General features: G+C 40.7%; 1 protein-coding gene across 1 annotated transcript; it reads left to right on the forward strand.

Annotated features, from left to right (window-relative positions):
• The first annotated feature begins 48,816 nt into the window (after positions 1–48,816).
• LOC126103415 (transient receptor potential cation channel subfamily A member 1) lies at positions 48,817–242,825 on the forward strand. Its single transcript, XM_049912331.1, has 21 exons — positions 48,817–48,858; positions 54,149–54,305; positions 60,214–60,304; positions 61,822–62,017; positions 65,514–65,723; positions 67,436–67,672; positions 78,147–78,347; positions 91,555–91,733; positions 101,386–101,498; positions 137,553–137,719; positions 137,802–137,971; positions 138,125–138,269; positions 157,101–157,211; positions 157,940–158,047; positions 171,014–171,238; positions 178,117–178,385; positions 185,863–185,989; positions 186,089–186,358; positions 210,041–210,200; positions 242,150–242,277; positions 242,670–242,825. The coding sequence occupies exons 1-21, from the start codon at positions 48,817–48,819 to the stop codon at positions 242,823–242,825; spliced, it is 3,462 nt and encodes a 1,153-aa protein (XP_049768288.1).
• The last annotated feature ends 968 nt before the right edge of the window (positions 242,826–243,793 follow it).

Raw genomic sequence — 243,793 nt, forward strand, 5'->3', positions numbered from 1 at the left:
GAAAACTTTGACCGTCGTTTTCTCAGAAACATTCAAATATCTACGAACAAGCTGCTACATGTGTTTTCTTATTCCGGCCCCTTCTTCAATTGGGCGAAGTTTCTCGAAAATCGGGCTATGGCACTAGCTGTGTTCTACTCGTGAGAACATTGCGCAAAAAATAAGTTACCTCCAGGGCACATTACAGTAACAAAAGTGTAACTCCGCCTCTATCCTTGATGATGCCCTCCGTTCGTACGCGAAGAGAGCCCACAAGTTTCTTCAGGTATCCCACACATTATCACAAGGGACTCATTGATGATTAGATCCTATGGAGCTACCAAAGTGCTGCATATAGATAACTACATTTCATTCAATTTTGCAAAGAGTACCAGTCTTTAGTGGAATTAAGATCGGTTGATTTAATAGGTTGACAGAGGTTTGAGGGAGTACCTGAGAGTAAAATCGTTTTTGTTATCCAGCTTTTAAAGACGTAGTTTGCCTTTAAACTTTTACTCTTTTCTCGCCAATGCACTGTAGTGAGTTCAGAGAACCATGATTCTGCGAGTCCCTAAATGTTTGGAAATAGAGTGATATCGCTTTAAGGAACTCCCCCGAAGACTAATCTTTGTGGAAGATATACTGTCACTGAGGAGTATTTCAAAGACTTCGACTGACCGCTCTTAATGAACGTGGTATGTATGCTTAACATCTTCACATTGATACTTTTTGCAGTTATTTCTGTTCTATGGCAGGTAATGTAGTTTTAAGTGATTATTTCTCTTAATGAATATTTCCAACATCTGTGACCAGTATCTTATGTTCAACGTTAAAAAACTGTATTTGCATAACATATATCATTTAAGAAACGGTGTACCCTACGATTTCGTTGCGTAGATCAAAATTAGAATGTGAAAAAAATCCACGTAGACTCGGAACCGAATTCCCTCACTCGTGTATTCTAACACAATACTCTACCCACTGCCCTAGCTGGGCTGCTCAACTACAGAGTACCGAATAAAGCTACTTGTCGTCGATGTGATTACAGGGTTGCTAACTTACCTTATTTTGACGTCCATTTTCTACGAAAAACATAATGAGACGAAATTATGAAAGCGACATGTTTGTACTATTAGTACACAAGGAAAAGCGTTGTGGCGTCCGAAAGCACGAATTTTGGTTCACCCTGCACACACAATCACAAGAGGCAGTCAGATGAAAACGAGAAGACTATATAACGAACATGGAGCGAATGTTAGTAACGCAAGTAGATGTATGTGTGTATGTGTGTGTGTGTGTGTGTGTGTGTGTGTGTGTGTGTGTGTGTGTGTAGAAGTGCCCTCTATTGGGAATCAGGTATGAACAGCACGAAGTCGACCGCTGCGCCACTCACCTGTTTGACGTGCTCGACGTGGGGTCAGCGAGTCGTGTCTGCGTCCGACTTCACAAAGGATGCCTGGAAAGAGAATCAACGAGGTATAGTGCGGTTTTTGACTGCAGAAGGAGTGTAAGGAAGTGAAATTCATGCCCGAATGCCTGCTGTGTATGGCAAATGCAATATGTCACGTGCACGTGTATTTGCGTGGGACAAACAATTTCAAGAAAGTCGGGTGTCTCTGAAAGACAGCAGTCGGCCAGGCAGGCTCATAGTATGTCTTTCCTACGGTGAATGCTGCCCTCAGAAATGACCGACGGCGGACTGTGGAAGACATTCGGCTCATGTTGGGCATCAGTCACCCCAATATGACAGAGCATCTGAACTTCGGGGAAAAAATGTGTCCAGTGTGTTCTCCACATCTTCACAGCGAAACAGAATTTAAACAGAATCTCAAGATAACAGCAGCAGCTGGAACGGTATCACGCTGAAGAATATCGTTTCTCGCTCCGTGTTTTTGCGAGGGATGAAACATGGAGCCATAACTTTGGGCCGGAGAGCAAGCTTCAGAGCCAAGACTGGAGGCACATGGACTTGTCCCGCTCCTACACCGAAAAACTCGAAAGCCGTGCACACCATCTCCGGGAAAATCATAACGATCTTTTTCTTTGACTGCAAGGGACCGCTGCTCATTGACATTCTGGAACAGGGCGCCACAGTTAACGTACAGCGGTAAGTGGACACTTTTCAAAAGTAGAAGTGCGTCACCAGGTCCAAACGCCCAAGAAGGTTGACGGGAGGCATCATTCTAACCATAGTCTATGAGGCATCATTCCATGTTTTTGGCGTCCTGAAAAGAAAGATATTCCTGGTTATCGATTTGCTGCGGACGAAGAAAAAAAAAGTTAAAATGTGTGTGAGATCTTATGGGACTTAACTGCTAAGGTCATCAGTCCCTAAGCTTACACACTACTTAACCTAAATTATCCTAAGGACAAACACAGACACCCATGCCCGAGGGAGGACTCGAACCTCCGCAGGGACCAGCCGCACAGTCCATGACTGCAGCGCCTAAGACCGCTCGGCTAATTCCGCGCGCGGACTTATATGTTCACCCAGCGTACAATCATGGATTCGTAGGCGATCGCGCAAACATTTTTTTACGAAGTCATTGACCGTATTGTCTAATAGTGAAATAAATGTATTAACAGTTATGGCGATTACTTTGGAAATAACAAGCAGTTTACTTATTCTTCTTCCATCTGTCTCGTTTTCATTTGACTGTCCATTATATAAACCCTCATATTACCCACGGCATTTGTGCCACTGTTTCTCGTTCCCGCATTTTTTGCCAAATTAAGTTTATTTCATTTAAAGTCTGATTTTCTTTGAGTTTCCTGTAGCATTTACATTTTCTAATAAAGTGTCGGATTTCGTAGGAATATTTGTGGCTCACGTCGACTGAGCGATTATCAGAAATTTGAATCTGAATGAGGATATAGATAATATCTGCAACGTCTGCTTGTATTAGGTAGTGTACTCACGAAGTACGTGGATAAGTAAGAAACTTTGAAAATGATTAACTTAGTTTACAACACGTCTTGGGAAAAAGTTTCTATTATTCAGTAACATGTCTGTTTAGGGGAAAAAGACACTTCGCAGTTTCAGGAGAAATAGAACAGTCTTATGGGAGGTGCTCACTTCGGGGTAAATTATTACAAATTTACTGGCTTGAAGTACATCAGATTTCAAACCTCGAACTGGCTGGAGTAGAAAATACTCTTGATTTCAGAGTGAACGAGCAAAGTTCCACAGTTGTGAGAAAAACGGTTGCAGACAACAAAGTTATGCTGCTCAGATATCGGACCGACAAAAACTTACACAACTGACCTAGTCTCGGTATTCGCTACGGAAAATATGTAACAGCAATGAGGTACGATAAAACTCTAAACTAGAAACATCTTGGGCGGATATCGCAGAGTGCGGCAATAAGATTTTGATCAACAACCGCTGATAATTCCTGCCGCATTTACTATGAGGTATGTGGGAAAGTAGTGTGAACATACTAATACACACTTCGGTAAACGCTATATCAACAAAAATAATTCACCGACATTTTATTTACACAAACTGAAATTTCCAGTGATGCTATAGCGAACAAGAGTTAACCTGTTAACGCAAAACAGTTATCTAAAGAACATGTTCTCATCACAGAAACTTTCATGATCTTATACAGTGAACTCCCGTTTATCCGAATCGCGTTTATCCGAAATCCGTTTTATCTGAACAAATTTTTCAGATTTTCACGGCTCACATTGGCGCTGTCTGACGCATCGCGTAGCTACGATTTTGGCTAGCTAGAATGACACTTGACTAGTTTCAGCTTGTCTGCGACTGGAGCCATGCATGCGCTGGTGTTTTTCGGCAGTCTACTGCTAATCAGTGCACTGGCGCGTGTCAAAAGTCCGAGTGTCGTCAATTCGTGTGTGTGCTGGTTGAAGTTTTAGCGTGTTTCTTGTTCGTACTGCGTGGTTGCATGCCACTGCCATTTATTGAAACTCCTTGGAAGTACAGTACGTACGGTACTGCTCTATGCGGCACGACGTAGGTCTGTCGAAACCGACAATGAGACTGCGGCGCCACAACTTTCGGTTTGTTATCGGTACATCAGACGAAGCCGAGCTTTTAACAATTTAACAGTGAACGTACAACGCACTGTTGTGTTGCCGCTTTGTCTTGGGAAGGGCAGGGGAGAGGGGATAGATGTATCGAATGTTTTGATTCGTTGGCTGCCACAGCCTGGTTTCAAAAGTCAAAAGCTTCGTCTAGTGCGTCTCGAGTGTTGTCAAGTCGTGTGTCTGTGTGTTTTCGACTTAACGTTTCGTGCTCGCGCTACATGCATTAAAATTTCCTGAAACAAAAGTGGCTTTGCAGAGAATTGATGCTGGTGAGCCACCCGCGAAAGTTGCTGCGGATTTGAACGTCGGTAGGAGTACTGATTGGAAGACAAATCGATCAGAAATTGAAACATTTTGTTCTATCCAAACGTCAAGTAGCGCAGTGAACTATCGAAAAACAATGAGAAAAGGTGCACAGCCTCTGTTAGAAGAAGCCTTATTTTTGTAGCACGAACAAATAAGAGCTAAAGGTGTGCCAGTTTCAGATCCTCTGCTTCGTCAAAAAGCGTCGACATTTTATGAGCTGATTGAAGGAAAGGAGCAAAAATCCCTCGGAAGTGATGACTGGCTGGATCGGTTCAAGAAGCGGTAGGGAATTCGTGAAACTGCCATCAGCGGCTAACCATTATCCGTGCATTTAGCCGCTATCGCTGATTTTAAGAAGAAACTGCACATAATCAGTGACAAAGGAGGTTATACAGGCGATCAACTTTACAACTGTGATGAAACCGGGTTGAATTACAAAATGTTGAAAACAAAACCTCATGCTTCTAAACAAGAAAAAACGGCATCCGGATATAAAAAAAGCAAAGAAAGAGTTACTGTCCTCGCATGCAGTAATTCCACTGGCAATCATAAACTGCGCCTTACTTTAATTGACAAATCCAAAAAACCAAGAATATTTAGACGGCAACCAGCTGATAAACCTTTTCCATTGTGGTACACGAATCAGTCTAAGGCATGGATGAAAGGCGCCGTCTTCCAAGAGTGGTTCCAGGCAGAGTTTGTTCCAGCTGTAGAAAAATATATGGAGGAAAATGGACTTCCTCGAGAAGCTATACTTCTTGTGGACAACGTTCCTTCTCACACACATGATATACAAGATTGGGACATTAAAGTTGCGTTTCTCCCATCAAACGTCACGTCTGTATGTCAACCGATGAACCAAGATGATCTTGAGTTGATGAAAAAACATTACAGACGCAAGGTGCTGGAATACTTAATCGGTGCGATTGATGCTGAAAAAGATTTTGTGCAAGTTTTTAAAAAAAACGAAAGGCATTCATTGGCTTGCTGATGCTTGGAATCTAATTCCTCAAATTTCTCTCGTTAGGTCTTAGAAAAAACTCATCAGTGATGGGAAGGAGGAGGCAACACCGAAACTCAAGCTGACGTGCCAGAAACAGATGAAAATGACGTAATTTTGGTGAATTTACTGGAGAAGTCACCGGGTTGTGAAGACACAAACTTCAAAGAGGTCGAACAGTGGATGGAAAAAGACTTTTTTGATTTGACTGAAGAAGAAGTCGTCAAAATTGTCACCAATCAGAAAGCGTCAGAAGAATATGTCTCTGATGACTAAGCAGAGAAAAAGCTTCCTCACACAGTCGGTTACGAAGCGAACCAAACCGCTCTGGAGTACATCAGCCAACAAGAGGAGGCGACATATACCGAAATCGTTGTTTCCAACATTGGAGATATATTGCCGCAACAAAAGTTTCTCAAGCCAAAACACAAAAAACGATTACAGACTGTTTTACCAAAAAATAAATTCTAATGAAGCGCCCTGAACTCCAATATCCATAAGTTAAAAGTTTTTTGCTTTTTACTTTAAAGCTCCTTTGGACAAGCTTTTCGTTCCTTTGAGTAATTCCTAGATTTGTTTCATAATTTTGTACAGCAGTTTATTTCTTATTCAAAAGAGCGGGTAATAAAATTAAAACTCCTGTTTTCTCCTGCTGCCAAATAAGGTGGATTTTTTTCTGTAAGAACGCAAAATAAACGAGCTTTGTTATTCAGCATTTAAGAACTTTGAGTTTTCAATCATACTTTGGCGCCTTTTTAACACGTCAACACAATTTTTTCAGTCAAAAACATGCAGGCATATTCACAACCATATAAATAACGTTCTACGTACCCTACGCACTTTTTACGATCATATTTCGCGGTATTGACGCAATTCGGGGTGTTCCACGCGTAAAATTAGTTTATCCGAAATTTTCGTTATCCAAACCGGCCGCCGTCCCGATCATTTCGGATAAACGGAAGTTTACTATTTGTATTAATAAAACAAAAAAAATGTCTGTACGAGAAGGAACTAAGGTATTTTCTTTTTGTAATTGTTTTCGTTAGGAGTGACGTTTCGTCAAGAAATGTTCGTATTAATCAGAATCTAACTGTTGCGTAATTTCATCAGAAGTTCATAATATTTAGGGAATCGGAATTGTTATATTGAGTCTCGACGTACTGAAGTAATAAACTATGAAAGGAAAAGGAATTATTAAGCTTTGTAATTTTTCGATTCCATAAAAACTACATTTTACATCAACACTGTATATGACACACTTAGCGATATACTATTAAGATAAAAAAATAATTAAATGGAAAAATAACATCTTCTAAATGCTGTTGATAGTTCAGTGAGAAACCATTTCCATGTTAAAACTATTTTCGAATGAGAAGTGACTTGATCTCTTTGTTATCCACCTGTATGTTATTGTACCAATGTCTGTAATAAACTGCTATCTCATCAGAGGCTCGCATGTTTAAAGATGTATCAAAGAGAAGTGTAAATAGTATTGCGCATGTAGTAATGTTTGTAATAATACATAGTGATTACAAAGTATTGTTACTCATCTTTATACCATTCCATACAGCTAATGTTAGCCAATACTAAAAGTTTAAATCAGGAGAATATACGTGAGCAGCAACACTTTTCAGGGTTAAAATAATGCAAGACCTCATTGGTGTCAATTATTTCGATAGTTTACTGAATACAAGTGTAACAGAGTTTTTGAAAATTGCGTGGTATCCTTTAATGTGACACATATAGCTTATAATTACCTGGAGGGCACCGTCACGGACAGGGAGAGGTCAGGGCTTCTGGGACGTCGCACTATGGACGTGCCAGATGCGTTGACCGTTGCTTAGTCACCTACCGGCAGATGCGTCATTTAAAAACGCTGAACGTTGGCATTAAGGCAGGCAGACTCTCACTCTACCAACAACCTACTATAAATTAATTCTTTGGAACGATTTGAGACAACTCACATAACAAGAAGCAATAGTATCGTTGATTTACTGAAAATTCAACGAAATAGAGACCTACCAGGTAGTACAACGGAGCCTAAACCATAGCTTGTGACCGCTTTGCGCCCACGATTCATGAAAATAGATAACCTTTACAGCGAAAATAGGGAGTTCTGTATACGATAACTTCGATGAATTGCTCGTTCGCATGGAGAGAAAACTTTCACACACTTCGAGGATACCGCAAACACTTTTAGCAAATCTGAAGAAAGCTGCAAATACTTTTTTCCAAATTTTCAAGTCATTGACAAAAATCTTTTTGCACACGTACATGAGTACTTTTGTCATTAGAAAATCGGCTGATAGTCTCCACACTGACATATGGAAGAGAGAGATTTCTCCGCTGTTTCATTTTTTTTATCCCGTTCTCGACTGACTCGTCTCTCTCCTTAAGCCAAAACGACTCCAGTTCTGAAGAACTTCTGTCACGATACAAAACCACTATTGGTGAGGTGCTTCTACACTCAACCACCCACTACATTCTAACTGGTACTTCACTTGTGTTTTCACGTGACTAATGGCTCGAGCACCTTCATAATTGCTACCAAGACCACCTTCAACTTTCTAGGAGCTCTTGTCAATTAACTGTTGTAAAAGATGAAAATACTATAAACATACCAGTAAGTAAATGAATATAGTTACAAAATATTTAAAATTTCCACAAATCTAGGTAGTAACAAGATGTTGGGATCACCCTGTAGGTTTCGCGTAGGCGAAGGAAGTTACAAAAGAAAGCGATACGTAGCTGTTTGTTGATTTACAGACGCAGTGAGACATATAGATGTGATGTTACTCAGATCACTTTCGAAACGACATACTTTGAAGGTCATACTTTCGTTGGTAAGAGCTATTGTTTGATATTTATAGTTACACCAATAAGATAGCAAATATACATAAATTTAGTGTAGTGCAGTTTTTTAATATATATTGCGAACGTATCCACAACAACATTGTCCGCAAGCAACCGTGAAGTGCATGGCATAGGGTACATTCCGTTGTACCAGTTATTAGGGTTTCTTCCTGTTCCACTGACATATGGAGCGCGGAAAGAATGATTGTTTCAATGCCTCTGTGCGCGCAGTAGTTATTCTAACCCTATCGTCACGATACCTACGTGGGCAATATGTAGTGGGTTGCAGTATACTCCTAGAATAATCATTTAAAGCTGGTTCTTGAACCTTTGTTAGTACACTTTCTGGGGTGGTTTACGTCTACCTTCAAGAGTCTGCCAGTTCAGGTTCTTTAATATCTCTGTGATACTCTCCCATGGATCAAACAAACCTGTGCCCATTCGTGCTGCCCTTCTCTGTATACGTTCAATCTCTCCTGTTACTCCTGTTTCATAAGGGTCCCATTCACTTGAGCAATAATCTAGAACCGGTCGCATGACTGATTTGTGAGCAATCTCCTTTCCAGACTGACTACATTTTCCCATTATTCTACCCATAAACCGAAGTTTGCCAACAACTTTACTTACGACGGAACCTATGGGATCATTCCATTTCATATCCTTCAAAGTGTTACACCCAAGTATTTGTCTGAGTTGGTCGATTCCAACAGTGGTGTTATAGTCATAGCATTTACATTTTTGAATATCTAAAGCAAATTACCAATTTTTGCACCACTTTCATATCTTATCAAGATCTTACATTTATACAGCTTCTTTCAGACAGTACTTAATTATAGATAAGTCTGTCATGTGCAAGAAGTCTGATGGTACTATTAATATTGTTCGCAAAATCATTAATATGCAACATAAACAGCAAGGGTCCCAGCACACTTCCCTAGGCCACACCTGAAGTTCTTTCTACTTCTGACGATGACCTTCCATCCAAGATAACTTGCTACGTCCTCCGTTCCAAAAAGTCCTCAATCCAGTCACAAATTTCACTTGTTACCTCAAATGATTGTATTTCGGACAATAAGCGTACGTGTGGTAATGAGTCAAATGCTTTTCGAAAATCAAGAAATGCTGCATCTACCCGTCTGCCTTGGTCTAAAGCTTTCAGTATGTTATGAGAGAAAAGAGCGAGTTGGATTTCGCACGGTCGATGTTTTCAGAATCCATGCCGGTGGGCGTAGAGAAGCTCAAGATATCTCATTCTGTTTGAGCTCAGAAAATCTTCTAAGATTCTACAGCAAATCAATGTCAAGAATGATGTAGATTATTTCTACTACCCTTCTTGCAGACTGGTGCGGCCTGTGATTCTTTCCAAGAACTGGACACGGTTTTTTGTTCGAGGGGTCTCCGATGGATTGTAGTTAGAAAATGGGTTAAGTCATCCTCAAATACAGTGTAGATTCTGAAAGGATTCCATCGGGCCCTGGTGCTTTTTTCGGTTTTAACGATTTCAGCTGTTTCTCAACACCACTGATACGGAGATTAAATTGTGGTAGTTCTCCTGGGTTTTCCTTTCCAAAGGAAAATTTGGACACGGAGTTCGGCACTTCTGCTTTTGTTTTGCTATTCTCAATTGCAGTTTCTCTCTTTTGATGAGGACTGGACACTAACTTCGGTGCCATTAACAGCCTTTACATATGACCAGAATTTCTTTGGGTTCTGCGAAAGATCATTTGACGATATTCTGCTACAATAGTCACCGAAGGCTTTACGCATTGCTTTCTTGAAATCTAAAAGCGTTTCATTTAACCTACCTTTGTCTACAGCACTATGCTTTGTTTTACACCTATTATTCAGTAATTTCTGTTTCTTTAGAAGTTTCTTTACAATGATCGTGTACTATGGAGAAATGGTTCAAATGGCTCTGAGCACTATGGGACAACTTCTGAGGTCATCAGTCCCCTAGAACTCAGAACTACGTAAACCTAACTAACCTAAGGATATCACACACACCCATGCCCGAGGCAGGATTCGAACCTGCGACCGTAGTGGTATCACGTGGTTCCAGACTGTAGCGCCTAGAACCGCTCGGCTAGTATGCAGGATCCCTCCCATTATGAACTGTTGTACCAGGTAAATATCTATTCAGTGCATGGTCAATTATTCTTTTAAACTTGAGCCATTGTTCCTCTACATGCTCCTACACTGTGCTGAAAGTTTCAAGTTCCTCACCGATATAGGACACTACTAATTTTTTATGTAGTTTACTGAACATACAGTATATGTCTTTCTGCCTCTTTTAGTTATCCTTTGTGCTTTGGTAATCATTATTGCCACAACCGTGTCATGCTCACTTATAAGGGTTTCGATATAGGCGTCCTCAAAGAGGTCAGGTGTATTTGTTGTTATTAGATCCAAAATCTTTTCTTCATGAGATAGTTTTCAGAGAAGGCATTTAACAAAGTTCCAGAGGATGTCTCATCATACCCGCCACCAACAGAACTGTAATTTTTACAACTGATTGTTGGGTGATCAAAGTCTCCACCGATGATTACAGTATGGCCGGGGAACTTACGTAAAAGTGAACTGAGGTTTTCTCTAACGTTTTCGTTTACATTAAAAGATGGGTCTGGTTGACGACAGAAGTACCCAGTCATCATTTTCTGTCCATCCTTGATATTATTGAGTGTTGCCCAAACAGTCTCACAATTAGCATCAATTTCTGAGTTTTTTATCTACTGCGACAAATATACTATTCCATTTCCCATTTGCCTATCCTTTAGATATACAATTAAATTTTCCCAAAAATCTCACTGCTATCAATTTTAGGATAAGCTTCACTGCTTTTCAGGAGCGCTTCAAACTCTGATACTTTATTGCCAATGCTTGGACAGTTAACCATTAGGATTTTAATACTCTCATATGTGGAACGCCCTTCTTTTGATCTTACACTGTTACGTCTGGTTTCCTATAGCTATAGTTATCTGGATTGAATGGAGAGTCGCCTAACCTAAAAAACCTTATGCGCACCCCAAACGGAGTCAGCTGCCTGAGTAGCAGCCTCTGATGTGTACTGCACACCTTACCCATTTAGGGGGACCCTACAGTTCTCATTCCTATAGCACAAGTCGAGGTTAGATTGTCACAGAACGTTCGAAGTCCCTGGTTCAGTCCGTCCACTCGACTCTGAACCAAAGGGCCACGATCATTTCTGGGGACAATGTTGCAAATTGTGAGATTCATTGAAACTGCATGCGCAAGGCTGGTGTCGTCTTCACCTTCTCCACCAGTCTCTGGAATCACCGAAGTATGACCTCGGAGCCCAGACGACAGGCATTATTTGTTCCTAAGTGCGCTACAGTCTGCAGCTGGTTGCGCCCTGTTCTCTCAGTGGCTGCCGCAGTAGCCTCTTCAACATGTTGAATGAGGCTCCCAGGCATACACAATGAGTGCACCTCGTGTCCTTCCCTGTCCCTTGCTGCCATTTCCCAACGGATACCATCATTCGCCGTGCGTTTGAACTGCCGACTTTTGATACACTCCTATCCTTTTTCGTTTGCCTCCTCTTGACACCGGACAAAACAGGTTTCCCCCAAAACAAATGAAGTGAGTCACATTGGCTCAGTTGGTTTCAGTTTTAGTGAAACCTCAAACTTGTTGGTTACGGGGATGAGTACAACACCCTGAGTCCTCTCTGGTCCCCGTCCAACCTGTACAGGAGCTTTGTAGAAGGTAGCAAACGGCGAAGTAGAAAATGAACTGGGCTATTTTGTGACACATAACATATTACGCAATGTAATCCATTTTCTGTAATCCAATACCGTATTAAAACATTGCGTCTAATATAACACGAGCCAGATTGTGTATTCCGTATATTCTTTGCATAGCACATAAAAATCAGTTTTAATTTTATATTATAATTGGACGTTAAGGGACGTTGAAGTTAATAATAAAACTACATTAACAGCTTCATGTAAACACTTGTGGTGGTTTCATTACTATACGAAGGACTGAGTTTAACTGAAAGTTCTTGAACCTGCAGTTGCCAAGTGTGTCATAAAAATAAAAAATTTGTCACAGATGCAACACCACTATCAGAGGCCTAACATAAAATTCCCAACAGAATTCTAATGCAGCAGCACGAAAACCATGACTGGGGCTCAAGAATATGGAACTGACTGTGTGATAAAATGTTCAACTCGCTGTGACAATTATGTTCCGTCGCTAAAGGCATGACCCAGTGCAAATGTACATGACAGAAATAATAATAAATAGTTCTTGCAGCTTCACTCATTGAAATTAAAAACTGTATATCACGTAAACTGATTGGGATTAAGAAAAACACCTTTTCTCATATATTCATGTGTTAAAAGAACCAAATGTTTGCAGAAAGCAATGTCATCTGTGCGCTTGATAATAGTTACAGGATCTGAATCTTGTATTATTAAAGATGGATTTAAAACTCCTTCAATAATCCTAACTAACTCTTAACAGATCAGATATATCAACAAAAGTCTGCCGCAATGATAATCCGATCAGTCCAAAAAGAACACAAAACAACGACTGTCTCTGTACAATCAACGTTCAGTCCTTATTCTTCGGGAAACGTCGTCTGGTTGTCAACGCCACGTTTCTTGATCCATGACCATCGTTCTGCGTCCCCGGTGCGTCTGTAGGGTTGTGATGCTGCGTAACTGTTCGTACATTCTTTGCATACGATAGATTTTTCACAAAACTTTTGATAAAAAGATTTTCTTTCCACTATTCGCCCTTCATACGAGTACATGACCAGACAAACGTTTGTGCTACAGCTATTTAAAATTAATATCGGGATTTTGTAACATTTATTGTATTCAACTCACAACTACAAATAATACATCAAATCAAACACCAACTCAGTTTCGTTTGTATACCATTGCTCATTCGCATGCAGTGTTTCCTGTGTCTTCCGTTAGAAAGCGCTAGTAGCAAAGACTGCAACAAGCGTACAGAAAGGTTTCTGTGTTGTGCAGTTTGCAAGGACTGAATCTGTTGTTACAGTGTGCGGGCTTTCAAATACCTACGCACCCTTCGACTCAGAGTTGCGATACTAAAAGTTTTGGCAGGTTTCGTTGTCTAGCGGGTGGGAAACGTAGTTGCCGCATTACAGGCCAAATACTGCTGAGTCTACAGTATACAATATGAATAGGCACATGAATCGAATGGTCTAAGGTTCCTATCACTCAGTAATTGCGAACTAACATAGAAATTTAAAAATGAAAGATTGCAATTAAATAAAATCTGCAGGTACTATCTTAACGACTTTAAATGATGAGCACGATAGTAGAAGTACTTTTGAGAATGCCGTACATTTCTGCAAAACACTTAATGGTGTCGATGGCCCAGCAATTAAATAAAATATAAGTTGGATAACAACTTGTATATATATATACAATATATATAAATGACCTAGTAGATAGTGTCGGAAGTTCCATGCGGCTTTTCGCGGATGATGCTGTAGTATACAGAGAAGTTGCAGCATTAGAAAATTGTAGCGAAATGCAGGAAGATCTGCAGCGGATAGGCACTTGGTGCAGGGAGTGGCAACTGACCCTTAACATAGACAAATGTAATGTATTGCGAATACATAGAAAGAAGGATCCTTTATTGTATGATTATATGATAGCGGAACAAACACTGGTAGCAGTTACTTCTGTAAAATATCTGGGAGTATGCGTGCGGAACGATTTGAAGTGGAATGATCATATAAAATTAATTGTTGGTAAGGCGGGTACCAGGTTGAGATTCATTGGGAGAGTCCTTAGAAAATGTAGTCCATCAACAAAGGAGGTGGCTTACAAAACACTCGTTCGACCTATACTTGAGTATTGCTCATCAGTGTGGGATCCGTACCAGATCGGGTTGACGGAGGAGATAGAGAAGATCCAAAGAAGAGCGGCGCGTTTCGTCACAGGGTTATTTGGTAACCGTGATAGCGTTACGGAGATGTTTAACAAACTCAAGTGGCAGACTCTGCAAGAGAGGCGCTCTGCATCGCGGTGTAGCTTGCTCGCCAGGTTTCGAGAGGGTGCGTTTCTGGATGAGGTATCGAATATATTGCTTCCCCCTACTTATACCTCCCGAGGAGATCACGAATGTAAAATTAGAGAGATTAGAGCGCGCACAGAGGCTTTCAGACAGTCGTTCTTCCCGCGAACCATACGCGACTGGAACAGGAAAGGGAGATAATGACAGTGGCACGTAAAGTGCCCTCCGCCACACACCGTTGGGTGGCTTGCGGAGTATAAATGTAGATGTAGATGTAGATGTAGAAACAATAGATTCGTACTGCACGTAATTAGTTACGAACAACAGCATAGCTCACGAGATATTCACTTCTAAACGCACACTACGTCTTCACTGCAGAAGCCACGGAAATCACACAAGAGCACAAGTCGGCGCTCCGAAATATCTCTATCTTCCGCGACCACGCGCAAATTGCTCCACTGTCCGTCGCGCCGTCGGCGTCCAGCACTATTCGTGTCCTGTCCCGTCCTCTCCAGCACTCGCTTCCATCCAGTCTCCCCACTCACGAGTGCTGTGACTGGCTAGAGCGCTCGCGCTGTCTTCAAGCGAACGCACCCGCACACATATTTAAACACATTCGAATTACTGGAGTTACATTTAAATAACTTGAAATTAAATAAATATTCCTACGGCTCGACCACGAACACGCTCTAAAACACATTATTAAATACATAAACAATTAAATAAACATATATCAAGAGAAAGGTAGCAAAAGGTAGGCCAGGAGCCTAATGTCCCTGTGCTTTCTAAAACACAGTAAATAACTGACCAGTTTCTTCATGAATAGCAAATATCGGATATTAACAAAGGTATGGATGAATCACTATATTTATAAGCATGCTGAAACTGTTTTTTCGTGTGACTGCGGAGTACTTATGGCCTGACGCGATCGACAGTAATCGGCCACTTTGACCTCCAATAACTTATGTACTATTTAAGTTCATACCAATTCATAATTCATACCAATTTAGGTTTACAGTAATAGCTTTCTAAAGACACGGCGATTGACAAAATCGGATATAGCGTTTATATTTTGGAAATTCGTTGCTGGGTGTTACTTGTATAATTTACCGTTAGATACTAAACTTTAAACTAATAAAGATATTGAAAAATCTGATTACAACATCAGAATCGTCGTGCAAATAATAGTAAGGTACATGTTTCTTTTTGAGGTATCATGATTCATCTGGCTACTATTAATTTCTATACGAACTGTGAATTATCTGCCATTAAGGCTTCACAAAGACCACCATCTTTGGCACTCCCAGCGTGTCTCCTTCATCGACACAAAGCACCGTCCTCGTCACAGCGGAATTCCCAGCCACGCGACCGATGGACCACGCGCTCCGGCCGTTGTGAGGGACCACGCGCTTGCTAACGAGCCACGCCTTGCCAGACGGCCCGAGAGGTGGCCGCCAACTCTGAACTTGGAATATTTTCAGGGCTCCACAACTCGCCCGTTACCTCACAAGTGTAATGTGCGCTCCGTATTGACATCCATTCTAATCCTCCAAGTGATAATACGAATTACATCCGCAGATGGCATCATCAGTCAGAAGACACTGGCTGTCTTTGCGAAGGGAAGAGTGTGGAACGACCAAGAGTGACTGAAGCATGTGCTGGACGAATGGGAGTCTTTCACGCGTAAGCCCAAGAAATCAGTTCGGAAGGCTAGCCGTAAATTTTCAGTACCATTGAAATCTGTATGGAGTCATTTAAGGAAACGCTTGCAACTATGCCCTTCTCATTTGCCGTTGTCACAATCTCTAAGGCCTACGGACTACGATTCACGTGCCAAATTTGCAAACGAAATGTTACGACTTGACGATGGAGATTTTCTGGTTCGTGTCATCCTCAGTGTCGAACAGACGTTTCACCTAAGTGGAAATGTGAACACACATAATGTGCCCATCTAGGTGTCAGCAACTTCTCACGAGACAGTACAGTTGCAACGGGACTCCCCTAAATTGAATTTCTTAAAATGCCATGTCAAGGTGGAAAGTTTGTGGACCTTTCTATTTTGGTGAATCAGCTGTAACTGGTGTTTCTTATCTTGATGCGCTAGAACTACGGCTCTTTCCTGAAGTGGAACAGGGTGAACCACAGAACTTTATTTGGCACCAAGATTGTGCTCCGCCTTACTGGCACAACTCGATACGCTTTTGGTTAAACGACGTTCTACCCGACCGCTGGACGGGTCTGAAGCGACGGGACGATCAAGCTTGTTTCGCATGGCCTCTAAGTCCACCCGACCAGGCGCCATGCGATCCTTACCTTTAAGGATTCATAAAGGATCATGTCTATATGTCTCCACTACCAGATCATCGACCCAAATTAAGAAATAGGATCGAAACAGCAACAATTACTCCAAACAGGGCACAGGTCATCCCCGTTTTCACGAAGGGACGTAGAACAGATGTGCAGAACTATAGACCTATATCTCTAACGTAGATCAGTTGTAGAATTTTGGAACACGTATTATGTTCGAGTATAATGACTTTTCTGGAGACTAGAAATCTACTCTGCAGGAATCATCATGGGTTTCGAAAAAGACGATCGTGTGAAACCCAGCTCGCGCTATTCGTCCACGAGACTCACATCGGAAGTTCACTGAGGCTTTTTGCGGATGATGCTGCGGTTTATCGAGAGGTTGTACCAATGGAAAATTGTACTGAAATGCAGGAGGATCTGCAACGAATTGACGCATGGTGCAGGGAATGGCAATTGAATCTCAAAGTAGACAAGTGTAATGTGCTGCGAATACATAGAAAGAAAGATCCTTTATCATTTAGCTACAATATAGCAGATCAGCAACTGGAAGCAGTTAATTCTATAAATTATCTGGGAGTAGTCATTAGGAGTGATTTAAAATGGAATGATCATATAAAGTTGATCGTCGGTAAAGCAAATGCCAGATTGAGATACATTGGAAGAATCCTAAGGAGATGCAATCCGAAAACAAAGGAAGTAGGTTACAGTACACTTGTTCACCCACTGCTTGATTATTGATCACCAGTGTGGGATCCGTACCAGATAGGGTTGATAGAAGAGATAGAGAAGATCCAACGGAGAGCAGCGCGTTTCGTTACAGGATCATTTAGTAATCGCGAAAGCGTTACGGAGATGATAGATAAACTCCAGTGGAAGACTCTGCAGGAGAGACGCTCAGTAGCTCGGTACGGGCTTTTGTTGAAGTTTCGAGAACATACCTTTACCGAGGAGTCAAGCAGTATATTGCTCCCTCCTACGTATATCTCGCGAAGAGACCATGAGGATAAAATCAGATAGATTAGAGCCCACACAGAGGCATACCGACAATTTTTCTTTCCACGAACAATACGAGCCTGGAATAGAAGGGAGAACCGATAGAGGTACTCGAAGTACCCTCCGCCACACACCGTCAGCTCGCTTGCGGAGTATGAATGTGGATGTAGATGTAGAAACATACTGAACAAGGTTTGGGAAGATCTCGCCTATCGTCTCGATGTGTACCGTATGACTAATAATCGGACAGTTGTAATTGAAATTGTCTAAGATACTGTTTCATTTGATGCATTATTTATAGTAAGTTGAATGTAATAAATGCTATAAAGCCTTAAACCCCCAATATTCGTTTTGAAATATCTGGTACATTATCCTGGAGTTGCATTTGGGGGAAAAAAACGAGATGTAACTGAACCGTTAAGCAGTATGTAATTAAACAGTGTAAAATATTTATACCATTAACAGTTTACTCAAACGAGATGTATCTCTGCTTCAAGTTGAAACAATCTTGTAGATTACGCACCGATGAATCGTTTATTTGACAGTATACAGAGAGAAAAAAAAAGATATTTTCACTAATGTTGCTACTCCGTTCCTTGTTTACTCTCATTAAGCTTCATCGTTTGTTCCTAAGATCTCTCATAGTTTGTTCTTAGGAACAAACTGTGAAGCTGACTGCCTCGCGAGACTGCTACAGTTACCGGTGGACAGAATATAGGGATATTAATACCTCCGCATCTTTATTACTTCGACAGTAAATGCACGAAGGGAAATGTTCGGCAGTGCAGATATTGTCTGAAATATTGCACTGCAGGAAGTGAGCTCCAGCGCTTTTGACCTGGATACTCCGTTCAGGCAGAGTCATCAAGGCAGAAGGGATAGGAAGCTATAAACTCGTCGTCCGAACATTCATGTCAACCTCTCTCACCACGCTACCTCTACGCTTTGCTAGGCGGAGGTATGCTTTGTGGTTTTCGCGAGGCAGTCAGGAATCCAGTGATTCAAAGCGACGCACAGCTGCTGTGGAGGTTACAACTTTCGGCATAACTCAGTCAGGGTGAGTTTCCTGCATAACTGTTTCATTGTAACACATATATTACACATTCTCTTCTTCAAGGGTTTTCCGGTCTGCTGTTGATGTAATTGTAACGATTAGGTGCCGGTAGGATCAGGCAAATGTGCCTGCATCGAGCATGAAAGTTTCACGTGCAACAGACGTGTTTTAATTTTTTTTCTTTCATCCTTTTACTGACTGTTTTGATGCGGCCGGCATGAATTCCTCTGCTGTACCAACCTCTTCATGTCAGAATAGCACTTTCAACCAACGTCCTCAGTTTTTTGCTGGATGCGGGAAGATGGTGGTGCCCAATTTGGCGAATAACGAGGATGTTTCAGTAAAAAAATGGCTCTGAGCACTATGGGACTTAACATCTGAGGTCATCAGTCCCCTGGAACTTAGAACTACTTAAACCTAACTAACCTAAGGACATCACACACATCATTGCCCGAGGCAGGATTCGAACCTGCGACCGTAGCGGTCGCGCGGTTCCAGACTGATGTGCCTAGAACCACTCGGCCACACCGGCCGGCTGATGTTTCAGCAGTTCGTAATATGTCATATCAATCATTTCTTCCTGTTCCTAAGTCACAACTGTGAGCAGATGAATTGTCCTGAATTTGATTACTTTTACATTAATATGATATAAAGATTTGTGTACTATTCGTCATTTATTTCGTTTATACTCTACAGTGTAGAAAATAAGATTTGTCCTTTCCGACAGAAGAAATCATTCTCCCCATTGTTTTCCAGAAACACTGATAAACAACCACTGTTTTTATAGCTTGTAGGACTCTGGCGGGCACTGTATGACCCACGCTCATCCACTGTATCAAATTTGTGCATAGAGTCAGTTGAATAATTTAACACTCGTTTTTACATTTACTTTTGGTGAGAACTGAAATTTGTCGCTCCAGTGTTGCGCAGAGCTTTCTCACGATTAACGCTTCACGTGTAAGTTACCGCACACATACTTTTGATGTGTCTGTGGCATCGATACAAATTTAGTAGTCGATCGTGCATTACCACATTGTTATCTTTTTCGATATTTTAGTCTTTGGTTGCAGTTTTCGGACATCCTTTCACGTGGATCGTGTTGAAGAAAAGTGTGGTCGTTGACTCATCATGAACGATCGCCAACGTCGCGGAAATTTCCGTTGGAGATGAACAGTCTAAAACAAACAATTTTGTAATGCATGGTATTCCATTTTATCTATATCGACAAAACACATTTAACACGACCACATTAAAAAAGCGTGTAACGGAAACTATTTCGCAACTGGTACTTCAATTACGCTACTATACAATATGTAATAACAAGAGAAAGCAAAACTTTGCTATCGATGCCATTCTCGAATTTTTTTTTATTCTCGAATCAGAAACATACAAATTTACAGCAGCCATACACATCAATAAATATGTACATATGTATACACAAATTGTATTTATATTACATGTGCCCAGTACTTTGCAACCTCCAAGGCGCTTGGAGTGGCTTGCAGGAGATCAATCTTCGTGCAGGATGTAGGGCACAAAAGGCACTGGAGCATGTGGCTTGTGGTTTGTTCTTGTCCACAATCACAGGACGTATCTTCTGTTATGAAGCCCCATCTCTTCATGTTGTCTCTGGATCGTCCAACTCCTGATCGTAATCTGTTTAAAGATTTCCACACCAGCCAGCTCTCGTTGTGTCCAGGTGGTAGTTCCTCAGCTTCTGACGTCTGCAGGTGATGCGTCGACTTCTTCCATAACTCCAGCCTTGCCTTCTCTGGTGAAATGGTGAGCTTCTCGGATGTTCTCAGGAAGTTCTTTCGCGATTACAGCCGTTGGTGTGGTGGATTATGTCCGTGCAGTGGATGGGCACTGTCCTGTTCCACTTTCAGTCTCTCCTTGTTGGCAGCCACTGTTCTGCGTATCCATGGTGGCGCTATTCCAGCCAGGCAGTAGAGCTTATCAGTTGGGGTAGGTCTTAAGCAACCTGTGATCAACCTGCAGGTTTCGTTGAGAGCAATGTCTACTTGTCTGGCATGAAATGACCTATACCAGACTGGGGAAGCACATTCAGCAGTAGAAAAGCACAGTGCCATTGCAGAACAGCGAATAATTTGTGGATGTGATCCCCACTGTGTCCCCGCTAGTTTGCGAATTAGGTTGTTTCGAGCGGAGATTTTCATTTTGGTGTTCTTGCAGTGAGTTTTGAATGTCAGAGTTCTATCGAGAGTGACTCCCAAGTATTTAGGTGCATGATGATGCTGGAGTTGGATGCCTGACCATGCAATATGTAGCTCACGATTAGCTTCCCTGTTCCTTAAATGAAAGGCACACACTTGTGTCTTCGAAGGGTTTGGTCTGAGTTGGTTCCGATTGTAGTAGCTTGACAGTGTTCTAAGTGCTGTTGTCAGGTTTCTTTCCACTCTTTCAAAGCATGAGCTCTGCGTAGCAAGAGCTAGGTCATCTGCATATAAGAATCTCCTTGTGCCTGGGGTCAATGGCTGGTCGTTGGTATAGATGTTGAAGAGAAGTGGAGCCAAGACGCTTCCCTGAGGTAGACCATTTTTCTGCGTTCTCCAGCGACTGCGTTGTCCTTGGAATTCTATAAAAAATCTGCGGTTTTGGAGGAGGGTGCTGAGTAGTGAAACGAGGTGGGCGTTGTTGATCATATTGTATAGTTTTGCATGGAGTAACCGATGATGGACAGTATCATACGCTGCTGTGAGATCCACGAAGACCACGCCCGTTACTTGACGGGTTTCAAAACCATCCTCTATAAACTGAGTGAGATTCAAAAGTTGCCCTGTGCAGCTTCTGTTTGGTCGAAATCCTGCTTGTTCTGGTATGAGAAGAAGGTCTATAACTGGTAGGATTCTATTCAGAATCATACGTTCGAACAGTTTATAAAGGTGACTCAAAAGGCTAACTGGTCTGAAATTCTTGGGATGATTTGCTTCCTTTCCATGTTTCAGAAGAGCTATCACCCTGCTCTTTCGCCAGATATTTGGTATTTGGCACTGGTTCATGCAGTTGTTGAAAATCTGCAGGATCCACTTTCTTGTTTCTGGGCCGAAATTCTTGATTTGCTTCATACGGATGTCATCTAGAGCGGATGCTTTACCAGTTTTGCTCTCCTTAATAGCCTTGTTTAATTCAGATATCTCGAATGGGAGAGTCAGATCCCTCGTTTGTTCTTGGGCCTCTTGCTGTACTTTTGGAACTTTGATTCTATGGCTTCCTTTCCCATTCATGAGCAGTTGGTGTGCTATCTGATCTGCAGTAATGTTGCAGTGTGCTGTGGATCTGGTTGGGTCATTATTGAGGCGTCTCATAATCTCCACGCTTTATGACGGTTTCTGATGAGATCAAGTTCTTCCATAGTTTTAACCCAAGAATTCCTTTTGGATTCTTTCAGTGATGCAATAAGTTTATTCCCAGCCGATAGCGTTGTCTCGCCGAATGGATCTTCTTCGAATAGTACCATATACTCTGTAAATTGAGCAGTGAGTTCTGAAGTTAGACCAGGACTGTATGATGTTCGACAACCCCGAGGAGCTGCAATTCTGGAGCACCTCTTTACAGCCCTCACAAAAGTATCATACGAGTCAGGTGAAGGTTCAATATTGAGAACTGCAGCGTCCAGTGTTTCTGTAAACTTCGGCCAGTTGGCTTTCCTGAAGTTAAATCTCCTTCTGAACGGAACTGTCTGTGGTCTAACTGCTGCGTAAATTTCGCACATAATCGGTCTGTGCTGTGTATTTGGAATAGGGTTGCAGACAGTTTTTATGCACTGTTGTGAGATGTTCTCGTTGCAAAATATTAGATCGGGGTTGTATGCCATCTCGCTACAGGACTAAAACTTTCCATTTGTTCTCGTATGATTATAGTTTTAATGTTAGACGTGGACATTAAACGGTATCGTTTTCCGCTTACTGCTGTACAACTTTTCTCTGCTGCTATTACAGTTTCGGTGTTACGCCATTGTCAGGCATTAATATTGGATACCATAATTATAACGACACAGACGTAAGTTATATGTGATGTGACGAGGTATCGAATATTAATGGCTGACAGTGATGTAACGCCGAAATTGCAATAGCAGAGAAAGAAGCTTCTATGGCCACAAGCGGAAAATGACAACCTTTAAACAATTTATACAGGTTGTGGATCTACATTACAAGAAATTAATGAACATTAATTACAACATAATTTGTACATAATTCCAGTTCCCCTTTATTTGAGCTCATCTGACATGTCAGGGCGTTGATCTCCTTGACGCAGTAGCCGCCACAGCAGACGGTGATCCAGAGGAATTTTTTTTCAGAGATGACTAGACATGCAGCCAACGTTGCACCCGGAACCTTGGACAGGGTGAAGGAAGGAAAGCATTGTGAAGGATGCAGGGGTTGCGGGTAGCCGTGGGGAAGGGGCAGCCGCCGTATCAGGCGCAGCCAGCGATGCGCAGCGCAGCGCAAGCCGTCCGCCCGATTCCTCCCGCCAGTTGATCCCCGCCCACTCCCCAGACGACCACACAGACGGCCACCCACACCCTGCAGCGCCGGAGCCGCGGCTGCTGCCTCTGAGGCGCCAGACAGACCATTCATGCGCGAACCACAAACCAGAGCGGAGTCAGAGCTAGACACCCAGCAGGGGTGGGCTGAGCTGAGGTGGGCCACAGACAATTTGCCATCCGGCATTAACAGCGAACACCAACTCCCGACTGCTTCTCTAACCTTCATGACCTCAGCGTCATCCCCTTACGCTCTGGAGACAGTGCGAGGAGTGCTCCGTGAACTGCAAAACTTTTACAACTTTAGGATCGGCATTTAGTGGTCAACTATTAAGAGCACAAACTGCCGGAATCATGCACCGAATCGGAATTAATTCGTAACACAGTTACGACTTCGCCATAGATCGACGCGTCGCATCGAATTATAGTCGCAACCACATCCAAATACACTCAGCATTCACATTAATGTGACCTCATTACGAGGTTCTGGAAAGTACCGACATGGATGTGTAGCCATACCGACTCCATTTACGAGACCAGTTGTGCGAGGTGTCTCGGTTGAGCTCCGAAGGAGCGAACAACACGAACGAGGTGCTTCCACACATACTCGATTCGGTTTCAATCCGAGGAGTTCGGTAGACAGGGCACCACAGTAAACTCATTCTGGTGTTCTTCAAACCACGCATGTACCCTGCGTGCTGTGTGACACTTTGCATTGTCTTGCTGGCAAATGCCGGCCGGTGTGGCCGAGCGGTTCTTCAGTCTGGAACCACGCGACCGCTACGGTCGAAGGTTCGAATCCTGCCTCGGGCATGGATGTGTGTGATGTCCTTAGGTTAGTTAGGTTTAAGTAGTTCTAAGTTATAGGGGACTGACGACCTCGTGATGGGGAGGGAATGCCACGAAAGCATTCCCAGACTATAACTCTCTTTCCTCCAGTCTGGGCCCTTCCAATGATTAATCGGCCATCTGTCCGATGGAACATAAAACACGATTCATCTTGAAAGGCCACCTGTCGCCACACACTGGACGTTCAGCTGCGGTACTGGTGGGCGAATTCAAGCCTTCGCCGCCGATGAACAGCAGTCAGCATGGGTGCATGTACCAGGCATCTGCTGTGGAGGTCCATATGCAGCAACGTTCACTGAACGGTCTTTGAGGAGACAACGTTGGTAGCCCTTGGTTGATCTGTGTGGTTAGCTGGTCGACAGTTGCACGTCCATTCGACCATACGCAGTTTCCCAGCCGTCATTCCCCCCCGTCATCTATGACCTGAGGTGCACCACAGCTGCTTCAGCGCATGAGTTGGATAGCGCCATTTTGCCATGTATGGTATACTTAAACCACGCAGGCACGCAAACAGTTTACACACTTAATCCTTTTGGAAAAGCCTCCACACTTGGCCCGAAAGGTAATGGTTATGCCCCTTTGACGTCAGATGAATCGCTCCGTTTCCGCGTTATGACAATGACTGCACTGTTTTCCATGTACTCCCGACACGCAAGTTCTACCATCTGCTGTCTGTTGAGTGGTTATCGCACGCTGACGTCACATCAATGAGCCTCGACCGAGTAATAGTATGAACATTACGATTTTCAAGTTTCCCACAATCTCATCAAACAACGTTAACATTGTTGTTTCAGTTGACTCCTCATTCCTCTCACGAAATACAAATACGTAATACAACTTAATGATTTATTCATATATGTTGATTAAATTCTCAACACTGTCAAATATGAGACATAAACCTACGAAAAGGTTTTCCACGACAGTATGAATTTCTAGAACTGACTCAAATGGCCACCTGTGCATAGAGACGATGTGCAGATGCCACTTTCGTAGGTTTCTTGCATGTTACTGTTGTCATAGTTGATCAAGGTGTGCTACCGACAACCGAAAACGGAATACACACCAATCCATGTGCCATATGACCACTTTCGAGAGCAGTTCTGTTTATCCTGTTGGTTAGAGGAGGTAACAAACATTTTGGGGAGCACTTTGGTTTATCAAGACAAATACACGGTGTTTCAAGAAAAAATGTCTAGTAATCATGGATACTAAAATCCATACTTTGAGAGCTATGAACACTTTTTCATTTTAGATACTGTGACACTTACCTCTTCTATTGCAATTTATTTGCTTTCCATATTCTGAGAGGAGGTAGTATGGACTAAATCAGAAAAAGAAGTCCAGTAAACATGGAGGCTAAAATGGATACCTTGAGAGTTATGAGCTCTTGTTCATCTTCTCTACAGTGAAATACATTTCTTCTATTGAAGCTCTTAAAGTATTTATTGCAGAGCGCAGAGTTTACTGGTCTTTTTATTTCATATTTTGGCGCAGACTATCCCGTCTCAAAATATGAAAAGCAAAGATCTTGCAGGAGTACAAATATGTTTCACGATATCGAGGATTAACAAGTGCTCATAGCTGTTGAATTATGCATGCATGAATTATGCAGTCAGTGTTTATTAGACTTTTATTTCTTCTTTTGGTTTAAGGGTACTACCTCCAAAGTTTGTAAAAGTATTTTTTAAACACTCTGTATATGCGTTGGTATTACTTGGCCAATGATTACATCCATCTGGAATTGTGGCAATGGAATGACAGTGTACTACATGACGTTCAGGTTAGTATCCTACAATATTCATGGCCATGGCACCATTAATCATGATGCCCAGACTTGATCTTGTACGTTGCTGGATGCCAAACTCTGCAGGTTCACTTGCAAACGATCTCCACAGCACTTCATGGACATGAAGTGCGAGAGGAAGACTAGCGACTGAAACCCTTGCTAGCTGTCCAGCTGCCAGCTAATGCTCCATGCGCTCGGTATGGTTTCCTATTCGTCCTGCGATAATCGAGTGTTCAGTACTAGCCACCAGTCTGACTCAGTGTTTGGGGTGTGCTTCTCTAAGGCACCGCCGTCCAGAATACAACGTCGAGTGACATTAATGTGACCACCAGCGAAAACCGTGAACAACTAGATTTTTAAGCACGCACATGCAGAAGAAAGTGACGAGGATACGGGATTGGAAATTGAAGGAGAGTGAATGTGCTGAGAAGTACAGAGAATTAATAACACAAAAATTTCCAAAAGAAGTTTTCTGCGATGTAGAAAAAGAATGGAGTTTATTCAAAGACACTTTAGTCGAAGCAGCACAAAAAGTATGTGGCAGAACATCTGGAAAGGAAAAAATAAGACAGACAAGTTGGTGGGATGATACCACAATCCAAGCAGTTAGAAGAAAAAATGGAGCATGGAGAAAATGGTGGAAAACTAAAAATGACGAAGACCATAAAAGATATATAGAGGAAAAGAAGAAGTGCAAAGAAATAGTGGAAACAGCAAAGAAAAAGGCATGGGAAGAGTTTACAAAAAAACTTGAAGAAGATGTGAAGAGCAATAAGAAAATATTCTATAAAATGATGAAAAATAAAAGGAAGGCTTCTGAAGTACCAGTAAAGATGGAAACAGAGGACGGTACCATTATTGAAGATCCAGGGAATATAAAAGATCTCTGGAAAGAACATTTTAAGAAGCTGTTAAACGCTGAGGACCAGGTACATGAGGAAACAACAAATAATGGAGAAATTGAGAGAAGTTGGGAAGCAGAATTAGGACAAATTACACAGGAAGAAATGGAAAAAGCTGTGAAGAAGATGAATGGGGGGAAAGCCCCAGGACCTGATGAAGTATCAGTGGACATGATAAGAGCAGCAGGTCCAGTGGGAATGCAGTGGCTGTATAGAGTACTATCAAGCGTGTGGAGAAATAGTAAAATACCTGGCGACTGGAGAACAGGAGACATTGTTCCCATCTTCAAGAAAGGCAATAAAAGACTTTGTAAAAACTACAGAGGAATAACCCTCATGAATCATACAGCCAAGATTTTTGAAAGAATTTTACTAAATCGAATAAGTGAAAAGATAGAAAAGGAGCTGAGTGAAGAACAGCATGTGTTTAGGAAAGGAAGGAGCACAATCGACCTGATATTTTCTATCCGTCAACTGATGGAAAAAATTTGGGAGTATAACAAAAGGGTGATAATGGTTTTTATAGACATAGAAAAGGCATATGACTCAGTTGACAGGGAAAGACTCTGGGAAGAACTGAAGAAGATAGATATAGAAGATGGATACATTAATGTTATAAACACAATGTACAGAGTCCACAATTGTAGAATTAGAACACCATTGGGGAACTCTGAATACTTCGAAATAAGACAAGGACTTAAGCAAGGAAGTATTCTATCTCCTGCGCTTTTCAATGTTGTGATGGAGGGTATGAATAGGGCAGTTAAAGATATAGTAAAAGAAAAAGACAAAAAGATGATTTTTGCAGATGATATGGTAATATGGGGTGATAAAGAGGTAGATGTACAGTTACAGCTTGATGCGTGGAAGGCAATAATGAAAAGGTATGGATTAAGAATAAATAAAGATAAGAGTGAAGTAATGGTATTTGGAAGAGAGAAAGGAATCAATGGAAATATTACCTTGAATGGAGAACCCCTCAAAGTGATAGAAAGTTTCACTTATTTAGGGAGTGAAATATCTAGGGATGGAAGAATAACTAACGAAATTAATAGGAGGTTACAGAAGGGAGGCAATTTCTACCAAACAATAAAACATCTGATTTGGAATAATGAAGTTCCAGAAAGAGCAAAACTCCTGATGTATAAGAATTATTACTTCCCTATTGTCACCTATGGTGGAGAAACATGGACAATGAAAGAAAGGGACTGGAGAAGACTGCAAGCAGGGGAAATGAAATTTCTCAGAGCAGTAAAGGGAAAAACAAGAATGGACAGAGTAAGGAATGTAGAGATTAGAAAGGACCTCAAACAAGAAAGTATGAGAGAAGAAATTGAAAGAAAGAGATTAAGATGGTATGGGCATGTTAAGAGGATGCATGGGCAGAGACTCCCCAAAATTATGGAAGAACTAAAGATGGATGGGAAACGACCTAGAGGGCGCCCAAGAACACGGTGGAAAATGGGAGTGAGAATATCTGTTGAAAGGAGAGGTGTGACCTGGCAGCAAGTGGAGGAAGAAAAGTGGTGGGAGGACCGAGCCAAATGGAGAGGACTCGTCAGCACCCAGACCCGGCAGTAGCTGGAGCGGGATTCGGATATAGATAGATAGATAGACATGCAGAAGGAAGTCAATGAGGTTCTGGAAGGTACCGACAGTGAGGCAGAACCATGCTGAATACAGTCCCATGGCCAGCTGAGCTATGGGCAAACAGCCTGATTGATGTTATCACATAGATCCTCGACTGGGTTTAAATCCATGGAGTCTGATGGCCAGCGGAGTATCCTGGTGCTCTTAAAACCCCGCACATTCATTGCGAGCTGTTTGATACGTTGCATTCTCCTACTGGTAGATGCCTTCATGTCGAGGAAAAAACAAACTGCATGCAGGGGTGGACATGCCCCAAGGATAGATGCATACTTGTTTTGATCCATTGTGCCTTCCAGAATGACGAGATCACCCAGGGAATGCACGAAAACATTCCCCAGATAATAACGTTATCGCCGATGAACAGCGGTCAGCATGGGAGCATGAACCAGGCATCCTCTGAGGAAGCCCATATGGAGCAACGTTTTCTGAACGGTCGTTGAAAAAACTGTTGCTAGCGTCTTGGCTCGTCTATGCGGTCAGTTGCTCAACCGTTGCAAGTCTATTCGCCCGTACACACCTCCACAGACGTCGATCACCATTGTCATCTAAGTTCAATCGTGTACCACAGTTGCCTCAGTGCCGGTTAAGGAGAATGCCATTTTGCCGTGCACGGTACACTGTAACCATGGCGTCACGCGAACAATTTACAAACTTAGCCGTTTCGTAAATGTTTATACCCTTGGCCTAAAGCCAATGATTTCGGACGTCGATAAATCGCTCCGTTTCCACATTACAACAACGACTGCACTGCTTTCTGCATCCTCCCCTTTCCCCTATACGATTTATATATCATTCACTGCTAGTGCTTACACGTGCTGTCCTTGAGTGGTTATTGCACGATGACGTCAAATATAGGTGTCACATTCACGTGAGTGGACTGTGTAATTATCACACCTTTCTTGGACTGTCTTGCGACGTCTGACGCCTCATTTACAGGAATTGAAGAGTTTTTCATAAGGACTATCAATCCTCGCTAAAAGCGCACCACGTGCCTTAGATGACATTCAATCAATAACACATTGTTACCTCTCATTTTTTGTCAACTCGAACTGCTAATGGTGTTCCGCCGAGAGCATAAAATAGAAATAACAACTCGACAGAATACCAAGATGTGCGGCTAGTCCTGGCGAAGGTTCGAGTCCTCGCTCAGGCATGGGTGTGTGTGTTTGTCCTTAGGATAATTTAGCTTAAGTAGTGTGTAAGCTTAGGGACTGATGACCTTAGCAGTTAAGTCGCATAAGATTTCACACACATGTGAGCAGAATACCAAGAAGCACGATGTTAACACAGTGATAGCAACTTGACACGTGTACATTTGCTATCTCATTACGATACTCGACAAAACAAAGCATGTGAAACTCAATTATAATGGACACAGCGTTTTCGTGCTCAGTACTTTAATCTTGCTCAATCCACAGTATGGTACTTTGAATATTTGACTTTAGTACCATCTATGAGTCTCACAAGCAAACAAGATGATTCCACATCTTATCATTAAAGGTCTTCATTTTCCTCTAGAACATATTTTTTTCTGTATTTTATATGTCACTGAGAACATGTAATTTCATTGAGCAACTGCCTGAACAACTAGTTTACATCAGGAAATTCATATAACACACCCATCCACCCACCCTCTCTCTCTCTTTCACACACACACATACATACACACACAGACACTCACACACACACACACACACGTAGTGAGAGAGAGAGAGAGTTGACAAAGTGAGCTACTGCATGACCAGTACCGGCTGTTGTCACTGTAAGATCGAATCATTACCGACATTTGTAAAGTTAGAATACTATCTTTCGTTTGCAGAGGGTTTTCTACACAAGAGCGCCATGTGTTTGCTACAGTAGACAGTATATAATAGGGAAGTGTTGCACTGGATTAAGCTGCAGCAGCACAAGCTTCGTCGAACACAACGCGGAACTTCGCACCTCTGGCAGGAAGCAGACAGTCGCGCGCTGAGTGCCGCCGCTGCTGAATATGCATGGCAGGCGATGCCGCTTAATACATTCTGTCGTTGTTCAAACACTCAGGGCCGAGCGCAGCTATGGCCGCCGATTTTCTGATGCAGATTCCGTTTGTCACCTCTTTTTTACGTTGCTTCTTTCAATAACAGTTCGAACTTAACCAGTAACATTGAAAACGAAACAAGACCTTGAAAATACTGCTTCGCTAAGGAAACTTCATTGGTGTACCATTCTCCGTCTCTAGCGTACGTCCCGCGTTGCATGGTTTCTTTCTGCCAACCCTTTCTGTCGAATTCATCCTCAGATTTAAGACCTGTCCTCCTTGACCTTGTCCAACCATCGATACTCGGGAGGACCACATGCTCGACTTCCTCCTAGATCGTAATCGAGGTTGGTTTTTGTCACGGAGTTGTCGCTTCCGGTGATACGCATCACCTAAGGCATTTTCTCTTGGTTTAATTGCTACCACACTCATCCGTTCCCTACATTATCAACAAAGCAGAGTCTAGATTACGTGTATTTATTGTAATGACCACTTTCGGCCGAATTAGACCTTCAGACCTGAAGTCAGTTGAGAAAGGTAGCTTTCAGCACAACCTGTTGATTTTCTTCGAAGTGAGTAATCTAAAAATTTCATGTTCGCCAGGATAAGAGGACTCTCAACTCCGAATTAATATGGTGAACTATTATAAATAATGGACTGTTGAGAGGCAAACTGACCAACTAAAGGTAATCGGTGAATTACTAATGAGTTCCCCAAGATTCTGCGTTACAATTTTTTGCATCAAGCCATCTAATCCTTCCTAGCTTCGGTAAGTGGAGATTATGATATATAACGAGTTTTCACAAATGCTAAAAAAATGCTGGTAAAGTTTTCAGAGAACTCGAGGGAAAATCTGGAGGCATAAGCAGTAAGTGTTCCATCAATGGTGCGCCAAAGATGCTTAAAGGACAAACTTACGATTAGCTACCCATAACACAGCCAGTTTATTCACTGTAGGTAACTAGAAATTCTCTTAAAATAAGAAAAAATTTCCTTTCTCACGAGTCGTGTGTATGGATGCTTCGGTTTCGCATTGGATGTGAAAACAAAATTTTCGTCTCACCTCAGTATCCTAGTGAGAAAACTACCTCAATTATAACTTTAGCTTATAAACTACCATTGCTGAAAGTGCGACTGTCACTTTTGGACTCGCAGCAATCGAGGGAGTTCAGCAGTTGCGCTACGAGAGTGCATGGCGTACTTTGAAGATTAGCTGGAACATATGAACCGACGCCAAAGGAAATACTGTTATCAATCTTGCGAATGGATACTGCGGGAACGTGACAGTTGCAACGTGAAATGATGACTAATGGTCGAATCATGGCATAAATTTTAGTTAAAGTTCTAGAGTACCGTTACACTGAGAAAATATTGGAGCAACAATATCACTGACCGTCTAGTTTACGAACAGGTCCAGATACTCGTGAAACAATGAAACTGCAACATGGAAACAAAAGTTGTCACATGATCCACTTAATAACGCGACATGAATTTCATCGTATTTACCTATATAAAACTGACAAAAGACAATCAGAGACATGCGAATTTGGAGGGGTCGTTAGAGCAGAACATATATCAGTCTAGAAAGTTCGAGTATGGATAAATAAAAAATAGAAAAAAATTAATATGGTGGTTTTAATGCTTCAGGAATTCTACATAGTCTCCATCCAGTTAAGTACAATGCACAGAACGTTCAACAACCGTGTGAAAGTGTCGGAAAAGTTCTCCTTTGGAATGTTATTCAACTCGCGCGTCACTTTCACAACTTCTTCGACCTCTGCGAACCATCAGAGACCCATTTTGCACTTCACTGTTTTATCTTAGGTTCGTATTGGTAACATCAAGTCTCGTCATCAATGATTGTTTCCAGCAAAGAATTGTCCGCGTTTTGCATTTCAGTTACGTCGTGGTGGGCGTCCACGCGTTGTTGTTTCTTGTTCAGTAGTCAAGGGGTATGAGACAACCTTTGCACAAACTTCTCTCTTCTTCAAAATATTCTGGAAGATTATGCTTTTATCCATTTTGGATCTCGTGAAAATCGCGGCTGTTCTTGAAAAAATACAATATGTGTGGCTGGTTGCGTTATTCACTAATAATTATGGAGAATTTCTCGAATACTTGATTTAGAGATGTTGCTCCCTGCAGTTTGTGACAAATCGTTGACATACTACGGCCGTAGGTCCACTGCTTAACACTGCCTGCAGAGAACTGACTGGTCGAATCCACATCTATTGTTTTCAATTGTTAGTTCAAGCTGCCTTGTAGCTATTGCGCTGACGTAGCTCGCTTATACAAGGTGTGTGGGAAAAGTAATGAGAATCACACTTCCAGCGATCTGGCAACGCTGTGTTTTTCTACCTATGCAGACCGTTGTGATCATCCCTTCCAGATACTTAGTCCGAGTTTCAGTTCCATACAGCCATCACGTGATTTTGAGAGCGCCATCAGTAAAGCTGTGTTTCTGCAGCGTGCTACGAAAATGAAGCAGCGGAATTTAGACCTACAGTTATGCCATCAAGTTTTGTGTTAAACTAGGGCTATCCGCGAGTGTGACCTTTTCAAAGTTGGTACAGGCCTATGGGGAACATTTCTTATGAAGAGACCAGATTTTCCGCTGGCAAAAATTCATTTTTGAAAGGCTGAGAAATGTTAGATGAACTTAAAGTAGTGAACGAGTTTTGCTATTTGGGAAGCAAAATAACTGATGATGGTCGAAGTAGAGAGGATATAAAATGTAGACTGGCAATGGCAAGGAAAGCGTTTCTGAAGAAGAGAAATTTGTTAACGTCGAGTATATATTTAAGCGTCAGAAGTCTTTTCTGAAAGTATTTGTATGGAGTGTAGCCATGTATGCAAGTGAAACGTGGACGATAAATAGTTCAGACAAAAAAAGAATAGAAGCTTTCGAAATGTGGTGCTACAAAAGAATGCTGAAGATTAGATGGATAGATCACATAACTAATGAGGAGGTGTTGAATAGGAGTGGGGAGAAGAGAAGGGATCGGTTGGTAGGAGATGTTCTGAGGCATCAAGGGATCACCAATTTGGTATTAGAGGGCAGCTTGGAAGGTAAAAATTGTAGAGGGAGACCAAGAGATGAGTACACCAAGCAGATTCAGAAGGATGTAGGTTGCAGTAGGTACTGGGAATGAAGAAGCTTGCGCAGGATAGAGTAGCATGGAGAGCTGCATCAAACCAGTCTCAGGACTGAAGACCGCAACAACAACAACAACAACGAGGACATACCGGTGCAGAGAGGTTTTCCGACGATTAAGAAATCGTGTGTTACAATCAAACAGTTATCCTGCTTGGACCGAAATTCCCGAAGCAATATGTATGCTTTACTGGTATTGTACAAAAAGAACGTTATGACACGAGGAACAGAAATAAAGTATAAAATATGCCTATGAGTAATAGTAACAGCTATTTTCTGTCAACTTGAGCATGAAAATCTGCAACTTGCAGTACTTTTCTACGTAACTACCTCCTTTTCTGAGATGAGAAAAGCCGACCACTGTGACCGAGCAGTTCTAGGCGCCTTATTCCGAAACCGCGCGAAAACGGTCGCAGGTTAGAATCCTGCCTCAGGCATGGCTGTGTGTGATGTCCTTAGGTTAGTTAGGTTTAAGTAGTTCTAAGTCTCGGGGACTGATGACCTCAGATGTTAAGTCCCATAGTACTTAGAGCCATTTGAACCACTTGAGACGAGAATTCTTTGTAATCTTTGATCGCATAAAATTTCCGGCCATGCTGATACTCAGTATATGATACATCCTTCATCATTAAAGCACCCTATTCTAAATTACATTGTGTGACACTGGAAATCGATTACGTAGATAATAGTGACAATTTAAAAAAGCTGATATAATGCAATGACGAAACAACGAGAAACTGCTTCACCAAAATCCTTTGAAGCACACAGCACGCTCATTTCGCTTTCATGCACTGACCGATGTAAGAGAATTTGCACTCACCTTGCTAGTTGCAAAACATTTTGCAACATTTGCAGGACGCACGTGGTGATAATTACAGACACATCTGGCACATTGGTGTCAACTGTTAAACAGAAGCGGCGCGGGGATCACCGGAAACCGTCTCTGTGGACTCATAACAGTAACTTGCAGCGTATCTCCCGGTAAAAGCGAATAGTTCCATAAACACCGCCGACCACGGCAAACGGCTGCTCCTGACACTGATGTAGGCCAGTGCCGCCGGCGCTCAGCTCACCCAGCGTGTGTGTTCCTGCAACAAATGCCACCATATCTGCTCTCGTTTCCAGTAATTCCCGTTTCATCTCAGTTGCAGACGTCAGGCTTCGAATGCCGACCTGCAGTGGATTTAGGCATCATACTTCTGTGATAGATCCATCTGGCACCTGGTGCTTGCATCAATTTATGTAATGTAGCTCTACGTCATTCATTTCTCTAGTGTAAATGTCGTTACAAATCTGACAATAGCGGGTTTTAATACCTGCGTTAAAGTTCCGGTTATCTCTAGCTATTGCTACTAAAATGCCGAAACTGTAATTCACTTTCGATACAAAAAGTGGAGAGGGAACTTCAGCAGCGACTTGTGAATTCATAGTTTCCCCCGAGAAGAGTTTTTTTGTTGCGATCTCTAACTTATTTGAAAGGGTTGGAACTTTTACTGATCTTGCAAGTAGTCACCAGCATTGTGTATAACTACGATGTGGAAGTCGTAGGATACTCTTAGCAGTGCCAATTGCGTTGACAGTTCGAGCGGCGCGGTCTATTGCCCGACGAATTTGAAGTAGTTCTGAAGCGAATGCCGTGAAGTGTTTCGTTCAGTTTAGAAATCGCTTTGAACTCACGAGGGCTTAAGTCAGGGGACTGCAGTAGGTGGTATAGCACTCAGCAGCGCCATCAGTCAAACAAATCCGTAACAGCTTGCACTGTACGTGCTTGAGCATTATCCTGCAAAATGATGGTCAGGTCTTGCAGAAAGTGTCATCACTTCAGTCTCTAAGCTGGTCGTAGGTTGTGTTCCAAGAATGAACAGCACAGAGACAGAAGTGATGACACTTTCTGCAGGACAATGCTCAAGCACGTACAGTGCAGGCTGTTACTGATTTGTTTGACTAATGGGGCTACTAAGTGCTGTACCACCTACTGCACTCCCCTGACTTAAGCCCTCGTAAGTTCAATTTGATTTATAAACTGAAGGAAACACTTAACGACATTCGCTTCAGAACTGCTACAAATTCGTCAGGCAATAGACCGCGCCTCTCGAACTGTCAACACAACTGTCACCGCTAAGAGTATCCTATGACTTCCACATCGTTGGCAACGGGTTATACATAATGCTGGTGACTTCTTTGAATGTCAGTAAAACTTTGAAACACTTATCTACTTTGTACGAGCTGTAAATAAATAGTTGCCACTATTTAAGTTCCAACCCTCGTATTTTTACTAAAATTTCTCCAAAATGTGCCAGATTTCGAAACATTCGAAGGCCTGCATTATTCTGTAGTTTATTTGTGTTCTATCGTTCTGAAAATGTGGAGCCCATCATAAGCACAGGAAAGCATTGAAACAAAGTGGTTAAATTAAGGCAAACAAACCATAGTTTGTTGTAACTGCAGGTACGTTACAGAATCAAAATGCGTGGCTAAAATGGAATCATGTATGTCTTTAAAAGACCGTGATGTAGGCAAAGGAAAAAGAACGCTCCAATCTAGATATGTTAGTGGTATTATTAAGCATCTCAGCAGTGCAACTCTCCAAACGATGGTCTTCGACACCTTTTTGGTGAGATGAAAATTGCAAGCCTTCCTAGACACGTCTTTTCTGTTAGAACTCTTCAAATGGGACCAGATGACCAGACATACTCCTCATCAACGTTCCTCAGTATCTAGGAGTCGTCTTATCAAAGAAGCAATCGCTACACGACACAACAGTTATAGTCTTGGATACAGCAATGACAATTACAGCTTCAGTAGCATTAGAGCCTTTCAGCGATCTTACACCCGTGGTAACGTCTTGCGAGGTCTGTTCACGGCAGCGAGCGGCTGTAATTACCAATACGTGAAACTGGTTACCCAATTCTCGCGAAGACTGACTGCTACTCCTCAAAGCTCCAAGTCACACGTGTTCTAGGCTATTTCAGTGCTCTTCTCATTGGTTGAGGGCATAGACTACCACATTTGATATATTGCATTAAATGTCGAGAAATTGCCGCAGGCACTATCAACCAATTTGTTATCACAGATTAAATATAAAATAATTATGAAATATTTAATATATCTTTTTTGTGTGGTTGTAGCCGTATATTTTACAGTTTTTTAGATTTTAGTGGTTACCTATCCGTTTTTCAGCGGCAAACTATTTTCTAAAGTGATGTTTCAAAATAGATAAAACGTAGTTACAAGTAATATTCATTTTCCGACTTACCAGTGCGCAATTGCAACTTTGATGTATATTACGACATTATATCTACAGCGTTGAATTATACAACATCATTAGTTTTCTGAAACATTAACGCAATAGGGATAATTATATCGTCACTCGGACATAAATTTGTGCTGTTTATCATAGTATTGTTCATAAAAACGGAAACTTTCTTGCTACTCAGTTTACATATTTTCTCTTGAAACTGCTTACATGGAAAAGTAATAATAAATTAAATTTTAGGGTCTAGCTGTGGCTAGCCTACAGAAGATTAAAATCGATTCTATCTGCGCATAACTGATACACCATAACCTTTCCGAACTATATGTTTCCAGAATTCGCTAACAAGTGCTGCCTAAGAGATCCGAAGCTCTGGTGTACTGATCACCTGCATGAATGCAGGAAAATCCAACTTCCTGATACGCAATCCAAGGACTTCAATGTCTGTTATGGGTGCTTGTCTGCTGAGGCAATCATGATCGGCGTTCACTGAATATGTTGGAAAAAGAAGTTTGAGCATTGTTATTCCTTCTACGCCTACGACTACCGCAACATACTCACTGGGCAGTCTTGCAATACAATCCTTCCTGTGTTCTTTCTCTCGTCTTCAAAAATTTGAATATTATTATTCAGCAAATAAACTTTGTTTGGACCTTCTGCACAGCCACGAAGGGAGAGCTTGTGGCTCCAGTACTCCGTTACGAATACTGGCCCAGCAATATTACAACTACTGCACCTAGAGACCTCTCAGTCATTTCATAACTTTACTTTAGAATGTGCATCTGTTAACATATTTACAATTTTTGTTCATTTCTGCTTGATTTTTCTCTTTGTTACTTGATTAATTACAGGTAGGGCTCCAAAATTCTGATTGTTGTTGGTCTTCGTATATCTCGGGGAATATTTTGAAAGTATAAGCAAGTCATTTCCCTCACGCAGAGTTTCCTGGTGTGTCCAATATTCCTACTGAAAACTATGTTATGTTAAAACAAATTCCCTATAACATTTATATGTACTGAATGAATGTAAACGAAAATGTTAGCAAAAAAAAAACCAGTAGTTGCATACTTACGGAGCAGTGTTCGACTTGGAAATAACGGTATGAATCGTCTCTCTACAAATAATTTTAGTAACTAATAATTAGAAAGGAAAGAAGAAGCGCTGACGTGCTATCCACAGCCATTAGTGAGTGCGTAAAGTTACTGGTTTCAATTCCAAAACTCTTCACATTATCTCGCGGGTTGAAAGCACGATGTACTGTTGATCCAGATGTCGGATTAACATGGGTGTGTAAAGTTAGGCGACTCTTTTAATTCTGTGCTGTCACAGCGCTCCACGCAGCGTCTTTCTTTATTTCATACTTTCCCATAACTGTGTAGACACAACACTCCACTGGAATAGCAGTCATCAGTAATACATGTGATATAGTTACATATCTGGCGTATCATCAACAGATGGGAGAATGGCATTCACAAACTACCTCCTTTATGAGCTTTCCAAGTGAGTCAAGTGAACTATACTGCGCTGTCACTGTATTTAGTAATGAAAAGAAATCATTAGCTAGTTATATGTTAATTGAATGTTTCATACATCCACTTAGGAGTAAATAACCTATTTCGACAACACAGGGGTGTATTACGAATTGAAAATCAGAATTACAAACCTTCAATCGTCGACTGTAATGGTTATCAATATTACTAAGACAATCATCAAAACGCCAACAACTTAAAAGGCTAGAGAAATTGCTTAACGGTGTTGGACACGGTTTCAAGAAACTTAGTACGAGCTATAATCTCAGTAGTTAATAGATATTCTTCAACTGATAAAACACAACTCTCTATATTCAGTGGCGTGGTTTTCCAACCCAGAAGAATTTTATGTTAACGAGTATAGAAAACTTGTCATTCTGATGACATGTTTGATCTTGCGTCATACAGGTTAGTTTTTCTGACTTCTGTGATTCGTATTCGGATTCTGATAGCGTCAGTAAGTGCTTGCTGCAGTTCCCTGGTTGTACAGGGAGACGGACAGACAATGAAGACTTGACGCATCTTTCAAAATTTTCACTGTTGAAGAGGAAAATCTTTCTGTATCATGTATTGCCTTGTCTTCTGTTACAAGGTTCACGTAGACGCACAAATACTACAACCTTAAATAATGTCTCAAATGTGAAAGAAATATAGCTAAATACGACACATACCAGTGCAACAAGAAGCGTTATGTGTTGCGTTATACTATTATGTCAGTGTAAAAGCAAAAACAAGTCAGTGTCGCTGAGATGACAGCCCAACAAATCACGATCACTTGTTCTCCCTTTCCTCAGCTTCTCGCATTTCCCATCGTCCACACAATGCGCTCCAGCTAAACCGGTCATCTGCACCCCATACAAGCCACGTGATCAAATTTCTCATCAACCACGTAACGTCTGTGGAACTGCACTGCAAAAAGTTCCAGGCCAGTTGCGTAACCACGTCCCTTTCGAGGCAAAGCTTTTGCAGACAGCTTTCATCATATATATCTGTAGAAATGTCACAGAACATCGGGAAAATGAGCCCTTTCAGCAGTCCAATAATGGAACAATTTAAATAAAGTTTTATCAATTATATTCTAGATGAAGAGGAAGCACTGAGTTCGGCCTGCAACCAACCACAGTCACTACTAATGTGTGTACAAAATAAATTCTGAAGGGCTCACACACAGAGTTCCGACTCGTGCATACCATATAGAACTTTGTAAAACCAAGATTTCCACTTCGACGAACCTTTAAATCTCGAGTCACTGGCTGCACTCAGAGCATTTTATACAAGTACGTTTATTGATGTCAGTGTTGGTGTAAATATTTTATAAGAGCGAATATCACTGATTGCATGAAAATCTTTCACCTACATTCTGAGCTTCTATAGCATCCATTATTCTTATTTAAGGGATATCTTCAGCTCAGTTCATCCTCCCAGATTTTTAACAAGGGATCATTCTCTTACCAAATACATTTGAGTCCTTCTTTGATTAACTATTACCAAGGACCAGTGAAGAATACTTTCACAGAAGTGGTTCGTATTCTATCACTAGTGGAACTTACTGTAGTGCAGTAGCTATCTGTCATAACCGTTGTCTCCTTTTTTTCTTAACACCTGTGACTACAATTCTGCTCTAAAGAGACTGAAACGACGACAGAAAATCATCTTGGCATCGGTGAAATGATAATATTATTATCAGCAAAATTGCAAATAAAAACGCAACAGTTTAAATTTTTATGTTTAGTAAAATATTCACTATTATGTGTAATGTTGCATAAAACTAATCCAATTGTAATTAGAAGCGTCATTGTTTCCACGACGACGTACAATACGGAACGTACTCCGCAAATAAAGGAAATTGGAAATTTGTGGTGATGTCTTATGGGACGAAACTCCTAAGGTCATCGGTCCCTAAGCTTACACACTATTTAATCTAACTTAAAGTAACTTACGCTAAGGACGACACACACACCCATACCCGAGGGAGGACTCGAACCTCCGACGGGGGTCGCAAACAAAGAAAATCCCTTTGTAGACTATCGGATTCAAGTTCACTGTTCAGCGTGAATCATATATCTCTGCTGAAATTGTTGCCACATCTTTCCATTGCCTCTTTGATTATAGAGTCCTGGGAGCTTGAAGCGTGGGCTGCAATGTGTGCCTGATCAAACACAAGATATTTACTTAGTTGTAAGGCTATTTCCCACAACAGCCTGACGAATAGGCTAAAGATCTGACAGAACACGACTAAAATACCAAACACAAAACATCTTCACTCCGTAATTTCTTCTCAGAACCAACAAATATTTATTCCAATGAATGTCTCTCGTACAGACTTGTCATTCGGTACAAAAACAAAACAATAGACTTAGTTCCACATTTAAAAAAACTTCTAATCGATTTTTTAAAAAGTCATTCAAATGATTTTTGGCATTGTAAATACAATGAAGCGCCACAGAAACTGGTAGAGGCATGCGTGTTCAAATACATAGATATGTAAACAGGCAGCACCTATGTACGACAAGAAGTGTCTGGCGCAGTTGTTAGAGCGGTTACTGCTGCTACAATGGCAGGTAATCAAGATTTAAGTGAGTTTGAACGTGGTATTATAGTCGGCGCACCAGCAATGGGACACAGCATCTCCGAGGTAGCGATGAAGTAGGAATTTTTCCGTATAACCATTTCAGGAGTGTATCCTGAATATCAGGAATCCGATAAAACATCAAATCTCCGACATCGCTGCGGCCGGAAAAAGATCCTGCAAGAATGGGACCAATCACGACTGAAGAGAATTATTCAACGTGACAGAAGTGTAACCCTTTCGCAAATTGCTGTTTTCAATGCTGGGCCATTAACAAGTGTCAGCGTGCGAACCATTCAACGAAACATCATCGATATGGGCTTTCGAGGCTGTTGATGACTGCTCGACACAAAACTTTACGCCTCGCCTGAGCCCGTCAACACCGACATTGGTCTGTTGATGACTGGAAACATGCTGCCTGGTCGGACGAGTCTCGTTTCAAATTGTATCGAGCGGATAGACATGTACAGGTATGTAGACAGCCTCATGAATCCATGGAACCTACATGTCAGCAGGGGACTGTTCAAGCTGGTGGAGGCGCTGTAATGGTGTGGGGCGTGTGCTGTTGGAATGGTATGGGACCCCTGATATATCTAGATACGATTCTGACATGTGACACATAAGTAAAAATCCTGTCTGGTCACCTGCATCCATTTATGTCCATTATGCATTCCGACGGACTTGTGCAATTCCAACAGGACAATGCGACACCCCACACGTCCACAATTGTTAGAGTGGCTCCAGGAGTACTATTCTGAGTTTAAACACTTCCGCTGGCCACCTAACTCCCCAGACATGAACGTTATTGAGCATATCTGGGATGCCTTGCAATGCCTGTTCAGAAGAGATCTTCCCCTCCTCGTACTCTTACGGATTTATGGACAGCCCTGCAAGAGTCATAATTTCAGTTTCCTCCAGCACTACTTCGAACATTAATAGAGTCCATGCCACGTCGTTTTGCGACACTTCTGCTTGCTCGCGGGGCCCTACACGATATTAGACAGGTGTACCAGTTTCTTTGCCTCTTCAGTAGAGATCGGACGTTTGGAACCTAAAAATCTTTGAACCATTTTCTTGTCACATCAAAATTAACATGCGGAGCTCATCACTAAGGAATGGCACTAGGTTTTTGAATCACTTGCAGTAAAGCTCTATATTCCGAAAGTATGGCAAACCTGGGCACAGTGTAGCGCTGCTCATACATTGACTGCCGCAGTATATTTAGCCGTTTCCTGGAGCGTTAGCTTCCAATAGAACGTCTCGAATCTTTACCTAAAAATATGTGAACAAAACGCATCGAAAAACGTTGTGTCAATGATAAGCCACAGTTTTCGTCCTGCTGTCATTTATCGTCATGGCAGTTAGATCGAATACATACAGACTGAAACTAATCATCTAGAATCTACAGCAACAGTAGTATAGTAAGGTTGCCAATATTATATGGGAAAATATTTTAAAGGAAAAATAAAGCTGCGGACAAACACCAGAATTATGGAGCAGCTTCCGCAAAAGAAATTTTAAATGAATTAACTAAAACGAACTGTTTACTAGTAGAGAAACCAGGCCTCTCCGGTAACACTGTTTATTTGAGAGATCAAGGTTTTTCTTGAAGAAAAACGGAAAATCTAATGCTTACTTACCAGAAGCAAGTGTACTCAGAATAATTTTTTGTGAAATTTGGAAACTATTTGAAACTAACATGAGGTCTTTATTACACTGCCGTCGTAATCTCTAATCTATTACATAGTCAGAGTCGCAGTATATTATATAATGTGTGTACAGTAATGTTGATGTATTTTTTCGAGGATTTATTACTGAAGCAAAGTTCCAAGCAAAACATATTTGGCTTAGGGGTTATGAGCATCTAATAAACAGTATCCTCTGTATAGACGTGTCACCCTAACACGAAAAATTGACAATATCCTCGCTAACAGCCCAGACATGCATATCTCGATTACAATGTAACTAATAGTATGTCATGCACAAATAACAGGATTTATGTTCTAAACCTACTACAAGAAATTTTGCAACTATAAGGTGCAGTCAAGTTATAAACCTCCAACGGAAACCGACAGAAACATACAGCTGGTTTAAAATGCGAGTAAACACGTTGTGAATGCGTGGCAGAGAAGACAGTAGTGTGTGGCACACTGAACTCTAGCAGTAGCGGCGAGAGCGAGGACGGCTTTTGGTACTTGGCATGGCCAGACATATTGCCAGGCAAGCGTGACGCGTGATTGCGGCATGATAGGGGCATTCTTTTCAACGAGTGTGACAATGTATTAGACAAGGATGCCCTTTTCCAATCCTGAAACGAAGCGCCATTCATTCACGCACTCACAGAGCTTTTCCAGTGGTCAAACCAGACTCCTAAAAAAATCGTTCGCAGCAGCCATGAAATCACAGCGTAGACGTTGTAAAAAATGTGTATGGTTGCAGGAAGATTACGTCGAGAAGCGACACAACTTTCACAATTTTTGTGTGATGACTTTGTGGAGAAAAGAAATCGGACCTGTCATAACTTCAATACACCTCGTAAACCATTAAACACGAGGGAAGGAATAAAAGTAGTGCCAAAAGTGCACTTATTTCTTATTGAAACAATATAACATTAATAATTTTAGATAACGTGGTTAGAGACGAAACAGCGATCTATTACAAATGATCACTTAATAAAACAGTCGAGATCAGAACTAATCATTTATTTAAAAATGATGACTGGTTTCGGTTTTTATGCTGGCCATCTTCAGGTGTAAAGCACCATATGGCTGAAGCTGGCCGTGCACAGAACAGTTGCGTGAAGTCACAGCAGTAGACGACCATGACTTCACGAATCTGATCTGCGCACTTGCAGCTTCAGCCATATGGTGCTTTACATCTGAAGATGGCCAGCATAAAAACCGAAACCAGTCATCATTTTTAAATAAATGATTAGTTGTGATCTTCACCGTTTTATTAATTGATAATATGACAATATTCCTTGCCTCTAGGGCAAAAGATATAATTACGCTAACAAGAACTGTTAGAATATGAATTAACATAAAAACTGCAGTTATGCTGCAAAATATCAGGGCTGTTTACCAGGACCGATTTTGTAGTTTTACAGTGTTTGGAAGCGTTACTGCTGAAGAAAAGGTGCGCCTACGAGAACAACATATCATTTATTTTCATTAAATAACGTATGTAACAATAAACACAGTTTGATGCGTAATGGCTGCATTTGATATTGCTTAGCGATAGTGCTAAAACAGCTGTAAAATACTGAGGATTAAAACAAATCGTCTTTACTGTTCCGATTACTATGTACATATCTGTACTTTTCTTATCTCCTCCTATTTGTTTTCTGTAGCGATACACATAGCGCAACTGGACGGTAGTGTCACGACCCAGTTTTAGCAGAGCTTAGAGTAATTTCTAAGGAGCTGCCGTGTAGTATTATGTCAAGTTACCGCTGGGCAGCAAGCATAATGTGATATATGAGTCATAGCAGGATGTACGCAAAAGAACTGCAAGACGGGGTAGCTGCGCTCAGTGGAAAACTGCACCGCACAGCAGTATAATGCGGGCAAAATGCCGTGGGCGGTAGATGTGCAGTCGGCTGGGGAAGCGTAGGCAGAGCGGCATGGGGCAGAGGGCAGGGGTCGCTGAGAGAGCTGTAGTGGAAATGCCGAGAGCTACAGTGCCGCAGTGCCGTTCTAAGCCGAACCCTTCACTCACATTTTTGGTAAATGCTAAGTGGGGTTCCTCGAAGCCCACACTTGCATGGCGACTGTTCAAAAAAATCTGTCACCTATTCTTTGGTTAGCATCTAAAAAGAATTCCGACGAAAACGCAGCGATTTATTTTTTCCTGGTTTGTCAACCATTTGTAACTTTCAGAGAAGAGACTGACAGGGCAATTTTTGTAAAACCTACACATTTCTATTGTTGCCATATTAAAATTTCCTTCCTATGCCAACACTCAGCGGAGTTTACAAGATCCCATCTCACTAACATGTTGTGCAGACGCAATTGCCAGGGAATTCAAAATGCCGGCCGTTGTGGCCGAGCGGTTCTAGGCGCTTGAGTCCGGAACCACGCGGCTGCTACGGTCGCAGGTTCGAACCCTGCCTCGGGCATGCATGTGTGGGATGTCCTTAGGTTAGTTAGGTTTAAGTAGTTCTAAGTTCTAGGGGACTGATGACTTCAGAAGTTAAGTCCCATAGTGCTCAGAGCCATTTGAACCATTTTTTAATTCAAAATGGTTTAAATGGTTCTAAGCACTATGGGACTTAAGATGTGAGGTCATCAGTCCCCCTAGACTTAGAACTACTTAAACCTAACTAACCTAAGGACATCCCACACATGCATGCCCGAGGCAGGGTTCAAACCTGCGACCGTAGCAGCCGCGTGGTTCCGGACTCAAGCGCCTGGAACCGCTCGGCCACAACGCCCGGCTGCGAGAGAATTCTGAAGCAGTAACGAACTCAGGAAAAATAATATCAGCACCTTATGAAAAAGTGCATTACGGTACAAAATAAACGTGTAATGACTTCACTTATGTCGTTCCAAAGCTCATAAAATTTCTCGTTTCACGAGCTTCATTCTTTCATCAAACAAGTCTGTAGTTAGTGGAATAACATGCTAGATAATGAAATTTTGCAAAATAACCACACGGAAAAATACTCTCCTCTTTGTGTGGCATCATTTGCCAAAATCTTATTTCGATATGTCAAACCGTCTATGAAATATGAGGAATGTTGTGGATATTTCACTCTGGATTTATCGCTGGCGCGGTGCGATCGCAAATGAGTACGCAAAGTCAGATCAATTTTCTCAAGACTGGTGACAGATAGAGACCTCCAACCAAGTGTAAAGGAAAATTCAATATGTTGGCTGACTTTCATACATAGCAACATATTATGTAATATACACCAGACGCAAAAGCATAGCGACCCCTATTTTTCATTGTAAACGTTTTCGAATTTCATGCAGCGTCTTACTTCCACGTAAATATCCAAATAACTATGGACATTAACGAAATAATGGGCACATCATAATGAACCTGACTTATAAAGCTACAAGCAAAGCAAAAACTAATTTTTTTAGGAATAGTTTCTGTAAAATCGTTTGAGAAAGATTGCAGGGTGTAAGTTGACGATTCTGTCACCGTCGATCGGCCGAAAGGTGGCAGACGCAAACGAATGAGCTCATCCAACAAGGTTGGCGCCGGTGGCGACACCTACACCGTGCTGACATGAGGAATGTATCCAACCGATTTCTCATACACAAACAGCAGTTGACCAGCGTTGCCTGGTGCCTCGTGCCTCGTGTAAGGAGGAGGAATGCGTACCGTCACGTTTCCGACTTTGATAAAGGTCGGATTGTAGCCTATCCCGATTGCGGTTTATCGTATCGCGACATTGCTGCTCGCGTTGGTCGAGATCCAATGACTGTTAGCAGAATATGGAATCGGTGGGTTCAGGCGGGTAATACGGAACGCCGTGCTGGATCCCAACGACCTCGTATCACTAGCAGTCGAGATGACAGGAATCTTATCCGCGTGGCTGTAACGGATCGTGCAGCCACGTCTCGATCCCTGAATCAGCAGATGGGGACGTTTGCAAGACAACAACCATCTGCACGAACAGTTCAACGACGTTTGCAGCAGCATGGACTGTCACTCGGAGACCATGGCTGCGGTTACCCTTGACGCTGCATCACAGACAGGAGCGCCTGCGATGGTGTACTCAACGACGAACCTGGGTGCACGAATGGCAAAACGTCATTTTTTCGGATGAATCCAGGTTCTGTTTACACCATCATGATGGTCGCATCCGTGTCTGGCGACATCGCAATGAACGCAGATTGGAAGCGTCTGTTCGTCATCGCCATATTAGTGTATCACCCGGCGTAATGGTGTGGGGTGCCATTGGTTTCACGTCTCGGTCACCTCTTGTTCGCATTGACGGCAGTTTGAACAGTGGACGTTACATTTCAGATGTGTTACGACCCGTGGCTCTACCCTTCATTCGATCCCTGTGAAACGCTACATTTCATCAGGATAATGCACGACCGCATGTTGCAGCTCCTGTACGGGCCTTTCTGGATACAGAAAATGTTCGACTGCTGCCCTGGCCAGCGCATTCTCCAGATCTCTTACCAATTGAAAACGTCTGGTCAATGGTGGCCGAGCAACTGGCTCGTCACAATACGCCAGTCACTACTCTTGATGAACTGTGGTATCGTGTTGAAGCTGCATGGGCAGCTGTACCTGTACACGCCATCCAAGCTCTGTTTGACTCAATGCCCAGGTGTACCAAGGCCGTTATTACGGCTAGAGGTGGTTGTTTTGGGCACTGATTTCTCAGGATCTATGCACCCAAATTGCGTCAAAATGTAATCACATGTCAGTTCTAGTATAATATATTTGTCCAATGAATACCCGTTTATCATCTGCATTTCTTCTTGGTGTAGCAATTTTAAGGGCCAGTAGTGTAGTAGCGGATTTTGAAGCAGACGCGTTCGTAGCCCAGCAGCACCCCCACAGCGCCAGGGCCCAGACGAGATGACTGGGTATCGCCAGCTGAAGCCAGGGCTTCGACATTGGGTCAAGCCAGACGGCATCAGCACTGAATCTCATTGCGGTTCTCGTTGCGACAGCATGGCTTACCTGCCGTTCTCCCCCTACCGTCAGCCGACTCCTGCCAGGGGGTACCGCGTCATTTCCGGTACACGGCAGTGTTCCTTCACCTTTGCTGTGGACGTTGCCGGGCCTGAGTCTCCTAAAGGCCGCTCCACACACATCAGTGACGCCACAGCGCCATGACCGGCCCGTTATACCGCCAACATGTTTGAAGGTGTTGTTCTAGGAATTTAAAGGACAGTGTTCACATTCGCCGGTTTCGTTACAGTGACAGTGCAAAGCGCGCTCCCGCCGACGCCATACAGTGATCGCCGTATTTCTTGTGGTTTTTTCCTTCTCACTTCATGTCTTCGGTACGGTCAGGTTGTTCTGTTGTTGAGCAATAGTTTACCATCATAAGCATGAATGACAAAAAAATTATTGAATTAGTGCACAACTATCCTGTGTTGTACGATCCCTCCAATCACAAATAAATGGGCACGGAGCTGAAGAATACGTTCTAGAATAAAATATGAGCAGAAGTAAAAACAAAACAGGAGCAGAAATAACATTTGGTTAGTACACACATGTACATTTCCAATTTTACATTAATGAATACAACCAGCTAGGTAGAAGATAACTTTTTGAGAGTGTTGGCTGTGGCTGTAACATTTTCTGCGGATATGCTCCGACATCAATAGCAGTATAGTTACAATGAGCATCTACAAGAGGCAACATAGTTATGGAGAACGTCTTCATATAATTAAAGAATAGTGATCTGATGTTCAAAGGAGCCTGAATGGAAAAATGTTTCCCGTACATAGCTCCTATAAAGTTAGGAAAAACTTCACAGTTCGTAAAAATCCTTAGCCAAGTTCTTCAATATTTCTTCTGTCACTGTAGGAATAAATCCATCCATTATATTGTCCGTAACATCTTGTAGGTTTCTCATACGATCTTCAGAACTGCGCTAAGTCCCATGCGATGACTATATAAAATCGTGTTTAGAGTGTCTCTAGTGCCCAAATATGTGAAAAAAGTAGACATGTCAAACGAAAATTTGGCGATATCGCCCAAAACAGAAGAAAACAATACCATACAACAGAATCCAATGACGATGAATGTTGATTTCGTATATTTAATTATCAAAGTGGGAGTTAATCGTATTATATATTAAGTAACCTCAAGGAAACTGCGAGCGTTCGCTTGTTATGATGGCTTTTCTCCAGCGTGTGTTTCGGTTTTGCAAATGAAGATGCAACTTGTCCAATAAGAAGTAAAATGAATTATCTGACATTCTGAAACATTCATAAGACTTTGTTCCATCGTCCTTCAATTCACTGTGTAGCGTGGCAAATTTCCCTTCTGACGATTCCACTTCCGATTTTCAGTTGTTTCTCCTCTTCTTCATCCAAAATCTCAGCAGTCAACATGGGATTGTCTTCCGATAACTTCGGCATCTCGGCCCCTCAAGTACGCTGCCGCACGCCGGAATAAAAATTGACTGACTGTGAATAAGCACAACTGTGGCACCGCGGCCGAAGCAACCACGGGCCGTTAACGGCACTATCGCGTCGCTGATGTGTGCGAAACGGCGTCAAGTGTGGGCGTCCGCCGCTGCAGAACACGAAGCGCCGCTGACGTCATGGCAGTCGCTCTGCCGACGCCAGCATCACGGGGTGCTGACGCTGCACCGCCGCACCAGGAGGGAAGCCGACGCCTGCGAGTCTTCAGCAAGCTGTGTCGCTGGAGTGGGGCGTGTCTCTCTCACGTAGCTAAAGACGTAATGACTGTCTGAAGCTTAGAAAGTGTTGTATCTAAATACATAAAACTGTAACCAGTCATTTTTATTATTGTTATTTCATGAATCGGTTCTCGAAACTTTTCTGGTTCATCTTCTGGAAATTACATCACTATTTCCAGCATAATGCTGAGCTCTGGCTCTGTGACAAATATGTAACATGCTTTAATGTATCGTCAATAGTATTGTTTATCTGTCGATATGGTTGCAAAATTTTAGTTTTGTGCCGGCCGCGGTGGCCGAGCGGTTCTAGGCGCTTCAGTCCGGAACCGCGAGACTGCTGCGGTCGCAGGTTCGAATCCTGCCTCGGGCATGGATGTGAGTGATGTCCTTAGGTTAGTTAGGTTTAAGTAGTTCTAAGTTCTAGGGGTCTGATGACCTCAGATGTTAAGTCCCATAGTGCTCAGAGCCATTTGAACCATTTTTTTTAGTTTTGTACTTACTGCGACAGTGTGGCCGGCTTTTTTCTGTTAGGGTTCATCTGTCTGCTTCCGTTTTGATGGCCAGTTGGTACATCACTACACACACTGTTACACAATCTGTATAGATTTACACCGTGATAGTGAAACTTTGCCAGCATCCAGCAAGTTGACAAGAGATAGGCCTACTTTGCTCAGATATGTTATTTGTTTTTGTTTGCAAAGTAGGCCTATGTCATGTCTTTTGTCAAGTTCTTTGTAACAAGCAACTGTTGTATAGCACATACTGGATGCTGGAAAAAATTCACTATCACAGTCTAAATGTATGCAGATTGTGTAACAGTGTGTGAAGTGATGCACCAACTGCCCATCAAAATGGAAGCAGACAGATGAACCCTAACAGAAAAAGGCCGCCCAGACTGTCGCAGTAAGTGTAAAACTAAAATTTTGCAACCATATCGACAGATAAACAACACATGGCGGTACATTAAAGCATGTTCCATCTTTGTCACAGCAATATGCTAGAAATAGCGATGTAACTTCCAGAAAAGCACCTGAAGTTCAGCCTATTAAGGTTCGAAAACCGGTTCATGGAATAATAAATAACTATTCAAAAAAGTGACTGGTTCCAGTTTTATGTACTTACATTCAATTAATGGTCACGGGTTCTAACATATCCGTATTGGATAAGCATAGTAAACTGTTGTTTCTCGGTCATCAGTGTTATCTACTGCAACCATATCACTCAGCCTATCGAGTGCGCCGGCACTCATCAAAATGAACGAGCATGAACATGCAGCAGTCTTCAGGACATGACCTACAGTTGTGTTGGTTGAGTTACACGTTATCTTTTCTTGACTGTTGGAAAACATTTTTGTCTCTCCTCTCCGAATGATTACTATTAATCAGGTAGCTTCGTAATTCATGTCGTTAATAGTAAAAGATTTAATACGCTGTTTTTCTAGGTTTTCCTGACAAATGTGCTGGTTGAAAGTCTCTTGGGAATGCACCTGGATTGACTGGTCGTTTTAGAACGATTTTTCGCGGCTGAAGGTGCCATCACCATCAGGTTACTCCCGCTGACTGACTCCTAAGCCAGTGGGTGCCATATATATATACCGGTTGTCTCCCCCCTCTACTTGCACCGTGTATAGGCGACACGATGTGCTGCCGCCCGTGGTGGTGGGGGTCGAGTGGCGGTCCTTGTCTTCGCTCCAACTTCGCCGTGCTCAGTGTTCCGTTTCCGCCCTTTTGGAGGATTTTCAGTCTCATTTTCAGTCCCACGACAGAAGCCGGCACATCTTTGGTCCATACAAGGGGTCAGTGGAGGGGGAAGGCAATGGGTATATATATATATATATATATATATATATATATATATATATACCCACTGGTCCAGGATGTCAGTCAGCCGGACTAACCTGATGATAAAGCTCATTACGCCGTCGAAATTCGTTCTACAACGATCTATCAACACGACTGCAAGTCCCAGGGACTTTCAAGCATTTCACATTTAATGTATTCGCAATTTCGAATATGGACAACCATCAGCTGCAGAATGGAATGACGACCGTGAAAATTGGTGACAGACTGAGACTCGAACCTGGATTTCCCGCTTATCGCGAGTGGTCGCCTTACCATTGCGCTATCCGTGCACAACTGACGGCCGGACCCAAACTTCCATATGCCTTTGAAGCAAAACCTTGCATCATAATTTGGAATAACACATGCACTGCAATATGGTATTCAAGCTTTTCATACACTGTTGAATTATGCATAGCGTGTGGGCATCAATGTAATAAGTGGACAGTTAACCATCGTTTCAGATAAATTATTTTTGCTTAGTTACTGTCAAAACTAGTCCTTGTGTACGAAACATTTTCAAAGTACACCACCGAGCGAGGTGGCGCAGTGGTTAGACATTGGACTCGCATTCGGGAGGACGACGGTTCAATCCCGCGTCCGGCCATCCTGATTTAGGTTTTCCGTGATTTCCCTAAATCGCTCCAGGCAAATGCCGGGATGGTTCCTTTGAAAGGGCACGGACGACTTCCGTCCCCATCCCTCCCAATTCCGATGAGACCGATGACCTCGCTGTCTGGTCTTCTTCCCCAAACAACCCAAACCAACCCCAAAGTACACCAAATCAGTTATATATACACTCCTGGAAATGGAAAAAAGAACACATTGACACCGGTGTGTCAGACCCACCATACTTGCTCCGGACACTGCGATAGGGCTGTACAAGCAATGATCACGCGCACGGCACGGCGGACACACCAGGAACCGCGGTGTTGGCCGTCGAATGGCGCTAGCTGCGCAGCATTTGTGCACCGCCGCCGTCAGTGTCAGCCAGTTTGCCATGGCATACGGAGCTCCATCGCAGTCTTTAACACTGGTAGCATGCCGCGACAGCGTGGACGTGAACCGTATGTGCAGTTGACGGACTTTGAGCGAGGGCGTATAGTGGGCATGCGGGAGGCCGGGTGGACGTACCGCCGAATTGCTCAACACGTGGGGCGTGAGGTCTCCACAGTACATCGATGTTGTCGCCAGTGGTCGGCGGAAGGTGCACGTGCCCGTCGACCTGGGACCGGACCGCAGCGACGCACGGATGCACGCCAAGACCGTAGGATCCTACGCAGTGCCGTAGGGGACCGCACCGCCACTTCCCAGCAAATTAGGGACACTGTTGCTCCTGGGGTATCGGCGAGGACCATTCGCAGCCGTCTCCATGAAGCTGGGCTTCGGTCCCGCACACCGTTAGGCCGTCTTCCGCTCACGCCCCAACATCGTGCAGCCCGCCTCCAGTGGTGTCGCGACAGGCGTGAATGGAGGGACGAATGGAGACGTGTCGTCTTCAGCGATGAGAGTCGCTTCTGCCTTGGTGCCAATGATGGTCGTATGCGTGTTTGGCGCCGTGCAGGTGAGCGCCACAATCAGGACTGCATACGACCGAGGCACACAGGCCCAACACCCGGCATCATGGTGAGGGGAGCGATCTCCTACACTGGCCGTACACCACTGGTGATCGTCGAGGGGACACTGAATAGTGCACGGTACATCCAAACCGTCATCGAACCCATCGTTCTACCATTCCTAGACCGGCAAGGGAACTTGCTGTTCCAACAGGACAATGCACGTCCGCATGTATCCCGTGCCACCCAACGTGCTCTAGAAGGTGTAAGTCAACTACCCTGGCCAGCAAGATCTCCGGATCTGTCCCCCATTGAGCATATTTGGGACTGGATGAAGCGTCGTCTCACGCGGTCTGCACGTCCAGCACGAACGCTGGTCCAACTGAGGCGCCAGGTGGAAATGGCATGGCAAGCCGTTCCACAGGACTACATCCAGCATCTCTACGATCGTCTCCATGGGAGAATAGCAGCCTGCATTGCTGCGAAAGGTGGATATACACTGTACTAGTGCCGACATTGTGCATGCTCTGTTGCCTGTGTCTATGTGCCTGTGGTTCTGTCAGTGTGATCATGTGATGTATCTGACCCCAGGAATATGCCAATAAAGTTTCCCCTTCCTGGGACAATGAATTCACGGTGTTCTTATTTCAATTTCCAGGAGTGTATATATATATATATATATATATATATACACCCACTGGTCCAGGATGTCAGTCAGCCGGACTAACCTGATGATAAAGCTCATTACGCCGTCGAAATTCGTTCTACAACGATCTATCAACACGACTGCAAGTCCCAGGGACTTTCAAGCATTTCACATTTAATGTATTCGCAATTTCGAATATGGACAACCATCAGCTGCAGAATGGAATGACGACCGTGAAAATTGGTGACAGACTGAGACTCGAACCTGGATTTCCCGCTTATCGCGAGTGGTCGCCTTACCATTGCGCTATCCGTGCACAACTGACGGCCGGACCCAAACTTCCATATGCCTTTGAAGCAAAACCTTGCATCATAATTTGGAATAACACATGCACTGCAATATGGTATTCAAGCTTTTCATACACTGTTGAATTATGCATAGCGTGTGGGCATCAAAATAATAAGTGGACAGTTAACCATCGTTTCAGATAAATTATTTTTGCTTAGTTACTGTCAAAACTAGTCCTTGTGTACGAAACATTTTCAAAGTACACCACCGAGCGAGGTGGCGCAGTGGTTAGACACTGGACTCGCATTCGGGAGGACGACGGTTCAATCCCGCGTCCGGCCATCCTGATTTAGGTTTTCCGTGATTTCCCTAAATCGCTCCAGGCAAATGCCGGGATGGTTCCTTTGAAAGGGCACGGCCGACTTCCGTCCCCGTCCAATTCCGATGAGACCGATGACCTCGCTGTCTGGTCTTCTTCCCCAAACAACCCAAACCAACCCCAAAGTACACCAAATCAGTTATATATATATATATATATATATATATATATATATATATATATATATATATATATATAAAAAATAGCAGATTTAGAATTTTGCCCCGTCTGGAATCATTTTCTGTGGAGTGCCATGCGTGACACAGAACTGGTATACGGCATGGAGTGAACGTAGCTGTGTGTCTGTTGCAGGCGGCGGAGAGCGGCAACGTGGAGGACTTTGGGCGGCTGTACCTGGCGGAGCCTGCACGCCTTGCCGTGCGCGACTCGCGCGGACGCGCCGCTGCGCACCAGGCGGCCGCGCGCAACAAGCTCAACATCCTGCAGTTCATCGCCACGCACGGCGGAGGTACGGCCACGCGCCTCACTCCTCTCTGTCCTTCTCTCTCTCTCTCTGCATACTCGCGGCACACGTTTAAACATCCGTCTCGATTCTTTACACATGCCGAATTTAACTTTATCCCAAAAATGGGACGTTTCTATCAATCACAACTGTGTACTTTCTAATCACCACATGCAAAGCAGGTTAAAGATCAGATCAATAATGTTGCTCACGCAGCATATGTTCGCTTTATCGGGCAACAACAAAGTTATTGACTGTCGATGGTATCGTCAGAATGGAAATAATGAAGTCACTGTAAAAAAAAAAAAAAATCATTAATTTTGGCACTTATCTTGAATAGATTCTCACGTAGGTTTCGTCGAAGTTGTTATGGCTCATCTTGTTGATTCTAAGGTAATTCCACTTTGACTGCTAGAAGGTCCAGATCTGTATTTCAGCAATATTTGAAGACCTAACAAACGCGTTTTTCAGGAAATTCGTAATGATCAAACAATCCCAGATCAGAATAATGGTATGGCAGAAATAATTTTGGACTTGATGTTCACGATCCACATTTTTATTAAACTTCTTGTAAATTCACATATACTTATTCTTAATTGTCACATCATCAAGAAAACAGTTTTGTATCAATCTTCATATATTTCATTTCTACTTTAACCAAACACAAGACTTGACTGTTCTTTTACAAAGCGAAATAACAACTTAACTTTTGAAAAGTGAAACGAAGACTGCTCTGTGCGCATTCGCGCCAAAACGGTTACAAGTAAGTCAATGATTATGACAGTCTCACAGAAATGAATACACACAAGAATCATATCACTGTAATATATCGATACATCGGAGTACCTTTACATTAATAAAACCAAATATGAATATTGTCACAAAAATATGTCTGTTACTTCGCAGAAAAGTAGTGCGATATTACTGGTATCGAGAACTGGGGTTGGAGTGCCGTAATGGTCACGTAAATATAGAACCATTACAACTTCTAATGTCACTACATTTAATCTTACCGAGACCAGCGGCAATGAAATAAGTCGGCATGACTTCGCCTTCTTAGCAGCGGTCCAATGACGTGACGAACAGACTTTTACGTTGATGTATATAAACAGTTCGGCTTCCTGAGCTTGTCTCAGACTGTAACTGCTTTCTGAGTCGTATCCAGCATTGGAAGACCAAACGTTAGGCAGAGAACTACAGCAGTGGAAATCAGTATAACAGCATGGACTTTTGCAAGAAAATTAACACTGTCGGTAGTCGTGCACAATGTATATGCAATAGTATGAAATCCAGTGCACCGACAAATGCACTTAAATGGTATCGCATTTGATGTTAGTTGTACAGTATATAACAAGACATCAACGATTCAGGTGGTGGAGGGTGGAACTCGGTATGAAGGCAGTCGGCTCTGTGCGGTGTTACTGTGTACATAACTGCCTTTGCTTGAGACAGAAGACACCATTAGTGACAATGCCTATCACGTAAATAAACCACGACTGTCACAATGCCACAAGGAAAACAGTTATCGTGTGATGAAAACCCAAAAATCGGTGTGTAGAGGGAAATGTGATCCTTTAATCGTAAAATTGCCAAGAAGTTGAACTGTTCAAGTACAGTGATCGATAATTTCGCTAGATTGGGAGCCCCATGTGGACAGAACAGAAGATATGGGCAAAGTAGAAAATTATCTGAGGTATAGAAAGGGTTACTTTTGCGCACATCAAGGGCCACAAAATGTTATTGTTCTCAGTTTGTTGCTGGTTTACAATTGCCAGTAACTGTCAGACGTGTGCGACAAATCTTGTCACATGACAAATATCTTGCATTCAATAAATGATTGCAGAAACCCGCTCTAACACCCGAACATTAAGAGGCTAGATAGGACTGTGCTGAAAGACATATGTAATGGACTTATTTTAGATGGACAGGATGGATTTATATATTATTGCCATGCTCTGAAACAAAGGAGCTGGTCAGAATGAGCAGAAATTTTCGCAGAATGAACTCTAACAAGTACACTGAGAACTAGGGACAGAATAGATCAGAATTTATGAGGACCTGGGGGACGAAAATACAATGTTGCAACTAGATGCCTATGTGTGTATTTCTGTTACAACTAAAAAGTGGCTTGAAGATAAAGATATCGATGTCTTGCTCTGGCCTGCACGTAACCCAGATTTGAACCTCATAGAAAACATCTGAGGAATACTTTCAGGGCGTGTTTTTCGTAATGGGTGGAAATTTGAGGCTGTATGTGAGCTGAAAAGAATGATACCAGAAGAGTGGGCGCCAGTTTCTTTGCATGAACTACGAACGCTCACAAAATCAATTCCAAAGAAAATTTTTGGAGTAATTACAAAGAACGGAGGTTGGAAAAAGTGCTAACAGTGGAATAACATGACAGAACAGTGAGTGTCTTTATACGAATTTCCGTAGAAGAAATGCAAACTCGTCTTATAAAAGAAACTATGAGATTCAGTCATGATTGTTGATGTCTTATATGTATCTACTACTTTCATAATAAATTCGATACATGTATTGTTCAGACACTGTAATACTGATTTCGTGGAACTCTGCCTCTATACTGATTTCCACTACTGTATGCCTTGGACCGCTGCCCAAGAATCATAAATCAAAAACCTCCGATTACGCAAATATCACCAGTCAAAGCCAGCATTTTATGATTAAACGTGGCATTCGATCAGAATAGTGCACCTGGTCCTCTCCCGTTCACATGCCGCGACAGAGACTAAACTGACATGTGTGAACTTTATCCTTATCTCATTTGCATGGCGGGGACACAACAGCAAACGAATCACCTTGAATATTCACATAAATTGTTTTGTTTAAAGCGTTGATGCTACAGGAGGACAATTTCCTACTAGTTGTATATTCCATCTGGCGTGACTCCTGACAAAGACTATTCGTACGTAACAAAGCAATTAACACTATGAAGCAGTATAGTCTATAATCTCGTGGCCCAGAACGGAGCAATTATATAAAAAAATTAGTTTGCTGCCTTTCCTGATTCTAGTCTGACACGTGAGTACCTTCCCATCATACTTTTACACGGTATATTTATAATTCAGGTTTACAGTTGCCAGTAACTGCCAGACGTGTGCGACAAATGCCTGTCTGAGAATAACAGATATAACAAAAGAGCTGTCAAGACATCTGCCTGCTGTCCCAAATCGATAGCGACCGTATTCTGCCGCAAAATATAAGGGATGTTTCACTATTATAGGTCCATATTGACGAAAGAGGCGAGTACAGAACAAAGAAATAGGCAGAAAAATCCCAATAAACATATGTCTGGAAACCAATAGTTTCACCGATACGACATAAGCACAAGGGCAGTCACGCCAATGTTACAACACTGCTCATCTGTAAGGCAACGGGGAGGCGTAAATTTCAAAGCGATAAACTGCTCTCATTTGATTTTATCATCATTCCAGCTACTTAAGTAGTGTGAGAAGGACTTCTACAAAAAGTGTAGTGGTCGCAGCTTACCAGCACTATGGCCTCCCAGGTCCCCAACTCGAACCTGTTGAGCTTTCTGTGTGGTAAAATTTAAAAGCTTGGTGTATTCCAGTCCTGTTGATACTGTCGATGAACTCCAGGAACAATCTGTGTAGCAGTCAATACATTCGGAAAATATGGGGTTCTTGAAAATATACAGCCATGTACAGGCATCGAATGAGTACAGAATAGCAACTGATGATAAGACGAAGAAAGACGAAAGTAATGAGAAGTTGCAGAAATGATAATAGCGAGAAATTTAAAAAAATATATTCTCGAAGTAGATGAAGTTAAAGAATTCTGATACCTTGGAAGCAAAATAACAAACGATGGACCAAGCAAGGTTGGTCGTTTGGGGGAAGAGACCAAACAGCGAGGTTATCGGTCTCATAGAATTAGGGAAGGATGGGGAAGGAAGTCGGCCGTGCCCTTTCAAAGGAACCATCCCGGCACTTGCCTGGAGCGATTTAGGGAAATCACAGGAACCCTAAATCAGGATGGCCGGACGCGGGATTGAACCGTCGTCCTTCCGAATGCGAGTCCAGTGTATCAAGCAAGGAAGAGATAAAAAGCGGACTAGCGCAGACAAAAAAAGCGTTCCTGGACACGAGAAGTCTACTAGTATTAAACATAGGTCTTAATTTGAGAATGCGATTTCTGAGAATGTACATTTGGAGCACAGCATTGTTTGGTAATGAATGGAATGGAAGAGAATCGAAGATGTCGAAGATTGTCGAGAATTGGGTGGACAAACAAGGTAAGGAATGAGGAAGTTCTCCACAGAACCAGTGAAGAATGGAATATACAGAAAACACTAACAAGAAGGGACTAGACGACGGAACATATTTTAAGACATCAGGAAATAACTTCCGTGGTACTAGAGGGAGCTGCAGAGGATAAAAACTGTAGAGGAAGACAGAGAATTAGAATGTCCTGCACGATAGGCACGTTGTGTAGAAACTATTGGCCTTCCAAATGAACCTGCTTTGCAGTGCAGCCAATACATCAGGGGTAAGAAACGGTTTGCCAGGCTTCAACATATAGGCTGCCCTGCATGACAGATGTGATTTGGGAGCAGCATCGCCCTGCTTCATTGAAATGTGTTACAGGTGCCAATGAGGGTTAAGAGGGACAGAGGGGGGGGGGGATGGACAGAGTGAAAGGGAGGAATAAATGGATGGAGAGAGGGAAGGAGGGGGAGATGCATGAGACAGGTGGAAGGTGTAAAGGGACACTAGGCAGGTGGAAAAGGAAGAGAGGAAACAATTATGGAAACAGAGGGGGGAGGACGATATGGCCAGATATAGAGGGGAGGAAGACATGGCCAGAGAGAGAGTGAAAGAAATGGACAAACATGGGGGGGGGGGGGGGGGAGACGAAGTGATAGACAGCTATAGGTGGGAGAATGAGATGGACAGACAGAAGGAGTAAGAAGTGGGCGCAGATGTGTGGGGGGGGGGGGGGGGTGGGAGGGAGAAGAAGAAATGTGTTCAGTATATATTTCGAACATAAACATGGGAGAACCTGTGGTTATAACAAATAATTGAGTTTTTGGATTCTTGGTCTCTCTGTTACAAGGTGTTCATGTACTCAGACGTAATACGTTGTATTGGGGAATCCATTGGCTTCTGGACCTATGTTTATTAGGATCAGTTGCTTGTTTCATTGTGCTCTATTCACCCTTTTCACTGTTCGTATAATAGCTGAACACCCTAGATAATAGAACTGCTTTGAATACACATACGGCAACGGAATACGATTTACCTTCACTTTTGATACGTTAGTATTCCTTCCCTTTACGTATACTCTAGATGCATGTTCTGTACCAATATAGGTTTCAGTTTTTGCATAGATGCACCTAATCAATTGCTTTTTCGCTTTGCAGTTAATGTGAATTATTAAAGAATTGAACCTTCACAGGTTCAGGTATTGAATTTGTCTAACCCTTCTTCGGCGTTCATGACCCCTATTCATGTAAACAAAAACTAAATAACTTGTTTGGGTTATTCTAAGCCGTCTGTAGCTAGTTGAGTGAAAATAGAACTAAGTAATGACAATGTCTACATACCTACTTTCACATTTTGCAAACATTTTGTATGTGTAAATCAATTGACTTAATTCAGCGGTAAAGAAAAATTTTTCGTTGTTCATCATAACTTTCTTACGAACGTTTCTCTTTCTTTTATCAGAGTTGTATCATTAGCTAAGAATAAATAGCTCAAAACTAATCGACAGAGTTTCAGATGAACTCCGAGATAAATAAAATAACATATATAATGGAAGACAGAAATATTTCTGTCGGGTTAAACGAAATAATTTTTGTTGTCCCATGATTCAGTTCACATGTTTAGTTAGAATCTAGATAAAGAAGTGTAACTAACAAATTTATTTTCAGATCTTAATATAAGGGACCACGTAGGCAACACACCGCTTCATGTGGCGATTGAACATAACGCACTGGACGCTGTTGATTACCTTCTTCAGTGGTAAGTTACAAGCAAAACTCTTTTCTATAGGTGCATGTGTCTGCTTCAGGATAGGTTTACCTAGTTTTCAGGTATATTACGTCTCACAATCATAGATTGTGTGCAATAATTTTTTGTAACATTGTTATCTTGTTACAGTTATATTGTTAAGCAATCAAATAAAAGGAAACAAAATTCCTGGCAACCTACTACGTGCCAACTGTTTTCAGTGCGAAATATATCGAATTTTTAAATTTTTGTTTGTATTTTCACCTAAAAATTAGACTTCCCCAGAAGCGAATTATAATTTTCGGCGCGTACGGTGTCGTGCAATGATAATCAATTTGGATTACATTCTGAACTGATGGTTGGCGTACCTCCCGATTTGCTTTAGAGGGAACTCTGTTTAAACTAGCATCGGCTCGAACGCAAAGAACAGCTTCTCTTCATCAGAATAATCTCAAACATACGAATATCGTTAACCAGTTGTGGCTGAAGAGAATGCCCCCTAAATAAATCATTAATCTGAAAGTGAGAAAGATCTGAAATAATGATACATTAAGCAAATAGTAAGAGCAATATATTTCTCGATTCATAAATAAAAAGAGTGAACATAAAACAGTTACCTGTCACTGTTCTAGTTATTTAGAAATCTACTTTCCTCAACGACAGTGATCAGCAATTCTTGTTTCTGAGTGAATGAAAACTGTAGCTTCCTGCAAGATTCTTAAGCAATATGAATTAATTTGTTTGAGTACAATTAATTTCTACAAAAGGGTAAATTTAGTGTGCACGAGACGACGAATTAACGTAGGAAAACCAACCACATCTCCCATAATTTCTTAAGTGTATAAGTGGATTACTTTTTTATTATTTTTTTTTAGATGGGGCTTTCTGAGAAAAGCAGCATCGTCAATGTATGCCACCTCACTTCTTAAAATACCAGAAGTTGGACTTCCCCCATTTACTTAACAATCCTAGTATTGCGCATAACATTTGTTTCTTTCGTTTGCTCTCAGTGTGTCAGAATGCTGTGAAGAACTGAAATTAAAATTCGACAAACTACTTACCCCTTTAAGAAAAGAAAAAGAAAGTACTGAAAGCTTAAGAAACCTCTTAAAGAGATTCGATAGACAAAGAGCGCGCCACAACAATGTATATGAAAGTTAATTTCATGCTTCGCAATTATTATTCATTCCCGCAAAAGAAAGACGCTAGGGGCGAAACAGCGGCGAAACAGCGGCTGGTCGGTATGTCTTTAACCTACAAGACGACGGCTCTTGGAGTCTCGATTAAAATTATAGCTACTTATTTATTCACTTAATTATATGGCGTTTCATAAACAATAATTTCTCCATTCTACCAACGTTGTTCACTTAATTTTATAAACAAAAAAAAAAATCTGAGAGCTTGCAGTATGTCATAGGCGACAATGGGCGCGTATGAGCCCAGTTGTTTTTTGCGCCCTAAAACAAAACAAAACAAAATAGGCGGCTTTAGAACGGCTATTAGTCGTCGGTGTCGTATTTTCGCTGCAGCGGAGTGGACACGAGTGTGCTGAACGACAAGAAGCAGGCGCCCATTCACCTGGCGACTGAGCTGAACAAGGTGCCCGTGCTGGAGGTGATGGCCAAGCACAAGGAGCGCATCGACATCCAGCAGGGCGGCGAGCACGGCCGCACGGCGCTACACCTCGCCGCCATCTACGACCACGAGGAGTGCGCCAGGATCCTGGTGAGTCGCTGCTCTCTACTGTACACCTTACCACTGTTTCGCACACCTGCTTCGTTCTTCTTATTACCACTTTTTTGCTGACGACCTCCAATTTCATCTAAGCGCCAGCCCGAGTATTGCTTTTGCCGTATCAAGGGTACTACCTGACCAAAAGTACCTGGACACCCTTGTGTATTACAGAATTGATCACGAACGGCGAATCCTCCAGCACAAGAGGACGTGAGGAGTGTTGCGTTGGAAGTAGAGAAGCAGTAACCGCAGGGTGGCTCTGCCAGCAGAGCTCAGTGACTTCAAAGGTGGACTAGTTATTGGGGATCACCTGAGTAACAAGCCCATCAGAGACATTTCAACTGTTCTGAAACTGCCCAAGTCGGCTTTTGGTACTGTGATTGTGTCGCGGAAGCTAGATCAAGAGGAGGCACTGACGGACGGGTACCGTCGATCATTACAGAGGGTGATTGTAAAAAATCGCATGAAATCAGGGGAAAGAATCAGTCGTGAGTTCTAAAGTGTTACCAGTGCTCCAGCTAGCACAACGTCTGTGCCCAACGAGTTGAGAATGAGGAGGTACGACACTCGAGCTGCTTCTCATATGTCACACATTTACATAGTTAGTGTTGAGCAATGCTGGAGGTGGATAGAAACAAATGATTTGAAGTCACGAATCACACTATACTCTGTGGCAATTCAATGGAAGGGTTGGGGTTTGGCGAATGTCTGGAGAACGTTACCTGTCATCACGTGTAGTGCAACAGTGAAGTACGGGCTAGGTGGTGTTACGGTATTGTCTTTTTTTAAGGTTAGAATCTCTTACTGCGCTTAAGAAAATGCTGAAAGGAAAGGATATGAATGCATTTTACAGCATTGTGTACTGCTTACAGTAGAGAAATAGTTCTGCATGACAATGCGCACTATCATAAAGCAGCATCTATGAGGCAATGGCTTGTGGACAATAACATTGCTGAAATGAACTGGTCAGACCACAGTACCAAGCTGAATCCAAAAGAACGCCTCTGGGATGAGTTAGAAGGCCGACTTCGTTCCAGGCCCCAGCGTTCAGAATCACTACCTTCTCTGGGTCCGGTAGTTTAGCAATAATAGGCTGCCATTCCTCCACATACCTTCAGACACCTCACTAAAAGTATCCCCACCAGCGTTCCAGTCATCATAAAGGCCAAGGGTGGACACACCCAAATTAATGACCACTGATAGCCGTCCTGATGCTTTTGATAACATAATATGTTCTCGCTTCCCACGCCCGGGTTCCCGCGTTCGATTCCCGGCGGGGTCAGGGATTTTCTCTGCCTCGTGATGACTGGGTGTTGTGTGATGTCCTTAGGTTGGTTAGGTTTAAGTAGTTCTAAGTTCTGGGGGACTGATGACCATAGATGTTAAGTCCCATAGTGCTCAGAGCCATTTGAACCATTTAACATAATATGTGAATGACAACTTTTTTGCAGTAAAGTCCAACATCACGTAAGTGATCTTGTTACCAAAATGGGCACAAAACCTGGGTCTTAAATTACACTCCAAGAGGTCAAAGAGCACCTTCATATCATCCCAAAAGTTGAGGAGCTGACATATTCGTGAAACAGTTCCTCCAGTTCCTCTTAAACGTATTCAGTGGTACAATCAAAAAGCAGTAAAAGATCATGGGTGAACATCGAAATGTGGTTGAAAAACTGTTGTAGCGAGCATAAAATATCTCTCTCGCGTAAATACTATTCAAAAATTTAGAAAAATATAGCCACATTCAATTAAACAATAATCAGTCCAGTCTTCAACCCTGCCAAATGTTTACTACTGAGACGTAATTCAACATCACACAAATAGCGAAAACCCCAGACGAATCGACCTGGCTATGAACGTTCGCTGCAACAAGTGTGTAACGTTCGGTTGTTTGATCACGTCAGCCCTTCCTATGCTCAGTTGGAGTCCATGCGACAGGGTAGGTGGCGTGATTCTCAGACGCCTTGTTGATTTCGTCGGTTTCGTGGTCCGTGGTAACCTCAATACTTCACCTCACACAAACACCTATCATGATTCCATAACTGCAATATCAGATCAGTTATTCCTGTAGCTGGGACGTACCACTGCATAACACAATTTCTCCATCTCGTTCTCTATTTCTATCAAGCAACCATGGAACAAATTACCCCATAATCTACATCATATTCAAAACCACTCTGCATTCAAGAGGAGATGAAAGTTTTATCTGTTATCATAGGCGTATCTTCGCTCTCGGCGTATCCCTTATGTTTTCCTTCACTGCAACCAATGTCACATGGTAAACTATCCATGCTTTTCTCATCACTTTGTCTCTGTTTTCTTCCTTACATGTCATGTGATTTTTGAGCCTATTATATCTGCTTTTCTTCTCCCCAGTCAACTTTTTCTCCATATTGATTCGTTTTGTACTGCGGCCATACATGTCCATGCTTAATACAGTGTTAATAATACTAATATTTCTTACATTCCATATATTTATTACTGTATTATTATTATATGCTGCTAATCTCACTAGGACTATACAAAGTACTTAGAAATAAGCATTTTCCTTCCTTCGTCGTCCCCATATTTCTTTCGTACTCTTTGAACTTTCTTCCTCTGTGAACTTTCTTCCTCCATTCATATTATGTTGTTCCAGTTTCTTTCTTGGGTTTTTCGTCTTGGTCAACCATCATTTCTGGGTTTTGGACTCCTTCTGTTGTAGTTCTTTACAATTTTAGATCAGTTTTATCCCGCCAACTCATTTCATCGCGGACCATTATGGCTTTACTCCTGCTTTAAAAAAACTCGGCTATTTGTTTTGTAAGTCTGTTTAGGTTCATTCTTTTAATATGTCCATAGAGTCTTAACCTGAGTTTTCTAATGTCACTACGAATATTTGCGTATTGTTTGATTTTATGACTGCATCTAAGTCAATATTACTCGTCTACAAGTTTTGGACCTAGAATTTTTATTACGATTTTGCTTTCCTTTTTCTCTGTGTTCAGTGTCTGTTTTCTTGCTCACAACTAGTAATATGATCCATGTTATTACTATTGTTATCCTCTATTACTATAATAATTATTATTATTGTTATAATTACACATGGTGTCCCATTTATCATGACAACTCCAAATAACTTTTTGTCCAGAAGCAAAATTTAAAAAAAAAAAGTGTCAAACAAATGACGTTTACCTGTTCGGGAGACGTTAACCAGCGTTCAACAATATCATATGTGTCAGCCGTATACGATTATTTACACCAACTCTTAGCAGGACTTTAAGGATCCATTGCTTCTGTTCCCTCTCTCACAAATCTCGTCAAACAGTAGCAGTCGTTAAAATTTGTGCTTCATACTTCAGAGAAATAACAAACAAAAAAAGTAGAACCAGTGTTGTATTGCTTTCTGTTACTACCGTAATTTAAAGGTTTATTAATTTGATTGAAATATTATTTCTAACACAGAACCATTCAACTGTATTGTTTCCTTATGTTTTGATGAATTCAGATAACAGAGTTCGGCGCATCTCCCAGAAAACCGTGCAACAACGGTTACTACCCTATCCATGAGGCAGCGAAGAATGCATCGTCACGCACCATGGAAGTCTTCTTGCAATGGGGCGAGTCTAGAGGCTGTTCCAGGGAGGAAATGATTTCTTTCTACGACTCGGAGGGAAATGTACCTCTTCATTCAGCTGTACACGGAGGCGACATCAAGGCGAGTATTAATAAATACTGGCGGCATTCGCACTGAGTCCAACTTTAGAAGTACGAAAAAAGATTAATACATAGGTTACATGTGTCTCTGCGAAATACTTCTGCTCTGCTATTGTGCATTTACATAGTTCGACTGCTGAATATTTTCAGTATAACGTGTCTTGGAAAACAGCCTACTGGCGTTAAGATGGAAAAGCTTCACAGATTCCAAATTGAAAGCTCTAACTGCAAATATAAAAAAACAACTGCTAGATCCAGTTCAAACTATTTACTGAAACAAATGCAAGGACAGTAAATTTACGTTGGCGTTATTGTTGTTGTGGTCTTCAGTTCGAAGACTAGTTTGTTGATAATCATTTTAAATACGACATAAACTGACGAATAACTACGGAAAAGAGGTGCTTCGTACATTAAACCCACTAATGACGAAGAAATACGACATTATTCGGTGCGTAATTGAAACAATTACAAAAATTTCCTGTAGCGAAAAAGATTAATAATATAAAAGAAATAATAACGAAATCATAATGTAAATGAAATTTTTGTAGGTATAGGTCCATAGAAATTTTAGGAAGTCATTGTTTGGGAACTTGACTGTTACTGGTTATCTGAAATTTTCATTCCTTTTGTAGTAGCTCAAGCAAAAGACGCCATTGTCATCATTACGCTTATAATCATCACATGAGTGCATAATCCAACGGTGCAACGTGATCTGGCTCTCATTCACGTCAGAGGTTCTCAACATTACCAGGCCCAGCGATGTGGTCTTCATAGTTTCGTCATAGAGTCCAGCGTTACTCAGTCGTTGGTGTAAATAATGATTATTCATCGATATCTCCCGCTATCGTTGAAAATATATCCTTAGGACCAATATGACTCACTTCAAACTAATATGAGAAGGTAGTAGGCCTATTTTTGGGGCAAGGTGTCACACAAAACGCACCATGGGCAGAATTTCTTTCTTTCCACCGACCCAAACAACAAATCATCAAACTAAAGGCTAAAATATCTTTCGAAATATCAATGAAAACGTTGTTTACAGCATTTAATGGAGCGGTGCTATGTGGAAGCATACACCACCTCTTCTGACTTCAATAAAGTGTGAATCACTCGCATAAACTGAATGTATTGATTTTTTAATTAGACCAATGTGGAAATGTCAAATTACGGATCAACTGTTATGTGTAAATACTGAAAAATTATTTCAGAATCAGTGTAATTGCTCTATTTCAGTCCGCGGTTGCGTGAAATCTCGGGTTCAGTTCGTAGCTACAACTAATATTAAAATTTGCTATTGCTTACTCATATATCTGTTAAAATTATTAAACGGAGCGTGATTCCATATTCACGTGATTCTCCAACGTGGTGTGCCGTAGTTTCGCTTTCTAGTTGTTTTAGCAATACCTCTTCCAGCAAATCTCCAGAATTTCAAACTAGCAGTTCTACAACAATGCAACTATTATCTGAATATTAGACGGCACTCTCAGAACCAAAAGGATGTGTAACCATGTGTAATTAACCGAAAATCCAGAAGAATCATGAAGTACAATGCGAAAGCTGTGCTTGTCTTTTCCCATTACACAATACTCACAGCCAATCATTAGGCCTCTATAACACCTGTATGGCGTGCATTCACTACAATAGAAGACAATATTTGCTAGATACAGCTTATTATTTGCTTTTTGTAAAATTAAGATTGTGCTTCTGTTTCAGGCTGTGGAATTGTGCCTCAAATCTGGTGCCAAAATTTCGACTCAGCAACACGATCTGTCAACGCCTGTTCACCTGGCGTGCGCACAAGGGGCAACTGACATCGTGAAACTTATGTTCAGAATGCAGCCCAACGAGAAGCAGCAGTGTCTGGCCTCCTGCGACGTTCAGAAAATGACTCCCCTACATTGCGCCGCCATGTTCGACCATCCAGAAATAGTCGAGTACCTTGTTGGCGAAGTATGTATCAATAAAATCTCTTCCTAGTTGAGATACATGGTGGTTATGATTTAACTTTCGCTACTTGAGGTAGCTTAGACGAAAAACTATTTACCGTATGTACTTGATAGTAAAGATGTTCAAACTGTGCGCTGCAGGATTTGCCGTTAGACGCCGGTACTGGTACGGCCACGTACGATTGAAACACAAGTATCAGTGTGCATTACAGTTGCAGACAGTCAGCATGGGTCTGGGCAAGGTGGGCACACCTTTACTCGTAAAGTTGTTTTATCAAAACAGCAGCAACAGTGCTTCTGCTCTTTGCTAGCTTTGACACATTAAACGCATACGGAGAGGTCCTCTTTCCGCTTTAGGGTTGAAGAACATGATTCGAAAATTCGAATTATCTGTCGATTTGGGAATTGCTACTGGGAGAGACCGACTGCCAATCGCACGACAAATTGTTGAAGACGTTTCAGTTGCCACGCCCGAGAATGATGGACGCAGTGAGCAAGCTATTTCACGACAGCTGTTATTCCATGGTCCACCGTTGTTTCGGTCAGCAGTAGAGTGATCTCAAGTGCGGTTCCAGGCTGTCGTGGATGCAGATGGTCATCGCACTGTACAGCGTTTATCACCTGAAACGTAAACATGGTACGCAATTAACAAATGTTACCCTCTGATGTCGAAATCAAACTGTGTTTCTTTCAATGATTTATTCATTATTTCTCTTCCGCATGTCCTTACAAATGTTTCTGTGAAGGCTCATTGTCCCACGATCATTCGTTTTTGACGGAGGCCCTCTCAAATTGCCAAAGTTTCATTATTACCACCCTGTGTTTTCTACGAATTATTGCTCGAATTCAAATTAATAATGTAAGTTTTCCACTTATTAAGCATATATTTATATCTAGTAGCTTCTGATTATTCCATGAAGTTGCCACACTCCTCCTGTCTAGGCTAATATATGAGCTCTTTTTTTGCTCGTGTGTACCTCTGGTATCGCTACAGGATGTCCGTGAGCCTGAACATCTGAATCATTACTTGAAGCTGCAATATTATTGAACAGTTCCACGCATAGGTCTTACGAAAATATGTCACATTTTATACAATAAAGAGCTAAAACGTTACGACCACGCCAACCGCGAGACTGGTTGTCACCCGGTGGTGCTGTGGGCATGCGACGCTGTAAGGAAAGTATATAAGCTGAGCAGAGAAGGATAGAGAATCATTCCAGCAACGACAGGGTCAGAAAATGGGGAAATACACTGACAAAAGCGACTTTGACACAGTGCAACTATTATGACCCGGGATCTGGGAACGAGAATCTCGGAAACGACGAAGCTCGTCGGCTGTTCGCGTGTTACTGTCGTGAACATCTATGAAAGTGGATGAAGGATGGTGAAACTACGAATAGGAGACGAAGTGTTGGGTGTCCATCCCAGTCTCCTGTTTAAACTCCAGACCTACGCCCTTCCTATCAACTATGTCCATCTGATTGCCTCCTTCCTCTCCTGCCGATTCCCACACCTTCTACCCCTCCGCAGGTGTGCCCCAGGGCTCTCCCCTCTCCTCTACCTCCTGTACATGACAGATATGCCCCAATCCCCCCTCCAGTACACCTCCTGCAGTATGCCAATGACACTGCCTTCCTTGCCCTCGCTCCTACCCTTCAATGATCCCAATGCCTTCTCCAGTCTCACCTTGACCATTCTGCTGGATGGTGAAACCAGTGGCTCCTTAAAATCAATCCTTCCAAGACCCAGCCAATCATCGTTGGTCATACCACTAGCTCGTTATGGCTCCTTGTTTTTTCCCTTACCATCTGTGCCTGTCCTGTCTGCCCCTCCCCCCCCCCTTCTCACCTACCTTGGACTCACCATTGACTGTCACCTCACCTGGATCCCTCATCTCCACTCCATCCAATCCAAAGCCCACAACTGCCTCCGACTCCTTAAACTCCTCTATGGCTGGAGCTGGTGCATGAACCCCTCTACCATCCTCCACATCCTACAAATCCTTAATCCATCCCATTCTCAGTTATCCCAGTCCCTCCTGGATATCCGCCCCCTCCCTCAAATTCTGTAAGTCCCTCCAGATCCTCGAGCACCATGCAGTCTGCCTCGCCTTCTGTATACACCTCCAGTCCCCCAAGTGGATCCTCTATCACCTGATTCCTTCCCACCATCTGCTCCTTTTCCTCAAACATATCCATGTCCTCTACACCTCCCACCGCCTTGATCCCCCTCATCCCCTGGTTGCTCATCTCCTCTCCAACCCCTGCCCTCTGCCATGCCTTCACCGTTGTGTCCCCCCTACCCTCCACCTCTACACCCTTCATCACCTTTCCCAAGGTGACTTCCACAGCTCCCCCTGCCGGATGATGCCCTCTCTCCGTCCATTTATCCCTCCTATCAACTCTGCCCTTTTCTCAGGCTCCTTCTCCCCCCTTCCATCCCTCTTTTCCCCCACCTACCCTCTCTGTGACTCCCTTCTCTCCCCCGAGTCCTTTTGCTTTTCCCTCCATTGCATTCCCCACTCCTCCTTGCGTCCACCCTGCCCCCCTTTTTTCTATGTCCTCTGCCTCCATCGACTCCTCCCTTTTTTTCTTTTCCTCGCCTCCCCCCCCCCTTTTTCTCATCATCAGCCCGGGTCCTCCCCCGCCCCCATCTGCCGCCATGTCGCTTCTATAGTGCTGCTTTAAGTGAATGTTCAGTGTTGTGCGTCCCCTGTCAATGTTGCAAACAGCCACCACACTGTCGCTAGTTGTGTTTTTTATCTCGTGCGAACAGGAAACAGATTGTCGCCGTGTTTTTCTAATTGTGCCTGTCTACTTACTGTGTATCTTCATCCGCATTGTCAACGCCGTGTTTTTATATTTTAAATTCCACAACGTTCCGCCATTTTACAATTTTTTACAATGTCACTGTTTTATCACCTGTTTTGTTGTTTGTTTATATTCTCATTATGGAGCACGAGCTCCAATTAAAGAAGAATGGAGAAGGAAAGCGGCCGTATCCTTTTATAGGGACTATCCCGGCATTTTTCTCAAGCGATTTAGGATAACGACAGGAGACCTAAATCAAGATGGGCAGATGCGGGTTTGAACCGTCGTCCTCTCGAATGCGAGTCCAGTGCGCTAGCCACTGTGCTACCCCGAGCTTTTTTCTTAGTGTTTGTCGTATAATCTCTATTCACGACACTATCCATTCCGTTCAAATGCTCCTCGAATCATTTGCTGTCTCTGACAGAACTGCAGTGTCATCGCAAAACTTGAATTTTCATATTTGTTCTCCCAGAAATGTAATTCTCGTGCCAAATCTCTCGCTGTTTAGCACACACTTCAGACGATAAGCAGGTGGTCATTGTGGTCTGTTACGCATCTTTGAGCGACACAATGCATGGACAGTGGGTTTAAAACTAAGAGTCGATACAAATGTTGTTAGTTAGTGGCCGCCTCGCTTCCTGTGAATCACCAGTTCTGTCAATGACATGGGAACGTCGGAGACAGGGAGTGGGCACAGGCAACGCCAGAAGTGCAACACATGCGGTCCAAATTGTCGGCTGTACCAGCCATAGAGTATGTATACGTATGGTGTGAGCGTAGTCTATTGCGCATGTTCTCAACGTCAAATTATCTTAGTCATGTGATTTTGGGACGACGCTGTTTGTCTACAATTTGTGGTAATGGAGTATTCGTCCTGTTTTATATACATTTCTGCAGTTTTAGTAACAGCTATGGTGCAGTATTGTCGTTGCAACGAAGGTACAGAGAAGTATGTGAGAGGAAGACCAGCTACTTCCCTTTACAAATGCCATATTGATATGAGGAACTTTATATGTTGAAAGATATTGAGACACGGTATTATAAAGCCTTCTATTGTAAAGATAATTTCTGCGATACTAGAGCCATGTGTTTACGGGACAAGTGCTAGATAAATTTGCAAGTGTGTTTGCGTAAACTGCTAGTTAGGGACATACTGGTACTATGTTCATAAACAGACAAAATTTATACATAGCAGTTTGGCACTCTAATTTCTTCCAATTTATGTAGGTTCTCAAACCATTGTGTGTATCTAAATGTTTCTGCGTGTGTTTCCTATACAGTGTCATTGTAAAGTAAATAATTAGAACAAAAATTCGACAATATGAAGAAGTGTAATAGGAAACGTAAAAAAAATATTGTTGGCTCTTACTTCTTATAATGTTACCGAAAAAACGTAGATAAGGTAGAATATGAGCTATGATTACTGTGGCGAAATAGCGCAAGACATGTTCTTTACTTCAAGGCAACTTCAGTTCTTGGTATCGAATTGTTAAGATGCCTGTAAAACACGTATACAAAGTATCACGGTACTTCTGGAGGTGATCTATCCGTAACAACGAAGTAATAACACTCAAAACACGCAAAGCGCTATAAGGGCTAAAACGCACCGTCCCAAAATCACGTGACTTGAGCTGCAAGAGATACTGTGGATTGCATTCTCGTTCTGCATATCCTAATGCTCATTCTATAAATATTTATACTCCATGGTGCGAACCAGGGTGATTATTCTGTGTATACAGTGGCTCCCCATACCATCACTACGACGACGATGGCACTGCAGTCTGGCAACTTTCGTTCTCCACGGTGTCTTCACACATGGTCATATGCCCAGCGTGATGATGTACGCAGAACAGTGACTGGTCTGGATAGCAGACTTGTGGTGCCACTCCTGTGTAAAGCCGCAATAATGATTACCTTGCTCACAGTCCATTCTGCTCCACACGTCACCCTTCCAGGCGGGCAAACTCTTTCATCCTTGCGAAGTAATTCAATGTTGACCGGTCCTTTTTGCGACCCGATCGTTGTTACTCATTCACTGTACTTTATATGAAACTTTGATTTACTTTTATATGCCCAGTAACTAAAATGAAAAAGTAATTTCATTTATAAATTGTAATTCAGTATTTGTTATTTTATTTGGAATTTACATAAAAGTAAAAAAGTCTTCGTTACACACTTTTTCTCTGCGTACTTTTATTTTATGACAGCGACCACCGACTACGCTGATGAGCAGGAATGTTCGCTACTTAGCAGAACTTGGAAATCTTCCGAACTTAGAAGCAGATTTATTAATTTTTTTGTCGAGTCAACGGAGGAATTGCACAGTATTGCTAATTGATTTCTACGTCCCAGCAAGTAGTACACTTAAGTGTGGACGTTCATGAAAAATACATGCTGTTTAAAAGATGCATCAGACTCACAATCTTGAAGATACTTCAATGAAATTTTGTATCATGCTTTACATGAAGTTAACACATTTACTGTTAAATGCTTGCAGTATATGTATTTAACTTTTTTATGGAATTTAAAAATTTTACTTTCCAAAAATAATATATGTAATCTCTACTCAGAAAACATTCAAGAGTTTGCTACAAATTTTTTTCTGTTTCATTCCTTTGCATATATAAAGTTTCTCTCATGAGGTTTTCTTGAATATATCAAGTAAGAGAATTTGAATAATTTTTAATTATAATTCTGCAAGTATAATACAAAATTCATGCAAAATTCCAAGAACTTTGCCCCATATCTCAGCTTATATTCATAATTTCAAAATTTACTCTTGAACCAATATTTACTGGGTTTACAGAAATAAGTTTACCAAATTTCATAATTCTAGCCTTCGTAGATTTTGAGAAAAAGGTAAATAAACTTTAAAACCCACACTTTTTAGGAAATGCAGTTTAAAGTTAAACCTAAAGTTTTTTCTTATGTCACTTCTTCGGAAGCCCCAGATTTGTACTCAGGGTCCACTTTCCCATGAAGGCTTCTCTTTTGGTTTCTTGCTTTCTGCCTTCTTTTCTTTGCGAAGTGTTCAGCTATCTCTCCAGCTGCAGAGAGGCGCTGTAAATCTATTATTCTCAAGATGTCTTGAGTGAAATTTCGTATCTTAAAGCCAGTTCTCTCTAATACCTTCATCTTCCTTTCGTTCCCATCTTTAAATACAAGAACTGTATCGTAAGTTCCAGTTCTGACAACTGATGCAGTGGGCTTGACAACATACAGGATACAGTTTGTAAGCCTCTCCTTGTGAATGTATGAGTTGTTATCCCTCTGATCCTGCAGATATTCACATCAGCTAACGTGGTAAAGAAAATGAATGGGATCTTCATCTGTTGACACTATGTGGAAATATGTAGCCTATGCTGCACTTCTTATTTCGATTACACTGGACAGGTTCTGTCTGATCTTGCTGTAACACATCATCTTCTTTGTGAGGCTGTTGTGCCCAGCTGGTTTGTTATTGACTCTAAGACACAGAAAAGAGTCACAGATGAGATGTAAAACTAAAGAGTATATATCACAGCCTTCTAGATGTATCCCGTTCAAGTTTGCTTGAAAGTAATCCACGGAACTGTTGTTGACCGAGTTAGTTCAAAATGGTTCAAATGGCTCTGAGCACTATGGGACTTAACTACTGAGGTCATCAGTCCCCTAGAACTCAGAACTACTTAAACCTAACTAACCTAAGGACATCACACACATCCATGCCCGAGGCAGGATTCGAACCTGCGACCGTAGCGGTCACTCGGTTCCAAACTGACGCGCTTAGAACCGCACGGCCACACCGGCCGGCTGACCGAGTATGCTGATGTGTTGTTTCCAAAAGGTGAGCGTACCAGGAAGGTCACGTCACACATTTAATTATTTTTCAGGCACTTTGGATGCAATTTCATCATTGAAACCTTAGCAACTTATTGTCCATGAGTTCTGTTAATAAATAAAAAATAAATTGAAAATTGACATTTTCGGTTAGTGTCCTAAACGTCCCCCCTTAACGGTGTTGCAGTTTTAATGGCCAGTAGTGTACTTTCACCAAGGGAACCGTTTTTCTTTCGAGGAAAATTGGCCCGTTAACGTTGAACCAAAGAACCAGCTAATTAACGAGAAAGACTACAGTTACTTGGCCGCGGATATATTTATAGTTATCCCGGGAGGAGGCTGTGCAGACTAACCCTTCTCGACTGTTAGTGCAATATTTTGCTTCAGCGCTACTGCCCTCAACGATTTGCAGTGTCATGAGCGAAATGTATCATACAAGGCAATGCAATGGCAATGATTGTCATTGACGATAGATACTTTCGTCGCAAAAATTCCGAAAGACAATTACAAACTAATTATCCAGCACCGAGCAGTATTACACTGACATAACCATCTACAAACTACCGTGTATGATAGTCTTTTATAACTAGTATTATGTAAATACGTAATCTGAGAAAACAGCATCTGCCTTCAGTCTAGCACCATTTCTGTTAACTTTACTGTGTTATATTTAATCTGAGTAAGAAAAATAGTTTAGAGAAGACATCCTTAGTTAATTGTTAGTATGATGTACACAATACTTACTTATCTTTGTTGACGCATATTTTATGCTCCTAGACGCTCTCTTTCCCGGTGGATCCATGCGACGTGATTGATGTATCTATGAATGAATGTCTCAACTAAACAATGCTACGCGTTGGTACGACGAAAGTAGTCCCTTGTGCTTTTCTCTCATAACACCTACAGCCATTTAAATCTCATGTGCAAATAGGTAGTGCTTTGTAACACACAAAAAAGAAATGATCGTATGGCATTTATTGGCCGGAATATCCCCTTCGGGGTTCGGTCTCCGTATTGCAAATCTTCTTACCTGACGCCACTTCGGCGACTTGCGTGTCAATGATAATGAAGGACACACAACACCCACTCCCCTGCCGGGAATCGAACCTGGGCCCCTTTGCGTAGTAGGCGGTAACACTACCGCTGCACTACGGAGGCGGACTGTAATACACATACAGGTTGTCTCAACAGGTTTGGATCAATCTCAAACAGACGATAGTGGATCTTCAGCTGATCATATTGAGTTAGGGAATCAATGGTCGGAAATGCATATTTATTGTGTTACAAGTATACGCAGAGTACACAACATAACAATAACGTTACTCAGAAATTGTTCGAAGCGACGACCGCTAGTCTCAGTGCATGTAATGCAAAGACGCATGCTTAACTGGCGCATTTTCGCCAGGTTCCTGGCTACCGGCTGTACACTGGGACGGGCACCAGGTGATAAACAGCGTACACCTCTTACGGCGAGACAGTCATACTGTACACAACTTAGCTCACGGCACGTGTATTGTGTGACGAACGCAAGCATCACACCAGCGCATTAACCTGTGCCGCATGCAGACCACCATCCCGGTGTCAGTTGTCCATTGCATCAGACAGCTTGTGACACGTCGATGGTGAGGTGTGTTGCAGTGTACAGTGCATGACGCGTAGTCGAAAATGGAACGTTACTCGTCACGAAAGTTTTCAAGTGGCTCTAAGCATTATGGGACTTAACATCTGAGGTCATCAGTCCGCTAGACTTAGAGCTACTTAAACCTAACTAACCTAAGGAACCACACACATCCATGCCCGAGGCAGGATTCGAACCTGGGACCACAGCAGCAGCGCGGTTCCGGACTGAAGCGCCTAGAACCGCTCGGCCACCTCGGCCGGCGAGAGTTATCAGACATACACTTAATGTAAGACAGTGTAGGATGTAGTGTCCATAAAGCAGCCCGAATGTACAGAGAACTCTTTCCCAGCGGGGGTCATCCTAATTGGACACCGAACGACGAGAGACGGGATCGTTCACGCCACAGAGCGTCAGCCGAGGTTCCGACCAAAGACATGTTCGAGCACCAGGCTTTGAGGAGATGGTGTTGGATCGTATGGCCGACAAACCATCAATAAACTCCTGTCAACTTGACTGTGAAAGCCACACTTTGAAGGATGCAGTGTGAGAAGTACTGTCAGAACAGGTTATTATTATTATTGTTATTATTATTATTATTATTATCGTATGCATCAATTACAGTAATACACATTTAGCAAAACAAAGAAATATCTGTGAAAATGAACTTGCGATATTATATATAGTACACAAGTTTTAAAACGGCTCAGACTACACTCGGATGCTGATGGACTCGATCCAGCGGAGTGCCTCTTGGGATGCCTGATGGAGCTTCTCAATGCCACCAGGGAAGCGTCTGATTGGACAGTCATTCACAATGTGGCTCATTGTTTTGGTGTCACCACAGTCACACAGGTATTACACCCCTATTGCATAGAGTGTGTGCAGACACTTGGACCAACGGATTTTGAGCCCTGCATTCATTTTTCAATGGATTGTCCATCGCAGTGCTGTAGTGCCGAACTTCGTAGAGTTTCTATTGTTCAGGGATGAGGCCTCACTCACCTATGATGGTGTTTTCATCAGCCGCAGCAGCAATATCTGGAATGGGGACAATCCCCACGCAGCTGACATCGGTCGCCACCATAAAAGATTCTCCGTCAACGTATGGACAGGCATTGTCCAAGATCGCCTAATAGGGCCTTATTTGATTCTTGCCCCGTTTACCCTTTGACTGGTCCACGTTACCTGCTGTTCCTGCGATACGTGCTGCCACAGTTCTTGGAGACTGTGCTCGTTTCTATTCGCAAAAGGATGTGGTTTGAACACAACAGTGCACCAACCCACTCCAATACTAATGTCTCCAGACACCTGAACAACATGAACCATCATCGTTGGACTGGAAGTGGAAGTCCAGTCCTATGGCCAGCGCGATAGTTAGATCTCATTCCTCTGGACTTTTTCCTCTGGGGCTATGTCAAGATGCTGGTGTATGAAACCCCGTACAACCTGTTAAAGACCTGCTTGCTAGGGTCCAAGCTGCTTGTCTCCTGGTACAACAGACACCAGGGACCTTTGAGAGAGTGCTGCAGAACTTCATGTGCCGTTGCCATGTTTATGCACTGAAACTGGCGGTCGTCACATTGAACAATTACTATGAGCTACGCTGTTGTTATGCGGAGTGTGCTGTGTGTGTTCATAACACAATAAGTGTGGATTTTCAACCATTCGTTCCCTGCCCCAATATAATCGGTTGTGGACCCACTGTCACCGATTTCAGTTTGACCCAGAAGATTTGAGACACCCTGTATTTCAACATTTATATAACCTCCTCTGTTCGATGACCTGTCGAAAGCCAAACATTTGGTAAATCAAACGGAATGTAACGTTCATTTTTCTAGGCAGGTTTATACTCTACTGGACAATGTGCAAAAATGCGGAAATTTGTCATAGAGAAATTTAAGGGGCTGCGACACATTCCCTTCTTCAGAACAACAGGGTCGCCAGTTATCGATTTCAACAAATCATAATGGAATCAAGTGCTCCAACTTATTATATAACATTGGATTATGTAGTTCCTCACATTTTCACGTAGTGAATGAATACGCTCATAGTTTCATCATCAGAGAATGCATCGTAATACAGTAGCAGCGATCTTAATTTTGATGCACGCCATTGAACGTTTTTGCTCCTTTCCTGTTATAATCGCTCTACAAGAGACACAGTTCACAGTACTTTAGAAAATAAGACTGAATTTCTTCAGTTTATAAACACGAGCCCGCCTGTTGCAGGGAGCAGACGTAAACGCGCTGGACAAGGAGCGCCGCTCGCCGCTGCTGCTGGCCGCCTCCCGCGGCGGCTGGCGCACCGTGCACAGCCTCATCCGGCTGGGCGCCAACATACACCTCAAGGACGTCAACCACCGCAACGTGCTGCACCTCGTCGTCATGAACGGGGGCCGGCTCGAGGAATTTGCCGACCAAGTCATAAAGGTTTGCTTCCAGCTTACGTTTCGTGGCGGTCTCGGAGTCTGCACCATCGGGTCTTAAGCGATCTTAACCTGCTGTAGAATGAAATTGTCACTCTACAGCGGAGTAAGCGCTGATATGAAACTTCCTGGCAGATTAAAACTGTGTGCCGGACCGAGACTCGAACTCGGGAACTTTGCCTTTCGCGGGCAAGTGCTCTACCAGAAGTGCTCATTCAAGAAACATACCCCAGGCTGTGGCTTAGCCATGTCTCCGCAATATCCTTTCTTCCAGGAGTGCTATAGTTCAATTCTTTTATCTTGGCGGCTCGCGCATGCCCGCCCAGACGCGGGAGATTGCTGCGTTGCCAGCTGCAAACGACACACGCGGCAAGAGAAGCAGCGACATAGTATAGCATAGTTCGCAAACTTACGTTTAGGGGGGAGCGCGCAGTTTATGAAGTAAAGCCACCACTGCCGCATTAACCCTTTCACTACTACAGAGACGTGCTCCCCGCATTCCGCGCTGTGCGCGATTTTGTCATCACTGCACTGCTTGCCTGTGCAGACACAGGGTGTTCCAACTGCTTTGACACACTTATCATTCGATTATCATTGGCACAAAAATTTGATTTTTACACATTTTCTTGACTGGTACCTTCCCCCCATAAATGACTTAATTTTGTTTCGAAGTTCAACGCAGTTATTGTGCAGCATTAAATGTAGTAAACCATTGCACGAAACAATTTGTGTTTGTCACAACGGACAGCAAATACTTGCCAAAACATAGATCAGTCGACGAAAACATTGAATATGATGTTGCCAAAGCAGCGAAGCAAAGAATTGCGTCAGAAAATCAAGTAGCTCGTCAACGTACGAGCCGAAATTCTGCTCTAAATAATACTTTTAATACTGTCACAAAAGAATGTATCTCAATATGAATAGTAAAACAGCGGCTGCGGAAGAGAAGATATACAAACAAAACAGATGACATGAATACTGTATGTGTGCCTTTTCACTGTTTTTAATTGCTGTGGAAAGAAATATTGGAGGACAAAATTAGAAAAACCGAAAACTTATTATGATTATAATGAAGAGACAAAACACTAGAAATTTCGAAAAATTACATTCAAACGAATAAAATTCATGAAGTAAAACACTTCGATATTGCTTTTAAATAAAGAAAATATTAAGCACCAAACAAGGTTTGAATTCAGAACCTTTCACTGAGCAGGCAAAAACCTTAACCATTACGCTAACGCAGCTTGTCCTATAATAGAAGACCTGGAGGACTATAACATATCACGCAAAATACCGACAAACACGGTTGGTATGACTATGAATTACTCACGCTTCGTCGAAGTACAATAGGAAATAAACAATTACCGCTGTTCTTTATTGCGAAATAGCGGTTCGTGAGAATGATACAAACACCTTTCCTTGCTATCATCTGAATTAGGAGGCTTATTGCTTGTTTGGTTTAATTAATTAATAGAATATGAAGCAATTGGTATAAAGAATGCTTTTTCCAAACTTTCTAGAGAAGAAAGTCTGCTGTCAAGACATTGCTTTTGTTCAATTACTTTATTTATGACTGAACGTTTCTAAAACTGAAGACACTCGTCTGTGCTCTGCACTGCAGTCAAGCTCTGGCAACGTCGTTCTCTGTTCATTGGCTGACTGTGTGTTGTGAGGTCAGATGCGCAGAACGAAGCTAAACTCGGCCGCCGTCGTAAATGACGTGCACTATAGTTCTGCAAGGTTCGCAGGTGAGCTTCTGTGAAGTTTGTAAGGTAGGAGACGAGGTACTGGCAGAATTAAAGCTGTGAGTAGGGGGCGTGAGTCGTGCTTGGGCAGCTCAGTTGGCAGAGCACTTGCCCGCAAAAGGCAAAGGTCCCAAGTTCGAGTCTCGGTCCGGCACACAGTTTCAATCTGCCAGGAAGATTCTTAACCTGTTGTATTTCGAGTACAACGTATATTTCTGTATATCATCAGCAGCATTCAAGCAACACTTACAGGGGGTGGACAAAAGTATGGATACACTAAACCCACAAAACACTGCGATGCCAAAAACGGCGTAGGAAATCCGTTGGTATTCAAAACAGCTTCCAGTCATCTCACAATTGATAAATATAGCTCCTGTATGGTTTTCAAGGGAATTTTATACCATTTTTCCTGCAAAAACGGTGCGAAGTTCAGGTAACGATAGTGGTGGTGGATATTGATCAAGCACCCTTCCCTCCAAAAGACACCACAAAGGTTCAACAGTATTGAGATCTAGTGACTGTTGGTGGCCAGGGGAGATGCGACAGTTCATCCTCGTGCTCACAAAACATGTCCTTGATGATGCGAGCTGTGTGAACAGGGGCTCAGTCGTCTTGGAACACAGCATCACTTTTGGGAAACAAACGTTGTACGAGGGCTATGCCGAAAGTTTTTGGCAGAATGTGTGAAAAAAAATTTATTTGCAAAAGAAAGTTTACAACTTTTCAAAATACTCTCCATTAGCATGTATACATTTTTCCATTCTCTGAAACCACTTAGAAAATGTGTCAGTCCAAGCTTCTTTTGGGATGTCACTTAGTGCACTCTCGTACGCTGCAATAGCCTCTTCATCTGATAAAAACCGCTGCCCTCGAATTTTTTCCTTAGTCTTAGGGAACAGAAAGAAGTCACAGGAGGCTAGGTCAGGTGAATAGGAGAGATAGAGTAACACTCGCACTTTTTCCTTCTCCAGAAAGTCCATCGTTCTGGCAGCCCTGTGCGCAGATGCATTGTGATGCAGCAGAAGGTGCCCACTCTTGGACTTTGGATGCTGTGACTTCCATGTGGTGACTTTTGGAAGACAATCGTTCACGTACCATTCAGCATTGACTGTACGACGTGTGTCCAAGGTCACAGAGGTGAGATGCCCGATCTTTGTGAAAAAAGTTGCCACCATCTTTTTTCCAGAGCTCCGACTTCGTCGAACTTTTGTGGGAAAGCACGACACAGAAGACTGTCTCTTCGTTTCAGGGTCATAATGGTACACCCACGTTTCATCACCTGTGACGATATTGTAGGTGTCTTGGGACTTCCCTCCATTGAATTTTTCGAGCATGGAACAACACCAGTCCACTCTCGCCTCCTTTTGGTTTTCTGTCAAGGAATGTAGCAGCCAACGGGCACATCTCTTAGTAAGGCTATGTGACTATGTGACTATGAACGATGGTCTGTGCTGCTGTTGATCCAATATTTAGGGTCCCTTCAATGTCGCAAAATGTAAGATGTGGATCTTCTTTGATCATTTTCCTCACAGCATCAATATTTTCAGGAGTCACAGCTGTTGCTGGCCGACCGGCACGAGCGTCATCTTCAATTGACTGCCGACCACTCGAAAACTCGCGAAACCAATTTCCAACTGTGGCCCTAGAAGGGTAAGCATCACCAAAAATACGGAGCAAAGAAGAATGGCATTCTTCGGCACTTAAACCCTTTTTACAATCGAAAAAAATCACGGCGCGAAAGTCGCGGCGCGACAGCTCCATCCTGCACCGTCTCTGAGTCAGCACGGCCTATGCTTTCTTACCGCGCTGTGGGGGGATCACCGCTAGCCAGGGGTTGCGCGCGCACGTCCCAAGGTCGAAAAACATCGATCTTTCGAAAGAAAACAACCCCATTGTCCTCCACCTTACGGTTTACGGGCTGCTAAAAACTTTCAGCATAGCCCTCGTACCATGCGATGGGCCTGACCAACCAAGATGGTCACATAATCCCTGGCAGTAATTCGACCTTCCAGAGCACCCATGGGGCTCAGAGAATACCACGACATGGCCGTCCAATCACCGAACCCCCCCCCCCCCCTCCCCCTATGTTACACTCTTCTAACGTGAATTCGGCCGGAAGTTGGAAACAGAGTGAAATTAGATTCATCCAAGCAAATGACTTCCTTCCATTGCTCCACAGTCTTCCTGTTACGGCCATTTGCATCACTTATGAGTGGTTTTGGAGTTCCAACTCGCCCTGCGATTCCCAGCTGACCGAGCTCCCTTCGAGCTGTTCTGATGCTGACAAAATGGTTCAAGTGGCTCTGATCACTATGGGACTCAGCATTTGAGGTCATCACTCCCCTAGAACTTAGAACGACTTAAACCTAACTAAGGACATCACACACATCCATGCCCGAGGCAGGATTCGAACCTGCGACCGTAGCAGCCACGTGGTTCCGGACTGAAGAGCCTAGAACCGCACGGCCACCGCGGCCGGCGATGCTGACAGGATACGCAAGTACGGCATTCAGCTCTGTAGTGATTTTTGCCAGCTGTCATCCTATTATTTTTCGTCGCAGCCTCTTCAATGACAGTTTGTCCCGATCAAAAAAAAAATGGTTCAAATGGCTCTGAGCACTATGAGACTCAACATCTTAGGTCATAAGTCCCCTAGAACTTAGAACTACTTAAACCTAACTAACCTAAGGACATCACACACACCCATGCCCGAGGCAGGATTCGAACCTGCGACCGTAGCAGTCCCGCGGTTCCGGAATGCAGCGCCAGAACCGCTAGACCACCGCGGCCGGCTGTCCCGATCACTCAGTACACACTTTCGTCTGCATTGTGACATAAGAGATGATGTTTTTCCGCTTTCCCTGTATGTGGAGTAAGTCTTCGATATGGTTGGTGCCTCTTGAAACCCAAAACACTTCGACTACCTTGGTTATAGATGCACCCACACGAGCATCAACACTCTGCCCTCATTCAAATTCACTTTGCTCCGACATACCACACTCACAACTAAACAACACTGTTCTGGCCTCGACTGACACTTGCAACATGTTGAGGACACTGCACACGTGCCGTTCGTGGTCAAATACAACAGAGCAGCCTGCAGGCTCCGGTAGCAACTGCATTTACGTCCAAGCATGCATTTCTCGTGGTCTTTCCATACTTTTCTTCAACCCCGTCGTCCGTGCAAGCCTGTAATTAATATTGGCAGTCGGGTAAAGATGTTTGTTACAGCAGCGAGGTAAAACAGTCATCAAAGAACACTGTAAAAAATTGTTTTCTATAAACGAGTCTGACAAATGTATAGAAGCAATATCATGTGTGGCCTGTAAATATACTACGTCAAAAAATCAAAGTATCCGAGAGATATTGCACTAAACGGCATTCACTATACCGAGGAACGGTACAATTACCGGTATGTTTGTGTTTGTTGTGTCAAACACCGTAAATCCCAACCGACAAACATGAAGATAGCTGAGAATACTCCCGATGTGTTTTATTTTGACTTACGTTAAATGAATCGCACATTGGTAGGAACAGCAAGGCGTTTTCTGCTGTCAAAAGATGATACTTTCTTTTTCCTCGTTGCTTATTTCCTGAATAGGAATGACGTCTTTATTTATAAACAAGAAACTTTTCATGACAATACAGCACCCGAAAAGCAGATCCGGTTAGATAACGGAACTGAAGTCAACAATGCCTAGGTAGCTGCTCCACAATTAACAATAACAACAGCAGAAAAGTTGTCAAGCATCATCAATTCGTCAGTTCTCTTCACTGTACCGTAAAACTGAATGCCGCACTGTATCACGACTCCGAAATCGCCGCAAAGTAGTCTACAGCCAAGTCCAAAGCTACAGCAATTGTTAAAAATATTCTAGCACCACAATCCGTGTCCTAATACGTGTAACAACTACAAAAAGTTTCATTTTACGGCATAGGCACGCATCGATCCACAAGGCTGAAAGAAGTTGTTCAGTAGTTGTTCAACACACTATTGAAACTGAAGGTATCTAACAGAAGCTGATAAAGTGCGATTCGCTGACTAATGAAGCGTCGGAAACAACTGCAAAGTTTTGACTAGATACTTTAAGACAACTGCAAATTCCATTAGATAAATTATCGCTTTTTGCAGAGAGTACCAATACCAACTTCGAAGGCTTCATAGACTTGGCCACCAGGATGTGTTTCACCAAATTAAAGAAGAACTAGGAAAAAATGTAGAAGGAATTGGATGCCCTGCCCGTAGTCTCCACAATACTATATCGTGCGTTGCTGGACTCTTAAATGTCGACATTAAAATAATCGTCATGAAAATATTTAATTATTTTTCAATACACACGGTAAGGACAGAGAAGCTGAAATTGTTCTGCCTACACGTTGATGTCAATCATTTGACTCTTCTGTCACACTCAAAAACAAGATCGCTGTCGTTAATGCCCGCAGTTGAGAGAATTCTTAAGCTTTGGATTCCATTAAAACAATTTGTGGACTCCGAAGACAGGCCACCTAAAATAATTTCAGATTTTTTCAGTCATCCGATCATTGAAATTTATTTCATGTTTCTGCAGTCAAATTGGGCTCTGTTTGAAAAACAAAAATAAAAAGCGTTGAGAAGAATAGTGTCTCGATAGCTGAAATTATAAATATATTAATCGACACTCAAAGATGTATGGACGAAAGGAAGTATGCCATTATTTTATTGGCGTGCAAACCGAGATGAATTTGAGCAAATAAAAAAAAATGTTCAAACGTGTGTGAAATCTTATGGGACTTAACTGCTAAGGTCATCAGTCCCTAAGCTTACACACTACTTAACCTAAATTATCCTAAGGACAAACACACACACCCATGCCCGAGGGAGGACTCGAACCTCCGCCGGAACCAGCAGCCGCACAGTCCCTGACTGCAGCGCCCTAGACCGCTCGGCTAATCCCGCGCGGCAACAAATAAAGAATGAGATCCCTAACCAAGAAATAATTTGATTTCGAAATTTGAGGAGGTTACATTGATTTTCTATAACATAGCATTTGATTACTTAGAGAAATGGCCTATTTCTTTTAATAAATATCAAGTATTTGACTGGATGACGTTATCTGAAACCCCAGGTTGGGTGATGACTGAAAACACTATTATATACCCGACTAAAAACAGTGTGAAGATTTCAGGCGACAATTTTTTCAGAAATATGTGTATCTGAAGAGCTTTTTAGAAACAAAGCGTGGCTCGGAAGAATGGAAGTCTAAACAGTCCGTGGAAGAAAGCTGGATTTACTTTCTTAAGGAAAGAGAATTCCCTGAACGGCGAACGCAAATGCCAACTGCTAAGAATGTGCGAGGTATTTGTTTTCTATTCCCGCACAGAACGCCACTGTGGAAGGAGTATTTTCGCTGAAGTCGGTCCAGTGGACTGATGAATGAAATCCACTGCTGCCAGGGACTATGGAACCAATCTTACAGTGTTAATTTCACTACAAGCTTACTTGCACGAAGTTTTATAAATACTTAAAAGGGAAAAAAGACTTGCTGAAAAAAGTGAGAGCTTGCGAAAAATATGGTGTACCAACTAATTCTGCTACAACAGGTTCCATGTAATTGTGTTCTAAATAAAAAGTAATTATATTAAACAATTTTTAAAATTTATTTCTACAATCCTAAAATTCATTTCTACAATCCTATCTCAGAGTGTCCCGGCAATCCTAGCTGAGTAGCATCGTCCTACGAAATGGCAAGAAAATTTTGTTCTGTCCGTATGTCTAAATGTTAATGGTTTATAATACGATGCATTTTAGTTTCTAACACAAGCCATAACAATTTATATTCAATCTCACAGTCCGTATATTTTTAGCTACAACAACAACGGGCGACCGTCATTGCAGCTTGTCGGCAGGAACGTGGAACTGTTGTTACTCTTCGCATTTTGCGAAAGCAAGAGTAAGAATGTCATGGTCATTTGGCTAGCTTGTGTACACGCAACCTATTAAGCTAGTCACCCGTGACATTGTTCTCCCTGAAATTACACTATATTTTGGCCCGTGTCAAATCAGTCGGATTTGGATCGCAGTTGCACGGCGGTAAATGGACTACTTTGTGGCCTCTGCTGTCAGTGACTCGACGTACATTTTCACGGCTGATTTGTTTTTCTTTATTTTAGCTAGCAGCTCAGCGTTCCTCATGGAGTCGTTGCAGTTCAGTTGACTGTCTCGCGACCACTCTGACATCGTCGTAATCCTGAAATCGTATTTATTACGCGTTCTGTCTAACTTCCTGCCGTAGTGCGGAACATTATCCATGCAAGGCAAGCTGAACAAACTTCGTGGCAGTACTAGAGCAGCGACAAGAAACAAGAGTTATAACTGTGGTTATCTTCACTATGTATAAGAACATGTCGATTTGTTAAGAATAAAGTGCTAAATATTAGCTGTATGATCGCAATGATAGCGTTTTGTATAACTATCATTCTGTGAGTAGTTTGTCTGAACAGAATGACTAAATCTAGAAATGGATTAAGTTTGAAATCTCAAAAATGGTTCAAATGGCTCTGAGCACTATGGGACTTAACTTCTGTGGTCATCAGTCCCCTAGAACTTAGAACTACTTAAACCTAACTAACCTAAGGACAACACACACATCCATGCCCGAGGCAGGATTCGAACCTGCGACCGTAGCGGTCGCGCGGTTCCAGACTGTAGCGCCTAGAACCGCTCGGCCACTCCGCCCAGCGTTTGAAATCTATCTGCGTATTAGTGTTCTAATGTAGAGGTGTCTTTTCGTGTTCTCCCTGTTTATGTAAAGCGTCATAGAGGCGGAAAAGCTTATCAGACTTATCAGTAGCTACACGAGTGCGGGTAACTGCCTGAAAATCACATTGATGATTACCAGCAGAGTCTACTGAGAACGACGTGGGGCTGATTTTCTTGACACGATACTGCATAGCTATCTCAGCAGGTTAACATTTCTCTTACTGAGAAGAGACACAAAATAAGGGAGGATATATAACTAGGGGTAACGGAATTAATAAAATTCAATTGAGACTGATAATTTCCGTGTGTTTACTAAAACTTATTGCCGTATTTTACGGACTATAAAACGCTATGGACTATAAGACGCACCTTAATATTTATACAATTTCTTAAAAAATATATTTTTACCATTTTATTACTAAATTACAAAGTCAGACTAACAAATTCTTGTTTTCCTTAAAAATCCCTGAAAATCACCATATGAACTTTTTTCTTCTTCTTCCTCTTCATCGTCATCGTTGCCCTCTACATATGTAAGATGGTCTTCACTGCCATCGAGAGCGTTACTTACGCCGCACTTCTTAAATATTTGGCAATAATGTCTTCTCTCACTCCAAACCACGGTTGTTTTATCCACTGACACGCATGTGTCGGTGTGAATTCATGCTGTGTTCCATGCATCACCCATTTGTTCCAGCCCTCTCTCATACACACTGTAAATGGTTTATTTATTGAGACATCAAGAAGTTGCAATATTGAAATAAGTCCTCCTGGAATAACAGCAAGCTATGTATCTCCCTGTCTCAGTTTCTCGTTCACAGAATTTTTTAAATGTCTACTGTCTGATCTTGCACAAGAAGAGAACTCTTCTTTAATAAACCACCTTTCCTTCTCTCCCACACTACGTTAATCCATAATTTCATACTAGAGGCTCATCCAGTTGGCGGTATTTCGGAAAGTTTTGGCATTGTTTTGCGCTTAAAATGATCGTTGGATTAAGTTTAGTATCGTCAGCTTATCATGAAAGAACAACTGTCTAGTGCGTTTTTTTCGTGTCCGCTTGTTTTTATAGTAACAGTTTTAGCTCCTTTCATGGTAACAGTTCTGTTAACACTAAATTGAAGACGGCACTCACGCAAATATTGCCCGCGTAAGTGACGCTTCCGAACGGATCGGAAATCACCTGATCTGTTGACATATTCATGATCGAGGGTTTTACTTATAACTTATTTATTTATCGAAAATAATGAATAATGAAAGTAGATCAATGTACAACTTACGACACTATGAGTCGAAAGTCAAAAACGGATTTTTGGAAGCTGTTTGAATATTTGATTTATTAAGCACAGCACAGCAGTTTACAAAGTTTATTTAACTGTCAAAATGGTGTTCACTTAACATCACTGTCATTTGTATTTGATTCAAGATCATCATTATCATCGCTTGAGGGCGTGGTATTGATAATAACTTCGTCGATGGTCATTTCCTTTATTCTATCTAGTGTCCAATACTCTTGCTCTAGCTGGTGCACTTTCCTGCATTAATCTTGCCAGTCCTGTGCAGTAATTGAAAGGAAAGCAGCATTAACAAGATTCTGCAATCTTTCCTTCGACATATCACCCGTGACATTGTTCTCCCTGAAATTACACTATATTTTGGCCCGTGTCAAATCAGTCGGATTTGGATCGCAGTTGCACGGCGGTAAATGGACTACTTTGTGGCCTCTGCTGTCAGTGATCTTATACTCGACGTACATTTTCACGGCTGATTTGTTTTTCTTTATTTTAGCTAGCAGCTCAGCGTTCCTCATTGAGTCGTTGCAGTTCAGTTGACTGTCTCGCGACCACTCTGACATCGTCGTAATCCTGAAATCGTATTTATTACGCGTTCTGTCTAACTTCCTGCCGTAGTGCGGAACATTATCCATGCAATCACTGAATTGCGTGGAATGTTAAGAACCACAATATCTGCAAACACTCCCTCCCGCCTTCGACGTCCGCTCGTTTTGCCAACTTCGAGAAGTTCACAGGTTCGTTCCTTGCATAAAACTTCCCGACAATTAAAACTGTGCCAGACTGGGTTCCCGTGTTCGATCCCGGGCCAGTATACAGCTTTAATTCGTCAGAATGTTTCAGTTCAGCGCACACTCCGCTACAGAATCGAAATTCATTCTAGTTTGTTGCGTCTTGCAGCAAGAACTTGCCGAATTTGTCATATCGTGCAAGTTTTTCTCATACTTACAGAAGTTGTGTGTGTTCGGCGCCAGCTCGAAAGTATTAGTACCGAAAACGAGAATGGCACAAAAAAAAAAAAAAAAGACAGACGGGCCGAAACAAATTTACCATTGGAAACCCTAAACGTAAGTGGCATCACCAGTCAGGGAAGTACGAAATGAATTTAACAACCAATTTCTTTCACCAAAAAGTCAAATAAAATGGCAGTATAGACGTTTTTAAATTTGAACTGATTTTTTTAGTAAACATAAATGCATTGAATTTGTGGTAAAAGTAATAAATACTGCTGGCAAAAATCGAAAAGTGAATAAAAGGCAGTCTCTTGGAGAGATACTGTGCCGCAATTTTGTTTCCTGTAATCGAATATTTGTTTATACAATCGACAACAAATGTTCAAAATAGGACGTGCTCAAAGTTATTAATCCAAGTGAAGTCCGTTGATTTTAGATAATTGAGTACTGTTTCCTGGTAACATCAATAGGTACTCCTCTAACATTGTCCTATTTTTTATTTTTGTGTTTCGTAATGATTTTTATTCATTAATAATAATGCAACAACAGAGGCAACTGCTCTGGTTTTTAAAAATGGCTGCACTTCTGCTACAAGTACCTGAAGCACGTTCCTGAAGTAAACGTACCCAAGTGACTTGAAGAAGTAAACTTGAGCAAGTTTTTGTTCTAATGGAGCACTCGGCAAGTGCTTACAGTAGTTACTTGCTAGTGGACAGAAGCCTTTCGTAATAGTTCGCGTCTAGGAGGAGCATGACGTTCACAGCGCTCGGAGGCAAATGAATCTTTCAAGTAGTGCTGATTTCCTCCGCTTCTAGCTGCACTAGCGAAATCGTCAAGTTATCCTGGCCAAACAGTACTTGCGCAGATATAAAAAGCTAAACTTAACATTTTTTCATGCGTCTATTTTTTTGGCCGACGTTGCTTTATATTATCCACATGAAAATTGCTCAAGATATCATTTTCTATTACTTCGATTAACAGAACCCAAAAAGTTGTACAAGATGACCTAGTTTTGTTTCTTTCAATAGAATATTGCCGAAGATATTATACATCAAATTTGCCGAAACCTCAAGCATGCTATAGGTTCAAACAATACAATACTGTATTGTCGAAAATAAAACTTCCCCAATGTCCATTGAAACATCTGTGAATGTTTACATAAATTTCAGAAAAATCCTTTGACTATGATGTGGGAAATTTTTCCGAAATTAAACCACTTGACATAGAATGGCCCCAGAATTTTCTACAGCATAAATGTTTCATGTGAATACTTCCCAGTGAAGCCTTGCCACTACTGTAAATATTCAGACATTTTTAATTCATTCATCTACGGTACACTTGAAAACCTGTAATTTGTATCTGTATTATTAGTTAGTACTTCAGTCATGTGGAAGTCTATTTTACCTTCATCGGCTTATAAAAACTAAATCATAATGAACGAAAATTAATCTTAATTGGAACTAACAGTAAAACAACTAGGCCTACATTATATCGCTGCAAATAGATTACTGTATCGGCTTTTCAAACAGTACTTTGCACGCTATGGTGTTACCATGTTGTTGCTCAATTGTATGTTGGCTTTAACTTCTGTCTTTCCCTTTCATTCTCGAAGCCAATGTTAAAATTTCTGTAAGATTCCTAGCAACAGACAATGCCAAGAGTTCGTGACAATCGCCGGCATAATAAGAGAGAAAACGCAAGGTCGTTAATCACTGTTTGGCGTTAGCCTTCTAAGTTAGTACTCTGCTTGTATTTTTGAGGCTCATATTTCGATGGTTTGCGGGTGACTCAGTTCCTGCTTAATCAAAAGTCAATGTCAAACTGCACTTCGTGGAGGCACTTATGCAGTTTAGCAGGTACGGAAAAAATTTTTCATTTTTTTTCAAAATTTGATCGATTATAGTCAAATTTGATACGCTGATTACGAATACGATATTTATTTTCGCCCCAGTCAATTATTTACATCAAAAAAATTGTTTTAAATTTTTTTTATTTTTCAATATTTTGTCGATATAGTGAATTCTGATGCGCTGATTTCGAATATAACATCCATTTTCATTTTCCCTTGACCGTCGGCGATATCTTCTGCCCGATAAGCGCGGCGCTGCCGATGACGCAACATTGCGTAATACACTAACTAATCAGTATTTTCAAATCATAGGCGGCCGCTGCCGCGGCCGCATTCCAAAAAAAAAAAACTCCCAACCTAACCTCAAGTGGGCTACGCTACAGATCACTTTATTTATGAAAATACAAAGTACAATCACCAACAAACTTTACATATTCACCCACAAAGCTCTCCAAGCCAGATACATTTGGAATGAAAAATTTTTTCCGTACCTGCTAAACTGCATAAGTGCCCTTCGTGGATACGTGAATCACACTCTTGATATAGATTACAGTTACTGCATAAAAACTAGTTCTTAAAAAATTGTTCGTTCTTCTACTATAAATAAAGAGTGTACTCCTTTCCGCCAAACAGGCGCAGTCCAAATCCCAACTGTTACAACTGCTGAACGAGAAGGATAACACGGGATGCTCGCCTCTGCATTACGCCAGTCGAGAAGGCCACATCCGGAGCCTCGAAAATCTCATACGACTTGGCGCGTGCATTAATCTGAAGAACAACAATAATGAAAGTCCATTGCATTTTGCTGCGAGGTGAGTTTCATCGCACTTACAAAATATGATTTTGATTTTGCGCCATTTTTATTTTATTTTATTTTTGCTTTTTTTATTATTTTAGCTATGAGGCTTCTAAGTGGTTTCTTAGCCCACGGCCCGCCTTCCTCCATTATTTTTCAACCCTACAGCTTTTACTCTCTGTTACTTCTTCTAGAACTGTGGAAGTTGTTTTCTGATGTCTTTACAAATGTCGTGTTATCATGTTCATTATTCTTGTCAGTGTTTTCCATGAATGTATCACCCTTCACCGACCCTGTAGAGAAACTCTTCAATCGTATCAGTCCACCAAATTTTTAACTTCCTTCTATACCACCACATCTCAAATGCCTTGATCCTCTTTTTTTGTGTTGTGCTACAAATGAACGTTCTCATAAACTTCATAACATGTTATTTAGAAGTCTTTTATAGCCTCTACAACATTTACACTTAATGTGAAAGCCCCTTACTTTTGTTTTCTTTTTTAGTGCAAATTGGAGAAACCATTTGTATTCCTACCGGTACTGACAGGATCTCTCACAAAATTTAAGTCAGTAGGAGAACTTTGATGTATCAGTTACGAAGCTTGTTGGAGAAGTGTTTCAAATGGGGGCTGAAATGCGCCTGTTCTTCACATGTATTCGATACACCACATTCGTTTTCCGAATTTCTCATTGGTTTCCTTTTCTGCTTGCTTGCTTACAGGCTGAATAACATCTGGGATGGGGGAAAAACCCTGTCTTGTTTTCTTCACTACTGTTGGTTCTCTTTTACATTCTCACCACTGTTAATGTACTTTCATTTTTGGGCAAATTGTAGATAGCCTTTCAGTCCCTGTATTTCATCCCTGATACCTTATGGATTTCAAAAAGTGCATTCCAGTCAATATTGTCAAACATTTGTCCTGAACCGAAATTGATCTTCACTGATTTCAACTTTTGCTAGTCTTTCCACTGAAAATATTTCATGTCAGCATTTTGCAACCATGACTTAATAAACTGTGGTTATGTAATATTGCCACCTGCCAACATCTGCCTTATCTTGAATGAAATTAAACAACAGAAACTCCAGGTAGGGATATCAACAATGTAGGAAAAGATAGATTGCTGCTTACTGTAAAGTTGCTGATAGGCACAATTAAAAGACACTTATTACAAAGCTTTTGGCCACAGTCACTGTCAGAAAAAGAAAGAGAAACACACACCATTCGTTAACACAAGCAAGCACACCTCACACATACATGACCATCAACTGCGGCAGCTCGGTCAAGAGCATTCTGGCCTGAGCTGCCAGGGTTGGTGGGAATGTGTGTGTGGGCTGTGCTTGCTTGTGTGAATGAATGGTTCGTGTTTCTTTTTCTGACAGTGACTGTGGCCAAAAGCTTTGTAATAAGTGTCTTTTAATTGTGCTTATCAGCAACTTAACATGTCATCTTTACGGTAAGTGACAATCTGTATTTTCCACATTGTTAGATTGAATTTACGTGGAGACTTCAGAAAGTAAGTTAGACATGTTTTTCCATGCTAAGACTATAGCACAACCAGAGTGGCATATTCTCAGAAGAGAGAGCATCCAGGTGGAATACAATATGTCACTGCAGTTCTACTGCAATACAGACAACAGGTGCATCAGAGGCTGTGAGTGAGATGATGCTGCAACTGTAAACACACTCCAAAGTTGAAATATGTGAGACAATATGATTCTTGTGGACAAAATGTTTAAATTGTAGACAGATTTACCATGAAATTCTGGTTGTATATGGATTAAAATTAGTGTCGCATCCAGCCGTAGGGAAATGGTGCCAGCTATTTGACCACAGCCACACAGACACTGCAACTGTAAACACACTCCAAAGTGTGGGAAGGAGTGGCATCAACCCCAATCACAGATGACAGTATGCAGACAATCACTTTGGCAAGCTGAAAGGACATCTGGTGACAAAGAGATTTTCCAATGATGAGGACATCCACACAGAAGTTCTCAAACGCCTCTGAGACCAAAGAGCGAAGTAGAATCATTAATAAACTGCATGGTTGGTAGAGTATTCTGACTGTTTCTTACAGAGACTTGGTGACTACATTGAAAAGTAGTGACATGTATTTTGGTCACTTTGATGTGTAGCACAGCATTCAACAGTGTTACAGTTTGCAGACTGTAATGTTTGCTGATGATGCAAGCATACTATCATAGGTGCAAAATAAACATTACTAGATACAATTCAGATTATATAGGAGCTGGCATGCAAATTTTCTACAGCAAATAGGTGTAAATCACATTAGTCACTCATGTTATGCCATTTAAAACAAGCTTAAGTGACCTTAAGTAGTGGAGGCGGACATTATTGTTCATATCTTAAATTAAAAACTGAGTGTAAAATTCCTTGTGGTCCAACTTGGAAAGTTAAAATTGAGTCAATACATTGACACACTTATCACCAAGTGTGGTTCAGCTTGTTATGCTTTTAGAAGAATCCATTTTTTGTTGACCTGAAGGTAAGATAGTTGGCTTTTTTTTTAACTTCCACACACTGTGATCTAATTGAATTATCTTCTGTGACACTGCACCTAAAGTACCAGTAAATGAAGTATTTATTTAGTAGAAGTGAGCAATAAGAATACTGTGTGAAGTAGATAACTGCTTATCTTGTAGATGTATCTTTCAGGGTTTGAGAATCTTACACTCTCCTCTGTTACTGATGATAAAAATCCATTTCAGTTGAGCCGCGCTTAGCACAAAAAAAAATCTCATGTAGTCTTTGCCTCATTTTTCCCAGTTCAGTGTGGATTTAGATATTATTGTGCAGAATTATTCAACAAGCCCCCACACAACATTCTAATAGGAAACAAGAAATTGCAACTTCCTATCTTATCAAAAGAAAGTTAAAAACATGTTTCATTAGCCATTCCTGTGAATTATCTGTAACAATGTAGGAAAAGACAGAATGCTTCTTACCGCAAAGAAGACACATCAAGTTGCAGACAGGCACTGCCGTCTTGGGCTGGGATCTGGCCAAAAGCTGTATGTGAGTGTCCTTTAATTGTGCTTGTCAGCAACTGGATATGTCTTCTTTACGGTAAGTAGCAATCTATCTTTTCCTACATTGATGATATTTCCACCTGATGTTTCTATTGTTGAATTATCTGATTAATTAGATTCAAAGACCGCATATTCTTGTTAACTGTGTCAATAAACAGTATTTATTGTAATATAAAGTTAATATTAAATTACCAACAGAGGATAAATAATAGCTAGTTAATATAGCTTAGGAAGCAGCAGATTTTTTTGAGGTACCAGCTCTCCTTCTAATTTTATGGGTCAAATTTAGCTTGGGTAAGAACATATAGTGTAAAGAAGTGCAGTGACATTTAATTGTTAATGCAGTGTACAGATTAAGTTTCTGTGACTTGCTCATCTTTTGGAAATGTGTACCTTGACTTACAGCATATCCTTGAATGTCCCCCTCCTTAATGGATTCTGCAGAACACAATGACTGAATAAGTATGTTGGTTAATAGATTACACCTACTTCTAAGAGTGATATAAGTAATGAATGTACAAAGAGTACCATTATATCACACAGGTGAGGAATAATCCAGTCAATATAACTAGTGGTAGGTCATAGCAAGAGCAATGGTGGCAGAATAAGGCAGTATAATGGCCAGTGTACACTTGTATCTACATTTACTTTTACATTTCTTGAAACTTATAGTGAAGGAAGCAAAAATGAAATGTAGTGGTTGGTGGGATGTGGCCCCTACAAATGCAGGATGATGAAGGGTGAGAGTGAGGGGCTGTTGGGTGCCCGGGAGCACTAATAAGACAGCATTTCGATTTAAACAGTTATTGTTTGGTTCTATAATTGAATGATCACTATGGCAGCAGCAATGGCATGCATTACTGGAAAGCACTGAAACATCTGCATTGGTAGTCTCAAGGACGACAGCAGAGTCAGGGTGCCAGCACAGCAGAAGTGGCACACTGCGAGGTAGCTGGCTCAGCTGGTGGCTAGTGTTGCCTGTTCCACAGTGATGCCCAACACCCTGACCATGTGATTTATTATGGTGCACTCATGGACCTCAAAGATAGTGCCACATTAAGCTCCCATCAGCTCTGCATGGGGTTTGGTGGTTTTGCAGAGCTACGTCGTGGCCTCTCTAATAGAGGAAGGCCATGGATGCTGGTGTCAACTCGCAGATGCAAGTCAGGAGGGCAGCAGCAGCTAGCACAGCTCCCTGGAACAGCAACAGTTAAACATAGCACAGACTCTATCTGTTTGCACCCAACGAGCAGATGGTACTAGGCTCCAAGATCTCCAAGTTGTCTCAGCAGCAGAGGAAAACATGGCAGCTCATGATGGATTAAGTCCAGCAGGCCAGACTATAGTCATATGGTAAATGGTAGGCAGTGCATCGTAAGTTCTGCCTTAGAACTGACTCACTACTACTGTGTAGAGGAAGGGCTCAGGAGCATGAATATTTTTAGCTGTCTGTCAAGAGCCATGACATTATTCCTGGGTGAGGATGATGAGATGTGGCCTGTTTTCTGGGTCCATTACCACTCTTCATCATGTCACAGTGCCCCAGTCTTTCGTTTCAGGCTTTCAGCTCATTACTTTCTGCAGTGTCAGTGTGCTGAAAGTTGTTCCTGTGTATTTTTTATATGTTGTTACTCCATTGTGTGTGGTTGGCAAAATATTTTTGGTTGGCAAAATGACATTATGCTCTCTTCACTGTGAGGTCATACTGCTAAATGGGTGAATCAGGTACCTTTTTCGATCAAAGTGTAGCTATGGGATCTGTTGTGTGGCACACTATTTGTAGTATCAACTCTCCTGTCTGTTTCACGTTATGTTGCAGATATTGTGCACAAGACTGGCTTGGCGTGCTTCTGGGCCGCGAGAGACTCCAAAAATTTTACATTTACCCAGAATATCTTTCTGTAGAGCAACAGAAGGAAAGGGAAAGATTTTATCTATGATTTCAGTACAGTGTTTTAGAAAGTAAATTATTTGTCAAATCTATAGTTAATTCATGGGCATGAACTGGTGTGCAGCATCTGAAGGAAGAATGCCACTTCCTTAATCGACAGATTCAGTGTGGTTACACTGACAAATTCACTGTTCATTTGGCTTCAGAGCCATTACCTATGATTTTTATGTGTAAGGTTTACATAATGGTTCTCTGGCATATCTAATTATTCTGATTAATTAGAAATAGTGCTGCTATGGCCACAGTCAAATGGTAAATAACAAACAACTGAGAGGCCATGGCTGGAGCATGGCTATTGGGGTATAGTTGTTTGAGTTATGCTACTTCTGGAGTGCCATTTTGATTAAATGAGTGACCCATAAAGTCATGGATCCATTTTTGAGGAGTGGAGTATGTGTACTAACAGTTCGCATACTAACAATTCATGAAATGACCTCACAACTGTAAGACTGAAAAGAACAGTACCCATCTCATCTCATGGTAGCCATTGGTCTTACCAAGACACATCATTAATTTGACCTTGTATTTTAATGACAAAAGAGCACACTACCAAGACATCAGTTCCAGCAGTCAGTCCTGTGTGATAATTTAGCCCGTAATTCTGAATGTTGAACTTCTGAATGCACAGCTTTTAAATTTCATGTGTGTTGGTTGTTTATCACTCACTGTGCCCCACTGCAGCCATTTTAGGCCCAAGTACCAAGTACTGTACAGTGGAGTTGCAACCAGAACCCTCCTATTCATGGGATATTGATGGTGAGGGAAGAGAAGAGGGGAGGGGGTCATGTTGGCCAAATATATAACTGAGGCAACTGAGGAATCATTATGAAATAGAATGGTTTACATTTCAATCATACTAATCATGTTGAAGAACAACACAGTTTCTTCACTCCAGCATTGTCAGATTTGCAATCCAAATAAATTAACAGACAACAGTTATGTTAATAATTAAATAGTGCTATGCTACATCTTTAATGATGCACTCATTCATTTATTTAATTTACAATACATTTGTGAATTTACAATGTAAAGGTGTTCAAAGCAAAGAGATCTCTGACACCAACTTCGGTTTGGAAACTGTGCACTTTGACACAATAAACAAAGTACTATCACTTATTTGTTCATCAAAATTATAAACACAGAGCTCTTACACACTCTCTGTACAGTATTTGGTGCATGGGCATTAGGTGGCTGGAGTGGAGTGGAGTGAGTGATAAACAACTGGTGTGCATGAAGTTTAAAAGCTGTACACTCAGAAGTTCACAACTGTGTACTATCAGAATTATGGCCCAAATTTTCACACAGCTTTGATTGTTGGGGCTGATATCTTCTTAGTGTACTTTTTCCTATTTAAAATATGAGGTCAAGTTGGTGATGTTTCCTTGTTTGTAATACTCATTGTGTTAGTCCAGCATTGAAATAAGTTTACAGATCGTACCTTCACCAGTAATGTTTGATTCTGTAGTTTTCTAAAGAATCTCATCTCTTTTGTCACTATTTTAACTAGCACTATCAATGTTCAAAGGGAGTTATTTAAATAAAGTGTCTTGAGGTCAAATTTATTGTTAGGGAACAGCAAGGAACCGTTCTTCTCTACTTCCTGGACACCTTGTCCACCATTAACTCAATGCATGTCTCAATCATAGCATTTACTGGTTAGGTTAGTGTTGTTTAACGTCCCGTCGACAACGAGGTCATTAGAGACGGAGCGCTAGCTCGGATTAGGGAAGGATGGGGAAGGAAATCGGCCGTGCCCTTTGAAAGAAACCATCCCGGCATTTGCCTGAAACAATTTAGGGAAATCACGGAAAACCTAAATCAGGATGGCTGGAGACGGGATTGAACTGTCGTCCTCCCGAATACGAGTCCAGTGTGCGAACCACTGCGCCACCTCGCTCGGTAGCATTTACTGCAAGCCCACTCAGACAGATTGGTATCTGCACACCACCAGCTACCACCACCCAGCACAGAGACAGTCTGTTCTGAGGACCTTGGTACATCGTGCTGAAACCATTTCTGATGCCAAAAATCGGCTGAGGGAACTGAGCCACTTACGTAAAGTTTTCAAGGAAAATGATTACAACAGACAAATTTTGCAAGCCGCTTCATGTAAGCCACGAAGGTAGAAGACCTCTGAAGAAGATATGAATAAGATTGCATTTTCACTGTATTGTGGCTCTATTACAGGAAAGATTAAATGGCTCCTAAAAATTAACACTTTCTACAGCCCCAGGAAAGATCCGGCAGCTAATGAAGACTGTGAAAAATGATGTAGGCTTCAGAACACCAAGAGTATACAAAATACCATGTGGGTGTGGGCAGTTTATGTCAGTCAGACTTTCTGCACTATTGAACAGCACTGCATAAAACATGAAAGGTATTTCTGCCTATGCTATCCCAAAAAATCTGCTGCAACAGCACTAGGCACTGGAAAACGGACACTGAATTACGTACAATGATACTTCTGTTTTTAAATTGCCAAACAGCTTCTGGGATAGCATAACACATGAAGCAATAGAGATCAAAATATCAGATAACTCTCTCAAGGAGGCTGTGGGTTGTGGCTGAATACAGATGGGATCTGTGATTGGGGAGCTGAAGCGGGTGCAGCGGTCACGCTACCAAAACATTGCCATATTTGGTGCAGGGCTGGGCACCAGTGATATCACTGGTGGTGGTTCAGCTGTATAAGCGCAGCAGCAGCATTCACATGGCAGTCAACCACTTGATAATGGCAGAGGAGGTCTCTGCTGAAAGCTCATGGGCACTTAACCACTTTATGGGACTCAAAACCCGAGAATATTTTTCTAATTGATATTGCTGTGAGAGCATGCATTTATAAACTAAATTATAAATAGCAGTTGGTTGCCCTTTTGATGCCCCATTCAGACTATGAGCATCACATGTGTGCTAAGTTCCTTCATCATGACAACAGCTGTAGGCATGCATCTACCCATTCCAAACTATAATTTTTTTTGCATGCAACTGGGTGCTATTCAGGATCTTACAGTTATGTACTGACAGATTTCCACTGCTCAAGATTACATCAAAAACTTATTTCTGGCAGAGGAATTGCTCCTATTGAGGACTGTCCTGACACAGTTTTCCAACAAATACTTACTATTAGAGTGTAATAGTGGCTGGTAGGTGTGAGGGATGGGCTGTGCATATCATAATTTGCAGGGTGTGGGTTCCAGAATTAAGAGAAGGATTTTTATAGGAATGAACTATTATACTGGCAGGTCACATATCAAAAGCATTTAGTGAATGGCATATATGCAAATGTGATGATACAGGACAATAAAATATACACTTGTCCTGTTTTTTGAGTGAGGAAAAATATGTTTCCTACACAACAATGCCATCTAGTGTACGTTAGCACCATATGGTGGATTTATTTTGTTTATAGTTCTGTGGGTGTATGCAAGCCAGTTTCCACTTACACTTAGTAAGAGTAAGTCGAATGTGATACTTTGTATCAACAGTGCTATGGCAGGTGCATGGTCTGATGTCTGCACTATTTTATCCAGTTTATGATGTAGATGTGTTTATCACTGTGTGCTTGTCCTCCTACATTCAGTCCCTTTGTGTGTGCTTGTGGGTCGCTCATCATTCATCTGTAGATGAGTGGTTGTCTTTGTCATTTTTTCTCTGTAATATGAAACTACAGCATTTGAAAAAAAATTTCTGTCCTGTAAAAATTTGTATGGAAGGTATTGACAGAATGTAAATAATTTAGGAGTAAAGCAAAGCACTCACCAAATATCGAAAGCATTGAGTTGTCGACAGGCACACACAAAACAGAATGAAAACTTTGCTGGCTTTTGGAAGAAATGCTTTCCTTTGATGAACTAGAGTACAAATACACACACACACACACACACACACACACACACACACACACACACACACACAATGCCAGGGTTGCAATTTGGAAAGTCGACTGGGGTTGGGATACGTAGGCTAAGGTGTGTAGAGAAAGAAAGCAAGTGGAGGCATTTAGGAGGTTAGCTGGTTGCTTGGAGGGGGCAGCAGGTATGGAGGTTACAAATGCAAAGGGAGAGGTTGCAGGTGGATGGGCTAGGCATGCAGCACACAGTTACCAGAACTGGTGAGGTTTAGTGCACAGAGAAGATGATGTGAAGACATGGACTGGGGAGGATGACAGGACGGAGAAAGGAGAAACTGTTGGGTAAAGTGTGTGAGGATGTGGGTTATTGGAGATTGTTCTCTCACTACCCATCCCACTTGACACAACCCCTATTTCAGTCCGCCTGCCAAGCAGCAATCACGGTGTTGTCTGTCCAGCCAACATACTGTAGCACAGGTGTGTGTGTGTGTGTGTGTGTGTGTGTGTGTGTGTGTGTGTGTATTTGTATTCTAGCTTGTCAAAGGATTTCTTCCAAAAGCTAGCATAGTTTTCACTCTCTTTTGTGTGTGCCTATTGATGACTCAGGGTTTATGATGTATGACGAGTAGTCTCCTTTACTCCTAGATTTACTTCTATGATGTTTTTCTTCATTGTCCAAATTCCCTTCTCAAGTAGACATCACTGCTTCATTAAAACTTTTTTTAAAAAAAAAAAAAAAGAGAAAAAACGTGAAATTCCCTAGTGCAGAAAAATTACATTGTCTGTAATGGAATTTTGTAATTACCTAATTGCAGGTATGGCAGATATAACACTGTTCGTCAGTTACTGGACTCAGAGAAAGGAACCTTCATAATCAATGAAAGTGATGGAGAAGGACTGACCCCACTCCACATAGCTTCTCAACAAGGTAAGAGAAGGAAGATTTCAACGTAAATTGTTAACTTAACCAGACCCTATTAAAATGTAAATGTCCTCCATAAACTGTTAATGAAACATATCACACTGTCAGACAAATGTAGAAGATTACCTTCTGTGCTTTAAAAATTTTTTCTGTTTTCCCAGGTGTACGGATGACGTCTCACTTGATTCTGTAGTTTTTATGTCTTTTTTCCTCTCTTTTCCTTTGGAGATTTAGATTTGGCTATATTGTTGTGACACTTGATAATTATGAATACATTATCAGAAAACATTTTGCCTTTCTTTGTATTTATAGTATCATTAATGTAAATTTAAAAGAGTGATGATCCAAAGGATAACTCCTGAGGAACTCCGTATTTCATACTCCCCCACTATAGTTCTTAATTTTTCTGTTTTATAATGTATGGAGTGGCATCAAAGTATTCTTGCTTCTCTGAATTGCCCATTTTGTTACTGAGTTTGGAAACAAATTATAAATGTCATGAATGAACTTTTAACAGTGTGTGAGGACCTTTTAACAGTGTGTGAGGACAGGAAAACAGGAAAGCTTACTTGTCATATGTTGACACAAAGCAAGTGTGATAGTTAAAAGAAATTGTGTTACTCCAAACTCTCTCTGTATCATGTGAATGTGTCTTGACTTGTCTGCCCTTTACATTTTACAGTTTTCTGTGTTGACTCCCCTCCCACCCCCCACCTATGCCCCTCAGTAGAGGAACTTCCAATTCCAAAAATACCAGTTATTTTCTTTATTTGTTTCTACACAGCCTGAGAAAAAAAATTATCCACCCAGAAGGGGAGAAGTAAACAAAAAGAAACTTCATGGGCTGAGAGGTTATGTGATGTTAGTTCAGTGACTTCAAACTCAAGTCAAACTTACAAGGAACTTGGTAGTATTAACCCACTTATTAATATGACATTGCAACCCCTCTGGCCTGGATTCAGACATTGTTTTGTTTGGGAAGGGGGTCATTAAGCTGTTGTACTGTCTCCTGAGGCAAGCTGGATCTCAACTGGATGCTGGTACTGGAACAGAGTTTTCTTCCAAGCTGGTCCCACATATGTTCTATTTGGGACTGTTCATGGCCACAGGAATACCTCATCATGCAGACACTAGATAGACACATGCCCTGTGTGGACTAGAATTGTTCTGTTGAAAAATGATGCCAGGATAATGCTGCATGAGAGATGACACATGAGGATGCAGGAAGTTCATGATATGCTGCTGTGAAATCATAATTCCCTCAATCAACACCAGCCATGACCTGAAGTCATACCTGATGGTTCTCCACAAAATGATGCCAGGAGTATTGCCATCATACTTCTCCAAAACAATGGAACTATGGGATCTCTCCTCATGTCACTATCATGTTTACCAAAATTAATCATGAGGGCTAATGCAGGATTGTGATTAATCGCTGAACACAATGTGATGTCATTCATCAGTGGCCCATGCATCCCAGTCAATCAACCTTCTAAATGCAGCTGTTTGTGTTGTGTTGTTGGCGGCAACTGCGATTATGTTGGTAATTCCTTTTTGGGCTGCTTCTAGTCTCTGACCAATGGTATGGGATAACATAGAATCTTGCAGGGAATTCATTACTTCATCTTGTAAGGTAGATGCAGATGTGAAAGTGTTACAATGTGCTTGGTGCAGAATATGGTGTTCCATTGTGGTGTTTGCACATGGTCGACCAGAAACTTGACAGCAAATATACCTTCCCTAACATTCCCATGCAGTCCAACATTGGGCCACTGTCATATCTGAATGCCCAACAAATCTAGATATTTCACACTTCAATGAGCCAGCCAAATGGAGACTCAGTGAGGCCCCTTTCAAACTCTTTCAGATGCTGATAATGCTGTCTCTCACATTTATGCGGCATCTTCATATTTGTCAGTGATCAGTCAACATCTGATGCTGTTTGTGCCATTTAAGTACCCTACCAGGCCTGGTAACAATGTAAACATGAACAACACTAATCCACTCTGGTGGCCGTTCTACCTGTCACAGAGAACAGCAACTCTAATCATTTACATATCCATTGATGGCAGGTACGTGTATGAAATTACATTGACATTCGAATATATCTTCTGGGTGCTTCACGTATTTTGTCAGGCAGTGTATAATGGTCTGAATGTCCTCCAGTTGGTTTTTCTTGGTCAACAGGCATTCTTATTTTGTCCCTCATAACTGTGAAGTCAGTTGTTGCATTAGTACCAGCACACTTTCAAAACCAAACTGATTATAAATCAGTAATTCAAAAATTCATTCTTTTCTTGTGTACACAAGGGATAGTAAAAAAGACTAAACATACTACTGCACACCAAACACTGTAGTAATCCTGCTGTTGAAGCCAAATAACAATTTACTTCATCCTTCTGTGTTCATTTGTTTTTGACTGTACACGAGTAAATTTTTCATTCTGTTCCATGAAGAGGTTGGAAGAACAATATGTGTGTATGAAGTTTTGTTGCACGCTAGGAATAAAGTTTATACAAATGTTTTGTTTTGTTAAATAATTATGCAAAGAATACTGTGAAGGGTATTAATAAGGTTTCAATTATCAACTCAAAAAAATCAAGAAGTGGCCATGAAACGTGGTGAAACTTTTCTGCCTGTACACCCTTTAATGTTGCACATTTTTTCCCAACGGTAGATCACTTGGCAGGGACATTGGTTGTAAAAGGCTGGGTGGTGACTGTTCAAGAAATGTCCAGTCTCAAAAATTACCTCATTCTCATTCTAGAAATGCTTTCCATACAACAGTTCCTTCATTTCAAGAGATAACAAGGATGAGGCAAAATATCAGAGCCCAAAGAAGCAGCATGTCTGACTATGTCCTGTGCAGAATGAACTGGGGTACCAAAGCTGGGTAAAGTCACCCCCTTGGACAGGGATTCCAGCCAACAGGCAGTTTTAAGAAACTATGATACTCATCATCTTCGTATGAAGTGTTGAGATATTGTGAGTATCCCAGTATCTGTTCATTTCTTTATTGTCCATGGCATCTTGTGGTGTACAATGTTTACTGTGACTGTGTGATGATAGTTTCATTTTTTATAAGACATAATACGAACAGCATTAAAGTTAAATATTTTCAGCTTACATGTACAATGGCATAAAAAATTGTCAAAAAGCTAAACACACATAGGGAGACAGTTTACATTGATACGGGGGATGTATTGAACATTTATACTAGTGGTGTGCCCCCTTTCTGGCTGTGGGCAGCTAGGTCATTTGCAGCAAGTGGGTGGGGATGGGATTGAGGGCACATTATTGGGGGTGGCTGGAGGGCCGGTGGCTGCATGCAGATCTCTGCATCCACATTTTGGATGCACCTGCATGCTGGACAGCACTGGGTGCTTCTCATATTGCTGCTAATGTGGGATTCCAAGCCAAACTAGGTTGTTAACCATTATCTCTATTGTTAGGATTCTCATGGGTCCATGTTTCTATGAATTCCTTTATAATACTGTCTCAATATCTGGTTGCTGAGCATAGCAACTTGGTGTTCTCAAAATCAAAACTGTGATATTTGTTTATACTATGCATTGCCACTGCTGATTTTTTAGATACCCACTGTATTAACAGCCACATTCACGTGGGACACTGTATAGCTCTGGTACATTTCATATTATTGGATCTTTTGCAGAGCCAAAGAACTGTTTCACTTTAGGTAGTGGTTGGAAGATGGTTTTATGTATCATTTTCCAGGCAGTCTCACAATTTTGGCTGACATTCACCCCAAATAAGAAAGGAAATCAAGACACTTATGTCCTTCCTCTATTTCCCAGTTTGCTGCATATTTTCTTTTCTTGAACTAACTTCTGATCTGTGTTTCGCTGTACCTATTTTTATGGAACACTTTCTTCAGGTGTTGTAGCTTGACAATAAAACTATCTTTCTCACAGATAATGTGTACCAATGTATCAGGACATTTAGCACTCTCTGTCTGTGCTGGAGGGTGTCAACTGGTGCTGCAGGCACAAATCTGTGTAGGTCTTCTTCCTATACAGGGTGATTTTTTCCACCATGTGCAAACTCTAGAGCTTGATCGGTGAGAGGATACAGAACAAAAAAAATGTCTAATGAACTTATGTCCAGAATTGCATGGTTTCCATGCTAGAGACCATTTATTCAATCATACAAAGTTATAGAGACTGCAGTCTAATACCCTCTGCACCATGCAAGCACAGTATGTGTTAAAAATGTTTTCCATACACCACAACTCGTGTACATATGATAGCATGTTCTATCTCACACATTCACATCGGTCAGGCTGCATCCAAACAGTGTCAAAGGCAGCATGAATAAGCTATCCAGTATCTCTGCTTGTGAAATGGGCTCTTCATACACAATACTTTTGAGATGCGCCCCATAACCAGAGATCACACAGGTTGAGATCCAGTGAAAGAGCGGGCCATGGAACTGGACCCCCTGATCTGATCCATCAACCAGGGAAGACACGACTGAGATGTGGCTGGACATTAAAGGTAAAGTGGGCTGGAGCACCACCATGTAGCAGCCAGACAACCTTTCTAGGCATCAGTGGCACTTCTTCCAGCAGGGGAGGCAAAGTCACTCACAAGAAATGCTGATACTTCTAGCCTGTTAGGTGATATGGAAGGAAGACTGGTCCCAATACAGTCACCAATTATCACAGTTCACACATTCCTCTGCACGGATGCTGATGATTCGCTGTCACCATACCATGGGGTGGCCTCATCTGTGAATAGGATGGATGACACAAATCCTGGAATTGTGGTTGCCTGGTGAAGAAACCAGTGACAGATCTGCTCCCGATGTGGAAAGTCTGTTGCTAGTAAGCCCTGCACACACTGTAAGTGATAAGGGTAATAACAATTGTCATGGATAATGTTCCACATGGTTGTCTGGCGTACCCTGTACTGGTGTGCCAACTACCTGGTACTGACATGATGGCCGCCTTCCACAGTGTTAGTCCTGCTTCCTGAAACGACCCCGTTTCAGACAAACGGCAAAACACTCAGACAAATGGCAAAACACCATTGCAAATATTTAATGTTGTGGTTGTCAGTGGAGATAGGTTTCCTGATACAACCTTACTGCCTGCTGCCCATTGCCTTTTGCCTTTCCATAAGTAAACACTACGTCAGCAAGCTCTTGATTTGAGTATGGAATCATTGTGTACAGTGCTGTATCACACCCACTATAAGATGAATCAGCAAGAGAAGTGAATTGGATACAACATGACCAATTACTATGATAGGAGAGGATGCTAGGCCATGATGTATGAGGAACAGTACCACCCTCTAGGAGGAAACCATGCGTACTGTAACAGTGGTTGTATGGTACAGTGCCTATTAGACTGCAGCCTTTATAAAAAAAAGTATGAGTGAATAAATGGTCTCTAGCATGGAAACTATGCATTTCTGGACAAAAGTTCACTAGATCTTCCTTGTTCTGCACCCTCTCATCCATCAACCCCTACAGTTTGTTCATGGTGTAAAAAATCACCCTGTATTGCATGGACTATTGTAGTCTATCTTCTTCTGCATTAGTATATCCACGAAAGGGAGACATCTAAATCTTTTACTTCCATGGTGAATGCAGTGTTTTGATGGATGCTGTTAAGATGATCCAGAAACTCATCCACTGCATATCTCTGTGTTCCAACACCATAAATGTATCAGTGGCATAGTGGAAGAAGTACTTGGGGTTTTGACAGATGGTTTGAAACATCACCTTTCTCAAAGTGTTCCACCCTGGGATTTTCAACCCCAGGGGCCAGTGGGAATCCCAAGCCAATCCATTTATTTGTTGAAAAAAATTCCCTTTTGCACTTGAAGAAAGCGGTAATCAGTGCATGCAATACTTTAACTATTTGCAGCTCTAATTGTTGAGCACCACCTGTATACTCAGAAATATTGGGACATTGACAGTACCTTAACAATTTACCAGTAGATGATTAGTGTGACACTCATAAAAATATTGTGCTATATTCACATTCCCACCAGGATGAGAGATTTCCATTAGTGATATACATTTGGAAAGTCTACTTTCACCTTTGGATGGTTACCCCACGATGCTTCATCTTGGCAGTCTCCAATAACATGGTCAGGGGTTGCCCCTTATGGCATAGTCTGTTATCACCACATGATAGGAGTCTCAGGAAACACTCGGCATCACTTTGCATGATAATGATTGGGTCTTTGCCTTTCTCAGCAGTTGTGACTCCATGTATTTGCATTGTTTCTTTTGCACCTTTGTCTCACTCTCATATTGATACAGTCAGTACTCATCCATGGTGGTGGTACAGCTGGCACTTTTCCATGGTGACTAGACTGATAAAATGCGTAATCTGGATTGGCCTGATGTGACTGCAACATTTTTGCTGCAGCCTCAGTTCAGCAGAATTTTTGAGTAGCCATGAGCAGTTTTGGAACCCACTGGGTGGTGACCTTAATCATGTTCAAGATATTATTTAAGATCTTCACAACTGATATGCGCTTCACTTTTTTCACTATCATGTTGATTGTGATGCATCAGGTTTTGAGCTCCAGGCCCTTCACTTCGCTTGTGATTCATAGATCCTCACAGAGAGTCGGTCGGCCTCTTTGTTCATTACCATTCAGAATTTTTTGGCCGCATTGCGATGATAGTGCTTCAGAAAAATTTATCAGAAGTACCCATGTACATAATTGAGCTGTTACCGCTCCCCTGTATACACACAAATGATGTGAACATATGCCATGTGTCACAGCAAAAATTTATGGTCTCTTTGGGAAACTTTTCATTCTAACTAATAGCATGGATATGGAGTCATCTTGCATGTTAATGAGACATCAGTTGCAAATTCCATAAGTTTTGTCAAACTTTGGGCCTCCCTTTCAGAGACAATTAACATATGTCCGCTCTGAAGCAATTATCAAATTGTCTTCAAATGATATTGTATCCCTGTTTGGTGTCCCTGATGATTTATACAAAAAAGGAACATCCAGAGCTTACTGGAAATTAAAGAAGCACCCAGTTCACTGCATCTGTCACATTGGTCTTGCATAAACAAGGAGATTAGTGCTGCTAATGCACATTCTTTGAGTATGTGCAGACAATTCAAAAATGTTTCCAGTGTTACATTTGGTGTAGATTTCACACTTCACATGGTCTTCATTTCGACAGCTAGGGAAGCAGCTTGTGAAACAAAAATTACTGAAAGGAATCAAATCATCAGCAAACATCTGCAGTACCAACATGAATACCAATAACATCACAAAATTAGTAGCAACAGGAACAGCACAAGTAGCAGCAGCAACAGCAGCAGCAACACCATCAATACCACCACCACCACCAAAAACAACAACAACAACAACAACAGGAGCAGCAACTGCATCAACAACAGGAAAACCATTGTCAGTAGCAGCAGTAGAATCAACACATACAGAATAATCATCATCAGTAATAGCAACGGAAATATTAGCAACAGCACCAGGAAAACCAACATCAGCAACAGCTGCAGATCCAACAACAACAGTGCTAGCGAAAGAAGCAAAGACATCTTTCGTACAGAGAATCACTCCGGGAGCAGCAGCAGCAACAGCAACAATGAAGCAGTGGCACCATCACCACCAACAACAACAAAAGCAGCAGCACATCACTGTCATAACCAAATGGCTGGTTCACTGTCTTCATTGTGGGAGGACCCAGGTTTGATTCCCGGTGCCTTCCCAGATATTTTTCTGACATAGGCATGTCTGATACAGGATCCACTCATCCTTTGTGAGGTCAATGGAAAAGCTGCTTGAATAAAGAAGTTGCAGCATCATTAGGATGCATGTACTGGCAATAATGGCTGGAGGAATTGGTGACGTGCTGATAACATGTCCCGCAGTTGTAGATTGTTCCTCGTACTGCCTTACAGGCAGCAGTTGGCGGGTCATAATGGGCCTAAGGCTTAATGTGGGAGTGGGGTATTCTTGTGTTGAGTAGTAGCATATGCATTTGCACCAGAGTATGATTACCAGCAAAATATTGAAAAACATTTTTAATTGTACACCACAGAGAAAAAAATTGAGGAGAAGAGAAAGGGAAGAGTAAAAAGCTAGTTGTCTGGTCAATGTATAGATCACAGTTGTGTGATAAAAACATTTTTTAAAAACATGGAGGTAACATTATATACTTTCATAATAATAAAGTGAAATTATTGTTATGTGGGGATTCATATTTTTAATATTGATTAACAATATTAATACAGTATTTTTAATATTAACCTGTTAACTTAAGGCAAAGGAAAAAGAGAAATGTTGGTACTTCTATGCAATTTTCAAACCAAACCACTCTTTCCGGATCATACAGAGGCTCTAAATGTAAAATTAGGTCTTTAAGATCACAACACACCTGTAGCATCCATAAATTCTTCTATACCCAAGGTAGCAAGAAACAATATAATAATAATATACTTAATAATATAAAAGGCACTCCTGCATAGAAAAGGTGAATAATTTTACTCAAATTTAAACAAAAGAAAAATGGGAAAATATATTTTCAAAACCAATTTGAGAAACCAAAGTACTGCTTACAGATTTGATATTCGGACTGTATGAATAGGGGTATCACAGAGCTGTTTCATTGGACCTCACTTATTTCTTATTTGTGTAAATGATATCAGGATTCCAATCAGTGGTCCTCATAAAACTACATTTGCTGAAAACACAAATGTTGTTGTAATTGATATAAACTAAGTGTTGTCGACATCTGCAACTCGAGTTTTGGAATACATACAAAATTGGTTTGAAATGTATTTTTATCATTTTCAGTGTAAATCACAGATTAAGTTTCTATCTTCAAAAGCACTTGTGACTCTTCAACACTATCTTTCATCAAGGGTGCATGCAAAGAACAGATATTTTGTACACAGCAGTAGTAAGCTTTTTGTTGACTAGTTGGGTGTGGAGATGGTGTTTAGCACATGCTGTCATGTTAAACAGTTCAAATTTCATGATTTTGTGCTTGGAAATTGTTTCTAGTGGTCTTTCTTGTGAAAGTTGCTATTACACATTGATGTAACAATTTCTTACATAAGCTTTCTGAAGTGAAGTTTAGCTTTGTTTTGTACAACTATGTCAAGCCATTATTATTTGTGACTACCAATAATGAAAAAATATTAATTTTGAAGCATTGTGGAAACATGAAAATTGATGTGTGTGATATGGAGGCAGTAAATGGATGGATGTGTGCATCTTAATCACAGAGTATTCGTATCTGAAATTTTAAGCTGGTATATACTACCTAGACATCAGTTATTTCAATGAGCCACATTTTCAATGAATAGACAATTAGTAGATAAGTACCATAAATATATACTTCATGTTACATTATTGTCAAATATATATCGCAGGAAAAGAAATTAGTACACCTGAAAAGACAATGTCGATTTTGATCTGTTTATGGCATATGCCACCTGGGGGATAGTAGATGTACTGATAATGGTTTCAACACTGTCTGCCAAGTGACAGCATAGTGGCACAACTACCAGAGTGCCATCTTTGTCTACTCTTTAATAGGAAGCATTCACAGCCAGAAGGCTTAATGTTGTGCAGACATGTGAAGCAAGCATGCAACCATGCCATGGAAATGCACTTGTGTCTCCTACAGCCAACTGAGCGAGTTTCAAAGAAGTCAAATTGTGGCCTTCTGAGTGACAGGATTGTCCTTTTGGAGAACTGCCACCCAAGCTGGACATGCCACACTGTTGTGCAACAATGCTGGTATCAGCAATCATATGAACATTCTCACACCCATAGATGAGGTAGTGAGTGTCCACACAGTACAGACATCCACCAGAATCATTGTACTGTAAAAGCAGCAGTGGCATATTGTAGAGGTACCACAGCACAGATAATAGGGCTTGTGAGACCAAATGTGTCAACACAAACTCTTGCAAACCAGTCATTAGCAATGGAACTAAGGACACGTGCCCCTCTAGTCCACCTTCCACTTATGCCACAGCATCGATGCGCGTGGCACAACTGATGCCATCAGAGGATCACTTGGAAGATGGAATAGTGCATTGTGGTCTTCAGTGATGAAAGCAGATTCTGCCTGCAAGCAAATGATGCTCATTTGTGCATATCATGTAGACCTGGTGAGTGCTGTTTTGTTCATTCGTCCAAGACACACTGAACCCAGCCTAGGTGCTATGGTCTGGGATGTGATAAACTACAGCTCTCATTCACATTCATTGTTTCTGGAGGGGATGCTAACCAATGTTCAGTATATGCAGAATGTTGCTAGATCTTTTATTTGTTGTTCTTGTAACAGGAAGGTGATGTGCTGTTCCAATAGGATAATGCTCACCCACACACTGCCCCAAAACCTCAATGTGCTCTGCAAGATGAGCAGCAACTTCCCTGCTGTAGCGTTGCTCTTGGGGGACGAAAAAAAAAAAAAAAAAAAAAAAAAAAAAAAAAAAAAAAAAAAAAAAAAAAAAAAAAAAAAAATTTTTACTTTTTTTATATCGAAAAGGTGAATATTTTGGTGGGCCACTTGGCAACAGAATCAGGGATTGATTACACTATTATAATAACATACGTTGAGCATTAAATACCTGAATAAGAGCAGCATATTGATATATATTTGAGATCGTTCGGAGGAAACATTATCATTTCTGTGCATTTTTATAGTCGCGATGTAGTCATACCCGGATCAACACTAAGGTACCAGAAGATGTATGGACTTTAAAAGAAATGCAACACTACACAAAAAAGGTGGTTCAGAAATAATAGGAAAATGATAATGTTCCTTCTGCCTGATGCTGCGTTCAGCCCATCAGCGTGATCGTAATTTCTGATGATGAAGTAACACAAAATAATTATCATTCAGGTAAATAAGGAGATAGAATCATCAAGGTTAATTTACGAAAATAAGCACACTTATCTTTGACACATGTTTTTTAATGCTACGTACCTTTTCATATTAAATTACAATAGATGACCATTGTGGTTAGATACTTTATACATAACAGTCAAAATGTCCTCTTGACGCTGTCTGTTCGATATCAGTTACAAGAAACTACATGTTTTCTGATTGGAAAAAATAACAATTAGCATATTCACTCAATACTTTCACATAGAATATAAAATACAGTTGCGGAACACAGCAAGTCCGCGTCCGCCTCTCATGGAGTACAAACAGTAAAAGGTGAGGCGCCAAAAACCTCATTTGTCTTGAAACAACAGAATTCTTTTTTACACCATTAATCGATACATGTACATAGAGATTTACTGGCACCGCGCAAGAACGGCAAAGATAAAGAATAATAGATTCTGTCGCTGCTATGCGATGGTTCATTTCTTTTACTTTACAATTGTTCGATAACTTTAGGCCCTCAGGCATTTACTATTGAGCGTATATTAATGTTTGTGAGGCGAAAATTACTAATATTACACTGCCCAGAATGATGTGTAAACTGGTCTCCAATTGAGTGCATACGGGATATGAAGGGTTGAGAAACGACTCATGTGACTCGTCTACCAACAACTCTTACAGAACTACATGAACAGGTTATGCAGGAATAACATAACATATTCAAGGACAGCATTTGTATGATTGATTGGATGACAGATTCAGCAACTGCATTGTCACCTTTGGAGGCCACGCCACATACTAATAATTGTGTTTCAGAATGGGTCGATACCCCATACCTCAGAACTGCATGTGCTACTAATCTGTAAATGTAATCATTTCATGTACTCAATATGCACTGTTGCATCAATAAATCTTGAGTGAATTAGAAACTTCTAAAAGGGTGTGCTAATTCCCCCCCCCCCCCCCCCCCCCCCCCCCCCCCCCCCGCAATGTATTAGCTGGATTACATTAGTGTCACCAGAGTTAGAGAAGTGCACATGTGTATAAGGACAGTAAATAACATATTTTGATTTCCTACAATGGAAGTTTATGCAAGGTGGTCAAAAACTCAGAATAAAAACAAATAAAAAAAGTTGAGAGGATAGCTATTGCCAAATGTGAAGGTGCGTGATTGTTGAAAGTTTTTAATAACCTAAGCTTTGCTTGCTTTGCATTACATGTAATTAGTATTGTTTGTTGTAGAAGTGCAGCAGAATTGTCTACAGTGCGTACATCCATTCTGCTATTACTTGTCACCTCACCATCTGGGGTCATAATAAGACAAATCTGAAAACAATTTTCAGTATACAAAAATGAGCTGTTAGAAACAGTTCATGGTTAACACCTACCAAACAGTTATTCCAACAGCTATGTATTCTACTCTTGCCATGTCTTTACATACAAAAAATTTAATGGGTATAAAAAGGTACATGACTGTATCAAAACTATCTCGGGTCTTCATTCATATAATACAAGAATGTGCAGTGTCATGCATATGGAAAGAGTTAGTAAGACTTTAGCAGAAAAATTTGCAAACATTTGGAGTACTATATTGTACAACAAACTTCCAGCACAGAGAAAAGAAGTAAAATAATGTCTTCATTTAAGGAAGCAGTCTTCAAATTTTTAATGACACAGTGTAATTGAAGACAGGGAACAAACTTGTAGCACATAACTATATTTATTTACTATATGTCTACAGTATTTTTGATCAAGTGCTTGCTATAATTGTGAATGTATGTGTTTGAACAAAAGCGTTAGACGTCCGATTTTATTTGTATTTAAATGATGTCTGTATATTACAAATGATATAATGTACCTTTCACATACATGTTTGTAATTAATCATAGTTGTTTATGCAATTTTGAATTATATTGAGTAATTTGTATTTTACAGTGATATATTGCATGTTTTTTTAAGGTCTCTATTTTCTGATGAAGTCTGTGCAGTGTATATTGTCACTAGATGAATAAACTACTACTACTACTTCTACTACTAGAAGTGTCTACGCCACCCAGACCCTGCAAGTGTCTATGCCACCCATCCACAGTGTCATATAATGGCACATTGTTTCCATGTGTGTCCACCAACTCGAGCAGCTTGTTGCAATGTTGTTTCCTTTCAAATGTAGAAAACGGACTACTTTACCAAATGATACTCCACTTTTTCAATGGGCTAACTCTTCTAAGTGGCATGCTACACTACTGTGGTGCAGGGATATCAATGTGTACCAGGACTACAGACACGTGTCAGCAAACAAACAAAACAATAATTACATAACTCTAGTTTTACGAAGTGATAGTTAAAACTTTATGACTACGTCTTGTATTAGAACCATACACAGTGCTATGAGTAGTTCAATCATATTAACAATGGTAGATTGTTGCTATATGAAGTACTATGGCCTGTAATACCTTCTGCTTCATCCAATGATCACTGTGTGTAAGGCATTCACATGGTGATTTATTCATGGGGATTACCCATTTGAGAGACTGTTGAGGATGTGAACATCAGTGTGCAACTGAACACGTAATTGGGACTAAAAAGTTTCATTTGTACCACATCACTGCAAAACTCAGTTGCTGACAGGTGATCAGAAGGAGAATAGCACTGCTTTGAGCCAGCAGATGCATGAAGATATAAATGGAAATGAAAATTTACTGAAACACGTTATTACAGGTGACATACCATTGGCCTTTGCTTATAGTAATGCTTTTGTTAAAACACTGATTTCATGTGCAGTTACCTGACAGAACCACCAGTTAAATGCTGAGTGAATGGTATATCATTGGTTTTCTTTGTGGAGATATCTGCAAATGATAGTTGTAGTTGTGGCTCAACCAAGGTTTTCTTTTTAGCTCAGAGTGAATATATCATTTATAATAGATAATTATTAGTGGATGTCACATACAGATGAAACATGTTATACCTTCATGTTGTGATTGAAACGCCCATACACTGTTTATAGACTAACATATATTTTGTATCTTGTAACGTTGACCTGTGTTTGTTCTAATTTCATTCCTTCGTTGAAATACCTTAATCAGTTGGGAAGATATCATGTTCCAGCCATTTTTACTCTTATTTCCATACTTTTTATAACTGGTCACTACTAATTATTTTCATGTGCAGGATTGGTCAAGAAATAGAAGAAAAATGTTTTAAAAAATATTTCATTTATATTTTTTGAAAAATAATTTTTGTTTGTAACTTTTCATATCTGTAAAACTTGTTGTAAGTGGTCCCATCTACTAGAGATGCCTCATCTCAAATAATCAGAAAAATTGGCAGTGTTACACTGATGGACAGCAGAGAGAATCTAGTTCAGACATATGCTTTGCAGATGTTTAAAGCAGTGCAATGAAGGTTTAACACCTTTGACTCGCCAGTGTACTGAATGGGTTCTCTAATGTATCTTTTCAGTCTTTGTTAGTTGTTGGTATTCGGGATATCACACCTTAACAGCTATGAACTGTATAAAATATACACTGCCAGAAAAAAGAGAGCCCAGATGACGTGGTCAGATTTCAGTGTAAATTCATACACATACATACCATCGGCAGGTATGTAAATGATTAGAGCTGCAACTCTCTGTGACACATAGAACAGCCACCAGAGAGGACTAGTGTTGTTCCTGCATAGCGTTTGGTACCAGGCCTAGTAGGGTATATAACAGTGTGAACAGCATCAGATGTTGAGTGACCTCTGTGAAGAACACACTCATCTGAGGTAGCATTATCAGCACATGAATGATTTTGAAACGGGCCTCATTGTGGGTCTCCTTTTGGCTGGCTGGTCAAATCATGCAGTATCCAGATTTGTAGGACATAGTGACATGACAGTGGCCCAGTGTTCGGTTGCATGAGAACACCAGGACAGGCCTACTATATACTGTTCACCATAAGAATAAACCTGATGTAAACAAATACAAATGCAATGATTGGTCAGAAGCAGTAGCACACGTAAACTGATATTGTTACGCTCTTGGAAGTAGGTCCTACTTACAAATTAGATACCTTTTACTAAGGTTGTGAAATAAAACTTTAAGATATTCTAATGTATTAACACCCATCAACATTTTCTGTTGTGACTCGCCGATCTTTCAAAGTGCTGCCACACAGTTACGCGTGTCCTCTACATGCGGCGCTGTCTGCTAGCCATGCAGCAGCAGGGCCACCTATGCGGCCAGCCAGCCAGCAGCCGCTAGACTTAGACTCAGTTATGATTTGACTGTTAAAGTGTACTCACATCTTACTCTGTTTACTTGATCTGTGACTTTCATGTATTTCTTCTTCCTTGAAATATATTTGTTCAACTTGAAGTTATAACAATTGGCAACAAGGATGGGATTTTTCTTTTCCATCGTTGACGCACATGTTTCCATGGCTACTTTAGAGCAACTATTGCGAGGTCTCATAGAACAGCAAATGCTTCTCACAAATGCGATTCGTGATTTTGTCCCGGCATCAAACTCGAGGCGTCTCTCATCGTTGTCTTTACCTACTTTTCCTCCTTACAATGAGACGGTGGAAGACTGGTCTGATTACGAAAAACGTCTTCGACAGCAGTTCTTGACATTTCATGTCACGGATGAACAAACATGTAAGTCTCTGCTCCTTTCATGGATTTCACCTCAAATGTATTGGTTGTTGTCGCAATTGGCTCCTTTGAAAAATCCTGTGTCTTTGTCCTTCGATGAAATGTGCTCACTTCTGTCCATCTATTTTCAAAAGCAAACGCATGTTGCTTTTTATCGTTGTCAAAAACAACCGAATCAATTCTATCGCACTTGGGCAGCTGAACTTCACAGCCTCAGTAGAATACCGATTCCATGGTATGGGATGCTATTATCCGATCGGTGCCCGACAAAGAAGTTAGGGAACGTGCCCTTCAGTTGGCAAATCCAACTCTAGATGAAGTCCTGTCCATCGCTCAGTCTTTTCAAATTTCTCCTGCCACTGGAGCGCAAATAGAGGCATGGGGCGACGTTGGGGAAATACAATCTCTGTGCGATGTTGACGAAGTGTGTGGTGTGTCCCCGCCAGCCGACGTGGCCACAGTACGCTCCCAAGCACAGCCTAGGCCTAACTGTAAACAAACCTCTAAGAAACTGCAGCAAAACTCACGGCAACTTCCTTCATGTCCGCGGTGTTTTATGAAACATTCATGAGAAGATTGTCCACAATGTTGGGCCGTGTGTTACAAATGCAAAAAAAAGGGTCATGTATCATCCGTTTGCAAATCCGATCGCGTACATGATGTTCGTGAACATGATGCTGATTCTGATTCTGTGTTGTCTGGCAATTGTACACCTTCCCTTTCAGGGAAGTTATTCCTCACTGTCCAAATGCTTGGTCGAGATGTTTGCATGCAGGTGGATACTGGTTCTGCTGCCATTATCATCAATTCTCAGACTTATCTTCAGTTGGGTTCTCCAATCCTGTCACCTGTCACTAAGCAATTACGGACTTACAATAAACAGAAGATTTCTCTCTTGGGACAATTTGATGCTGAGGTATCTTACAAATCTGTTGTTCGTACTGTTCCCATATTTGTGGTCGACCATAGTAATGTGGAGAATTTTTTTGGTTTCGATGCCTTTCGCGTTTTTGGGTTCTCCATAGATGATTCTGTCAATATCGTCTCTGATGCTATTCCTTATACTCAATTGTATTCCTTGTCAATGATTTTCGCCCCTTTTTTCTCCTGGGTTAGGCCGTGCAAACTACTTTGAAGCTCATATCACGCTCAGACCCACTGCTGGGCTCAAGTTTTTTCAGGCTCGGCCCATTCCTGTGGCCCTTTGTGATCGGGTCAAACGGGAGCTCGATCATCTCACTGCTTCAGTGGTCTTGCTTCCTGTCACTTCCAATGAGTGGTCCTCTCCTGTCGTTGTCGTTGCTAAGCCAAGTGGTGATATTTATCTCTGTGGCAATTTCAAAGCCACTGTAAATGCTCAATGCCTTATTGACACTTACCCTATGCCTCGACCTGCTGAATTGTTCACTAAACTTGCTGGAGGCCAGTATTTTTCTGAACTTGACCTGTCAGAAGCTTATCATCAACTTCCTCTCGATGCTGCTTCCCGGCAGTTTCTGGTCCTTAACACGCCTTTCGGCCTCTATCAATACCAACGATTACCATTTGGGGTTGCCAGTGCCCCTGCTCTCTTTCAGTGATTCTTGGAACAATTATTATTCACTGTCCCTGGGTGTATAAATTACCAGAATGACATTGTTGTCACCGGCTCCACCACTGACGAACGTCTTCAAAATCTCCGCACACTTTCTCATGTCTTACAGACTGCCGGTCTTAAGTGTAATCTTCAGAAATCAAAATTTTTTCAGGCATCTATCATGTACTTGGGGTTTCAACTCTCTCGGGATGGTATTCGTCCGCATCAGCAAACTGTCGCTGCTATCGATGCCCTTCCTCGCCCTACCTCTGTTAAGGAACTGCAGGCCTTCTTGGGGAAAATAGCATACTATCACAAGTTTTTACCATCTGCTGCTTCAGTGGCTCAGCCTTTGCATCGCCTGTTGCATAAAAACATGCCTTTTCACTGGTCTGTGTCATGCGATGTGGCTTTCCAGAAATTGAAGACTATGCTGAAACAGGCCCCGTGCCTGGCTACTTAATCGACCTGGCCAACATCTTGTTCTTGCCACGGACACTTCTCAATACTGGGTCGGTGCAGTCCTTGCGCACCATTTTTCTGACGGTTCTGAACAACCCATTGCTTATGCCTCCAAAACGCTCATGGATGCCCAACAAAAGTATTCTCAAATTGAAAAATAAGCTTTGGCCATTATTTATGCTCTTCATAAGTTTGGTGTTTTTCTCTATGGATCCAAATTTCATCTTGTTACGGATCACAAACCACTTATTTCCTTGTTTCATCCATCAACGTCACTTCCCGACAAGGCTGCACACTGCCTCCAGCGTTGCACTCTTTACTTGTCTCGTTTCAATTATGAGATTCATTTCCGGCTGACGACTCAACATGCGAATGCTGATGCACTGTCTCTCCTTCCCGTGGATCCTGATCTGGCATTTGATAGGGATGAACTTTTGTGTTTCCACCTGGATGTTGCCGAGCAGCGGGTTGTGGACGGGTTCCCGATCACTGGGGACCGGCTGGTGGCTGCTATGGGTTCTGACCCTAACCTTGCCCGGGTTTTACGCTGTATTCAGAAGGGTTGGCCAGATCGTCCATCCGCTAAGACTTCTGATCCATTGCGGAACTACTAAGCTTTGCGTTACCGCCTCACAGCTAGGGATGGTGTTATCCTCCTTTCCACCGAAAATGCTTCACCGGGTGTTGTGGTACCTACGTCTTTGCGTGCTTCGGTCTTGTGCCTCCTTCACCAAGGGCACTGGGGTGTCTCTCGCACAAAATCTCTGGCGTGCTGTCATGTGTACTGGCCCAGCATCGACTCAGAAATTGCACACATGGTCGCTGCCTGCGGCCCTTGTGCATCACAGGCTGCCGCCCCGAAGTCATCTTTGTCACCGTGGCCTTCGCCTGAGAAGCCCTGGGAGCGTATTCATGCTGACTTTGTGGGACCTTTTTTAGGTACTTATTGGCTTCTCGTTATTGACGCCTACTCTAACTTTCCTTTCATTGTCCGTTGCACGTCGCCTACCACCGCAGCAACCACCAATGCTCTAGCTCACATTTTCTCTTTGGAAGGCCTTCCCTCTACTCTTGTTACTGATAATGGTCCGCAATTTGCCTCTTCCAATTTTGCGGATTTTTGTGCCCGTCATGGCATCATGCATGTTACAGCCCCTCTGTTCCATCTACAGTCAAATGGTGAGGCTGAACGACTGGCCCACACATTTAAGGCTCAGATGAGGAAACGCCTGACTTCTTCTGCTGCTGATGATGCACTTCTCCAATTTCTGGCTTCTTACTGTTTCACCCCCATGGGCGACCACTGCCCAGCTGAGCTCTCACGTGGCCGACAGCCCCGCACGCTACTTCATCTTCTGTGGCCTTCCACCTCACGGCCGCGGGTGCCTTCGCTTCGCCAGTTCACTGCCGACGACCTTGTATGGGTACGGGGATATGGCAGGCAGCCAAAATGGAGTCCTGGCCGCATCTTACGACACTGTGGCTGACGCTTGTATGAAATCTAGATGGACATGGGTGTTGCAGTATGTCATTCGGACCAGCTTCAGCCTCGTGTACTGGCAACGCCTGTTCCGCTACACGACCTTTGGCTCTACCTGACACTCGGGATACTGGAATCTCTCATTACTCACAACGCAGTCCTCTCACCATCATGTTGGTGCCAGCACAAGAACTGATGCCACCAGGAGACGTGCCCATGCAGGAACCAGATGACCATCATCTGTCGGAGCAACTCTACTCACCTCCTTCTCCTACGGACCCGGACACATCGCCCATGTCTCCTGTTATAACAACCGGACTTGCTGCAATGGGCAGATTGGTGCACGGGGCCCCAGCAGATTCGACCCCCACGTCTCCTGTCATCTCGACCTGTTATCATCGGGGACACTTCCGTCCGTACGGGAAGCCTCCTCCTCGAGACTTTACGGCCAGTCAAACAACACCTATGGATGTTAGCAATCTACAGGCCACCTCCATGAAGACCTGTGCAAAAAATTCAAAGGGGGGGAAAGTGTTGTGACTCGCCAATGTTTCAAAGTGCCGCCGCGCAGTTACGCGTGTCCTCTACATGCGGCGCTGTCTGCCAGCCATGCAGCAGCAGCGCCACCTAAGCGGCCAGCCAGCCAGCGGCTGCTAGACTTGAACTCAGTTATGATTTGACTGTTAAAGTGTACACACATCTCTTACTCTGTTTCCCTCTGTTTACTTGATCTGTGACTTTCATATATTGCATCTTCCTTGAAATATATTTGTTCAACTTGAAGTTATAACACTTTCCTTAATCACGAGTTAGCAATGTAACTTTGATTTAAAATATCATGTATAGTCACAGTCTATGTACTGTTGTGCTCTGATTATCGCACTGTTAATATGCAATATGATAGTGGCTGAGGCTGCTTCCTGCTTTGTAGTGAAACATGCCTATGGAACATGGGTAAAAAAGCCCCAGAAATAGGTTGTTCTTAATGTTTTTCATAAATTTAAGGAAAAAACTTGGCTTTGAAGTTTCCCAAAGGACTGTATTTGATACAGTTGACATATAAAACTACACTGGATGCATAGCGGAATTGGTTGTGTAGTGGATTGATAATTTGGTGCAGCTCATGGATCACTGGTTCAAGTCATGCCTTGATCATCCTCTTATTTTTTCTTTCAATTTGAAATACCTACATCTCGTAATTGTAAAATTAATCATAATTTTTGACAAATAATGCATGTCTTCTTGTTTTTAATTGCATATTGACCACAAAATTCCTGTTTTCATTTCAAATATAAATTCTTAGTTACTGATATTTTATGAAAGATTGTTAATAACAGTTGCTTAAATTAAGAAAACATAACAATTTAATTTTTAATGATAAAAATGAAAAAAACAAACAGTCTTTATTTGTACAATGCCCATTGTTTTATACCACAGATGTAGTCTCACATGAACCAGAGTGATAAGTGTTGTAGAAACATGAAAAAGAATTATTTTCACAGCATCTAGTGCACCATACAAATGCTGCATTGCCAGTGTACCATTACAATATGAACACAACATAACTGTTCTGAATTCTAGTTAAGGACTTTGTTACAAGAAATAATGAGAAGCTGCCAGATGTACTCGAACTAACAAAGGTAGTTTTTTCACACACCACTGCATAACCCTAGCGGGATATAGAATGCAAGTCATAAAAAAAGAGGAGAAAATGCAACGCCTGGGTGACTTCATGGATTCTGTTGTTGACCACCTCATTATCAACATAGCAAATGCCAGGTCTAGAACTGAAATGTATTTCTTGGATTTGGATAAGGAAGGAGCTAAACGATTACCAGGTGACTGACTGTAATTAATACCTTCAGTGGCTTCAGTGTTCAACAATACGGTGAAATCCCTGCAGTATGCTTATCCTGTGTTAAATTTAGGAATTTTCTTTACTCTTATTTATAATTAGAATACTGAATTAGGTGAGAATGAGAGTAATTTTATGTTTTCCATCTTGTCACCTGGAGTTTTGGTGTATATTATTGCATTCTCTACAAATTAAATGACATCCATAGCTATATTGTTTCTCTGCTCATCTCTTTTTGCAAACAAACTGCAGCTGCTCACATCATTGCAGGTTAGTTGGATTGGCTGGTTGGCCAGTGCTGTCCAAGTTAAATGCACCGGTAAGCTGTTGTCCATATTATCGTATTATCGCTCAATCTGTGTGCATGAAACACAGTATAAAACATGTCCTTGGGATCGCACTTGACCGTACTGGACACAGCTTGGCTTCTGCTTCATGCGAAACAAAACTCAATGAGATTCAAACATGGAAGAATACATGATGTAATGTTTACATCAGGTTTATTCTTATGATGAACATTTACCTCAGGTTTATTCGTATGATGAACACAGTATAGTTGTTGAGTTTCCATCTGACCATACCTGACCACTACAAAGGACAGGGTTGCTGCAGGTTCTGGAAATCAGAGATATTGGTGAATTTCAAAGATGTAAGGAAAATCAGGGAAATATCAAGGAAACTTGAAAAAAAAACACTGGAAAAATGTCGTTTTTGTCTCAGTAGATGAAATGGTTTGTTTACTGATGTGTCATACAGCATCACTGGCTGGATGTAGCTGAGTACGTGTGCCACTTCCCTACTCCCTCATTACTACTGCTTCTCCCCTTCCTACCATTTCCCTCAGCTTGTAGTCAGTGCTGTCACCAATTCTTGTCACTATCCTAGCAGCTGCCGATGAGAGGCAGGAAGGCATGAGGAGCGGTTTGTTTGGATCTGATTCTCAGAAACTGTAGACACAGCAGCACTAGACAGTTGTCATGTGTGCATGAGTTGTTTCTGAGCGATTGTGTGGATGTGGGTGTGCTCTCATTTTCTGACAAAAGCTAAGGCTGAAAATTTAGTTGCGAGAGGATGATTGTCTTTTTCTACATGTCTGTCTATGGCTCAGCAATCGTCTTTATGGTGAGTTGGTACATATCCTCATTATTATTGATTGTCAGAGTATTTGAACAAGTAATCTGTTGCATGGATTGATCACCTTGTTCTCATTTCATCGACATGCTGTCTGTGGCTCATGAATAGCTGGCCACATGAGTGGATTTTCGCGATGGGCCAAAACTGCAGGCTGTTTATGCAGGTTTCTGTAAGGATCGGGCCTGTTGGTCTGAAGCCATTTGGTTCCCACTAATGTGCAGGCCCTACCCATCGGGTCTAGTCTCTCAGGCCAGATCTGTTTCAGTGTGGTGTAATGCAGCAGATTTTCATAGTTTATCCAGAGACCTCAGCAGGCCAGAAGCCATAGGCGATGGATTTCAGGAATTGTGACTGTCTCACACTTGAATTGTGACTGTCTCACACCAAGTATGTTGTACAGTGTGGTGTTTTATAGACATTGTATTTGTTCTAGTACATTTTTGCACTCCAGATGTAGTTTGTATGTTAGAAAGTATGGACATATGAGAAGAAGAAATTTGTGTCAGTCACTGGCAGTTTGAAAGCCATGTGCTCAAGTATTTCTCAAAAGAAAAATCACACAATGCACATAAAATAATAGACATAACACAGTGGGGTAATAACTGAATAACGAACATAGTAGAACAAACATTTTATTGGTGGTCACCTACAGAGTTGGTTTACCCAGTTCCCCATGTTATGCTCTTCTTTCAAGAGACCTACTTTTTTTAATGTTATTTCTGAAATCAGAGAAGGTATTTTAAACCTGTCTTGCAACTCCAAGAAAATGCTTATTTTTGTCACCAAATGTGTTTTGTTTTATTGAAATAACATCAGTGGTCTTAATGAAACACAATACAATTTGGCTTACTTTCTCCATCTAAAAACAGTTCATCACAAAAGATGTTGATGTTAGCACTTAAGATTTTTGCTCCCATCAGGAAACACCATCTGCTTGCAAGATTTTTTTCACGTATTTCCTCATTTACACTATTGTTTCTTGTACTGTAACTGCAAAGACAGATTGTCGACTTATGTCTTAACTTACCCTTGAGATCTCAAAATTTCTCAGGGAAAAATCCTAAAACTTGTCTGGAAATCAGAGAAACATCAGGGAATTTCACTTGGGGGAACTTGTGACAACCCCGGAGGAGGATTGGCTTATTGTGCACCAAGCACATCATAACCGTTTCTAGTCTGCACCTACCATCAGAAAACAAATGATGGACACCCTGCAACATTTTGTGTCGTCCTGTGCCATTGTTCAGGATCTGTGCTATGGAATTACCATCCCATGTGTAGACTGCCATTACCACAACACAAAAGGCACTGTTTGCTTGGTGGTGTCACTGGGAAGCAGGGACTGTGTGTTCAACAATGAATCATGATTCTACACTATCCCAGATGGCTGTTGTCAGCAAGTATGTTGACGACCTGAGGAAAGATCCCATGGTCCCACTCTTCAATGTTTTGGAGAGGCACAGTGCCATGGTGTGGGGGCCCATTGTGTATGACTACATGTCATGGTTAGTAATGATTTAGGGAACTCTGCCAACTTATGTCACTGACATCCTGGATCCTCATGTGTAACTCTCATGCAACAGTATTATGCTGCCATTTTTCAACAGGACAATGGTAGTCCACACATTGCACGTAACTCATATTGAGGTAGTCCCATGGCCAGCAAGATCCCAAAATTTGTCCCCAGTTTAACATGTGTGGGTCAAGTTTGGAAATCAACCTCATCCCAGTGCCAGTATCCAGAATATCAAGGACCCCAACTGAATCAGTGCATATATCCAGGCCATAGGGGATGCAACCTCACACTGATAAGTGGATTTTTTTGTAAACTTGATTCAATTTTGTAATCACTGAAATAACGTCACATATCCTCTCAAGCCACAAAGTTTCATTTTGTTTCCTCCTTCCCCTCTGAATGCTTCACTTTTTTGCCAGGAAGCATATTTTCAGATACAAACCCAGTCTATCAGCTCCATTTCTATGTACAATATGTTAAAGACTGGTCCAGTTATGTTCTTTGGGTCCTATGAACAACCATTGTTTCTTGGATCCAGTCAGTGGCTTTGATCATCACTCGCAACACCTGAAAATGACCCAATCAGTCATGAAAGTCTAGTGCATAAAATGAAATTATAAGTCTAGTTGTAGGCCCAAAACATTCCTTTTGATCTGTTGTGTTGGGAATACATAAAAAGTTACATTTATAACTTGTGTTCACAACAAGTGTAAACATTTGCAAAAGCTTACCAACTTCAAACAGTGAGTATGTTGTAGAGCCTGTGTTTATCTTACAGCCAAGTTACAGTTTCTTGGATGAGATGCTAGATGGTTTGTTGGAGCTGATTTAAAGATTAAGGAGCTTGTACACGTATCTGAAATTTGGTTGCAATCTTAGTAAAACGTGCTCAAACAAATATACGGAGAGGGCTATTCAGCAGTGTTTCAAAGATGGTGTGATTTTGCTTGACCCAGAACCAGCCGTGGATGATATTCATTTACATATGGCATACATATTGAGAGGACTGTGGTGGGTTTCATTATATACTTTCTGAGATTTTTCAACAGAACTCTGACTATATGTGGAATTTTTCAGAACAACGTTTATTGAAAATCTTCTGTCGCAATACATCAGAACAAAATTTATGCTTCTCTTGTTGACCGTTATCCAAAACAGAAGCAATTTAAGATTGCTCTGAAAATAAATGCTTAAGAAAATGATGATAAAGACATCATTAGTACATTTTTAACAGTGGCCTGAGTATATACAATTTGATTAAAATTAACTTGATATTTGACACTTCACGTGTTGGAGCTGGTTTCCTCTAATCAAAGCCCTTAAAATCACACCCAAACCATTTGCCATTGCAAAACTGCACAACAATTGGTCAGGTCACTTCAAATTCATTTTCTGGCTTTCTTTCTTCATGTGTCTGGATCCCAAATCATGGGTCTGGCACTTTCATTTCATATTCCATCACATATGATAACAGGGTGACTGGCTCACCCAAGTTTTTTTGTATGTAGTCAGCCAGTGATATTTCCTTGTGCTTTTCTTTTAGCTCCTTTGTCATTTTACTTGTGCTTTAATTTCCTCTCTAGCAACTTTTCCTCTTTCTGAGTTGTTTTGTGAGATAGAGTGCCTATGTGGTCGTTTTGAGTGCAACAATTTGTAACGATTTTAGCGATTATCTCCACATTTGTTTGTTTTAATGAGTGTAAGGTGCTGATAACCTCACCATTGAGAGCCCATAAGATCCAAAAACACACACACACACACACACACACACACACACACACACACACACACACATTGTTGTTCAGTAAAAGTGCACAAACCTAATGTGCAGAAGGTTGTAGGCTCGAATCTTGTCAAATTTATTTTAATGTTAAATCTAATCAAAAGAGTTTACTATTTTTATTCAATTAATTGGTTTTAATGTAATTTTTTATTTCTAATACTTTGCCATGTCATTTTCATCATCATACTTAGTTTGTTATTTGCTCTTATTTCTGTTCCCATCATTCTTTATTCATTTGGAATCTGTCTGTATCACCTGCAATCAGCGGCCAAGTGTCAACGAGGACTACTTATTGGCTGGTAATGTGGCAGCTCATTTAGCCATCGTAAGGATAGGTTCTGGTAATCAATGATAGCAAGAAATTATAGTTTGCTTTTAGTGCTGAAACTGATTTTTCCCCCCTTGAGTTCACTCATAGAGTTTTGCTTCAGTCATTATGAACAAAGATGTTGTGATTTTAATTCTGCAGCAGATTGTTGATCGCCATTTTCTCAGGTACACTGCACATCACGAGGTCGTGGTTAGTGTAGGAAATTCAGGGCTTCAAAATGCATTACCAGTTTAGTCATTGATCTCTTAAAATCAGCTGTCAACAAAGCTTATTGCATTTTCAACATACCGTATGGTGGCCAGTTCCAACATTGCTCCACATTACACATTAACAGCATTTGTAAAGTGACCCACCATGTTTGTGTGTCTCCTATAACCTAGTGGTAGACGGCAGCTGATGTTGCAACACTGTAGTGGTAAGTGACATATGTCAGCTATTGAGTAATTTTACATGGACTATAGTTACAGTATCAGAATGAAGACTTCAGTCACTGTAGTGATTGAGGAAATAGTTACCATGACCAAAAGAAAATATGTATTTTTCAGTAAGTACCAATGTGCTGTTTGCTGATCAAGATATTCTTTGACTGGAAAGGCACAAGATAATGCTCTGTTGTCTCATAGTAAATGAAGAACTTTACAAAAAAGCTTGATCCAATTGAAGGTATGTTATGTATGAGAACAGGCCTGAAATGAAGTTTGATATGTCAACATGCATAATTTCTGATGAAAACTTCTTCAGTGGACCACTACACATTTGCTGTAGTGCATCCACTGTTTTTACTGACTTCTGCCCAGATTATGTTTCCTGTTTGCTGAACTTTAAACCATTCTGGATGAATGTTGTTACCATGGTGCAGAAGTTATTCAGCAAAATTGGATGAGAGTACTACTTATTGCTGAAGAGTGGTGCATTTCTGGTAGCATTCGAACAGTCAATGATACAAAGAGCATAGTAACAATTTCATTTGACTCCCAGCTTGTTGCAAGCCTTTTGATTTGATGTTACTTCAACAGCTTTCATGACAAATTCCACTACTTTTTTATTTCACCAGTTTCTCATTGGGTCTCACATTATTTGATCTGTACTCAGAGTGATTCACAAATTGGATTTCATCCCCTCTTCCCAAATTCAAAACCCGGGCTCAAAGTCAAGCTACCATCGGTTAGTATAGTAGTATTTTATGCCAGCGGTGACAGTTTCATGGCATTGTCATGTCTGTGCAGATACAAAAATGCTGATTTAGAAATTATAACTTTGAGCACCTATGTCAGTTGATACTACAGAAGTCTGGTAATCAAATCCAAGTGGTGGCAACATGGTTACAGTGTAACCACCACCTCAAGCACCCCAGGCAGCCATATGCAGCGTCAATTGCTAACTTGTATGGTCTCTCACACAAGAGTCATTTTGAATATCACCAATGTCCTAATTCAGGACATAGTTGTCCATTTAACATCTGGCCATGAGATCCAAACTATGGCATTTGCCTTGTCTAACCTTTCTTTGTCTGAAGTTGCTAAGATTGTGGAATCACAGGAGTTGACAACAGCAATGAAGGAAATACTGTATGACAATTGGTAGATGGTCAAGTTAGAAGTGTGTGGTAAACAAGACCCTGATACCCTGTAGAGTGAGCCATGTAACTTAATGAACGTTGATGCCATTTACAATTCAATTGCAGTTACATCATAGCACTACCCATCTTTTCTTGCATCAGACTTAGCGATTTCAAGTCAGTCACATCATCTTAATTCCTGCTAATGGCATTTGTAGAGTTCTCAGTGTTGCCATGATTCTGCATCTTTCCTGCTCCATAGGCAAATCAGTGGTCCTGCCTCAATTGTCATTTGGTGCATATGTGGTGGTATTGCCCACATGTATATGCATGTGTGAGGTATGCCACAAGGTAGGTCATTTGGCAACGATTTGTGACAGCCGATAAGATATGGGATGGTAATTGGAGTACCTGGTGCTTCCCCTCAACTGGGAGGCTGTCTCTGATACCTTACAAGCATCACACCAGCATATTCTGATTATGTTGGTAGTGAGTGGGTGATCAATCAAGTTTCAGGTAGGTATGGGAGCAATGATCTAAGCCTACAGCTATATCTATACCTTACATACTGCCGTTGAAATGCATTGCAGAGGTTATCTCCCATTGTACCAATTATTCAGGTTTAGTCCTGTACATATGGAACATGAAAAGAATGATTTTTTACATGTCTCTTCGTGTGATGTAATTAGTCTAACCTTCTCCTCATGATCCCTATGTGAGTGATATATAGAGGGTTATAGTATATTTCTTGAGATGCCATTTAAAGTCAGTATTTGAAACTTTGTAAGTAGGATTTCTTGGGATGGTTTACATCTGTCTTCAGGAGTCTGCCAGTTAAGTTTCTTCAGCATCTCTGTGACACTCTCCCACAGTTCAAACAAACTTCAAACCTGTGACCATTTGTGCAGCCTGTTTGTGTTATTTGATATCAGTCAAGCAATCTCCTTTGTAGACTGATTGTATTTTCACCTGCTTTATTCACAACTGAGTATATGACATCATTCCAGTTCATATCCCTACAAAGTGCTACACACAGATGTTTGTGTGAGTTGGCTGCTTTCAACTGTGACTCATGGATATTATAGTGACAGGATACTATATTTTTCCATTTTTTGAAGTCCATAGCAGGTTGCCAATCTTTGCACCTCTGCTGGATATGACTGAAAATTTATTCAGTTCTTTCAGAGGGTCCTACATTATAGATAACTGAAAAAGTTTAAGGTGACTATTAATGTCCACAAGATCATTAATACACAACATCAACAGCAGGGGTCCCAACACACTTCCCTGGGGCACACTCAAAGTTACTTCTACACGTGATGATATCCAAGTTAATTTGCTGTGTCCTCCCTACCAAAACTTGTGAATCCAAGCAAAAATCAAACTAATTAATTTATATATAACTTGCGGGCTGCCCTACATTGCAACAGCCACTATGTCAAGTTGCGTCTTACAGTAAACAGTGTATTCATTTGAGGGGGCAATTCTCTATCTCTGCATGTTATAAAAATGTAGAATAACTTATACTGCCAATCTATATGCTGTTGGTGAAATTTTTTTTTTTTGTTTAGACACTTCTGTTTTTGGTTTCCAAATAGTTGACAAAGTACATTTAGTATATCAAGCAGTTTACCTCAGCAGTTTGGTCCCGTAGCAATTCACACACATTTGAACAGTTGCATTTCAAGACTTGGTGTCTTTAATATGATCATATGATCATCTGTTTGAGAACACTATGGGTCAGGCAGAAAATTTTGGGGCACATGACTTCCTTAAGCCATCAGCAATACCCAAATTTTGTTGCCCTGCCCAGTTCCCTACAACGTGCATGATGAGGTCAAGGTGGAGTTGCAGCATTACTGGACTTCAGTTTCATTTTTTTTGTATTTTATTGAGCCAGTCAGCCACCACAGTGATTCAGAAGCTGTAAGAGTTGAAGAGTTGCTGGTAACGGTGTGAGGGGGACGAGTATTTTTCACATATCAGCTTTCATGACACAGTATGGCAGTTACTGTTGGATGCCACTTTTTGGAACATTTTAGTGCTCAACACCCACTTTGGGCTCAACAAGTTTAATTGCTTGCATTTTTTAATTTTGTGTGTGCCAGGAATTTATCAATGATATTTGGGGCAGTTGATTTAGGACATTCCCTGTAGCATAAACTACCTTGATGACATCTGGATCATGGGCTGCAAATGAGAGTAGCGTTTACAAAAGCTGCTGGCTGTTTTCCAGTGCTGTTTTGTGAACAGCTTTCATCTTAACCTGGAAAAATGTATTTCTTTTTTCCACCAGAGGTGTATTTTATGGGACATGTGCCCAGCAAAGGTGGCATCATCTGCATGGACAAGCATGTCAAAGCCAGTTGGCACCTAAGAACCTGAAGGGCTCCAGTCCTTTTAGGGCAGAATTTCTTATTTTGCTAATTCCCCAGGCTCTGCACATTCACCGTCCTCTTAATTGGCTTCACCAAAAGGTTTTCAAATTCATGTTGTCTGTAGACTGTCAATGGGCTTTTCAGTCCCTCAAGTTGTGTTTGTTTTCTGCTTCCTGTTTGGCTCCTTAATGTCAGGTCACCTGTTAATCCTAGCCGCCAGTGCATCCCAGTGTGGCATCAGAACCCAGATGACACCAAGCAGCCCATCGCTTATGCATCAAAGACATTTACTGCAGTGCAACATAACTACTCGCATATGGAAAAGAAGGTGCTAGCTATCATTTTTGGTGTTAAAAAATCTCATGTTCTTTTTGTATGGAGTCCATGGTTTCTTATTCAGCTCTCACTCTAAGCTACCAGACTGGATTGCCCAACAGTTACAGAGTTGGATCTTCTTTCTCAGTAATTATTGCTATGATATTCATTACCAGTCCACACCCAGTAAGCAAATGCACATGCATTATCGCTGTTGCCGGCAGGACCCGATCTGGAGTTCAGTTGACAGGAGGCTCTAGTTTTAGCATTGGGCAATACCTTGCAGCAGACATTGCTGGCTTTTTGTTTGATGGTGCAGGAGGTCACAGCTGCCACAATGGCCAACCTGCTTTTCTAGAAAATTGTCTCAGCAGTTCAGGTGGGATTGCTTGAGTGGACTCTTTCTGGAGCACATGTAGTGTGGTACACAATTTTTTTTTCTGTAAAAATTGGTTCAACATTGTCCAGTGGGTCCTCATGCCAGCTACAGAGGAGCAAAACTATTCAGTGATTGTCCCTCTGGCATTGGGTCCTCACATACTCCAGTTCCTGCATGCGTCATGCTGGGATACGTGCCTTATGAAGGCTTTGGCACGATGTCACATCCACGGGTCAGCAATCAATCACTGTATTGAACACTTTGTGGGGCCTTGCGTGCCAAGTGTACAGAACTCAGCTGTGCCATCACATCAGTTTTCACGTTGTCTAGTCCCGGAGCACCCTTGAGACAGGATGCATGTTGACTTTTCAGCTCTTGTTTGAGAAGCATATGGTTGTCGGTGGTCAATGTATTGCCCGATTTCCTGTATGTTGGCCAAACCATCCTCCAGAACTTCAGCTGCAACTATTCACATGATGTCAGTCATTTTTGCTATTGAGGGCTCTCTATCTGTCAGAACTACTTGTTCCTTCCTCAGAAATAGATAGGCTGGCAGAACACCCAGATGTGATGATCCACCTGTTGTGATGACAAGAGGAGACAAAGGGGGAGGACATGTGTCAGAGAAAGTAGGAGGACAAAGGTAATTATATTTACAAGCACTACACTGGCTTTGATCTATATACAATGCACTCACAGTGAGAAGAAAAATGGATCAGGATTAAAAGAAATGAATTGTTTAGTTAAGAATTAGGAGGAAAAGGAGATTGAAGTAAAAATAGAGAGAGAGAAAGAGAGAGAGAGAGAGAGAGATAGGGAGGAGACTAACGATACAAAATTAAAAAAAAAGTAAAATCATAATGAGACATATGAAATACAAATTATATATATAAAATTATAATGAAAAAGACTAGTGTGGAGATAGAGCTGCATGAAACAAGTTCTCAGACTAAAGAACACAACAAATAGAAAGGGAAGGGGGAGGCATTTGATGGTGGTTAAATCTAAGAGGGTATCAAGATGTGAGGATGTGTTGGAGGGAAAGTTCCCATCCCTGGAGTGCAAGGAAACTAGTAATGCATGGGAAAATCCCTTGAGTTATGCTGCAGAGCATGTTTCGCAATTGAGTAGTGTGTATACACAGGGTAGACAGTTCTTCTATACTATTCAAGCACTCAGCCAGTTAATGTGGTCATTTATGAAGTACATGAAGTACATGCGCACAAGTTAACTGATAAACAATGTGTGGTTTCCCAATTTGCTTTCCTTTTGAGATTGTAGGATTTACCAGTGGTTGGGCTGGGTTAGGTTGTAGTGAGTGGGTGCATGAGGCAGGTTTTACAGTGGTAAGGATTGCAGAGTAGAAACCTTTGGAGTACGGATTATGAAATGGAAATGGCATGCAGTTTGACTAGGACATTACAGAGGTTAGGAGGTTGATGGAAGGTGTTCATGGATGGTGTGGGGAGAATATCAGAGAGGGAGGATGTCATTTCAGGGCTTGACATTTATAGTTTTCTCAAGAGTTTTTTTTTTCTGTATTGTTTTAGGATAACCACAGAAAATCTAAATCAGGATGAATTGACAGAGAATGAACCTCGACTTTCTAAATGTAGGACCACTTATTTACTAATATGATTCCTAATGTGTTTAGCAGATCAATAGATGAACTCAGTTGATATAGTAAGGATTTCTAATTTGTAAAATTTTCATATACAGTGAGCCAGAGTATTACTTTTGTTACTTATGCTTATGGCTTTTTCGCTGTTTGATAATTGGACCCATGCTTTGTGTATTTGATCCTCAGAGAAGATTTCCATATCTAATAACTGAGTGTATGTAAGAACATTATGTTACCACAAGGTGCTGGCTGCTGTGTGCTGATGATATGATCCTAAGGGCATCACAAGCTAATGACATTCTCTTCACCACCATTTTCGTACGTTCATTCCATGTCATCTGAAGTCAATATTCATCCCTAAAAGCTCTGTGTATGCTGCAATCTGTATATTTCTGATTTATGGCAATATAATGGTTTCCCTCTTAAAACTAAAAGTCATGATATTTGTCTTCTCTGTGTTCATTGCCTTGTGATATATGATAGCCTATATGATAGCCTGGGAAGAGATAGCCATGACAAAACTCTTCCATCTGCTGAGCAAGATGTATGAGACAGGTGAAATACCCTCAGACTTTAAGAAGAATATAATAATCCCAATTCCAAAGAAAGCAGTTGGTGGCAGGTGTGAAAATTACCAAACTGTCAGTTTAATAAACCATGGCTGCAAAATACTAACATGAATTCTTTACAGAAGAATGGAAAAACCAGTAGAAGCTGACCTTGGCAAATGTCAGTTTGAATTCCAGAAAAATGCAGGAACATGTAAGGCAATACTGACCCTAAGACCTCTCATAGAAGATAGGTTAAGGAAAGGCAAACCAATGCTTATAGCATATGTAGACTTAGAGAAAGTTTTGACAATGTTGACTGCAAAACTCTCTTTCAAATTCTAAAGGTGGCAGGGCTAAAATACAGGCAATAAAGGCTATTTACAATTTGTACAGAAACCAGATACCAGTAATAAGAATGGAGGGGCATGAAAGGGAAGCAGTGGTTGAAAAGGAATTGAGACAGGGTTGTAGCCTATCCCCAATGTTATTCAGTCTGTATATCAGGCAAGCAGTAAAGGAAACAAAAGAAACATTTGGAGTAGGAATTAAAGTACAGAGAAAAGAAATAAAAACTCTGAGGTTTGAAGTTTGCCAATGGCATTGTAATTCTATCAGAGGCAGCAAAGGACTTGGAAGAGCAGTTGAATGGAATGGACAGTATCTTGAAAGGAGGTTATAAGATGAACATCAACAAAAGCAAAACGAGGATAATGAAATGTAATTGAATTAGATCAGGTGATGCTGAGGGAGTTTGATTAGGAAATGAGACACTTAAAGTAGTAAACAATTTTATCATTTGGGAAGTAAAATAACTGATGATGGTCAAAGTAGGGAGGATATAAAATGTAGACTGGCAATGGCAACAAAAGCTTTCCTGAAGAATAGAAAATTGTTAACATCGAGTATAGATTCATCGAGTATAGATTTAAGTGTCAGGAAGTTCTTTCTGAAAGTGTTTGTATGGAGTGTAGTCATGTGTGGAAGTGAAATATGAACAATAAACAGTTTAGACAAGAAGAGGACAGAAGCTTTTGACTTGTGTGGCTACAAAGGATCCTGAAGATTAAATGGGTGGGTCACATAACTAATAAGGAGGTAATGAACAGAATTGGGGAGAAGAGAAATTTTTGGTACAACCTGACTAGAAGAAGGGATCAGTCGGTAGGACACATTCTGAGGCATCAAAGGATCACCAATTTAGTACTGGAGGAAATTGTGAGGGGTAAAAATCATAAAGAGAGACCAAGAGATGAACAGAGTAAGCAGATTCAGAGGGGTGTAGGTTCCAGTAGTTACTCAGAGATGAAGAGGCTTGCACAGGATAGAGTAGTATGGAGAGCTGCATCAAATCAGTTTTTGGACTGAAGATCACAACAACAACATATTTTCATTATTACTTTATTACATACTAACCACTTGTACACATCCTTTACTGTTTCATTTGTCTTCTCAACTAGGATTTCTGGTGTTTTATCAATAAATGTAATGTTGCTGTCAACAGAAAAAACAATTTTCCCTCCATATATGATACTGCCTGGAAAATCATTGAAGTATACTAAAAAGAAAATTAGTCCTATATATTTTCCCCCTGAGGAATACCTATGTAACCATGATAATCGTTTCACTAAAAATTTTGCATCAGCTTTAGTGTGAGCTATTTCTACCCTTTGCACCTTAATTTCCATGTTTGACTGGACCCACTGATTAACTGTTCCTCTTATACCTAATGTTTCTAGCATATTTACTACTATCTTGTGGCTGACGGTGCCAAAAGCCTCGGACAAGTCTAGAAATATGCCCATAACACTGTTATTCTTGTTGAGAGCTTCAGGTACCACTTTCACAAACGCAACTACACCCAATACTGTGCTTCAGTTACCCCAGGAGCCAAACTGTTCTTTATCCAAAAGGTTGTGGTTATTCAGTTAACTCGTTAATGCACAAGTGCCTAAACTGAAACATTTATTGTGCTTGTTAATGTAGTTGGTATGCTGTCTATGGATGCCTTCAGAGTAATGAATGGTACCACAATAGGCCTGCTGACTTCTTCTATTTTAGTTTTTGTATTGTCTTCCCACATTACTGTGCTGGCTATGTAATTTGTTCTGGGTACCTTTTCGAGGGAAATTTTGTGTAGCTTCTCTGGAAAACCAGAAAAATAGTTGTTGACAAAATTTACTAGCTTTACATTTACAAAATTTTCTGATTATATTTTTCTGTCTTTGATAAATTATTATATATTCTGAACATTGCCAACTAACATTAAGAGAATGCTCATCTTAGTATTTGTAAATTGAATATTAATTTTGAATTTTAAAACTGGGATAAATTTTAAGTTTTAAAATTAGTTATAGTTTAAAAACTGTGTAAATGCATCATTTTTGTGCAAGCTTGGAACCATGAGTAGTCCAGATCAGACCAACTGTGTTCTGATCAGCAGTTTGATCAAGTCAAAAATTGTTGCCAGGGTCTGAACAAAGGCTCTTCATAGCTACCATGCTGTTGGTTAAAGATTTCACAGTGATATAATTTCCGCAGAGTTTATACCAATGTTTTTGCATTTTTGTATGATATTACATTTAGATCAGTATCAGTAATGTTCACAAGAGATTGATAACATACTTTGCTGTATATGAAAATTTAAGACAGTATGAACAGAGTATAGAACATATTGGAGCAAGGGGATACCATATCGCTTTAAGTTTCTGTATTCTGTTAAATCTCAAACTAAGTGAAATATCTTTAAACTTTTTTTTTTTAAATTATAGTGGAAGGCAGTGCTGAAGTATTTCATCTTGTTCTGATAAATACAGGACTGCACTTACCTCTGCTTATGAGTAAACAAAATTAAGTGCTTTATCGGCCAGCACTTGCTATGACTTCAGAAACTGTAGAATGAAGCAAATATGTACTAAAATGCTTACTGGATCTCTGAAAGTTACTTTTCTGTGCCATTCATTTTTGTGATTTTTGAATTTGATACTAATATGTGTAACTGCTTTGCTATGTATTCACAGTTATTCATGATCACACTATGTGTAGTACCATAATCTTATGCTTAAGCTATCTAGACAGAAACCAAAAAGTGGTTTAAAAACGAGAAATATAATACTGTATGTTTTCTCATTTATTTAGATAAAATTGAAACAAACTGAAAGTTAAAGTCTTTGGAATTTTCCAACACTTGTAAACCTGTTAGAACTTAATATGCAGCTGTGTTGCTAGAAGTGTTTTGAGGCTAATTTGTTACTTTTCTTTAGTTCTGAATATTCCATGGAAAGTTATGGAGGAATGCTGAATCTAGGAGTAAAGGTGACAACTGACCAAAAGTAGAGGTGTTGAGTTATCAACAGGCCAACAGACAAGACTGAAAACTTCGATAGCTTTCAAATTTCTCGTTTTTTGAACCAGAGTACACATATGTAGCTCAAAAATGATTTATCTGAAAGCTAGAGAAGCTTCAGTCTTCTTTGTGTGCCTGTCAACAACTCAGTGCCTCTACTATTTGCTGAGTCTAATATATTATCTCAAATATTGGTTTCATTTATCTGATTCTGCATTTAGTTACTACAATTTCCAATGCTGTTTGTTTTTACCAATCTAGCATGTGCCTGTTTCAGGACACACTAGAGTTGTGCAGCTCCTTTTGAACAGAGGAGCTCTGCTTCAGAGGGACCACAATGGCCGCAGTCCACTTCACCTAGCATCAATGAGTGGATACACACAGACTATGGAGTTACTCCATTCTGTACACTCCCACCTCTTAGATCAGCCAGATAAAGATGGGGTATGTCCACAGTTATAAATTGAGTGTATATTCAATTAATTCCTGGCTTACAAATAATAGTAAATTGTTTTATTGTCTCTAGAACACTGCTCTTCATCTAGCCACTATGGAAAATAAACCCAATGCCATTGCACTTCTGTTGTCAATGGGATGCAAGCTATTGTATAACTCAATGGACATGAGTGCCATAGATTATGCCATATACTACAAATTCCCTGAGGCAGCATTGGCTATGGTAACACACGAAGAACGGTAATTATCATTATAGCCTGAAAATAACTTTAGTGCCATACAGTTATTTGGAAATGAATTAAAACTTAAAGGCCAGATATTTTTCATAATGTATTTTAATTACTGAAAACTTTCATTTCATTTTATTATTAATTTGATCACATTTTGTTACAGTGCTAGCGAAGTAATGGCTCTCAAATCTGACAAACATCCATGTGTCATACTTGCTCTAATTGCTTCAATGCCAAAAGTCTTTGAGGCAGTACAAGATAAGTGCATTACAAAAGCTAATTGCAAGAAAGACTCAAAATCATTTTATGTAAGTATTAAAACATTCATAATTATCATAAATTGTAGAAAATATAAAATTCCAAAGAAACTTTGTACAATAATTTAGCATATAAGTTTGGTAATATAGATTTTACTAACAAGGTTAAAAATTTATTATAGCCCTGTGCAGTTCCATCTTCATTTTGATGGTTATCAGTTAATGTTCTGCAGCCATGGTGAAATTATTCTTTCACATTTAACTCTGATGTCAGACCAAAGTCCACAAAGCCGATGCTGTCCTTCAAAAATTCCAGTGAATTAGTACTGTTTTTATCTCTTATATATTTTATCTTCAGCAAAGGCTTTCTTCAAACTACTCATATGCTAATGGCAGATTTCTCCATTCAGTGTGAGGAATACTGAATTCTTGTTATCAGGTTTTTGAGTGAATTATTCCGGCATCTGATTCATTTTTTACTTGATCTCAGCATTGTTCAGAGCTTGTAACAGGCTATTCCAGTAAATCCATATGATTTTCTTTGAACTATGAAGCATTCTCCTTGTTTTCTGGAGAGAAGCATTATCGTGGTAGTACAGGATATGTCTGTTTACAGTCTGTTCTCACAATGAGGAAAGTATTACTGTGAGCATTATATTTTGATAAACACAGGGTTGCCACAAGTTATGGAAATCTGGGAATATCAGGAGACTTCATACAAGTTAGAGAAATCAGGGAAATTCGAAAAAAGAGCATTGGAAAATCTTGTTTTTGGCTCAGTGGATGAAACGGTTGTTTATGAAGACACACTGCTTCATTGCTGGCTGGGCACGGTTGAGTAGCTGCTGGATGTCATGCGCCCACTCCCTAGTTCATCCTTCCTACTGTTTCTCCACTTCCCTCATCTTGCAGTCAGTGCCACAATGCCAAGCAGCTGCTGATGAGAGCAACAGGGAAGCATGGCAAGTGGTGTGTTTGGATTTCAGAGTATTTGCACAAGTTAACTGTTGCACAGATTGATCATCATGGTCTTAGTTCATCAAAACACTATATGAAACTCATGAAGATGTTAAAGTACCCAAAAGATCCATTACTGCCAGCTAAAATATCTTTTTTGACTGTTGTTTTGGGTTAGGTGATGCTCTTTTTGAGGGATTTCCAATGTTAGGTCCCCATGGCACCTTTCCTGTACATTGCTTTGTTTTCTGTTCTTACTGATGTGATATTCATAATAGTTAAGCCTGCTGCAAAATCAGTATGTGATATAAAACTTCATAATGAAGCTAGTTTTATTCCTGCCAAAGAAACTAATTTAGGTTATGCTGTACAATCTGAACTGAGGAAGGTAAAATTGCCTGCCAAAGATATTTTAACATTCAGGATTGAGTGTAGGGACTTTCTGACCAAACTGTCCTCAAAGCTCCTTCTAAAGTTACCTCTGAAGTATAGTGTTTGTAGATATATAATCTTGTGAGATCCAGTTGTGATAAATAGCAGCCTAAGAAAAAATAAGCATAGAATCTCAAATACCTTGCACAAATTCTCTTCGCAGAATTTGATTGAGAGCTAAGGACTGTGGTACAGTTGAAAAAGAATTCATGCAACTTCTTGGTCAGCAAGAATTTTTGGAGCTCTGTACAAGCTGCAACATAAATGAGATAGGAATTTATCACTTTTGGAGAGCATGGTGATACCACAATGTCACATTTGTATAGCTTTCTTCAAAAAGTTCTCATAATGAGTCATGGTCAAGCCTTCATAGACGAAGATTTTTCCATTATCAGAAAATGTGTGATAGTCAAGAAACCAAGTCATTGGTAGCCATACATTAAGTATATAATGGCCTGAAAATGGCTGGTGATGTATTTAACAGTGACGTTAACAAGAGAATGATTCTGGATTATCGCAATGCTCAAGATTGGTATGGTGAGGCTTTAAAGGAGAAGCAATGACTAGAAGATGAAGATTTCAAGAGAGATAGAATATTGCAATGCTCAAGATTGGTATGGTGAGGCTTTGAAGCAGAAGCAATGTCTAGAAGATGAATAATTTGAGAGAGCTAGATGGAAGAGGTTCATTGTCCAGCATGTTGATGAACTTAAGGTCAAAAACTCGTGGATACTGGCCGAGAGGGCCACTGAACTGAGTGGAATTGACGAAGAGAGCACTTCTCTGAGAAAGAAGTTTTGACTGGTTTTGATTGATTGATTTTAATTGTTTACTTGACTTTTTATTGTTTTACAAAATGGTGGGTATTATTTGGCACAGGAAATGTCACTATACATACTCTAGTATTGTCATTCTTATTTTTGAAACTTAGTTGTTATGTTATCAACATATTCCTTTTATATTTCTTGCCAATCAGACACATTAGCTCCATGGAAAGTTCAAAAATCATATATGGGAGAAGGAGCAAATACTTGCTGTTAATTCAAAATTCGATTTAACTCATTAGTTGACACAGAAGTCTTTTAACTAAAAACAGCTTTTATTTATACAGTTTACCTGTTTATTTATCCTCAAGATAATAAATCCTGTAAAGGAGACATTACTTACTATTCACTGAAAACAATCAATTATTGATAAAATTATTTAATTGTTTATATAAAAAATCTACTCACCAAGCGTTGGTAGACCACATACATAAAAGACTGCTGTGTTCTTTTCTCCTCATCTCGTACAGTAGGTCTCCCCTGACCCGTGGTTCTGGGTGACTTTCCCAAAATCTATCTCTTTTGCCAGACCTCTCCAGTCCTTTTCCTTCACCCTTCTTCCTTCCCCTCAACCCTTCTGCCTGAAGGAGCCACTGGCTCCAAAAGCTTGCCAGTCACAACAGTCTTTTATGTGTGTGTTCTATCACTGCTTTCTGAGTAGATTTTTTATCTATCCAATTAAATAATTTTGCTGTTCATTGAAAATTAGAGTTAAAAACATGTTCAGAAACACAAAAGTCTTTATATTTTTTATCAACTTACATGTTTACTTACCCTTCATATCTCAAAATTTGTCAGGGAATTTCACTTTGGGTAACTTGTGGCAACCCAGAAACACCTTTGTTCATTTATCCATTGGCCAAAACTATGGGTCCTAGCTGAAACCAGAGGAAAACAGCTTCATCTCTATCAAATTTCACTGTTGTCAAAACAGACTCAGTTAAAAACTGTTTTCCAAGCATCTGTCAGGTCCACAAACACTTATCTGAGTGCTACTTCATGTAACTCGATAAAAATTCTGAAAAACTCTTCTTCCATTTGTCCACAGACAAGTATAGTGTTGTTTACAACACCCCAATCAATACTAAACAGGTATTGCAGCAATCAGTTGGTTCTGGGCAGCAACAAGACAATGAAATTTGAGTCTTATTGCCTCTCAGCGTGTCCTTCCAGAGGACCAATGACCTTGGTAACTGAGCTATAACATATGTCCTCTTCAACAGTTGACAAGAATGTATGATGATCAACTTCTACAGAACAGAAAGTTTGAGTTAATTTGGTAGAGAGCACTTAATGGTTCCCTCAACCTTCATTTCCACAATAACATTGTGGACCTAGCACATACAACTTATGTGAACTCTTTCTTCCTGTGATTTATTCTAACAAAATCATCTGTGATGTTAATGTAAGATGGCTGCACTTATGCATCAACTAATATGACACAGAGTGCATTATCTTAAGAGTTTAAAGGCTTTTGGGCACATTCTTCATACTAATTTTGTCACTCATCACTGGATTCTATATACAAATGGAATGCACTCAGTTTCATCGTGAAGTTTTCTTATCTTCTCCATAAGGTTGTGGATCCAGATCTTTGACTTTCAAAAGACAAACATTGGCCTCCATATGGGATAGTGCACATCCTATAGTGACTGACATTTTCACTCTAAAACTGACGATGTGACTAAATATGGTTTCATATATGGAGAAGAGAATTAGACGAGCTCACTTCTAATAATTCTTAAGTCTGTATCTAATGTGGTAGTAAGTAGTGCATAGAAATTATTGTAGTGTAATATTGGTTTAACAGAATAAAATATGAATGCATTCATTAGTTAGATAAAATAATATGAACACCAACCTAATATGGTCCAGGTCTACTTTTGGTATCCAAAAGAGTCTGATTCATTGCGGGGATCCATGAGTATAAATCCTTTATGCTGATAATACAATACTTTTAATGATTTTGGAGGAAGGTAGAAGACCCGTAAATGGTTTTCCAATACTTGCCAGTTGGTAGTCCAGGTTTTGTGTTCACTGCACAACTTGAACTTACTGTAATTCTTTTCTGCTGCCTGTTTCATACAGTTTGACATTTACAGAGAAGTGAGTGTGGACCTTATCACCGTGAGTGTTGCAGTGGTTTTCGAGATCTTATCAGTTGGCTATTCTTTCAATATGATAACAAAATCTGCTGTAAACTGCAGTATGACCATTCAAACCATTATAGAAGATCCACCATGCTCACAGTTAATAAATGACATTCTGAACTGTATGTTTACACTATTCTTCATATGTAAATACAGTGTTCTGCAAAACTTACAGACAGAATAGGTAAAGTAACATGATATTTTAACAACTAAACAGAAAGAATGAAAGTGTGGAAGCATGTTGCCAGAGGTCTCCCAGCTGTGTACAGAAAGATAGATGTCACATGGCCTGAGGTCAGTGTAACTATGGTGCTCAGCAGCTGCAGAATATTTCAGAAAGGATAAAAGTCAGTTGTCAGCTGCACAATAAAACCTTTACTTGGTTCACTTTATCAGTTTCAACTGTTTAAACTGTCATCTTCAGAAGTAAATAGGTTCAAATCATTGGTAAGCCAATGTCAAAGTAAGAATTGGATGATATTCTCTTTCTCTCTCTCTCTCTCTCTTTCTCTCTCTCTCTCTCTCTCTCTCTCTGTGTGTGTGTGTGTGTGTGTGTGTGTGTGTGTGTGTGTGTGTGAACAACAAATGTACAAAGATTGAACAGTAGAACTAACACAGGTTTTTTAAAACAGATGTAAAAGAGTTAAGCTTAAGAGCTACAACATACATTTGCTACAGAATCAATAAAACAGAGTGACATTGCTAAAAATATGTAATATATTATGCAGTCAAAGCAGCCTTGTTCACAGATTTTGAAGTAATTTTGTTTTATATTTTCTATACAAAATGTTCTGATGCTGTTTATGTAATATAGACTTTTTACTTCCTGATGATGTCTTCTTGGTATAGCCATGAACTACTACTTATTTTTAATGTGTAATTGTCACTAGCTGACTTTCTAACACCTACCGAGGTTTATTAGCTCCCCATATATCAAGTTTTACTTAGCATCTAGATATGCTACATGCATGTTTCCACTCAGCAATTCAACTTGTAAACCACGCTGTGGTCTGTCATAAGCCTTTGACTTGGCGGTGTCCACTTCCTTCCATCAAAGCCAGACCGCAGCTCACTTACTTGTGTTTCCTGCTAACATGCATCCAGCAGCTGACCTTGTCTCTAGTATACTGAACAGCTCCATGTATCACCAATATTCCAGTGGCTCATGGTGCCACCATAAAATGATAATAAAATCTGAACAGTTTACCTTCCTTTATTTATCCTTCTACATAGTAATGATGTTATTTTTATATGTCTGTTTGCTTAACACTTGGTTCACAATTTATTGTCTTTTGTTAATCATTTTATATGGATTTATAAGGTTTAATACATATTTGCACTTCAACTGCCATAGAATTTACTACAGTTTGTATGCACACTGGTGTTCCCACTTTATATACATATGTATGTTCAGTCCTCTTCATGTCATCAGTTTGGTACTAGACTTTTGTCACACATATTATGTACGATGTGAAATTTGCCAGTTAATTGTTTTCCACTCATCGCACATACCATATATTTTTAATGATGTCACTGTGTATTATTGACTCTGTAGCAAAGATATATTGTAGATCATAAGTTTAACTATTTTACAATTGTTTTAACAAATCTATTTTACTTCTGCTGTTTGGGCTTTGTACATTTGTTTTTAATTTGCCATGGTAGGACACTACCATCCAATTCTTATTTTGACATTGGTTTACCAATGACATAAGCCTATTTCACTTCTGAAGACGACAGTTAAACTGTCAAAACTGGTAACATTAACCAAATAAAGTTTTTCCAGTGTAGCTGATGAATGAGTTTTTACCTTTGTTGCAAAGATCATTTATTTGCCCTGCTAGGGGTTCTCAGGCAACTGGCCTGCAATAGTGACTCCATTCCTGCTGTAGGTGCCATCAGCAGATGCTTACGACATTCATATATTGATCGTTCATTTACGTACCTGGCAAGGTTACTGAATTGGTGTGTAGAGCTGATATCTATGTGACCAGTGCAGGGCAGGCCAGGGCAGAAGTAGCTGGGAGTTAGGCAGCGATATGACAGAAGGCTCCTGGAAGACATCTGAGGCCATCAGTGGGAATGGTGCTGGACCTGGAGCTTCTTAGATAGATCTGGACACTTTTGGGTGTGGAGGTATCCCTGCAGAATGCAGCGGGTGTAGTAACTGAGTTGCCGGTAGAGCCACATTGATGCCCATTGGCACGTCCCGCAACACAGGATGGAAGGAGTGTCTAGATAGCCATTGTTCAGGACCCAGGAGTTGAAAAGTCTACAATGTGGCTGCAGTAGCAGAGAAAGGTGAACCCTACAGGACCCACACTGGGCACCCACGTAGAACAAAATGGCCACATATGCTTCAAGTTCAAGGATGGACAGAAGAGATCCAGAGAAATCCTGGTTCATAAGTATCCTGTGAGGACATCATGAAGAAACTCTGCCTGGCTTCAAGCATCAAAGGGTGTAGACCTCTAAGAAGCTAGGAAAATGTTTAGTGCTGAAGACAGTTCTGCAGTTGCACCTTATAGGTGCGAATAAGCCATTCTGCCAGCTCATCTGACGATTTATGTAAAAGAGGTGTGGTCAGAAGATGAATATCATTGAGAGAGTAAAACTGTCAGAATTCAGCCACTGTGACTTGGGGACTGTTTTCAGTCACTAGCAAGCAGGGTGCACCCTTTATTGCAAAGATCCACTGCAAGGCTCCCACTATGGCTGTTGTTGTCAGCTGGAGGCAGCCGACATAAATGAAGTGGGAGGAGTTGACAATAATTAACCATGTGGACCCTGTAAGTGGCCTGAAAAGTTGGCATGAACTCAGTCCCACAGCCATTGTGATATTGACCATGGGGAGAATGAGTGAGGTGGATCTGGTTGCAAAATCATCTTCCATACAAGGCCATGCTAGTTGCTTACCACTAGAAATACCCCATTGGGATTGATGCATGAGCTGAAGCACCTAGAAAATTGCAGTGATGATGGTACACTGCACGACAATGTTTGTCATATTCTGTAAGCAGCACCATACCTTGCCAAACATGAAGCTGGTGCCACTGATTTTTTTATATATATAAAAGAGAGAGAGAGAGCAAGAGAGCAAAGGCCAGGTGCATCCGCATTGCAGAGCTTGGGAGACCATCCTAACTGGGCATATTGGAGGGTTCATTGGAGAAGTGGGTTTCATCAAGATGCTGTAGCAACATCCCAGGAACATATAGGGAACTCATCAAGCAATTGCTCCAGCTCAATGTATAACTGAAGGTAAACTGTTTCTTGCCAGTTAAATTCAGAACTCAGACCTGGAAGAAGTAGTACATCTGCACTACAGAGCTGAGCAGATGTGCAATACCACATGGAATATTGTAAATTTGCCAAATAAAGATCCCAACAAACAATGAAATGCACAAAATACTCTGGAAGTTTAACTTTGGATCCAAAAAGTTACACAGACAGTTTGTGGTCAGTGACAAAAAGAAATTTGAGACCATATAAAAAAATTCAAAATTTACTGTTGCTAGAAATGTTGGCCAATAGTCCTTTTCCAGTCTGAGAGTAATGCTCTTGAGCTGAAGTAAGTTAACATGATTGACCTCTCCATTCCACATCTGATACTCGTATGTGAGACAGAACCAATCTGACACTGTGTGGGGAGCCATCATGTGGCCAACATCAGTGGCAAGTGGGGCTGTTAAGTCATAAGGCAGGGTGTTAATTGGAGGGTAGATTTTAACTTAAGAAAATCCTGATTGTACTTTTCAGACCATTGAGAACTTCTTTTTTATGGAGGCAGTTATGCAGGTGGGTTATGGAGGCTGCCTGGAGAATAAATTGGTCATAGTAGTACACTCCTCCCAGAAATACTTGAAGATCCTTAACAGACTGAGGTGCAGGCATATTCCAAATAGCCTATACATAGCCTAAATAATGGACTAAAGGCTAGAAAGAGGTACATTTGGGAAAGTTACACTCAAGTCTTTTCTGTATATGGCCTACAAAAACCAAATACAGATTGCGCAAACATTTCTCTATTGTGTGATCCATTATCAGAACATCATCAAAGTAACTCACACACACCTCTGCAAAACTGCGGGTGCACTAGCCATTGGGTGGAGAGGGGGGGGGGGGCACCTATTACATTGATACAGTCTGAACAGAGGAACTGAAAGCTTCTGTGAGTCCTAGCTAGAAGGCAATTAAAAATACATTTTTGCAAAGTCAGTTTTGGAGAATAGCTTATCTCCTGAAAGTTTAGTAAACAGCTGACCCAAACCAAGTAAGGGACAAGAATTCATGACCACCTGAGAATTAATGGTTTTCTTGAAGGCTCCAAGCAACTGGAAAGTTCCAGCTATCCTGAGCTCTATTAATGATGAATCCTACTGACTGTAGCAGGTGGGAGGCAAAACTTGTTGTTATTCAAATTTATTGACTTCAATCTTAATCTGATCCTTAACAGCCAATGGAATAGGGGAGGATTTGCAAAAATCTCGGATTTGCTGTTGGTTTTAAGACAACATGAGCCTGGAAGTCAACTGCTTCCCCCCAGACCAGGTTCAAAAAATGGCACATATTGCATGTGAAATGTATCAGTGTTGGCACAAGATACTGAAAAGCTGAGGCATGTATGATGTATGATGTAAAGAAAGTCTAAAAGCAGAATATGCAATGATGCCAAATATAGTCTGACCAACGAATCTGCCAAAACAAAGGAAGACAATGATTCAGATACCTGATTAAAACTGACCATTATTTGCACACAACTCCAAAGAGGCACTTCATGGTGGATGTATGCCCACAAGTTTGGTTACACTGTACCGAGCAAGTGAGTGACCAAACTAAAGTACACAGACTGGTTAATGACTGGTATTAATGTGCCAGTACCGAAAAGAAAGGTCACTGGAATGTTTTATACTGTTGCATGTAACAAAATTTTGTGCAGTGTTAATACCTAACCACTGCTGGAAATGTTATTAATTTTCATCGGTTGGGGCCACTGCCTTGTGCTCACCACACTTCAGCATATTTCCACAATGTGACCTTTACATAAACCATTGTAATACTTATCCTCATAATGCAGTCTCATGTAGAAGGCAAGGAAGAACAGTCCGCCCAACTGGAAAACCATGTGTTTGTGTCAGGAAAGATACCTAGCACTAGTCCATAATTGTAGAGAACATTACTGGATGGCCACAATGAGATGGAACCTCTTTACCATTTTAAAGTCTCTTACAGAAATGTGGTGCTCTGAATTACCATGGCTCTGAGCAGTTTTGGAAATGTTGAAGACAATAAAAAAAATTTGTTGCTCCACTTGTATTTCAAATATGCGTACATTTCATAGCACATCAGCCAGGAAAGGATCAGATTGTCTTCGAGCTAGTTATAAATGTTCCATGTATTATTTACCAAATGCACATGTGAATTTACATTTTTTACTCACCCCTGCAATTCCTCAATCCTAACTGCATAATTTAAAGCATCTGACTTGTGATGTAAAAATTCTAGCCTTGCTGCTACCTCATGCATTTTGTTGGAAAAATACTCCAACAATAAAGCTAATACATCAGACTGTGGTAACTCCATCAGATCAAACAATGGAGCTAAGTTTGACCAAGAAATATAACTGCGGATTTGCAGACAGCAAAAGGTCCATTGATAATCTGGACATTTGACATCAATTGCTTGAAAATGCAGTGTGAAATATTTTTGACATACTTATTTGTCTTCATGATCCTCATTAAATGGCTGAAATACCAGGGTGGTTGGCAGCACCTGTTGATGCCGCTGCTACTCGCAGTGCAGTTTTAGCCATTGTTTCTTCGAACTAGTTAAGCATTTGAGTAAGTCCTGATGCTGTTGTTTTTGGTTTAGCTGTTGCTGCTATTGTTCCTGTGCTTGTGTTAAGTACTTGATCAAGTTGTGGTGCTGCTCTTGCTACAGCTTAAGAACTGTGGTGCCCATGGTAACACGTGTTGAAGGAAAATTGCAACCTTCTCATTGCCAATCTTGTAACCCTCATTTTAAGCCACAACCTTAATTAACATAAATAAGCAAATAACTAATTAGTCCATGAATGAAACAAAAACTGTTCATGAAAGAATCTTCATCAGGGTCACAATAGAAACTATTTGGAGGTTACTTCAAAGTAGAAGGACTAAATTGCAGCATGAACAGCTGGTTAACACGTATTTTGTAAGCAAAATTCTATGTAGGCAAGAGCTGCTGCTAACCACAAGTTCAAGAGTTACTGCATTAAACACACAGTACACTACTGGCACTGTGTAGCCCAGTTGTAGAGACAGTTGAATAACACTTAAATGAGACTGAGACCACTAGTGGTTGAACTTTTATTCTGCCTACTTCACATGGTTATGCGACTAAGGTCAGTCACAGTGGCTCTGTTCCCATTGTAGGCAGCCTCACTAGATGTATGTGATGTTACATGTATTGATCAATCATTTATAAATTTGGTAAGCTTACTAAAGCAATAGTGTGAAAAAGACTTTCTAAAGCAGTAGTGTGAAGAAGATAGATATGTCTGGTCACATTAAATGTTTTGTTGATTGGTAGCCAAGATTTTGTACTCCTTCCATACATCACTGAAGCACCTTCTTTGTATATGTCACATTTATTTTATTTGTGTGTTTTCCATGAGACAGTTTTCTAGTAGATACAAAGTTTCACTGTCATATTTGTGGTAGGCAACTTCTTTCTACAGGCAATAATTCTCATTAATACCCTAGTGCCATAAGGTTTATTTTGTCATCTTTTTCTGTGCTTTGTACATATAATCTTCCCTATATGTTTTCATCTAATCACTGAACTGTGTGCAATCACTGAACTTCATGTAATCAGTAAACGATAAATCTAGATACTCCAAGCAGATCTATGACTGAGATCATAACTGCACCAACTAACATAGTACATAGGTCAACATGATCCCAAGACAATGACAGCTGTACTGATAGACTAGAATGCTTTAAAAGATATTTAACATAAATAGAAGACAAAGTCATCATGCTAGAGATAAGTCAGAAAATAACCTCCAAAAATGAGGCCATATAGCAAAGGTGTTCATATTATTTTGTCCAGCCCTGTGGAAAAATACACTCCTGGAAATTGAAATAAGAACACCATGAATTCATTGTCCCAGGAAGGGGAAACTTTATTGACACATTCCTGGGGTCAGATACATCACATGATCACACTGACAGATCCACAGGCACATAGACACAGGCAACAGAGCATGCACAATGTCGGCACTAGTACAGTGTATATCCACCTTTCGCAGCAATGCAGGCTGCTATTCTCCCATGGAGACGATCGTAGAGATGCTGGATGTAGTCCTGTGGAACGGCTTGCCATGCCATTTCCACCTGGCGCCTCAGTTGGACCAGCGTTCGTGCTGGACGTGCAGACCGCGTGAGACGACGCTTCATCCAGTCCCAAACATGCTCAATGGGGGACAGATCCGGAGATCTTGCTGGCCAGGGTAGTTGACTTACACCTTCTAGAGCACGTTGGGTGGCACGGGATACATGCGGACGTGCATTGTCCTGTTGGAACAGCAAGTTCCCTTGCCGGTCTAGGAATGGTAGAACGATGGGTTCGATGATGGTTTGGATGTACCGTGCACTATTCAGTGTCCCCTCGACGATCACCAGTGGTGTACGGCCAGTGTAGGAGATCGCTCCCCACACCATGATGCCGGGTGTTGGCCCTGTGTGCCTCGGTCGTATGCAGTCCTGATTGTGGCGCTCACCTGCACGGCGCCAAACACGCATACGACCATCATTGCCACCAAGGCAGAAGCGACTCTCATCGCTGAAGACGACACGTCTCCATTCGTCCCTCCATTCACGCCTGTCGCGACACCACTGGAGGCGGGCTGCACGATGTTGGGGCGTGAGCGGAAGACGGCCTAACGGTGTGCGGGACCGTAGCCCAGCGTCATTGAGACGCTTGCGAATGGTCCTCGCCGATACCCCAGAAGCAACAGTGTCCCTAATTTGCTGGGAAGTGGCGGTGCGGTCCCCTACGGCACTGCGTAGGATCCTACGGTCTTGGCGTGCATCCGTGCGTCGCAGCGGTCCGGTCCCAGGTCGACGGGCACGTGCACCTTCCGCCGACCACTGGCGACAACATCGATGTACTGTGGAGACCTCACGCCCCACGTGTTGAGCAATTCGGCGGTACGTCCACCCGGCCTTCCGCATGCCCACTATACGCCCTCGCTCAAAGTCCGTCAACTGCACATACGGTTCACGTCGACGCTGTCGCGGCATGCTACCAGTGTTAGAGACTGCGATGGAGCTCTGTATGCCACGGCAAACTGGCTGACACTGACGGCGGCGGTGCACAAATGCTGCGCAGCTAGCGCCATTCGACGGCCAACACCGCGGTTCCTGGTGTGTCCGCTGTGCCGTGCGTGAAATCATTGCTTGTACAGCCCTCTCGCAAGGTCCGGAGCAAGTATGGTGGGTCTGACACACCGGTGTCAATGTGTTCTTTTTTCCATTTCCAGGAGTGTAAATATAGAGGATTATTGTGTTCTTGTACATCTGCTATTGTTACTTTTGTACTGTGGTGGTTACAGATCAGTGGAATGCCCAAGTTTATATAAAAATATGCAAAACATAAATCTGAAGAGATATTTTCAGTTGTCTATTTATAAACAAGCATTATAGCATAATTTAATTTACTTTGTTGTATATACTCTGTAGATAGTGTCAGTTTTAAATTAACTATCTTTTATCTTCAAAGTAGTGCAACTAAAAATGTGATTGTGATCCTTGTAAACTGTTAACTTTGTACTTATCTGTGTAGCATTTGTTTCACTTGCCTTCTCTTACTTCCCAACCACAATCCTAATTTCTTTTCTTTTGTTCTGTTATAGATGCAATCCCCATGTAGTTCATGGAAGTGCTATATAATTTCTCTTATACTTTCTTGAATCATTTTGTTGTTGGGAGTGAATATAAATTTCTGTTCCAATTCTTGTAAATTCTTTTTTACTGGTGTCTCCCTGTCAAGAATACTTCCAAATTTCTTACTGTCTTCTTTTAATGAAAATGACTGAGTGTATTATAAAGTACACTGTGGCACATTTGTTGAGAGTTTCCGATTTTTACTTATAAAATGGCAGGAAAGTATTATGCTGGAAAGCATCTAAGGATCTCATACCAAGGAGCAGACAGTACAAGAAGAAAATAAAACTAAAGAAATCAAACAGTGGAAAATCCAGTATGGAATGTAACAATATTATGAAAAGAAAAGTTGCCACTCACCATATAGTACAGATGCTGAGTCGCTGATAGGCATGACAAAAATACTGTCACAAATAGAGCTTTTGGCTCATAAGGCCTTCGTCTAAAATAGATTACAGACACAGACATGCACACTCATGTAAATGCAAGTCATCTAGCTTTGAAGAAGACCTTACTGGCCGAAAGCTACATTTGTGACAGTCTTTTTGTTGTGCCTATTTGTGGCTCAGAATCTCCACTAAGTGATGAGTGGCAACTTTTTTTTCCATAATATTGTTAATAATAAAGAAAATTACATGCTCATAATTGTTGAGGAGTGAGTACCTGTGGAATAATAAGTGGTGAGAAAATAGTCACCAAAATAGAGGGAAGACATTGAGGGACTGAAACTAGAAACATATATCAGATAAGAACTAAAGATCAACAGCAGAAGGATAGAAGAGATTTGTGGCAGAGAAGAAACAGCCAAAAAAAAAAGACAATGTAAAACGTGTGACACAAAATGAGAAACTAAGTAAATGTGTTGAAATGGGATGATGATGACAGGAAGTGGGACATAAAAAGGAAAAGGGGAAGCACAAGAAATGAATATGTGATTCAGAAAGGAAAGTATCTCATTTAAAACTGAATAGCACTGATTTTAAAATAAAGGTCACTTATCTATTAAACTCCACCAATGTTTATAATCAATATTTAAAGGTTAACAATTCTAAAACATACAGAAGAAAAAGTCACTGAAGCATCAGTACAGTGTAACAGACAATCATTAACAGAAGAATCACAGACCATAAATGAGATATTATGTTGAATAAAGCTAAAAAATTGCTTGAAACTATATATTTTATCACCCAGAGTACTTAGAGAATTATATTTCCCAAAACATAAGTTGTGTTATGATATGTTCATTACATTTTCCTCATGAAAATGCAATTGTGGAGTTTCAATGGAGTGACTGAAATGCAGCAAAATGAAGGAATGGAACAGCTCATGGCAAAGATCTGGCTAATGCAATCACTGTGACTTGTGCAGTGCAGATACACTAAAAATGATATAGCATGTTCACATGTTACCCTTGTCAAGTGCACATACTGCTTCATTCACTACGTTTTAAACACTTTATTCAAACTCGACATTTATACTTCGATGACAAATAAGGGAAGAACATACACCAACTCGATAATTTCTATTTTGGGTTATGTGACTAAGTAAACACTGCATGTGTTGTTTCATCTATATTTATTAGAATTGTTAACATTCAAACATTGATTGTACACAAATGCAGAGTTTAACAGATAAATTACCATGACGGGTAAACTATATTTAAAAATCATTCTTATTCTATTTTAGTTGCTCAAGCTGAAAAAAAAAATTGAGAAGAGAGATAATTAATCTAAGTTGGACTTATGTTTGGTTGAAGTAGAGGATACACTGCTGGCCAATTTCACACTTCCACAATTTTGGAGATACTGGAGCTATAAGGATTTAATGACCCAATTATTTTTACCACTATTGGAGCTATATGGTGAATGGTTACCATTACTCTACCACTGTTAATATACATTTCTGTTCAAGTGAGTAGTCAGATATTCACCATTCCTAATGTGAGGAAGGGCAAGGGGCTGAGGGGTGATACAGAAAAAAATGTGATGGAGTAGTGAAGAGTTTCTGTGAGAAAGAGGTTGCCAGAACCAAAGAATGTGATAGAGAAATGTTTCACAATTTCACAATCCAGAGAAGTTTTTTTATTGTAAGGAGGATTTATATGGCATAATTTACAAAGCAGCATTGTGCTGTGCAAAGTACCCCTAACAAAGTAGCCCTTGGACACATTGTTATTTATTTGTTTACTTATTGTCCATGTACTCTACCTGGTATTTTCTAGCTAAGAGCATTGTACATATCATACAGTTTTATATACAAACAGGTTGTACAGCATACTGTAATATCTACAGAAGCTGGACAAAAATACAGAAGTGCCAGAAACAAACCACATTATCATGCCTAATATGGTGTAGGAAGCCCACTGGCATTCAAAACGCCTTTCAGTCATTTGAGAATGGATGAATACAGGGTTATATAGTTTTCAAGGGAATCTTATACCATTCTTCCTTCAAAGCAGTAGGAAGTTCAGTTCATGATAATAGAGGTAGGTGGTGACCATGCATCCTTCTCTCCAAAGCTGACCATAAATGCTCAACAGTAGTGAGGTCTGGTGACTGTGGTACCCAGGGGTGATGGGACATCCTCATTCTCACAAAACCAGTCCTGGCTGATGTGAGCTGTGTGAACGAAAGGACTTGATCAACAAAAATTGTCACATAATTTTCGGCAGTAATGTGACCTTGCAGAGTAGCCACACGGCCTATGGAATACTGTGAAATGGCTGCTCAAATCATCACGAAATCCCCACATGTTTTGTTCTTGAGATGCAAGCTCAGCCAGAAGTTGAAAACAGTGTAAAACAAGACTCATATGACCAAACAACAATCTTCGATTACTCGATAGTCCAGGTTTTATGGCTTCAGGAGTATGTTTCCCTGTTACAGATATTTGTATCCCTGGTGAGTGGTTTTGGAATTACAGTTCACCTTCCTATTCCCTGCTTATAGAGCTCCTGTTGTGTTGTTTTGATGCTGACAGGATTCATGAGTATGACATTCAGTTCTGCAGTGACTTTTTCAGCTGTCATCCTATTATTTTTTGTCACAGTCCTCTTCAATGACCATCTGTCACAATCACATAACATGAACTACCACCTGTGTTGTGACTTAGCAGATGATGTTTATCCACTTTCCCTGTATGCAATATTGACCCTTACACAGTGTCTCTTAAGACCCCAAACACTTTGACTATCTTGGTTACAGAAGCAGGCACCGTATGAGCACCAACAATTTGTCCTTATTCAAAATCACCTAGCTCTGACATAACGCACCCACAGCTACACAGAACACTGTTCTAACCATGACTGTCACTTCTAATGTACTGAGGACATTGCAGAGTTTCATTTGTTATAAGAAACAATAACACAACCTGCAGATTTGGCTAGTCTCTGCAATTGTGTTCAAGCATGTGTTCCTCGTGGTGCTTTCATATTTTTGTCCAACACTTGTATGTTATGATTGCATTTGATTTAACAAGATATTGGTACTAATTACAGTTATTGTAAAAATATAGTTACACTCAAATACAGGATCATATTCTCAAAACATAAAACAGGGCTTAATTGTTTAATATTTTCATTGTGAGTACTTCCTTTACTGAGCTATGTAGTTTACTTCTTCCTTCTTACTTGGTCCACTCATTCTCTGTTTGAGGTTTCATTGTCTTACTTAGAATTTTTAGCTCATTAATATTAGATCATCATATATGTCCTTATGAAGACTCTCTCTCTCTCTCTCTCTCTCTCTCTCTCTCTCTCTCTCTCTCTCTCTCTCTCTCTCTCTCTCCATAGATGATAGAAAAGAACTGCTGTGTGAGTATAGGTTCACTGCAAATAGTCCTGAAAACCTGCTCATCTACAAAATCTGCTGTTTGGAAATTAAGGTGTTCTCTAAACTTATCTTTTTTAAATCGAGAACTCCAGAAATCTCATTTGAAACCAATTTTTTGAATGAAAGACAAGGAAAACATCAGTTTTTAGTATATGAACATTCTAATGCATATAGTAAAGAGCTCATTTCTTAGTTTAAACAATGGAAAATCCTTGGATGGAATAACAACAATTGGAAATGATAGATTGCTACTCACTACATAGAGGAAACGTTGAGTCACAGACAGGCACAATGAAAAAAAAAATGTTTTATTTATTCAGCTATTGGACTATATTCTTTATCAGAAGAGAGAATAGTAATAAAGGAAACTAACAGAGAATAGTAACAAAAGGACTTAGTGCAATAGCTACATGCAAACAGCATGCTTCTTCGTTGTCTGCAGCTCAGTGCCTCCTCTATCTGCTGAGAAGCAACCTATTTTTTCCATTTGATGTTGTTTCTTAGTTTATTTTATTTGCTGTCTCAGATCTTCAGTGCCAGAGAGAGAGAAAAGACATTTAGTGTTTGTTTCTTACAGCTTTTCTGTTTTCCTTCCATTTTCTTTCAACTTTTTCCTTTTAAATCATCAGGTTTATAACTAGTCCATTAAAATTCTTAATTCCAGTTATACTTTATATGTTCAAATATTGAATAATAAAGTCATGAAACATTGATTACCTTAATATTTCCATAGACATTTTCACTACTTTTTTCCAGTCCTGATTTCATTCATTTCAGATTTTAATTTTCATCACTTCTTGTAAAAAGTAATGGGTGAATAATGAAGGATACAGGCTATAATGTTTCATGTTCTGCATTCGTTATTCACCTATAACATGTAAATCTTTCCCTCAAATTGATATTAGTGCAAATACTTTATATTTTTGTATGAATATGAAGAACATCAATTAATAAGTAGTAACGCAGTCTACCACATTGGCTATGCCATATTCATGTGACATGTCACTCATGATTATGTGCCTCACAGCCTGAGGGTAATTGTTTGCAAGTGAATAGTCAAAAACATAATTTTTGTAGCTGGGCTGTTTTGTCCTTTCTTGCTTTATAATGACTATAGCATTTTGTGCAAAAAGCATCATGCTTCAGTAGTTACATACTACACAGTTGAACCAGGCTTTACAGTCTTTGTGTACTGTATAGTTCTATTTCTATTTTGTTACACTTACCAACCCATCATTTCTCTACATTTATGTTGCTCCCCTTAAAGACATAATGTAACTTGGGCGAACATATGATGGAACAATGAGATATTTAGCTCTCTAGGTCAGTGACTCATGCTGCAGAAAAGAATTGACCTGTAATTACTGGAAAAGTGTGGGAAACTGCAATCTTTTACTTCAAACACAGGTAGTGAAATAATCAGAAATGTGCTCTGTTTTTAAATTCATATTTTTGTAGTATTTTTTACTGAAAGTTTTGTGTGTTTTTGATGTTGTGTGATTAACAAATTATTTTCAAATTTAGATAAAGGCTGAATAATGTAAATCTGTCACAGCCATTGCAGCACCAAAGTTATAATTCAAGTGATTATGATACACAATATTGATGCAATTCATAGTTCTTTCTTTTCTCCCCTGCTTTGTTGTATATAAAACCTGCAAGTGTAAAAGATGTAACATACACAAATATTGATGACAAAGATGTGAAGTGTAGATTCTCAAGTTGTCACTATCTTTTCCTCATGATTTACTAACGTCTACAGATCAAATACAACTTCTCGTGCCTGAAGTGTCCTTCAGTGTATGCACAGGTGGATGAAAAAACTGGTGATGCACTTCTCATTTCAAAGCCAATTCCTCTGTCGGCACTTAATGTAAGTTCTTCATAGGGTTCCTCCTCTGCATGGAAAGACGCAACAAAAGCCGTTTCTTCAGGTTGCCTAGATACTCATCTCTGTCAGAGAATGGTTTTCCAGTTTGCAAGTAATAGTGTAATGCTGGTCATGTGTATTTAATTAAAACTTCTCATCAATAAAATACATTCTCTCTGGTCAACAAAATTGTAAAGAGGGGTAACATAGTAAAAACTGTTTGTTGGTATTTTAGAAATGGTATGGCACACAGAGCCTTTGATATGTGTTGTGTTATCTGCTTTACTGTGGAAGTGTAGAAATACAAACAGTATACATGTATCTTTGACTAACTCTTATGTAAATGAACCAGTATCTGATTTGTTAGTGGTGTAGGTGGCTGTACAAAAACATTAAATGCGGTGTATAGTTAGGGATAGGTCATTTATAATTAAAAGCAAATAAATAAAATTTTTGGGCTCCTCTGCAGCATGAATGTTTACACGAAAAGGTTATTAAATGCTGAATTATGAATAACACAACTGACAATACACTATTACTTGCAGCATCATTATATGTCTGCTTTAGCCTGTCTGCTTCTTAGTTGTACAGTAACCAATGCAGTAGAGCTGCCAAATGCTGCATCTGTATCTGTGTTACCCTCATTAACTGGAATGCCAATCCGGTCCTCTAAGTAGAATTTTAGCTGAATGTTAGTTAGAAGAAAAAAACATGTTATGTATTGTGTGCAGATAAAGTATAACTTCGAATACTACCAATACTCACGTGAGAAGATCGCTAAACAGAGGGAGCTGTTGAAAGATGAAAAATGGACTCCTCCTCCCTTAAGTACTGTCAATGTAAGTATGCCTTTTTTCTTTTGCTGGAGAATACATCATATGAATCTGTAAGTGCTTTGATCTCTCATAAAATGTCTTGTAGATATAGAGCTGCTTGATGATATTAAACATTAAACTGCATGGACATTTTGTTGTTATTATGTTTTGTAAGGAATGTATTCATAACATTTATACTTACTCCAAAGTAAGGAAACTAGAATATTAGTAGCACGAAAAATCATTGTAAGATGTATTGTGACATGATTTTATTTTCTCTACATGTTCAATCTTTTTATTGAGAAAGAGGATCAGCAGGAATCACATTTGTTGATGCATAACTATTGCATATTGAATTATACAGATCCTAGAGGTCATCTGAGGCATCATATTGAACCAAATTTTATTATCATTTTACATATATGAGAGATCATTTGAGGCACTGTAAGGGTGAGTACAGGTAGGATGCACACATATACAACAAATTATTAATTGTTGTAGCATTACATATATCAATATATACCAGAATAAATATTTACAAGGCATTTACTACTCAAAAATAAAGTTAGGGTACACACATACACAACAAGTTATTAATTGTTGAGGCATTACCTATATCAGTATATTACAGATATAAATATTTACAAGGCATTTACAATACAAAAGTAAAGTATGACTTACATTACTTCTCACTGATGAATCACATCCTAATGCTACTAGTTCAATAACAAACACTTGTTACAATCATACCATTTTCTTGGCCTCAATTAGAAACTCAGCAACTTCATAAGGACCCAGTTTAATAGAAAATCTTTGATTTTTCTTTAGAATTATTGATCTAGTAGCTCATTTATAAACTAGGCTAAGACACTGAAGAGGTTAGTTGATTTGTTTGTAAAATGCCTCTTTTTTTAAAAAAAAATTATTTACAGTGGAATGATTCTAGGTCATGTTTGGTTCTGATATTGTACTTACAACACATATCATACTTCTGGTGTTTACGATAGTTCTCCCTGATTTACATTACACACAGCAAGCTAGATAATGATGTGAGAGTCATAATCTTTAGTTTTCTGACACTAGCTAGGTCTTCAAAGAGATATGGGTGCCATGCTAAAAATAGGGCAAATATACCTTTACTAATTTTACATACTACTTTATTTGTGTGATTATCTCAAGGCAGTTTGGAATCAATTGCTGTCCAAAAGAAATTTACAGCACTTAATTCCTGTTAAAATTGTTTGTTATGGTTATACATCATATTTAGGTCCTATGCTGTATCTTGATTGAGACAGAGGTAATTTGCATTACACAAACCTTTCTCTGTATCACCAATCCATCCATCTCATACTTCAATATCTCTATTATTTTTGATGTTATGCAGACAGCTAGATCAGTGACTAATAACTTCATGTATATGGTCCCGTTATGGTGTATGACAAGTCATCAATTTAAATAATGATGATAATAATGATAATAATATGACTGGTACTAGTCCTGAACCTTGAGGGATGGTTGCATGCACTGACAAATACCCAGACTCTGTACCATTTACAACAATCTCTGCATTCTACTATTTAAATATTTTGCTAATACAACAGCATTTTCTGTAAGGCTATAAAACTGCAGTTTATTTAATAACATCTTGTGGTACACAGTGTCAGAAACTTCTGAAAAGTCAAAAATCTGTCCTAAGCCCATGTTCTGCTATCTATTTGCTTGGATGCACTGTGTCAGAAATGACATTGACTTTAACTATACACATTCATAATCTGAAACCAAACTGACTATTAATGAACATCTTTTTATCTTCAAAGTGATTACAATTTGTTTCTTTGGTACATCTTAAATTACTTTTGGTATCAGTGGAACTATTGACACAGGTCTGTAACTGTCACAAATTGAGAGGAGATTTTTGTTATGAAATGGGGTAACTTCTATATACTTCAGTTAACATGGGTACTGATCTCCCAGAATGTGTGCATTCACTACATGTTTCAGTAGTTCTGCTAGGTGAACTGATACACATTATAACATTGCTGTACTTAATCAGTAAATATTACTACTGATGCTGTCTTTTTCAACACATCGGAGAGATCTTGCACATCAATTGATCTAAAACTAACCGCACTTACATTGTTTGCAGTATTTTCCAAAACATTCATGTGGCCAGATGGCTGTGTTTTACGTGTTCATGTCTCTATTATTTCCCATGCCATCTCAATGAAAATATTAAAATACATATCACTGAGATTCCTGTATTCTGTCTGCTTACCCCTTTTGTTCTAAACTCATTGTTAATTTTCTTCACATTTTGGCTCAAATTCTATTTACAGATGCAAGCATTATTGCAACTTCTATTTTAGGATCTTACTTTTTTAGGTCTGACTAAATCTTTTCTTTTCACTTCTTAACATTTCTTTATGATGTAACAACCTGTACTGCTATATCAATCATAATACTGATCACACATTCTACATAGTGGAGATGCTGAGTCGCAGATAGGCACAACAAAAAGACTCAAAAAATGAGCTTTCTACCAATGAGGCCTTTGTCAAAAGTAGACAACAAACAGACACACACACACACACACACACACACACACACACACACACACACACACACAGGCACATGCGAGCACACTCAAATGCAGCTCACACACATGACCACAGTCTCTGGCAACTGAAGCCAGACTATGAGCAGCAGCACGTCATGGGAGAGGCAATTGGGTAGGGATTAGGAGCAGGCTGAGGCAGGAAGGGGTAGCAGGATAGGTGAGGGTTACTGTAAAGTAGTGCTAGTGGGAGTGATACAGGGATGATGTGGAGAGAGGGTATGACAGCTAGGTGCAGTTGGGAGGTTAGACGGAGGGCAAGGGAGAGAGCAGGGGTAATGGAGAAGGAGACTGAGTGCATTGGTGGAAGAGAGGACTGTCTAATGCTGCAATGGGAATGGGGAAGGGGCTAGATGGGTAAGGACAATGACTAATGAAGGTTGAGGCTGGGAGGGCTTTGGGAACATAGGCTATATTGCAGGAAGAGTTCCCACCTGTGCAGTTCAGAAAAGCTGATGTTAGTGGGAAGGATCCAGATGGCACAGGCAGTGAAGCAGTCATCGAAATGAAGAATGTCATGTTGGACGGCATGCTCAGCAACAGTGTGGTCCAGTTGTTTCTTGGCCTCAGTTTGTCAGTGGCCATTCATGCGGGCAGACAGCTTGTTGGTTGCCATGCCTGCATAGAATGCAGCACAGTGGTTGCAGCTTAGCTTGTAGACCACACGACTGGTTCCACAGGTAGCCTGCCTTTGATGGGATAGGTGATGTTAGTGACTGGACTGGAGTAGTTGGTAGTGGGAGGATGTATGAGACAGTCTAGGTCTAGGACTGGGAGCAGGGATTGTGTTGTGGCCATTCATACAGGCAGATGGCATGTTGGTTGTCATGCCCACATAGAATGCAGCACTGTGTTTGCGGCTTGGCTTGTAGATCACATGACTGGTTTCACAGGTAGCCCTGCCTTTGATGGGATAGGTGGTGTTTGTGACCAGACTGGAGTAGCTGCTGGTGGGAGGATGTATGGGATGGGTCTTGCATCTAGATTTGTTACAGGGATATGAGCCATGAGGCAAGGGGTTGGGAGTGGGGGTTGTGTAGAGATGGATGAAAATGTTGTGTAGGTTCTGTGGGCAGTGGAGTACCATTGTGGGAGGTGTGGGAAGGATAGTGGGTAGGGCATTTCTCATTTCAGGGCATGATGAGAGGTAGGCAAAACCATGATGGAGCATGTAATTGTTGCTCCAGTCCTGGGTGGTACTGAGTCACGAGGGGACTGCTCCTCTTTGGCCAGACAGTGGGGAGCTGTTGGGTGACTGGAAAGATAAGGCACAGGAGATCTGTTTTTGTACAAGATTGGGAGGGTAATTACTACATGGACATGACAACCAACAAGCTGTATGTCTGCATGAATGGCCACCGATCAACTGTGGGCAAGGAACAACTATACCACCCTTTTGCTGAGCATGCAAACCAACACAAAGTTCTTCATTTCAGTGGCTGCCTCACAGCCTCTGCCATCTGGATCCTTCCCACCAACACCAGCTTTTCTGAACTGTGCTGATGGGAATTCCCACTGCAGCAAGATATCCTATGTTCCCATAACCCTTCTGGCCTCAATCTTCATTAGTCATTTTCCTTACCTATCTAGCCCCTTCCCTGTTCCCATTTCCAGCAGTACAAAACTCTCTATTCCCTCCAATGCACCCAGACTTTTCAGTTCCTTTCCTTTTCTGCTACCCCCACTCTCTCCACAGCCCTCCTTCTATACTCCCAACTGCACCTAGCTGCCCTACCCTCTCTCCACCTCATCCCTGCATGCTCCCCACTTTACCATCCCCCACCCCTACCTTGCTATCCCAGTCCCTACCCAGCCCAGCCTCCTCACTGCCATCCAGTTGCCTCTCCCATCATTCATTTCTGCTCGTAGTCTTCCTTCAGGTGCCAGAGACTGTAGTCGTGTGTATGTAAGTTGCATTTGTGTGAGTGTGTGTGCTGCCAGAGGCTGTGGTCATGTGTGTGTGAGAGTTGTGTTTGCATGAGTGTGTGTGTGTGCTCATGTGTTTTTGTTGTCTCGTTTCGACAGAGGCCTTCTTGGCTGAAAGCTCATTTTGTAACAGTCATTTGTTGTGCCTACCTGCAACTCAGCATCTCTGCTATATGGTGTGTAGCAACTATCCTTTACATAATATTGTTACATTCCATCCTGGATTTCCTATTTTTTGATCATACATTCTCCTTTTCTTCAGTACTCCTTCATCATACACATTATTACATTTAGTTATCTTTTCCTCACGTAATAGTTTACAAGGAGATACACACTGTGGGGCTCAAACCAGAAGTTATTTATGTATTTATTTACACTGAAGTGCCAAAGAAACTGGTATAGGCATGTGTATTCAAATACAGAAATATGTAAAGAGGCAGTATATGGCACTGTAGCCAGCAACACCTATATAAGGCAACAAGGGCCCAGCACAGTTGTTAGAACAGTTACTGCTACTACAATGGCTGGTTATCAAGATTTAAGTGAGTTTGAATGTGGTGTTATAGTTGGTGCACAAGCAATGAGACACAGCATCTCTGAAGTAGTGATGAATTGAGGATTTTCCCATACAACCATTTCACAGATGCACCGTGAATATCACAAAACCAATAAAAAATCAAATCTCCAACATCGCTGCAGGTGGAGAAAGATCCTGCAAGAATGGGACCAACAATGACTGAAGAGAATTGTTCAACATGACAGAAGTGCAACCCTTCCATAAATTGCTGCAGATTTCAGTGCTGGGCCATCAACAGGTGTCAGCGGGTGAACAATTCTACGAAACATCATCAATATGGGCTTTCGGAGCCGAAGGCCCACTCATGTACCTTGATGACTGCATGACACAAAGCTTTATGCCTCATCCCTGGCCTGTCAACACAGACATTGGACTGTTGATGACTGGAAACATGTTGCATGATTGGGCGAGTCTTGTTTCAAATTGTATCAGGTGGATGAACGTGTACAGTTATGGAGACAGCCTCATGAATTAATGGACCCTGAATGTCAGCGGGGGATAGTTCAGGCTGAAAGAGGTTCTGTAATGGTGATGGGCATGTGCAGTTAGAGTGATATGCACCCCCTGATATGTCCAGACAGGACTCTTACTGGTGACACGTACATAAGCAACCTGTGTGATCACCTGCATTCGTTCATGTCCATTGTGCATTCTGACGGACTTTGGCAATTCTAGCAAGACAATGCGACACCCCGAACATCCAGAATTGCTACAAAGTGGCTCCAAGAGCGCACTTCTGAGTTTAAACACTTCTGCTGGTCAGCAAAGTCCCCAGACATGAACATTATTGAGCATATCTGGAATGCCTTAAAATGTGCTTTTCAGAAGAGATCTCCACCCTCTCATACTCTTACAGATTTATGGACAGCCCTGTAGATTCATGGTTTCAGTTCCCTCCAGCACAACTTCTGAAATTAATTGAACCCATGCCACTCTGTGTTGCGACTTCTCCATATTCACGGGGGCCCTACACAATATAAGGCACATTTACCAGTTTCTTTGGCTCTTCAGTGTATTTAGCCTATTGATTACATACAGCATTGTGTAGAAGATGATACTGTATTTGACACAAATCAGTTAATGGGCTTTTCATTTGTTGCTGATTTCAGTATAATTTGTACAGTTCCTGAAGTCTTCTTAAACAACACAGCTACCTCAAAACTCGTTTGCTATATTTCGTGGTATGAACATAATACTTGACTGCACTGTAGTCTTGGTGGTGTACTTATGGTACCGGAATTACTGTCCCAGTTTGATCATGTTGGTCATTTCTCTGGTTTAGCTCTTCCACATGTTGTGTTCAGCTTTTGCCTAGGATACTTTATGAGTTGATAACCCATGTATCTGTCACACCAAGATCGTTTTCAGAGTTTAAATGTGGCTTCCACTAATCACAATCATACTGTGACATACACAGGTCTTTTAAAACAGTTTTCTATTTTTTTTTTTTTTTTTTCAATTCTCTGTACTCATACATGATAGCTAGTTCATCCAATTGGGAATCCATTCTGAGCATGCTGCTTCCTCATATACTTTGCTAGTTGGTGCTCTCTTGTTTGATGCTGCACATCACTATCACAGATACCAAGACGGAATTACCTATCATGACAGAATATGATTTCATGCCATTCATTCCTTTAATTGCACTTTTATTACACCATTTCAAATGGGATACATGTTAATGAGATGAGAGATGAGTGCTGACAAGCAGCATCCTTGTTTGTAACCCAGTTTTCAGCAAACACTTCAGGATGACTGCTTGTACAATTTGGATGTCCGATTGTGAGTCTATATTCCATTTCCTCCCAGAACCAGGAAAATAATCCTGTGCAATTTCCTTGAGTCACCAACATTTGTATACAGCTAGTATCTCACACCAGCAGAGTGAGTAATTCTCTGAATGGGCCACCCTGCTTCCTGTAGCTGTTCAGTTAAGATCGTACTGAAATTTAGACAAATGCACAAATTCTGATATTTGTTATCATTGTAGTATGTCCACACTGTTTAAGAATCCAGTATGATGCTTGAAACAACATACCATCCCTTCAGAAAGTTGAATACATTTGTTATGAGTGCAGCATTTTCATGGGCAATACTGTGTTAATATTGTGATGTTTTCAGTGTTAATAAAGAATATAAAGGTAAAGTGTTCACTTTTCATCTTTATAATAATCACAAACACAAACTCAATCATAATATTTATTGTCATTTTTGTGTCACCAATTCCAAATGTAGAGTAACATTAGTCCTGGTGATAACAGAGATCATATTTTGGCTTTGATTTTGTGCATTTTCGTCCTCTGTTTTCTGAAGACAGCCTCTCTTGATATGCTGAAATACTTGAAGTATGCACTTTCTTCCCATTTCTGTGTTGACTTTGATTCAGATATTCTATTTATACACTTTCAGTTCATTAACCCTCTTTGTTTTCATAGTCATAAATGAATTACAGAATTGTTCAAATATAACAAGGAAAGTTGTGGCAGAATGTAAATAATAATAGGTGTAAAGGAGACCTCTCCAATCATTCTTCCAAATGCTAGCAATGTTATTGTTTTTTATGTGCCTATTGACTCTGTGGTACTGCTGTTTGGTTTGTTTGATACTCCATATGATTACTTTTGCTTTACTACTCTCAATTTCACAGTCCTGAGTTATTCATGAGTGTCCAGTCACTTTTGAACCACTATGAGCTCCTACATGCGGCCACATTTCTTTGGGTTTTGTGAGAGATCTTTCTATCACTCTCTGCTATAGTAATCATTAAAGGCTTCACGCATTGCCCTTTTGTTGAAAAGCATTTTTGTTGTACTGAGAATCATAGGCTTTTCAAAAATCAAAAAAATCTTGCTTCTACCCAATTACCTTTATCCATGGCTTTCATAATGTCGTGTTGGAAAACACATGTTGGATTTTGCATGACCAGCATTATTAGAAGGTCGTTCTGTTTGAGGAACCTCATTACATTAGGGTTTAAAATGTGTTCTGCGATTATAAAAATTGTCAATAATATTGGATAGCACTTTATTGGATCACTTGTGTTACCCTTATTCTAGATGGATGTGGTCTGTGCTTTCTTACAAACACTGCGCATAGTAGCCTATTCTAAGGATCTAGGTTACTATGAATGAAACACACAAAACACTGGTGTAATATTCTAAGAATATTGTGCGTATTTCATCCATAATGTATAAAATATTCTACCAAGAACTGATAGAACAGTCAATCAGTCCAGAATATGTTTTTGTATAATGTGAAACAGACATATTTTTTACTAAGATTCGGTTTTCGGTATTTGTGAGACTGTAGACTTTCCTTCTGGATGACCTGAAGAAATTTGGTGTAATATTTATGCATTAAATCAGGTCATCATATGTATCCCTAGTTCTTGTCCATATCTTTGGGAATTGTTCACCCTTTACCACTAGTGTGTATCTGTAGATGCCTCCAGCCACAGCTGCTTCTGACTAGAAGCAAGGTTGCACTAGGTATGTGAAAACTTTAATATAAGGTTCCATGCTTTGATGGTGGTGGAGCTAATCTACTGATTAATGAGGATTCACAAAAGGCACTTTCCACAGCCTGCTTGACAGCACCTTCCCAATAGGATGCTATAATTTTTGTTTCTGTTCTCTGTATATTGTGTTTACATATGAGTACATGGCAGATTTGGGGCTTGAGGAGACTGGCCCTGCAATTTTTAAAATTTTAGGTGATTTTTAACTGTGCTGGGGAGCATGTATATTTGGATGAATGAGAGAAAGTGCACTTGATCTTATTCTTTCCTAAAATGCATCTACTTCTGATGGATGTGGAGCCATTGTAAAGAAGAAAGGTGATCGTGGATGGTTCTTCCTGTGTGAGCTCATCTGTTTACCACTGCCATCTGTGATGGTGAATCAAGAATGTTGCTAACAAGTATATATGGAATGAACAATCTAATAGCACATGTGTTCATCAGATCACTGATAATGGCATTATTAATTTGGCATGGAAATATTCTGTTTTGACTGTCCTGTCCAGTATGACACCCAACATTTTTTCCTTCCTGGAATTAGCCTCATGTGATTTGTGAGAACCACAAACAAATGTATTCAATCTCAAATAGTGCACACAAGAGACCTGTTTTTACCTCACCTGAAGAAAACGACTATATCAGCCGTCAAATAATATGTGCAAAAATGGAATCATCAACTTGCCTGTTAATCAAAAATGTACTGCCAGTCTAACATTCTCTTTTTTGTCTAACTACAGTTGTTAATGTTCAGTATTTAAAATAAAGTTTTTTTGTGATAGAAACTGTGGTTTATTCATTATGTTATGTGTGAAAAATGCAGATATCATTTTAAAGTTGCATTCATTTGTTGTAGCTTCCATTTTCTTTTATGTAACATGGCATTTTTTTAAATTTTTATTCTTAGACCAGTAAATTTTATTAATATTTAAAATGCATTACATTGTAATGCATTATGAAGTAATTACATGTAATAGGATCATAACATCTGTTTTGACTTGGACCTGCCTTGTCAATACATACATGCAATGGGGTCACATTCAAAACTATCGAATATTACAGGGGTTACAAAAATTCTTCTACAGACTTCGAGGATAGGTTCCTTGCACCAAAACAAGAAAAAGGTCCATATAAATGTATGTCTGAATATCTTTCATTTTTGAGTTATTAATGAAAGTCGACATTCAGCAGCTTCCTAGGTACAATCCAACAACTCTACTTGGCATTGTGTGGCTAGGGAGAACTGTCACTGGTGAGACTTGTGTACATTCATCATTCACCTGTCTTCAACATGTCCATTGTGTAGAGGTAGTGAGTCAACTGAAAGCACTCCATTGAACATGGCAGGATATTCATTTTGTGAGCAAGCAGACGTATTTTTATGTTTGGCTGTGTGAGTAGTAACAGACATGAGGTTGCACGACTGTATCAGACAGCATTTGCAGAGCAAAGACAGCTGAGTCATCCAACCTTATGTGTTGTGTTGCATTGCTGAAACAGGGTCTATAGGACCATATACTATTGATCAAGGAAGACCACATTTTGCTCATATGCCTGACCAGTAAGGGTACATTCTATGGGATGTAGAAGAGGAGCTGGGTTCAGTGCAAGGCAAGTGGGCCTGATGCATGGTACATCTGCGAGTCCAGCATGAAGGCCTTTTACCTGCCAGTCATGCACAGTGGGAGAACGTATGCTGATGGTTAGTTGCACAAATTGTCAATCTGTTGTTTGTCTCTTCAGTTTTGTTTACAGATGAGGCAACATTAGGAAAAGATGGAATAACAAATTTCCACAGCCAACACAAATGGATCAATCACAATCATCATGCTACAGTATGGGCTAGATATCTGATACGGCCATACATTCTCACTGCATGTCTTGCAGGTGCTGTCTACTCCTCCAAGACCCAGTAGAAAATGTGCCCTTGCAAGTAAGAAGAAACAATTAGCTTATAGATGATGGCCCTCCAACACATTTCAGTCTGAGCACTCCAGATGCAGTGACTGGTATCTACCTTGACAGATGGATATGTAGAGGAGGATCAGTTCCATGGCCTGCACATTTCCCCAACCTCAGTCCTTTGGATCATTATCTCAGGGGCACCTTAAACGACTAATATATACAGCGGATCATCTGGATGCACAAACTCTTCATTGATGTGTCTTGGAAGCCTGGAAAACCATTCAAAACTGTCCGGGAGTATGTGAAAGTGTGTGACAGCTCATGATTTAACAAGGTGTATGCATGTTTAGAAGCAAGAGGAGGACATTTCAAGGATTTATTATGACTAAACGAACACTATTTTTTGCCTTGTTTCACAATTTTATTATTAATGTTACTGTACAGCCTAGGTTATAAGCCCATTTTTAAGTACCTTACTGGTTCCCAAAGATGATAATGCACAGATAAACATGATGACCAGGCAAAGATAATCATCTCAAATTCTTAAGGTGTCAGTCCATAGCTTAATGTAAAATTACATCAGTGACCATTTTTTAACAAATTACATATGTTATTACACAATTCAGCAACTATACTAACATGACAGGACTAAAGTTATGCATCAGCCAAGAACTTTTTAACTACGATGGACTGGGGCCCAAAGTTTTGCTTGTATCCTGGGGTTGTGATTTCATCTAAAAGAGGTGAATAATTGAACTAGGTTTGTTCATTTAATAATAGGTGTGGGGATGTACACATATGTCTTTTAATTTCTAAAATTTCTATTTGTTTGAGTTTAGCCCCCTTTTCCTCTGTGAGTAAGACTTGTACATCTATTATGTATTTGTGGTTATTGTTCGGCAATGTTCTGCAAAGGCTAAATCAGGCCTCTTCAATCTCCAGCTTCTGTGGTATTCTTTAAGCATGTTGCAGATGGACCTCATTGTCTGTACAATGCAGTAAGACTGACACTCATGGCATGTAATTTTATATACCCCACTTTTTATGAAGGCTAGTTGTTTGTCTTTTGCATTGAAGAAGCAAGTACCTATTGTCTGAGGGACATAGAAAAACACAGAGAAACCCTTTGCCTTCAAAATGTTACTTATGTTACTTGATGTTTTCCCTATAAAAAGTAATCTGCACCATTTCTTTTCCAGTTTGTATGCGTTTTTCATTAAGGACAGTAGGGAAATGGCTTACTTCTTCATTTTTTTTACCTAAAATTTTATCAGTGATGTTGGGTTTAAATTCATTATTTGTGGCTATTGTTTTTATTGTGTCAAGCCCCTGGTCTAAGTCTTCTTGGGACATAGGGATAGAATGGAGGTGGTGGATCATGTGGTGGAATGCTGCATGTTTGTAGGTTGTAGGATGTTGGGAGGAAGCTGGGGTGAATGTGTCAGTGAAGGAGTCTTTTCAGTAAATTTTAAATTTATGGTTACTGTCTTCTATCTTTAAGCTAATATCCAGGAAATTTATGCTTCCCTCCCAACTCCACGCTGACATTTATGTTAGTGTGCCACTGGTTCCTATTTTCCACAAATTTGTGGAGTTGTGTATTGGAACCTTTCCACATAAAAAGAATATCATCTACATATCTGTACCATACACATGTTTTGCCAGTGGTTCTCTCCTAAGAAAATCAGTCTCCCACTTGTCCATGGACATTTCTGCTACTAAGGGGGATAAAAGTGAGCCCACTGCCAGACTGTCTGCCTGCTGATAATAGCTCCCTCGAAAAAGAAATAATTTTGATATAAACAACATTCCACTGTACTAACAATGCTCAGCTGCTCTTCTGGATTAATGTTGTGTGAGTATCATCTTCGGGAACCAGTAAGGTACTTGAAAATGGGCTTATAAGCCAAAACCTAAGTTGTGCAGTAACATTAATTATAAAATTGTGAAACAAGGCAAAAAACGGTGTTTGTTTAGTTAATTTATAATGTTTTGCCAAGAACCCACAGTTGATTCGATTAAATGATTTATTATGAGTTTATGTGTTGATGACTTCCAATCACCTAAATTTTAAACTTTCATTAATAACTCAAAAACAATGGATTTTCAGAAATGTTTATAAGAAATTTTTTCATGTTTTGGTGTAAGGGTCATGTCCCCAAAGCTTGTAAAAGTGTTTTTGAAATACCCTGTTTGTTTTTATTTTCACTGTATTATAGCATATGAAAACAAATGAATGTATATTGACTTTCACCATGTTATCATAAGAATTAATAGGGATTATATGTGGGAAAGCAGATTAAAAGTGGCATGTTAGTGTAATCTGGTGTCTATGAAGTCATTCACAGAGTAGGAACTGTTGGAGAAGTAAGTTTGTGGCAATCTTCCTAAAGGAGATTGTTTAATTTTTTATAGTATATCTTCCTTGTTTAAAATGTTGTGTGTCCATTATAGGCAATGGTCGCACATGGAAGAGTGGAATTGCTTGCTCATCCTCTAAGTCAAAAGTATCTCCAGATGAAGTGGAACTCTTATGGGAAATACTTTCATCTGTTGAACTTACTTCTTTACACAGTTTTTCTTGCCTTGGTCACCTCTTTCTCAGCACAGCTCATGGAAAAGACATGGATACGTCGTAATTTTACAACTAACTCAACAAGACCAGACTTCACAATTCAGGTACAGTAATTACAAAATATTTTTTTCTTCTATCAGTCTTAGAGTTTGATGACTCTAATTTGCATGGAAAGTCTTTTTAATTAAGCATGAAACTACTTTTCCATAAGACTGTATTAACTTTATTATGAAACATTGGTTTGTTTCTCCCTAAGCTTTCCACATACTGATCATAGGATACAAAATGTAAAGGTTTTATGGTTTAATTATTTTTATTGTTCTTAAAATGAGAAAGATTATTAACAAAGATCTTCCCGAGTTTCCAGACATGTCAAATGGTTAAATTTTCATAAGCTTTTGATACTCTATTCAGCCACTGAAAAACAATAATGGACTACTGAAAATCAAATAATGTGGTTCTTATATAGCTAAACTGCAATCTGCATTGTCAGTGTCTTCGTTGTCAGTGGTTCTCAGCCCACACCTAATAAGGAAATATTTTTGTGCAGCAATAATAATGGACCACTGACTTTTGGCACCCAGTTACCATTTCAAAGATGGTCTAGGAAAGCTTATTTGAAAGCATCTCAAAATGGCTGTTTGAGCCATAAATCTGAGAACATCTTATTAACACTTTTAATGGGGGTTAGTAGTGTTAAGACACAGCATCACATAATCCTCAAAATGCTGTGGATGTACTAACCTGTGCCAGGCTGCCATTTCACAAGTTATGAAGATTTCTGTACATGTGCTGCCTGTTTGGGCCCTGTGACGTATGGTTGCATATATATGTGATGTCATTCAGGTGCCGATGTACACGTTAAATACATACTCACTTTTTTGTTGTGTTCAGCCAGTACTGTTTCCAATTTTGGGTTGCTGGTTAGAATATCTGTGGACATTTTCTTTGAGTGTCTCCTGTCCTCTTAATGTTTCTGGCTCCACTTCAGTATTGACATTACAGTAATGTTCTGTTTGTCAGATGAAAAACATTTTAAGTTCTGCTAAGAAAATGACAATCATCATAGTTTTAGACAGGAAGAACTACTAGAGATAGTGGCAGTAGCAGTGACAGTGAGGCTGATTTTTCAGTACCAAAAATTGTGATGACTCTTCCACAGAATCTCAAAGTAACAGTCGTGAATTGCAGATACAACACACCTTTCAGTTACAACACACCATTCTCTTCATCCTACAAAGTACATAATTGATACTTGTTCAGAACTGATAGTCTGAAAGAGATGGTGAAACTCTCAGGAAAGGTGAAAGCCTTAGCATCACATTTAACGTACAAAAATTCATTTTTGGCCATTTCTATTCAAATGTAGTAAGTGAATCTAATCGTTTACTCATAAACATGGTAGATGTGCTACATTTGGTGAATTCTTGGTTATGTAAGTGGAAATATGTGGTATTTCACGGATTTTTAACTTTTCATTGCTGCTTGTCATTTCATGGTCCAAGTGTAAAATTATCGGTCATTGGAAATGATTCTTCTCATGAGCACTCCAGTTTTCATTGAAATTTCATTCAAATAATGTTACATGTTCCTTTTGAGCATGCTTCACTCCAGTGACAATGTGACCAGTACCAGAGGAGTAGTTTAATTCAAAATTAGGAACTTTACACCACAGGCATATCTGAGAGGAAACAACACAGAACAGCATATAGGATGACCACCTTAACACTGGTAACATATCCAAGAATGAAAAACACTGTAATTGTCCTCCCAACCTCGTACAAAGACAAATCTCCCCTTCCTTATCTTTCCAGTCTCCCACCACCCCCCAAAGTCCCACCGTCTGGCCACACAGGAACATTCACTTGTAACTCAGTACCACCCAGGACTGGAGTAACTGAATTATATTCTCTGCCAGGGTGTCGATTACCTCTTGTCGTGAAATGAGAAATGTCCTGCCCACTATCCTTCCCATCCTTCCCACAGTGATATTTTGCTGTGCACTGAACCTACACAATATACTCATCCATCTAAGACACAACTCGTGCTCCCAATCCCTTACCTCATGGCTCATACCCCTGTAATAGACCTAGATGCAAGACCTGTGCCATACATCCTCCCACCACCTCTTACTCCAGTCCAGTCATTAATAACACCTAGCCCATCAAAGGCAGGGCTACCTGTGGAACCAGTCGTGTGGCCTACAAACTAAGCTGCAACCACTGTGCTGCATTTTATGTAGGCATGACAACCAACATTCTATCTGTCCGCATGAATGGCCACCAACAAACTGTGGCCAAGAAACAAGTGAACCACCCTGTTGCTGAACATGCTACCAAACATGATATCCTTCATTTCAATGACTGCTTCACAGTCTGTTCCATATGGATCCTTCCCACCAACACCAGTTTTTCTGACTTGTGCAGGTGCCAATTTCCCTGTAATACATCCTATGTTCCCATAAGCCTCCTGGCCTCAACCTCCATTAGTCACTGTGCTCGCCCGTGCAACCCATTCCCTGGGTTTTGAGGTCTGTGGCATCAAGTTAGCAGCAGACAGTGCAACAGTTATTGTACTGGCTATTTATTGGTTGCCTGATGAAAACCTGAAAGTATTTCTGAGACAAATAGAATCAGTTCTGTCCCACCTATGTAGGAAAACTAAATCAACCATTGTAATGTGTGACTTCGATGTGGACTTCTTAATGGAAAATAGAAACAAAACAGACCTTGAACACCTAATGTACTGTTACAATTTAGTACCAGTGGTGGACACTCTAACTAGAGTAAGAGCTGCTTCTAGCACTTTAATAGGCAATGTAATTGTAGATAGGGATATTTACAATAATTTAACTGTGAAAAACATTATAAATGGTCTCTCTGATCATGAAGAGCAATTCCTCACTCTAAACCTGGTAAATGTGCAAAGGAAAGAAAATTTCATTTGGAAAAATTTTAGGATTTAAACTAACACATCACTGAAAGCTTTAATCAGCAATTACAGCTAGTAGACTGGTCTCCTGTGAATGCTGCAATTGATGTTAACTCAAATTTAATATATTTATCAATGAAGTTAAAAGTCTTTTTGAAGAAACCTTTCCAAAAAGTCAGTGAGAGAAAATCTGTTAAAATCAGGAAACAAGCCTTGGATTACTAAAGGCATCAAAATTTCTGGTAAAACAAGAAGAGAACTATATGCAGCAGCCAAGAGATCAAATGATCCCAGTAGGAGATGCACTATAAACTCTACAATAAAGTTCTGAATAAGACCATACAAACAGCAAAGAACATGAGCCTAAAGGCAGAAATTGATTACTCGAGCAATAAAGTAAAAACTATTTGGAATTTTGTAAAGAAAGAAACAAGAGAAAATGCAGGGTGTAGTGAAAATATCCAAATAAAAGTTGAGGGTCATCTTGTTAGCAATCCAAAAATAGTTGCAGACACATTAGACAAGCATTTCTTAACAGTAACAGAAAAAATAGGTTTACCGGACTCCATAAACCAAGGCATCACTCTTTTGAAGCCACTGTACCTAGCTTAGTACAGCACATGAAGGTAACAACAGTCACTGGTCAAGAAATTGAAATAATTATTAAATCCCTGAAAAGTAAAAACTCTACTGGGATTGACAATATTTCTAACAAATTGTTAAATTACCGCTCCAGCCATGTAAGTAAAGTACTTTGCCACATTTTTTATGCTTCACGAAGGCAAGCAATAGTTCCTGAGAGGTTTAAGTACGCACTTGTAAAACCACTGTATAAGAAACAAGATAAGATGGTTGCTGCTAACTATTGGCCAATATCACTACTGACAAGTTTTTCAAAGGTTTTAGAGAAACTACTGCAGAAGCATCTCAGGGATCAAAATATCCTCAGTGAAAGTCAGTTTGGATTTCAGAAAGGTTTGTCAACAGAAGATGCAATATTTGCAGTTGCTGGCAAAGTCTTGGAATCTATCAACAAAAAACTGGAGATGGTTGGGATTTTTTGTGACCTAACAAAAGCGTTTGACTACGTCAGTCACCAGATTCTTTTACAAAAAGCTGCACATCTTGGAATAAGTGCTTCATCAGGGAATTGGCTTGACTCATACCTGTCAAACAGGAAACAGAAAGTTGTAGTGGATAGTCAAAATGGAATCCCATTATCTTCATAGTGAGGTATCATCACATGTGGAGTACTCCAAGTCTCAGTTCTGGGCCCCCTACTTTTTATTATCTTTATAAATGATCTGCCTCTCTGTACAGAATATTGTAGATTTGTCATTTTTGCTGATGAAACTACACTACTTATTGATAATTCACTAGATAAACTTGAGGAAATGACAAATAAGGTTTTAAATGAAACAGTGAATTGGTTTAACATTAATGGCCTTTCTTTAAATTACACTGAAACAAACTATGTTCAGTTCCAGACAACAATCATAGATGAAGAAATTAGTAAAAATAGGTGAGCAGGTGATAACCAGGGTGGATACCCTAAAATACCTAGGCTTGCATATTTATAGCAAACTGAACTGGTCAAACAACATTGTGGATCTTGGCAAAAGATTGAGTTCAGCAACTTACGTATTATGCACTGTTTCTTCTTATAGAAGTATGGAAACCATGAAGGCAGCCTATTATGGTTATTTTCATGCCATTATGGCATATGGAATTACATTTTGGGGTAGTCAGTCACTGGCTAAAAAGTACTGTGTGCAGTAGTCTCTTTGATGTGCTTCATAAGGAAAGAAAAATCCATTTCTAAACTGATTAGTGAGTATCATAGTCATGAGATGAGAAGAAAACATGATATTCACTGAGAAAAGGCAAATCTAAGTATGGTACAGAAAGGAGTCCATTTCATTGGCTGTAAGATTTTTAATGCCCTCCATTCAAGAATTAAGTATTTGGTAGAAGATGAGCTCTTTTTTTTTTTTTTTTTTTTTTTCAAAAAAAAAACTTTAAGGCAGTTCCTACTACAAGGATCATTTTATACAATAGAAGAGTTCCTGAACTACAGTGTTTAGCATTTCTTGTATTGTTAAATGCAAATACATGCCCAAATCTACATTTGTAATCCTGACTATTCTTTATTGTAAAAAATTATTTTGTAATATTTATTTGCTGTGAAACTTATTAATTTGTAATATTTATTTATCTTTCAAAATTGATATTCTGTAGTAGAACCTAAGTTACTGTTTACTGTAATATAAAATCATTTTTGTTGTTTTTATGTGGTACCATAGATTTCTGACACATTTCATATCCTGTGATATTGTCACAACATGGGTCCCCAGAACAAGAAGTAAATAAATAATAAAAAAAAATAAAAGGAACCTGGGTCTTCTGCCCACTAGACAGATGCTCTAATTACTACGTCACCCTGCCACAGTGACTTTGCACAAAAGCATGCACCACCCTAGCATGCCTCCCTCCTCAACCCAAAATCCCATTCAGACCTCAACTGAATGGGTATTCCCCCTAAACATCTATGGTGTATATATGCAGATGGCAATACAGTCTGCATCAGTGTTTGACATTTGAAAAGGTGTCTGGAACCACATAGTTCCACTTGAAATTCAGGTTTAACTATTTTTTTTTGTTTAGGTGGTATGATTATGTCACCGTAATGCAAGATTTTCTTTTATTTGATATTAGAATTTCCCTGTGAGAACACTGTCAATTCTGTGTTCCTGCTTAATCTCTAAAAATTCAGTACAACACCAGAACCTATCATTAAGTTATCCCAGGTTCGTTATCAGCTACTCTTTCACACTACAGAGTATAATGCAGCATGAAGTTGTATTAAGAAAAATAGAGTTACTGACATCCCATGGGAGATTACAACAATTAAAGTAGCTATTCACTATGTTCTAGCAGTTGCAGATAGGGACGAACCATTTGAGCTAGTCAACATAATTATATTAAAATTTTGTAAAACTGTAGGAACTGCTTGTTTTGAAATAATTCGAAGTGCATTTAGTGAGTAGTACAATAGGAACATAACCACTTTTAGTCAGACAGGCCTGATATGTACAGCTACAACTATGTTCCACAAGCCATCTTATGATGTGTGGCAGAGAGAAACAAATCAGTGTTTCATTGCGTTGATAGTTTGAATGGAACTGTCACAAGGTTCACAAGTACCAACATCTGTGTCACTTAACAAAATTACTGTTATTTCAAAGGAATTTACCAGACTTATCAGTTCTCTCTTGTCTGTGATTGTTTTCAATTATTTTTATAGAATGTTTCATAACTGATTCATAATTTTGAGTGAGTAAACTAGGAGAATTTTTGAGCAGCTGGAACAAACATTCTTATACTGAATATAAACAAGTTAAGCCACCTGTAAGAAACAGTGGAGTCCATAAAGGACTCTCATTGTAGGATAAAGAACATAACAATAAGACAGTACTTATCTAAAGCTTAGCTGAGTGGAGATTCATACAGTTCTGTAAATTTAATGACACTTGCTTTGAATGTGAATATTTTAGGTTAGGCCTAGCAGTGATTATGTTCATATTCATTTTAAAGGTAATAGTCTCATGTTCCATGTTTTCATGCATCAAACAATAATTATACCAATATTATGAAAAGGAAAGTTGCTTTTCACCATATAGTGGAGATGCTGAGTCGCAGGTAGGCACAACAAAAAGACTCTCAAATATAGCTTTCGGCCAGTAAGGCCTTCTTCAAAATTAGATGACAGACACAAACATACACACTAACACAAACATGCATTTTCGTGAGTGTGTATGTTTATGTCTGTCATCTAATTTGGTGAAGACCTTACTGGCCGAAAGCTATATTTGTGACAGTCTTTTTGTTGTACCTATCTGCATCTCAGCATCTCCACTATATGGTAAGTAGCAACTTTCCTTTTCATAATATTGTTACAGTCCATGCTGGATTTTCCATTGTTTGAAACAATAATTATAAGTTTACATGTTATCATATGTACTTTGAGCACAAGTAATACTTAATGTTTTAGGTCAAAGAACCAAAAGCAGCAATGTACATATGTGCAGTATCCATATTGACATATATTGGTCTTAGCACAATGAGGGAAGTATTTCAACTATATCAGCAACGCTGGCGATATTTGCTAGATCCAAGCAACTTTGTATCATGGTTATTATATGTATCTGCAACCATGATGGTCATTCCTGTTTTTTCTGGCAATTTTGATGATCTTCAGCTGTCATGTGCATCTGTAACTGTATTCCTCAGTTGGTTTAATCTCCTGCTGTATTTGCAAAGGTAAATTCATTGTTGTTACTGTTTGAATTTTATCTTATTGCAGTGAACATTTCATGCTGTGGTTTTGTTTACTGACTGTATTTAATTATGAAGCAATGGATAGGGATGACTTTCATAGGGATGTACACAAAGAACACCATACACTAATGCACCTAAAAGAAATTAAAACCTCTATTAATAACCCACAGCTTCTACAGCCTTAATGAATATTTGGAATATTGCTCAACACTATAGATTCTGATTTATAATCTCTCCTCATAAATTTATAATTTTTGAAATATTTCTAAATAAAACTGAAGAACTTCTACTAAAATACTCTTGGCAATTAATGTATGTATAGTACAGTTGGTGAAAGAACACCCCTAATAGCTGGTGACGCTGTTGCAAGCTTCCAAGTGTGAAACATAAATGGCTGCAAGTGAAACAGTAGTCTTCAATAGAGCTGCACCAACACTAAAATTTTGGCATAGAGAGATATACAAGATTGCACTACTACATGATAGGTTGAGATGAGTGCATAATGCTGCTGTGCCAAGCTCATTGCAACTATCATTAGTGATCTTTCACCAACTTTACTATAGTTACATACCTTTTCTGGTGGTATATGTCGACTTCACTTTTGTTTACTACTCTTGTATATATAAAATTCTGTTTTCTCATTCTTAATTAAGTAGAATATTATTTATTTTATTATACTCAATCAAAATGTGTTGATTAAAAAGCTAGATGTAAAATTTTATATTGTCTTGTGTTTTGACAAGCCCTGTGTCATGAATGTGATAAATTTGGCACTAAATAAATAAATAGTAAATAAAGAGAAACAACATACAAAATTATGGAAAGGCAACCAATCACATTTTGTGGATCGATGCATGGAGCACAGTGAGATGGTACAGAAAACAGCTGTTTTCCAGCAATAGTACACATAATCACACACACAACCACACACACACTCAAACACACACTCGCATGGCCATGGCTATTACTTGGTTATTGAAAGTAGTTGCATGAGATAATGGAGGGGCGAGAAGGGATAGGGGAGGACACATACAGGGGATAGCTGGAAAGATGTAGTTCTTCGGACAGATGACTTCACAGTGAACAACAAGATGAAAAAAGTACCAGGGATACAACAAAAAGAGATTCAGAAAGAGGGAGAGGCCAGAACTTGGGGGGGTGGGGAGAGAAAAGTGAGAGGCCTTGGAAAGGTTGAGCAGTGGGAGAAAGCAGTGGATGATTTGGGTTGGTAAGATGTGATATGGGCAGAAGATATAAAGGAAAAGACAAGGTGAGACAGTGGGGGCAGCTTGGCAAAGGATTAGGGCAAGAGGATTGCAAGAACACAGGATATGCTGAAGAGACCATTCCCATCCGCGTAGTTTGGAGAAACTTTTGCTGGAGGAGAGTCTCCAAATGGCCTACATCATTTGTGTTGTCATGTGTAGTTGTTCAGCAACTGGATGTTTTTGATTTGACACAGTTTGGCAGTGCCATTCATGCAAGTAGACAGTTGGTTACTTGTCATGCCCACATAGAATACTGTAGATTAATTGCAGCAAACCTGGTATACAACAGGGCTGCTTTCACATGTGTCCTCTCCTTTCATTGGATAGGAAACACCTGTGACTGGACTGTGGTAGTAGGTGGGGGATGGATGTATGGGACAGGTCTTGCACCTAGGCCAATCTCAATGGAATGAGCCATGGGGTTTGGGATTGGGACTAGTATTGGAATAGGGATGGGAGGAACTCAGGGTGGAAAAGGAGATAAAGGTGAAGATGAAGAGAGAGAAAGGGAGGTGAGGGAGAAGTGAGAGGAGTTGGAAAAAGAGGGGGGGGGGGGGGTGAAGATGGAGGGGAGAGGTAGGATATTCCTCATGTCACGCCATGACATGCGGTAATCAAAGCCCTGGTGGTGGATGTGGTTGAGATTTTCAAGGCCCGGGTGATACTGGATGATTGGAGAAAAGCTGGTCATTGGCTGGTTAACAGGTTTTCTAGTGTTGGAGGAGCAAATGGTGTGGGAGAGTTGTTTGTGTGTGAGCTGGATTGGATATTGTCTATTAATAAAGCCCTGGTAAGGTTATCAGTATATTTTGAAAACTCCTGCTTTGCACTGCAGATGCAGTGTCCATGGATGATAAGACTGTAAAGAAAGAGACTTTATGGCATGGAATGGGTGACAGCTATCAAAATTGAGGTGCAGTTGGTGGTTGGTGCACTTGATATGGACAGATGTATTTATGGAACCACCTGAAAGGTGGAGACTGACATGAGGAAGATGGCTTGACCAGATGAGAAGGACTAAATGAAGAGGATTTGGTAACGGGTGTTAAGGTTATGGAAGGAAGAGCAAAGATTACTCTTGCTGTGAGCCCAGATCATGAAAATGTCATCAGTCACCTCCACTATGACAGCGTGACAGCTGTCACATATTCCATGCCAGAAACTCCCTGCCGCATCTGCAGTGGAAAGCAGGAGCTGTCAAAATATACTAATAACCTTACCAGTGTCTTTACTGACACATACTATCCTATCAAGTTCATCCATGCTCCTCTTGACACCTGTAAACCTGTTAACCAGCCATCGACCAACTCTTCTCTGAAAAGCCAGTATCCCCCTGGCCTTGAAAACCTCAACCACATCCTCCACCATGGCTTTGACTCTCTCATGTCATGCCCTGAGCTGAGGGATATTCTAACCAAAAGTCCTACCCACATCACCCAAAGTAATTTCCTGCTGCCAACCCAACCTACAGTCTTTCTCCCAGTCCCGCACCTGATGGGTTGTTTCCTTGTGGTCAACCCAGGTGCAAGACCCTCCACCCACCCACAACCTCATAACACAGTCCAGTCAAATGCACTTCCTACCCCATAAAAGGCAGTGCCTGCCATGTGTGGAAGCAGCCATGTTATGTATCAGCAATGGTGTACCACATTCTATGGGGGTATGACAAATAACGACTTTCAACCCCTCTCACTTCTCTCTCTCCCTCTTCATCTTTACCCATCTCTCCTTATCAAAATAATGGGTATTTGCTGAGGCTACAGGACTGTGTGTGTTTATGTCTGTGTGGTTGTGTGTCTGAATGTGGATACTATTGATGGAAAAAGAGATTGTGCTCAACAGCTGTTTTCTATTATGTGTTACTTTGTTCCACACATCGATCTGATATATGTGGGTGTTTACCTCCATTATTGTTATAAATAATAATAACAGGTAAAATTGTGACATGAATACAGAAAACTTATTTGAAATGTCACTGTTAGAAAACTTACATATGTGGGTCATATTTTATATAAAGTACTGCCTGAAGGCTATGTGTCATAACCCAAGTTCCCAGAAAATTTTTTAAAAGCTAAATGTCTGTGGTAGAAGATTGGGTTCCAGAACTGAACTCAACTTACTTAGGAGAGCAAGATGAGGAATATGGCATAGAAGGAAACACTTTAGGCAGAGTTTAAGTTTAGCAGACATGAATATGGTGGTGAAGGTAACTGTGACCATCTCCAGGAGACCATTCTCTGAGCTGCATGTCAGCATTTTACAGGGTGGGCAATATGCAGAATGTGTTTGACAAACATCAGTTTCTTTTTTAGATTTCAGTTCCATGTGTCGGAGTTAACTTGAACTGCGTGGTGAAAATAGTTCCATCATTTGTAAGACTTGTGAAAATCCACAAAGTGATTCTAAGTAGGTTATTCATATGATCAATTATTTAACTGAATTTTGTACAAATCAGTAGAATTAGTTTACAATGTTATAAATACACAGAAAATGTAGTATTAAAGCTAGAGACTTCTGCTGTTTATAGAATTTTTTCTTGTTTAAAGTGCTATCCAAATACATAATAAACTAAAGCTTACAGTTTATGACTGGTAGTATTATCTTTTCTTGTTTCAAGTGCTATGAGACTATGCAATAAAATAATAATTACATAAATGAAGAGTGCTCAGCTTAACAATATCTCAGCCAATGTCAGGACTTCACAAAATTTATTATTATAACATTTTTAACCTGCAATATTGTGCAGTTTAATTATTTATCATGTTTAACATTGTCCATTGTGAAACTATAACATCAGCATTAGGAACAAGTCTGATGCACAACACTGGGCAATTTATTGTATCTTTGCTTATAGTGATTGGTTGCCTAAGAACTAGTGTTCCTTTCAGAGGCTAGTCTGTTGTTTCCTGGAGATGGCCTAATAAGCCTAAAACTAATATGAAATGAACAAAAATCTGTAGAACTTATTATTTAACCTAGAATAGGAATTACATGTTATGATTTGTAGTATGGCAAGCATAACGACATTCATAAATGGATCTCAGGAAAATCACAGCATTGATTCACCTTGCCTGGCCACTTTTCCCTTTTACTAAATCAGTTGTGGTGAATAACCAATTTCTTTCCCCATTTTTATCCTCTCTGAGCTTATACTCCATCTCCAATGACCTCATTGTCAACTGGCCACTAAACCATAATTGGCTTTGTTGAAGATCTTTGCAAACATTTAAACAAAATTTAGTTTGATCCTCACTTCCCTCTTAAATACACACTATAGGCACACATTATAAATTAAATATATGTGATTGCCAACACAGTAGAACCCTTTAGATTTGAGATCCAGCAGCTTCCATGGTGAGTTCACTACTTATTTACTCAAGTACTTTCATTTTCCCAGAGAAATCATAATACATCCATTCCACTCCTCCCTACCCCTTAAAAATACAAAGCAGCCACCAAGGATCAGACCTGGGACCTGTGCATCACCACACACTGACAGTAACCAGTAGATTATGTAAGCAGTCTACAAGGATCAATAAACATTGAGTTTACATAGAGGAAAGACTTTGTCGTACACTACACTAGATGCATGTCTTCCTTGATGTGACACTAGATATATGTCTTCATTGATGCCAAGGGCTAAGGAAATACAAGTCACAGTTATGATGGAAAGATTTAGTTGCATTCATCAAATGAGATGACTCTACAGGCTGAGGCAAATGCTGTAAAGATCCTGAAGAATATAGCTCAGTTTTTTGGTGCAAAGAAGTAGTGTTTACATTGCATTAGAAACTGGTACTTTTACATGTGGAATGAACTGGAATCTTCAGCTGTCAAAGAATTGTGGGTTTTCATTTAATGGACTGAGGTTTGCATGCACACATATACATATCTGGGAGAATGATTCATCTGCTGCCTTTTTTTATTAAGGCAACAAATATCCAGAAAGACTTGCAAGGCTGATTGTCAGAGTTATTCAGGTATATCAAGTTGGAATCAATGCTGTGCTACTGATTTACAACATTTTTACTAAGTTTGTTCTCATGGGAACGAGTAAGGGAGATGAGAGACCTATCTCAAAGGAAGGACAGCATAGTAAATAGAATTATTACTAGCAAAACTAGCTGGAACTTGACCAGAAACCTCATTGTAATGTTCCATCAAAATGCAATGAGCACTTGAATCTAAAGGAAGGAACTGTAATATTGGTACAGGAAAGAAGATGGTCATATGGAATAACAACTGAAGTGCTATGCTTAATGTGTGGAATGTTTGAAAATATGTCTGTATTTGTACATTCTACATTTTTAAATACAACCAGATTATATATTAATTGCAATGTACTCTGTTCTGAAAACTTTAAGTTTATTCACTCATATTTACAATATGAACATCACTATCCAGTATAACATGAAGTCATTGTTTCAGATCTATCTCTATAACAATAGACAAAATATTATAAACCCAGTGATTTATTTTCTCTGTCACTGTTACTTGCTAGCAAAAAATATTTCCTATAAGTACATTTCAAAATCTTCACGTCATTGGAATCCTCATTTCAATTTACTGATACCATGAAATCATCTTTTCTTCATTCAAATTGCCACCAAACTGTGAGATATCCATTTTATGATTGTAAAGTCATGATGGTAATATTTATTGATATTCTTCAATTGATGCATGCCTAATGGTTCCCCAAAAAATGTGCATGAAATAAAGTACATTTTGGCACACCTAATTTGTTCAGTTCATATATCTTTCTTCGTTCTTATATTCTATTTCCATCACTTTGTTTTCTCCTGCCCATGCCTTCTTCTATTTTCTTTCTTCCTCTTTCTGCACCAATTTGTTAAGCAGATATAGTTTTTTCTTCTATTTTACTTTTTCTGCATTCTTATTTTCTTCTGCAGTGTCCCTCTCCCATTTTCTTTCCTCCTCTTCTGTTTATGCTTTCTTTTCTTTTGCACCATGCTTCTCTTTCCTCAGACAGTTCTTCCCTTCTGCATTTGCTCTCTGTTTTTTGTTGTTGTCCTTCTTCTCCTCCTCCTCGTCCTCCTCCTCCTCCTCCTCACCCTCCTCATATTTTGCATCTTCATTTTCTTCTACTGAACCTTGTAATTCATCCCCTTGGTAGTATGGGGGTCGGTGATGAGGCATTGTCAACTCATTACTCACAACATGTAGTAGATTCTAGTAAGGACTGTCTGATCAGTCCAGTGTCCTGCATTCTTTTGATGTTTCAGTTAATGTCAGCTGGCTGGGCCAAAGAATGGGATATTATCTGATACAAAATTATTCATTCTCTTTGTTCACATTATATACTTTTTTAAAATACAGATTCCTTATTACAGTAGGGGAATACTTCTCAAATTACTGAATGTGGAACTCCATCATACTTGCAGCATAATCTGATGTTCCAATTAATTTCTCCTCCAGTTGACCATGTTTGCTCAAGCCTGCTTCAGGCTCTCCCAATGATACCAAAACTTCTCCCATTCTTCTTGCCATAAAACCTGCATCTTTAAAGAGATCATCACTTCATCACTGTTAGTCTATTTCACAGCCTGTACCTTAAGCATGATTTCTCTCTCTTCTCTATTATGCTGTATCTTCCTACTATGCTCTTGGAAATAAATCTGTGCTCTGCATCTGTACATCCAATCCACACAAAGTGCAAAATTCACACAAATATTACAGACCATAAGGGTTTTTTGTTCACATTCCACCTATTGCAATGCAATCCTCAGTGAAAGTTGTTTCTACAGTGTCTCATTCATTGCAACATCCTTATACAATATGAGTTTGTGCTCCCTCTCCAGTGACTTCTCTGACAACAGCAGATTAACACTTTATTTTCCAATTCTTCTTGCTAGTGTGTGATGCAAGAAATCTGTATCTTTAGTTCATCCCACTTGAAACTTTAATTCAACATGCACCCCTTATGCATGTGACACGTAACACACAGGTTGCTGGAAAGCAACAATACCACATGTCTTATTACAGATCATTGTGGATGATAGTACTGAATTTCCAAGTTATTGACAGAAGTTAGTGGTTTGATTTAACACAGATGTTAAATTTATAGACTCAGTTTGTACATATTTGTAAAACTGTTTTTCAGAGTAAATGTTATGCTATTTAGTAAGAGTTGTTAGTCTTAAATAATGACTTTTCTTTTTTTTTACCAACAGATTTGATCAAGTGGGGATATATGTTGTTATGTTTCTGGAAATACTTCAGACACTCATTAAAGTACTTATTGTCTTCTCAATACTGATAATTGCATTTGGTCTTGCATTTTATATACTACTTTCAGAGGTAAGTTTCCAAGCTGATAATGTTATTGAAATAATACCTTAGCACATTAAATGTAACAACTATTAAATTATTAATACCACTTTCATCATCTAATTACAGGGAGCACATCTATCTTTCAGAAATGTTCCAATGTCTTTAATTAGAACATTTTCCATGATGTTAGGTGAAATTGATTTTCTTGGAACATATGTTCGACCATACTATCTCAATGAAGAAACTTTCTTGCCGTATCCACTTCCAACATTTATCATCTTGGGGCTGTTTATGGTGCTGATGCCAATTCTGCTGATGAACTTGCTCATTGGTTTGGCTGTTGGTGACATTGAATCTGTTAGAAGAAATGCACAGCTGAAGAGACTTGCAATGCAGGTGTGTTAATCTACAGTGCCAAAATGTTTTACTCTTAGTTACCACAAATATTGTACACACAACTGTGCATGGATCTTTACCCTCTCATTTGAATTTAAAGAATCGTAATGTCTTGCATGATAGTTGGTTAATTTATGATATCATGATATATGAGAAAGCATAATGTTTCAGAAGCTAACTGGAACAAACAGAAACCCAGTTACATATTACAATTAGTGCAGATAATCATTGTGGTGGTAAGGGTTTTAGTGATTTAAGGAGCAAAATTGTAAGACACAATATCATAAAATAAACAATACAGTTATGTGTTATTATAATTGAAGTTAAAGAGCAGAAGAACTTCTGATCCTACACATTCTCCACTGAGGACACCTAGTTTAGTTCCCTGGCTCTTGCATATTTTGTGCATATAGAAATCGAATATATTTTTACGCACAGTGCAGCTTTTCAATATACAGTAGAACTATTGGAGGTTACACTGCCTCCGGCCATGGTTGACACAATTACATTTTTAATGCTGATGGTATGGAGGAGGTCATTCTGTTTGAGATATCCCATTATATTTGAGCTCAGAATATGTTTTGACCTGATTTAGTTTTTAATTCATGCTGTTACATTACATTCTGTACAAAGACTGTCCTGTTAAGTGGAACGAGTTGAAGAATACAATATTACATGGAGAGAAAGAGAAGAAAATTGACAATACTACAAGCAATATACATACAAAGTATATGGCATTACTCTAAAGGTTTCAAGAAAAAACAACAATATTTGTAGAAAGTATACAATGCTATATATTACAGTAGCACTCCATTCTACTTATTTTTCATAGACATTTGCTGCTGAAGGAACAGAGACCTGTTGAAATACTTAAAAAATGACAATCTTGCCCACTCCCAAGAGGGATATATTAAGCAACATGTCAGAATCTTTAAAAAAAAAAGTTACAGCACAAGCCAGACAAATGGCAAATGACAACAATTTGGCAGCATCCTCAAACAAAGACAAGGCAGTGTGGAATATCATAATAAATGAAACAAATCAACTGTTGAATGTGAAAATACAACACTGACTCACAACTATTCCAATTTACTAATCCACAAGAACTTGTAAATACTTTCAACAATTACTGTGGCAGTACTGTAAAGCAACTACTACAAAGTAGGAAAAGGCCCACATCCACACTCAGTAGAGAAAACGAAATACAAAAATCTTCTGTAGACTCCATATTCTTCTGGGAAACTACTTTTGACGAAATTATATTAAACACAAGGAGCCTTAGAAACCAACTATCATCTGGAATCAATGACATTCCAGGTTTAATCTTAAAGAATTGCATCAATAAAATAGCTGTCCCCTCACTAATGTGTACAACACATCCCTGATGACAGGTACATTTCCTGATTGTATGAAAGTAGCAAACGTTATTCCAGTCTTTAATAAAGATGAGAAAAATAATGTGGAAAACTACAAACCTATATCATTGTCACGTGTGTTTGTTAAGCTTCTGGAGAGACTATTCTATCAAAGATTAATAAACTTTCTAGAAAAGAACCCACTCAGAAACTCTGTGTGGTTTCAGGAAAAATAAATCCACAACAGGTATATGCTCTATGTTGTTGTTGTGGTCTTCAGTCCAAAGTCTGGTTTGATGCAGCTCTCCATGCTACTCTATCCTGTGCAAGCTTCTTCATCTCCCAGTACCTGCTGCAACCTAGATCCTTTTCAATCTGTTTAGTGTATTCATCTCTTGGTCTTCCTCTCTGATTTTTACCCTCCATGCTGCCCTCCAATACTAAATTGGTGACCTCTTGATGTCTCAGAACATGCCCTACCAACCAATCCCTTCTTCTAGTCAAGTTGTGCCACAAATTTCTCTTCTCTCCAATTCTATTCAATACCTCTTCATAAGTTATGTGATCTACCCATCTAATCTTCAGCATTATTCTGTAGCACCACATTTCAAAAGCCTCTATTCTCTTCTTGTCTAAACTATTTATCATCCACGTTTCACTTCCATACATGGCTACACTCCATACAAATACTTTCAGAAACAACTTCCTGACACTTAAATTTATACTCGATGTTAACAAATTTCTCTTCTTCAGAAACGCTTTCCTTACCATAGCCAGTCTACATTTTATATTCTCTTTACTTCGACCATCATCAGTTATGTTGCTCCCCAAATAGCAAAACGCATTTACTACTTTAAGTGTGTCATTTCCTAATCTAATTCCCTCAGCATCACCTGACTTAATTCGACTACATTCCATTATCCTCGTTTTGCTTTTGTTGATGTTCATCTTATATCCTCATTTCAAGACACTGTCCATTCCATTCATCTGCTCTTCCAAGTCCTTTGCAGTCTCTGACAGAATTACAATGTCATCGGCGAATCTCAAAGTTTTTATTACTTCTCCATGGGTTTTAATTCCTACTGCAGATTTTTCTTTTGTTTCCTTTACTGCTTGCTCAATATACAGATCGAAAAACATCAGGGATAGGCTACAACCCTGTCTCACTCCCTTCCCAACCACTGCTTCCCTGTCATGCCCCTTGACTCATATAACTGCCATCTGGTTTCCGTACAAGTTGTAAATAGCCTTTCGCTCCATGTATTTTACCCCTGCCACCTTTAGAATTTGAAAGAGAGTATTCCAGTTAACATTGTCACAAGCTTTCTCTAAGTCTACAAATGCTAGAAATGTAGGTTTGCCTTTCCTTAATCTATTTTCTAAGATAAGTCATAGGGTCCGTATTGCCTCACATGTTCCAGCATTTCTACGGAATCCAAACTGATCTTCCCCAAGGTCGGCTTCTACCAGTTTTTCCATTCATCTGTAAATAATTCGTGTTAGTATTTTGCAGCTGTGGCTTATTAAACTGATAGTTCAGTAATTTTCACATCTGTCAACACCTGCTTTCTTTGGGATTGGAATTATTATATTCTTCTTGAAGTCTGAGGGTATTTTGCCTGTCTCATACATCTTGCTCACTAGATAGTGGAGTTTTGTTAGGCCTGGCTCTCCCAAGGCTGTCAGTAGCTCTAATGGAATGTTGTCTACTCAAGGGGCCTTTTTTCGACCTAGATCTTTCATTGCTCTGTCAAACTCTTCACGCAGTATCATATCTCCTATTTCATCTTCATCTACATTCTCTTCCATTTCTATAATATTGTTCTCAAGAACATTGCCCTTGTATAGACCCTCTATATACTTCTTCCACCTTTCTGCTTTCCCTTATTTGCTTAGAACTGGGTATCCATCTGAACTCTTGATATTCATGCAAGTGGTTCTCTTTTCTCCAAAGGTCTCTTTAATTCCTGTAGACAGTATCTATCTTAACCCTAATGATATGCGTCTCTACATCCTTACATTTGCCCTCTAGCCATCCCTGCTTAGCCATTTTGCACTTCCTGTCGATCTCATTTTTGAGACGTTTGTATTCCTTTTTGCCTGCTTCATTTATTGCATTTTTATATTTCTTCTTTCATCAATTAAATTCAATATCTCTTCTGCTACCCAAGGATTTCTATTAGCCCTCGTCTTTTTACCTACTTGATCCTCTGCTACCTTCACTATTTCATCTCTCAAAGCTACCCATTCTTCTTCTACTGTATTTCTTTCCCCCATTCCTGTCAATTGTTCCCTTATGCTCTCCCTGAAACTCTCTACAACGTCTGGGTCAGTCAGTTTATGAGGTCCCATCTCCTTAAATTCCCACCTTTTTGCAGTTACTTCAGTTTTAATCTACAGTTCATAACCAATAGATTGTGGTCAGAGTCCACATCTGCCCCTGGAAATGTCTTACAATTTAAAACCTGGTTCCTAAATCTCTGTCTTACCATTATATAATCTATCTGATACCTTTTAGTATCTCCAGGGTTCTTCCATGTATACAACCTTCTTTCATGATTCTTGAACCAAGTGTTAGCTATGATTAAGTTATGCTCTGTGCAAAATTCTACCAGATGGCTTCCTCTTTCATTCCTTACTCCCATTCCATATTCACCTACTACGTTTCCATCTCTTCCCTTTCCTACTATCGAGTTCCAGTCACCCATGACTATTCAATTTTTGTCTCCCTTCACTATCTAAATAATTTCTTTTATCTCATCATACATTTCTTCAATTTCTTTGTCATCTGCAAAGCTAGTTGGCATATAAACTTGTACTACTGTAGTAGGCATGGGCTTCGTGTCTATCTTGGCCACTATAATACGTTCACTATGCTGTTTGTAGTAGCTTACCCACACTCCCATTTTTTTTATTCATTATTAAACCTACTCCTGCATTACCCCTATTCGATTTTGTATTTATAACCCTGTATTCACCTGACCAAAAGTCTTGTTCCTCCTGCCACCAAACTTCACTAATTCCCACTATATCTAACTTTGACCTATCCATTTCCCTTTTTAAATTTTCTGACCTACCTGCCCGATTAAGAGATCTGACATTCCGCGCTCCAATCTGTAGAACGCCAGTTTTCTTTCTCCTGATAACTACGTCCTCCTGAGTAGTCCCCACCCGGAGATCCGAATGGGGTACTATTTTACCTCAGGAATATTTTACCCAAGAGGACACCATCATCATTTAACCATATAGTAAAGCTGCATGCCCTTGGGAAAAATTACGCCTGTAGTTTCCCCTTGCTTTCAGCCGTTCGCATTACCAGCACGGCAAGGCCGTTTTGGGTAGTGTTACAAGGCCAGATCAGTCAATCATCTATACTATTGCCCCTGCAACTACTGAAAAGGCTGCTGCCCCTCTTCAGGAACCACACGTTTGTCTGGCATATGCTCTATATAAAAAGCAAAAAGCAATTGGGATCTTCCTAGATTTTTCAAAGGCATTTGACATCATAGACCTCAATATTCTACTTGACAAACTGCATTAATGTGGCATCAGAGGCATCCCTCTGAACTGGTTCAGAGCATATATCTCAAACAGGAAACAAATAGTAGCAGTGGCAGTAACACACAGTGGTCATGGACATATTGTAACTTATTACTCCTACACAAGCTGTGCCCCAAGGTTCAATACTTGACCAACTCTCTTCCTTCTTTACATTAATGACTTACTATATAACATCAGTGCCACTACTAGCACACTCTTTGCAAATGACACCAGTATTCTCCTTACCAGTAGAAATGACCATGAGCTGCAAGAGGTCATAACTGAAAGTGCAGATGAACTGGGTCATTGGTTTGACAGAAGTAATCTGGTAGTTAATACAAAGAAAACCATCTTCCTAAACTTCCACCTGAGAACCACAAAATTTATGCCTGATATGGAACTACATTGCTCTGTAGTATCCCACACATCAGAAACAAGATTTTTAGGCCTGTTGTTCCAGGACAACCGGAAGTGGGAAACACACATCAGCAAAATGAATCATAAGGTGAATCAAGTGTGCCATGCCTTACGTATTCTCCCAAATTGCAAAAGTGCAGAGACTGTCTGCACATCTTAAAATGTGCAGTTTCATAGTGTACTGCTGTATGGTATCATTTCTGGGGAGACTCCACACCACATAACAAAGACATTCTCCTCACCCATAAAAACCAACTGGCAGCTGCAGACCTCTCTTCCAAAGTTCACTCATTCTTCCTCTTGGCAGTCTCTACTTATTTGGAACATGTAAGTTTGTTAAAAGTAATATCACTAAATTCAACAAAAATGTGTGTCTCCATGATCATAGTGCAAGACAAAAAATTAAAACCTGTGTTCAAATATGCCTATCTCCACCTTCAAAACTCACCATTTAACCAAGGCATCCAACTACACAACAATCTGCAACCAGAAATAAAGGACAGAAAGTTTCTGCCTTTGTTCAATAAGGCACTGAAAACCTTCCTGCTTGATCATTGCTTTTACACAGTGGCTGAATTTTTGGCCCATGTGTGTGAAGAGAAATGTGAAGTTAATTGCTGGAATGAACTTTGTACAAGAAGTACACATTACTGTAAAATAAATGTAAAATAGCTTTGTGTTTATACCATCTAAAATAAGCAGAGTGTGTTCTCTACTTTAATTATGCCAACTAAGCATGCGTTTTGTGGTTATGAGAGAGATAAATGGAAGTAAAATAATTAATAACTATGTAAAATCATTCTTGTACATTTCTATCACATCACCTCATGTCATCAAACCATCATATCATGCTATGGATTGTCCAATATCAGTTGTATGTTTGTGCATCGCCATGTTCATGTCTTGTGCAAAAATGATTTAAAGAAAAAATAAATAAATAAATAAAAAGTAAAATTTACTATGTTGAACTGACTATTTATAGTGATTCAATAATTTAATAAGAGCAGAAACAAATATAGTAGCAGATAAATATTACATATCTTGCTAGTTCAGTCCCAGCGTCTGGATTGACATCTTTGTTCCAGTATAAACCTTTAGAATATTTGGTTCAGTGTTTCCCATATAACAAGCAGCTGGAATATTATGTTGCATTTAAACACAGTCTTCATATATTACTATGTTCTTAACACACTTTTTACAACAGCACTTCTTAAAATTGCAGTGAGCAACATTCATGTGATAGACAAAGAACATAGTGGATCAGAGAGTAACGTGCCAAATTCTGTAGTTACTAAACCCACTTTGGCATTCTTGGTGACCCAGCTTTTATTACTTTTTAGAACAGGATGCTGTGTAAGTTAGTATTAACAAATCTATGTAAATTGAAATTGTTTTTCAATACTGTTTTCTTGAAACAATTATCTATATGAAGATTTATACACCTAATATTTACCAACAAAGATTGCAAATTCTGACAATATGAAAAATTGAAAAATAGTAGCATCCTGTAATTTTATATGATCAATTTAATTATCACTATTAAAATTAGAGAAATTATAAATGAAGACAGAAATTTGTTTATGTAAAAAGTCAAGCATAATAATATTGTCTTGATTGTAAATTAATTTTTAGATCATGTAAGTTGACATTTGTGGTTACTAATTTTCATGGTTCAAGATCATTATTACGAAATGGATCAACATGAATAATAAAAAGTATATTGTCAGGAAAACAGTCGTTTAGTAATCTGATATGTTCAAAAATTTCTTCAGATGTGGAATACATTATTTAAGTATGAAAATTAAACCAGGTGTGACCAAAATTTATAAGGAATCAAACATTTCAGTTGATGCATGAAAGTTCCAAGGAGGCAAGATTCATAACAGCATACACTATTACAGTATCATTTATGATGTGATAGATCTTTTATGTAACTTATAGCTCTAGAAACTCATTTAAATTAGTTTCAGTGTGGTTTATGAGAAACTGTTTCAGTTTCCCCTTGAATATATGGGGATTGTCAATTCATTGGAAACTTATCATAAATTGTTATTCCAGACTGGATAACTCCTTTTTGTGCTATATTTGAGAGTTATTGGGTCTTTGTGAAAGCTTTGCTTCTGCCTTGTATCATGACTGTGCATGTCCCAGTTAGTTTGGAAAAGATTTTTTGTTATTTATTACAAGTATCATCAATGAATAGATATACTAGATATACTGACTTGTGAGTGTCAGTGTCCCAAGGGTCTTGAATAAGTGTGTACAGGATCTCTAATTTATAATACTGAAATTTAGTCTCACAGCTCATTTCTGTAGTTTAAAATCTGTTTTCCACATTTGCAGCATTTCCCCAGAATATTATACCACATGAGATTAGAGGGTGGAAATATGTGAAATATGACAATATTATTATTTCCTTGTAAACATATGGTGAAACTGAGCTTAGCCTCTTGAGCAGGTGATCAGTATGTTCACTCCATCTTAATTTATTCCCATGCCTAGAAATCTTGTATGTGAAGTTTCAATTATTTTCTAACTATTGATATCTATTTCAGTAGCTTGTAGCTTGTTATTTTCTGTCTGAAAGTGCATTAGATATGTTTTTGAAAGGTTTAATGATAGACTACTTGCTGTAAATCATTTTATACTTGCTGTATTATTGTTTCAGCTGTAATCTACATTGAGGAATCATGCCTTTGATCAAGAAACTTGTAACGTCAGCAAATGTTACTATATTTGCCTTGTTATTTACTGATGCTGGTAGGTTATTAATGTTCACTAGAAGATCAGTGGTCCACGGGCTCGGCCTTGGGGAACACCATACTTAATGGTTCCCTAAGATTCTAGAAAACACAGGATACCAGTGATATTGGAAGCTTGTTTTGTGAATCACTTGTCCTACTCTTCATGTACATGGAAGAGACCCATGCTTTCTTTCAACCATTGGGCATAGTTTTTGGTCAAGGGATTCATGTAGAACCTTATAGGGATTGCACTGAGGCTGAAGATTCGTGAAATGTTGGTGCTTTTAGCTGTTTCTTATATATACGGACACTAAGATCTATAGCACTCATCGTTATGGGCCTTACTTATGGTTGTTTGTTTTGTAAAGGGAAATATGAAAGCCGAGTTTCTGTTTTTACTTTGTTATTCTCATTTTCAGTTCCGGTGTCATCAATAAGTGTTTGAACACAAATGTTGGTAGTAGTGGTAGCTTTAACATATGAACAGATTATTTTCAAATGTACTGAGGGATCTGTTGATAATATTCTGCTGTGGTAGCTACTGAAGGCCTCATGTACTGCTCTTTTGACAGCCAGATACATATATTTGAGCATGTATGTACCTGTACTTCTATGCTTGGTTTTACGTGTAATGTTCAGTGGTCATTGTTTCTTTATAACTTAATTTACAGAGACAGTATACCGTGGATGGTCCCTCGCATCACAGACTGTTCCACTGGATACATATTAGTCTAGTGTTTGGTCAACTATTCTTGTAAACTTCAGTCACAGTTCCTGTAGCAACCAAGTAATACACAAAAAACCAATCCAAGTCACACAAATGTGTGCTTTATCATAACCTCTAAATATTAAGCCTCTTGGAACTCCACAAGATGCAGAACACTGATGTGCACAACACAAACTAGAAATATAAAGAGATTCAGTCAATGCTGCTCCATGCATTTATAGCCTTGGGTGGAGACTGTGCTGCGTGTGCAGCAGAGACAGTGCCATGTATATACTTCCTACTGGTGGCCAACCCACATTGATAGAGTTGGCAAGTGATTTGAACACACACACACACACACACACACACACACACACACACACACAGTGACTCACACTCAGCACACTCACAGCACACCTCTTCCTCATGCGAAGTTGGTGCTCTGTCAATTGGGGAGACACAAGTGATCCAACAAGAGACACATCCATCAAATCCAGAGCAGCGGCAGCCAGTGCTGATGGAGAAGGCAGGATGAAGTGCGAGGTGAGCACTGGAGCATAGGGTCAAAACGAGAAGGGGGCTGCTCCACTGCAGTGAAGATGGGCTTTAGGCAGAGGGCAGTGGGGCAGGCAGTGGCAACGGGTGCCGCACTTGCACACAAGTTGCTTTCAGCTGCAAAGGTCCTACAACTGATCAAGATGGTGAGCTACCAGCTCATTGGCAATATGGATGTCACAAAAAAGGCATCTCTGGTGACAGACATCAGTGACCAGTATCCACTGGACCAGTGACCAAACCCTCACTCTCACACCAGTGATTCCAGTGCGGAGTGGCCAGATAAACCCAACAGTGGCAGCTGTGGTACAGGCTGCAGGGGGTGGAGGATTGTGCATGGTTGCCAGCTGTGATGTAACTCACCTGGACATCGCTGCCCCATATGTCTGAAGCAATAGGTGATGAGAAAATGGAGAAGGGCATCATCCGGTGAGAATCAACAACAGACTTTTTCATTTGTGACTTGAATGTATGAACCAGTCATTCCACCTCACTATGTGATTGAGGATGGAATGGTATAACATGACAGTGCCACGATGGGAGCAAAAAATTGAAAGGTGTGAGAAACAAACTGGGGCCCATTATTGGAAACTAAGGTATAAGGCAACCTCTCAGTAGAAAAAAACCCTCCAAAGCTTATGAATTGTGACCTCAGCCAATTGATGCACGGAGGAGAATGTAAGAAAACCAAGAAATTGCATTCACAGCCAAGAGCTGGAAGGAATGCAAAAAAGGACTCGCATAGCCTACATTAATAAATTCCCATGGCAGGTGTGGAGTGGACCAGGGCAACAGAGATGCTCCAGTACCTCCCTGTTGTCAGCACGCTGCTCACAAGCTGTGATAAATTGGCAATTTTTTCACAAATCCCTGGCCAAAAAACATGTCTCCTAGTTAACAGTTCAATGCTTGAAACACACCCATCGGCCTTGGTGGCGAAGGCATAGAATCTCATCCCATAATTAACGCAACTTCCCCCCATGAACCATGGACCTTGCCATTGGTGGGGAGGCTTGCGTGCCTCAACGATACAGATAGCCGTACCGTAGGTGCAACCACAACGGAGGGGTATCTGTTGAGAGGCCAGACAAATGTGTGGTTCCTGAAGAGGGGCAGCAGGCTTTTCAGTAGTTCCAGGGGCGACAGTCTGGATGATTGACTGATCTGGCCTTGTAACATTAACCAAAACGACCTTGCTGTTGTGGTATTGCGAACGGCTGAAAGCAAGGGGAAACTACAGCCGTAATTTTTCCCAAGGGCATGCAGCTTTACTATATGGTTAAATGATGATGCTGTCCTCTTAGGTAAAATATTCCGGAGGTAAAATAGTCCCCCATTCGGATCTCCGGGCGGGGACTACTCAGGAGGACGTAGTTATCAGGAGAAAGAAAACTGGCATTCTACAGATCGGAGCGTGGAATGTCAGATCCCTTAATCGGGCAGGTAGGTTAGAAAATTTAAAAAGGGAAATGGATAGGTCAAAGTTAGATATAGTGGGAATTAGTGAAGTTTGGTGGCAGGAGGAACAAGACTTCTGGTCAGGTGAATACAGGGTTATAAATACAAAATCAAATAGGGGTAATGCAGGAGTAGGTTTAATAATGAATAAAAAAAATAGGAGTGTGGGTAAGCTACTACAAACAGCATAGTGAACGTATTATAGTGGTCAAGATAGACACAAAGCCCATGCCTACTACAGTAGTACAAGTTTATATGCCAACTAGCTCTGCAGATGACAAAGAAATTAATAAAATGTATGATGAGATAAAAGAAATTATTCAGGTAGTGAAGGGAGACGAAAATTGAATAGTCATGGGTATATGAGATGGGGCCCCTCCACGCCCGCACCAACGTGGTGACCAAACCAAAAGTTCTACTGTCACCTCCGTAAACATGTTAGTTATCTAGTGGGTGGATCACAGGATGCTGGGCTGTGATGTTGTCCGTGCGTCTGGGTAAGGCTACGCATTAACACGGTCCATCAGGTGATAGATAGTGGACGAAACGCGAGTGAGGGTAGCGATTTGAAGAGCAGAGGGAAAAAAGTGCCATGGCTGGTGCCGTGGGAAAAAAACCTCTGCGACAGTGGGATGGGTAGTAAGAGCAGTAGTGGCTTACTAGCTGCGATAGTTCATGCAAGGTTGGATTTGTTAGTATAGGTATCATGCATCATTACCGTGACAGGCGATGGCGATGTGTCCCAGTTGCTGCGGCTGCTACTTTCCTGGAACAATCAATATCGTTATACAGTAGTGGGAGATCGGCCATAAATCATCTCACTGTGTGGGGGATGTGTGGAGCTTGTTTGCATGCAGTGTACGGTACGGCTTCCCTGTATGGTGCCAGTTATTCGGCAGTGTATTTCAGCTGGATATCCAGTAAATGCGTCTGATTAACAGGGGCTCGCCTGTGCCGTTATGTTTGCGTAAGCTTGGCCATAGATGTTATGTCCTTGCAAGTATGTCTTTTGGTCTTTTATGTTTCCATCTATGGTTGTGGTCGTAGTTCCCCAGATTCAGAATAAAGGGTTCTGCGAATGTCTGGAGTTTCTGTATAGTCTTGTGGTGAGTTTGTGGATTACCTCCGTGAGAGTCTCAAGTTGGTATTCCCGGTGAAGGTCCGCGATGCGTGTGTATCGTGGAGCATTGCTTATGATTTTGAGTACCTTGTTTTGTATGAGCTGCAGACGGCGCAGGCGTGTAGGCGCAGCGTATCCCCAGACGGGAGCTGCGTACGTCATCAGGGGTCGGATAAGTGTCATGTACATGGACCTCGACACCCTTCTGTTCAGTGTGCTACGCCTGTTGAGCATAGGATAAAGCTGTTTGAGCCTCGCGCTAGCTCGGTTGGTCATGTGTTGTATGTGGTCCCCCCAGAGTAATTTCTGGTCCAGCCAGACACCGAGGTATTTGACTTTCTCGCGGAAACGTATTGGGCGTGCATGTAGAGTTATTGGTCTGCAGTAGCGGTGTTTGCGCAGTTGCTTCGGTCTTCTCGTGAACAGAACGGCTTCGCACTTGTCGACGTTTACTCTAACACGCCATTTCTCCAACCAAGGCTCAGCCACTCTGAGTGCAGTCTGTAGGCGTGACGTAATATTTGATGGTTTCCAATCTTGCGCAAGGATGGCTGTGTCATCCGCATAGATTGCCATCATTGTGTTGTGTGTGGTTGGGAGATCGTTTATGTAGAGGTTAAACAGTAGGGGCCCTAGGATGCTTCCCTGGGGTACTCCCGCGTGTATACCATGTCGTGTTGACTGTTTTCCCTGCACGTCAGTGTTGAAACTCCTGTCTGTGAGGTATGAGTGTATTAGACGCAGCAGCCCGTCGGGGAATCCCGCGTCGCTGAGTTTGCGGATGAGGCCGTTGTGCCATAGACGGTCGAAAGCCTTTTCGATGTCCAGGAACACTGCCCCTGTAGCTTTGTTTATGTTGAAGCCATGTGTTATGTGTTCAACGACCCGTAGGAGTTGTTGTGTTGTGGAGTGGTGATTTCTGAAGCCGAATTGCTCCGGTCTCAGGATGTCATTTGTTATGCAGTGCCTAGTGATGCGTTTGAGAATCACCTTCTCAACAATCTTACTGAGCGAGCTCAGAAGGCTGATGGGTCGGTAATTTTGTGGGAGGCTGTGGTCTTTCCCCGGCTTCCTGAACATCAGGACCTTGGCCGTCTTCCAAAAGGCGGGGAAGTGTTGGTGTTTTAGTATGGCATTCGTTATGTGTGTTAGGTATTCAGTTGCTTTATACGTGAACTCCTGGAGGACACGGTTTTGAATGCCATCATGACCAGGGGCTTTCCTAGCAGCGGAATGCATTATGGCCCAGGAGACTTCGGCTGTGCTAGCATGTTGAATGTCGTCGCGCGATGGTTGGGCTAGAATGCGTGTAACCTCTTGGTCAGTAGCAAGTGTGAACGCTGGATCTGATGGTACCAGGTTCGGTGTGAATGATGCTGCGAGTGTTCGGGCCATTAGTTCTGCTTTCTCTTCCGCTGAGTATGCAAGTCCGTCGGGCCCTTGAAGTGTTGGCGTGTATATTTTCTCCCTGGTGAAGTGTCGGGCTAGTTGCCACACGCCAGGTCGTGTGGTGTCCAGCCCTTCGAGTGTGTGGTTCCACTGTTGTGTTCTGTGTGTTTGTATTTTATCGTGTATGATGCCCTGTAGTCTGTTAATGTGCCGTTTGAAGTATGGACGCCTGGTGCGCTGCCATTGTCTCCTGAGGCGATTCCTCATCGAGATTAGGCCCAGGATTTCCTGGGGCAGGGCCGCACTGCGTTGTTGTGAGGTGCGATCAGGTATGGTGCCTGCCATTGCGTCCTGGACGGCGTTAGTGAGGGTTTCTACTGCCTCGTCGATTTGTGCTGTTTCATTAATTTCGTGTATAGGTGGGATGTGGCTATCGAGCGTTTGCTTGAACCTTGTCCAATCCGCACGCCCGTAGTCCAACATCTTACGTTGTTCCATGTGCTGCAGTGTTTCCTCAATGTATAGTATTACAGGTTGGTGGTTTGAGGGCAGATCATTTTCAACGGAAACGTTGAGTGTCGATGTAATGCCCTTGATGAGGGCCATGTCTATCACGTCTGGCCTGTGTCCCCTCTGATAGGGAATGTGCGTCGGTTCAGTCGGCGCTAGTATGATGTAGTTTCTGCCAAGTGAATGTTCGTACAGTTTTTTGCCGTTGGGATTTCGTATGCGTGAATTCCATTCTGGGTGTTTTGCGTTCAGATCTCCAGCGACTATTACTCGCGGTGAAATGTTGAGTAGTGTGCTGATATCGCGTGTTGAAATGCCTACAGGGCTGTTGTATACCGATATCAGTGTGGTGTAGGCTCCGTTGAACTTGATTCTGACGGCCGTAGCCTCGATTTTTTCCAGTTCAGGGAGCTCTATGTTTGTGTGCTCAATGTCTTTGTGTATGACGATTGCAGTTCCACCTGCCACGGCGCCGCCCAGTCGGTCGGTACGATAGACACAGTAGCCAGGAAAGTTTAATTGTTTGTGCGGTTTGAGTTTAGTCTTGCTCAGTAGCGCGACAAGGATTCCCTTGCGCTCCATGAACGCGGCAAATTCTGCCCTTTTGTTGTGGATCGAGTCTGCATTCCAGAACAGGATCCGTGATAGTGTGTGCGGGTCTGCGTTATGGGCCGGGTGTGGCGTATTATTCATGTAAGAGTGTGAAAGAGTGTTGTGATGGCAGTGTGTATGACAGCCCAGTATTGCCCGGGTTCGGCGCTCATGAGCTGGGTGATAAGTGTAGTGACGGCCATCAGCACCTTGGTAAGGATTTCAATGGTCGTGTGTCGGGGGAATAGTGTTTCCAGTATTCCCCCAGATGATGTGTTGGTGTTAGGTGTGGCAGCCTGAGGTGCTGTTGTGGTGTTAGCGGCCGCTTGTGCAGGTATTGGTGTGTTGTTTGGGGCGGCATTTGTGTTTCGTGGTAGAGGTTGTGGCGCCTGAGTTACTTCTGTGGTGAGGGGGATGGTAGTGTGAGTTACAGTCTCGGTGTCTTGTTGACTGTTTTCCTGTGTGTTGCTGTTCTGTTGTTGCTGCGTGGCCTGTTGTGGTGATTTCGTGTTCCCCGCCCTGTGTTTGCGTGTACGTTTATTCCTCCTCTGGGCTTGGGGTTCGGGGGGTTCTTGTGTGGATGTGTTTTCTTGTATATGGTGCGTTTCTTCGCAGCTCGTGATTTCCGGGAGTGGGGTCGTGTTGTTTGGGGGCATAGGTGTTGGTACCGATGCTTGTTGGGTTTCAGGTGTTGTCTGTGGCTGTTGTGTGGCTGTTGCAGCAGTTGTTTCTCGTGTGTGTGTAGGGCGCTGAGGTTCCGCAGCCTGTGCCGTTCCGCCAGGGCGTGTAACCGTGGCAAACGTTACGCCGTTCCTTACTGGGTTCGGCGCTGGCCTTGGGCGTGGTATGTCGTACAGTACCCTACTTCTGTCTTGTTTTCGCTTCAGCGCCTGTTTGTATGAGTTGCACTGTCTGAAGTTTGCCGCATGGGGCCCACCGCAGTTGGCACAACGTCGCTGGTTTGGCTGTGTTTGTGTGCAAGTGTTGGATCTGTGGTTGCCAGCGCATCCGCGGCAGCGAGTTGCCAGGCCGCAGCGGAGGGCCGAGTGGCCGAACCGCTGGCAGTTGTTGCATTGTTGGGGGACGTTGGGTGGTTCGTAGAGTTCTACACGCACGTCCATCCGCAGAAAGCTCTTTATCTGCAGGATGGCGCGGGAATCAGCCGTGTCGGCTAACTCAACCATGTAGTGTGGTAGCGGTGCGTGTGTACGGAACCCTGTCATCCGGGAGGCACTTTTACAGTCAAATCCCAAATAACAAAGGGCCGCATGTACTGTCTCGTTGGGGGTGCTGGGATCCACTCCCTTGATCACGTACTGCTGGGTTCTCTCGTCCAGCGTCCTGTACGTATAGTGTTTGATCTTCCGATCTTTGAGGAAGGTCAGAAGATCTTTATATTCTGTGTCTGTGGCAACGTACAGTGAGGCCCTATCCCCCGAGTACTTTGCATGTAATGTGCTGTTTATGTGCCTTTCCGCGAATGCAGTGTTAAGGGCACTAAGGTTCCCATAGTTTTGTATAACAACTGGGGGGAAACCAGTCTTGTGTTGTGTGGGCACTGTTGTGGCTTTGTGTGCTTTGTTGTTGTTCGCCACAACTGTGTTTGTGTTGGGTTGTGTGTTAATGTTGCTAGCCTGAGGTGTGCTAGTGGGTGTAGGCAACAGCGCCTTTCGGTTGCCTAGCGAGTTTGGTTGCTCGCTTGTTTGTGCCGGTGTTTTTTTTGGTCTGCGTTTTGGGCCCTCCACCTGCCAGGGCTCTGTGTAGTAGTTTTCTGTGTCCTCATCCGCCGTCGCAGCCTCGATTTCTTGAGGCTGCGGCGTCGGTGGGAGAATGGTACATGACTGTCCAGTGATAGGTGAGTGTAGCGTGATCTTCAGTGTACTTGTTTTTGTGGGAGAGACGTCCGCCCCGAAAAGTTCGGTGATTGGCCGGCGCGACTCAAGCTGCTTTTGCGCTTTCGCGCCAAGCTGTCGAGCGCTCCCAGCCGCTCCCTTGCCTTCGGTAGCGGGCGGGGCGCGAGTTTCGGCGGGTGCAGTCGATCCTCGCGCCTCTTGTGTTGCAGTCTTGCTGCGGGTGATAGCAGGGGAAGTGCTAGTAGCGTCCGCCATTTCGCACTTAGGATTGTTTATTGGGTGGGAAGGAGGGAAACGACAATTTTACTTTTCTCGAAAGACAAGAGAAGTGTTACTTGTTCCCTATGGAAGTGGGTGGTCCCTACTTTACGCTAACATGCGCTGTTTGTATAAGCGCGGCACCTAAAGGAGGTGCGGGAGAAGAATGGCCTGCAGCACGCGGGCTTGGTCCCGTGAAGGAGCCCTGGTACTGCCTCAGAGTCCCTAAAAGAACGTGAGAATCACGTTGGGGGCGTTGGGTAACCGGAGGCTACCGGGAGCTGTGAGCCGAAGCTCTTTCGCGGCAGTCCGCGACTGGTTGCGCGGCTCTGCGTCGAAGGGGAGCAGGCTCAACCCTTCGGCACTCGGCCGGTTGCCGCTGGGCGGCTGCGCCGGGAGCGGTGAGTGACTGGAACTTGATAGTAGGAAAAGGAAGAGATAGAAACGTAGTAGGTGAATATGGAATGGGAGTAAGGAATGAAAGAGGAAGCCATCTGGTAGAATTTTGCACAGAGCATAACTTAATCATAGCTAACACTTGGTTCAAGAATCATGAAAGAAGGTTGTATACATGGAAGAACCCTGGAGATACAAAAAGGTATCAGATAGATTATATAATGGTAAGACATAGATTTGGGAACCAGGTTTTAAATTGTAAGACATTTCCAGGGGCAGAAGTGGACTCTGACCACAATCTATTGGTTATGAACTGTAGATTAAAACTGAAGAAATTGCAAAAAGATGGGAATTTAAGGAGATGGGACCTGGATAAACTGACTAAACCAGACGTTGTAGAGAGTTTCAGGGAGAGCATAAGGGAACAATTGACAGAAATGGGGGAAAGAAATACAGTAAAAGACGAATGGGTAGCTCTGAGGGATGAAGTAGTGAAGGCAGCAGAGGATCAAGTAGGTAAAAAGACGAGGGCTAGTAGAAATCCTTGGGTAACAGAAGAAATATTGAATTTAACTGATGAAAGGAGAAAATATAAAAATGCAGTAAATGAAGCAGGCAAAAAGGAATACAAACGTCTCAAAAATGAGATCGACAGGAAGTGCAAAATGGCTAAGCAGGGATGGCTTGAGGACAAATGTAAGGAGGTAGAGACGCATATCACTAGGGTTAAGATAGATACTGCCTACAGGAATTAAAGAGACCTTTCGAGAAAAGAGAACCACTTGTATGAATATCAAGAGCTCAGATGGAAACCCAGTTCTAAGCAAAGATGGGAAACCGGAAAGGTGTAAGGAGTATATAGAGGGTCTATACAAGGGCGATGTACTTGAGGACAATATTATGGAAATGGAAGAGGATGTAGATGAAGATGAAATGGGAGATACAATACTGCGTGAAGAGTTTGACAGAGCACTGAAAGATCTGAGTTGAAACAAGGCCCTGGGAGTAGACAACGTTCCATTAGAACTACTGACAGCCTTGTGAGAGCCAGTCCTGACAAAACTCTTCCATCTGGTGAGCAAGATGTACGAGACAGGTGAAATACTCTCAGACTTCAAGAAGAATTCCCAAAGAAAGCAGGTGTTGACAGATGTGAAAATTCCGAACTATCAGTTTAATAAGTCACAGCTGCAAAATACTAACACGAATTATTTACAGACGAACGGAAAAACTGGTAGAAGCTGACCTCGGGGAAGATCAGTTTGGATTCCATAGAAATATTGGAACACGTGAGGCAATACTGACCTTACGACTTATCTTAGAAGGAAGATTAAGGAAAGGCAAACCTACATTTCTAGCATTTGTAGACTTAGAGAAAGCTTTTGACAATGTTAACTGAAATACTCTCTTTCAAATTCTAAAGGTGGCAGGGGTAAAATACATGGAGCGAAAGGCTATTTACAATTTGTACAGAAAGCAAATGGCAGTTATAAGAGTCGAGGGGCATGAAAGGGAAGCAGTGGTTGGGAAGGGAGTGAGACAGGGTTGTAGCCTCTCCCCGATGTTATTCAATCTGTATATTGAGCAAGTAGTAAAGGAAACAAAAGAAAAATTTGGAGTAGTTATTAAAATCCAGGGAGAAGAAATAAAAACTTTGAGGTTCGCCAATGACATTGTAATTCTGTCAGAGACAGCAAAGGACTTGGAAGAGCAGCTGAATGGAATGGACAGTGTCTTGAAAGGAGGATATAAGATGAACATGAACAAAAGCAAAACCAGGATAATGGAATGTAGTCGAATTAAGTCAGGTGATGCTGAGGGAATTAGATTAGGAAATGACACACTTAAAGTAGTAAATGTGTTTTGCTATTTGGGGAGCAAAATAACTGGTGATGGTCGAAGTAGAGAGGATATAAAATGTAGACTGGCAATGGCAAGGAGAGCGTTCCTGAGTGAGAGATATTTGTTAACATCAAGTATAAATTTAAGTGTCAGGAATTCGTTTATGAAAGTATTTGTATAGAGCGTAGCCATGTATGGAAGTGAAACGTGGACAATAGATAGTTTGGACAAGAAGAGAATAGAAGCTTTTGAAATGTGGTGCCACAGAAGAATGTTGAAGATTAGGTGGGTAGATCACGTAACTAATGAGGAGGTATTGAATAGGATTGGGGAGAAGAGAAGTTTGTGGCACAACTTGACTAGAAGAAGGGATTGGCTGGTAGGACATGTCCTGAGGCATCAAGGGATCATAAATTTAGCATTGGAGGGCAGCATGGAGGGTGAAAATCGTAGAGGGAGACCAAGAGATGAATACACTAAGCAGATTCAGAAGGATGTAGGTTGCAGTAGGTACTGGGAGATGAAGGAGCTTGCACATGATAGATTAGCATGGAGAGCTGCATCAAACCAGTCTGAGGACTGAAGACCACAACAACAACAACAACAACTAACGCAACAGGAATGACTACTCTGGTAGAGAGATCCTCCATGGACACCAGCAAAGCAATGTCAAAAACAGAGAGGTGATACCATAAGAAAAAATAATTGCACAGGGTGGTCTCAAGCCTGACCTGATTATTTATCTGTCAAGCCCTGTTGAAGAAACCAAACCACCTATCAGAGAGCCAGGTCGATGGCAGCAGCAGCTGCTATGCACGAGCTCATTATTGGGAAAACCTTGACCAAGCCCTGCATTTCAGTGTCAAGATGGAAGCAAAGCAATTCCTCACAATCAAAGCTGTAGTCAGGACCCACAGGAAGGTGGGACAAGGTATCCCCATAGGCATGTTTAGACACAGCTCAGAAATAGATTTCATAGCTGTAGCAAGACAAGAACAGTGCCCAGCATTCTAGACAGTGTGCTGTCTTGTCAGACAAGGAAGTGTGATGGTTAAACAAGGAAACCAAGAGTTTATGGTCAGTGATAAGATGAGACTTGGAGCAAAAAGAAAAAAAAAAAAAAAAAAAAAAAAAAAAAAACCTTGAGAGCATAGACTGTAGAAAGAACCTCTTTCTCCATGTCCTTCCACCACCACCACCACCCCACCTACTCCATTCCAGTGAGAAGCTTCAGCTACGCCATCAAAAGCAGGGCTAATTGTGAAATCAGTCATGTGATCTACAAGATGAGTTGCAACCACTGTGCTGCATTTTACATGTGCATGACAACCAACATGGTGTCTGTCCATGTGAGTGGCCACCAACAAACTGTAGCCAAGAAACAACTGGACCCCCCCCCCCCCCCTTGTTGCTGAGCACACCACACAACATTACTTTCTTCATTTCGACTGCTTTGCACCCTGTGCCATTTGGATCCTTCCCACCAACACCAGCTTTTCTGGATTGTGCAAGTGGGAACACTCACTGCAATATATCTTATGTTCCCGTAACCCTCCTGGTCTCAAACTTCATTTGTCATACCATATTGTAGTGCCTGTGTTATTCTGATGACAAGACACTGCAGCGACCACAGCTGTTACGAAACACATCAGACGTATGGTTGACGACATTTGGAAGTTTGGGTCTGGTTGTGAGTCATCTACAGATAGCCAAATGGTAAGGCGACCACTTGCGATAAGCAGGAATTCCGGGTTCGTGTCCCGGTCTGGCACAAATTTTCATTGTCACTGTTGTCATTCCATATTATAGCTGATGGTAGTCATTATTCGCAATTGCGAATTCATCTACTGTGTTTCATTAGTCATTGTCCTTACCCATCTAGCCCCTTCCCTGTTCCCATTCCAGCACTACACAGCCCTCTATTCCACCAATGTACCCAGTCTTTCCACTTCTCTCCTTTTCCACTACCCCCATTCTCTACATTGCCCTCCATTTAATATCCCACATAGCTGCCCTACCCTCTCTCCTCCTCATTCCTGCACACTCCCATCAGAACCATTGTACCATCTGCCTTCCCTACTTTGCTATCTTACCACCTCTCCACCCCAGCCTCCTCCTTAGCACCACCCGGTTGCCTCTTCCATCACACCCTGCTGCTCATAGTCTGGCTTCAGCTGCCACAGACTGTGGTCATGTGTGAGTGAGTTGTGTTTGTGTGACTCTTTGTGTGTGTGTGTGTGTGTGTGTGTGTGTGTGTGTGTGTGTGTGTGTGTGTGTGTGTGCACGTGCACGTGTGTGTGTCTATTGTCTACTTCTACATTTGACAAAGGCCTCATTGGCTGAAAGCTCATTTTGTGACAGCCTTTTTGTTGTGTCTATGTGTGACTCAGCAACTCTGAAAGTCTCAGGTTCAAACCTTCTTCTCAGTTCATAAATAGAGGCCCTTGATTAGTTCTGGGACAATGCTGCTGATTATAATGTTTGTTGAATTCCATGGGGAAGGCTGGTGCCTGAACCTTCTGTGGCAATCACTGAAACGATTGAAGCCTGACTTCAGAGCTCAAACAGCAGACATAATGCATTTCAATGTGCATGACAATCTGTAGTTGATTGCATTCTGTTCCCTCAGTGGCTTTCGCACAACCTCTTCAACCTGTTGAATGAGGCCTCTAGGTATATGTACAGTGTGCATAAGGTAATTCTTACCATTCCTTACTACCAATTCCCTAATGGGTACCATATATTTACTCTACATTCAAACTGTTGATAATTAATGAACCTCTGGCATTTTGCAGTTGCTTCCCCCTGATAGCCGATACAGCAATTTCCCAACAAATAAAGTATGTCTCATTGCCTCAGTTTTAGTTCCATTTGGGGCATCTTCAATGCGAGATCCCTTTAATAGGTTCCACAACGAAACATTGTCTCAAAATTTGGTAGAAAATCCAAATAAATTCTGGTTGTATGTAAAGTACACAAGCGGCAAGACGCAGTCAATACCTTCGCTGCGCAGTGCCAATGGTACTGTTACCGATGACTGTGCTGCTAAAGCGGAGTTATTGAACGCAGTTTTCCGAAATTCCTTCACCAGGGAAGACGAATGAAATATTCCAGAATTTGAAACACGAACAGCTGCTAGCATGAGTTTCTTGGATGAAGATACCTTAGGGGTTGCGAAGCAACTCAAATCGCTTGATACGGGCAAGTCTTTAGGTCCAGATTGTATACCGATTAGGCTCCTTTCAGATTACGCTGATACAATAGCTCTCTACTTTGCAATCATATACAACCGCTTGCTCACCGATAGATCTGTACCTACAGATTGGAGAATTGCACAGGTCGCACCACTGTTTAAGAAGGGTAGTAGGAGTAATCCATCGAACCACAGACCTATATCATTGACATCAGTTTGCAGTAGGGTTTTGGAGCATATATTGTATTCAAACATTATGAATCACCTTGAAGGGAACCATCTATTGATATGTAATCAGCATGGTTTCCGAAAACATCGTTTGCAACTAGCTCTTTATTCGCACGAAGTAATGGCCGCTATCAACACTAGATCTCAAGTTGATTCCGTATTTATAGATTTCCATAAAGCTTTTGACACTGTTCCTCACAAGCGACTTCTAATCAAGCTGTGGGCCTATGGGGTATCATCTCAGTTGTGCAACTGTATCGTGATTTCCTGTCAGGAAGGTTGCAGTTCGTAGTAATAGACGGCAAATCATCGAGTAAAATTGAAGTGATATCAGGTGTTCCCCAGGGAAGTGTCCTGGGACCTCTGCTGTTCCTGATCTATATAAATGACCTGGGTGACAATTTGAGCAGTTCTCTTAGGTTGTTCGCAGAGGTCATCCGAAGACCAGTATCAGTTGCAAAGTGATTTAGAAAAGATATTTCATTGTAAAAATACAGCAACCAGCCACGATTTAGAAAAGATTGCTGTATGGTGTGGCAGGTGGCAGTTGACGCTAAATAACGAAAAGTGTGAGGTGATCCACATGAGTTCCAAAAGAAATCCATTGGAATTCGATTACTCAATAAATAGTACAATTCTCAAGGCTATCAATTCAACTAAGTACCTGGATGTTAAAATTACGAACAACTTCAGTTGGAAAGACTACATAGATAATATTGTGGGGAAGGAGAGCCAAAGGTTGCATTTCATTGGCAGGACACTTAGAAGATGCAACAACTCCACTAAAGAGACAGCTTACACTACACTTGTTCGTCCTCTGTTAGAATATTGCTGCGCGGTGTGGGATCCTTACAAGGTGGGATCTATTTATCTATTTACGAAATTTCAGTCACCAACTTTCTCTTCCGAATGCGAAAATATTTTGTTGAGCCCAACCTACATAGGTTGGAATGATCATCAAATTAAAATAAGAGAAATCAGAGCTCGAACAGAAAGGTTTAGGTGTTCGTTTTTCTTGTGCGCTGTTAGAGAGATAGTATGGTTGTGGTTCGATGAACCCTCTGCCAAGCACTTAAATGTGAATTGTGGAGTAATCATGTAGATGTAGATGTAGATGTAGATCATCTAAAACTGTTCTCCTTAATCTCTGCCTTCCCTGTAAAAAGAGTCCTTTGACCTAACACTCTCATGCCACTCACAGTCAAGTGGACAAGTGGAGATAGGTCTTGTATTTTCTGTAGAGGAGACAGTATCCAGTGGAGGAGATAGTACTTCAGGCACTTTGGTATCTCTGATCAATGTATTTCAGTAGCCCTCCCAACACATCCATTTGCAACAGCTACTGATCATGGACAGAGGTCATGACAATACCCAGCTCCTTAGAGACAGCAATTAACTATCTCATGCCTGAAAACTGTGTTCACAGTTGGATGCACTGTGGCTGGTGCAATGTTCTACACAACAATTTGCTGTCTAGAAAGCTGATAATATAATAATCTTTATGAATAATCCTTTTCTGTGTTTCAGGTTGTCCTCCACACAGAACTAGAACGAAAATTGCCTCATATTCTGCTTGATAAAGTTGATAAATCAGAAATAATAGAGTATCCAAATGAAAGCAAATGCAAAATAGGATTTCTTGACTCAGTCCTTAGGAAATGGTTCTGTAGTCCATTTTCACAAGATGGTAAGTTATGCAACTTTTCATTATGTCATAAACACTGACAGACTTTGTTCAGCAACCTTAACTATTACAAGAGCCAGAAAAATTACTAACTGTGGCTGTTGCTGTAGGTTTGCAATATTGGTAGTTTACCTATCATTTGTACCTTAACCAGGAAATAATCAATCCTAAAAGTTAACAAAATGTTACTGCATATTATATAGACTTCACTGTATGTTAGTAACCATAAATATAATCTTGTTTTATGAGGCACTTTTTGGATAAGAGAAGACAAAACATTTAACAAAATGACTGTGCTAGTTTTTGTATAAGTACAAAGGGTAGGTTATCCCAGAATAATAGCAATAGGTGTGTGGTTTACATACAACTTTGATTATTGCCTTACAACTAGTGAACACTAAAATATCAATATTATGAAAAAGAAAGTTGCTACTCACCATATAGCGGAGATGCTGAATCGCAGATAGGCACAACAAAAAGACTGTCACAAATAAAACTTTCAGCCAGTAAGGCCTTCGTCAAAAATGAGACTACAGTCGTGTGTGTGTGTGTGTGTGTGTGTGTGTGTGTGTGTGTGTGTATCTGTCATCTATTTTTGATGAAGGCCCTTACTGGCTGAAAGCTTTATTTGTGACAGACTTTTTGTTGTGCATATCTGCAATTCAAAATCTCCGCTATATTGTGAGTAGCAACTTTCCTTTTCAAAATATTGTTACATTCCATCCTGGATTTTCCATTGTTTGAACACTAATATATCACAGGATGTATTCTGCTATATGATGCACAGCAGTGAAAACTGGTATGAAACCAAAGTCAGCATATGTATAAAGCGCAAATCATTATATAGTATATGGAAGAGGGTATATTTTATTGTGTCATATATTAAGATTACTTTCCATTCCATTCATGTGGACTGTGGATTGAAAGATTCATTACATATCTCTGTGCATGCTGTCTTTCATCCTTATCTTCATTGTCATTACGAGTGCATGGGAACTGAAAAATGTTTGTACATTTCTCAATAAAAACAAATTCTTGAAATTTTCATGTAGGTTTCTAGTAGATACCATAAGTACTAACATTGTCAGGTAGTTGAGATTTTTCAGAATTACTGTTGCACTCTGCCATTAAGCAAACAAGCCAATCACTTTTGGTGTACTGTCAGTAACACCAAATCCGTATCTGTATATCTGAAGTCCCTGAAATGGCATTTTGTCTCATGGAGAACTCATCTTAATTTAAACTCCTCAGCCATGATTTAGATTTCATTAAAGAAAAATCTATGTTAACAGAAAAATGCATTGTTCTGGAACTAAATACAATTAAAATACTAAAATTTAAAAAATACTGGTGTGATTCACCAAAATTTTAGAACATGTTCAAAGTGAATACTACACTATATGATCAAAAGTATCCGGACACCCCAAAAAACATGTTTTCCATATTAAGTGCATTGTGCTGCCACCTACTGCCAGGTAGTCCATATCAATGAGCTCAGTAGTCATTAGACATCGTGAGAAATCAGAATGGGGCACTCTGCAGAACTCATAGACTTCTAACATGGTCAGGTTATTGAGTGTCACTTGTGTCACACGTCTGTACATGAGCTTTCCACACTTCCAAACACCCCTAGGCCCACTGTTTCTGATGTGATAGTGAAGTGGAAACGTGAAGGGACACGTACAGCACAAAAGTGTACAGGTCGACCTCATCTGTTGACTGACAGAGACCGCAGACAGTTGAAGAGGGTTGTAATATGTAATAGGCAGACATCTATCTAGACCATCACACAGGAATTCCAAACTGCATCAGGATCCACTGCAAGTACTATGACAGTTATGTTGGAGGTGAGAAAACTTGGATTTCATGGTCAAGTGACTGCTCATAAGCCACACATCATGCTGGTAAATGCCAAATGACGCCTCGCTTGGTGTAAGGAGTGTAAACATTGGATGACTGAACAGTGGAAAAACGTTGTGTGGAGTGACAAATCACAGTACACAGTGTGGTGATTCAATGGCAGGGGGTGGGTAAGGCGAACACCTGGTGAATGTCATCTGCTAGCATGTGTAGAGCTAACAGTAAAATTTGGAGGTGGTGGTGTCATGTTTTTCATGGATTGGCTTGCACCCCTTGTTGTTTTGTGTGGCACTATCACGGCACAGGCGTACATTGATGTCTTAAGCACCTTTGTGCTGCCAGCAGTTGAAGAGCATTTTGGGGATGGCGACTGTGTCTTTCAACATGATCGAGCACCTGTTCATAATGCACGGCCTGTGGCAGAGTGGTTACATGGCAATAACATCCCTGTAATGGTCTGGCCTGCACAGAGACCTGAGCTGAATCCTATAGAACACCTTTGGGATGTTTTGGAACACCGACTTCATGCCAGACCTCACCAACCAATATCGATACCTCTCCTCAGTGCAGCACTCTGTGAAGAATGGGCTGCCATTCCCCAAGAAATCTTCCAGCACCTGATTGAACATATGCTCGTGAGAATAGAAGCTGTCATCAAGGCTAAGGGAGGGCCAACACCATATTGAATTCCAGCATTACTGATAGAGGGCACCATGAACTTGTGAGTTATTTTCAGCCAGGTGTCTGGATACTTTTGATCATATAGTGTATGTATGTTAGAAAATGTGCAATTTCAGAAAACTTATGAAAACAATGCCAATAGAATGTGAAAGTACAGGTCATCGCTGACCGTAGTCCCACTGCTACATTTAAAAAAAAATATTCTTGGCTTACAAGCCATGTCACTTTTAATAAAACACTGTTTTTTTCTATGGGGACCCACAGCCTCTTAATTATCTAATAAATGAATACAGTGTCCATTGTAGGCTGTATTGTGGTTTATTAAAATTCTGCTATTAGCTAATTTTGGCCACAAGCCATTGTCAAGCACATTGCATGACTTCTTTTTTTATACATGCAACATAAAAGAATGTGATGAGCATGATACGTAATAGATGACATAGCAAATGAGCTTGATAATGACTCATGATCAAAATTAGCTAATAGCACAATTTTAATAAAGCACAACACAACCTACAATGGGCAATGTATTCTTTTATAAAATTCTATCTTTTGACATTTAGAGGTACCCCTTTTTTTAACCAGTTCTGAAACAGAAACTCATCCATGGAATAGAAGGAGTTGTCCAAAAGAAATGATTTTCAGCTAGATTTAAAACTTGATCTGCTACCTGCCAGACACTTTATGTTGTTGGGCAAATGATCAAAGATTTTTGTTGCTGAATAATGTACTCCTTTTTGAGCAACTGACAGCTTCAATAATGGACAGGATAGGTCATTTTCCCCTCTAGTGTTGTACGTATGAACATTACAGTTGTTTGCGAATCAAAATTGATTATTTATAATGAACTTCATTAGCGAATGTATGTACTCTGATGGTGCAGTTAAAATACCAAACTCCTTGAATAGGTGCCTACATGATGTCCTTGGGTGAACACCACTAATTATTCTCACTGCTCTCTTTTGTACAATCAGTAATTTATGTCTTAGTGGTGACTTACCCCAGAAAACTATTCCATAAAACATTATTGTGTGGAAATATGCAAAGTACATTAGGAGGCTGATCTGTTTATTACCAAGACTAGCGATTATATGAAGAACGAAAGAAGCTGAACTTAATTGTTTGAGAAGTTCAGTAATATGCTTCTTCCAGTTCAAGTTGTCATCAATGTGAACACCCAAAAATTTGGAGAAATCTACCTCTTAACTGAGCCCTGTTCATATGCTACATCAATTGTCAGTATGACTCTATTCGATGTACAGAACTGGATGTAGTGAGTTTTTTCAAAATTAAGGGAGAGTCCATTTTCTGAGAAGCACTTAATAATTCTTTGAAAGACATCCCTAACCATATCCTCAACTGCTTTTTCTGGAACCGGATTATTATAACACTCATGTCATCTGCAAAAAGTACTGGTTCTGCTTGCTGAACGTTAAATGAGAGGTCATTCACATGAATAAGGAACAGCAGAGGACCCAAAATTGAACCCTGTGGGACTCCCTTTGTGATAACTCCCTATTCACTAGAATTTACCACCCTCCCAACATTATTTGTGTTATTCAGCACAACTTTTTGCTTTCTGTTCTTTAAGTATGATTCAAACCAGCTGTGTGTATAGCCTTCAATTCCATAAAACCTGAGATTTTCTGATAGTGTGACATGATCCACAAGATCATAAAAAATACCAACTGGCGATAATTCGTTATTTAGGGCTTGTACTATTTGATGGGTAAATGTGTAGATAGCATTCTCAGTCAAGTAACCTTTCTGGAATCCGAACTGTGACATGCTGAGAAAATTATTTTCACTTAAATATGAGACTACTCTTGAATACATAACTTTTTTTAATATTTTAGAAAAAGAAGTCAGCAATGAGATTGGGCTGTAATTATTTAAGTCACTTTTGTCCTCATTCTTATGAAGAGGTTTCACAGTTGCATATTTCAATCTGTCTGGAAAAATTCCCTGTGCCAGGGAAGCATTACATATATCACTAAAGACTCCACTTATTAAATTAGAACAACACTTCAAAATTCCATTAGAAACTCCATCAAAACCACATGAGCTCTTGTTTTTCAGTATATTTATAATTCCTTTAATTTCAGTGGGGATGATGGTGCCATTTCTAAAGGCCTAAAGTCCTGGGGAATGACATTTTTAACATATGTTTTTGCTTCTTCAACTGGACCTTTTAACCCTATTTTTGCTGCTACATTCAGAAAGTGATTGTTAAAATTATCACTCACAGCATCATCATTTAGCTTTATTGCTTTTAGTGCCCTAATTTGTCTCTGTCCATCTTCATGTTTCTGGTTCTTCTATTCGTCTGTGGCAATCTGTCCCTGTTTGAAATCCAAAGGCACTTAATTTCTCTGAGATAATAATCTGATTCTATTCTTGTGTTCTTCCTGTGCTTTGCGTTCATGATCTCTTTAGTGTTTGTCCAGCTGATTACTATGTGGTCAATTTGGAATTGCCCAAGGCAGGTGCATGGCCTTGTCCATGGCTTTTTCTTACTTGGTTTGGCTCTGAATGTGTTGTCATCAGTCTCATTTTGTGTTCTCGACACAGTTCAATTAGTCTTTCTCCATTTTTGTTTGTCCACTGGTGTGCAAGGTACTCGCCCATTACTCCTTTATGTTGTTTCTCTCTGCCAATCTGTGCATTATACTCTCCTACGAGTATCTTCACATGTCTATATGGTATGTTTTTCAGTGTATCATCTAGCTCCTCCCAGAAAATGTCTGCAACTTTCTTGTTTTTCCTGTTCTTGTCATTTGTAGGTTAGTGTCCATTTACTGTTGTATATTTTTTGTTCCCTGCTTGAAATGTCAGTGTTGATATCCTTTCTAAACTGCTCTTCATTTCAGTTATGCCATCCTTGTATCTCTTATCTCCTATGAACCCTGTACCAATGCAGCTAAGTGCATGTCTTTCCTTTCCCACTCTAACTCCTGGTTGCCCTTTCAGTATTATGAAGCCGTCTGACTCCATTGTATATTTGTCAGTGTATCTTGTTTCTTGGATCACTAGTATTCCAATGTTTCTCTCTTTCATCTCATCTATTACCTGTTTAAGTTTACCAGTCTTAATCATTGTCTGTACATTTATGGTTCCAATTTGGAAAGTCTTTTTAGTTTTAATCTTCCTTTGAGGTTCTTGGGAGCTCCGACTCTTCCCTTATGCACTTTTTGGCAGGTCCCCCAGAATGCGAATGCTTGCTTATGTCGATCTTCGTCAGTAGGGGATTGCCCTCCTGGGTAATCTTCATTCAGTTGTGCGATCCATTCCATGAGCTAAAAAACTATTTTTGTTGGGACGGCTCGTGTCCGTCCAGTTGTATGACTGAAGTTGTCAGCCACAGAAGGTGAGTTCAGGCCACCCCTGACATGGAAACACAGATGCCTTTGGTAGCTGCCCCTAACATGGAGTACAGCCACTACCTGCCATGTTTCAGTGGCTCTTCCACTGTCTCTGCGATTGGGAAGTGACGTCTCTCTTCCACCTTCCAGACCGTTGGCCGGGCTTTGCCTGTAACCCTAGATAGGGGCCCTAACTGGGTGCTGCCATCCAGAGCCCAGGTTTTTTTATGGGGTTGTTACTCCTCCCCCTCCTCCTTCCCCATTACTTACAAGATGGGGCCCCAGGCTTGGGACCGGCAATGGCGGAGTTTCTTTGTGGCTCATCTGAACAACAAACAAAAATGCAATTGGCAAACAAACAAATTAATCAAGGTGTCCACTGTGGTGTGTTTTGTTCTTACAATTAACTGTCACTGAATTGAATTGCAAACTAGGATGTTAGGCTAATTTTGCTTACTTGCACTTTGTGTTTTCTTCGGAAATTCAGTACTCAGACAATGTAGCTAAAGAAACATTTATCCCTCAAAGTGAGCAGCAAGAATAGTTTGAAGGGGTATCTGCAACTACCATATCCAAAAAGGTGTTATTTTTGCTTATACTCTCTCCCCTGTAAATTCACATCTTCATAATCTCTCTTACCAATAATAAAAACCAATTTTTGATGTGATTGGATAAGTCTTATCAGAAGCATCATCGCCTATGAAGCAGTCATGTCATATACCATTTTTGCTGTAATTTCTGGATGTGTTTTATGTGGAGATGACCACCAGCCTACTGTCCACTCATTTGAATGGTCAAAGCAAAACTATAGAGAAGAGCTGAGTTGAACCCCAATGGCAGTATGCGCTGCTAAGCACAACATGCTGAACAGCTGTTAGGCACAACATGCTTGATCTCAGTAGCAGCTTTACAACCCATGCTACCTGAATCATTCCCTTCAGTATCAACTTCCCTGGTTATTTCAGCTCACTCACATTATTATACTTTTACGAGCCACATGAAAAGCAGGTGCCTAACCGATATTTATCAGAGTAATCCTAAGAAATTCAACCATGTTAAAGACCACTTAAACAAAATCCTTGTTCAACCATTCTTGTTAATAAGCTTGTCATTCTGGGGCAATTACCAAGCTGGATTAATGTAAACCGCGTGGGATTAGCTGAGCGGTCTAAGATACTGCAGTCATGGACTGTGCGGCTGGTCCCAGCAGAGGTTCGAGTCCTCCCTTGGGCATGGGTGTGTGTGTGTTTGCCCTTAAGATGATTTAAGTTAAGTAGTGTGTAAGCTTAGGGACTGATGACCTTAGTAGTTAAGTCCCATAAGATTTCACACACATTTGAACATTTGATTAATGTAAGAGATAGAGAAGATTTGAAGAAGAGCTGCACAACAGGTATGAGAACATCACACAAAAGACCAGCAAATATGTAATGGGAGATGCTACAAGGAAGGCATTGTGTAATGAGGAGAGCCTTTCAAAATTATGAGAAGGAAGATTCAAAATTCAAGCAGTGTCTATCCCAAATAATGGCCACTGCAGTAAAATTACACAAATGTGTTCCGTGGAACTAGTAACTAACAAACAGAATTGTGTGAATACAGAAGATTACAGTCAGTTTATCCCCCCACTTATCATCTTTAAATGAAACATGAAGAGGAAAATGTTTCTTGTACGTTATCTACCAGTATATGCATGACAGTAGTCTGCTGATGTAGATGTGTGTGTCTAGGGTCCCATTGGACACAACATGGGATCTCAGTTTTACTTATTGAGGTCATTTTGAACAGCAACAACTACCTTAAAGAGGTATGAGAATCTGAGAAGCATCCCCTTATGCAGGCAACTTCACATGCAACATTTCAACATAATGATGTCTAGCCACATGTAACAAGAAATTTTCAGCCTCCTTTGAAGAATGCTGGCCATAACTGCTTCCCTGTATTGCAGATTTTCTTGATATGTTACCCTCCAAACATGTCTTAAACGTAGTTGGTTGGTAGTGACCTACAGAAAGAAATGTTGACATATGGTTGACTCTGATTCTGATTGTGGTACAAACTGCATGGAGGAAATTTCCGAAGGCACTTATCCAGACTGTGTGTGATGATACTGGTAGTTGCTTGATTGCAGAAGTTGGGATCATCGCACTCTAATGAATTTTCATTGTCAGAGATCATGTGCTGGGTGGTTTTAATTAGACTCATAATGTTCCAAGTGATGCAGTGCGGACTGTATACATCATGGGATGCTGAAACATGGTAGGTATATTCATTAATCTGTGCGCTCATGGAGTATGCTGAAAAAAAAATAGTTCCACATTCTGCCACCAGGTGAAAATATGGTACTGTAAGCAATCAGAATGTGAAATGTTTCCTGTTTTGATGTCAGTATATTGTTTGGCACTTGATAATACTTGTTGATTTCTTTTGTGAAGTAACTGTTGGTACAAAGGGTTAAGAAGGTTGAAGTTTTCATATGAAATGCAATGGCTGTTGAGAAGAAAGACCATGCGTTGCTGATGAAGTTGTTTTAACAACAGGGCATCAACAGCAGCACTGAATGCTGGAGATGTATACCTGACTTTGATGGTTTTTATGTATGCTGTTTCTCTCTTGGCAGCAGGGTTGACAGTGGACCATTGATATTACATGTTTACATAGTTAGCATTATGAGTAAGTGATATGTGAAAATTTGGTTGTGTTTTTTTTTTTATTTTTGTGGATTTGATTCTAATTATGTCTTTGTCTGGAATTTATTTTAGTTGTGGTTAAGATTTTTATGATATATTTTTATTTTTTATAATTTTGTTACTGAATATGTATGTTTTGTGATGTTTTCTTGGTGTTACGCCTTTGTTGTATACTCTTCATGTTGTCATTGCTTTTACTATGGATACGTATTATTTAGTGTCTCTGATTTATTACTTTACCCAGTTCCTTGCTTTATAATGTGAATAACGTTTTCTGTTACTTTTTGTGCTTTAGGCCACTTTTTCATTCATTAAATTATGCATGCATGTGATTATATCTCTGTTTTCTCAGACAATGGAAAATCCAGGATCGAATGTAACAATATTATGAAAAGGAATCACACACACACACACACACGCACAAACAACTACAGTCTCAGGCAACTGAAACCAAACTGTGTGCTACCAGCACCAGTGCATGATGGGAGTGGCGACTGGGTGGCGGTAAGGAGGAGGCTAGGGCGGGGAGGGGGAGGGATAGTACGGTAGCGGTGGTGGACAGTGAAGTGCAGCAGGTTAGCCAGAGAGCAGGGGAGAGGTGGGGGTGGGAGAGGGGGGGGGGGGCATCAGGGAAGTAGCCAAAAAGGAGAGAAGTAAAAAAAATTGGTTATGATGCTGGAATGATGGCTGTGTAGTGCTGGAAAGGGAACAGGGGATGGTCTGGGTGAGTGAGAACAGTGACTAATGAAGGTTGAGGCCAGGAGGGTCAGTCATTTCCAAAGGCTCACATTTTGCCCCATTCTCAAATTCAATCATGCAGGACTTGTTAAAGAATTGCTCTCTTTCTCCTAGTCCCTAAAGTGGAAACACTTTTCCACCACCAACCCTACGAATAAGACTCAACCAAAGACCAATATTGAACCCTGCCTAACTCAGTTCACTCCTCCATTCAACCATGATCCACCCCCACTGTCCCCAAATCACCCCCAGTTAAGTTTCCACAATTTCTTAACCTCGAACCTTGCCTTGTCATCATTCCCCAAATCCCTCAACATGCAAACTAACCTTACATCTGCTGAAAGAACTACAGTACACCATATAAAAACTGATCCTGACCTTTTAATCCTACCTGTGGACAAAGGCTCCACCACCGCAGTTTTGAACCGGAAGGATTATCTGGCAGAAGGAGTCTGCCAGCTGTCAGATACTTCCACCTACAAACCTTGCCACAGTGTCCCCATTCCAGAAATCCAGCAGGATCTCCAGTCGCTACTCAAATCCTTAGGCCCTTTCCAGAACCTCTCCCTACACTCCTACCTTCTACATGCTTCCTAAAGTCCATAAAACTAACCACCCAGGACACTCCATTGTGGCCAGTTATTGTGCCCCCACTGAGAGAATTTCCGCTCTCGTAGGAGAACATCTTCAACCTATTACCCGGAACCTACCCACTTACATAAAAGAAACCAACCACAGTATGTATATGACCCAGGACAACCGGGAGATCCGGGAAAAAGCCGGGAATTTTTTCATCTGAGAAAAAAACCAGGAATTTTTTAGAATTCTGGGAATTTTTCATTGTTCTAGTTTCTAGTTAGTAATTTTGATTGGTAAGAACCGTTACTCTAACAAAGGATATTATTGTATCCCGTTACTGCAGAATAATAGTTCAAAAATAAAACATAAACAAGAGAAAGAAATGAAAATAACTTAAATTGGAAAGGAAATGTGCCATATAGAACAATGATACACAGTGCTCATGCAAATGTCTGCCAACAGCAAAATGTGTCAAAGGCTTTAGGAAGACTATGCCATGCTTCATAACAACAAATTGCCTCCGATGAGCTTGAAGTCACAACTGTGTGCATTAGATTTGTTTTAGCAGTTACGAGTGGGCTCATGCACATGCGCAGTTGAGTCACATTTGAGTAGTAGATTCTCCTGCTTCTAGCTATAGGAATGTGGCTGTTAGCTGAGCAAGCAGTCATAGCAAGCAGCTAGATGCTACTGGGAAAAGGGGACATCAAATTCATATTCTTGAGGAAAAAAATAACTTGTTTCACAAAGCACCTAGCATCCAGCGCACATTGGTGTATCGATTATTCACATGATTTTGAAACACATCCTTGTTGGTTTTTGAACATTTTTGAACACATTTTAAATTGATTTCTGAATGAATCATATGTTGATTTTTGAATGCATGCATAGTGTACGTGATGTCTCTGTCAGAAGAATCCTCATTGCATCTAGAAATAAACTTTCCACAGACAGAAGGGAAAGGGGCTATACGAGCTGAGTGGAGTAAAGCTGAACGGATGAATGCCAATTGCTGTCTGATTACGTGGTTGATTGGGTTTATGAATGATCAGTGTTGTTATAATTATGAGCAACCAGAATGGAAATAAATGACTAACAAGAATAACAGGTTAGAAAGATTACGTGTTATCTTCTCGGTGTACCCAAGAAAATGAAATTTTGACAGAATATTTTTGGCCAGATCACTACACTGCTAAGGACCAGTTGTACAGTCCCCGGCTAGCAGCCATTTACGTTCTGTTCTGGAAGTAACACGGAAAATGTGTTGTACAAACACGTAACAATGCCTAACTGGAGAGTAATTGCGGGATAACTAAACCGGTGATTCTGGCAGGGTTAGTGAAGTTAATCGGCGAACAAATTTTGACAATGGCAGGAATAGCTACAGAATTGGTGATGACAAGATTGTTTGTTAGAACGAGGAAGGAGAAGGAATGGGGACATCACACAAATTATGGAACAATAAGATGATTCCAAATTTATATAAAAATTTTGTGATACTACTTTTCAATCTCATGCTTGAGAAACTGGTGTTTATGAATGAAATGTTTAACTACTTCCTAACATAAAGCTTTTTGCTTGTAGTAGGCCTAATATTGGTACTTCTGGCGTGTTATAAAAATGACCATTTTTGCCAAAACAGTCTCATTTATTCGGTGTGTGTTACAAAATTGCTGTAATATTGGAAAGGCCTATTTTGTTTTATCTAGCAGACAGTGACAAAATAGACGTAATCAGATTGAGAAACCACACCAGTCTTGGGGTATTATTTGTATAAACAGCTTTTTCAGTAATAGATAATGACATTTAGATTTTTCATGTAGCAAAACATTTGATGAACTTTGATGAGGTAATAGATTCTTTTGCAGAAAGAAAAGCATGCAATTTAAAGCTGTAGCAAGATTAGAGATGGAAAAAAAAAAAAAAAAAAAAAAAAAAAAGGAATGCTCGGAGCTAAGGATTGAAGAAATGTGTACTTTCTTGTTTGTGTCTTGTCTTTATTGGTTTTATGTATCCTATATTTAGTTTTATGTCACACAAAACAGCAAGTTATCAGCTAATAGGCAATAAAGAGTGCAAATTTTCTGAAGAGTTCTTGTTCTCCCGATAACAAATAATCCCGTCCGCTACTAATTGCAAGATTTTTTTCTTTAAGAGGGGCAGGCTGTCAAACCGGCCGACTGGGAGCAGGAGAGGCACCACAGGACATTCCAATTTCCACTGTCCTAAATATAGTTTGATGGCATCCATTACAAAGTATACATGTTTCAATTCCACAGAGCGAAATACAGTGGTGTATGACAGAAGAAAGCTGTATGAAGAGGTGTGGCACTGCACTTTTGCACACTAAGTCCAAATAACATGTCTTAACATTTTCTTGTCCTCGAACACATATATTTTATGTTTCAGTCTTTTCAGAAAGATATGCGCTACAGGATGAACATATTTTCGAAAATCTGATTTTTTTTTTTTGTATTGACCTGGTTCACAAATATCGTGCCACGTGCCAGCTGGTGTGGCCGAGCGGTTCGAGGCACGTAAGTCTGGAACCACGCAATCGCTACAGTTGCAGGTTCGAATCCTGCCTCGGGCATGAATGTGTGTGATGTCCTTAGGTTAGTTAGGTTTAAGTAGTTCTAAGTTCTAGGGGACTGATGACCTCTGATGTTAAGTCCCATAGTGCTCAGAGCCATTTTTTGAACCAGAAATATCGTAGATCCAGGGCTGATACACCGAGCAGTCTGAGTTATAGTGGGTAGGCTCCACATGACCCGTGTTTACATTTAGTGATTTTGCTGTTTCCTCTTTGTTTACTCTCATGTCAAATGAAAACAAAATGGATATCTGTGGCCGAGAGCTATCAATATGTTCACATATTTATAGAAGGCTAAAATATGTTATTAATTTCAGATTTTATTTTATTTCCACCTTTCTGACAGTCAAGCATTAATTGCCTTGCAGAACAATGAAATTATTTTTGTCTGTATGTTAAAGAAATTTGACTTTTACTAACCTTTTCTGCAGCGGTAGTTAATGTGTTTGAAATGAAGCATTTAATTCCACACTAGTGACTAGCTTCAACTGTTCGCTGAATTTCAAGTGCACATTTTCATCTTCTAGCACATATGGTATTATGCCATAATAAAGAACCAAACATGATGTAATACAGTACGGGTGCTCCAAGAAAATTTACATCCCAAAAACCACACTGAAAAGCTTTATATCAGGTCGGTGTCTACTTCATTGGGAATCTGGACATATGAATGTGTACTTTAAGCTCAATTATGCATTTTAGTGTGGTTCACAAAATTCTGATGCTCTTGGAGTATCCTCTAATGTCTTGCTTCTTTTATCACATAATGTATGATCTTTTAATGTTTTACACGTATGATCATACGGGCTTCCTACGTCATGGTGGCTGCGCAGTCGCGGTGTTGCCTGTTATCTGCGCTCTCTGGCAACTGCTTAAACAAACCTATTTCTAACATGTCACGGGAAAATATTGTGAATGGTGGTTTGAAAAGTGTTATTTTCAAAGTAAATATCCTTCTACGTAAGTTGAACTATGTGCGAGAATGTATCATGAATTTCTTAAATCACAGAGCGTTTGACTCTCATTTAAAAATCAACTCTTTCATGATGAGCCATTTAGACTAATTTTGAACCCTGAAGCCCAGACATTCATGTCATTATTAAAAATTTTACTGGCACATTTGTTTGATATGTCTTAAAGTGTAACATGCCCAAAAAAGGTCAACATTACATGTGAAAGCTTGGATTCTCTTGCAGCTTATTAACCTTAGAGTCAAATATTATATGTAAAAGCTTTGCATTTCTTGCTTTCTATTAACTTACCCTGTTTGTGTGTTCTTGCTACTTAACAGTGATGTTCCTGTTGGCTGACTACACCACCTGTACTATGCTCTGAATATCCGCTGTCATCAGCTAGTGAGATCACGTGATATGAGCTATGACTGGCTTACAAAAGCGCATCACAATCTGGAGTTCAATGATTTGGAAAGTAACATGCAGTGTTTGGTGGAATTCCAATGTATACTTGTGTAATACAAAAATACACAGCGTGCATGTTGCTGCACATCACGGATATTTCCAAAATGTGTCTTTTTCCCTGAGTTTTGTTTTCTAAAGTGCCGGGAAATTCTATGCCCATGTATAAAACCATAACCATTTAAAGCATTGATAAGTTCTGCAGTTCCAAGGGAAAATATTCTGTTACTTAACATGGAAAAAGTGTGTTTTCATCCGGGAGAAAGTGTATTTTTAACCGGGAAATCCGGAAAAAGTCCAGGAATTTTGTTTTCCTTGTCCACATATACATCCTGCAACCATTTCCACCACTGACTCCCCACAGTTCCTGTCCCTTTACCACACGGTGCCCTCCTCATCACTATCGGTGACATTTCCCTTTACACTAAAATTCATAATGCCTATGGCCTTATTGCTATTGAACACTACCTTTCCCAACACCCGACGGATTCCAAACCAACAACTCCTTCCTAGTCACCTTGACCAACTCTATCCTAACCCACAATTACTTTAATTTTGAAGGCATTAGCTACAAACAAATCTGGGTATGGCTATGGGCACCCACATACCACCATCCTACACCAACCTATTCATGGGCCATCTGGAGGAATTCCTCCAGAACTTCAACAACTTCTCCCTCATTTGCTTCATCTGGTACTACGCATCCCAACAAGCCACAGTCCTAGATGTTGACCTCCACCTCAAAACTGGCTACATCAATACTTCCGTCCATATCAAACCCACTAACCATCAGCAATACTTCCACTTCAACAGCTGCCACCCATTCCATACAAAGAAGTACCTTCTGTAAAGCCTAGTCACCCATGGTCATTGCATCTGCAGTGATGAGCAGTCCCCCTCGAAATATATCTAGGGTCTCACTGAAGCCCTCACAGACTGTAATTATCCTCCCAAGCTGGTACAAAAACAAATATCCCATGCATTGTCTTTTCAGTCTCCCAGACCCACCCAAAGTCCACCGTCCAGCCACAGAGGAGAATTCGATTCATAACTCAGTACTACCTAGGACTGGAGCAACTGAATTACACTCTCTACCAGGATTTTTACTACCTCTCATTGTGCCATGAAAAGAGAAACGTCCTGCTCACCCCATTGCCTCATGGCCCATATCTGTGCAATAGACCTAGATGTAAGACCCATCTCATAAATACTCCCACCACCATCTACTCCAGTCTGGTCACAAACATCACCTATCCCATCAAAGGCAGGGCTACCTGTGAAACCTGTCATGTGATCTAGAAGCTAATCTGCACCCACTGTGCTATATTCTATGTGGGCATAACAACCAACAGGCTGTGTGTCTGCATGATTGGCCATCCACTAACTGTGGCCGAGAAACAAGTGGACCACACTACTGCTGAGCACATTGCCAAACACGACATCCTTCATTTCAGTGACTGCTTCACAGTCTGTGCCATATGTATCCTTGCCACCAGCACCATCTTTTCTGAATTGTGCAGGTGTGGACTTTCCCTGCAATGTATCTTACTTTCCCGTAACCCTCCTGACCTCAACCTTCATTAGTCACTGTCCCCACCCATCCAGACCCTTCCCTGTTTTCATTCCAGCACTACACAGCCATCATTCCACCATCACACCCAGTCTTTTTACTCCTCTCCTTGTCCACTACTTCCCCAACCCCCCATCCCCTTTCCACCCCTCCCTTACCCTCCTTCCAACCTGCTGCACTTCACTGTCCACCACCCCTAACATACATCTGTCCACCTCCCCACCCCAGCCACCTCCTTACCTCCACCCATTCGCCACTCCCATCATGCACTGGTGCTGCTGCTTGCAGTGTGGTTTCACTTGCCTGAGACTGCAGTCGTGTGTGTGTGTGTGTGTGTGTGTGTGTGTGTGTGTGTGTGTGTGTGTGTTTGCCGTCTATTGTTGACAAAGGCCGCATTGGCCGAAAGCTTTATTTGTGACTGTTTTTTTGTTATGCCTATCCGTGACTCAGCATCTCCGCTATATGCTGAGTGGCAACTTTCCTTTCCATAATATTGTTACATTCCATCCTGGATTTTCCATTGTTTGATTTTTGCCTGACAGCTATTCTTCGATCCTAACCCAGTGCTGTTTCCTTTTTTTACAATTTTCTTATGCATCACTATACTCAGTGTCTGCCCTTCTTTCTCTTCTTTCTTGTGTTTCTCTTGTTGCCTTACAAAGTGCACTGCATGCTCTACTTATTAGCCACAAACCACCTCGGCCACGCACAACAGACGGCTCCAAGACCATGCTGATTGTTGGTGCAGCTTCTTATGTACCACATAACTCCTCCTGATATAATTAATCCTATACTTTCAAATTGATCATTCTCCCAGCGTCACTCTCCTGTATTTTTGCATGTTATTTCTCACACCTTTGGGGTGCCATATGATCTTGTATCTCATCCTACAAACCCCTCCCCTCCACCCACTCATTCTCCATCCTATCCTAGTTTGCACCCAGTAATTCCACCTCATCCAGTCACATCTGCCATCCCCCTTCTTCAAACTTATCCACACTCAGACCTGCTACCCACAGTAATATCTTGTTTTATTATTTGTGTTACAGTTATATGTGTTTGTATTTAATTAAATGGCAAACAAAGTTGGCAGCACTTCTGCTCTAGAGTCTTTGGAAAAACAAGTACTAGAAACTATGTCTTTGTCAATGTGTGTCTTTGTGTGGTTGTACAATGTGAAATGAACGTAATGTTCAGTGAAGCAAAGAAATTCTTTTTAAACTTAAAACAAGTAACAGGTTATGGTCTTAGTTTCGCATAAGTGTCGTAAGTGAATTAAAGACAGAAAATAGTGACGAAAAGTTAACAAAACTTGTAACATGTTGTCGAGAGTGAAAACTGTTGTTGTAAAACCTTCGCTGAACTGTGTCAGTCCAAGTAACTGCCAAAAATGAGAGTTTTTACACCCTGTCGGAAATACAATAGCCAGAATTTGAGGTTAAAGTGTCGTCAACTGAGTCTTGAGTGGAGTACAGCCAGCTGAGATTGGAGGTTAGAAACATTGACAGAAGAGTTTTAGGTCTTAAGATTTGTTTTCTGTTAGTAACTTTCAGCCACATATTGTATTTTGAGGCACAGTTCAGCAGAAATGGATATATCAAAAAATATAAAACCACTAAATGGACAAATGGACTGGCCAATTTGGAAACGAAAAATAAGAGACTTGCTGGATTACCATGAAGGTGCATTGGATGTTAGTGACAAGAGGCTAGTTAAGCCCAAGACACTGGAAGACAGTACAGCAGATGCACAAGCAAAGAAACACAAGGAACAGTTTGATTTGTATCAAAAGGCAAACAGTTATGCAAAGTGTATGATAACTAGTGCAATCAGTGTTGAAGTACACGAAAAGGTAATGGACAAGGAAACAGCTAGCAATATGTGGGATACCTTAATGCAGCAGTTTGAAGCTTCATCCAAGGATCAGTTATTCAAAATCTGCACAGACTTTTTCTCCTTCTGCTGGATACCAGGTGATGATGTTTCTACCCAAATAGCAAAATTGAAAAGTTTGTGGAATGAGTTAAACAGTGGACTCAAAGTTAAAAACGAAAGTGTTTTACCAGACCTTATGTTAGTCTGCAAAACATCGCATATTCTGTCAAGTTGGATGCTGTTAACACAGGATGAAAAAAGAACATTTGATGAGTTAACTGTACAGTTATATTTGTTTGAAAGGAATTTCTTGAAGAATCCAAACAGTGACAAAACTCCAAAGGAAGCGTCCATGGTAAATATAAGTAAACAAAAACCAGATGGCAAAGGCAAGTTCATCAAGAATGAGCCAAGGAAAGGTGACATTTGCAATTATAGTAAGCGTAAGGGCCACTGGGTAAAGGACAGCAAAAAATGGATCTCTGATGGAAGACCAAATAAAAATTGAAACAGAAGTCAAGGAATTTGTGCTGCTGCTAGTGCTGTGCTGATGTCTGTCTGTGAAGAGGCCTATACAGTTGAGGCAGATTCAGCGTCGTGATGTGTTGATAATGGAGCTGCAAGGCATGTAACACAGTATTTTACAAACTTTCTAAAATTTGACACTCCATGTGGTGTAAAGGCAGCTGGGAGGGAAATTCTAATGGCAGTGGGAAAAGGCAATATTCAGTTGTCATCTCTGATTGATGGGCAAGATGTTATGTTGTTGGATTTGTAGTATGTTCCATAATTATCTAGAAATTTGTTTTCAGTGTTAGCTACACAGGACCGGAATCCTAATAGTGAATTTAAGTCATCAACAAGAGAGTGTTTGCTTAAAACTAATGACAAGACAGTGCTGCATGGAACCCAGGAGCCCTTTGGTACGTAGTACAAGGCAGACATTCAACCAAATTTGTCTAAAGAAATTGCTGAAGTAAATGCCATTGAAGAAACCTCATTATTGCAGCTGTATCATGAGAGATGGGGACATCAGGATAAACACCATGTCAAAGGAATGTTAGAAAGGGAATTAAGTATACAAGTTTAACAGGGCTAGGGGAAATAAAGTTAATTGTGGGGTGTTATTACCGGCCACCAGGTTCCACCGTGACAGTTCTAGAATCATTCAAAGGGAGTCTACATTTTGTATCACAGAAGTACCCGGATCATGCTATATTAGTCGGAGGCGACTTCGACCTACCTAGTATAGACTGGGACGTCTATGGATTCATTACAGGTGGTACAGACAAGCCGTCATGTGAATTACTTTTGAACACATTATCCGAAAACTGTCTTGAGCAGCTAAATCGACAGCCAACGTGTAATGGAAATATTTTAGATCTGGTAGCTATGAACAGACCAGACCTCATCGACTGTGTCAGTGTGGAGACAGGGATTAGTGATCATGATGTTGTCATTACGATTATGGTTACGAAAGTTAAAAAGTCGGTCAAGAAGGCTAGGAGAGTATTCTTACTAGAAAGAGCAGATAAGCAATTTTTAGCATCCCACTTAGTAAATGAATCGACTTCATTTACTTCTGGTACGATGGACGTGGAAGAATCATGGGCAAATTTTAAACACATTGTAAATCACGCATTGGACAAGTATGTGCCGAAAAAGTGGGTTACGGATGGAAAAGACCCACCGTGGTTTAATAGTGCAATTCGGAGAATTCTCAGGAAGCAAAGGCAGTTGTACTCACGGTACAAGAAAGATTGAGAGAATGAGGACAGGCAAAAGTTAGTAGAGATTCGTGCTGCTGTAAAAAGAGCGATGCACGAAGCATTCAACCATTACCACCGTCATACCTTAGGAAAAGATCTTGCTGAAAACCCAAGGAAATTGTGGTCTTACATAAAATCGGTAAGCGGGTCGAAGGCTTCCATCCAGTCACTCACTGATCAGTCTGGCCTGGCAATGAAAGACAGCAAAACGAAAGCTGAAATTTTAAATTTAGCATTTGAGAAATCTTTCACGCAGGAGGATCATACAAACATACCGCCGTTTGAGTCTCGTACAGATTCCCGTATGGAGGACATTGTGATAGACATCCCTGGGGTTGTGAAGCAGCTGAATGGGTTGAAAATAAATAAATCACCCGGTCCTGATGGGATTCCAATTTGGTTTTACAGAGAGTACTCTACTGCATTGGCTCCTTACTTAGGTTACATTTATCACAAATCTCTTGCCCAACGTAAAGTCCCAAGCGACTGGAAAAAAGCTCAGGTGATGCCTGTATATAAGAAGGGTAGAAGGATGGATCCTCAAAATTACAGACCAATATCCTTAACATCGGTTTGTTGCAGGATTCTCGAACATATTCCTTGAGACAGAGAAGTTGCTGTCTATGCATCAGCATGGCTTTAGAAAGCATCGCTCCTGCGAAACACAACTCCCCCTTTTTTATCATGATATCTTGCGAACCATGGATGAAGGGTATCAGACGGATGCCATATTCCTTGACTTCCGGAAAGCATTAGACTCAGTGCCCCACTGCAGACTCCTAACTAAGGTACGAGCATATGGGATTGGTTCCCAAGTATGTGAGTGGTTCGAAGGCTTCTTAAGTAATAGAACCCAGTACGTTGTCCTCGATGGTGAGTGTTAATCGGAGGTGAGGGTATCATCTGGAGTGCCCCAGGGAAGTGTGGTAGGTCCACTGTTGTTTTCTACCTACATAAATGATCTTTTGGATAGGGTGGTTAGCAATGTGCGGCTCTTTGCTGATGATGCTATGGTGTACGGGAAGGTGTCATCCTTGAGTGACTGTAGGAGGATACAAGATGACTTGGACAGGATTTGTGATTGGTGTAAAGAATGGCAGCTAACTCTAAATATAGATAAATTTAAATTAATGCAGATGAATAGGAAAAAGAATCCTGTAATGTTTGAATACTCCATTAGTAGTGTAGTGCTTGACACAGTCACGTCGATTAAATATTTGGGTGTAACATTGCAGAGCGATATGAAGTGGGACAAGCATGTAATGGCAGTTGTGGGGAAGGCGGATAGTCGTCTTTGGTTCATTGGTAGAATTTTGGGAAGATGTGGTTCATCTGTAAAAGAGACCGCTTATAAAACACTAATACGACCTATTCTTGAGTACTGTTCGACCGTTTGGGATCCCTATCAGGTCAGATTGAGGGAGGACATAGAAGCAATTCAGAGGCGGGCTGCTAGGGTCCAACTTACATTTCGCGGAAAGACCACAAAGATAAGATAAGAGAGATTAGGGCTCATACAGAGGCATATAGGCAGTCATTTTTCCCTCGTTCTGTTTGGGAGTGGAACAGGGAGAGAAGATGCTAGTTGTGGTACGAAGTACCCTCCGCCATGCACCATATGGTGGATTGTGATGTATGTAGATGTAGATGTTTCCTCGGAGAAGTCATTTTGTAAGCCATGCATTTGTGGCAAAGCACATTGCTTACCATTTGGTCACAGGGAGAAGTTAACCTGCCAGGTGAACTAATGTCAGCTGATATCTGTGGATCTGTGAATCTTTTCAGTAGAAGAGATATATGGTTGTGTTCAAAGACAGCTACACAAAATTTTGGTATTGCTACATCATAAGGCAAAAGTCTGAAGTTAAACATGCATTGAAATATGTTCTTCAACATTCGAAAATGCTGGTTCATACAGTCAAAGAGCTGCTGAATGAAAATGGTGGAGAATTCATCAACTAGTAAGTTAAGAACATAATGCATGCAGAAGGTGTTACTCAGAGGCTGACAGCACCCTAAACACCACAACAAAAAGGTGGAAGTAAGCGGGACATGTGAACTATAGTTGAAATGGCAAGAACTTTCACGTATTCAAATAAAGAAGCTAATTTCACAGCAGCCATAGGGCCGGAATTGGTTGGAGCATCAGTGTACATTCTGAATCAAACTGCAAAATCATCTGTGGAAGGAATTAGTCCATTTCAGCTGTGGTTTAGTAAGAAGCCAAGAATAAAACATTTATGTGTAATAGGCTCTACATGCTATGCCCACATTCCAGTTCAAAGAAGACAGAAAATGGATAAGAAAGCTGTCAAGGATCATATCGTGGGGTATGGTGGAGATCAGCATTACAGAATTTGGGTGAAAGAAGAAAACAAAGTCATTCTCAGCAGAGATGTAATCTTCAATGAAAAGCCTGCAAGTTGTGAAGAACAAGTCAAATTACCATTGCAGGATGGTGAGCAAAGTAATCAGGGAAAGTATGCAGCTGAAGAAGAAGATGAAGCAAACTCCAGCAAGGAGTTGTTGAAGCCTCTTCAACAACTGCGAAATCGTTCAACATTAATGAAACCTTTGCGGCTAAATGACTTTGTAATGTTAAGAGATTATTAATGAAACAAATGAAGATCCAGAGCCGGCCGGAGTGGCCAAGCATTTCTAGGCGCTACAGTCTGGAACCGCACAACCGCTACGGTTGCAGGTTCGAATCCTGCCTTGGGCATGGATATGTGTGATGTCCTTAGGTTGGTTAGGTTTAAGTAGTTCTAAGTTCTAGGGGACTGATGACCTTAGAAGTTAAGTCCCATAGTGCTCAGAGCCATTTGAACCATCTGAAGAACCAGAATCATATGAAGAAGCTGTAAATAGTACACAAAGTGATAGATAACTAGAAGCAAGCTATGAAAAATGAAATGAAGTCACTACAAGAGAATCAGACATGGGAACTGAGTACTCTACCAAAAGGAGCAAGAGCTATACCATGTAAGTGGGTTTTTTGTGTAAAGACTAATCCTGATGGAAGTGTTGGGAAATATAAAGCAAGACTTCTCATCAAGGGGTTTAATCAACACTAAGGTGTAGACTACAGTGAGACCTTCAGTCCAGTATCTCAGTTGAGCACAATTCGTTTAATGTTAAGGGTATACGGAACGCCCTATGCTTAAAATGTTAAATTGAGCTAAAAGTTAGGAACATTTGTTATTTGGACGATACTCTTGATTTTTTCACAGAACGCAGAGATATGTTCTGCTTTTATGCTGAATTATTAATTTTGAAAAAATAATGTATAGTTTTTCAGATATTTTATTTTTTGTAAATGTTAAAAAGTTATACATTTTAACAAGTATTTTAAAATTTACATCCATTAATACAAAATAATTCCACATATCTTTTAATTCAGATATATTAGAAGGTCTTAAGGAACAACTACAGAAAATTTCATCTTTCTACTATAAATAGGCCCTGAGAAAATGTACCTTATACACAAAAAAACTTAAGTTACGGGAAATTAGCTTCAAAGTTTTTACTTCAGTACAAGCCTGCTGCATAGCTTGTATCATCAGAATCATCAAACAGCTTCCTTTTGATGGCTCTGCTATGCTGTCTAGCCATCTTTGACTATACTTTTATGGCATTATCTGAAGACCTGAGCCGTTCCTTGTCCAAACAAAGCATAGCTGCGGCAGTTCGTAGTCCTACACAGAGCTCCAACTTCTGCAGAACTTTGCACTTTGTTATATTGCCCTGATTGAATGATGAAACAGCATCATAAACGCCAAAGTGAAGTGTGTTTATACCCACAAACACAGTTTTAGGTAGTCTATTCCATATCACATGGTTCACACACTCATTTGGATTTTGAGTCCAGCCATGAAGACATTTCTTTAGTAGACTAATATCTGCGAGGTCTCGGAATATTGATTTTATTTCATCCATAATGGCAGGTGGCAGGTGATGAGGGTGATTGTATTGTTTCTTAGTTACCTTGCCTCTGTTGTACTTACACCAACTATCGTCTCCTTTTGGACATAGCCCATGTTGGGGATTCTCATTGTTTGAAGCTGTATGAAAAAACAGAGCCCAGACTGCTCTTCTCATTAATTCTGCATCTGCTGTATTCTGTCTTATTGCTAGACCATAGCACTTCTGAATATGATCTATTGTAGCATCTGTCAGTCTATTTTTCCCGTCTAAAGTTTTTCCATCACTCAATTTCTTGCCTTTCATGCTAGCCTTGAGCCGTCAAAGTCTTGATCCCATCCTTTTCTGAACATGGCCAACACACTCCAGTTTGGAAATTTTCACATCGTTACCATAGGGTCTCAGTTCCTCAATTTCTTTGAAAGCCTTCGAGTCAACATCTCCAAGATAATTTATGTATCTAACGTTGTACCATTTTACTGAGCATTGATAAATACTTCTTACACCAGCAACTTCCGTACCACCACTTGACCCATAGTAATTTGCCATGCACTCCTCTTCATGTTTATTTTTCATTTTCTCCTTGCATCTGCAATGCTTGGAAAGTATTGCCACATCAACTACCTTACCAGTGTCCACACTTGTAGCTGTTACTACACCATCCAGAGATGTGTGGCCTCTCTTCTGCCAGCTTCAATCAAAAGCTATGGACAAGTCTCTGCTATTATTATTTTCAACAACTGCTTCCTCAACAGCATCTTTCATGTTTTCCTGTGCCACATCTTCTACAGCAGAGCCTATTGCAATTATGTGTTTGTTAAATTTTGAAGGTGGAGGAGGGAGGTTCATCACACCACACAACATGGCACCTGCAGCCCTGCCCTTTCCTATACACCGTAATCCATAAACCAGTCTAATGTTTATATCGTATAGTTTACCTGTATCTGCAGTAACGTGAGGAATTGAAGAAAGTAACACTGTGTTTGCAATAACTGCAAATCAACTCTAATTCACAAGCAAGTCCTACATGCAAATTTGTTTTCAATGAAACACCACATTTTCCACATTGTTTGCAGCACACATTGTTCTCCAAAACGTCTGATAATAAAGAGTCGTTAATTACCTCATATTTTGTAGTCCAGGGTGCATACAACCCGGGACATCCAGGAGATCTGGGAAAAACCCGGGAATTTTTTGGAATTCCAGGAACTTTTACTTGTTTTAGTTACCAGTTAAATTTTTGTTATTTTAACTGGTAAGAACCAATACTCCAACAAAGGATATTACTGTATTCCACGTCTGCAGGATAATATTGCAGCAACAAAACATTAACATGAGGAAGAAAAACGAAAATTAAACTTAAGCGGCAAAGGAATTGCGCCATATACAGCAAAACACAGTGCTCATACAAGTGTCTGCCAACCAAAGTGTGTCAAAGGCTTTAGGAAGGATATGCAGTGCTTCCTAACAACAAATTGCCTCCGATGAGTGTGGCATGACAGCTGTTTACATTTGATTCATTTGAGCAGTTGCGGGCGGGCTCTTGCGCATGCGCAGTTGAGTCACCTATGGGTACTACCTTCTCCTGCTTCTGGCTACAGATGTGTGGCTGAGCGCCACTATCTAAATTGCTCCAGTTCGGAAATATCGTAGATCCAGGGCTGATGCACAGAGCAGTCTGAGTTGTAGTGGGGAGGTGCGTAGTCTCCACGTGACCTGTGTTTACGTTTAGTGATTTTGCTGTTTCCTCTTCGTTTATTGCTCTCACATTAAATGAAAACAAAACGGATTTCTGTGGCCGGGAGCTACCAAATTAATTAAAATACGTTCGCATAATTGCGGAAGGCTAAAATATGTTGTCAGTTCCAGGTTTTATTTCCACCTTTCTGACAATCAAGCATTAATCACCTTGCAGAACAATGAAGTTATTTTTGTCGGTTTGCTAAAGAGATTGGGCTTTTATTAATATTTTGTGCTCAGGAAGTCAATTTATTTTAAACGAAGTGTTTAATCTCACGCTGTTGGCTAGTTTTAACTATTCGCTGCATTTCAAGTGCATGTTTTCCATCTTCTAGCTCGTATGACATTATGTCATAATAAAGAACCAAACATGAGATAATACAGTACTGGTACTCTAGAAAATTTACATCCGAATCTGGACATACGATTGTGCACTTTAAGCCAAATTACACATTTTAGTATGGTTCACGAAATTACGATGCTCCTGAAGTATCCTTTGATGTCTTGTTTCTTTTATGACATAATGCAAGATCGCACGTACAAACATACAGGCTTTCTGCGTCATCGTAGCTGCGCTGGCGCGGTGACTCCTGTTATCTGGCGCTCTCTGGCAACTGCTGAAACGAACCAGTTTCTAACAGTTCACGGGAAAATATTGCGAATGATGGTTTGAAAAGTGTTACTTTCAAAGTAAATTTCCTTTTACGCAAGATGAAATATGTGCGAGAATGTACGATGAATTTCTTAAACCACAGAGCGTTTGACTCTCATGTAAAAATCAACTCCTTGAGGACGACCATCTAGAATAATTTAGAGCCCAGAAGATCAGACATTTACGTCGTTATTAAAAATTTTACTGGCACATTTTTGTCATGTATCTTAAAGTGTAACACGCGCAAAATGAGCAGCATTATATGTGGAAGCTTAGCTTCTCTTGCAGCTTATTAATCTTAGAGACCAATATTATTTGTGAAAGCTTTTTTTCTTTTATCAAAACTGTGTGTACTAATTTAAACCATTAACTTTTCTTTTTGTGTGTTCGCACTACTTAAGACTGATCTTGCTATTGGTTGACTACACTACGTGTCTTGTACTGTCATCAGCTGTCGAGATCATGTGACATGAGCTATGACTGGCTTGCAAAAGCACGTCGCAATCTCGATTTCATTGCTTCGGAAAGTAACATGCAGTGTTTGGTGGAATTCGAATTTATACCTCCGTAAAACGAAGGAATGCAGCGTACATGTTGCTGCACATCAAAGATCTTTCCAAAACGTGTTTTTTTCCCCTGGGTTTTTTTTCTAAAGTGCCTGTAAATTCTACGTCTGTTTAGAAAACCATAAACATTCAAAGGATTGATAAGTTTTACAGTGCTGAGGAAAAGTATACTGTCATTTAACACGGAAAAAGTGTATTTTCATCTGGGAGAAAGTGTATTTTCAACCGGGAAATCCAGGAAAAATCCAGGAATTTTTTTTCCTTGTCCACGTATACACCCTGGTAGTCCCAGCATTTAGTTTCTTGTATTCTTCTTTAATTTCAGCTAGTTTTCTTTTTGAAGCACTTTCCGGTGTAGTGGCAGCAGCATCACTCAATGTATCACTACCAGTGTTGAGGTTAGTCGCTACTGGGACATCAGATACTGATGAAGATTAATCAGACGAATTTTTAGTACACTTTACTTTCTTGCGCCAATGTACACGCTTTCTAAATACCTTCAGACTAGGTCTTGGCATATTTAAGGAAAGAAAACTCAATGACTTCTCCACATACGACTTTCACAACAATGACATGGATGTACTCACAAAGGAAACAATACAAATGGTGCAGAATCTATTGTCAACTGTCTAGCAGTGTAGCCAACAGAAAAGCTAACTCTCTTGTGCTCAATTATATCTCTGGCAAGGCTGTCTATATCAGGTATATTTCGCGTCTCATATACAAGGTGCGGAACATCGTGTGTCGAAATTATTTTAAAAAATTATTTAAAATATTTCCATTCACGTCATCCAAATATTTTATACATGGTATTAAATGGGAGAGTCTAAATTTTTCGGAAAATGCATTTACCCAAAAATCGATTTTTTTCATCGAAAAACTCATTCCGTATACCCGTAAGTGTTGCTGCAGCTGAAAAGATGCATCTAACACAGTTTGATGTGTCTACAGCATTCTTGTATGAAGAATGAGAAGAAGTAATATTCTGGCAACAGCCAGAAGGGTATAATGATGGCACAGAGAGAGTTTGCAAATTAAGGCAAAGTTTGTATGGACTTAAGCAATCTCCAAGATGTTGGAGTAAATGGTTTGGAACATTTATCATGTCAGCAGGTTTGAAGGCAAGCAATGCAGATCCTTGTTTACATATCAGAGAAGAAGGTGGCAAGAAACTGTTAGTTGCTCTTTATGTAGACAATGGGGTAGTTACGGCAAGTGATCAGCTGGATGACAGAAAGTTTGTTGATGAGTTGAAGGCTGAATTTAAGATCACTGTGAAACCAGCATCATATTTCCTTGGACTTGAGATAAAACGCTTTGATGATGGTGCAATCAAGATAAGTCAACAAGCCTATGCAAAGAAGATTTTGGAGCATTTCAGTTTTCAAGAATGCAAACCTGTCTCAATACCAATTGTAAAGGAACCAGATACATTACAGGTAGAAGGAAAGAATGCAGAGAAGTGTAACTTATTAGATTTCTACAGTGATGCAGACTTTGGAGGTGCAACAAAACTGGATGGTCAACATCTGGTGTACTTGTTACACATGCAGGTGGAGCTATCTCCTGGCTCAGCCAGAGACAGGCAGTGACTGCAACATCTACAACAGAAGCAGAGCTGGTAGCTGCAACAGAAGCTGTGAAGGAAATAATTTATCTGTGTAGACTTTCTAGGGGAATGAGGAAGCTGAGTGAAGTTCCAGTCCTTAAGGTTGACAATCAGGCAACAGTGAAACTCACACAAAACCCTGAGTTCCATCATCACACTAAGCATATAAAAATAAAGTACTTCTTCATCTGAGAAAAGGTATTGGAAGGAGAGTTAGGCATTCAATATATTTCAACTGAGGACCAGTTAGCAGATATATTGTCAAGCCCCTGGCAAAACCAAGACTGTTAGATTTATGTCATAAGATGAGTCTTTCATGTTGATGTGTTCCCTTTTTTCTTAATTAACTAAGGGAAAGTGTTACAGTTATATGTGTTTGTATTTAATTAAGTGGCAAACAAAGTTGGCAGCACTTCTGCTGTAGAGTCTTTGGAGAGACAAGTACTAGAAACTATGTCTTTGTCGATGTGTGTCTTTGTGTGCTTGTACAATCTGAAATAAATGTAATGTTCAGTGAAGTAAACAAATTCTTTTTAACCTAAAACAAGTAAAAGTAATAGTTTGTACCTTATTGTGATCCTTGTGGCTTCAAGCCAATTTTAGTGAGTTTTCGCCATTCACTACTCTCTCAGATTTCATCTTGTTTCCCCCTTTTGGATTCTTTTCACCCTTTTCGTGAATTTTCACTCATATTTGGATGTATTTTTGCAAAATTTTTTGGATATAATTCTGTATTGTTTACGTAATTTTTCGCATTTCCCCCAAATGGCCTTACCATCAAATTACCCATCTCTGGCTGCCATCCCTACTTCCAAAATGATTTCCACCTGTTCAGATTCCGCCAATGCTCAACCCTCACCAACATAGTCCTGCAAAACTGTATCAGCCAAGCCTAAACCTCCTTGCAGTACCTTCTCTCCATCTGCAAAATTCTTCTGCTATGCAGTCCCAAATTCCTGGAACCCATAACACACATTGAAACTTTCAGGAACCTGAGCAACATGCACAATGATAGCTCAAAAAGATATCAATCCTGCTCACTTCCTACTCCTGTCTACCATCTCTACAACAACATCCAAACCTCCCCCACGTCCCCTCATAGCAGACAAATGCTGTCTCGCAGACCTATTACACTTACCCCACCCTCCAAACTCACGCCCACCACCATACAGAATCCAGAACCTAAACAGACCCATAACACAGACATGAACCTTTCCTCCAGAAGCCTTAAGGCCATAGAAATAGCAGTCAGCCACAGAAATAGCAGTCCTTTCCGAAGACCTCACCTATTGCCCCACTCTCAAATTCAGTCATCCATAACTTGTTAAAGACCTTCTCTCCTTCTCCCAGTTCCTACAGTGGAAACACTATTTTGCCACCAACCCTACCAATCAGACTCAACCAAAGACCAATACTGAACCCTGCCTAACTTAGTTCACTCCTCCATCTAACAATGATCCACCCTCACTGCCCCCCGAATCACCTCCTGTTAACTTTCCAGAATTTCTTAACCTCGAACCTTGCCTCGCCATCATTCCCCAATTTCCTCAACATGCAAACTAACCTTACGTCTGCAGAAAGAACGGCAGTCCACCATCTAAAAACTGATCCCTACCTTATACTCCTACCTGCGGACAAAGGGTCCACCACTTTGTATTGAACCACAAGGATTACCCGACAGGACTCTGTCAGATACCTCTACCTACAAACCTTGCCACATTGACCCAATTCCAGAAATCCAGCAGGATCTCCGGTCACTTCTCAAATCCTTAGGCTGTCCACAACCTCTCCCCTGAGTCCATCTCTCTACTCACTCCTACCACTCCCCGCACTCCTGCCGTCTACATGCTTCCTAAAGTCCATAAACCTAACCACACAGGATACCCCATTATGGCGGGTTACTGTGCCCCCACTGAGAGAATCTCTGCTCTCATAGCCCAACACCTTTAACCTATTACCCGGAACCTACTCTCCTATATGAAAGATACCAAACATTTCCTCCAGCAACTCTCCACAGTTCCTGTCCCTTTACCACACGATGCCCTGCTCATCACAGTTGATGCCGCTTCCCTTTACACTAACATTCCTAATGCCTATAGCCTTACCGCTATTGAACACTACCTTTCCCAACGCCCAACGGATTCCAAACCAACAACCTCCTTCCTAGTTGCCATGACCAACTATACCCTCACCTACAATTACTTCCTCTTTGAAGGTATTACCTACAAATAAATCCAGGGTACAGCTATTGGCACCCCCATGGCACCATCTATGCCAACCTATTCACGGGCCATCTAGAGGAATCCTTTCTAAAAACCCAAAATCCTAAATACCTTACCTGGGTCAGATTCATTGATAACATATTTGCTATCTGGATCGAGGGTGAGAACACCCTATTCACGTTCCTCCAGATCCTCAACAACTTCTCCCCCATTTGCTTCACCTGGCCCTACTCATCCCAACAGGCCACCTTCTAGATGTTGACTTCCACCTCAGAGATGGCTACGTCAGTACCTCTGTCCATATCAAACTAAATAACCAATAGCAGTACCTCTAGTTCGACAGCTGCTACCAGTTGCAGTTTCGGTTCCAGCTGTAGTGACAAACAGTTCCTCTTGAAATATACCGAGGGTTCCACTGAAGCTTTCACAAACTGTAATTATCCTCTCAATTTTTTACAAAAACAAATATACCATGCCTTACCTTTCCAGTCTCCCACCACCTCCCAAATTCCCATCATCCGGCCACAGAGGAGCATTCCACTTGTAACTCAGTACCACCCAGGACTGGAGCAACTGAATTTGATTCTCCGCTGGTGTTTCAACTACCTCTGGCCATGTTCTGAAATGAGAAATATCCTGCCTACTATCCTTCCCACCTTCCCCACCCTCCACAGTGGTATTCTGCTGTCCACGGAATCTACAGAATATACTCGTCCATCCTTACACAACCCCTGCTCCCAACCCCTTACCTCACAGCTCATACCCCTGTAATAGACCTAGATGCAAGACCTGGCCCATACATCCTCACACCATCCCTACTCCAGTCTGGTCATAAACACCACCTATCCAATCAAGGGCAGGGCTACTTGTGAAACCGATCATACGATCTACAAGCTAAGCTGCAGCCACTGTCCTGCATTCTATGTGGACATGACAACCAACAAGCTGTCTGTCCACATGATTGGACACCGACAAATTGTGGCCAAGAAACAGGTGGACACCCTGTTGCTGAGCACGCTGCCAAACATGACATCCTTCATTTCAATGACTGCTTCACAGCCTGTGCCATACAGATCCTTCCCACCAACACGAGCTTTTCTGAATTGAACAGCTGGGAACTTTCCCTGCAATATATCCTACGTTCCTGTAACCCTCCTGGCTTCAACCTTTGTTACTCACTGTCCTCACCCATCTAGCCTCTTCACTATTCCCATACCAGCACTACACAGCCATCATTTCACCTTCACACCCAGTCTTTTTACTTATCTCCTTTTCTGCAACTCCACCCCCGTCCGCCCCACATACTCCTCACCTCTCCCCTGCCCTCTGACTAACCTGCAGCACTCCACTGTCTGCCACCCCTACCACACAATCCTGCCCCCTCCCCGCCCCAGCCTCCTCCTTACCCACCCAGTCATCACTCCTATCATGAAGTGGTGCTGCTGTCCGCAGTGTGGTTTCAGTTGCCTGAGACTGCAGTTAGTGTTTTGCTTTGTCTACTTCTATTGTTGGCAAAGGCCTTAGTGTCCAAAAGCATTAATTGTGAGAGTTTTTTGTTGTGCCTTTCTGTGACTCAGCATCTCCGTTATATGGTCTATGCATCTAATTCAAATGAAGGACTTTCTGGCTGAAAGCTTACTTTTTTGCACATTTTTTGGTTGTGCCTATCTGTGAGTGAATATTTCCACTGTATGGTGAGTAGCAACCTATTCTTCACATAATATTGTTCTCTTTGTAGAATGCTGGCTACAACTGTTTTCCTGGATTGCAGATTTTCCTGATGTGTTTTCCACTAATATTAGTTGATCACCATGACATTAAGACAAAATTATGTAACAAAAGCTAAGTGACAAAAAGTAGCATTTGGATACTTATCATAGATATGTTATGTTAATTTACATGTCACCATTCTATCATTTGTCATAATCTTATTTAATATGTATGCATTTTCTCTGCAGAAACTTATATATCTCAGAAATACACTAATTGTTCTTTTGCTCAGATGTTGAGTTATCATCTGCACATCTCTTGCTGATTGTTTTCTAAATATATCAAACAACACTGCTATATTTTAGTTGAATTAACTTTCCTTCATAATTTCCTTCCACAGGAGTTGAAATGGTGTTGGAAAACAGTGAAGATTATATGACAGAGGAATTAAATAAACAAAAAAAGAGACTGAAAGAAATAGCAGCAGCACTTGAAACACAACATCTTCTGCTGAGATTAATTGTGCAGGTATGTACTTGTAATATATACCTATGCATTAGCATGAATATTTACATTATTGATGTGAGAGCATAGTAACAGAGCCACAATTTGTAGTTACATATAACCTGCATTTAAAATGTGGTACGTAACAGCAACATAGCAGAATTACTGTTTTAAGCATGTGTGAAGGCTGAGCTGAAGGTAGTCAATGAATCAGTGGGTGATACTATTAGAGAATTAAGGAGAATGCTCCTAACAGAAGACATAAGTAACAGAATCAGTTTGCTTCAGTATAATGTCAGAATATGTCATCCGTGTCTCATTGAGAACACAATGGAAACGAGAATGACTTTATAAAAGATATAAGAAAAAAAGAGCCTACTGTTGCAGTTATGACCTATTGCTGTCATTTTTTCCAGAAAATGGAAATTAAAACTGAAGCAGATGATGTAGATGAAGGTGTTTCACCAAATGAGCTAAGGCCATTGTTAGGTGTCGCCAGCAAATGGACGTCACCTAGAGTACGCAAGAAACTTAGAAGTGCACTTAGCTTCTCTAAAACCAACTCCACCTGAAGGACACAGTGGTTTATTATGCTTGGATCTGTCATCAAATAGAATACTTGGTGTTCATTACAGGTAAATTTAAAATTAAAATTGTCTTGATAGAACCTTACAGATATACCCTTTATAACTAAGTAATGTCTGTGCATATTCAAACAGTGTAAAATCCAAGATGGAATGCAACAATGTTACGAAAAGGATAGTTGCTACACACCATATAGCAGAGATACTGAGTTGCAGATGGGCAAAACAAAAAGACTGTCACACAATAAGCTTTTGGCCAACAACACTTTTGTCAAAAACAGACTAAACACACACACATACATACACACGCACGCGCGCACACACACACACACACACACACACACACACACACACACACACACACACACACACACACGACCACAGTCTCTGGCAGCTGAGGGCAGACTACAAACAGCAGCACATTGGGAGAGGCAACCGGGTGGGGGTAACGAAAAGGCTGGAGTGGGGAGGTGGAGGGATAGCAGGGTAAAGGAAAAGGAGAGAAGTAAAAAGACAGGGTGTGTTGGTGGAATAGGGGGCTATGTAGCACTGGAATGGGAACAGGGAAGGGGCTAGATGGGTAAGGACAATGGCTGATCTGGGGTGAGGACACCCTATCAACATTCCTCCAGAACCTCAACACTTTCTCCTCCATTTGCTTCACTTGGTCCTACTCCACACAACAAGCCACCTTCCTCAATGTTGACCTCCACCTCAAAGATGGCTACATCAGTACCTCTGTACATACCAAAGCTACCAACCACCAGCAATACCTCCACTTCCACGCCTGCCACCTGTTCCATACAAAGAAGTCCCTTCCATGCAGCCTAGCCATCCGTGGCTGTCACATCTGCAGTGATGAGTGGTCCCACTCAAAATACACCCAGGATCTCACTGAGGCCTTTACAACCGTAATTACCCCCCAAACTTCTATAAAAAACATATCTCCTGTGTCT

This window comes from Schistocerca cancellata, chromosome 1, assembly GCF_023864275.1.
Source record: "Schistocerca cancellata isolate TAMUIC-IGC-003103 chromosome 1, iqSchCanc2.1, whole genome shotgun sequence".
NCBI classification, from domain to species: Eukaryota; Metazoa; Arthropoda; class Insecta; order Orthoptera; family Acrididae; genus Schistocerca; species Schistocerca cancellata.

Coding starts and splice junctions, on each gene's coding strand:
- LOC126103415 (XM_049912331.1), top strand. CDS start 48,817: ATGGGATTGTCTTCCGATAACTTCGGCATCTCGGCCCCTCAA. Junction 137,720..137,801: donor ATCAGCCAGATAAAGATGGG/GTATGTCCACAG, acceptor TATTGTCTCTAG/AACACTGCTCTTCATCTAGC. Junction 158,048..171,013: donor CTCCCTTAAGTACTGTCAAT/GTAAGTATGCCT, acceptor TGTCCATTATAG/GCAATGGTCGCACATGGAAG.